At 41.0% G+C, this 288,358-nt stretch overlaps 4 protein-coding genes across 11 annotated transcripts in view; 2 read left to right on the forward strand and 2 right to left on the reverse strand.

Moving 5' to 3' along the window:
• Positions 1-11,752, reverse strand: part of nacad (NAC alpha domain containing) — a 24,912-nt gene extending 13,160 nt beyond the window's left edge. Inside the window, exons 1-2 of the mRNA XM_066645798.1 lie at positions 11,623-11,752; positions 9,740-9,825 (exon numbers count right to left, since the gene is read on the reverse strand). Coding sequence (XP_066501895.1) covers positions 9,740-9,803 — 64 coding nt within the window. The 5' untranslated portion in view covers positions 9,804-9,825; positions 11,623-11,752. The remainder of the gene's footprint in view (positions 1-9,739; positions 9,826-11,622) is intronic.
• Positions 11,753-21,264: 9,512 nt separating this feature from the next.
• Positions 21,265-42,120, reverse strand: tbrg4 (transforming growth factor beta regulator 4). 6 transcript variants are annotated; one of them, XM_066645810.1, is made up of 13 exons: positions 42,027-42,120; positions 41,178-41,421; positions 38,919-39,158; positions 38,585-38,766; positions 35,925-36,069; positions 35,366-35,540; positions 34,981-35,138; positions 33,204-33,314; positions 32,979-33,123; positions 32,270-32,512; positions 30,970-31,081; positions 29,348-29,462; positions 21,265-24,174 (listed from the first exon to the last, which is right to left on the reverse strand). In XM_066645810.1, the coding sequence occupies exons 2-13, from the start codon at positions 41,349-41,351 to the stop codon at positions 24,073-24,075; spliced, it is 1,902 nt and encodes a 633-aa protein (XP_066501907.1). In that variant the 5' UTR covers positions 41,352-41,421; positions 42,027-42,120; the 3' UTR covers positions 21,265-24,072. The 6 variants fall into 6 exon arrangements, with proteins under 6 accessions (XP_066501907.1, XP_066501915.1, XP_066501924.1 ...); XM_066645818.1 differs by having other exon boundaries at positions 41,178-41,424; positions 42,027-42,112; XM_066645827.1 differs by lacking the exon at positions 42,027-42,120 and adding an exon at positions 41,879-42,018.
• Positions 42,121-42,680: 560 nt separating this feature from the next.
• On the forward strand, positions 42,681-217,244 carry si:dkey-12j5.1 (uncharacterized). 3 transcript variants are annotated; one of them, XM_066678153.1, is made up of 11 exons: positions 42,681-42,892; positions 43,266-43,375; positions 46,607-46,753; positions 46,950-47,099; positions 50,106-50,212; positions 56,019-56,142; positions 58,725-58,838; positions 66,036-66,104; positions 174,023-174,076; positions 185,690-185,806; positions 216,183-217,239. In XM_066678153.1, the coding sequence occupies exons 1-11, from the start codon at positions 42,832-42,834 to the stop codon at positions 216,366-216,368; spliced, it is 1,239 nt and encodes a 412-aa protein (XP_066534250.1). In that variant the 5' UTR covers positions 42,681-42,831; the 3' UTR covers positions 216,369-217,239. The 3 variants fall into 3 exon arrangements, with proteins under 3 accessions (XP_066534250.1, XP_066534251.1, XP_066534252.1); XM_066678154.1 differs by lacking the exon at positions 66,036-66,104 and having other exon boundaries at positions 216,183-217,244; XM_066678155.1 differs by lacking the exons at positions 174,023-174,076; positions 185,690-185,806; positions 216,183-217,239 and adding an exon at positions 106,612-106,804.
• A 12,126-nt stretch (positions 217,245-229,370) lies between these two features.
• On the forward strand, positions 229,371-242,078 carry LOC136664670 (GTPase IMAP family member 8). The gene is made up of 4 exons (XM_066642009.1): positions 229,371-229,663; positions 230,532-231,221; positions 233,095-233,799; positions 240,742-242,078. The coding sequence occupies exons 1-4, from the start codon at positions 229,639-229,641 to the stop codon at positions 241,464-241,466; spliced, it is 2,145 nt and encodes a 714-aa protein (XP_066498106.1). The 5' UTR covers positions 229,371-229,638; the 3' UTR covers positions 241,467-242,078.
• The last annotated feature ends 46,280 nt before the right edge of the window (positions 242,079-288,358 follow it).

Below are 288,358 nucleotides of genomic sequence, written 5' to 3' on the forward strand. Positions count from 1 at the left end.
GAAATCTAATACTGCAGATAACTTATTACGACTAGTAATACGACAAGTTAATTTTGGGATCTCTTAAATTAGCATTTTTATTGATATCTAAAATAAGAATTGTTTTTTTTTTTTTTTCCTACTTTTACTGGTAAATCAACCAAAAATATCATCTAGTTGACAGCATCCCGTATTCAATGATGAAGGACTATAGGACATGTGCAGCAACTGTGCAGTGACAGATGAACTACTAGTTCCAACTTTCCATCTGCATGGTGGACCAACAAAGTAGCTCACAATTACAATTCGCATTTCACAACTGACCGACACAATAGAAATGTGTAATAGAGTGCACAGTGAGTGGACACATGTTTAAACTCGAGCAGTACTGCTGTGACCGATCCACTTGTACCAGTGCACCACACACTACCACCATCACCATGTCAGTGTCACTGCAGCACTGAGAATGATCATATCATACCCGCTCTGTGGGGGTCCTGACCATTGAAAAGCAGGGTGAAGTTACTCCTGTGTGGTCAGTGGAGCTGATAAAATGAGTGCAGATACAAGGGAGGTGTTCCCAATTCAGTGGTCCTTCAATCTATGTAGAGGGTGGGGGCATCTGTCTCTGGACCGTTTGTGTAACGTTTGACTCAATTCAGTTTCCACCTGCTGTGTGTGTTCCCGGTGTGTGTTTGTTAGACCTCTTCGTTGAATGTCCTTCGCTACCAAACCCCTGCTGTTTGCTGAGCAGTCTTGCACCTGAACTCTACATGGACCTGTACCCCATCTGTTTCTCTGCATAGTTTATTCCCATTTCACCCTTGTCTTCAAATGGTCAGGACCCCCACAGAGCAGATATATATGATATGATCATCCTCTGTTCTGAAAATCAAGTAGGCTTTATAGACAATTGGTTACATTTCGCAGGCAAGACTGGTCTTATAGTTAGGGATGATATCCACCCCACGCGGGAGGGTGCTGCCTTACTTTTTGCAGCATAGCACAGTCTTTTAGTTAGTCAGCAGGGTAGTGTAAACAACTGCTGACAATCCAGAGCTGGGACCAGGCCACAGACAGACAGGCTAAACTGACTGTCTGCAAACTGCCTTGAGACGTCTCCTATGTTCAACTGTACTGAGACTGTCTTTCCCCAGAATTAAAAAAAACGTAGAAAAACAATCAGCCTGTTTCAACAACGTAATCAATATTAAAATCATACACATGATAGCAGCAACACCTCAAATCTAAAATTTGGGTTACTCAATATAAGATCACTCAACTCAAAAGCAGTCATCGTGAATTATTTTCTGTCTCCCAAATGAATATTCAGCACTAAATGAAGCCACCCCTCTAGACTACAGTTTAGTGTTCGAGCCGATTTTTGGCATTTTTATATAATCAACATCGGACAATATATGAGTGCAAGAGGCCGATATTTACACAATGCACATAGGTACAGCTGTGGGCAGCTCCATTATTCTGGCGGTTAGAGCGCCCCTTGTGTCCATTTTGCCATCTTACAGACAGATATCACAACGCACAAGTACAGGAGTACAAGCCTCCAACCCAAATACACTCAAACTGCATCATAAAATATCGCCTAAAAAAATATCACTCATTGTTATATCTATCAGTATATCTTAAGTACTACAGGTCCAAAGTCGACAGTCAATGTACCAAATTAAAGCTTAAAGTCACTCATTTTCATTGATTTAATCATTTTATATATAATCCTACTCGATAAATAAGTATTTTTGGTCGAAATATACCTTGCCAGGAAATTGTTATCGAACGGTCAGACTCTCAGGATCACAAGGACATACGCTAAAATGTAGGACTACGGAATTAAAGCCGAAAGAATAAGATATTCCAAACTTCAGGTTTTTTCCTCATCAATGACAAAACCGCTGCTTCTCGAAGCCTGAAGAGCCCACAAGCGGCTCACACACAAAGTTAGCATCGCTTACCTTAGACAGTCCCCTTCAAAACGAGACTAAATCTGAATCTCTCCGTCAAACCGTTTGTGAGTAATCCTCATGTTTGTGTCAAGAGTACTGGCCGAAAAAAAAAATCCAGAAAAAAATAGACACTTTAAAAAAATAATTAAAATAAGATTCCCATGGAGTTACGCCATGTCACACCTACTCATGTTCTCAGCTTTCCAACCACATGTCAATCAAATCTGTAGATCAATCAGGGGCAGAGTTATGATGACGTGCACCCAAGGAGGAGGGACAAACACGCAGCAGAGCGCATACGTTTTCAGCGCCTAACAGAGCCAGACACCGCGAGAGAGACTCAAACGGCTCTGTTTGGCAGCCACAAGCTCCACAAACAATAATCAAGTCAATAAACATGTTTTGAAAGCTTAGATTTCTTTATTTCCCCCACTGAGACCATTTAAATGCAGCAGGGGGTGTGGGGGAGGTTGACTTGCTCTACAGCCAATCAGAGTGCAGCTCTCGCCTTTTAACACATCAGTCATTTAAAGGAACACTGTCCTCTATGAAGAACAAGCGTAAACATCAGAAATAAACTCAGTTCATCAGAATAAAACACACCATACCTAAGCGTTTTTCCTGTTTGGTGAGGGGTAAATGGCCACTTGGTGAGGGACAGGAGACTAGTTTCTCATAAAAAGTAAAGAAAAACAGTAAGATGTTGACATTAGGTCTAAACAAGATATATACACTGTATTATTGCAGTAAAAGTAATTAAATTAAAAAAAATCCTAGAGTACTGTTTAGTGTGTTCTCCAGAACTACAAAAAAAAAATCCGAACTTGCTGCAACCTGATGTGACTGATATAAAGCATAAAGTAATTGTAAAAGAAAGACTTTTTACCCACTCCCACAGATAGAACTAGAAAAGATTATCACCTCCGCAAACTGTACAACTTGCACGCTTGATGCAATTCCCACAAAATTACTCAAAGAAGTACTTCCAGCTATTATTGATCCTCTTTTAACTATAGTAAACTCATCGCTTATCCTGGGCCATGTACCCAAAGCTTTTAAACCTATGATCAAGAAACAAAATCTTGATGCTAGCCCATTGTCTAATTACAGGCCTATTTCTAATCTGCCATTTCTATCCAAGATCTTAGAAAAAGCTGTGGCCCAACAACTACATAAGAATCATATATATGAAAAATTCCAATGTGGATTCAGGCCACATCATAGCACTGAGACCTCAGTGCAGCTTTCGATAAGATAGACCACAATATTCTCCTAGAAAGGAGAATGGTTGGAATCACAGGGACAGCCCTATTACGGTTCAAATCTTACTTAACGGAATGTTATCAACTCATAAATGATTCATCTTCAAATTATTCTAAAGTAAGATTTGGAATTCCACAAGGCTCTATTTTAGGACCATTATTATTTACATTATACATGTTACCTCTAGGCATGGATAAGAATCCATGACATTAATTTTCACTGTTACGCAGATGACCCACAATTGTATATTTCAGCCAAGCTCGATCACAAACACAGATTAAAGACAGTAGAAGACTGTGTAAAAGCCTTGATGTTGCACAACTTCCTCCTTCTAAGCAGCAACAAAACAGAGGTCCTGCTTTTGGGTCCAAATGTGGCATGAAAAAAAAAATGTAATTTTAAATTCAGATTTAAATTTTAATTTCCTGGTTACAGGAACCTGGTTCAGTAACAAAAAAAAAAAAAAAATCTTGGTGCCATAATTGACCCAGATTTATCATTTGATCAACACATAGGCAGTATCACTAGGGCACTATTACATCTTCGCAACATCGCCAAGGTTAGAAATGCCTTATCCCTGCAGGACCCAGAAACATTGGTACATCCCTTTATTACTACAGTAGTCAAGCCTTGAAATGCACTACTGTCAGGATGCACAAGAAGAAACTTCTACTAGTTCAAAATGCTGCAGACATGGTCCTCACTAAAACTAGAAAATTTGAACATATCAGTCCAGTTCTATCATCACTTCATTGGCTGCCTGTAAAATTCCGCATCGACTACAAAATTCTGTTATTAACAAATAAAGATCTGCATGGGCTTGCTCCTGAATACCTTCAAGATACTATTTCATATTATGAGCCTCCACGTTTACTCAGATCACAGAAAACTGGATTTTTAATAGTTCCCAGAATTCAGAAGTCCTCAGCTGGGGGAAGAGCCTTTTCTTATAAAGCCCCCCAACTCTGAAATGATCTTCCAGAAAATGTTTGGGACTCAAAGTCACAATTTTCAAACCTAGGCTAAAAACACATTTGTTTAGTTTAGCTTTTAGTAGTTAATGCTCCCCCATAGATAAAGCCAGCAGATCCAGTGGGTCCATGGACACAGGGAACTATAGTAAACTGAGACGCTGGTCCTGTCTTCCTGTCGCTTCACGCGATCACTCAGGTTTGTTGACGGTGGAGCGGATGGATGCCAGTGTTTCAGGATGCTCCCACGTCTGTGTCTCCTTCTGGTTCTCTCCTTTTAGTTAAAGCCGTCATAGTCAGATCTGCCGGAGTCATTAGCCACACTCTGGTATTATTCACATTCTCTGCTTTACAAACCCCAAACAGTTTAAAACTAATTCCATCCCTTTACCTTTTTCCAAGTAAATGACCACACACTTGTCCAGCTGGACACTGACAGATGACGGTCGAGAGCTTGCTCCATGCTTCAGACACCACCAAATGCATTGGAGCTGCCCCTACACTGAAGTTTTCAAGGACTCCTAACTATTACCAGTAGATTGACCAGAGGAGGATACTGTCCACTGTCGCCCTTGGCCTCACTCACCTGGGGATTTTTACATTTTTATATTTTTTTACATTTCATGTCAAAACTTTGTCTTTACTGGAATTCCGTGAAGCTGCTTTGTGACATCAGTTGTAAAAAGTTCTATAAAAAAAATTTGATTTGATTAAGCTTTCTGGGCTTGTTATAAATGACCTGAAACTACATGTTTCAATCCTGAAACTATTTGCAATTGTGCAATAAGCATGAATGCAGTGGTGCTCAAGGTGTTAGCTCAGTATAAAATTAAATTTACACAGTTCTGCTATAATATAACTAAGCCAAGATAGGTATGGTGTACGAATTTTGCTTCTTTCGTCCAGAGGCTAGCATAGCTGATAAGTAACATAAGTATAGCACAAACTGCACATCAGAGCAATCACAGATTTGCGTTAAACTTAGATCACATGAGCAAGTCTGCTTGATATCACTTAACAAGTGAGCAGTGTCCAGAAGTGGCTAAAGAAAATTAGCTAAATAATACTTTAGCTTGGATTTCTTTCCAACTGCTTAGCTTCGCTAATCATCTCAAACCAGCCCAACAGGGGTCAGGAGAAAATCTCAAAATTGACTTCTCCTTCAGTCCTTTCATTTAAAAAGACTATTAGTATTAGTATGTAATATCAATTTTGAGAAGGACCCAAGCAATGGTCCTATATTACTTCAGATAATATCTTATATTTAACTTTTTTAAAAGTTATGTATTAAATGGTAATATATTTGTGTGTTTAGTGCGCTGTATACATAATTTCCTTCGTTCATTTTCTGTAACCACTTTATCCTGTTCAGGGTGGGTCCAGGGCCTAACCAGAAACACTGGGCGCAAAGCAGGAAACACTTAGATTTGTCTTGAGTGGGCCAAAAAAAAAAAAATTACTGGAAATTTCAAAAGTCTAATCATGCAAATGAAGTGGTTTTCAAAATTTGCTGCCATCAGATGGAGACAAAAGAGCTTAGAACAGAACCCCTAATTGGAGGCGGCAAATTTCGAATCCAAAAGGAAAAAATCCTTTCCAGATTACTGTTTACAAAAATGCCATGAAACTTTTGATGCTGGTCCGACAGAAGAGAAACCATGCAGGCAGCTGAAGTTAAATTTTGGAAAGTATCTTTATTTATTATTAAATGACTGCTACATCTATTCCTAATATGGCCAGGAATGACTCAGAAGTAATGAACTCCTTCAGCGAAGCCTTTTTATGTGCTATCCAAAGAACATTATAACTATCCAAATGCCTAAAAGCAAACACACACACACCCCACTCACCCAATGGCACTGTTTGCTGGCAAATTAACCCCTGGTTATCTGCCTGTCTACTGCTTCACACCGAGTTGCTGAACTCTGTATAAGTGATGTGATTGTACTAGACAGAATAGGAGTAGGCCAAATAAAACCAGTCAGAATCCATTGAGATTGGTTTCACTTTCATGTTCAGTGAAGAGGAAGGGGTTTCCTCTTACCCAAAATATGTAAAAACCAAGATGTGTCACTTCTTATTGAGAGCAATCTTAAATTGATTTATGACGACATTTGTGGAAAGGGGATATTGGTTTTTCAATGAACCAGTCTTTACATGAAGTAAATCAGCAGAAAGCAGATCTTATTAGCTTCAGTGGAACAAAATCCCAAAATATCTGAAAGCTTACATGATAGCTTCCAATGTGAATACGAATCAAACATCTGTAGCATTTTTATAGCGTTTCAGCACAGATAATGAATAGGAACGGTTAATTTCACTGCATCATCTAACATGGATTCCACTGAGGCCTACCTGCTCATCTCATCTGATTAGTTCAGTAAGCTAAAGATAGTGCTGACACACTGGCAAACCAAGAGGTCTTAACTGTTTTTAGGTCAACCTTACCAACCCACTTTATCTCTCTCTCTCCCTCTCTCACACACGATTTTGTCTTCATCTCAGGTTTTGATAGAATGGTTTAATATCAAAAGAGGAACATGCACTAAAATATAAAGAGTGTTGTTTGTTAATTATAGGCTTATGGACAGTTCTTCCAAAGATGGAACTTTAAACACTTTCATCCAACATCTCAAGTAACTCCACTCTAGCTCTTCTGATCATGAGAAATAGAGTGCAGACATCAGGTAATGCCTGATCTCTATACGCCTCAATCTCTCTCACAAGGCTAGCACGCTGAAGGCAATTATGTAAAATACTTTAGTGCGTAGTCAACATGCATCATTTAAAACTTAAAGTGATTCTGGGAATGCATTGCTTGTGAAACTCAAAGAGGTTTCATAGAGTACTGTTATGATTGTCATTACTGGTGGCATTTGGCAGACACTCATGTCCAAAGCAACTTTCAATTGTATCCATGTTACAAAGGAAGGCTAATGTAGTGTTAGGAGTCTTGCTAAAGATTCCTAGTGGTAAAGAATGGGGTTACTGCCCTTTGCAGAGAATTTAAGCCCGTTCTGCTGTGTGAAACGCCAAAATGTTACCTACTATACCAACTACTGTACTGTTTTACAGCAAGTCTCTTCCACTCTGACCCTGTTAGAACAAAGACAAGAATGGCCAGAAACTAATAAATCAGAACATTATGTGATTTGAATGCGATCGTGTAAACCAGGGAGGCTAATGGTGTGCTAATCACCAGCAAAACAAGCATAGTGTGTGTTGTGGACACTATATATAGCCACCAGCGTGACCATACTGTGACCAGCTAAACAAGCACAAACCAGCAAAAAAAAACAGCATGAACCAATTTGACCAACATGGGGAAGCTTGGAAGCTAACAATATTAGCAATAGAGTTCTAGATGAACGCAACATCTGTGTTTGTGGGTAACAGCTATTGTCTCTGGTTTGTTTACATTCATAAGCTCCATCACTTAAGGTGGAAGAGTATGTTTGAGGAAAAAAGAAAAAACTATTCACTGTTTGAACTCCCACAGAAACTCATTTGGAACTCGAGCTGTTTAGTTTTGTAGAACTTTCGGTCTGTGTTTACTTTAATGCACATAGCGCTCTCCCGAACTCAGTTCCACCTTAAGTAATGTTTAACAGCATGATGAAGGCAGTCAACAAGCTGGTTTTACAGTATAATTTATATTTTAAAATTCAACCAGCTTATTAACCAGCGTAAGGTGTGTTTAAGATTTATCAGATCAGCTAACTTGAGTAGCTAGTTCAACAGTGCTGGGGATACTTTTGCAGAGTCCAAATGCTTGACAGCCACGTTGTAATATGACCTCATCAAAGGTCATCTTAGACTGGTGGTTCTGAGTCATGGTCTTGGTGAACCTCTGCCTTTCCGATTTTAGAGATGCTAATTAATAACCCCTTCCTAAGTTGAAGTAATGAGATTGAGTGAAGAGAAAACATGCAGGGCAGTGGCCCACCTGATTGAAAACCATTGGCTTAGGTGTAAAACCAGCTGCCAGCAAAAGCTTGTATTTTAAAATCTGGTAAAAACAAGTTCTATTAAGGTGCAGAGAAGAACCAAAGTGAGACCTTCAAAGAAACATCTTTCATGAAGATCACATGAAAACTGTTGTAAATATTTGCGAAGATACTCATTCAAAGATCCGTGTTTAGTCCAACTTAGCACCTTTATATTTTAAAGTAACACTAGGTAGTATTTTTGCCTTAAAATTACAGCTTAAAATCATGATTATTTTGGTGGAGGCTTGGAAAACTTATGCCCCCCTCTCTCTCTATTTCAGGACAGTGCTATGAACGTGAATTACACTCTGCACCTGTAGGAGGAGCCCAACACTTTACATAGTGTTCCTTTAAGTCTTTTCATTACAGTGAAATAAAGACTCTTGTAGAACTACATGTAGCACTGAGCTGTGACAAACCCTGAGCCTATTATAATTGACTGTCCACGTGTTTTTCAATTAAAAAAAAATTATTTAGGAACATTATGTAAGATTAGGTCATTTTCCCCCCTGGGCTCCCCCTACAGTTGCAGAGTGTATTTCACTTTTACAGCACTGTAGATTTATCCTAACCCTCTTCCAGAAGTTACATAGTGTATTTTCTGCCATGCTTAACGCAGAGTAACATCAACAGGGGCTCTACTCACCCTACTACTGGTCAGTGAAGCATTACAATGATTTTGAAGCTGTAATTTTAAGGTAACAGTACTACCTAGCGTTGCTGAATTTACCCAGACCTGGGCCGGACTAAGATCATGTGGACTCCAGTTTGGCCAGAAATGGTTTGTCAGTATGGAAGTGGGTTATACGCTCAGATTAAACACATAACACACAAAGTAACAAGTGGACTGTGTCCCTCGCGTCATTTTGTATAAAGGCACTGTGTACTTTATGTACACACAAGGGTCATTTTAAACATCCTCTCTCATCTAAAGGCAAAGCACGATACTCATATCAGAGTGATTTTTGGGTGTGAATTCTGAGCAGGCACTCAAGTGGGTCAGCTAATAGGGGTGGTGGGGGTGGTGATGCTGGGTCCTGCCAGGGATGCTGTGTCATGCTCCTGTGCTTGTGGAAAGGAGGGTGTGTGTGTGTGTGTGTGTGTGTGTGTGTGTGTATTACCGCTGCTGCTGTTTTGGGATGATGCTGATGCAGGGTGCGGCCAAACCTCATTTCTCCCCCTCTCTCTCTCTCTGCCACCGCATGCTTTAAGTTGCACCATTCAGAAATGCCAAAACCTCACTTTTATTTATCCCTCTCTGTTTTCCTCTCTCTCCCTTTTTACAATGCAGCAATATTAACAAGTGTGTTTGTATTACAGTGATTATAGCAATATCAGGGTCAAGTACATGCCCTTTCCACATCCTCCATCTATAATACCACCCCCCCCCTCTCTCTCTCTCTCTCTCTCTCTGTGATGTAACATGCTACCCACATGCATTCAGTCACATCCTTCGTACAAATACCAGTGCCTTTCATACATTGACTTTCCTTAATCTCTCTCACTCTGTTTCTTTTTTACATGTTTTCATTCCATCCACCACCCTCTCCCCTTCACATTATCTTGGGCTTCTCACCTGGTCCAGGCAGTTTTGCGTCTGTCCCGCTGTCCAGCAGACCCTCCGCGGTTTCCCCTGGCATGTTTCTGCCTCTGACGCACTTGCTAAAAGGAGAGAAGGTGCAAAGGAAGTGAAGAGAGAATGAATGCGGAGTGCTGTCCTACGGAGAGAGCTGCAGAGGCTGTGTGGAATCTGAGAGAGAGCTGCAGTATTCTATCTGTGATTGCAGAAGTACTCCCTCCCTCCCTCACTCTCCTCTTTCCTTCATGCAGTCTCCTAACCTCTCCCTCCCTGTCTCTCTAGCTCTCTCTCACACACATACATACAAACACACTGTACTGCCCTTGCTCTACCAATCCACCCCCTCCTTCTCCTCCTACTTTTCTCTCTGTCTCCCTCCTCCCCCTCTTTTCTCCCTTAGGCAAGTGCATCTTGGGCAATGATGTCAGCAGATTTCTGCCTTTGTTAACTGCACACACTTTGGTGGCGGTTAAGGTTAGAGAGTTGGTAGTCTGGAATAATGATCTGCTGTATTCTTATTCTCTCTCTCTCAAAGACACACTGCAGGGAGTGTGTAGGTTGTTCTGTCACTTCCCTAGAGACATCTGACATCTGCTGCTACCGTCTGCCTACAGTTAACACAGGTTGATCAGAACTATCATCACTATGTAGTTAGTAAGAGTTAAGCTTCATTGCTTTATGAATGCCATCTAATACTGGTAGTTAGCAGATAGCATAGTTGACCGTTTTTGAAAAACAACACAATTTGTTTTGAACGCACTGAGTAGCAACCCTTGTTATTAGGACGTGATTGAGTTAGTGACTGTGTGACTGAGTGAAATTCAAGCCTTTGCCTATAAAATGTTTAAACTGTATGGCCATTACTCCTCAATACAATCCACAAAATCCTCTCAGAGTAAAGTGAACATGGAGGGCTTAAGTTTAAAATTAAATACATATCTAGGTCCTCTTAACTTAATATTATTTTTTATAGCAGGAATACACTCAAAAATACAAGCAAAATTAAAGTAGCTCAATGGAATTTAAAGAAATTGGAGCACTGAGAAAATCATACTGAAAATAAAAATAAAAGCTTGTAATAGAGCACATAAAAAGTTAGAATTGTGTTAATGTGGGGAATGATTATTAATAACATGCATTTATGTTTAGAACAAAAGGTAAAGATAAAATGTAATGTATCGTCATTTCCCTTAACTCCGACTGTCCCCTACTTCCGGCCACAGCCGTATATGGTGCAATTCCGCTCTCTCTCTTCGCCAATTGCATTGGGTAAAACAATAAAACGTAGGTTCAAGCCTTAGTAGGGCATTTAAACATCAGTCTTACAAGAAATCACACATCTAAACAATATTTAAGTATCTCTAAACAGTGTTGTAATTCTTTGTGTGCAAAACTGCATGTGGAACACAACACATTTCTATTTCGTGACAGATATTTCCCTCAGTGTAAAAGTTAGCTTAGCGGTTAGCTTCCTTTTCTCTGAGGGGAAAATCGAAGTTAGGGGGCGCTAATGATCTTAGCAGTACTGGCACCTGCTTAAACAAAAACGTTTTTATCTAAAAACACATTTTCTTTCAAAGTCAAACAAGTCTTGAACATTAATCTACACATATTTGACTCCTGAAAAATGTTGATTTGAGTGAGCAAAGTACTTCTATTTATTTACAGTTAGCTAAGATTTCCAATATTGTAATTACAAGTGGCCGGAACTAGGTGTCCCTACGCTACATGATTTTACCATTGACCCCAGGTACAGTCAAGACATGCTTGTAGTTGTAATTTTACTTCTTTGGTTCAGAGCTGAAGAACTTGGCTAATGTTCCTAAACACTGGCAGTACATATACCTCAATAGCCTTCAGATATATGTCCACATACTTACTTCAAAATATGCCAGTAAACTTTGTTGTCACACCTCCCTTATTCCAGCCACGAGCTTGAGTAGAATCAATCAGGTCTTACATAGTACTACAATTCCCAGAATCCTTAGGGAAGCTCATGGGTACTCTGCAGCCAATCGGAATTCTTTCCAGAGTTTTAGCACACCTGTTCCTTATTAAGGGTTATTATTACGAAATCCCGTTTCTACTACTGAAATAGTAATTTTATATTACAAGATATACTATGTCAGTATATTGAGATATGGGAACTCTTAATGCACAGGAATAATGCTAGTTTGTGCTAAGGCAGGGGTTCTCAACTGGTCTCAGCCCAGGACTGAGGGGGAACTGAGGAGGAACATGACAACTGGATGTATACAAGTTACTACAATAAAATTGCACTCGTGGCAGCACTTAGTTACACATAAAACACTGGGGTGTCTGTCCGTGTTTGTCCTCAATGAACGAAAATCCACATTTCAAATACTCCGGGTTATATTTGCGTTACGCCATCTTGCCTCCGAACATCATCACAAATTTAAAGAAAAGGGTAACCGGCAACGAATGTGGTTACCATGGCAACGAGAATGTTGCGCGCGTCTGACGCGTGCCTCTGTCTCTTTTTGAACAAGATAGAACACGAGTACAAAATCAGATCAACAATAATAAATAAATAAATAAAGTATATTTATCTATTGAATTTTGGATGTTAGCAAAATTGGCTTCAGCTCTAAAATTAAGAGAAAAAATTGGATTCCAAACTGTTCTTGCTTAATTAATTGCATGGAAAGTGGCAAAAAAAAAAATGTTTGTAATTTTCCAAACTATACTGAGAATCTTCTGTATGTTCTGCCTCACCTTAAGTGGAGATATTTTAAGTCAGTTTTGTTGTCAGTTTGTCAAAGTCATGTTTAATTGATTTATAATCTGTGGTTCATTTGGTGATTGATTGTTCAGTATTACGATTAGGGTTAACACCATTATCTTGCTGTAGGCTGAATCACTAGCAACTGATTGGTTTTGAGACCTTTGTTGAGCAGCTGCGTAGTGAATCACACCATTAGCGAAGACGTATGGTCCAGTCTCACTGCTCTGCCAAAAATGCCACAATTCAGAGATGATGAGATTTGCTTTGGATAATGTCTGCACTTTCGTCATTTCACTGTGGTAGTAAAATGGTGTGTGATGACCCATTCGCTAAACTGGCCATTCCCCTGTATCCAGGGATCTGTGCTCATTTTTGGTTAAGTGACAAAATGACAGTATGTTTAACAAGAACCTATTGTTTCTACCAGAGTGTGATGGAGGCAAGCATATGGGTTAGTATTTATGTATTTATTAAAACATTTATTTAACTGTTAAGTTAGTTAACCATATCAGCATTTCATGGACCAGTAGGAATGACAGAAAATGACTGAATAAAGCCTAGTTCTTTTGGCATAAAATGAATGTCAGCTCAGTTTATTTCTTCCCCTGTGGGCTATGTTTTTTAAGTATAGTAACAATACACAGAACAAACTATATTTCACTAATTTATACACACACGTTAAACTTTAATCTCACAATCTCTTTAAAATCCAGTTTTGTGATTATATTAATTTTATGAGCTTGATTGTTAGTCCAGTGTAACACCCCATGTTCGGTGTAAGCCAGAGCATATCAGTCTGGATCACAGTGTGGAACAGGCTTGACAGCTGGAGTCTTTGGGTTGTTGAGAGTGGCACTGCAGTGAGGTTCAGTACAGAGGCAAGCTCCAGGTTTCCACGGCAACCGGACCACCGAGCAGCCACTGATGCTTCAGAAAAGAAACTGGATCCCCAGAAGGTTCCGGCATTGGCAAGAATACGGGGCTTTCCTGCGCTCCTCTTTTCTCTCTTCTTTCACTTTCTTTTCCTCCAATTCACGCCTTTCGTTGGAATTTCAGGGAACAACCGGCTTTCTGTTGGCAGCATGGTTTCAGTTCCACCTCCTCCCACTCTGTCTTTCCATGCAAACTCCCAATACATTATTTCCCTTGATTCTTTCTCTCATGTCAATTTTATTTAGTTTCACTTATTCATTCATTATCACTCATTCATTCATACAGTCACCTGGTGACCATCTTTTTATTTCTATTTGATTTAATTCTGTTCAGCCTTTGGGTGATATATATTTAAATTCACTCTCTCCTTATCTCACTCTTCATATCATTCATTCGTTCATTCATTCATCCATTCATTCATTTTTAGCAGCTACTTCATGTTGATCATTGTGTGTCTGAAGCATATGCAGCATCCTTCGGTGCAAACCAACGCCAATTCCTCCATCCATCCATCCATCCATCTTCCGTAACCACTTCATCCATTGGCAGGATTACACCCTGGAGTGGGCGCCAGTCCTTCACAGGGCAACACACACTCACACATTCACACACACACACTCACACCTACGGTCACTTTTGAGTCACCAATCCACCTACCAACATGTGTTTTTGGACTGTGGGAGGAAACCGGAGCACCCGGAGGAAAACCACGCAGACACAGGGAGAACACACCAGACTCCTCACAGACAGTCACCCGGAGGAAACCCACACAGACACAGGGAGAACACAACACACTCCTGGAGTTGTGTGACTGCAACACTACCTGCTGCACTATAGTGCCGCCCCATACAGTTTCAATTCAGATCAGTTAATTTCAGTTGAATTTACTTATGTTTGCTTCAAGGGTTTGCTGTTTTCAGTCCAGTTACTTTTGGTCTTTTATCAAATTATGCAAAATATTGCTGGTCAGTTAATGTAGTGTAAGTACACTCTATAGCCAAAAGCATGTAGGATACTGCTCCTCCAACATGTTAAATTAAGCATGTTGTAATGGAGAGTGTTAGGCTTTGCTACAGCTTCTATTTATCTGTGAAAGCTTTACATTGGAACATTGCTGTAAGCATTCAATGGCAATCCAGCCATTAAAGGCATCATTAAGGATTTTAATAAAAAACAAAAAATAAAGCTCTGAGGATGTTTCTTCACCATTTGCTGCTTTCCAATCAGTGTGTGTTTGCAAAACTGGTCTAAAGTGTTTACAAAGCCTCAATTTCAGTAAATAATAAAAAAAAATGTTTTAAATAAGTGTCTCAGTCCGGTACTGGTACATTATTCTTTCTCTCTCTCTGAGAGAGTGGACCTCCACACATTGAAAAGCATGTATCGAGATGTGGATGTTGCCCTATTCCTGCTCCATAGATGATTAATATTGACTTATTTTTTGCTGTAGTTATTAAGGTGGTGTAGTTATTAAATGTGGAACAGACTCTAAATTTGGGAGATGGTTAACTACTAACCAACTCGAGTATCTTTGGTAATTCAAACAATCAATAAAAAATTACAGACAAGTTACGCTTTAGCTACATACAGTCCCCCCCCCCCCCCATTCCCCAAACTTCCTGTCATGCCCTCGTCCTGTCATGTCTGTTTTCCCCGCCATGTGCTCTCTCAGCACATGGGTCTGTCTGTTATTGTCCATGTCTCCGCCCTTGTCCCGCCTTTGTTCCGCCTCCTTGTCCGTACTCCTCGTTATCTGTTTCAGGTGTGTCTCGTCTGTATCATGTATTTAAGTTCCCTTGTGTCATTTCCTCGTATCGGTGATTTGTTTCGTTCCTATTCCTAGTCATGTTCTCGTTCTAATCCCTAGTCACATTGTTTCTCGTTCCAGTTCCTCGTATTGTTTCGTTTCTCAGATGTCACGTTTCCTGTTCTAGTCTGCCTCATCTGTTCCTCGCTTCGTGTTTGCCCTCAAGTCTGTTTGTGTTTGTTTTGTTATTCTGTTTAAATAAACGTCTGTGTTATTAGCGTGTGCGTCCGCCTCCGTCAGTCCGACTCCGCGTACCTGACACTTCCCCTTCCACCACTTTTTTGTTTTTACTTTAAACAGGAACTGTTACTGGATGCTACTCACTCACTCCAGAGAACACAGTGCTGCTGCTGCGTAGGGCTTTATACCCATCTGCACTGGGCATGGTGACCTTGGGCTCGTGTGTGGCTGCTTCAGAGTGTGTCCTGTGCACATTGATTTTAACTGGGGGTGCACACTGAAATTAAAATCTGACTGAGAATGTTATAGTAATGAATAATTCTAAGAAAAATCTGATTATTTTCTTTGCCCTGCAGCAAGACAAATTAATTAAATTAAAGGGCTGGTGCCCAATGATACCAGGTAGGATCTGGACCCACTGTGACCCTGAACACAATGAAGTGCTTACAGCAAATGAACAAATGAAATAAACACAGTCATGCACACTATACACAGCAGTACACATTTTGCTGAAATGTTTAGGATCTCTCCCTGATGATTTGTATCAGACTGCAGTAGAGGTTAATGGAAGCCTTTGCTTTGGTTGCCATAGTGTACATTGCTTAATGGCTTTAGTTATCTATACTTTCATCTTGCTTCTCCACTTGCAGCGTTCTGACGTACGGTCCTTGCTTAAGTGGGTGAGCTAAGTAGATTTCAGATAAAGCCTCAAATGAGAGGGAGAGAAGGTTTTAGAAATCAAGCTGAACAAGAAAATGGAGGTTTGTGGTGCAATGTAAAAGGGAACTAATGAAGATAATGGAGAGTTATTATTTATTTATTATGCAGATCCCCAAATGTCTGATATCAAGGTATTAGTGGAATATTTCTCTGTTTGCTGTCGTAACCACAAAGGGAAGGCTTAAGACTACACTTTCATATTAATTCATTTATTTTAATGCTTATAATTCAGTTGACATTATTTATTCATTTGCAAGTTATCCGTAATTTGTTATACCACAAGACTGCATTATTCATTATTATTCATTATCTACAACCGCTTATCCAGTTCAGGGTCGCGGTGGGTCCAGAGCCTACCTGGAATCATTGGGCGCATGGTGGGAATACACCCTGGAGGGGGCGCCAGTCCTTCACAGGGCAACACAGACACACACACACATTCACTCACATCTACGGACACTTTTGAGTCACCAATCCACCTACCAACGTGTGTTTTTGGACTGTGGGAGGAAACCGGAGCACCCGGAGGAACCCCACACGGACACGGGGAGCACAAGACTGCAGTTCTAGTTAATATTGGTTAAGTCCCACTCCAGGTGACTCACTGTGAGGTGTGTGTTCTCCCTGTGTCCACATGGGTTTCCTCCGGGTGCTCCGGTTTCCTCCCACGGTCCAAAAACACACATTGGTAGGTGGATTGGTGACTCAATGTGTCCATATGTGTGAGTGAATGTGTGTCGCCTTGTGAAGGACTGGCACCTCCTCCAGGGTGTGTTCCTGCCTTGTGCCCAGTGATCCCGGGTAATTCTGGACCTACCGCAACCATAAACTGGATAAGCAGTTGCAGACAATAAATAAATAATACCCAATTCTATGGAGAGAGATTAGTCTCAAAATACTTTACAAATGTGTAAATGTTAATCCACAAATTAAACACAAGTCACAGATGTTTCAATGTTCACAAATGAACACATCACACTCTGTGTCTCACAGTCTGCAGTTTGTACAAATACAGTTATGTTCATAAATACATGTTTTTGGTTTTCATAGATATATCACAATTTTATGCGAAAATAAATACATTTGTTTACATTTACATTGAATATATTTGTAAAGGCAAAGTCTCGAATTTAAAATGTATTTGTAAACTGTAGAATCTGCGTTTGTGGATCAAGTCACTCATGTGTTCTCCGTGACATGCATTTGTTCATTTCCTCTCGCGGGTTTTTGGATTTTGAGACTTTCCTTTCGCATTTCACCCGCTCCAAATACAAATGCAGCCTGATCCACAAATGTGGCCAGCAGGCGAACAACCTACCGCTTGTTTATCTGTGGATTAACATTTACACATTTGTAAAGTATTTTGAGACTAATCTCTCTCCATACAATTCCTTTATTGATGATTTTTGATTTGATATTAAACAGAGGAACCCCTTGGCTCTCAGCTGTATAATTTTGGCAAGATTTCTATGAATTCAGATTTGTGCCAAAAAGAATCGCACAAAAGAATTAATCTCAAACATAAAACTTTATGCACTTTAGAATACAAGATCACTCACAAAGAAGAATCTTTTAATTAATGATTTTATTTCAGAAAATAATGTACATTTATGTTTCTTGTGGAAACTTGGCTCAACAGCGAGGATACAGTATTTTTCATTGAAACAGGCCCTCCCAACTTTACGTTCTTTCAATCAGCAAGACCAGACAAAAGAGGGGGTGGAATAGCTGCTTTATTCTCAGAGCAGATTAGCCACACCAAGACGTCCTTTGAGTATTTGGCTATTGTACTGTATTTAAGTTGGATGTTATCATTTTAACATTTTATATTCCACCCAAGGCACCCTCTGCATCTCTCTCTGAATTCTCTGAACTTGTGTCCATTATTCTGACCAGATACGACCATATAATTCTCGTTGGAGATATGAATATCCACATTAATAACAGCACTGACTCAGGCTATGGAATTTCTAAATATCTTAGATAGCCTAGGATTAATACATGTTACTGAGGCCATGCATAAACTAGGCAATACACTTGACCTAGTAATCAAACACGGGATAGTAATCAGCAACGTTTCCATGGCTGAAACTATGGTTTTCAACCATATTATCTCAAAAATGTTGCTTAGATGCCTCAGCTGAACAAAAAGGTTCAGAACTTGTAAACTCTATAGATCTGTGTAATGCACACGCTTCATTACATGAAATGGTTGATCCATTTAATAAGAACCTAGTTCACGTATGCCCTTTCCAAAAGACTAGCAGGGGAAATTTCCAGCCTGGGTGTAACTTTAGAATCTAATTTAAAATTTAAACCAAATATCAGTAAGGTGACTAAAACAGCTTTCTTCCATTTGAGAAACATTGCTTAAGTGCGTCTGTTTTCAACTCAACGAGGTGCTGAGAAGCTGATTCATGCTTTTATTTCAAGTAGACTGGACTACTGTAATCCTCTGTTACTGGTCTTCACAAAAGTTCAGCTGAGAAACGTCAGCTTATTCGAACTCTGCTGCCAGACTTTTAACCTGAACCAGGAAGAGAGACAGAGCACATTATAAGGCAGATACAATCGGAGCAGTATTATGATGTAAAATTTGGACAACTAATGAGGAATCTGCTTCAAGAAGAAGAAAACGCAGAAATGTGTAGGGGAACTAAAATTAATAATCTGTACAAAAATAAATGTCATCCAAAAGTTATAAATTATTCATCAAATCAATGGGCTGGATCTTGGGACTGACAGTGTATTATTGAGTATTTCAAGTTTTCAGATTTCTATATATTATAGGAAATATTTGTAATCAAATCGACTGTACTAAAATATACCTGTGATTATACAACTTGTATGTATAAACCTGGCATCACTGAATTTCTGAGATTAAACTAACAAGCTCTCATCTGTCTGTCTACAACTTTCCTATGAAATATGATCCACTATATTCTTCAGTTACCACACGAAAGTAAAATAAAATATAGAAATAAAGGCTCTAATATGTAATACGCTACGTAAAATAACTTATATCGCGGGACACCATAAGCTTTCATTTGACACCTCTCCCAACGGTTCAAAACAAGACCCAGCAGATCACGCATGCGCACTATATCAACTCGATTGGCCTGTGAGTCCAGTGACGTATTTTTGAGCGTTTTCTCACTTTCCATTTCGTGTTCGTAATCTAGGAGTCGTACCCGTGATAAATCAATTCGTATGCGTAAGTCTTCATAATCATATATATATTTTAAGTCGTATTCGTAAAAAAAAAACACTAACAAAACAGAATGTTGAGCATACAGACGTTTATTTTCCACAGTTATCTCACTACATAGAATTTTACTGGTTGAACATAAAAAGCTGCATTTCCTAAGGCTGAAATGTTTAACTTGAAATTCTAAAATGAAATAAAAGCACTGGAATAATGTCAACTGAATTATAATTATTTATTAATATTTTTATGTTGGGCGGCACGGTGGTGCAGCAGGTATCACACAACTCCAGGGACCTGGAGGTTGTGGGTTCGATTCCCGCTCCGGGTGACTGTCTGTGAGGAGTTGGTGTGCTCTCTCTGTGTCTGCATGGGTTTTCTCCGGGTGCTCCGGTTTCCTCCCACAGTCCAAAAACACACGTTGGTAGGTGGATTGGCGACTCAAGAGTGTCCGTAGGTGTGAGTGAATGTGTCTGTGTTGCCCTGTGAAGGACTGGCGCCCCCTCCAGGGTGTATTCCCACCTTGCGCCCAATGATTCCAGGTAGGCTCTGGACCCACCGCGACCCTGAACTGGATAAGCGCTTACAGATAATGAATATTTTATATTATAATTATAAAAAATAATTAATTAATATGAAAATTGCACTCATACAAAAGGTAATTTTAAAGACATCGTAATTCAGAAAGCTTTGATTATTTTTTTTCATTCAACCCTGTTATTTTATTTCAGATACTTTTGTCACTAAAATGCATCCGGGTCAGATACTGAGGTCAAATGATTAGACATGGATCACAAAGCCACTTCAACTGACACCAAAATAATGGATGGTCTCAGTTCTTCTTCTCAAAATCCCAATCTTCTCCAATCCCTTATACCCCTCTAGCTAACATTTGACATTGGGAGTGGTGAAAAAAACAAAACAAACAAAAAAAAAATCAATAACCTCCTCACTATATCCAAAGCCTTTTTAAGATGAAGAATGCACATAGGTGGCAGCACAGTGGCACTGCAGGTCATATTGCTGGGGTCCCAATGATTCTGACCATGGCCCTAATCAGGAAGCTGTCGTCACAGATGATGAATGAATGAATGCACATAAGACAATACATATTTGGAAAAAAACAAACATATAAATTCATATAAAAGCAGCAGTGGCAGTTTAGGAAATTAATTGTTTGAGAATTTAAAAGTAATTTGGCTGCTGTGCACATCCATATGAAATCTAACAAAGATATTGCAAGTGTTGCAGTGTTTCAAAATTCAACCATCCCCCACGCCACATCTTTTTAATAGACTAATGATGTGGTTAAGATGAACTCTATAACCTCCCCGTGGCCTAGAAAGAGGATCTCAGATCTCTCTCTCTCTCCCCTTTTAGAGCAAATCTCTTCATTCTTCCAGGTTCCTTACGTAATATGCACTGACCGAGCTGGCCCGAAAACAGGTCAGTGTTGTCCTAAAGGCTGAAGAACCAAGGGGGCCCCTGAAACCCCAACAAGACCCCACTTCCCTTCAGAGTTCAGTGCTGCATCCTAATGCAGCCTCACCACCCTTAGATCTGTCTGGCTTTTGACTCAACGTGTGGCAGAGTCCTTACTGTAAAAATAAAGAGAAATGTTTCTAAAGACGGTCATTCATAGGGAAGGCTTTTGAGAAAAGGGTCAGTTTTAAAGGTGACAGAAGCAGGGACAAGTCTGTACCTGGATTAGAGATGTGTGTGAGTGAGTTACAAGTCTGTTATATGAGGTGCTTTACATAAAATAATAATTAAAAAGAAAATAAATAAATAAAAAAAATCAACATTTATTACACCAAAGCCCTTGCTGAAAGGCAAACATTCAACCGAATGAACTGCAGTGGGAAACACAGTCATTAGCATGAACTGCTTAATAAACAATTCAGTTCCTTGACTTTTTCCAGGGTGGCATCAGCTTCTCTCAAATAAGGTCTTTTTTATAGCACTCTTCCACTTATTTAAACTGTTCAAAGAAAAATCTGATCCATGTGCAAACATAGTACAATGTAAATGAAGATAAATCTGAAATATTTAGGAAAATTCCAATTTGGATTCAAGTAAAAGCTTTTCTCTGATAAGTTTATTTTTATTTTTACCATTGTATGATTTACACCAGAACATTTACATTTTCTTTGCTGAGTTCTTAAATGGAGACACATTATTCCAGTTCACTGGGTTCTTAAAAACATCAGACATATATTGGTCAAAACCTTGTTTAATTACATTCATTCATTATCTATAACTGCTTATCCAGTTCAGGGTCGCGGTGGGTCAGGAGCCTACTCAGAATCACTGGGCGCAAAGCAGGATCACACCCTGAAGGTGGCGCCAGTCCTTCACAAGGTGACACACATTCACATATTCACTCACACCTACGGACACGGGGAGAACACACCAAACTCCTCACAGTCAGTCACCCAGAGTGGGACTTTCATTCATTCATTGTCTGTAAGCGCTTATCCAGTTCAGGGTTGCGGTGGGTCCAGAGCCTAACTGGAATCATTGGGCGCAAGGCGGAAATACACACTGGAGGGGGCGCCAGTCCTTCACAGGATGACACACACACAATCACTCACGCCTACGGACACTTTAAGTCGCCAATCCACTTACCAACGTGTGTTTTTGGACTGTGGGAGGAAACCGGAGCACCCGGAGGAAACCCACACAGACACAGGGAGAACACACCACACTCCTCACAGACAGTCACCCGGCGGAAACCCACGCAGACACAGGGAGAACACACCACACTCCTCACAGACAGTCACCCGGAGGAAACCCACGCAGACACAGGGAGAACACACCACACTCCTCACAGACAGTCACCCGGAGGAAACCCACGCAGACACAGGGAGAACACACCACACTCCTCACAGACAGTCACCCGGAGGTAACCCACGCAGACACAGGGAGAACACACTACACTCCTCACAGAGTCACCCGGCGGAAACCCACGCAGACACAGGGAGAACACACCACACTCCTCACAGACAGTCACCTGGAGCGGCAATCGAACCCACAACCTCCAGGTCCCTGGAGCTGTGTGACTGCGACACCTACCTGCTGCGCCACCATGCTGCCCCGGAGTGGGACTTGAACCCACAATCTCCAGGTCCCTGGTGCTGTGATTGCAACACTACCTGCCAGTTCAGGCATGCCACCGTGCCACCCATTTCTTTATTATATTGTGATTCTATATTAATATATAAAGATTAGAAAGTACTGCACACAATGTTTCTCGTGCCCAGATATGAACTGAGACAGACAAAAAAAGGAACTTAAATAACACCCATTTTATTATGCACTTCTGTGGCACTGGCAACACACGCTGACGAATGGATCACACACGGCACCTCTCTTTTTAATGTTCCGAATTCTATCTGAGCAACCTCCCTCTAATCTTGAAGTATCACTTCAGCCTCCACCACAGTCTCCTAGGCAACAAAGAAAGCCCCCTAGTGTCGTCTAGGCAACCGCATTAGGAGTGGAAGGTGTGCGTTTATTATTAGTGACAGGAGAGTTCTCTGAGGAAGCATCTTGCTCAGTTTTTAGAAGACTTTAGAACTGAGCCCTTGGTGTCCTGGTCTTACCCAGAAAGCATGGACTGATTATCTGCTGCTCTGAGTAATTTACAGCCTGTTTCATGAGTAGGTATGAGAAACATTCTGCCATCTTTACACTGCAAGAAACAAGATATCATAGTGCATCAAATTTGTCTCATTTTGAAATTGTTGTTAGAATATTCAATGATTTTTTCCTATTCCCAAGCTATTTACTTGTTTCATTTGATAAAACACTAAATAAAATATCAGTCAATGGAATACCACATTTCTAACCTAGACAGAATCTGTTAACCCAAGCAAGAAACAAGTTTAAAAATATAATAAATAATCAAATAATACCCATAACCATCTCAAAAAGAGAAATATTTTGCAATATACAGCTGATGCTCTGAGATATGTGGCCTACAAATGTGCTGCACATGTCATAACTAATACGGAAGTCATAACATTAATGCTGATATTATTCTCACAGCTTTATGATGAGTTTGTAACAAGTTGAAAATATCTTTTAAGGTGGAATGGGAAATTCAGTGTCACATTGTATCCTGGTTTTCAATCAGACGGTGTTCTAAATTATGGTCTAGTCCAAGAATGGGTACAGCACTAAATCCATCTCAGGACATGTCTGGCCCACCTCCCAGACTCAGGAGTTTAAAGAGATGTAATGGTGATTTACAGTACACTGATGAATAAGGGGTGGCACAGCAGGTGGTGTCGCAGTCACACAGCTCCAGGGACCTGGAGGTCGTGGGTTCAAATCCCACTCTGGGTGAACAGTTTGGTGTGTACTCCCAGTGTCTGTGTGGCTTTACTTCGGGTGCTCCAGTTTCTTCCCGCGGTGGATTGGTGTGTCACACTGTGGAGGACCGGCACCCCCTCCAGGGTGTGACTCCAGGTAGGCTACGGACCCACCGCGACCCTGAACTGGATAAGTGGTTACAGACTATGAATGAATAAATGATCTTCATGAAGAGTGCTCAGTGTTGCCTGTTTCTCTGCATGCAGATGTAGATGCAGATAGAGCATTATTCTCAGAGATGCTTGACTGTTGCTGGATGTACTGAGTGTTGGGTGAATATGAAAATCCTGTCAGATATCTTTTGACATTCTTCTTGACTCTGATTGGGTCTTGGGCTGAGGATTTATCGGCAGTCCACTGGCTCACTTGGCCATGTCCTCAGCCACAGCCTTCCCCATCTTATCCTTCAGGTAGGCCACTTTCTGCCAATCGGACTTCAACTCCAGCCACTCAAAGTATGGCACCTTCAGGGAGACAGGAGAGACAGATCAGTTTGATACAAAACTACATTCATGTTTTACATTCTTTTATGGTGTTAAACAATTACAATTTTTTTTAATTCAAGGTAATCAGTGACATCCTGTGATTTATGATGAACCGCAAGTTAAAATGCTAGTACGTCTTTGTTTTATTATTTTTTTTTATTTTGGAAGGGAGATGAAATAATTGTAGCGTAAACAACAAACTGATTTGAGGAAACCACTGTTTTCATTTCAGAATAGTTTCATGATATTTGAGTTAGAATCTCAAAGGTTAAAGTGAATGTTACAGGGAGAGAGTTAATGTCACACACAATGAAGCTCTGACAAGTTTTAATCAAGAAAACTGCAGCATTCAGCTCACAGCTCATACACTAACACACCTCCACATTCAGCTTCAACCACTTCATAAGAGAGAAATGTGTTGATCAAGTAAGGCATGGGGTGGAAAAAATGCCTATTGTGCTTATAGAGCCAAATGTCTTGCAGCAGCTGTTTGTGTTTGTGTTTGAGAGAGAGAGAGAGAGACAGAGAGAGAGAGACAGACAGACAGAGAGAGAGAGAGAGAGAGAGAGACAGACAGACAGAGAGAGAGACAGAGAGAGACAGACAGACAGACAGAGAGAGACAGAGAGAGAGAGAGAGAGAGACAGAGAGAGAGACAGACAGAGACAGAGAAAGAGAAAGACAGACACACAGAGAGAAAGACAGACAGACAGAGAGAGAGATACAGAGAGAGAGAGATACAGAGAGAGAGAGACAGACAGACAGAAAGACAGAGAGAGAGAGACAGAGAGAGAGAGAGAGACAGAGAGACAGACAGAGAGACAGAGAAAGAGAAAGACAGACACAGAGAGAGAGAGAGAGAGAGAGAGAGAGAGAGACAGACAGACAGAGAGAGAGAGAGAGAGACAGACAGACAGAGAGCTAGATTTAATCCAAATTTCAGCATAAAAAGGTCAGCATACCGACCAAACTCAGTGGTGAAGCTGTGTTTACATTGCCTAATGAAACCACTAATATGTCACCAGACTCTAGCGAAACGTTAAAGTTTCCTGAATAATCACATGCATTAACGCATTACCTGTGACAGCAGTGAGGATGGGAGCAGTAAGTTATTACAACAACTGATCAGTCTAACAAGTCTATCGACATATTCCCAATTTCCATAGGTTCCTCATTTAAAACTAATTCAGACACAATTGATAACGTGGACTATGAAATATTTCTGTGAATACCATATAAAACAATTAATAAAAGCACTGCAGAAGAAGCCTGGTGCTGACGGCGGTTGTAGAATTTAGATTTTGAATCCTGGGGCTGTTGTGGTTACTCCAAGAAAAGTTGACTCCTTTTATTGCTCCACCTTTCTTGGTTTGAAGTTCTTTGCCAACTCAATCTAGTTGTTCCCCAGGAGCTTGTGGGCTAACAGGATTGGCCTATATGCAGCAGACAGAGGCTCTATCTTGTTCCGCAGCCCTGTGCTACTGCTGCTATTTTTAACCCAAAGCCAGCGTGGGACAACCTGCCATGCCAGCAACTGCAGTAGAAAACAGAACTAATCTGCTCTAGCAGTGCTAGCTGGCATCATGGTGTTTACAACAGTGTGTGGAAATCAATAATACTGGGAACTCGATTGACGGTGACACACACTGTTACAGCACATGTACTTACATAAGAGACATGTTACACTCTCTGTAGCATCTCTTCTCTGCTAAATGTCCCAAAGTTTGCAAAAAACTCTTCTAATGAGTTATTCGCCCAGTTATAAATGCATTCACTGCTGACATTGGTGTTGTGCTTGTGTGAAATCTCCATAGAAATTCATTAGCAGATGGCACTCTCTGGAGCAGCCACAGATCTAACATCACCTACTGTCATACAGAGATGTATAAAGCCCACAAGCACAAGGCTATGTAGCAGTGGAACTGCATACTTTGGAGAAACATCCAGTACATATAAAGATAAGGTGGAGCCATAACTGAATACAATCAAATCCTCACAGAAATTTTAAACAAACTCCCACTAAACCTTTCAAATCAAATTTAAAATAAACATTCAATGAGCTACAAGTTACAGCACTTGGAAAACAGACCAATGATCGTCACACATTTCTGCTTTTATTTATTTTGTGGCATTTCCCTAATTCCACCTTTATTTATTACTGAATTCCTGAGTTCATGTGTTCACTGGGCTGGCTTTTCTAACCTTAGCCTTAAACAGGATTGATTAAAAGAGGTGTGAGAGGGGGGTTGGTGACACCTAGTTGCAAGTATTGGCAAGTCATTCAATGAACATTATATGACATTGTGTAAACCTCTAAAGACTGATCTCAGAGTAAAAGAAATAAGACATGAGGCGAGTGCCACTCAGTGAGTGGTTAATAAACAGGTATATACTGTTTTAAAAAGTGTCATTTACCATTTAAAACATGACGGACGCCATTTACTGAATTGCTTAAACCAATGCTTCTCAAACATTTTAGAACAAGTACCACCTATTATCTAATCAAAGCCCTACCACCTATCAATCCTATACTTTTAATCCTAAACTAACAAGTATACATTTATGAGAAGGAAATAAGCATTTTGAAAGAAATAAAAACATGGAGAGGTCAATTTAAGATGCACTTTAAAAGACTATAGCTGAAAAAAGTGCTGCGCTTGAAGCAGGTGCTCCCATTGGCTCCCAGCACTTGTATCAGTACTGAATACTGTTTCTTTATAGCATGTGCTGTATACACAAACTACATTTACACAAATTAAGCTTATGAAAGCATTATTTAGTTTACAGATTTTTTAGTTATTAATTAAGTACTCATTTTTATGAATTCACTTGCGTACCACCACTTGCAGCTTCACATACCACTATTGGTAGGCGTACCACTTTGGGAAAAACTGGCATAAACCATTCAGTGAATGACACTTGCCAAAACTTGCCAACAGGTATCACCACACCCCTCTCATACCTCTTAAACCAATCCTGTTTGAGATTGAAACCCAATTAACAAAGACAGAGGAATACAGTAATTCATTCATTGTCTCTAACTGCGTATCCAGTTCAGGGTCACGGCGTGTCCGGAGCCTGCCCGGAGTCATTGGGTGCAAGGCAGGAACACACCCTGGAAGGGGTACCAGTTCTTCACAGGGCAACACACACACACACACACACACACACACACACACACACACACACACACACACACACACACACACACACACACACACACACACACTTCAGAGGAATACAAGGAAATGCATAAGTAAATGAAAAAATAAAAAGGCCAAAATACACAATTAAATAAATGTATAAATATGTAAATATATTAATAAAAAGAGGTGGCACGGTGGTGCAGCAGTAGGTGTCAGGGACCTGGAGGTTGTGGGTTCGATTCCCGCTCCAGGTGACCGAATGTGAGGTTTCCTCCGGGTGACTGTCTGTGAGGAGTGTGGTGTGTTCTCCCTGTGTTTGCGTGGGTTTCCTCCAGGTGACTGTCTGTGAGGAGTGTGGTGTGTTCACCCTGTGTCTGCGTGGGTTTCCTCTGGGTGACTGTCTGTGAGGAGTTGGTGTGTTCTCCCTGTGTCCATGTGGGTTTCCTCCGGGTGCTCCGGTTTCCTCCCAGTCCAAAAACACACTCAAAAGTGTCCGTAGGTGTGAGTGTGTGAGTGACTGTGTGTGTGTGGCCCTGTGAAGGACTGGCGCCCCCTCCAGGGTGTATTCCCGCCTTGCGCCCAATGATTCCAGGTAGACTCTGGACCCACCGTGACCCTGAACTGGATAAGGGTTACTGATAATGGATGGATGGATGTCACTCAAGTTCACTTCAGAGGAATACAAGGAAATGCATAAGTAAATGAAAAAATAAAAAGGCCAAAATACACAATTAAATAAATGTATAAATATGTAAATATATTAATAAAAAGAGGTGGCACGGTGGTGCAGCAGGTAGGTGTCACAGTCACACAACTCCAGGGACCTGGAGGTTGTGGGTTCGATTCCCGCTCCAGGTGACCGAATGTGAGGAGTTTGGTGTGTTCTCCCTGTGTCCGCGTGGGTTTCCTCCGGGTGACTGTCTGTGAGGAGTGTGGTGTGTTTTCCCTGTGTCCGTGTGGGTTTCCTCCGGGTGACTGTCTGTGAGGAGTGTGGTGTGTTCTCCCTGTGTCCGCGTGGGTTTCCTCCGGGTGACTGTCTGTGAGGAGTGTGGTGTGTTCTCCCTGTGTCCGCGTGGGTTTCCTTTGGGTGACTGTCTGTGAGGAGTGTGGTGTGTTCTCCCTGTGTCCGCGTGGGTTTCCTCCGGGTGACTGTCTGTGAGGAGTGTGGTGTGTTCTCCCTGTGTCCGCGTGGGTTTCCTCCGGGTGACTGTCTGTGAGGAGTGCGGTGTGTTCTCCTTTTGTCCGCGTGGGTTTCCTCCAGGTGACTGTCTGTGAGGAGTGTGGTGTGTTCAGCCTGTGTCTGCGTGGGTTTCCTCCAGGTGACTGTCTGTGAGGAGTGTGGTGTGTTCAGCCTGTGTCTGCGTGGGTTTCCTCTGGGTGACTGTCTGTGAGGAGTGTGGTGTGTTCACCCTGTGTCTGCGTGGGTTTCCTCTGGGTGACTGTCTGTGAGGAGTGTGGTGTGTTCACCCTGTGTCTGCGTGGGTTTCCTCTGGGTGCTCCGGTTTCCTCCCACAGTCCAAAAACACACTCAAAAGTGTCCGTAGGTGTGAGTGTGTGAGTGACTGTGTGTGTGTGGCCCTGTGAAGGACTGGCGCCCCCTCCAGGGTGTATTCCCGACTCTGGACCCACCGTGACCCTGAACTGGATAAGGGTTACAGATAATGGATGGATGGATGTCACTCAAGTTCATATGTGCGCAAAGGCAGACGAGAGAATACATTTGGCATTATAGTGTATGTAAAAATCTTTGAGTAGGTTTTAAACAATGAGGATATATTTGGGGACCATTGGCTTCTTTTGTTGGGTAATAAACTGGAGCTAAAAAGGATAACGTCACTGACAGTGAAGATATGTTTGGACACCAAACATGTCTTGACTTGCCTCTACAAACTGCTTTCTCACATCATGTTCAGTCACACTGCCATCACTAATAGTCAATGATGGCTTCAGAAGGACTAGGCCTCGCAAAAATGATGTATGTATGAGTGTGTCAGTTCATTCCATACCTCCACTATTAGAAAGCCAGCGAGCTGTAGGTGGCGTTTCTGCATGGCAAAGCGTCCCAGTAGATCTTTACTCTTGGACACAAAATGGGGGAACTCCCAAACTAGGAATGCCATCCTAAAATTAGGAAGAATGATGGGTAATTAATTTTCCTTTATTAGCAAATTTAAAAAAAGCTTTAGGAATGACCTGAATTAGATATAAATACAGTGGGGAAAATAAGTATTTGATACACTACTGATTTAGCAAGTCTTGCCACCTACAAAAAACAGAGAGGTCTGTAATTTTTATTGTAGGTACAATTCAGCTGTGACAGACAGAATTAAAAAACTAATTTCAGAAAATCACATGTATGATCTTTAAGTAATTCACATTTTATTGCATTAAATAACTATTTGATACAATAGAAAAACAGAACTTAATATTTGGTACAGAAACCTTTGCAATTACAGAGGTCAGATGTTTACTGTAGTTGTTGACTAAGTCTGCACACACTGCAAGAAGGATTTTGGCCCACTCACTGGGTAACATTGAGTTTTAGCTCCCTCCAAAGATCTTCTATTGGGTTCAGGTCTGGAGACTGGCTAGGCCACTCCAAGACCTTGTAATGCTTCTTACAGATCCACTCCTTAGTCGCCCTGGCTGTGTATGTCGGGTAATTGTCATGCTGGAAGATCCAGTCACGACCCATCTTCAATGCTCTTACTGAGGGAAGGAGGTTGTTGGCCAAAATCTCACGATACATGACCCCATCCATCCTCCCTTCAATACGGTGCAGTTGTCCTGTCCCCTTTGCAGAAAAGCACCCCCAAAATATGATGTTTCCACCCCCATGCTTCACAGTCTGGATAGTGTTCTTGGGGTTGTACTCATCCTTTTTCTTCCTCCAAACACGGCGAGTGGAGTTGATACCAAAAAGCTCTATTTTGGTCTCATCTGACCACATGACCTTCTCCCATGCCTCCTCTGAATCATCCAGATGGTCATGGGTGAACTTCAAATGGGCCTGGCGTGAGCAGGGGGACCTTGCGTGCAGGATTTTAATCAATGACGGCGTAGTGTGTTACTAACAGTTATCTTTTGAGACTGTGGTCCTAGCTCTATGAATGTCATTGACCAGGTCCTCTGTGTAGTTCTGGGCTTTCTCAGAATCATCTTTACCCCACAAGGTGAGATCTTGCATGGAGCCCCAGACCGAGGAAGACTGACAATCTTCAATCGTGTGTTCCTTCCATTTTCTAATAATTGCACCAATGGTCATTGCCTTCTCACCAAGCTGCTTGACTATTGTCCTGTAGCCCATCCCAGACTTATGCAGGTCTACAGTTTTGTCCCTGGTGTCCTTATACAGCTCTTTGGTCTTGGGCATGGTGGAGAGGTTCAAACAGGTGCTGATGTTGGTAGTTTGCATTCTTAGTTTTGTGCCTGTTTCAAAACTAATACCCAACAAATAATGGAACCTAATACTTATGACTTAGCATTGTGCAAACATCATGTCTTCTTTCATGGAGCTGACTTTACCAGAGACTACATTAGATAACATTCAACAGCATGTTTACTGACATAATAGTGACATGTCAGATTTGCCCAGGGCCAGAATCACTGAAAATAATTTAGCACTCACCTGCGTGCTCCCTGAGGTAACGGCTCTGATCCCCCGCCTCCAGGCAAATGTGGTGCGACAAGGTTTTCCAAGTTAACAGGATTATTTTCTGAATCCAACACCAACTCTGCATCTGTTTGGTCAATGCACAGATAATTCATTACATTTTAAGGAAGATGATCATGTGTTTCACTGAATAAAAAGTGCTGGGTTTGGGACAATGCAATTATGGTTGCTGGGTGTGAAACAATGCTGCCTTCCACACGGCAGACGAGTGACTCCCACAAAAACTTTCAAATTAGTCTTTCATATGATTAGAATTAGTGCTGGGTGATATGAGCACAAATCAATTTCACGATTTATTGTAAATTTTACGATTACGATTACGATTAATGAACGATTCATTTTTTGACCCTCATGGTTCATTGACGAAGCTTGTACTGCAAATACACTCCAGTGTTAAAGTTGGGATATTTTTTCTAATGTTCCAGGGAGCTTTTTGAGCACTGTTTATTTTTGATGTGTGACTGTGCTCAAACTTTTTCTCAATGTTTTCATTTAACTTCTTTTTGTTCAGTGTCTTCTTAATTATAGTCAAAACACAGCAAGTCCAAACCACAGACGCTGTGGTTTTCTTTGGTACAAGCTGCTCGAGTCGCTTGGTTTGCCTCAGCATTTAGGTTGCTTCCATGTGGCAGATGGGGCAGAATCATGTGACCACAGCTTGGTAGCATGGTTTTAAAGAGACAGTACATGTACTTTTGGGCGGCCCGTCAGGCAGTCCAGCAAAAATAATCTATATAATTGATATAAACAAAATTATGTCGATTAGAAGTTCTGAATGTTGATTTCAATTATTTTTCTATTAACTGACCAGCACTAATTCATTCATTCATTCATTATCTGTAACCCTTATCCAATTCAGGATCACGGTGGGTCCAGAGCCTACCTGGAATCATTGGGCGCAAGGCGGGAATACACCCTGGAGGGGGCGCCAGTCCTTCACAGGGCAACACAGACACACACACACACACCTACAGACACTTTTGAGTCACCAATCCACCTGCAACGTGTGTTTTTGGGCTGTGGGAGGAAACGGGAGCACCCGGAGGAAACCCACGCGGACACTGGGAGAACACACCAACTCCTCACAGACAGTCACCCAGAGCGGGAATCGAACCCACAACCTCCAGGCCCCTGGAGCTGTGTGACTGCAACACTACCTGCTGCACCACCATGCCACCCTCCAGCACTAATTATAATTGTAAATCCCTCTTGAAATGTCTCTGATAAAAGCCTTAAATGGATAGTCCCTACTTACCTATACCCCAGCCATACACTGTGCTGATATCAGTGCGTAGGGCAGTTGGACAGTTGTTGGTGAGACTCTGGATGGCTGAGTGCAGGCTGGTCTGCAAGGATGTCAGGGTTGGTGTTTTGGTGTGAACGGTTGGGAGGTGGATCTTTGGATGGATGCCCAGGACTCCAAGATGCTCTAACTGACCTGAAGTAGCAATGTGAAGCAACTTCAACCTGTAGTTCTCTGTGCGAATAGGACTGCCTCCTTGAGACCCAGAAACAGACAAGGTGAAACAAGATTTCTTTAGTAGGCCTTTAGTATGTCTCTAGCTGTCCAATAAATAAGACTTGAAAGACCTGTGTTCGACATCAGTGCCTAACTGGTGCAGGTGCTTGTCGCTCGTATGCAGGGTGTCTCAAAGTAAGGAAGAAACACTTGGTAACATTTGTGTTTTTTGCTCCTGTGGCTTCCCCTAGTGTAATCGCTTTTCTAAGGCACTGTACTGAAAATGGACAGGTGGAGGGAGGGGGTGGTTTCCCACCCTCCTCCACAAGTTACATAGTGCCAATTTTGCAGTTTTGACCCTGAAACAGCAGCGACAGAGGCTCTGTTCTCCCTGTTACCTGTCAGTGAAGCATCACAATGACTTTGAAGCTGTCATTTGAAAGGTAAAAAATATTACGTAGGGTTTCTTAAAGTTTAAATTTCCCATTAGTCAGGCCCTGGTCACCTGTAAGTTTGGTCTGAAAGGCCGGGTCAGTAACAGCGGCGATATATTCAGGTTTGGCCTGCTGTAGCACACAGAAGGACCACATCACATCTGTCAGAAGAAACGGCTCCAGCCCCTGCCAGGAGCCTTCCAAAGCTTCATGAACCTACACACACCAAAATCAGATTTGAAACCACATACAATTGGAAGTGGCCAGATTTCTTGTGGCTTCTAAAGACTGATTACCCTTGTGTAGAAGTCCTCCCTGTTGCTGGGCTGAAAGTTGAGCTTGGCGAAGGACAGGAGGAGGTTACACACCTGCAGTGTGCTGTACTTTTCACTGTTATTCAGGAAGTGCTAAAGAAATAGAGAGAAACATGTGGAAATCAACAAACAAAGCATTTTTGAACATTATATTTAATATAAAAGAACAGTATCTTAAACTGAAGCTGCCTTTCAGTTTCTTCCTGCTGTGCATTACGTTCCTAAACAAAAAAAATTGATTCAATAAAATAACAAGCAAATATACTCAGAAATATCAGCAGGCAGGGTTTTTGACATGTGAGGGGACTAATCCTTCACAGAAGATCTGAGACTGGGTTAAGTAAGGTGTGTAAAGTTGAAGGACAGACAGAGAGGAAGGGGATGGATCATTGAGAGCTTTGGAAGTGGGCAGAAGGATTCTGAACTCATTCATTCATTGTGTGTAAGTGCTTATCCAGTTCAGGGTCACGGTGGGTCAGGAGCCTAAGGCCAATCCTTCACAGGGTGACATACACTCACACATTCACTACAGAGAAATACAGAAACAGGGGCGGCACGGTGGCACAGCAGGTAGTGTCGCAGTCACACAACTCCAGGAACCTGGAGGTTGTAGGTTCGATTCCCGCTCTGGGTGACTGTCTGTGAGGAGTGTGGTGTGTTCTCCCTGTGTCTGCGTGGGTTTCCTCCGGATGATTGTCTGTGAGGAGTTGGTGTGTTCTCCCCGTGTCCGCGTGGGTTTCCTCCGGGTGCTCTGATTTCCTTCCACAGTCCAAAAACACACGTTGGTAGGTGGATTGGCGACTCAAAAGTGTGTGAGTGAATGTGTGTGTGTGTCTGTGTTACCCTGTGAAGGACTGGCGCCCCCTCCAGGGTGTATTCCCGCCTTGCGCCCAATGATTCCAGGTAGGCTCTGGACCCACCATGACCCTGAACTGGATAAGCGCTTACAGATAATGAATGAATGAATGAAATACAGAAACAAGGAAATGCATAAATAAACGAAAAAAATGTCAAAATACATGAATAAATGTATAAATATGTAAACACATAAAAAATGAGTAATAAAAACAGATACATAGGTAAATAGATACATATGGAAATACGTAACTAAATAAATTTAGAAGCCTTCAAATATTTAATAGAATATTGCCCTTTGTATTTATTCAGAAGCCCGAGGAGGTTTTGAGAGCTGGTGTGGTGTGATGATGGGACCGGGTGTGAGTGAGGAGGCATAGGGCAGAATGGAAATGAACACATGAATGGGAATTTCAGCAGCAGACTGGATGACAGAGAGAGAGAGAGAGACAGATATTCACAATATTGTGCAGGTGAATGTAGGTGGTTTTACACTAGCTGGCCAAGACATCTGGGTAGCTCATTAACCCTTTTTTTTATTAAACAGCACTCTGGTCAAAATTAGGGCCTTAACCTTAATTTCAACCCAAAATCTCAAGCTAACCCCATCAGCTCATAACAAGACCTCAGTGTTTCACCACAAACTATTTGAACATCTGTAGAAGCAGACATCCGTCCTTGTTGACACTGAATCCGTGTTCATATGTTCAGCAAAGCAAACTGGAATATTGGGTTGTTTTACCAAAATCATGATCATGATAATCTCATGATAGAGCCCTTAATAAACAATTCAAAAAGTAGAGGGATAGGACTGAGGAAGGAAGGGAGGAAGGGAGACTCCCAAAACGTCCCTATCTTTGTGTTGTGTTCAGGGAGTGAGGGGGTTAAGTGAGAGTGTGTGTACCTGAGCGAAACCCTCAAAGAGAGGTAGGTTGAGCCACTTCAGAAAGGCCAGGGACTTTGAGCATCGAGTGACATCCGTGGAGCTCAGCTCTGATAACCTCGGCAACAACTCCGCAGCCATCCTTTGGAACACCTGAGTCTGGTGGAAATTCAGCTTTCCTGTGGAAGACGAGGGAAAGGAACGGATGTCAGCAAATTAAGATCAATAATCATTAAGGTCTTTAATTAGTGATGACAATATCAGACTTTAGCCACAAATATGAGCAGCCCTAGTGTTATTAGAACTACTTCTTCTGGCAATCTAGGCTGATTAAGAGTCTGGAGGTCTGTTAAAGCTGCAGCAAGAAACACTACCCGAATAAGACAAGTGAATTAAACACACTGACCATAAGCAAATGCAATGTCTAGCAGCAGAGGGGTTCTGAGTTCGGAGGAAGGCTTCTGGTGCAGATGGTAGGACAGTGCTCGTAAGAGTGGCACTGCTCGTCTGCCCTGAGATGCCAATGCTAGTGCCACCCTGCGGATGTCCTCGGCACTGAACTTCTCAGCCAGCTCCAGAGCCTGGACCGGACAGAGGAAAGGTCACTTTTGCAGTAAAACTTGATGAAAGGAGAACTGCTGTCTTGATTTAACAATTGAAATGTGTGTGTGTTTGAATGTGTGTAGAACTGTGAGCAAGTAACAATTTCCATTCATTAAAGGAGACATTTTAAACCCTTTTCACAGGTAAAAAGTGATCAGAGGCTCTAGTTTTGCCATTTTTACTTAGTTCTCTTTATTCTCCGTATACATCTCCTGCTGTGCACTACACATGGGCACAGGAGGACATCTTCTGAAGTGAAAGGGGCTGTAGAATCTGGTTACATTCTCTGTTTCTCATGGTGCCTGTGATATTACCTGGGGAAGTCTAGCCTATTCCCATTCTGTGTACAGTATGCGTTTTACCTTATCTTCCAGTTTCTCCATTAAGGACGGGGAGAGTTGTGCTGCGCGGCCCATGAGGGTGCTGACCGTCCGTGGGTCATTCAGCTCTGTCCAGCGCAGCTCTAACTGCTTCAGCACAGCTGTGGTCAGAGCCTCGTCCCCTTTGCTGCAAAACAGACATCACTGATTTTCACATGGAGCAGAACAGAATATTCAGCAACAAGTCGTGTCACATAGCAGAGGGTCGTGGGGTTGTGGGTTCCATCCCCGCCTCAGGCTACTCTCTTGCTCTCCCTGTGTCAGTGTGGGTTTCTTCCAGGTGCTGCGTTTTCCTCCCACAAACTAAAACAGTCACTCACACCAGAGGACAGTTCACACAGCCGGTACCCTACCAACATGTGGTTTAGACTGGGGGAGGAAACCAGAGCATTCAGAGGAAACCTTTGTGGACAAGGGGAAAACACACACGCACAGTAAGCAGAGGTAAGAGTCAAATCCAGGGCCCCAGGACCCTGGAGCTGTGTGGTAGTGACTCTGCCTGTGCCAGCCTCATTTCTTTACCCTTCAGAGTTAATTATATATTAATTAAACTCACAGTTATTAATCCAGAGTTTTCTGAGCTAATGTTATACCAAATTGAAACATACCACAGATTATAGCTGATTTTTTTTAACCCTCTCAGTGTGTGCATATATCTACAGTCACAACATCATCACTTTAAATTCTTTTCTACAAGATATTGAACACTTTGGCTCTTACTCAATTCAATGTATCATTATCTTATTTTATAATTATCTTATTTTTCCAATGTTGTACCCAGTCTATGTACTGGATTATTTACTACGTAGATGTGTGCTTTTATAAAGATTACTAAATTACTAGGTGTACAAATACGTTTTAAAGCATTTTTTAGGACTTATTACTGTAATTACAAATTCAAACACTGTCCTGCTCTCGTTATTTTATAGTAACTGTGGTGTAGTATTCATTCATTCATTATCTGTAAGCGCTTATCCAGTTCAGGGTCGCGGTGGGTCCAGAGCCTACCTGGAATCATTGGGAGCAAGGCGGGAATACACCCTGGAGGGGGCGCCAGTCCTTCACAGGGCAACACAAACACACACACACACATTCACTCACACCTACGGACACTCTTGAGTCGCCAATCCACCTACCAATGTGTGTTTTTTGGACTGTGGGAGGAAACCGGAGCACCCGGAGGAAACCCACGCAGACACAGGGAGAACACACCACACTCCTCACAGACAGTCACCCGGAGGAAACCCACGCAGACACAGGGAGAACACACCACACTCCTCACAGACATTCACCCGGAGGAAACCCACGCAGACACAGGGAGAACACACCACACTCCTCACAGACAGTCACCCAGAGGAAACCCACGCAGACACGGGGAGAACACACCACACTCCTCACAGACAGTCACCAGGAGGAAACCCACGCAGACACAGGGAGAACACACCACACTCCTCACAGACAGTCACCCAGAGGAAACCCACACAGACACAGGGAGAACACACCACACTCCTCACAGACATTCACCCGGAGGAAACCCACGCAGACACAGGGAGAACACACCACACTCCTCACAGACAGTCACCCAGAGGAAACCCACGCAGACACGGGGAGAACACACCACACTCCTCACAGACAGTCACCAGGAGGAAACCCACGCAGACACAGGGAGAACACACCACACTCCTTACAGACAGTCACCCAGAGGAAACCCACACAGACACAGGGAGAACACACCACACTCCTCACAGACAGTCACCCGGAGCGGGAATCATACCCACAACCTCCAGGTCCCTGGAGCTGTGTGACTGCGACATTGTGTGAATGTGCAATTAATTTATTTTATTATTTAAATAAACTTAAATATAATGAAGTATTAATGAGCTCTGTTCCCGAATTCTCACACTGAAAATCCCCATCTTTTAATAGTCTAACACCAAACTCACCTACTTTTGGGTACAATATTATCCCCAAGAACAGAACAAATCCATCACATGCGTTTGCAGCGCTTTTCTTGTTGAAGCTCATAACAAATGCAGCGCCCAATAAATTCTTAACTCGCTATCTTCACACTTCTTAATTTTTAGTTAATTTGGTGAATAAAATGAGAATTGAACAAAATGAGAATAAATACACAACAGTTGCCATAAAAGGAGTGGCAGAAAATTTGAATTAGTGTCGCAGTCACACAGCTCCAGGGACCTGGAGGTTGTGGGTTCGATTCCCGCTCCGGGTGACTATCTGTGAGGAGTTGGTGTGTTCTCCACGTGTCCGCGTGGGTTTCCTCCGGGTGCTCCAGTTTCGTCCCACAGTCCAAAAACACACGTTGCAGGTGGATTGGCGACTCAAAAGTGTCAGTAGGTGTGAGTGTGTGAGTGAATGTGTGTGTGTGTGTGTGTCTGTGTTGCCTGTGAAGGACTGGCGCCCCCTCCAGGATGTATTCCCTGCGCCCAGTGATTCCAGGTAGGCTCTGGACCCACCGGGACCCTGAATTGGATAAGCGGTTACAGATAATGAATGAATGAATGTTTGTAAACCTCATACAGAAACAGATGCCAAATGAACCGATTCTCACACAGGTGTTTGTTTACGGATCTCTGAGCATTGTGAATCAGTGAAAGATCTACAGTTCATTAACTGCTTACCCCTGACTGAGAAGCCCAAACGTCCAGTCCACTAGGTAGGACAGCTGACGGTAGGTAAGGCGCCGGAGCCTCCACAGCGCCTCTGTCTGTAGAGACTGCAGCACTGTAGCACCAGGGGTCAGGCCCAGGATGGATAGAGATCTCAGTAGAGACACCAATGTACCATTCCAGATCCCTGAAACCTAGCACAGGGAGATAGAGAGCCATCAGCCATGGGGCTTATTCATCATGCTGTTTAACACTGTCTACAGGTTAATGTTAATAGAGATTAGTTTATTTAGAGTTAATTAGAGATAAACAATGATGTTTTTCACACAAGTAAAAGAATTGATACCTGAGAATTCACGGTCTCCAGCAGATCATGACACCGAGGGTCCTGCAGGACCTCAGCACCATCCACTCCTCCTCTGTCCCCCAGCAGTCGACTGATCTGGATCAGACATGTGGCCGCTTGATTAGCAGAACCGCCATGATCTTCCCACGCCTGCAGCACATCCTTAGGTGTGGCCGCCTTCTCAACAAGCGCGTCTAGTTCTGTCCGTTTAAACGTGACACTCGGCTCCTCTTCTCGTGCCTTTAAGTGGGAAATTTGATGATTTTTATTGATATTAAGATAATATTAAGAAATAAACATTGCTGAGAATTTTGTACGTCATTTGTACATGTCCTTAAAAATACTGTGTATCCTTCCAACATTTCCTCTGAAATGGAGGGTATAGGGTGTGTGTTCCACTTTAAAGGCTAAGCACCAGCTCTATGAAAGTGTAAAACAAATAAATACAGTGGAATTTGAGTTCCTAACTTGTGTTTATTGATAGTCAGAAAACATGTTATTTCTTATTAATTCAAGGAATAAGGTTTAAAAGATCGTTGCCCCCCCCCCCAACGGTGTTCGGAAACTCTAATAGGCGTCTTGCCTGTGACGTAGATGGTGGACAACAACTCTAGAAGTCGCACTTAATTTAATGCGAAATGACAAAAAGGTGTGTTGTTTTTGGCTGCAATCATTCAATGTACAGTGGGACATCTGTGCACAAATGGCCCAAAGATCCCAAAATATCCAGAAAATGGACTAAATTTGTCAACTTTAAACGGGCACTTTGGAAAGGACCGTCCGCTCACTCCGTTATCTGTAGCTCATTTCACTGGCGCTTTTCCAACAATATGGGCATGTAAGGACATCAACGAAAGGTGTTCAAGAGCCTCTGTAACATGGAGGTAAACAGGGTAAGGACACTCACTTCCCCTGTTTTAGTTGGTGTTAGTTAACGTTAGCTTGACTTGCTAAACTCGGTGGCTCAGATTATACTCGGCTACGTAGCTGCATTACGGAGGTTTATAGTGTCGGATGAATTGGAGTTCGACTTCGATCACATTTAGAAGAATAACGGTGCCTCTAAATTTGAGTTTAGCTTATTGCTAGGCTATTGTCATGAATAATGTTGGTTATTTAGCTAGATACTGTCATAACAGTCAGTCTTAACAGTGTTTTACCGCGGCGTTGTTCAGCCGTTGTCCACCAGTGACGTCACGGTTGCGTTCAAGAATTTCCGTAGAGAGCTCGGGTTTTTCCGTCAATTTAATAAAATTGTCAGTTTTAAAGCAAATTAAGCTGCTATTTTCATTTTAATTCATACTTATATCTGTCAGTAACTAAAACAATGTGAAATATTCATGGAGGTCCATTAAGTGGTGCTTAGCCTTTTAAATGGTGCAGCGGTCACGTTCTAATCATTGACAGATGCTGTATGACGGATGAGAAATTTGTTGTGACCAAGTACTGTACAGGAACTATTAAACTATGAGCATTTTCTTTTCACTTATTACCAGTGAAAAATCAGATTGTGTTGTGTACAAAATCGCAGCTTTAATCCTACAATGAAAATGTTAAATAGGTTACCACTAGGGAAGATTTTAAATAAAAACTGATTTCACCATCGTTATCAGAGCCTCCTGAATCTGTAATGCATTTGTAAGGGCTTGCTTTAAGGCAGAGGTGTCCAAACGTATCCGCAGAGGGACAGTGTGAGTGAAGGAGGTCAGTCTGTCTTGCAATTGATCTGCTTCAATGAAAACCTGCAGCACACCGGCCCTTTGTGGATAAGTTTGGACACCGCTAATTTAATGAGAGAAATCTTTACCAAGAAAACAACTCTCAATTACAGCTGCTTTCCTCAGCGGTCACACTACTTTAGGTGAAATGTAAACAAATCCTGCACCGAGCAGGTTGTGGATTTCAGGGGATTTTTCACAGCAAAACACACTTATACCCTACACAAAATGGTCAGTAATGTCCAGGTACGAGGACAGAGGCAGATGCAAGTTCAGCACTTCAAATTTATGGTCTGGTCATGGAGCAATATTGTAATAAATATAAAGAAAGTTGTAAACTTATCCAAGTAACAGTCCCTGGTTTCCTGCTGAATTTGTCTCTGTGTGGAATCCTCTCACTTTGCTCATACTTCCCCAGTTTTAGTCCTGCCCAGTGATGCTAAATTATAAAAACACTATGTTCTTCACTGTGGCTCACTGCCGTAATGGTGCGCTGTGGAAAATCCCACGTCACTCACAATGACTGATAGCTCACCCCTACCTGAGCATTGCCCTGTCCCAGGCACAGGGGTCTAACGGTGGGTAGGATCCTGGTTTGAAGCCACAATGCCTCTGCCGGATGAACTTTGGGCAGCTGGAGGCGAGAAGCACGCATAGAGGCTTGGGGGCATCGGGATAAAAGGTGAGCCCACCGTCCCAATATCCTGGTGGTCATCTGGGGAGCTTTGGGACTTGACAGCCAATCAAGTCACAACTAAGGGGTCTATATCCTCATGTCACCCACACTGCTAGGGCAAGAAAAAAAAGAGAGAAATTAGAGTAATACTACAATTAAAAGAGAGAAAAGAAGTAACAAACTAGAACTACATATCAGGGAGTGATATGAGCAGAAAGAGTGTGTTTGTGTGTGTGTGTGAGAGAGAAGACAAGGAAGTGAAAGGAAAGGAATTTCTCTGTTGCAATGAATGTCAGTAACTATATGAAGAGTTTATATTCCTGAATTTGCTTAGAACTTTTGCATGTAAATCTGCTGTTATTCCGTGAATATATAAAATACATCTGCAGTGAAACAAGGCCAAAACACAGAATGGTGATTTTATAATGGTGAATTTATAACTTTTCCATTTCCAAACCGTAAGTGTGGTTCTCTCCTGGAGGCTCTCCACAGTGGAACTGTTTAGAAACGCGGTTTGTTTCCTGAGATAAGACTCCTCTGCTATATGAGTGAGTGTGTGTGTGTACCTTCCCGTGTGTTCTGACCTTGCTGGTCATAGAGGGGAGGTAACCATCTAAGCTCCTGTCTCTTGCAGGGATCTAAACGACGGTGGTACCGGTAATTCTATTCTTCTAATTGAGCCGGAACATCAGCGACACAGAGCCACACTCTTACCTTAATTCTCACGGTTCTGTATAAACCCGCACCGGGCACATTCACATGGAACAGTCGCAGTTCAGCACCGTCACTCACTGACAGTGAAACAGAGTCACTACTACGCGACAACGTTGATGACTTTTAACACTGTTTTAAATTTCAACAAATGGTCATCGTAGAAAGGTTTATTTCAGTTACAAAATAAAGTATAAATTATATAATAAACACGCTTTTGTGTATTTTTAAGTGTCACTGTAACACGTAAATTTTTAATGTGTAGGACTTTTATTTTGAAATTAAGCCAGAGTTTTAACATTTGACATATTTCCGGTACTTAGTTTATATATAAATGTAAATATTAAATAAATGTAAAATATTTTGTATTTAATTTGTTAAAATTAATATATTATAGATACATATACATATATTTAATATTATTTGTTTTATATACATTTGCTTTTATTGCTTTATTTTATAATTGTATATATAACTATAAATAGACATGTTCAGTACTTATACTGAATTACTTATAATACACTGGTATTATAATTTATGTGTTAATATATCATAATATAAAAAGTGTAGTCATATAGATTAAAAATGTTAACACATATTCAGTGCAATATCATATTACCATAACACCAGGACGGCCTGCAGGGGGCAGCAGTAATCTGTAAATACAAGTCGCAGAAGAAGTCCCAACCCATGTGCAGTCCCAGTGTTGTGTTCACTAGAAAACGCTGTTTATTAAGAGATTTCTTCCCTGGTTTTGTTTACAGCGGATCAGTGGGTCACTTTCATCCAGAGACACATTAATACGACAATGGGAGGACAAGCCAAAGCCAAAAAGAAAAGCAAACCTAAGAAGAAAGACAACAGAGGAGGTGAGTGACTGCAAACTTCAAACTGCATTCATATGCTGAAACAAACAAAACACTGCTCGTAAAATTGCCAAAGGCTTAGAAACCCATTGTGTTCTGTTAATTAAATACTGTCAGTAAATACTGACATACAGAGTCATGGTTTTTTGACAATATGTAATCAACTGGAGATTAAGAACCCAATTGGCTTGTACTCCCTGTATCAACCTGAATAATACTCTATAGAGTGGGTCTCCCAAATGGTCCTGAGGTATTATTCATTCGTTCATACCCGTTTTCATATGAACATTTGAATATGGCCAGAGAATCAGGTCTGGGTGGTTTTGGGTTATCGAGCATATTTCAAGCATTTTCATTGGGTTTTTCCTTGCTCCAGGTTCAGGACACACACTCATGTCACCACAGGAAAGGATGAAGGCCAAAATGCATGAGAAAGCAAAGAAGAAAACAGCTGAGAAGTTCTCAGTAGAGCAGCTTTTGGAGAAGGTATTTGGGTTCATTTAAGTTTTTAATTTTTTTTTTAGTGTTTCATTTCTTTACAGCAGTCTTTGTCCCAAGGCAGTTTTCTAGAAACATGGGACTAGCTCCTTAATGAGAAAACTGAGAGGAACAAAGATTTCTGGGACTGCAGCCTTCTCTGGGACAGATGGAATAGTGCTGTCTTTTTCCAGCAAGACCAGGATGGAGTTGAAGATGGCTGCATGCTACGGCTGCTTTTTTTTCTTTCACTCAGGACTGTCTCTCCTTTTGAGGGGCCACAGAAAAATGCATCTTTCCTTTCTGAGAATGCGAGGAACCTTGCTGTGAACATCAGTGACCATCAGTCCTTAACATACAATTGAAACCCATTGAAAACCCTCAGAAAAGGCTTTACAGTGGTGAGAGGTGGCAGTGGCAGCTTGTAATGACATTTAAAATGTAATTAATTGTTTTTTAACATTAAGACTTAACTACTACACTCTATGGAAGGGCTTCAGGATGGAAGAAACCGCACGTTAATATTTAATCCATCCATAATTTAGTGTGCTTTACTCATCATCTAATCCTTGTAAATGGCCCTTTGGAGGTCACATAAGTTACCATTTAAATTAATCACAATTTCCTCAGTTTATTGTACCCAGATTTTCAGACATATTTTATTGCTGTCTAAATGAACACGTTAATACACACTAACATGCAAGAGAAATTAGCATGTTCATTTTGGTAATTTAAATGAATCATTTACCAAGTTTGGCCACAGTATACTTTCACCTATTTAGAGTCCAGTGTTTAGTTCAGAGGTTAGAGTTTATTTAATTTATGCTGCAATATGTATTGAATATAACTCTCACACTTGACCTCTCTCTCACCCTCTTTCTCTCTCATCCTCTTTCAATTCAATTCTTTCTCTCACCCTCTCTCTTTCTCTCTCACCCTTTCTCTTTCTATTCAATTCTTTCTCTCTCACCCTCTCTCTCTCTCTCTCTCTCTCTCTCTCACCATCTCTCTCTCTCTCTCTCACCCTCTTTCAATTCAATTCTTTCTCTCTCACCCTCTCTCTCTCTCGACCTCTCTCACCCTCTGTGTCGCTCTCTCTCCCTCTTTCTCTCACCCTCTCTCTCTCGACCTCTCTCACCCTCTGTGTCGCTCTCTCTCCCTCTTTCTCTCTGTTTAACTTTATTGTTGTGATTATATTTTTTAGTTGATAGACTTTACAAATATATGTTTACTTTTGTAATTTGTTCTTATATTGATAACTTTATTTTACCTTTAAATATCCATTATTAAAAGCTTCAGTCTTAAGGATGAACACTGATTAATTGCAGCAAATTGCACAAATCATTTATTTTATTTAATCAATTGACGGCACTAATATAATCTTATATAAGTACGCTGGTATTAACAAAGGTTCCTTGGTGGTTGCAAGGCTCTTGACTCAAACAGAAGACAGTGTAAATGTTCAATTACTTACTTGAAGCTTGAGGTGCCACAAAAACACAACATATGTTCATGTCCTGGTGATATGTAACCCATTGTTAAGGTACTAATAATTTTTGGGCGCCTGGTGTTTCTAATACCTCACGGTAGGTGGCAGCATTGCGCCAGTTGGTGTTTTTAGAAAGCTGTACCAATGAGGAACTAAAATGGTGTTTGGTATTTGGCAGATCTAGGTCTGCACATATTAAATCTCTTAGTGCTGAACAGCAGATTGGTTTTTATAATTATTATCCCAATTTTGTAGTTTGCAATACTGACAATGCAGAAGGCATTTTATGTAAATTGGCCCAACTCTCAGTCACAGTGGTTTTAATTTGTGCTGTGACGACATTTACATTTTAAAGCATTTGGTAGATGCTATTCAAGAGTGACGTACCGTTCAGAAATGTTACAGATGTGCACAAATGAGTGTTAGGAGTCTTGCCCAAGGATTCTTATTAGTGTAGTCTGGTGTGATTACCTGAGTAGGGGCTCGAACCCTGCTCTCCTGCTCAGAAGGCAGCAGTGTTCCTATTGGGCTACACCAGATACACACTAATACCAACTCTGTGTTTGAACTCACTGACGCTTATACTCCTTTTCTTAGTATCTACTATGATGCCTGTGTGTTCATGCATATCAGGCCCACAGCTAAATCACATAAGGGGGTGCTAATGTTGCATAGTCCATACCTTCACAAATCAGACCATAATATAACAGCAGCCTTCATACATTATTACAGTAAGAAGCAGAGAGCGCATCCTTCTTGGTGTAAAGGTACATATGTGATAGTTAACATTCATTCCTGGGTCTGGAATGGTTTTTCTAGATGATGTGTTTAAAGGAGCAGTAATTAATTTTCTCCAGTGACTTGTTGCTTTGTAAACTGTCAGCAAAAACATTACAATCACCCCCTTGTATCTACACTCACTATCCTTTCTCTCAGCTCCACTGACCACACAAGAGCACTTTGTAGTTCTTCAGGTACAGACTGTAGTCCCCCTGTTCCTGTACATATTTTGACTCTGTTCTTCAATGATCAGGACCCCCACAGAGCAGGTGTGATGTGGTGGTGTATCATTTTCAGCGCTGCAGTGACACTGATGTGGTGGTGTGTTAGTGTGTGTTATGCTGGTGTGAGTGGATCAGACACAGAAGTGCTGCTGAAGTTTCTAAACCCTGTGTCCACTCACTGTCCACTCTGAGACACTCCTCCCTCGTTGGTCCACCTTGTAGCTGTAGACAGTAGCTCATCTGTCGCTGCACTGTGTGTGTCGGTCCTTCGTCAGTGGACACAGGATGCTGCCGGCTGGATGTTTGTGGTTGGTGGACTTTTCTCAGTCCAGCAGTGACACTGAGAGGTTTACAACACACACTAACACACCACCATGCCATTATCACTGCAGCGCTGAGAATGATCCACCACCCACATCATACCTGCTCTGTGGGGGGTCCTGAGAGCTGAAGAGCAGGGGAAAAGAGGCAAAGTATGCAGGGCAATCGATGGAATACAGACTGTAATTGTACAAATACAAAGTGCACTTTTATGGAGGCTGGAGCTGACAAAATGGACAATGAGTGTAGTAACAAGGTCATTTAATATTATCGCTTATATATGTATGTTAAACTAGACATCTAAACCTGTTTTAAACATAAGGGGGCTCTTTTTATAGAACAGAGTGACTACAAAGCAGTTTAATTCACCATCTGATGTCAGTTGATTTTATAATGTAACGACTATTGTCTCTCTCTTGCTTTCAGACACAAGAGTGCATGGACAACTTTGACTTTACCATGGCTAAGATGTTTTGTCAGCGTGCCCTCGACATACAGCCTACCAACCTGACCATTCTGGACATGCTTGGAAACATATGTGCTGAGCTGGGGGACATGGAAAAAGCTAAACAAATATCCTTTCCATTTGGCTAGCCTGGTGTTATTATAAACTCTCTGAATCACGTTGGGTTTGGGTTGAGGCAAAGCCACGCCTGGCACTCTCAGTAGTTTCATTAGTGTGTGTGTAGCCTTTTGCAGGGCAATTTCCAAGCGATGTGTGTGTGTGTGTTTGTGAACGGAAAAGCTTTGCTCCTTAACAGAAGCGTATGTCTTTCTGAAGGCGATGGAGCTGAGTCCAGATGAAGGCCACAGCAAATACATGTACCTGGGTCAGGTCCATACCGGCCTTGAAGCGGTGCAGTATTTCAGCAAAGGCATCAAGGTCATGCTACGAGTCCTAGACAAGCAGAACCAAGAGGTGAACTTCTTAATGTTTTGTTAGGAGGTTTGTTAAACCAGTGTTAATTTTGACAAAAAAATATACTTGTGTTACCCATGTCCACAAAAAACTATACAATAACTAAATAACAAAAACATTTATTTAAAGATAAACCGCAATGAAATAACGTTAATAAATACAAAACTTAGTTGAGTTAGTTGACTCATTATTTTTTATTAGAAAACAGACAGTGACAAGGAGATAAAACAGGACAATGCTCTGTCTGTTTACTGTTGTCAGGGTAACGACAGCAACTAGGAAGAATAGTGAAGGACCGACTCCCAAAGAATCATTTCTTTGATTGTCTGGGAGTCACTTGTGTCAAAATTTGGCCTCTGATTCATAGAGTTGAATCTCTTGGAATCGACTCAGACCTGTTTTTCAAGCTCGTTCTGCAGCGCACATTAAATTTAAAATGTTAATGTTAAAAAGTGGACATTTTCCTTCCGTCATTTTGGATATTAACATGTTTTTTTAATGTAATGTGATTTTTTAAAGAAGGCACGTTATACCGCTTTTTAAACAAGTTAGAATAGGTCTATGGGCTGTACAAACATGTTCATGAAGTTCTTTTCACAAAATCACTCTCACAAAGAGATCTCACCAGTTTCAGTCCTTTTCAGAATGAGCCATTTAAGGGCTCTGTCACTTATATTCAAATAAGCTGTTGCTGGCCACTCCCCACCCATCCCATGTTTACGCTGAGCATTTACCACATGTGAAAATGACAGAAAACGGAGACGCAATGCAACCCTACATGTTTGATCCTGAGTCAGACCCAGAGCAAGAAGGAGAAGAGCCACCTGCACACACCCAGTCCAGACTTTGCTGGGCCACTAAGCAAAATTTTGAACTCTGAGCCAAAATGTGACCATTTTTTGACAGTTGCACCTGACTTCACTCTCCCTACTTTTTTGGCTTAAGGATAAACAACTAGAAAAGAACAAAATGCTGTGTAAACAACATTTATTAAAAACAATATTTAAATAAACTGCTTTAACATAATTATCTTTGTGATCAGCCCTCGGGCATTCAAGTCAGCATTTGTAACAGCTGCAGTTCTTAAGGTGGAATAGAAGGAAAAACTAGCAAATGTAGGAGTTTATTCTCCAGCTTGCAGATTTTGTCACCTTGAATGATGCAGTAGTTTTGTCCAGGCGCCTCTAACTGCTTCACTGTTTAAGGTGTTTAACAAAAACATCAAACATGTTGGTGTTAGTGTGATTGTGTAAATATAGCAGCAGCATTTAAGGTGGAACTGAAATTTCGAAGAACTCAACTTAGCTCTTGGAAAAAATTGCGTCTTTTTTTTTTTTTTTCAGGTGGTATGAAACTTTTAGACTGTACTGGTGTGTTTGGGAAAACAAAAACAAGTACTAGACAGTATAAAAACATCAGTTTTTCAGTTCACTTTTCAGCTTCAAAGTTTGGTTCATGGGGCACGGTGGCGCAGCAGGTAGTGTCGCAGTCATACAGCTCCAGAGACCTGGAGGTTGTGGGTTCGATTCCCGCTCCGGGTGACTTTCTGTGAGGACTTTGGTGTGTTCTCTCTGTGTCTGCGTGGGTTTCTTCCGGGTGACTGTCTGTGAGGAGTGTGGTGTGTTCTCCTTGTGTCTGCGTGGGTTTCCTCCGGGTGACTGTCTGTGAGGAGTGTGGTGTGTTCTCCCTGTGTCTGCGTGGGTTTCCTCCGGGTGACTGTCTGTGAGGAGTGTGGTGTGTTCTCCCTGTGTCTGTGTGGGTTTCCTCCGGGTGCTCCGGTTTCCTCCCACAGTCCAAAAACACACGTTGGTAGGTGGATTGGCGACTCAAAAGTGTCCGTAGGTGTGTGTGTGTGAGTGAATGTGTGTGTGTGTCTGTGTTGCCCTGTGAAGGACTGGGTGTATTCCCTTGCACCCAATGATTCCAGGTAGGCTCTGGACCCACCGCGACCCTGAACTGGATAAGCACTTACAGATAATGAATGAACGAATGAATGAAAGTTTGGTTCATGACACTGTGGCACTGCAAGGCTTTTCATGTTTTTCATGAGCAGCTGCCCAGTGCATGCTACCTCTAAATATGTATGTAGACTATTATATAATAACAATCCAACCTTGAACAGAACAATCACAGGTTTACCTCTGCTGCTACTACTGCTGTTCCCGCATCTCAGTCTCATGGAGACATTTTTCCTCTTTTCAATTCCTGAAGGATAGTCTCTCTTCATCTTCTGATTATACACAAACTCTCCCTTACTTGAGATGAGGGGGCCTTCGTTAATTCGTTATTTGCATGGGGCTGTCTGACTCTGCCTGCACAACACCTTCACAAATGCAAGGGTGGTTCTATGCAAATTTTCCTAGTGTGACGTTACAGTAAAGGAGCCATCCAAATGGCTCATGGAAGCATATGATTCCTGACACCAAAATCTTTCAAAAACTCTCAGAAAATGGATGGACGTGTTGGGTTTTATTTATTTATTTATGTTTTGTGCTTGTAGTATTTTGGTATACAGGAGCAGTAGAGACCCAAGTGGAAATACAATATATGTCCAATTTAAGCACAAAAATTATGGACTAAAATATTTTTTGCTTTGTCAGCTGAAAATGTTGCCAACGTGCAACTAAAATAATGCACATTTTTGTCTGAAGACTAAATCTAAATTAAATTAATTAGCTGCCAAAATGAACAGTGTTAAACTCTTTTGTTTTTGTTATTTTATTGTCTTCTTGAGGGTCATAGAGCTATGGAATTGTTGATTGATTTACTGACCTCTGCAGAAAATTTCTAGGAATTAAATATACAATAGAAAACTGTAATTGCGTATTTAAACACCTTTAACACCCTCAACTAGTATTCGCATTGTACCTCATGTTTGATCGTCATTCCTGAATAATTCATAACTCTTTCTGAAGTCTGCACTTTGAGGGGGTTTAGGGGAATTGATTTTACACTGTAGCCCTAAGTTAATGTAATCCTCCATGTTTTATGTTTGTGTTTTGCTAGGCCGGTGATATGGGAGCAGCTGTCATGTCCCAAGAGCCTTCTGTCAGTGCAAAAGATGTGTCTACAGCCTTCTGTTCCATTGCTGAGATCTACTTCACTGACCTTTGGTGATTTTTCTTCTTTGTTGTTTTTTATTTATTTATTTTTTTTTGCGCACCTCATCTTTTCTTAGGTTTGTTCTCTCTGTACTTGCTGACACCTGCTTGCCCAAGATATGTTCAGACGTTAAGGGCATTTACAGGGATTTGACCACTTTCTTTGCTGCAGTAACATCTCTTTTTGTCTTTTGGGGAGGCTTTAGATTACATGTAGGAGCTGTGCTATGAGGATTTGATTGCACTGAGAGGCAGGAACGCTAGAGAGGTCATGTATTGATGTTGGATGATTACAAAACTCACTCCGATTCATCCTAGAAGTTTAGAATGGAGCTCCATCTCTCTAGAGACCATAACGCTGTACATGATACACTTACAGACTGTAGTCCACATACAGGGGTTGGACAATGAAACTGAAACACCTGGTTTTAGACCACAATAATTTATAAGTATGGTGTAGGGCCTCCTTTTGCGGCCAATACAGCGTCAGTTTGTCTTGGGAATGACATATACAAGTCCTGCACAGTGGTCAGAGGGATTTTAAGCCATTCTTCTTGCAGGATAGTGGCCAGGTCTCTACGTGATGCTGGTGGAGGAAAACGTTTCCTGACTCGCTCCTCCAAAACACCCCAAAGTGGCTCAATAATATTTAGATCTGGTGACTGTGCAGGCCATGGGAGATGTTCAACTTCACTTTCATGTTCATCAAACCAATCTTTCACCAGTCTTGCTGTGTGTATTGGTGCGTTGTCGTCCTGATACACGGCACCGCCTTCAGGATACAATTTTGAACCATAGGATGCACATGGTCCTCCAGAATGGTTCGGTAGTCCTTGGCAGTGACACGCCCATCTAGCACAAGTATTGGGCCAAGGGAATGCCATGATACGGCAGCCCAAACCATCACTGATCCACCCCCATGCTTCACTCTGGGCATGCAACAGTCTGGGTGGTACGCTTCTTTGGGGCTTCTCCGCACTGTTACTCTCTCAGATGTGGGGAAAACAGTAAAGGTGGACTCATCAGAGAACAATACATGTTTCACATTGTCCACAGCCCAAGATTTGCGCTCCTTGCACCATTGAAACCGACGTTTGGCATTGGCATGAGTGACCAAAGGTTTGGCTACAGCAGCCTGGCCGTGGACATTGACCCTGTGGAGCTCCAGACGGACAGTTCCGGTGGAAACAGGAGAGTTGAGGTGCACATTTAATTCTGCCGTTATTTGGGCAGCCGTGGTTTTATGTTTTTTGGATACAATCCGGGTCAGCACCCGAACATCCCTTTCAGACAGCGTCCTCTTGCTGAACTCCAGCAGCACTGCTGTGTTTGATCCACTCGCACCAGCACAACACACACTAACGCACCGCCACCACCAACTACTTGCTCTGTGGGGCTCCTAAACCAGTGATAATTCAGTGTATATGTGTAATTGAACATCTTTTTCTAAATATTCCTAATTAGATGTGGTGTCTACAAACCTTTACACTATGGGGTGGATTCCCAGACATGGATTAAGCGTAGTCTTGAACTCCCTCGAAAGGAGGATATAGTCCAGCACTAGGCTTAATCCCTGTCTGAGAAAACACCCCATAGTGTATGACAATGCTTTAGAATTATCTTACCTTTCTACCCAGCTATGTCATTCTTCTGTTACCTGTCCTCCTCTCTCCTTTGACTCACTTATACACGCTCTTATCAGTTCTCCTTTTTCCTGCTCTTCTGCGCACATGCTCATATTTTATCTCCTCTTCTCATACACCATGTGCTGATGTGAAGGTTATTTTTTGTCACCTTGGTCCCAGCGCTTCGGAGGACAATTTTATGAGAGGCAAGATATAATCAGAGCTCGAGCAGAAGCTGGAAAAGGTGGGTTATTGTCATCTGCAGGTGATCTTATCACAGATCGGAAGTAGGACCCCTTCATATCTGAATATTCTAATTAATTCAGATTTTAAAAATCTGAATGTGGTAGAACTGGTCTAATGAAGTATTAATAAGAGAAGATTCCAGTGATTTGCCGTCCATCGGAGAGAGAAGGGAAAATGAAGTGGATGAGGAGGAAGTCGAAATGGCTGAAAGAGAGGCGTGATGTCTGGGTGAAGAGTAAGGAATGCTGATACCGTTTGTATATGTATAGGCCTTTATGGGTAAGATACATAGCACTGAACATGACAGTTATGTAGTGGATTTGAGTATATCAGCCGTATTCGTCGCTTTTGTGTGTGAAATCAAGCATCTGTACAATCTCCAAGGTCAGTCTTTTGAATAATTTAGTAATGAATTGGTGCAGTTTGTTCAGTGATTGTTTATAATGATTTTTCTGATAAACATGATCTGTTACTGCAGTAAATGAGGACGGATCCAGTATTAAAGGAACACTACGTAATATTCTTGCCTTAAAATTACAGCTTCAAAATCATTGTGATGCTTCAATGAACTGCAGCAGGGAAAATAGAGCCTCTGTCATTGCTACTCTGGGCTCAGCACTGCGGAAACTGTACTATGTAACATTTTGGAGGAGAGTCGGAAAACAAAACCCCCATTCTCCCTATTGATTTCAGTATCGAGCTGTAAATGTAAATTACACAAGGGGGACCCACATGAGCAAATATACCTTAAATCTTACCTAGTGTTCCTTTAAGAAACAATACCTATCCTGATTAAACATCATCATTATCTTCTTTTCCTCTTAATTTCAGGGTCCCAACCCTTATTAAAGCGCCCTTCTCTAAATGACAGATTTGAGTGACTGTTCCTTTAAAGGAACACTAAGTAAGATTTGGGCATTTTTGCACTTGAGGTTCCTAGTGCAATTAAGTTTTACAGCTCTCTCCTGAAATCATTGTGGAGAGAGGTAGGTGTTGGTTTCTTACTCTCCTTGAAGTTACATAGTGCAGTTTCTGCAGTGCTGAGCCCAGAGTAGCAATGACAGAGGCCCTATTCTCTCTATTATAGGTCAGTGAAAAATCGGTAGTGTTGCAGTCACACAGCTCCAGGGACCTGGAGGTTGTGGGTTCGATTCCCGCTCCGGATGACTGTCTGTGAGGAGTTGGTGTGTTCTCCCTGTGTTGTCCGCGTGGGTTTCCTCCGGGTGCTCCGGTTTCCTCCCACAGTCCAAAAACACACGTTGGTAGGTGGATTGGTGACTCCAAAGTGTCCGTAGGTGTGAGTGAATGTGTGTGTGTGTGTGTGTGTGTCTGTGTTGCCCTGTGAAGAACTGGCACCCCCTCCAGGGTGTATTCCTGCCTTGCGCCCAATGATTCCAGGTAGGCTCTGGACCCACCGCGACCCTGAACTGGATAAGCGCTTACAGATAATGAATGAATGAATGAATATTACGCAGTCTTCCTTTAAATGACAATGAGCCACACTTGATTTAAGCTTGAGCACACAGCTTGTATTTTAGCTGTGGTTGGAGAAACTCGATAAAGGTTTTTTTTTTTTTTTTTTTTTAACTCCATTTGATTTTGGAAGAGAGGGAAAAATCATCAGCTCATTTTACGCCATTCAATTTTTTTTTTTTTGACGTAGACATACCAAAAAATGACAAGTTCGTATTTCACAGTTTGTGGGTTAATAGGCACTCTCAATCCCAAATAAATGGCCATATGTCCAGTGTCTTGCTGCACATAGACAGTTCCATCACCTGCTGAACTGAAAATCTTCACAGACCTTTAAAAAAACAGCATATATAGATCCAAAAAACACCATGGAGCTCAATGAAAACATGGTGCAAAGTGCAAAGCGAGCTGTGATCCAACACATTTCTCAGTGTGGGTGTTGCTTTAGCGCAATGACAGCTACTGAGCACAAATCTTATCCTCCTTTATTAGCCTGGGGGCGATCTAATACAGACAGCGATGGCTCGACCTCAGATCCGCTTGAGGCACCGTTCTGACACTTTTGAACTTTTCACTGCCGTCTGAAAGCTTAAGGTTGCAGCAGATGGTGTAAACAGGAGTTTATAACCTAAATCTGCTTGGTAAATCTGTGGTGTGCCACGTCTCTCACACACACAGAGCCCCAGGTAACACAGAAAGGTTACTAATCATGGGTTGGGTAATTTACTCTCAGGCCAAAAAATGCCAATATCCACTTGGACTAATAAATGCCCAGATGTTTGTGTCCATTATGGCCATTTACATCAGTGTGTACCTGAGGTCCAGAGCAGAACCAATACATGAGATGTGTGTTGCAACCACGGTAATTGAGAGGATTAATCTATGCTTTAATGCTACATTTATTAGCTCAAAGCTACAAATCTGATTAGATGTGTTGTTTACAGCTGAGGTCTGTGTCTCTCTGTGGTTCAACAAATACCTGCCGAAAAACTTTCAGAAAGGTGTAGGTCTGCTTTGCTGGTGTATAGTTAGATACTATCTGTACTGTCCTCTAACATTCCTTCATTGGTCAGTTCCTAACAACTGAGCCTTTTTTTTTTCTTCCATTTCTTTACTTTTTTCTGTGTAAAATCCCTAGCAGCTCCACTGTAGGCCACACCATAAACTTCCAGTAACAGTGGTGTCACGTCTGTACTCAGAATGGTCTGCCACCCAAAATATAAAGTGTACAAATTCATTCTAAAGCTGCTTTTTTTGTAATTCAGAATTTAAACATTGTAACTGATGCATAGAATTAAAATGACAACTGTCATTTTATTCAACATAATAAACTCTTAAAGGCTAAGCACCACTTAATGGACCTCCATGAATATTTCACGTTATTTTAGTTACTGACATATATAAGTATGAATTAAAATGAAAATAGCAGCTTTATTTGCTTCAAAACTGACAATTTTATTAAATTGACGGAAAAACCCGAGCTCGCTACGGAAATTCTTGAACGCAACCGTGACGTCACTGGTGGAGAACAGCTGAACAACGCCGCGGTAAAACACCGTTATGACTGACTGTTATGACAGTATCTAGCTAAATAACCAACATTATTCATGACAATAGCCTAGCAATAAGCTAAACTCAAATTTAGAGGTACCGTTATTCTTGTAAATGTGATCGAAGTCGAACTCGAATTCTACTAAAAAGCTAACGTTAACTAACACCAACTAAAACAGGCGAAGTAAGTGTACTTACCCTGTTTACCTCCATGTTACAGAGGCTCTTGAACACCTTTCGTTGGTGTCCTTACATGCCCATATTGTTGGAAAAGCGCCAGTGAAATGAGCTACAGATAACGGAGTGAGCGGAGGGTCCTTTCCAAAGTGCCCGTTTAAAGTTGACAAATTTAGTCCATTTTCTGGATATTTTGGGATCTTTGGGCCATTTGTGCACAGATGTCCCACTGTACATTGAATGATTGCAGCCAAAATCAACAGACCTTTTCGTCATTTTTCATTAAATTAAGTGCAACTTCTAGAGTTGTTGTCCACCATCTACGTCACAGGCAAGACGCCTCGAACACCGTTGTGGGGGGAGGGGGGACCAACGGTCTTTTAAACCTTATTCCTTGAATTAGTAAAAAATTACATGTTTTCTGACTATCAATAAACACGTTAGGAACTCAAATTCCACTGTATTTATTTGTTTGACACTTTCATATAGCTGGTGTTTAGCCTTTAAAAAATGAAAAGTTTGAAAATGGCAGGCAGGGAGGATTTAAATTGCTGCTTTCTTTGTGAGTTCCACCAAGAAAATATCTAATAACATTTTTAGTAATATCGGGTCCTGTTGTAAAGAGTACTGTAGAACCTTGTATTGCTTTGACTAACTGGCTCTATTTCTACATGGGAGAACATGTCTTGATGGCGGTAAAAGAGGTTAAGTAACTGTTGTGCTAATATACAAACATTCTTTGACAGTATGGAAGAGGGAGCAGCCGACCGCTGTAAGGAGGCCATTGAGAAAGCTCTGCACTATGACCAGCACAACCCTGAAGCTCTCCAGCTAATGGCCAGCTACCTGTTCAGCATCGAGAACACTGAGGTAGGCCTCCATAACTCTACGAAAAATGTGTTCTCATAAAACCGAATACCTACTGAGCGTTTATCTTTTCAGTTCCCTCTGGCAGCAGCATTTGAGGCAAATGGAATTCTAGGCACCTGTTAACTACCCGTTGCTATCATTGAGGATCCATAAATTCTTCTCATCTGTGCGCTTTGATGGTTGTGGGGTGACATCGGCATAGTTGAGGCTCATTAATTTTAGGGGGCAATGTTAATTATGAAGTCTTAATCAGCAAAGAGCCCCATAGCAGCTCTCAGGATGGAGTTGTGTAACTCCGACAGAGAGAAAGTGGGAGAGATGGGGACCCACTGCAAGAGGGAGAGTGTTAGCTGGGTCATGTCTGGGAATATATTAGCCAATTTAATTGAGAGCACTTGTCTAAGATATTACACCACATAACCAATTCACTCTAGCCTGAGGTGAAGCTGTTGCACTGCAGTTCCTGGTTTGGCCGCATGGTGGCAAACTGGTGTTGGGTAAACAGTAATCTGGACTGCTCTGTGCACCTGGGATGGGGACAGGAGCTGTTTACATGCACACTCCAGCTCTGAATATGTACTTATTTTCTCTAAGAATGCGTTTTTGCTTATAGTTGGAGTCGCACAGTCCTAGGATAACTTAAAGCAACACTAGGTAGCATATTTATCTTAAAGCTATAGCTTCAAAATCATTGTGATACAGCACTGACCTGTAACAGAGATAATAGGGCGTCTGTTGTTGCTACTCCAGGCTGCAGAAACTACACTATGTATTTTTTGAAGCAGGGTTGGAAACCCGCCCCTTGATTTCAGGGCAGCTGTATGAATGAATTCCTCTCTGCAACTGAAGGAGGAGCCCAGGAACAAAAGTGCCATATCTTACCTAGTGTTGCTTTAAAGGAACAGTAGGTAAGATTTGGTAGTGTTTTCCTACCCTCCTCCAAAAGTTGCCTAGTGCAGTTTCTGCAGTGTGGAGCCAAAAAAGCAACGACAGAGGCTCTATTCTCTCTGTTACAGCTCAGTGGAGCATCACAATGATTTTGAAGCTGTGGTATTAAAGTAAAAATTCTACCTAATGTTCCTTTAAGGTCAGAGTTGAGAACGGCCCTTTAGAAATGTCCTTAGCACTTTTCTTATTGGGCACATTTCACCTTAGGCTTAGCTTATTTGGTTAAACAGAAAAATCCTGCTTTGTGAAACACTCCCTGATTTGTTATGCATTCTGGCATCATGCTGGCCAAGTTTGTGGACACTGTGCGCGTGCAGAATTTTCCATGATACGAAGCCTATTGATAGGGAATTCATCCCGTTTCTAAAGTAAAAGCTTGTATTTTCCTGGGAGGGTTTTGGAAAAAATATTGAAAGGTTTCTGTGAGGATCTGAAGGCATTTAGCCATGTGAACATTAGAGAGATCAGGCCCCAAAGTTGGAGGACTAGTTTGAGATCACTGAGGTCACTACGACACATCCCAGGGCTATACGCGGGAGAATGTACATCACTCCAGAGAATGCATTTCATTGCTTTCAGCACAACACTGAGGTGTCTTTTATTTTGCTCTTTGATTGAGGTCATGTGTGGCTACTCTAGAGCATCCTGTTCTATTAGAAATGCTGTTTTGTGGAGATAATAGTGTGTGGGTGCACAGTTGAATGTCTGAGTTGGCAATGTTTATACTGTAAAGACCAATTTCACCAGATATAAAGTGTGTCTATAGATGTTTGGACATTTATAGAGTAAATTTTGCAGCAATAACTGGGATAGCATTTAGCAACTATGAACTGTGCTAGGTTCTGTTCTAACGGATTTTGTGGATTTTATGTATATCTGGGGAGGCATGGTGGCGCACTAGGTAGGGACCTGGACATTGAGGGTTCAAGTCCTGCTTCAAGTGATTGTCTGTGAGGGGTTTGGTGTGTTCTCCCTGTGTCCGTGTGGGTTTCCTCCGGGTGACTGTCTGTGAGGGGTTTGGTGTGTTCTCCCTGTGTCTGCGTGGGTTTCCTCCGGGTGACTGTCTGTGAGGGGTTTGGTGTGTTCTCCCTGTGTGTGCGTGGGTTTCCCCCGGGTGCTCCGGTTCCCACCGGAGTCAAGTTTAATTGGATTTTGAGGTGAAAAAGGCTGAGAAACCCTGGTTTAAAATATTGACGATAATATAGTATTAGTCTAAATAAAACTGAACCATTGCTGGGTCTATAAATACAGCTAAGGAAATGTTTTCACACAATAGTATTGCAATGCTCATGCAAGTTGAGTAGGGTACCTTTTATAGACCAAGATTCCTTAGTGTTTGCCTTAAACATGACTTTGCAATTTTTAAAAGAATTAATATAAAACCATACTGCTTTTGTTTGGGCTAATGTTTTACCTTGTAAAGGGTAGATTGTTTTATTTTTTTTTAATTTTCTCTTTAATCTCCATCTGTTCCTGTATTTCCCTCTTTCTGTTTCACTCTTTGTACTGGAATGCAGACACGACAGACATAACAGAATAACATTCTTTCCATCTGGTTGTGTAACTTGAGTAGAAGAGAAACACAGTACAAAGTGATGCATTACTTAAGCACTGTGGCTGTTTTGTTTTTCCAGGACGGCCGTGACTACCTGATAAAGAGTGTGTCGTCATGGTTACCAAGTCTTCAGAAAGAAGAAGAGGAGTCTCCATCAAGTGCAGAGGAGCCTGACGAAGAGGAGACACCACAGGTATGTATTAGGGATGGGATTTCCAGTCAAATTTCATTCTGCAAAATAATAATCCATGAAAATCTGGGCTGAGGCGAAAACTAAGCCAACTAAGAAACAGCCCTGCCCCAGTATACACTCATTCTGATGGCTCTGGGCTGAGGCGAGAACTAAGCCAGCTAAGAAACAGCCCTGCCCCAGTATACACTCATTTTGTTGGCTCTGGGCTGAGGCGAGAACTAAGCCAACTAAGAAACAGCCCTGCCCCAGTATACACTCATTCTGATGGCTCTGGGCTGAGGCGAAAACTAATTCATCTAAGAAACAGTCCTGCCGCATTAAGCTCGCAAGTGATGCAGCTGTCTTAGTACTGACACTTTCAGGGTGGCAAGTTCAATCTCTAGTGATGCCTCATTCATCCGAGGCTGGGGATACAAGGAAACAGTACGAATGACCTTCCCTCATCTCATCACTCAGATTTTTTTCCCCATTTTATCAGTTCCACTTACCATATAGAAGCACTATGTAGTTCTACAGTTACATATTGTAGTCCATCTGTTGCTCTGCATACTTTGCCCTATCCATGGTGGAACATTCTGTGCTGTAATGACACTGAAGTGGTGGTTGTGGATCAGACACAGCAGTGAGACCAAAATGCTTTTAAATGGTCAGTGGAGCTGATAAAATGGAGAATGAGTGTAGATACAGGGTAGGTATCCTATTTAAGGGATTGTTCAGTGTATGTTAAAACATCAGGAGTTGTGTTTTGTAATTAAACATAAGGTATGTTTACATGATTTCTGTTTGAATTGGCATTTCATATTCAGCTCATACAACACCCGCACTGTAACCATAACAACACTACTGCCACTAAGCAATTTAATCAGCGCCTTTCCTGAACAGTTGGATTTAATTAATATTTGAAAACACAGCACTGGGGTGATGTAAGAGTTTGGTTACAGCGCTTCTCTGACCAACTTGCTCCTACTACCCATGAGATTAAATCTAAAATAAGAGAAAAGACTCCCCAGCCTGTGCCTCATTTAGCTGAAAATTGCTAATGGTAGAAAAGAGCGAAACTGTTCCAGTCTTTTTCAAACCTTTCTAAAAGCTGTAGCTTGACTCAGAGGTTTTTAAACAGTTTGTAGCACTCATTCTCTGTTGGATTCAGTTAGCTGTGAATTCTCCATCCACAGTGATCACTTCTGCTGTTTCGGCCTAATCGTTAGAGGCTTTAAAAGTAGTTTTTTAAATCTTTTCACATTCAAAGCATAGAAAAAATTTGGTATCTTTACTTCTGGGCTCCCCCTAGAGTTGCACAATGTAATTCACTTTTACAACACCGTTCTGAAATCAAGGGGGGTGGGGGAGAGAGAGGGTGGTACCCTACCCTCTTTTGAAGGTGACGTAGTGCAGTTTCTGCAGTGCTGAATGTCATCTAGACACCCGTGATGGCTAGGGTTGTGAGGGGAGAGAAGGCAGAGGGCATGAGGACATTTATGGTCACTTGCACTCCCAGGCATTTCTCTACATTGATCCCGTGATCTTTTAATGCTGGCTCCATGGTAGCACAACTCTAATGGCATTTTCCACTGTATGGTATCTATACTACTCAAGTAAACTCTACTTGACCTGTTTGATTTTCCAAATTTGGTCCTTCTATTGGAGCTGGAGACATTTTTAAGTACCTGCTTGCTCTTTGTTTCATGCCAGCAGAGTAGGGATTGTAAACATTGCAGAGCGCTGATTGGCCAGAGAGACTTGTCAATCTACAAAATGCAGACATCCAGTACAAATTCTCCATTTGAAAAAAAAAAAAAAAATCTCCAGGCTAGAGTTGTGATTGCGTTGTAAAATACAGGTTATAATATTGCCCTGTGGTCTTCTGAAAAGGCAGAGACATTTGTCTGAACTGGTACGAGGCTAAGCTGTCTTCAAGCCCAATCAACAACAACATGGGAATGCACAATGAGTAAACACTTATCAACACTTAAAAATAATTACTTAATTTTGTGACATCATCAGCTACATTTTGAAGTGAGTTGTGGTAATGATAAAACCAACCAGGTACCAAAATGTGAGTACAGGAGGTCCTCGGGTTGCGTCAGTCCTGAGTTATGATGTTTCGTGGTTACGAAATTTACGAATCCCATTTACTGTATAAAGCCTTGTTTCGACTTGTGGTTTTGCGTCATAAATATCGTAATGTGAACTTCGTATTTGGTGTGCGCGGTGGAAGAATACACGGTTACGCGGCTCGGGACCGAGGAGGATAGGTGTTAGGATAGGATAAGTACGTACAGTATGTACGTATGTTCCGACTTACACCAAAAATCGGTTTACGATGCGATGTAGGAATGGATCAACGTCGTAAGTTGAGGACCCCCTGTAGTTCAATTAGTGTATACATATAGATACCATGTGATGGAAAAGTGGCGACTTGTAGGGCCTCGTTGGCCTCACTCTATGTGCGAAGGCTAATCCTCATACCACATCACTCATCACAATGACAATCTGTGTGGGCTTTACACTTTTAGCCACTTAGCATTCTCCTTCAAGCTCTTTGAGCGTTCCAGTGATGATGTGATCACAGCAGCTCAAAAGTAAGCGACAACCAGGCAGACCCTAACCCACTTAGTGTTAAAGCACTGCGCGATTTTGGAGAATTTGCTCCTTGGTTGAAATGGCAGTGATTATGGGGTCGTTTTCAAGTCTGCGCTTTTTGGTTTGGTTAAATGAAACTCTGGTTTGTTTTTACCCTTGGTACACTGGAAGTATCACACTCTCCGTCTACTTGTGGCTAGAGCATCCGTGACTGAGCCTGGGTCTGACCAATCAGTGAAGAGAATATTCTCCTGTGGCTTGCTGTGACATTTTTGTGCACTTAGATTATTCTGTGTGTGGAAACCAACCAAACCAAGAAGAAAACGCTCCAAGATTCTAAACTTCTTAACTGATCTGGACCAGAGCAAATTAATGACAGGTGTGAAAATGCCCTAAAATATGGAGAATGAATTGAGTGAATCAGTTTTTTTACTGATGTATAAAACAGTGTTGATTATTTGATAATAATTTTGGCTGCTCTACCTACGTTTGAGACCTACACTCTCAGAAAAATACTGCAAAGGAACATTAAAGGTCACTAAAGGTGTAAAAGAACAACATTTGTGTTAAAGTCCAGTTCTGTTTCTTATAGTTACACCACATTCTCTTCTCCAGAAGAAGAGTTTGTAATATTTCATTGTACAACTGTGAAATAAAATAAAACATAATAAAAGTCCTGGAGATGAAACGGGGCGTATGAAAGCAGCACAACTTTAAAATCTACAGTTAATATAGAATAAGATACAATTGTTTCCTTGAGGGTACCACATCAGTGACAGCTTTGTTTTAACAATGTCTCTATGCCCCTACATTCTGGCATTTTATTAAAACGTACATGTTTGCATTGTTAAACTATTAATCGATTCCATTGCCTTTATTTGCTTTATGAGCTTGAGCGAAATTGATGCTGGGCCTTCCTTGACCTCTCCCTGTTTTGTGGCCAAACAAACATGCAGTGCTGCAGGAAGCTCCCTTGAACTTTGAAATTAGTTTTCAGACGATGAGTGGGAGTGGAGTAGGTAGAGACTAATCCTTTCATTTCGAGTCCTGTGGCACTCAGCTGCGAGACAGGCCACACACACACACAAACATACAGACAAACACACGTCCTGACCCTGTCCTCTTGCGCCTACAACCCTTCTCTTATGAAGCTTGAAAACCCAAAATTTTCCTCAAGGCTGTGGAGCATGGTAGTTCTTCAATTGATGCATTTGGCTTTCTGCACCCAAATTAGTTTTTACGACTCTGAAAACGTGGAAGTGCCATGAAATGAGTCACTGCTCACCTGAAATTGCTTGAAGAGGAAACTAATACCAGTGCTTGTTCGTTGCTTTGTTGGTAGGGGGCACTTGTTCACCGCAAAGATGAGGCTGTGGAGTATTAAGGCAGTGTTGAAAACCCAGCATCACTGTTTTCACTGCTCAACTGAAAGTTTCCCTTCAGTAGACTATTGACATTATACTGACACACTCAGTGTGACGTGTTTATATTTGTTTCTGAAGTTTCTCTAAACTATTGCATATCTGGTTTCTAACCTATATACACTCCTGTTGGTGTGGGTTCATACCACTTTAAAATGATGTACACACACACTGTTCAATGAGTGTAATTCACATAAACAAAGACTAATGTTAAATTTAAAATGTATTTTTTCGTTTATGTTACTGATTCATTCATTGTTTCAGGAAACAGTGTTTTTTTTATAAACTTGTTAGTGTATGGACTGTTGTTGAAGCACTCTTCAGCAGCAGCATGAGACTAAGGCTGTGTTCACTTTACTATGCTGAAGTGACTAAAATCAGAATGATCTTATTTACTTACTTGCTTACTTTCAGGGCTGTCTTTTTTGTGAAATTTAGTCAAATCAGATTTGAGTCATTATCACATGTAGTTCTAGATCAGATACATATCCAATTTGTGGACGTATGACATGGAATATGGTGCTTTTTCGTATGCAGCTTGAGCCTCTCCTTCATTGTTGTTTTGATGTGCTGCTGGTGCTGGTCAAGGTGAAAGCTCTAGATGCATCTGTAGAGGCAAAAAAAAAAAAAAAAAACCCACAAAATATGAGCTGGGCGTTCACATTATTGTGACCAACATGGTGCACTTCACAGATTACAAAACTAAACGGACTACACCCAAACATAGCACTAGTTTGATTTGAAGAATGATACTTATGGCCGATTACATATGGTTTTATAATTCAACGTAGTAAGGGGAGAACAGATAGATGATGAACAGGTTTACTGCCTTGTATTAGGTGGCCATTGACAGTTTATGATGTTTCAATCACAGAATTAGAGAGGAAAATGTAGGGAAGCAGAAGATTTCCTGGCAAGAACTCTGGGCGATGGAGGCAAGTCGAATTATGTTTTTACTGTGAGCAACTTATGACGTACTTCCAAGACCGCAAAGTCTTGAACAGTGGGTAGGTGAAGACCCTAGTTGTGGATGATGTGGAGTCTTGGCACTCTGAAGCATATTCTATCAGCTTGTAAAGTTAGTTCGTCACAGGGTCAGTATACATGGCGACATAATCAGGTGCTAAGGGTTTTAGCATGCTTGTTGAACAGCAAACGTCTAGAGTTTAATGCATTGAGTGGCTGTAGTGATAAAATAGTTAGCTTTGTGCGTGAGTGGGAATGTTTTCGAGAAAGTGTGGCGGCTACAAATATTGGTAGATAGGGTGAAGCACGAGACTGGAAATTGCTGGTCGATGTAGGAAAAATGCTGCAGGTCCCAGGCATTGTGCTCTACTCTGAAAGTAAACGGATATTTTATTTCATAGAGTTAACGGTTCCATTTGAGGATGCAGTAGATGAAGCATTCGAAAGGAAGAAGCTGAAGTACGCAGACTTGGTGGCTGAGGTGAGGGACCGCGGGTGGCTTGCACATGTAAGCCCGGTGGAGAGGATTTGTAGCCAAATTGACCACATGCCTGCTTATGCAGTTCTGCATCAGGGGCCGGAAACTAAGGGCAGCTGTGAAGGAGTTATCAGAAACAGCTGAAAGGTCTAGTCAGTGGTTGTGGATAAGGAGAGCACAGAGTACTTGGGGAAATGCACTGTAGAAATGCTATTGGGGTTTGTTGGTCATGTACCGTGTAAAGTTCTCATGGAACTGGTGGCACAGAGCATGCATTAACGGTGCCAGTGGGGCTATGTACAGCCTTAGTCACCAGGGAGGCCAGTGTGGATTTACGGTTGTTGATGGTAAAGGGTGAGGTACGACTGTAAAGCTGGCTTGGAGAGGGGTGGGTCTGAGATGCCAGACTTCACTGTTGAGCTTTCTGGAGGTGTCGTGGGCTTAATTCAGTGAAAGACCAACATGAGGATATGCCTGCCTGATGACCCCTGTAAAGAGCTAGTGATACAGTGGCTGATTTGGGTACTTGTGGGCTTGGCTCAGTAAGTAACCCTAGTTGTTAAGGATAGCTGGTTGCTAATCAGATCATAAACAACAACAGAGCTTGAAATGTCTGAAAAGCGGGGCTAATTGGAATCAGCTTGGTGTGAGCTGTCATTATCAAAACCCACATGTGCTGCTCGTGAGGTAGCACTCAACACACACCATCAAAAGAGACGAGAGGCCATTGCGGTACTACTTTGGGCTCAGCACTGCAGAAGCTGCGCTATGTAACTTTTGGAGGAGTAAGGAAGCCACATCCCTGTAAATGTAAGTACACTTTGCAAAATGTAGGGGAGCCCAGGAGCAAAAATACTAAGTATTAGTGTTCCTTTAAAATCCTCTGAATGACAGCGGGGCACTGCAGTTTTTATAAACTAAATGTTTTACAAGTTTCCCCCTCTCATCATTCTCCTTTTATGAAATTCTTAAGGTTGTTTTATTTATTTATTATTTATTTTTTGGTTAGCTTTTTAATGACTATTTTAAGAATCGCCCAAAAGACTCAGGCTTTCAGCTTTTGAACGATTGACAATCAGGGAGTTGGACATATCTCCACTCTCAAACATAAACACCAAAAACCTGTTGGTAGGTGGATTGGTGACTCAAGTGTCCATACTTGTGAGTGTGTGTCGCCCTGTGAAGGACTGGCGCCCCCTCCACTGTGTTGTCCTGCCTTGCACCCAGTGATTCTGGGTAGGCTCTGGACCCTCTGCCACCCTGAACTGGATAAGGGTTACAGACAATGAATGAATGAATGAATATTCTCAGTGTATGAATCCTCATCAGAAAAACAAAAATCCATTAATGAGTGGGATGCACAGACATGCACATTCCTGCTGTAACAGCCTCTACTTTTCTGAGAAACGTTCACAATTTTGGAACGTTTCTATGAGAATTTGGTGGCATTCTATCACAAGAATATAGGAGAGGGCAGCTGCAGATTTTGATTAATTAGTTGTGGATCTCTCAAGCCACTACCACCATTCAATATCCCATCACAGAATGTTGCTGGATCACCACAGAGAAGGCACTACAGCCCAATCTTTTTTCACTTGGGATTTCACTTCACCTTAAGCTCGTGTAGCTTCTGTAAGGCGTCCCACAGTGGGTGCACCTTATATTGGCTGATTTCATGCAGTTTTTAGAGTGTTTTCAGTGCAGTAAGGGCTTAAAGCTGATTGTGTATGCATATTTATTCCTCTTCAGATGACCATCCCACCGTATGAGTCCAGAATCACCACCGCAAAACTGCTGATAGAAGCCGAGGAGTTTGAGGTAATCTGCGGCTTGTTTTGATGCTGTCTGACAGCTCTTCAGTCTTTGTTTTGTGTTCATTTCCAGTCGGTTTATGGCAGGCTTTTACAGTTAACATCATAAAAACCAAGCTTTTATGAGAAAATCCAGTCTTGAAAGGGTTTGATGGTTTTGTAAAACAGATTGCAGTCAACCTATGCAGATTCGTCCTGAAACTCTTTATTTCTCTAATGAGACTTTAATGAGGACGCAATCATAGTGCGGTGCGTTGATCTGCTTGATGGGATCTATAATGGCCATTGCATCACAAGCTATAACAAAGGCTTACCCAGAAATGTACTTTCATGTAATCTTGTTATCCTTTCCCTGGTACGTCTTGCCCTATAAGATCGTGATTCATCTTACTTTACTATAAGCTTCACTCAGTGGAGTTTAATATAATGAGCTGATGTGCAGAACAGAAGGTCATTCGCAAGAAAATAGCAGTCAGAACGTAGCGAAAGAGAAAGAAATGCACGTCAAATGCCACATTACACATTCATTACCAACAGCTTAAACCATTGACTTCTTGTCTTTGAGGTCACAGAGCCACAATGGTGCCTGATTAAATATACATACAAAGCGCTCATCTAAATATCAAGTGTGCTGAACTGGGATCTTGAGTTACGGTCACAGACCTCAAAGGCATGATTGATTTATTTTTGGTTAAAGCCAACTTGAAATGGAAATGGACCTTTCTTTACATTGTTAGGTCTGGCTTTGGTCATATTAAACATTCCTCTGTGTGTCCTCTTAAACTGAAATCTAGCACACTTTGCCCACGTGTAAAAGCCTGCTAACATTTGACTGCATTGGTTTGGACCCAGGGGCAGGGACAAACGGCAAAACTCAATATCACAGCACACAATCTACATCTGTTCCAGCTACAGCAGCACATCCTGCTTCAGACAGCCTACTTTCTTCACTGCTGTCCTCTTTGTCTCACTGTTGACTCACTGGTGGTGTTTACAATATGTGACTTATTCAATTCTGTTGCGACATTTTTGCTGTTCTTGCTGTTTTCTTCTGTGGTGTGAGGCGAATCAACTGTTAATGGAGCGGCAAGAGCACACACACCCAGACTCATACTCACACAAACCGGTGACCATTTTCCTCACACAGCTAAGAAACGAAAACAAATATAGTTTTCCTGTATGAGGAATACAGCAAAGACTAGAAACTGCTCTACAGTTACAGTAAAATACCACATTTACATTTTTTTTCCAGTTTTGCTCCCGGTAGGTGTTAATTATTTTAAACAACACTATTTGAATATAATACAGAAAACAGATCAAACCTGTTCAGCAGCAGTGTTTCTGGTACACATTTAGCAGAAGCGCCAATATGTCTTGAAATTGCAATTACAAAATTCTGCAGAGGGCTTTTAATTTTAAGTAAATACATACAGAAAAGAAGAGGGAATAATCGATTAAAATATATTAAGAAAAACAGTCAAAATGTTATGTAAAGCTTGTCGCACCCAGGGCCTTTTCTAATTTAAAGATTTTAAACCATTGTTTATGATAAAGCTACATGACCTTCAGGATTGTTCAATTAACCACAATGCGCCATGCATCATTCTCACATCAGTATCACATCATATTAAAGCCAAAGGCCATAGAAAACCACATTTAATGTTGGAGCACATGATTGGAAACTTGCACAGAAAAACACAGCCGTTTTTTCTCTATTAAAAAAATAAATAAATAAAAAACAAACAAAAACAAAGACTAACTCTAACTCTCTGTTAATATCTGAGCCCTGTACAGCTCATATCTTTCAACTCCAAAACAGACAAATACAGTAGCGTAAACTTAAACCAAGTGTAGTAAGCGATGCTGAACAATTTATTCATTCATTCATTCATTCATTATCTGCAAGCGCTTATCCAGTTCAGGGTCACAGTGGGTCCAGAGCCTACCTGGAATCATTGGGTGCAAGGCGGAAATACACCCTGGAGGGGGCGCCAGTCCTTCACAGGGCAACACACACACTCACACATACACTCACACTTTTGAGTTGCCAATCCACCTACCAACGTGTGTTTTTGGACAGTGGGAGGAAATCGGAACACCCGCTGGAAACCCATGCAGACACAGGGAGAACACCAACTCCTCACAGACAGTCACCCGGAGGACACCCACGCAGACACGGGGAGAACACACCAACTCCTCACAGACAGTCACCCGGAGAAAACCCACACAGACACAAGGAGAACACCAACTCCTCACAGACAGTCACCCGGAGGAAACCCACGCAGACACAGGGAGAACACCAACTCCTCACAGACAGTCACCCGGAGGACACCCACGCAGACACAGGGAGAACACACCAACTCCTCACAGACAGTCACCCGGAGGAAACCCAGGGAGAAACCCAGGGAGAACACACCAACTCCTCACAGACAGTGGGAATCGAACCCACAACCTCCAGGTCCCTGGAGCTGTGTGACTGCGACACTACTTGCTGCACCACCGTGCTGCCCCCGAACAATTTAGCCCTCCCTGATTTTCACAAACATCTGTGGTGGGGGCTGCTGCTGCCACTAGAAAAACACTTTTGCTGAAAGAATCACTGTTGTGGTCAAAAACCTGACCTACTCTGGTATTTAAACTGTAGTAAATTCTCCTTATTTTAGTCTTGACAGCGACATTCGAACAGCCAGGGTTTCTTATATCATAAACCTAAGGTATCAATCTCAACCTCTGAGGCAACCATGAAGCTCAAGGTATGTGGCAGAGAGGCAAGTGGAGATAGAGGTGGGGACTTGTTTCATATTCATAGAACCACCTGGACAGAATAAAGATTCTAATGCTAAGGCATTAGAGCATTGTTTTCTTGGAAATTACATCTGAATATATAAATTATGAAGAACTTGGATAGGGTTTAATTAATGACTGGAGGGAGATTTTAAAGAAACTGCAACTCTCTACTAGTGAGATTCACTGCAGGAATCCTTGATATGGAGGATACCACTTTAGTGCAAATCTATATGTCCATTCTTATTCATTTCCCTTCACTTTCTGCATTAAGGTTCTTACAAGATGTTCTGCAGGATTCAGGTCAGGTGACCCATTTTGGCACATGGTCGTTTCCATTTGACAAGAGGTTTGATTGCTAGAATCCTGTTTTCATTCAGTATTTTGGGGTATGCACTAATGTTTGAGAATCATTTGCTGAAATTATACACTCCTGTATTTACACACTACCGCTCCCATGTTTCCTAGCTGACTGTATATAGACAGTGATCATCTTAGCCAGGTCTGTGCCAATAGGACAGCTGATCCAAATCTGATCCTGTCTGGTTTGTTTCTTCTGATCACAGAATAAGTTGCCAATGTTTCTCAGGTGTCTTATCATTATATTTTTTGCGAAGTTTGTTAATGCAGTTTTGTTCCAGTTTGTAAGCAACAGTGTAGTTCTGTGATCTCATCTGAGGCGGCCCAGTGGCGCAGCAGGTAGTGTCGCACTCACACAGCTCCAGGAACCAGGAGGTTGTGGGCACAAGTCCCACTCCAGGTAAGTGTGAGGAGTTTGTGTTCTCCCTGTGTCTGCGTGGGTTTCCTCCAGGTGCTCAGGTTTCCTCCCACAGTCCAAAAACACATGTTGGTATATGGATTAGCGAGTCAAAAGTGTCCATAGGTGTAAATGTGTGAGTATGTGTCACCCTGTGAAGGACTGGAACCCTCTCCAGGGTGCTTTCCCACCTTCGCCCACCGCGAACCTGTATTAATTAAGTGGTTAGACAGTGAATGAATGGGATCTCTTCTTTAGTGAAACTTATGTCTTGGGATTTCTCATTGTTATGGATTATTTAGACTTTCAACAAACGCAACAATTAAAATAATCGTTGTTGCAGGCTCAAATGTCTTGAAGTTTTAACCGCTTATCCAGTTCACGGTTGCGGTGGGTCCAAAACCTACCTGGCATCATTGGGCGCAAGGCAGGTATACACCCTGGAGGGGGTGCCAGTCCTTCACAGGGCGACACACACACACACATTCACTCACACCTACGGACAGTTGTGAGTCACCAATTTACCTACCGATGTGTGTTTTTGGACTGTGGGAGGAAACCCACGCAGACACAGGGAGAACACACCAAACTCCTCACAGACAGTCACCCGGAGCGGGACTCGAACCCACAACCTCCAGGTCCCTGGAGCTGTGTGACTGCGACACTACCTGCTGCGCCACCATGCCGCCCTCAGTTTTATCAATTCATATTAATTTATTTTCTTATTAATATGATTCAAGACAGAACAATCCCAGAGAAGTAAATGAAGTTTTGTTGCTGGTTTTGAGTGAGTTTGAGGTCATAGAACTTTTTTTTTTTATTATGTTTTATTTTATTTTACTCCCTGAGCTCATGGCATTGAAGCTTTATTGTTCAATATCATGAAATTAGCATTTTTCATATCTGAGAGAGCAAGTGAGAGGCAGAGCGAGTGAGGGTGCAGTGCCCTGCAGCAGACTTTGGGGGTCGAGGGCCTTGTTTGAGTAGACCGCAGTGGCTGATGGAGCAGAATCCTAAGAATGAGCCAGGGACAGGCTGCTGGTAATATTTTGTAGTCATAAGTGATAAATAATTTGAATATTAAATTTTTGTTTATATTGGTATCTGGTTTCTTTATTTGTGGTTTATAAGTCTTTAATTTAGTGTTTTGACCTAGAAAACATGCTTATAGTTTCCTAACTGGAGCTGGCTTTGAAAACCACAACAACGGCGGCTGTAAAGATGGGCTGCTACTGTTGTGGGTTTTTTTTTTTGTTTTGTTTTATTTATTTATTTATTTATTTTTTGGATTGAACACGGCTCCACACCCCAGCTCTCACAGATCAGTTTTGCTAGTTGCACGTTCATCTTTCACTGGGAATTTTTGTCTGCCATCGGCCCAAGGAGCATATAAATATCTTCAAAACCCCTTGGGGGAATGTGGGAATCCAGAGTGAGTTGGGACTGTAAACTTACCCAGTGCCAGGGACCAGGACCAGATTTAGCCAGTGGAAAAGCAAGAGCAGAGTCAAGCAGAGTAGAGCCGTGTAAGTACCATGCCATGGAAAAGCGCCATTAGATCACTGAAAAATGTGGTTTTCCAAAAGGCTCTCCAAGGTGGGAATTTTTGAAAATGCTATTGTCAGTGTTCTCATGTTTATGGCCAAAACTGAGTTTTTTGGAAACGCTGACATCACACAGCGTATCTTTGAGGTACTGTTGCCCCCTCATGGACTGGCGTGGTGGTGCCACTGTTTTTATATTTGTCTGGACGGAATATTTTCAAAAATGGAGTGAAGAAAAATTCAAAAATCTCAACAGGTTTGTTAGTCCAGAAATCTATAGCAGGAGAACAGGCATTTGCCACTTTCTGTGGCTCTTTGCCCAGGCTTTTTTAACCCCATTTTTACACTCAAAGACACTTACAAAAGACTGGGGTCAGCTAGATGTAATTAAACATTACTGATTTAGGCCAATTAAATATTGGTAGGTTTGGGATAGGCTTTATTAAAATATAAAGGGCGTTAAAGGGTAATTAACAAGAGTATCATTTATTTTGTTTTTTGTTGAAACATGCAGTTATGAGTACCTTATTTACGTAGAACATGCCCTCGTTGTCCTTATTTACATATCGTTTTCATGAAGAAGGGCCCAGTAAACAAGGAATGTCCTTGGACATTCAAAATAGGTCTAAAAGTTGTCTGTCCGTCGATGGACGTCCAAAATCCATCTTAATAAGTTAGTTAAGTGGTGACCAATCGATAACGTTAGTGGACGTCCAAAACACGTTTTATACAAGTAATTTATTTCGGGACCAATTAATAACATCAATGGACGTCCAAAATACGTTTAATAGCCGTCTTTTCAATGTCTGTGTTTGGACGTCTTTTCAACTTTCATTTTCAACCGTAAGAGAACGTTGATTAGATGGCAGTCATTACGTTATTTCAACGTTGAATCAATGGCTAAATGTTTACTGGGGGGTCTGTCTGTAGGTGGATTTGGAGGAGAAGCTAACTACCCAGCTCTATTACGTTAGCAGAGATGCTTTTCTGGACTAGTCACTTGTTGGGAGAGGGAGGAGCTTCCTGCCGTCCCCTAGCGTCCCATATTAACTCTTAATTAAAGCCTTGACAGACAGCTTTGAGTTGCTGTTTTAGGCATATTTTAATATTTAAAAATTATAATTAGACAGAATCTTTGGTGCCTAATTGTGGCTGCTGAATCATTGTTGGTGTATGTGAAATGTCAGGACAATATTCAAGAAAAAGCACTCAGTTCTCAGGAGAATGTTCAGATTTTGTGAAATGTCAAGACAAAAAAACATTTTTTTGTTGTTAATTTTTTGCTTTACTTTAAATATGATGTTTTTATTTGCAAAAGCTAAAAATGCCAGTTGTTTTACTTGTAGTTACTGAGGTTAAGGTCAGGTGCAGTGTTAAATATCCAAAGTAATAATTGTCTGCGGGAAATTCCTAACATGAATATTGGAACCTGTGTCTGTGTGTGTGTGTCTTAAAGAGATTTTGTCCCTAACTTCCTTGAATGAGTTTGCCTTTGCTGCACATGAATAAAGATAAGAAGAGAAGTTTGCTTTGTTTTTCTTTTAAAGCATTTTCTCTCTTTCTCTCAAAGGGAAGGTTGCTTTGAATAATTCAGGAACGGTATTTTACTCTGCACTTGACCTTTTCTTTCTCTCTCTCTCTCTCTGTGTGTGTGTGTGTGTGTGTGTGTGTGTGTGTGTGTGTGTGTGTGTGTGTGTGTGTGTAAGAGATATAAAGAGAGAGTGAGTGAGGTGAGGCTTGTATGAATGATAGGATGAAGTGTGAAGGTCCCACAGAGAAGGAAATATAGAAGGTGGTATATAAGAGAACGTGGGGGGGGGGGGGAGAGAGGTTAGAAAGCAATTGAAGTAAAAAAGAGAGAGCATCTTAATGTTGGGACTAGGCTAGAAATTGACAGCTTTTTTTCACCCTTGTCTTTTCATTCTTTATTTTTTCTCCATCCCAGTGGAGAAAAGAGGAAGAGTGTGTGCTGCAGGACTCCTGAAAGGCCTTCTATTGCCGCCCAATGCCCAGCATTTCTCAGTTTTTTTTTTTTCTCCTCCTTTGCAGTATGGGTGTAGGTATTAATATTAATGCTGGTCACCTGGCTGCCCGTCAAAGCTGCGCCAAAGGTCACAAGTTCGCCTCAGTGGCAGCAGGCGCTTAGACAGAAGCCAGGCACCCCCCACTGCGAAGCCTTTTGATTGGTGGATGGGGGAAAGGTGAGCAGAGAGTAGGCGAGTGAGTGAGTCAGCTATTTCAGTGAGTTTTCAGCAGGAGATAGTGAAAATAATTCACAGCAGTATGCAAATAAAGTACGTGCCTCAATGCTTTAAGTTTGACTGGAATGTAAGGTAAAGCTTGATGAAGGACACAATGTTCAATCGGTCAGTTTTCCACTCAGTGGTGAAAAGCCGTGGGCACTTAAAGTAAGAGGAGACAAGCATTCAGCAACCGTCCTTGGTTTTTTTTTTAAACATATTTTTTAAGGTAAAGGTGCTGTATACAGTTTCAATCCTGTGCCGAATAAGTACTAAATGGTGACATGTAAACCTTGCACAGCACTGACTGGCCAAAGCCATGTCAATCACCAAGAAATGAAGAGCGCATTCAAATCCAGCACATTCAATTCCGCTTGTAAAATCTCTTAAGTTACAGCAGCTTTCACATCTATTTTTATCGGACTCACAACTGCAGCTCGTAACTTTACCTCAAGGTGTTTTGAAGAGGTTTATATGCTCCTTGGGCCAATGGCCGCTCGAAAATTTTCAGTGATAGCGCAACGTGCAAAAAGTAAAACTGATTTGTGAGAACCGGGGCACAGAGCCTCGTTAAAAAACACGTAAACAACACTTACACAATGAATAAACAGTGCCTAACTTTACTGCCGCCATTGTTGCGACGTCACCAGCTCCATTTTGTGGGGGAGCCCTCTCAGTGGAAAAGCGACAAGCTTTAAGCAGGCCGAGTCGAGTTGTGCAGAGCTGGACCCATGCGGTGGGAAAGCACCAAGATTCAGATACACAAAGTTCAGACTCTCCGGTAGTTTGTCTGCTGGAAATAAGTCCAGTGTTTGTACGAAGCCCTGGCTCAGTAAATGGGAAACAAAGAAAGTACCTCGGTCTGGACTGGCTCAGGTCAGCCGTGGCCAGGAAATGGCATCTGGAGGGGTTTGGACAGTGGAGAGACCTCCGAATGTTGGAAAAGCATGAAAAAGTGATGATGTAGCTCTATTCCTGCTCCCAAGGGGGGCGGGGAGACTTATTTTTGCTGTTACAGTTGCATTACTTAAGGTGGAACTGACTCTAAATTCAGGAGAGCACTAGCTGCATGAAAGTAAACACAGACTGAAAGTGCTACAAAACTAAACAGCTCGAGTTAAAAATGAGTTTCTGTGGAAATTCAAATAGTGAATAAAAACTTAGACAATTTGCACTTCAGACACCAACAATATAAAGTTGCTTCTTACACACACACGCAAACACACACACTTTCACCTTAAAAGATGCAGAGCTTCTGAATGAACAAAGGAGGTTTCTCCAGAATCATCTACACGACTTTTAATTGTTTTAATAGAGAGTTTGTTCCCCTTTGCTGCAGTCACAGGCTCTGCTCTCTTTGGAAGACCACGTGTTGGAACATTTTCGTGAGGGTAATCTATTTAAAATGAATTGGGGTGTGGTTTTTGACCTAATCCCTGACATAATCCCAGCCCTACTGTGGCTTTGTACCCTGTAAAACACAGAAGAGTGTGGTTTTCAGTGAAAGGTTCGGAAGCGAGGCTGTGGAGGAGTCCAGTGTCTCTGCCATTTGTTGATGAAACCTTTGTTGACAACAACAAAATGTCTTCTAATCATCATCATCATAAGGCCCCTCATTAGCTCCCCGTTGGTCAATATCATTGCGCTGTGGTGAAAAAGCCACTAATAGCAATTTAACATCAGCTGTCAGAGCACTGCTGGCACTAAAAGAAACAAATATAGTAAATGCATTTATCCAAATAAAAGTGTTCTGTTACTGTCTCAGGCCTAATTTAATCTGCAAAAACAATCTCTCAAAGTGCAATCAACTTGATGTTCATTCGTTAAAATGTTTCCTCTTTAAGATCGCTGTAAGATTGTTACGTGTTTATTTAAGTTTTAAGTTTTTCAAGTGTAAATAGTGTCTGAAAACAGCAGCCCGTCATTTTCTCTTTAGGTAAACAGTCACTACGCTGACAGCTGGGAACCTGAGGTTCTGCACTAAACCTGTGAAAATGGCCGCCTCAATGTTGGGGCCCAGCTCTGAGGAGAATAATGTTATAGAACTTTGGAGAACAAATCGTGTTCAATGATGATGATTGTGTGTGTGTGTGTGTCAATCTGTGTCTGTGCGTGTGTCTGTGTCTCTGCGCGTCTGTCTGTGTGTGTGTATGTCTCTGTCCAGCTATGTGTGTGTGTGTGTGCACGCTGTAATGTCTTGCCTCAGCGCACTCTGTATAATGCAGGCCCCTGAGAGGTTATGTGAGCGTGTGTGTATGTGTGTGTGTGTGTGTGTAAAACTGTCAGATTGTGGCCATTCCGAATTAGTTGTGAGGACCCGAGAGAGGCTTGTGTGTGTGTGTAGGTGTCAAGAATGTGTCACAGGAGCTAACTCAATATTAGCAGGCCCTTTTCCCTGAACGCTTCAGCAGGGTCAGAGCCCAACACACACACACTGACAGCAAATGATTGATGTCTTCCTTAGAGACAAAGAGGAGAGCAGCGATGGAGAGAGTGAGGAAAAAGACAGGGAGGCTGAAAACTGCCTCTCAGCGCCATTTAAAGGAACTGTAATAAAATGTTTGTTTTGTAATGACACTGGAGGGACTAATTATCTCTACAGAGAGAGGTATTTAATTAGGAAAAAAAGAAAACCCTCACTGGGGGCCATGCTCCTACACACTGCGCTCCCAAACGCACACATACACACTCCGAACATCCCTCATCCTGCTTGCCAGTTTCCTTTCGCAAGTGTTTTATCTTCTGTGTTTTACCTACTGCTTACCGCTAATGATCTCAGAAATGCCTAGCCTCAAGTCTTCTTAATGGCCTTGCTTTATGTTACACCCCCAACTGGGATTAACTTGATAGAGGTGTGAAAATGATCTTAAAACCCATATGTGAACTAGCCTGTGTAGTTTTTCAGTCATCGTCATTGTGTCAAAACTTTTTACATCCTCCTTCTAGCCCAGGGTTGTTTATCTCTCCGGAGTGAGATCCAAGTCTTGTGTGGATTTAGCTTGCTGCCAACTGGAGGTGACTCTTAAGTGTGTGTATATATATTTATATGGATTTTAGGTAGGTGTATGACATTTACATTTATAACATTGGACAAACACTCTCATCCACAATGACCTCCAAGTTCAGTCATGTTGTGGATGTAGGCTAATTCAGTGTTAGGGATCCAGCCCAAGGACTCTTGCTGAGATAGCAATGTTGACATTGCTCTCACAGTGTAGATTAGCTGTAGTATTGGAGACCTACCCTTTACTCAAACACACAACTCAAAAGTGTGTTGTTGAAATTGTTTTATTTTTCAACACTTTTAGTCCTCATTTAGACAGTAAAATAATACAAATATGGATCCCTGACCTATTCACACCTTTCTAAACAGAGCTAGTCAGTAAAGAGGAGCTAGGCTCACATGTCAACCAGCGCCATACTCCCTACATAGTGCACATCACAGATAAAAGAAATACTAAACATACCGCACACAGACAGTAATTTGTATTTAACAGGGAAATTTGAAACGTGAGCTCACTATAAATTATTTTTTAACAAACAACGCTCTATTTGAATGCAGAAACCATTACTTTATGACCTACACTGTGCCCTATAGAGGGTGTAGAGAGACATTTAGGATTCACCCTCATCTTAGCTGTTGCGTGGAAGCCTCTCACTGATCACTCGCACTTTCAGCCAAGGAGAACTACTTTATTAAACTTTATATGTGATATACGTGATAAAACATTATCCTCCAACAATCTGTTCCACTCTCAGAGCGCAGGGACAGCAGGATCAAAATATTTACCTGTAAAAGACTGAGACAGAGGAATACAGAGCTTGTGTCTGGTCTCCTACTCACTAAAACAACACAGGAGTGAAATTTGATTACTGAAGCTTGTGTATGACCTGTGTGAGGATAACTCTCTCAGATTCAGACTGAAGAGAAATGCATTAGAGTCTGACGCTAGCAGTTTGCAATTAGATCCTAGGCTGAAAATGCTAATGTGGCTAACAGAGATGGTCTTTTGCTCCTCATTATGCAACACATTGCTATTCTTTTACTCCTGAGACGGTGGGCTTCGGTGCTTTTGAATGCTCCGAGACTCTCCAGCGCAGGGAGAGGGGGGTGTGTATGATGTAAGTGTATCCATAGTTCCCATCTCTTTACATTCAGTCTCAGTATGACGTCCACACCAAGGAAACCTCACATGACGGTAGCCCATGGATGCTCTCACTTGCTAACACTTGGCATTGGGCGCGTTGAACTCGAGCTAATGTTGAACTACTTCAGAGTGTCCCTTATATTTCAATTAGTCCTTAACAGCCTCTAAGTTACTGGGTTCAAGACACACTTTTGGGCGTTAAGGGTAAGAGTAACTTTTAAAGAAGATGCTACTAAAAACGATTGTTAGCATCATTGCTAAATACCACCATTATCTTTGTTCTAAATTTGTTACAGTGGAGCGAAGCCTAGTTTGAAAGCCAGAATAAACTGAGAGGAACATGAGGAGGGGCTGGTAGAGGTGCGGGGAGGAGGAACGCGATAAAGCTGTAAGACATTTCCACATCTTCCGTGGGAACAAATGATTCTCTCTCTTCTCCCCGTCTCTCATTCTCTCTCATCCCTCTCTTTTGTTCTGCGTGTGTTAGACTTCAGAGGGAGTGTCAGCAGTAATCCAGCTGAGAGTCTGGCAGGAATGCTAATGCAAGAAGATACGCTCAGTTACCTTGGCTCCGGCAGAGGCTGGAGAAAGCCCCTTATTTAAGAGTAGATTGTTAAACGCGTGTCTCAATCTGGACGCCTGTGACGGAGATGTCTGCCAAACGCAGGTTCAGTTCTTTGCTGCAGATTGGCTTGTTTTGTTTACATGGTTACCAAATTGAGCAGTGCTGATGGTAGCCTGAAGTGCGCTGCTACACTCATTTATTCCATTAAGGCCCGTCACTTTCTGTGGGAAGTCTATGCAGAGAGAGAAAAGAAGCTGAGCCGACTGAGCGTTCGTATTGATCCACCCCTGAATACTTGTAGAATAATGTGATATGATGTGTGCAAGACTCTTTCACTTCAGGAATAGGTATCGATTTTCTCTCTTTCAGGGCGGATAACTGAAGGCAACCCAGGCTCCATCTCCAAACCTTGGACACCCCCCCCCCCCAAACTTTCATATTCCCAGACTCTGATATTGTTAATTCTACAACCTTACGTTGCCTGTAGTTGTACTTCTGTGGTATGCAAAAACCACCTGTCAAAACTTTGAAGACCCAGTTTCCAACCCTTATTGCTGATGTAGACCCCATAGATCTAAACACATGTCAATACATTGAATCCCAACTGGTGCATTATTATGATTGAAGCTCCTGCTGCCCTTACCCCTCTTTCAAAGTCGTTTAAATCTTTTCCCCTTGTCATTTTTAATCTGAAATCATGATCAACTTTGCATGCTTAACGTTTTTCAAAACTGCCACAAAGCATAAGCTGGATGAGACTTGTTATTTTCTCCATAAATTTGGTAACTATGTAAAGTCGATTTCACACTAGAATAAATTTTTTTAATTCTCAAATTTTTGTCGGTGATGTCGCAATCCTCGTCTTTAAAGGGAAGCATGGATTTTGAATACTACAACGATGGTGGTAATGTTAAGTACTGTTTGTTATTTACTTGTCGTGTGTTTGTGGTGTTTTTTTTCGCTTTTTTCGCTCCTCTGGTGGAGTTTTTCTGATCCAAGGAGCATTTCAACCTCTTCAAATGACCAAAGCACAATTTTGAGATGTGAGATTTCATAAATTTTACAATCAAACAAAAGTGACACAACTATATACATATATATTTATTTATTTATTTTTTAAATGTTCATCTTCTCGTATTTCGTTATGTCACTAATTTAAAAATGTTCTTATTTTTATATTTTTAATATAGAACCAACATTCTCATACCCTTGTCCTTTCATGTCTGTTTCTTAGCACATGGCTCTGTTTGTTATTGTCCATGTCTCCGCCCATGTCCCGCCTTTGTTCCGCCTCCTCGTCAGTGTCATTTGTAACCCTGCCCCCTCGTTATCTGTTTCAGGTGTCCCTTGTCTGTGTGGTGTATTTAAGTTCCTTTGTGTCACTTCCTGTTTGTTGGTCATTCCACCTTTGTTTTGTACTCTCCGGTCTGTCTTGTCTATTTCTCATGCCCTCCAAGTTAGTCTTTGTATCTCTTTTGTCTCTTGTCTGTTTGTGTGTTTACTCTGTTTATGTCTATGTTCAAGTTTAGTCTGTTTAGTTCTCACTGTCCAGGTGTCTATTTAGCGCTATGTCTAAGATTAGTCTGTTTCTCTCTCTGTATGTTTAGCTCCCTCAACCTAGGTCTCTCTGTCCAGTTCCCTGTCTATTTGTCTAAGTCTCTCTGTCCAAGTCATTGTTTCCAAGTTTCTCTGTCTCAGTCTTTTTTTGTTTAAGTATTCTCTCTAGTTATCTTAGTCTGTATTGTTATTTTGTGTTGTAAATAAAAGTTACTGTGTTGTAGCAAGTGCGTCCTCCTCCGTCAGTCCGCCCTGCCTCTCAAATCCCGACACATTAGGTGGGAAATGTACCATCATGGAATTTGTGCTCCTGACGTGCAACTTTTTACTTTTTCTTTTGCCGGTTAACAATAGACAACATATTCCTGGACATATGGGACGATTGACCTGATTTCTTTTATACAAATGCTGTGGTAGATTGCATATTAACAAGCTGAAGTCCTATTTTGAGGGCTGAAGTCCTCAAACTGGCAATGGTATGCTCTGCTCTAGAGTGAACAAACTTTCCCAGCAGCTCTTTATCATATATTTATCACACATCAGTATGAGGTCTCCTCGCTGCAAAGTTCCACCCTGAACTGCTGTGAAATAGAGGTGTACCTCGCCTTTTTGCTTCTCAGTGGGTGACTGACTCTGTCTCACAACAATAATTAGAGGAAACTTTTGATAATTAAAAGAATAAAGCCATCACACAGCCCTCTCCCTGCATTATCAGAAATATGCAGTATTGACTTCTCTTTGATTTGACTTTGTAGCTGGGGGTACCTGAGGAGACACACACACACACTCACAGTTTCTAACCTGATGATCAGTCTGATTATATTCATTTCTTTAACTGAACCGAGTGTCGTTCCAGGTCACTTGTGTCCAGATCCAAACTTTTTGACCAAAAGCTCAACTTTTAAACCCCTGCTGTGGCTCTCATTCATATTGCAGCGTCGTCCGCTGAACTTGTGACAGGCTTGATCAGTGTTTATCTTAATCAGAATACACTAAATGCGACATTAGATATAAAACCCCAAATCACAGGACATTATTCATATTTAAAGTCTGAATTATTCAGGCTTTCTTTAGCGGCTGGACTCGAGTGCACTGGAGAGGAACACACGAAGTCTATAACCCTGAACAAATGCCATTTATTGTGTTTTTTTCCTTGGAGTAAACTTGTGCCTGGCTCCGTTTGTATTCAACATTACAAGGCCTCCCCAACTCGGGGAGGCTGTCCTTATGTGCCTTTAAAGAGGTGTTTGTGTGTGGATATTGCTGTCCTCATCCAGGGGTCAGTGTTGGGCCTATGTTGTGATTGTGTCTGTAGTTTATAGATTTGTGTTTATAGATGTGCGCTTTAGTGTTGGGCAGTGTCATGGTTTATCATTCTGTTCATTCATTATCTGTAAGCGCTTATCCAGTTCAGGGTCGCAGTGGGTCCAGAGCCTACCTGGAATCATTGGGTGCAAGGCGGGAATACACCCTGGAGGGGGCGCCAGTCCTTCACAGGGCAACACACACACACTCACACCTACGGACACTTTTGAGTCGCCAATCCACCTACCAACGTGTGTTTTTGGAGCACCGGAGGAAACCCAAACAGACACAGGGAGAACACACCACATTCCTCACAGACAGTCACCCGGAGCGGGAATCGAACCCACAACCTCCAGGTCCCTGGAGCTGTGTGGTCAATGTTTAAAGGCAATATTCACGATTGTAATCAAAACACACCTTTTTCATAAAAGTCAGATGTTGTCTCTCTTTCTCTGTGTTTTTTTTCTCTTTGTTACTGTTGTTCTTGCTTAAATAAAATAAATAATAAAAAAAACCTGCTAAACATGACTCTGTCCTAACTCTTTTTATCTCTGGTTCAGTTTTTTGGCGGAAAGGTGCTGTGTGTGGGTTTCTTTGCACTGTGTTACCTTTGGGAGCCATGTTTAATCGCCCTGCAGCGGCTAGCGGTATATTCACCCACGGTGTGTCATGTGGCAAAGAAGTGGTGTTTTAACGCCCCTCAGAGGGTCGTATAGTGAATGGAGCAGTGTTTAGTTGCCCCGAGTTGGTTGTGGAACAGTAGGAGCAGTGTTTAATCGTCATGGCGGTTCACGAAGCAAACAGAGCAGTGTTTATTCGTCTCACAGTAGGTTACGGAGTGAACCAAGTGAAGTTTAATAGCTCCACAGTGGGTCAAAGACTGAAAGGAAGTATTTAACCGCCCTGAGCTGGGACACCAAGCAACGAGCACGATAGCTTTAGCTTTGGGTGTCCCTTCCTTAAAGCAGTTTAAAAAAAGAAAAGTGGGTGTTTATGTTGGTGTTCTGTCAAATTACTATTGTTAATTTTTTTCTTTTGACGATTATTAGATTGAAATAGAACATTTTCACTTCATCATTTTTACATACTGTCGTCATTTTAGTGCAAGCATCTTTATCCAGTACCGAGGTATAACACACTATCATCACCCCACCCCAGTCTGTCTGTGTACTCTTATAAACATTATAGAGTAGTTTATATAAACTGCAGGACTGTGTCCTGGTCTTAAATCATTCCCTAATATCTGGTCAGTTTCAGCTGCTGTGCTGCTTCAGAATTTCAGTTCAATTCATTTATCCTTTCTTTCTTTCTTTCTCTCTTTCTTTCGCTCTCGCACTCTCTCTTTCTTTTTCTCTTTCTCTCTTATCTTTTTCTCTCTCTTTATCTCTTTCTTTTTCTCTTTCTCTCTCTTTCTTTCTTTCTCCCTCTTCCTCTTTCTTTTTCTCTCTACCCCCTTGTCTATCTGCCTTTCTTTCTTTCTCTTTCTCTTTTTCTCTCTGTCTCCCTCTCTCTCTCTACCCCCTTGTCTATCTGCCTTTCTTTCTTTCTTTCTTTCTTTCTTTCTTTCTTTCTTTCTCATTAACTAGGTATTATTTCATTTTTTTCTGTCTCTCCTGTCTCCTTATTTTTCTACTTCCTCTTTCTCTGTTTTTTGGTCTCTTTCTCTCTCTCTCTCTCTCTTTTTTGCTGTCCCCTCATTTCTCTTAATCTCTTCTTCTTGCTTTTTTTGTATCTTTTTTCCTACCCTTTCTTTCCTTTTTTTTTTCTTCTTCTCTTCTTACCCTTCTCTGCTCTTCTACTTTCTAGTTTAGCAGGAAGCTAAAGTGCAAAACCGACTGAAGGAAACAAGACCAGAGCTTGACTTGTCTGAAGTTGTTTTACACCAGTAGAAAGACTTCTCTCCTGAATTTGAAATATCACAACCCTGTACGCGTTCGCCCGTGTCGGTGAAACGAGTGGAACCAGACAGTTCTGCACTTGCTTTCAGCGTATAACATCGAAACTAGACGTGATGGCGGGAGGCAAGTTCTTTTTCGTTCTTTCATTTTTCTTGTTAGAGGACAAAGTCAATTACTGTCAAATGCCTCGGAACAGCCTCTGGCTCAGGGCAAACCTTACTTCAAAAAGATGCTGAACAGAATGGGAATATGAGCACACGGACTGCGCTTATGTAAAGACCACTTTAGATGCTGCAGTGAACAAAGCTCCCATGAACTCTTCCTTTACTGTTTTTTAGCAAAGTCCTGCTTCTTTTCAACTCTGGTGTTCTCAGGACTGAAAATGCCAGCTTGAAGTCTTGTAGCGTCATCAGTATTCAGTCAGCCTACATCTCACTTCAGTCCGAATGATTCGCTGTCTTACTGAGAGCTGCTGTGCTGTGTGTATTGTACTTGTCATTCTGATGCAGCATGAAGAACGTGTCTGAATTCAAAGTGTCAGAGGCCAACCAATCCACAGACAATGGCCAACCAAACCAAAACCATCCAAGCTGACAGCGTCCTGTGTCCACTGATGGACTAGAGGACGACCAACACAGACTGTGCAGTAACAGATGAGCTACTATCTACGAAGTGGACCAACGAGGGTGGTGTCTACTGGTGCTTTTCCACTGCATGGCACCAGCTCGGCTCGGCTTGAGCTTCTCGATACAGTTGAGTTTCCCCTGGTCGTTTTTACTCTAGCACAGCTCCCCCACAAAATGTAGCCAGTGATGTCACAAAACCCTGTCTCTAGGTTCTGAAGACTACAACAACAGTTCATCAGCCACAGATCCAAGGAACGCTTGAACCTCTTCAACAAACGGAGCTGCCATCATGAGTCGGATAAAAACAAATGTGATCGCTGCTGTAACTTGGGACATTTTACAACAGGCGAGTTTGTGCTGAAGCTCTGCATTTCCCTGGGGCCCATCTGGGCTCTGCAAGGACCCTACTTGGCTTGCTTTGCACCAGGTGCAAGCAGGGACAGGGACTAAAGTGCCCAGTTCCAAGGACCAGATTTGTGCAATGGAAAAAGTGACTACAGTTGAGTAGGGTCCATGCAGTGGAAAAGCACCAAAAGAGATTGGACAGTTAAACTCCAGCAGCACTGTTGTGTCTAATCCACTCGTACCAACACAACTACAGACCCGTGTTTCAAATCATACCTTCTCTGTGTGGGTAAGCACAGGGTAAAAGTGGGCAAACAAAGTATGCAGAGCAACAGATGGACTCCAGTCTGTAATTGAGGAACTACAGAGTAATCCTGAGAAAATGGACCGTGAGTGTAGATACAGAGGTGATCATACTATTCTGATATGACTGTGTACATTGAATATAGTTCAGTTAAATGCATTCTGTGACATAAATGAGCTTTTTAAAATGTATTTCTTTTGAGTGTTTAGCTGTTTCACTTATTGGAATGAAAAGTAGCAGTGAAAAGAAATCATGGCAAACTTGGGATAAGTGAACCGTCCGAGGGGAGCTCAGCTGCTGAGATATGAGGCTTAAGAAGGCGAGCGTGTTTTTAATGGTAATCTAATGCTGAGTGAATGTGTTGCACGCCACTCTTTATAGTAAACAGGCGATGAATAATGCAAGCTTCTGCCATAATTAGAGGCTGCTGATGAGTCATAAATTCTAATTTGAATATGCCGTCCCAAGGAGGCCTCGTTAATAAAATGAGCCGGCCCTCCGATCATTAATTATCGCTCCTCTCCGTCGTCCCTGGCGACGGTTAAAGAAGAAAGCTCATTTGGTTCGTAACATTCCATTAGGGCCAGGGGTAGGTAATGGGATCAGAGGAGGAACAATGGTGTGTGTTTGTGTGTGTGCCTGCACCCATGTGTTTGAGCACGTAATGTCCGTGGTGTAAGGGGTCAGATGTGCCTTGGGAAATGAGGTCCAGTCTGGAAAACATAAGCCTAATAACCCTGCGTGATGATTAATGTGTGTGTGTGTGAGATTGTGAACAATAATGTTCAGTAGTTCAGAGTTGAACGATGCGTGCAAGATTTATATTACAATATATTTCTTGGTCGATATGAAATCATTCTGATATCAGTATAAACACTGCAATATATTCCCACAACAGTTTCCCACAAAGTCTCCTTTAAAACCATGTAATACTTAATACATATATCCTCCACCTTCTCTGTAAATAGAGAAAATTATGTTGCAGTGTATAGTTCTCATTTTTATTTATATTTTGCTTTTAATTCTAATAACAATCACAATTCTCTGGTTACTCTATGTAAGTTATTTCACACTTCATATGTCAAACTGAGAGCGTTGCTGCGTTTGTAACATTCTGCAGCCACTGCTTTAGATTTTTATGAAACTTTAAGCAAAGGACTTTTAATTTGAAACAACCAGGTGAAGCTCGTGGTGGAGAACGCTGCTGTGGTGTTTGATCCTTGTGGTATTTTGGATTAAAACTTCAGTATTGGGAAAAGGGGTGTAATATGTGTCTTTTAATAAATATCATTCAGATATTATCCTCCTCGATCACATTTAAAACCACTGAACACCGAAGTTTAGATTTTAATATTCAATGCAGTACTGTGTAAATGAATGTTTTCTACAGTAACACAATTTTGTAGTGTGAAGCAATTTAAAACTTTTGAATGGAATTCTGCTTAATGACTCCCATGAATCTAGAATATGTCCTGTCCTAAGGTCACACACAGGGGTGTGTGTGTGTGGGGGGGGGTGTGTGGATAACCTTTTCTCACAGTCCCACTGGAGCAGAGACGGACCATTAGCTCCTTTGCTGGCCTTTTTTCTTCACCCATGCTGAGCTTTAAGGCTGTCCTGGGAAGGTAGATGTGTTCGGAATTGTTCCCGCAGCCATTTTCCATGCTGTTAGGCCAGGAGCGCATTAACACATTAGCTCAGTATGGGCTGGGTCCAGCTAAACCAAGCCTAGACCTCCGATTAAGCTGAACAATGCAGTCTGGGGGCAGGCATACAGCTCCAATCCATCATACTGTTTTATTTTGGACATGTGTTTAACCGTCGGGAGGTGGCACCTATAGGTGGGCAGCAGGATGAGATGTTACAGTTTTTGAGATCAAAACAAAGCACTTTTCTGAGTGAGTCATGGTCATCATCTGTAACTGTACATTACTGAACAACCATGAACACTGTATTATTAATTGTAGAACTGTTTATAAAATGAACTGTGGGTGTAGATACAAGGTGGATATTCCTAACCCAGATTGGTGTGTGGGTGTCCCAGCCACACCTGCTGTGAACGCAGATATTCAGCTGCGCAGACACACAACTCCATCTCCATTACAGTTTATGGCCAATGCCTAGTTTTGTCTAGAGGGCTGTTGCCCCTTAGCACTGGACTGTGTTCCCTGTGGCGATGGAGATTCATATCTTTTGGAAAGAGCTGGAATGGTGTTTGTGATCCAGGACTAATCCTCCGTCACCAGTACTGAACTTCCTGTGGCCGAATGCAATCAGATCCACATAGCAATGATCCGAACTGTTACTGCAGGAAATGGGGGGCAACTCCCTATTGGTTCCCTTCTTTTAAGAAGAATTGTGGGATATCTGTGTCAGTCTGCCACACATTAGTTACCGTGCGGATAAATTCAGGTCTGATGTTACTGTAATTAATACCTTAATTGTTTTCAGTGCGTTACTGCGTTTTTAAACAACACTCTTTTGTGTGTGAACTATATTGCGGTTATAAAGAGGACTGATGAGCTTCTGTACTGTTCCATCACCTCTGCAGCTGGGACGTAGAATCTCAGCTGTAGAGCTGCGGAGCTGCACTTTTTATTAGATGCCCCCTCCGGGGTCTGCCTGTTCTGTTTTGGTTAATGCGTTTAGGCGTGTGTTCACTATCTGAGAGAGAGAATATTAGAGAGAGTGTGTGTGTGTGTGTGTGTGTGTTTGGGTGAAGGCAGGAATCAGGCAGCCTCTGTCTGTCTCACTCTGAGTGTAATTATAAACAGCACTGGCTCTAATGAATCATTAATGTGCTGTTTACTCAGCTTAATGAGCTGATCAGCACTGGCTGTGTGTGTGTGTGTGTGTGCGTGCAAATAAATGTCCACCTTTCATATCTGAGGCAGAAGGCAGAGAGTTCCTTCCTGTTTGGAGGTGAGTGTGTCTGTGTGTGTAAACGCACAAATTAAACATTCACATTTTTTGACATATTATTTATAGCTTATTCAATAAGTGGCCCCTGTCCCACATCACAAATAATACATAAGGCTACAAGCTACTGCCCACAGCCTACAGCAGATGGAGAGCATCGGATTCAGCCACTTACTCTGTGTTCTGTATTGAACCCCAAACCAATTCCAAAATCCTTAGTACGTCACACAAGGCTTGAACATGACTTTGAAAAAGGGTTCAGTTTTAAAAATGTAGGTTAGGATCATTTCAGCAGACAATAGTAGCCTAGTCACAACGTACAGTAGAACCTCTTCTAAAGAAATTTCCAAGATACGAACCGGGCATTTGAATATTTTTTGCCTCCACCAACGAACCATGACTCTAGAAACGAACCCGAGTCGGCGGCTGGAAATGTCCACTGACCCCAATAGGGGAGTCACCCAGCGCCCAGACTTGAGTGAGCTTTTAAGATTAGCAAATTGTAGCTTTAGCAATTTAGCATTAGTGTAAACAGCAGACATCGAAGTTCGTGCTAAGTTAATCCGTATCTACGCTTCATCTCCCCACATTCACCCGCCTACTCTCCGTTATTCCACCCACCCCCACCTCCCGTCATACAGCCAGTGCCTGTGTTACTCCTCCAGCCAGTCGTCACGTCTTCAAGGTGGCGAAATGTAACCACTTAAAACTTTTTTATTTCTTTTTTATTACTGTTACCACTGTATTTCTTTTTTATTTTTAGTAATACTACATGTATTTCTTTTACTAATTTGAGAGTGTTGTAAACATATATCAGTGCAAAAAGAGTGACTTTCGGGGGTGGTGCATTAATTGCTTTTCCATTATTTTAAATGGGGAAAATTGACTCGAGAAACACACTTTTCCACTGACGAACCGGGTCACGGAATGGATCAAGTTCGTAGGTAGAGGTTCCTCTGTATTAATGTTTGGTCCCTGGTTCGTTACCTACTCCCAAAGCTGCCCGCTCCCCCCAAAATGTATCTGGTGTTGTTTCAAAACTACAACAGTGGTGACGGTAAAGTTAACTGCTGTTTACTCATCGTGTATTGGCTTGTTGTTGTTGTTGTTTGGGACTGAACACAGCTCCGTCATCAGTTCAGACAGATCAGTAGAATTTCCATCTCTCGTTGGATTCTTTCATCGGCCACTGATCCAATGAGCGTTTGAACCTCTACAAAATTCCACTGTGTAAACAAAAAACAAATGTGATCTCTGCTGTAGCTGGATGTTTTAAAGATGGAGAGTTGGTGCTGGACGTCTGCATTGCGTGGTGTAGAGTGACGACTCTCTCTGGCCAATCAGTGCAATGCAAAGTTTACACACCACGGTTTAGTCCCTGCAGGTGCTAAGTAAGCACCTGGTTCCAGGTACCAGCATCCGAAATGGCCTAATGGAAAGGACAAAACCCAGCAGAGCCGAGCAGGTTCCATGAATTGGAAAAACCCCATATTTGTTCACAATGCTTACATCCTTTATAAGAGGTGAATCCAGCTACATGAAGGAATTCTGACATTCAGCTGTGCACACTTTGTACAATCTCCATAGGAAAACATTCAAATGAAATCGAACATGGGATGACATGGCAGTTGAATGGGATATCACCATGTCCCATGTCTGGGGTCACCTAGAGGGATATAAAGCTAATAGAAACTGGCTTGTGGAACAGCGGAATTCATTCTCAATGCAATCAAATCCTCACAGAAATGGTCCAACATCTAATTAAAGGCCTTTTCAGAAAGTTTTTTTGCAGACGATTCTTCAGCAAATTAGAGTCAGTATCGACTCATTACTATTCTTAATGTCAGAATTCTGTCTACAACTTCTTGGACACACTGTATTTAAAGGAGCAATCTGTAATACAGAGAGCAAGCATTTAAATGAGGACTGTAGCATAGATTCAAAACACCAGAGAGAGTTGTTTGCCCCTCCCTCTGCTCCAAAGACTTTTCACTTTAAATGTTGCCACTAGAGGAAGCTGATATCTTCTTTATATTAAAAATTCTGCTGTATAGTTCCACCTTAAATTGGTCAGGTTACGAGTCTAACGTTGGTTTTTTTTTTCCCAGCTTCTTAATTGTATTCTCCATTCCACCTTAAATAGGCAATGATGTGAAATGTTTGTGAAAGTGTTTGTGAAATGTTCACAATTCACAACTTTGAATTCATATTCAAAGGTTTACAAGTCTAATATTGATGTTATTAGCAATCATAATCGAATTATTTTTCACCTAGGGCTCGACAATTAATCGAAAACTAGTCGAAATTGACCTTCAGAACTTCTAATCGACATAATCTGGTCTATATCGATTATATTGATCATCTTTATTCTGTTATATCCCCACTGTGTGTTTATGTACTGTCCCTTTAAAACCACGCTACCAGTCTGTAGTCATGTGATTCGGCCCCATCTGCCGCATAGAAGAAACCTAAACGCAGAGGCCGAACGAGCATCTCATACCAAAGAAAAACACAGCGTCTATAGTTTGGGCATGCTGTGTTTTGGCTATAAATAAGACAACACTGAACAAAAAGAAGCCAAATGTAAATGCTGAGAAAAAAACTGTTTAAGCATCCGAAGCACAATCACACACCAAATATAAACAGTGTTCAGAAAACAAGAGAGGAACCAGCTCCCAGCAACTTTAGAGAAAATATCCCAGCTTTAATACGGGAGCAGATTTACGGTACAAGCCTCGTCACTATGAGGGTGAAAAATACAAAATCAAAATAATTGTCCATTTAATCATAATTGTGTTAAAATGTACAAATAATCGTGATGTTGATTTGCACTGATATCGCCCAGCACTAATTTCACCTTAAATATGTGACTGTGTGAGGCTGAAGATAGCACTAGCTTTTGAAACACAACCCTTATTCCATATCTTTGTTTAAAACTCCCAAACCAGGTGTACATCATTTCACTAAAATATCTTTGCTAGTGAACAGCAAAAAGTGAAACGCCACTGCCTTTTTTCTGCTTTTATAAATGTTGCAACTACATGAGCCTGCTATTATCTTCTTTATAGAGTTTAACCTTTCAATATAAATGTATTATTACGAGGCACATCCTTGCACCTTATTCACTATTTTCATACTAAACATTTAGTTCGAACTTAAATGAGTCCGTTTATGAAGCTTATATTTGCATCAACTTAGATTGCTCCTCTAAGGCAAGGCAAGTTTATTATGGGGCACCTTTCGTACTCAATGGCAATTTAAAGTGCTTTACAGGGCAGTAGAGGAAAATTACAGTAGAAGAATTAAAAAAAAAAAGTAAGATAGTAAAAACTATTTAAAATAAGGAATAAAAGGTAAGCAATAAAAGAAAGGGCTGTTATTCATATAGTACTAAAAATAAAATAAATAGATCTACATCTACGTACAATTCAATCTAATTGCAACACTACTCAAAGGCACAGGAGAACATGAAGGTGACTGAAAGCTGCCTCCCCCCATGTGGTTCTGACCTGGGGCACCACTAGCTGACCAGTCCCGAGTGGCCTACTAGGTTCATACAGTTCTAGCAGGTCTGAAATATGTTTTGGTCTGAGGCAGTTTATTGGTTTGTAAACAATCAATAGCACTTTAAAGTCCTGTCTTTAATTGGCAGCCAGTGCAGTGACCTGAGGACAGGAGTGATGTGCTCGCTTCTCTTGGTTCTGGTAAGAGTTTAGCTGCTGCATTTTGAATAAGCTGTGAATAACAGTGGACTTGGGAAGTCCAGTAAGGAGACCATTGCAGTCCAACCTCCTAGAGATGAATGCATGAATTCGTTTTTCTAAGTCTGGTTCTGACAAATACCCTTTGAATTTTGATATGTTCTTGCGGTGATAAAAGCAGATTTAGTTTTTGCCTTTATTTGGCCAGAGTCCAGGATTACACCAAGATTTCTGACCTGGCCTTTAGACTTTAGAGCTCTGCTGTTAAGCTGAGCAGTGACCTCAAGTCTTTGCTCCTTACTGCCAAACAATTACCTCAATTACTTATTTTTGTTTAGTTGAAGGAAGCTGTCCCTCATCCAGTTATTTACTGATTCTAGGAAATTGCAGAGAGCGTCAATGAGACTATAGTCACCTGGTGACGGAGCTAAATAGGTCTGAGTGTCATCTGCATAACTGCAATAGGCTATTTTATTATTTTTAAGGATTTTTCCCTTAGTGGTAATATGTAAAGGTTAAACAGTAGAGGCCCAAGAATGGATTAGTGTGGAACACCGCAGGTCATCGATGTTCGTTTTGATTCACAGTAGTTGATGAATCAGTTTAACACTGATTAAGGTGGGTCTGTTCCCAATTAATTTGCTTATACACATTTTTCTGATGTCTTTGGGCATGAGCCGATGTTTTATATCAACATTAGACTACAATTTCCACACAGATGGATTCCTAAATATAATCGTGGTGTGAGTTGGGTCATGATGTTGGAGCCTGTGTTCAGCCCTGATGTGAGTGTTTGTGTTTTGCTGCTGAACCCTTTAGTGATGAATGTAAAAATATGAATGTGTGTGATTCATTTGTGTCTCTGGAACTCATCAGGTCACATTTAATTACCTTCTTTTGTCTGTGTTGTTCAGGTCTGGATTGAAAGAGATGAAATCATCTGTCTGTTGCCTTTCAGCCTCTGCTTTTCCTGTGATATCCAGTATCTGACTGGTTGTCATGGGGACAGTCTGAAAAGTTTTTACCTGCATAATCTGCCAGTCTTCCAAGAGTTCAGAAACAGCAAGTACAAGATGGCAAAGTTCTCCCTCTAAACCGCGTTTGTTTGAATTCCTCTGGAGTTTCTCATTCCTTTTCTTTTATTTTGAAATGGCAGAAGTCATTTAGACGTGCAGTGCAGAATGTCTTTTCTTATTTACTCTTTTTGAATATGCACAAAATTCATAATAACTCTAAATTACTGGTTACAATAATGTCCTGTTATCTTTGAAAGTATTATTACATCTCGTTTCTGTCATGAAAATTATACCTTTAGAGGAAAAGAACTGACATTTTATTATCTTTTAGTGGAAGTTGTTGGAACAAGATGTTAATTTCTGTTGGCTCCGGACCCATCACGACCCTGAACTGGAAAAGCTCTTACAGACAATGAATGATTGAATAAGAAGGCTTTGTTCTAACTTGGGGGTGATTTTGGGAACACAACTTTAGGGGTGCTAAGCACCCTGTGATCCTAGCAGCCCAACAGACTCCACACCGACACCACACCCCACATTTTTTATGTGGATTTTTCCAATACTGTTTAAAGGGGACACACACATTTTTTAGGTAATGTTTCTTCCCACCTTCTCTATCAGGTTTAATAACAGAAATCATTGCCTACATACACTGCCTTGCCAAAATTAGTTTTCCAGGTTCCAGGTACCCTCCAGTGTGTGAAACCCCTCAAGGGCCTTTTTTTTCGTCTTCTAAACCTCATACTATCACTTTCTAAACCACATACTATCATTACGATAATAGCAGTATGTTTTTAAATGCGTTAAGATTTTGCCATATCAAAATATTGTGATGTAAGCGCGAGCGTCGGACGCAGGCACGTGGTTGTGACTTGAGTACAAGCTAGAGCTGGGTGAAATATTGCAAATATATTCATCCGTCCATCCATTATCCACCGCTTATCCGGGTCCGGGTAAAGAAACCGAGACCTCCCTCTCCCCAGCCACTGCTTCCAGCTCCTCCGGGGGTATACCGAGGGGTTCCCAGGCCAGTCGAGACATGTAGTCTCTCCAGTGTGTTATTGGTCTGCCCCGGGGCCTCCTCCCCATTGGACATGCCCAAAACACCTCACCAGGAAGGCGTCCAGGAGGCATCCGGACCAGATGCCCGAACCACCTCAACTGGTTCCTCTCGACATGGAGGAGCAGCGGCTCCACTCCGAAGCTCTCTCCCGGTTGTCTGAGCTCCTAACCCTGCCTCTAAGGGAAAGTCCAGACACCCTGCGGCGAAAACTCATTTCAGCCGCTTGTACCCGCGATCTCATTCTTTCGGTCACTACCCAAAGCTCATGACCATAGGTGAGGGTTGGGACGTAGATTGAATGGTAAATCGAGAGCTTTGCTTTTCTGCTCAGCTCTCTCTTCACCACAACGGACCGGTACAGAGCCCGCATTACTGCTGACGCTGCACTGATCCGCTTGTCAATCTCCCGCTCCATCTTTCCCACATTCGTGAACAAGACCCTGAGGTATTTGAACTCCTCCACTTGAGGCAGGATCTCACTTCCAACCTGGAGAGAGCATTCTACCATTTTCCGACTGAGTACCATGGACTCAGATTTGGAGGTGCTGATTCTCATTCCTGTCGCTTCACACTCAGCTGCAAACTGGAGGTCCCGGCTCGATGAAACCAACAAGAACACATCATTCGCAAAAAGCAGACATGGAACCCTGAGACTACCAAACCATAAAAATTATGAACACAACCGGTGACAACAGGCAGCCTCCCTTATCTGGGGTGTCCACCACAGAGTGTGGGGATTGCCACCACGACAGGCACCAACAGCTCCTTTCAGCCGCCTCAACAATGGAGGTCCAGAATATGGCCCAATCAGACTCAATGTCACCGGTCTCTCCCTGGATGCAGTCAAACTCTGCCAGATATGGGAGTTGAAGATCTTTCTGACAGGTTCCTCTGCCAAACGTTCCAAGCAAATCCTCAACACATGTTTGGGCCTGCCAGGTCTGTCCGGCATCCTCCTTCGCCATCTGATCCAACTCACCACTAGGTGGTGATCAGTTGACAGTTCAGCAGTTCTCTTCACCCGAGTGTCCAGAACATATGGCAGCAGGTCCGATGATACGACTATAAAATCGAAATGCGGCCTAGGGTTTCCTGATGCCAGGTGTACTTGTGGACACCCTTATGCTCGAACATGGTGTTCGTAATGGACAATCTGTGACCGGCACAGAAATCCAATTACTGAACACCACTTGGATTCAGATCAGTGAGCCCATTCCTCCCAATCACGCCCCTCCAGGTCTCACAGTCATTGCCCACGTGAGCGTTGAAGTTCCCCAGCTGAACAATGGAGTCCCCAGAATGAGTACTCTCCAGCACCCCCTCTAGGGTCCCTAGAAAGGCCAGGTACTCTGAACTGCTGTTCGGTGCATAAGCACAAACAACCGTCAGAGCCCTTTCACCAACCCGAAGGTGCAGGGAAATTACCCTCTTGTCCACTGGGGTAAACCCCAACGTACAGGCGCTAATCCGGTGGGTTATGAGTAAGACCAGTCCTGACTTACGTCTTTCGAGGTGAGCTCAACTATATCTAGCTGGTATCTCTCAATCTCGCGCACCAGCTCAGGCTCTTTTCCCACCAGAGAGGTTATATTCCATATATATATGTTCCAAGAGCCAGTTTCAATAACCGAGGATCAGAATGCCAGAGTCCCCGCCCTCGGCTGGCACCTGATCTACAATGCACCAGACCCAGATTACTACCTCTCCCACAGGTGGTGGGCCCATGGGAGAGTGGACCCATGTTGCTCCTTTGGACTGAGCCCCGCTGGACCCCATGAGTAAAAGTCCGACCACCAGGCGCTCGCCAAGCAGTGCCTCCCCTAGGCCTGGCTCCAGGGTGGGGCCCTTGTAACCCTACTCTGGGTAAGGGAAGCTGTTTCTCTGTTGTTCTTTTCATCTGTTTCTTTATGGATCACTCTTTGTCTGGTCCATCACCTAGGACCAATTTGCCTTGGGAGACCCTACCAGGGGCTATTGCCCCCGACAACATAGCTCCTAGGCTCAGGCAGGCAGGCAAACCCCTCCACCACATTAAGGTGTTGATCCAGGGAGGATTGCAACTATATATTTGATAGTATTTTATTTTATTCTTTTTAACACAGTCTTGAAAATGACCATATTCGTTATATCGAGAATACCAATAATACGCAGGTTTCCATCTGAGCACATTTAAAACAGCACACGTCGCGTGCACCCACTTACGCATGCATGCACACACACACACACACACACACACAACCACCCTCCCACCCACCACCCTGTCCTGCCTTTGTTTGTGTATGCTGCTGGAGCGGTTCTCAGCAGATATATCGCACACACTCAGGCCTGCCTCTGATAACTGTGAGTAAGTCAACAATGGACAAAAATGAAACCAGTGGTGAAGCTTTAATTCCAAAAAAAAAAAAAAAAAAAAAACACTGTTAAGACCATGATTTGTTTGACAAATGCTGCTCTCCCTCAGCCGGAGGGAAGTGTTGCCAATGCTTTTCAGAGGAAAGTAGCTAAAGCTTGCCTGAATAGTTGCTAAAAGTGGACTAGATGATGCAATGCACTAATTTGCCTATTTATTACATCATCACGTCATATTTATTTATTTAACTCAGCAGGACTGTTTGACTACTGGCTGAAACCAGTGAATATTGAAAATTTTCCCTGTGGTCAGTAGCTGAGACCAACTGATTAAATGAGTGAAATGATTGCTTGATTAGTTAAGAAAATCAGCAGCTACTACAGCACTTATATGATAGGACACCCCATCTGTACAGGGTAAACCATACAAACAAAATATGTGGAAATTTAAAAAGAACAATTTCTCTAAACATCTGAGAAATTAAAGCACGAAGAGGAGCAGAAACACACCAAATTTATACTGGAGAGAAGCAGGAGCAAGTATGTGTGTGATGAGTTTGAGATTTAAGGTGTTTCATTCATTCATTCATTCATTATCTGTAACCGCTTATCCAATTCAGGGTCGCGGGGGTCTAGAGCCTACCTGGAATCATTGGGCGCAAGGCAGGAACACACCCTGGAGGGGGCGCCAGTCCTTCACAGGGCAACACAGACACACACACACCCACCTACGGACACTTTTGAGTCACCAATCCACCCGCAACGTGTTTTTTTTTTTTTTGTTTTGTTTTGTTTTGGACTGTGGGAGGAAACCGGAGCACCCGGAGGAAACCCACACAGACACAGAGAGAACACACCACACTCCTCACAGACAGTCACCCGGAGGAAACCCACACAGACACAGAGAGAACACACCAACTCCTCACAGACAGTCACCCGGAGCGGGAATCGAACCCACAACCTCCAGGTCCCTGGAGCTGTGTGACTGCGACACTACTTGCTGCGCCACATTGATGCCACATTTACCTTAAATAAATAAAACAGTCAATACACCACTAGGCTTCGTGAAAGAGTGTATTTATGGTTTGAGTCAAACTTGTCCATTTATTTAATGTGCAGCTAAATTTCAGGGTTTCCAGATTAAACATCTTAGTTTTAATGTTGAATGAATTGTGTTTAAATGAAGTACAGTGTACAATAGGGCTCCCTCAATCACTCTTCCTCAAGGGCCATATCCAACCAACATCGCAAAGGCAAGGGGCCCGTGTGTCAGTTTTTATTTCGGAAATTAGTAAGTCATTGTAAATAGGCCTAACTACAGTTGATTTTATTCACCATTCAATGAGAGAAGTAACAGCAGTGGGTTGAAACAAGAGACCTGAAATTGGGGCGGCGCTTATTTGATTAGTTTGCATTTTTTTGGCAGCAGTAGCATTAAGCCCTAGTGACAATAGGTTTTTACGTTTCACTTAGGCCATTTCAAAGTGCGATTACAAACTCGAGAGGACGGGAGGACGCTGTGGTCATTCAGTAATTCGTGTACTTGATGAGTCATTGTCTCAGGGGCAGGGGTTTAAAAAAAAAAAAGAAGCCATCGTGCTGAGCTTGGTGCGAAATGCTTTCTGGAATATCTGACTCTTTCAAGTCTATATTAGTCTCATCCCAGTGCATCCTCGATAATAATATCAGTATTCTAGCAGTAGCTGCGAAATATTAGGAATTTCATGTGCAAAATTTGAGGACATATACACAATCTGACAGTGGCTGTGTTAGGGCCAATGGTTTAATACTTGCGGGCCGCTGTAGGTCCGAGGGCTGCCTATGAACTAAATGTGAAAGAGGAGGAGGAGCAAACAGCAGGTAACACTGTCTGCACATGCGCAGCTCATTCTGTGTGCGCACTGCGCAATGGAACAGACAGACGTTCTTGGATGGGAAGTAGATATTGTTTGTACAAAAAGTTGCTAGATGTGTCGCTGGTCACTTTTTAATAAATCACTTGCTAAAAGGGTCTGATAAGTTGCTAAATCTTGCAACAAAATCTTTTTGTTGTAAACGCTGCCGGAGGGAGGGGCAGATACTCCACGGTTCCTAAACAGAGAATGCACTTCTCATTGGTCATCCCAATGAGCTGGTCATCATTTAGTGCTGCAACCAATAGTCACAGTCCCACCTACAGGGGTTTGTTGGGTTTGTGGCAGCATAGAAACATATGGAGGTATGATCTGAAGTCATAGAGAAAATCTCTTCAGGAGTTGCAAACCTGTAAATTTTTTCCCCCTCCCACAAACATCATTTCCTGTTTACATCCCATTTTCTACATGGACCCTTGGTCCTCCATGTTTGTTTTCTCTAGAAGGCTTTTCATAGGAGGCACTCTGCCGCAGAACCAGGAGATCTCAGCCAATAGCATTCGACACGTGCCTAACGAGTCCTCTGATTGGTTAGAAAGGATCGCTGATCTCTGAACAGTGCCCGCCCCTGGCTCTACACCTGCTGAAATCAGTTTTGCACCACACTGACTAAGATACCAAAGTGAGAGCGCATGGAAGTTGTCCTGTGAGTGAAAAAGACAGCATTTGTGACTCGTAGCCGCAGGTGTAATCATTGTAATATGTTTGTGAAAAAACTACAGATGTTGCATTGCACAAATTCACATATTGGTTTGTGAATCTGCAACATTTGCGCATGTTTTGCAAAATATTCACTGCTGCAACTGAAGCAAAACTGTGAGCGTATGAGACTTTTTATTTGTGTGTGTACAATTGGATTTGTGCACCTGCAAAAAGAATTTGTAAAGGTGTAACTGTGAAGTTATTTGTACTATTTGAAGGTATTTGTGGGAGGGGAAAAAAATCTACAGGTTTGCAAGAGATTTTTCTCTGTGACTTCAAATTTATTGATACGTGTGTTCCTGTATTTTCTACAACTACAAATTTCACTGGCACAGGGGCTCACGGGTTTTGCACCAAATATACCTCCATAGAAATAAACTAGTAGTACTTTATACATAAAATCACATTAGATAATTTCATATAAGATAACTGTTTAAGACACAATTTGTTTAATTTATTATATATTTAAAAAATAATGAAGCACGAGGGTCAAGCAGATACACTGGTATCAGATCAGGCCTCTATCAGCAGGTACTCAATATTAAAAGATCGGGACATTGCTATTTCTTAGATATAATGTTTTATAATTACAGTTAGATAATGAAGCATGTTCTGTTACAAATAAACACTAATACTTGGAAATTCATTCATTCATTCATTCATTATCTGTAAGCGCTTATCCAGTTCAGGGTCGCGGTGGGTCCAGAGCCTACCTGGAATCATTGGGCGCAAGGCGAGAATACACCCTGGAGGGGGCGCCAGTCCTTCACAGTGCAACACAGACACACACTCAAACACAAACACATTCACTCACACCTAAGGACACTTTTGAGTCACCAATCCACCTACCAACGTGTGTTTTTGGACTGTGGGAGGAAACCGGAGCACCCGGAGGAAACCCACACAGACACAGGGAGAACACACCACACTCCTTACAGACAGTCACCCGGAGCAGGAATCGAACCCACAACCTCCAGGTCCCTGGAGCTGTGTGACTGCGACATCTACCTGCTGCGCCACCGTGCCTACTTGGAAATTATATTATCGTGTCGTATATCACAATTCCTTTTAGGCATATTGAGATATGAGTTTTTTGGTCATAACTCCCAGCCCTAATTAGCATTACACTTCTCGATGGAGGAGAGGAAGGGTCGTACAGGTCAGGATGGGTTTTAAATTTGATAGGTTTAAGGTAACATTTCATTTGAACACAGCATCTGTCCTTCACACTGTGCGTAAACTTCATGAAGAATGGCCAATAGAAATGCTCCAAAATTACCCTGAAATTCTTCTGCTTCAAACTCTTCAAGGTTTTGGAGGTACATTTTTAAACGGTGATGGTAGGAACACACTGTAGTGATATATTCTTTTTTTGAACCAGCTTCTGTCATTACAATTTCAGGCTGAGCACTGCAGAAACTGCACTATGTAACTTTTGCAGGACAGTAGGAAACCACCCCTCCCTCCCTCCCTCTTTGATTTTAGTACAGTGCTGTAGCAATTAATTACACTAGGGGGAGCCTCTGGGACAGAAAACACAGATCTTACCTAGTGTTATTTTAAATCGCTTAAATGACCATTTTAATAATTTTCAGTCGGAAATGCGAAGCCTGATCCAGTCAGATTATTAATCACAGCTCAGTGCTCGTACAGGTGTGGTGCTCTGAGATGGGGGGTGGGGTGGGAAATGTGTCACTTGATTTCCGCATTGATTCTAAATAGCAACATTTTTCCCAAACCACTCACAGGGATCGCTAATGTAGGATCAACATTTTTCTGCTAATGTTTCAAAAAAAAAAAAAAATCAGTGGGTGGCAGCCCGTATGTTTTAGAAGAGCTGAAAAAGCAGTCAGGGCATTTTTTTTTTCTTGATCCTTTATGTTCCTTCTCCAAAAGAGACGGAAACATCTGAATTCAGCGCAAGTCTCCGACGCTAACAGCGATCGATGCTAGCTCCAGTGATGCCACAGTCTGCAACACGGTTAAAAACTATGAAAGTTTCCTGATTTAGCTGCTTCTCTCTGTCTTCCTATTGCTTCTGTCTGGCTTGGGACTTTGGGACATGGGATCGCTTTTGCGTCTAGCCCTCTTTCGATTTTCTGCTGCTCTGGGACCCGGGTGTGTTGATCTTTTATGTTTTCTCTTTTGGCATGGAGTCCTGTGATGTGACGCAAGCCCAGTTTAGATGCTTGTTGTTGTGCTGTGTTTTCTCCCCTGACGTTGTGGAGTTGCTCTTTTATCCTAATGATGGCCTCACATTGGTATCCAGAGATTCCAGTCCTCTGGGGATAGGCTTTCTCCTGCGAAATCTTCATTTTCTTGTAATTTCTAGAAGAAGCCAATGACAGGCCGTGTCAGTGCAAAGCCAGGAGCTGTGCTGAGGTAGCTTTCTAATGTTTGTTTGCAGTTTGATTACAGTGAAATGAGGAAATGATGCAGTGTGTCAGGACGTTCGTTTTTTTAATAATAAAATAAAATAATAGGTTTTAGTAATTGGTTGATTCACGTTTTTCAGTTCGTATCCATTATCGATACAGATTCGGAAACAAGAGCTCTGAAACTAGGCCCGACCTAAAAGAAGCATTTTCGTTATCGGCCGTATTTCACAGAGAAATTAAGGTGGCGCTACTACACCGTCTGAACAGCCATATTTCACATTTCTCATGAACTTTATAGTATAAACTATATTTGAAACTGTTCGGCACGTTTCCACTGACATAAAGTGGTTCGCAAACCAGAAAAATTAGTTCCCAGCTGGAACCAAAGAACAGTAAGTTCTTCAACGTGGCTAAATAAGACAGGAAAGTGCTTTGTTTATTGGACAGAGCCTCTGTGGTTGGTTAGTTATATCTCACAGATAAATGAGGACTGTTGAATTTGTCTTATTTTGTGGTGGGGAGATATTTTGTGGCGTCAGTGTGTTTATAAAACTCCATATAGTTGCGCACAGCCACATTAAACTTCATGTGTTTTCACTAACCAATTACAATGAACAAATAAGTAATTATGAAAATGTTCTTGGTTGAGCAAGAAAAACACTGATGCTGGTGTTTTTATTATTGTGATCCTTTTTTAATTTCTGCGTTTGTTAGTCCTGCCCTCCATATTTTCTGTAGAACACAATCACGTAATAAAGAACACATGTAAACAAAGACATAGATATGAAGCACCAAAGCTTCTCCAGACGTTCCAATGGCATGGGTTTGTAATTAGGGCATTTCCTGTTTTTGAAAATGGCAGAAACACCTTTGTGACGATGGCTAATGGCAGTCCGGCAAAACTAGGCTTGCCTCATTTCTCTTTGTTTTCATATGATCATCATTTTTTGTTGGTTTTGTGTTTACAGTGACATCATGAAGCTGAAATAAACCACACAGTACGTATTATTAGAACAGCAAAAAAAATTTAGGCTACGATTCCCAAAATATCTCCTTCCACACCAAGTTTTTCAAATGCACTTCATATATTCACATGAGAACACGCCTCCAAAACACCCCTCTGTTTTATTTTCTGTCTGTTTTACATTGTTTTGGAGATACAGGGTTTTCACTGCACAGCGATGGTCTTCTCTTTCCAATTACACACCCCTCCAATGCAAACACTTTGCCTTTCTCAGACACACACACTGCATATTTCTGCTCACCTCTGTATTTTCAGTGTGAGTTTAGTAAGACACAGTGTTCAGGTTGCAGAGGTCAGTGTATTTAAGGCAGCGTGCTGACAGAACATCAATAATATTCTTAATAAGGCCTGTGTGTGTGTTTATGCGTGTAGAGGGGGGGGGGGGTGTATTTGTCTTGCAGGCAGAGGGCACTGAGGGCATGTAGACGCAGGAGTGCATTAGAATAGAGGACAGACAGTGAAGGAGTGAAACTGCAAGCCATACCTACAACACACACACACACACACACACACACTCTCTCTCTCTCTCTCTCTCTCTCTCTCTCTCTCTCATATCCCAATCAATATCTCAATCAGCACTAAAAAATAGTTAACAGGAGAGATGGTATTGTGATATCTACCCTTTGTCCACACAAACACACACACCCACACACACACACACGGTGTCCACTTCTTAATTACAAAACAAAGGGAGAACAATGGGTTACAGCAGCAGAAGTAAATATTAGCACACGCTGTTAAAGAATCTTCTTTAAATGTATATAATGTATATAAAGAGGCAATAACTTTGAGGCAACATTTTATTTCTAAAATAACACACATTTGTACTATTTATTATAAAAAATAATAAACCAACATTAATAAATTCGATTGTAAAAAATAAGAAAATATCAGGGTATAAAAATAAGTTTAAAATTTGAATATAAATTTTAATGATATATATTTAATTTGCATAATTTGATATGTATTTGCAGTACAGCAGGTAATGTATCACACTGCTGTTGTGTTTTTGTGACGTACTGTTTACTAAAACATTACAGAAATCCTGGTCCACTTTGGAATTCTCAGCAGATGTTGGATGTTTTGTGTGACGCAGAATCAGCATTTCGTGTCACTTCAGCGTAAACGGGCTTCGCAGATGGATTGGGCTGGCATGGTTGTGACATCATAACACTGAAGCTGAGCTCAGCAGTTTCTGTGCTGTCAGTGTGTTTGCTTTTTGTATGAATAATTTATAAAATATTTAATATTAGTCTTATATCAGCCACAGTGACATCACAACCCTTATGAGTTCAAAACAGGATTTACTGCAATGATACAGCCCTGATCTAAATGTTTGTTAGGCTTTTCATTAAACGTGCATTTAATGTGGAAAACAATAATAAAACCATATTGAAGGGTTAATATTCTCGAAGTTCTGGAACATGGATGATGGAGGGAATGAAATGCACCGTGGTAGGAGCCCTTTAAAATTAATTTCTGCATGTTTCTGGAGTTTATTCTTGTTGCTTTTCCTCATGATTCGCTGCATTGCTCTCTGTGCTGATGCTGCTGTGGAGTACTGTGCAGTAACAGTGCTTGGCCTTGTCATCTGCTGTTGTAAAGTCATTAGTCTTCTTTTGTCATAGTGGCTGCACCAAAAAAAACCTCTCGGCAGATCAGCCCAATCAGCGGCAAATTATTCAGCACTGAGCCACAATAACAAACATCAGCCACGAGAGAGTGAGTCTCCTCACTCCTTACCTCTCACTCTCGCTCACTCTCCTGTGTGCTCTCCTCATAGAGATTTAATGAGGCCAGCCCCTATTCAGCTCCCGCAAATTAATTATTCCCTGTAATGAATATTCTTACTTTACTTTCTGTCTGTCTTCCTCTCCTTTAGTTTACTCTCTCACTTTCTCTGTATCTCTCTCTCCTTTTCTTTCTTTCTTTTTCCCTTATTCACTCATTCGGCTCCTCTTTCTTTCTTCATTAATTATTTCTTCAGAAACAGCAGGATCCTGCCAGAGTCTGAGCGTTTTAATGGTTTTATTACCCACTTAACCTTTGTGTTTATTTTGTTACTTAGTTATATATATATAATATGTAAAACAGGTGTGGGTCACTTTGACCTGGGCCATCTCTGACGTTCAATATCATTAAAGGATTGTTTTATTTTTATGTTTATTTTTGCAAAACTTCTATGTGGATTAGGAATACCCATCTGTGGTTCAGTGCTCAAGACCCCCACAGAGCAGGTATGATGTGTGTGATGGATCATTCTCAGCGCTGTAGTGACACAGACTTGGTGGTGCTGGTGTTAGTGTGTGTTGTGCTGATATGAGTGGATCAGACACAGCAGAGCTGCTGGAGTTTTTAAAGGCTAAGCACCAACTGTATGAAAGTGTCAAACAAATACAGAGGAATTTGAGTTCCTAACTTGTGTTTATTGATAGTCAGAAAACATGTTATTTCTTACTAATTCAAGGAATAAGGTTTAAAAGACGGTTGCGCCCCCCCCCCCCCCAAACGGTGTTGGGAAACTCTAATAGGCGTCTTGCCTGTGACGTAGATGGTGGACAACAACCCTAGAAGTTGCACTTAATTTAATGCAAAATGACGAAAAGGTGTGTTGTTTTTGGCTGCAATCATTCAATGTACAGTGGGACATCTGTGCACAAATGGCCCAAAGATCCCAAAATATCCAGAAAATTGACTAAATTTGTCAACTTTAAACGGGCACTTTGGAAAGGACCATCCGCTCACTCCGTTATCTGTAGCTCATTTCACTGGCGCTTTTCCAACAATATGGGCATGTAAGGACACCAACGAAAGGTGTTCAAGAGCCTCTGTAACATGGAGGTAAACAGGGTAAGGACACTCACTTCGCCTGTTTTAGTTGGTGTTAGTTAACGTTAGCTTGACTCGCTAAACTCGGTGGTTCAGATTATACTCGGCTACGTAGCTGCATTACGGAGGTTTATAGTGTCGGATGAATTCGAGTTCGACTTCGATCACATTTACAAGAATAACAGTACCTCTACATTTGAGTTTAGCTTATTGCTAGATACTGTCATAACAGTCAGTCATAACGGTGTTTTACCGCGGCGTTGTTCAGCTGTTCTCCACCAGTGACGTCACACGGTTGCATTCAAGAATTTCCGTAGCGAGCTCGAGTTTTTCCGTCAATTTAATAAAATTGTCAGTTTTAAAGCAAATTAAGCTGCTATTTTCATTTTAATTCATACGTATATATGTCAGTAACTACAATAATGTGAAATATTCATGGAGGTCCATTAAGTGGCGCTTAGCCTTTAAACCCTCTGTCCACTTACTATCCACTCTGTGAGACACTCCTCCCTCGTTGGTTGACCTTGTAGATGTAAAGTCAGAGACAGTAGCTCATCTGTTACTGCACAGTGTGTGTTGGTCATCCTCTAGTCCTTCATCAGTGGACACAGGACGCTGTCGGCTGGATGTTTTTGGTCGGTGGACTATTCTCAGTCCAGCTGTGACACCAAAGGGTTTATAAACTCTAGCAGCACTGCTGTGTCTGATCCATAACGTCAGTGTCATTGCAGCACTGAGAATGATCCACCACCCACCTCATACCTGCTCTGTGGGGGTCCTGAGTGTTGTAAAACAGGGTGAACAGAGGAGGAGTAGAAAGTATGCAGAGCAACAGATGCACTACAGTCTGTAATTGTAGAAGTACAAAGTGTTCCTGTGTGGTAGGTGGAGCTGAGAGAATGGATGGTGAGTAGATACAGGGTAGATCTATTATTTTCAGTATGAACAGCATTGGTGGTTGGTAATAGAACTGCAGCACTTTGTTTAGATTTAAACTCAGCTGTGAGTCGTATCGTGTTGATGGAAAAAGACACTTGAAATGTATCATAATCTAAAATGATTGTGACAGAGTTGGAAATACCAGCTGTTGTTTCCGTTCTATCAAATTGATGTCATTTACATGAAGAATGGAGCAATAAACCTGGTCCAAGTTTGGTTAAAATACATTTTTTTATATTTACTCCTATGCCGTTGCTGTTGCAAAATGCTAATGTGTTATTGCACACATTTTTCACAACTTTACATAGTTCTGGGGAATCTGTGACATTATCTGGTCAAAATACCACAAGGATCAAACACCACAGCCGTGTTCTACCCTCTGTCTAAACGAGCCTCTTCAGAACGATCAGATTCCGCACCTTTTTCTTTAAATGAGTATGAGCCACAGTTTAGTTCAGACAGAGAGCCCAGCTGTGAGGAGCAAGGAGCAGACACTCTGGGGTTTTAGTTATTTTATTTTATATTATTATTATTAATATTATTTATTTATAACAATTTTTTTGTGAATATATTTTTATGAGGATTTTTTCCACACAACACACACAAAAAAGAAAAAGAAACAAAGATGCACATGTAAGGGGGAAAGCAAAAGGGAAAAAAAAAGAGTGAAAGAATGTAACACACTACATACAATTTCAGCCAACATGTCTTTAACAAAAGCAATAGCTTCGGACCATCTCTCAACCGTAACGGACTTAGCATGATGTAGCCTCCCAGTAAACAAGGAATGTCCCTGGACGTTCAAAATAGGTCTAAAAGTAGTCTGTCCGTCAAGGACATATTTTAAACGTCAATGGACGTCCAAAATCCATCTTAATAAGTTAGTTAAGTGGTGACCAATCGATAACGTCAGTGGACGTCCAAAACGCGTTTTATACAAGTAATTTGTTTCGGGACCAATTAATAACGTCAGTGGACGTCCAAAATACGTCTAATAGTCGTCTTTTTAATGTCTGTGTTTGGACGTCTTTTCAACTTTCATTTTCAAACTTAAGAGAACGTTGATTAGACGGCAGTCATTACGTTATTTCAACGTTGAATCAACGCCTAATTGTTTACTGGGCAGGAAATGGCTCGCTCCAACAAAAGTACATCCAAATAATGCAAATACACAGAGTTTAAACACAACAGATTCACCACGTAATTTAAGAATAGTTTTATTGATGTACAGGCAGCAATAATTATTTTCTTTTTAACAAAAATTATATTATTTTTTATATTAAGAGTTGAATCATCTTCAAGCAGAAACTGTGGACTTTGTTGTAGCCTCTAAAACCATTCAATGCTTTCCAAACAACAAACCCTGGGTCACAAGAAGCCTACAATCTCTCCTGAACCAGAAGAGAATGTTAGGTCAGGGGACAAAGAAGAGCTGAAGACGGTGCAAGTAAAACTCCAAAAAGGATTAAGGAGGCCAAGGAGGAGTATAGGACTAAACTGGAGACCAAGTTTCTAGTGCTATATTCTATGCTGTTTTGTGCTGAGGCAACAAAAGTGTACTGAACAAACTGAACAAACTTATCAAGAAGGCTGGCTCTGTTGTTGCAGTCAAACTGGATACTCTGGAGATGGTGGCAGGAACTTAACAAGCTACTGGTCATTATGGACAATACTTCACACCCCTTGCACACTACAGTGGACAAACAGAGAAGCACGTTCGGTGGAAGATTACACAGGTGCGCTGTGCCAAGGAGCGGCGTGTGAGGTCGTATTTCCCACAACAATAAGGCTTTACAACGAGTCTCCTTACTGCAGGGATACTACTGATCATCTGCAGTCTGAACTACACCATACTGTTACATGTCCAGTTCACACTGTCAGTTATAATTAACTCATTGTCACTGCTTTTTATCTTACTGGCAACTTCACTTGCCTCTGAACGCCACCACTACTGCAATAATAATTATGCTGCTTTGTTCTTGACATGTACATTGTTATTTATCTTGTGTCATATACAGAACTCAAATGTATATACACCCTCCTCAATTTTAATATATTAAGGTTCATAGCACTGTTGTATGACACTTTTTTTTACCCTTGTAACTCACTACAATATCACTGCACTATTTGTTATTTCCTTCTGTATGTGTCTTATTTTGTACACTATGTACAGTACAGTGACACTACAATTTCCTTCGGGATCAATGAATTGTTATCTTATCTATGGGTTCTTTTATTGAACTGGAGATAATTTTTGAGTGTTAGATGTTGTTGCCGTATGTTTTGCTTGCAGATATTCAGCAAAAATAAGTGATTACACTTTTGTTGGAGGAAAATGTAGTGTGTTTGTGTGTGAATGATGTGTGTGTGTGTGTGTGTGAGAATGATGAGTGTGTGTGTGTAAAGACAGGGCCTTCTGTTGGCAGCGAAAGTGATGAATGACCCTTTTCTCTGTGCTTTGCAGAGCCGAAAACTCCACTTTTCACTGCATGCATTATGCCTGAGTGCTTGTGTGTGTGTGTGTGTGTGTGTGTGAGGAAAACTGTGTGTGAGCGACAGTCAGTGCGTGAGTGTTTAGGTGATTAGTTTAAGTGGGGATTTGATGTGCCCCTATGCCCCTCCCTGTATTATTATACCAATTTGTCATGTTTTATGTCTGCTGTGACCAGTCAGATTTGAAATAAAAATGGCTGCCCATTTTACAGTAACATGCTAACAATTATGACATGGCAGAGCATTTATTCTAGCTGCAGGGAATTTTCCTTCTTGTTTCTAGATTGTAGTGAAGTACATTGTATTCCATGTCCATGCACTACAGATTATGTAATGTCTACACATTGTCTTTTTAAGCACTAGAGCATGACAGAGACTGAGCTGCCACAAGTGACATCATGGCTGACCGCACATTCTGATTGGCTGAAGAGTGATCTATCTTAGATATCAACATTGTGTTATAGTAACTACAATTCCACTGAGAGCACGTGGCTTAGGAATCACTCCGTTTAAGCTGCAGATAACGCTACTATTATTTTATGAAACATATACACTGACTGATCACTGGATTAGGAACACCTACATTGTGTCTACACTCACTGTCCATTTTATCCATCCCTGTGTGTACATTATCCCCATTTCACCCTACTCTTCAATGGTCACAGAGGTATGAGTGATCAGACACTGCAGCTGTATCACTGTATACAGTATTTAAGCTGCGGCTGGAAAATAGTTTACCTGTAAGTCTACGTCAAATTCCTAAACTGTCGTTAAAGCAACGCTAGGCAGTGTATTTGCATTAAAATCACTTTAAAATCATTGTGATGATCCACTGACCAATACATTTGCATTCTATTGCTTCTGATCCACCTTAAATCGTGCTATAATTGCACTGTGGAAGTTCCAGCCCATCATCGAAGGCGTGACAGTTGTATTGGAGTTTCAGAGGTATTGTTTTTTCAGCTTTATCATATCATACCCTGAAGTTCAATTCAAACAAAGAAAAACACAAGGTTGAAAGGTTTATTTGCTTCTGGTTGACTTTAAAGTTGCTTAGAGATCAAAAAAAAAATGTCTGCACTGTGTTTGTTCCTTTGGCTGTTGTCATCAGACTGTAAGCAGAGCTTTAATCTGGAGATGAATAAATGTAAAAGTAAAGTTGGAACAGGGACTAATATAACACCCCTACCTTGGCTGACACCTATCCCCTGTTTCTGAGAGTATCAGACCACCTAAAATTACACAGCCCCTTTCTACAGGGACTTATTAGTGGATTTCTGACATGTTTTGTCTTTCTTTTTTTTTCCTGAGGAGGTAAAAATCATTATTGAAAAAATCCCCACTTTACCTCGACATATTTTTCTCTTGATTTTTCTCTCTCGCTCTCCCTCTCCCTCTCACCTCGTCTAATTATGTGTGACCTGACATTTGGCTTCCTTCTCATAATTTTTCTAATTTGGCTGTGGGTTTTTCTTTTTGCAAACCGTGCTCCTCTTCTCTCTCCTCACAGGGGTTTTGCTTCTGTGGTCCTTATATTGCCTTATTACGACATCCCACTAGGCTCCATTGTGGGCCCTCGAAAGGTTATAATTTTCTCAATCCCACTGTGTTAGAGGACTTTAAAATGTGCAAAATACTGTGGACCCACAGAAGAAAAGACGCTGAACTGTGTGAAGTAGCCGGATGTTTTTGAACACTTGCCTGTCCAGAATTATTTATTGGGTGTTTTTAAGGGGAGTTTCCCTAACATGGCTAAGGACTAGATTTTAGAACATTTTCTGTGAGGATTTGATTGTATTCAGACATGAGAATAGTAGGTTGTACTCACACTACCCAGTTCATACTGTGTACATTTTGACTCCCAGAGTCCAGTTCAGTCGACTAGTCTGAGTGCTCCGCACAGTGCCTGTTGGGCAGGTGAGCCTGGGCACAGTCCAGTTGGACTTTGTCATGGTACACATCAGATCCATTTATCATGGACATATCCTCAATCAGGGGTGGCACGGTGGTGCAGCAGGTAGTGTCGCAGTCACACAGCTCCAGGGGCCTGGAGGTTGTGGGTTCGATTCCCGCTCTGGGTGACTGTCTGTGAGGAGTTGGTGTGTTCTCTCTGTGTCTGTGTGGGTTTCCTCCGGGTGACTGTCTGTGAGGAGTGTGGTGTGTTCTCTCTGTGTCTGCGTGGGTTTCCTCCGGGTGCTCCGGTTTCCTCCCACAGTCCAAAACAAAACAAAAAAAAACCACGTTGTGGGTGGATTGGTGACTCAAAAGTGTCCGTAGGTGGGTGTGTGTGTGTCTGTGTTGCCCTGTGAAGGACTGGTGCCCCCTCCAGGGTGTATTCCTGCCTTGCGCCCAATGATTCCAGGTAGGCTCTGGACCCACCGCGACCCTGAATTGGATAAGGGTTACAGATAATGAATGAATGAATGAATATCCTCAATCATTTTTGCAGACCTCAATGTGGCCCATTGTCTTTATTTGCATATTGATCTGTTCTGGTTGTTTTTTCCTGTGATCTCTCTGTTCAGGAGCTGCTATATGGGTTTGTTTTAAATGCCTTTTAAAGCATTATTATTATTATTATTATTATTATTATTATTATATCAGTGACATAAAATGACCTGAAAATGACAATAAAATTGTTTAATGTAGTTATTTCTCAGACAACAATAAAATGGCTAGGGATTTTCATTTCACCATAATGCACATTAGAAGGTTTTTATTTTTATGTTTGAAAGGTAATAGTCGTGACTTTTACCAAACATTTTGGCAAACACTTCCAACAAACCCTGCACCTCAGCAGTAAACCCTATACAGGAGGTCCTCGGGTTACGTCAGTCCCGAGTTACGATGTTTCGTGGTTACGACACATCTCCCACTTACTGTATAAAGCCTTGTTTCGACTTAAGTGGTTTTGCGTAGTGAATGTCGTAACGTGAACTTCGTGTTTGGTGTGCGCGGCGGAAGAATACAGGGTTACGCGGCTCGGGACCGAGGAGGATAGGTGTTAGGATAGGATAAGTGCTTACAGTATGTTATTTACGTACAGTATGTATGTTCCGACTTACACCGAAAATCGGTTTACGACGCGACATAGGAACAGATCAACATCATAAGTCGAGGACCCCCTGTATATACAGTATGTCAATGAGTAGACCAGAGTTATCTCTTTTCCACTTTTCCAATGTATGCTTAATCTCTGATTTTTTGCTTTTCCACTAGGTAAATATGATATCAGGCACATGGCACAGGCCCTTTTCTTGGTCCCTGTGCCAGCACAATCTAGCCATCTGTAAAATCACCAAGTTACAATAGAGATCACATCTGTTTTAATCCAACTCTCATTTTTTTATAACGACAGCTTGTAAAATAATTAAATAAAACCAATAAATGAATAAAAAAACAAACAAAAACTAGCAAGCAAATACATGAACACCGTGGAAAAGTGAGCTAGGATTGGGCACTGAAAAGCATGTTGAGCCGTGCGACATGCTGAATGGAAAAGCGCCATATGTTTGTTTGCAGTGAGTATCAGGGCATTAACATCACATTCACATTCCATGTCTGAGCACAGTTAGTGAGGTCTGGTAATGATGTTGGAGGATTAGCTCAGAGCAAAAACACCACTCCATGGTGCTCTGTCCGCTACCTCACAGCCAATGCTGAGGATCCTTGTATCCCCTGAGCTGACACTTTGTATTGAGCATGGTGACCTCAGGCTTGTGCGGCTAAAGCTCATTTCCCTGTTTATAAGAGGTTTTAATAGAGCTTCCCACTTCCTGATGCATTTCCCTTTACATTCAGAAAGTGTGTGTTTCATGTATTTTCTTATTATCTTAACACCGCTGCACGTTTGTGATTCAAAACATTGCCAATTACATTTTTAACGATTCATCAGAGGAAGAGGAAAAGCAAGTGGAAAAAAAGGTAAATATTTCATTTGTTTAAAAGTCTTTTTAAGTTGGAGCTGTGAACATATTGCTTAAATGTTATCATGCATTCGACTTGAGAGACATTTAAAAGATTAATAGCTTGCTTGGAGCGTCTTGGTTTGTGTGTGTGTGTGAGTGTGTCTGGTGGTGATGAGGGTGTGTGTGCGCATTTGAGATTCTTTTTGTTGAGACTTTATTTTATTAGTGTGTTTGTTTGTGTGTGCTCGTGCATGGTGCACACCCATTGGCATAGAACAGGAAATATACATCACCAGAAAATCATTGAGGGTTCCTATTGACTCTTTGAAATGTTATGAGGAATTATAAGTGAATCTAGAGCGGGTAGTGCTTTTATTTATTAGCCGTTTATGACTAAGGTGTAAAGAGCCCTTCAATTATCATTCATTATTTATGAAGCTGTAATGTTGCTCAGCCTTAATGCTGTATTTTTATTCCATTATAATATACACATATCTATATGAGGAATCCAAAGCAAGGCAAAAAGCTCGTCAGTGCGTCCAGATTAAGGCCCCCTCCACACGGAAATAACTGAGGTTTTTGTGTATGTTTTGGCCTTCCGTCTACAGGAAAATGGCAATTTATATCACTGAAATCTAGTTTTTGAAAACACTCTACAAGATGGAAATATTTGAAAATGCTGTTGGGTGTGGCGTTGTGTTCACGGGTAAAACATAGCTTTTCTGAAAAGCTGCTGTCACACAGCGTGTCTGTCTCTATCTGAAATTCAAACAGCTCCTCTCTCTCTCTCTAGTGAATTACATCAGTCATAGACTACATTGTACACACACAGAAAACACTAGATTTCAGATGCACACATATAAAAAAAATATAAATGATGTGTACGGGGTGGGCCATTTATATGGATACACCTTAATAAAATGGGAATGGTTGGTGATATTAACTTCCTGTTTGTGGCACATTAGTATATGGGAGGGGGGAAACTTTTCAAGATGGGTGGTGATGATGGCGGCCATTTTGAAGTCTGACATTTTGGATCCAACTTTTGTTTTTTTCAATGGGAAGAGGGTCATGTGACACATCAAACTTATTGGGAATTTCACAAGAAAAACAATAGTTTTAATGTAACTTTATTCTTTCATGAGTTATTTACAAGTTTCTGGCCACATATAAAATGTGTTCAAAGTGCTGCCCATTGTGTTGGATTGTCAGTGCAACCCTCTTCTCCCACTCTTCACACACTGAGAGCAACACCGCAGGAGAAATGCTAGCACAGGCTTTCAGTATCCGTAGTTTCAGGTGCTAACTCATGAAAGAATAAATCTACATTAAAACCATGACCCTCTTCCCATTGAAAAAACAAAGTTTGATCCAAAATGGCCAACTTCAAAATGGTCACCACCCATCTTGAAAAGTTTGCCCCCTCCCATATACTAATGTGCCACAAACAGGAAGTTAATATCACCAACCATTCCCATTTTATTAAGGTGTAGCCATATAAATGGCCCACCCTATATTAGAAATATATAATGCACTGCATCTAGATTCAGTCATTTCAGGTAGTATGGAGTGATTTGGGATTAAACATGTGTGTTTCTTTCATGCCTCGTGGTGTTTTTATATCTCTTTTTAAGAGTTACTATGGCCCCCTACTGGAATGGCAGTATAATGCAGTCAAATTTGTATTTGTTTAGAGGGGGAAAAAAAACAGAGGAAATAAAATAACTATTTTAGATAAATATTTATAAAGATCTCTTTGGATGGGCAACTGGGATTGTAATTGCCAGAAATGTTGTCATTTAAACATCCAAATTTACTTACAATAAGAAGGGTATCAATTAGAGATGGGACAAAATATAGATATAAAATATGATACAAAATATAGAGCTCCAATATTCCAGTTAGGCTTTATAACCATCTTCCTTACATTGTTGACAGTGCTTTCCGCTATAGATCATACAAAATACACATGCGGTCGATCACCTGTGTCTGCACTTGATCGCACGCATTAGAACAAGTGTCTACTCTTGGGGAAATATAATGATAATATGGTTTCTGCTGGCCTCAGCCTCCAAAAAATAAATGAAGCAATTCTCATTCTGCCTGTTATGATGTAAACCTTTCATTGATTTGCCATCAGATGATTATTAATAATTGGGACAGGCCACATCTTCACGGCCATCTTAGAAAATCAGGCAGAGGCTATGTTTCCATTTGTTCAAAACTGAACCAGAAGCCAGTGTTTGTTCAAAGTTTCAATGTAGTGTCAAAGTCAGGAGTTCACAAGGCTGTTCAGTTATGATTTGTCATCCCTGACTGGGCTGGACACTGTCCAGAAGGACGCTAGCGGTTTGTTTTCATAGGTCCTCTTCCTTTTCTGTTCCACCTCACACACTATAAAACATGTCGGTAGATTTCATGGTGAAACTCTATCAAACCATGAGAGTAAAAGACTGTAAACTCTAAAAAGTTTGACTACGGTTTCTGTAACTTCTTCTGTAATTTCTTGTGAACATTATATTTTTGCAGTAGTGGACAAAGTACACAAACCATGTGCTTGAGTAAAAGTACAACTACTCAAGGTAAATTATTCTCGTTGTAGATTTTCACTTGAGTAAAATTACAAAAGTACTTACTTCAAAAATAAAAGTACCATGATGTATAATGGCTCTATTGCCCTATTATTATTTTGTAACAAGACTCATGCCTAACACATTGTAGGTGAAAAGACTGTAGTGTCACTCTTGGTTTCCCAGTCTTTTAATGGAATGAAATTAATTAATTAATAATAGTCTGACACTGAGCCCAATTTATGCTCCTGAGCCTGATGCGCACCTCTCCAGAAACTTGTTGCATCTACGCAGACCATAACGACTGTGATTGGTCTGCACTCGGAAGAACATATTTCAAGTTGCTCAAGTCAAGAAGTCCAGAAGTATTGACTCCTCTACACTACACTCCCTAAATAGTGTACTTTAAAGATTCGTAAAACATATATCACTACATCACCACACTATGTACAACATAGGGTTGAAGAAGATGTTTGAAACTCAGCCCTAGTGGTTGGTGGTGAAATTGAAGAGTGATGCAGATTCCAACGGACAAGTATAAAACTCTCACTATGGCATAGGGCACTTGGTGGAAAAAAAAAACACTTGGAATAAAACAAATATGTAACATTTGGGGTTTTGTTTCTGCTCCTGGGGCTCTCCCTGGTGCAATTAATTTTTACAGCACTATACTGAAATTGTTAGGGAGGTGAAAGGAAAGGGGTGGTTTCCTACCGTCCCCCAAAAGGTACATAGTGCAGTGTCTGCAGTGCTGAGATGAGAGTAGCAGCGAAAGAAGCTGTTCTCCCCGTTGCAGGTCAGTGAAGCATCACAATGATTTTGAAGCTGTAATGTTAAGGAAAAATATTACATAGTGTTCCTTTAAGCTCTCTGTTTTGTCTACATAGTCGCAGAGTATGGTTTGAGTTATTTCTGCAATTCTGAGACACCTGTTTCTTAAGCAGGTTACGGTTTAGTTTTTCTGACTTTTTGCCTGATATTATTTTTTTTGTCTTTTGGACTTGTTTATGCCTCTGTACAGATTTTTGGGTTTTGGAATATTTCTTCTGGTTTTGACCTCGCTTCATGTATTGGGTTTAATAAAGTTGAGTGATTTGTGACACCTACAGATTTGTAAACCATGTATATGAATGAATAATAGTTACTGCTGACTCATTCATTCATTATCTGTAAGCTTATCCAGTTCAGAGTCACGGTGGGTCCAGAAAACACCCTGGAGGGGGCGCCAGTCCTTCACAGGGCGACACACACACATTCACTCACACACACCTACAGACACTTTTGAGTCACCAATCCACCTACCAGTGTGTGTTTTTGGACTGTGGGAGGAATCCCATGCGGACACAGGGAGAACACACCAACTCCTCACAGTCAGTCACCTGGAGTGGGAATCGAATCCACAACCTCCAGGTCCCTGGAGCTGTGTGACTGTGACACTACCTGCTGCACCACCGTGCCGCCCTACTGCTGACTCAAATACAGCCAAATACTAAACAGTACAAATCATTTTGTTAATTTATGACGGTTCTAAGAACTGAAAGTGATTACTTACAGTCTCAAATTCACACAAGAGTTGATAAAAACAAAGTCTGTCTTTGGTATTATTGGTTTTAGGTGGAGAAAATTTGTCAATCGTTTTAGCTCAGCGACTGGGTTTGTTCGTCTCCTAGCAATAGTGTGAGAGCTGTGCAGAGCGGGAAGATTTGATCAGGCACATAATGGTTTTATTCATACATAAACCAAAAAACCGGCAGATTTTCATCATTTAATCGGGTAAAAAGAAAGTTATTTGGCTTTGGAATGTAGAGCAGTTAAAGTAAAAAAAAAAAAAAAGTCACCCAAAATGGAATTACTTCAGTAAAGTACAGAAACAAATTACATTTACTTTATTACTGTCCACCACTTTGACATTTGACATTTGTTACTGTCCACCACAGTGACATTTTGTCACTGGGACTCATTGGGGAGCACCCAGCATTCCTAGTGGCTCCCACTTTTTTGTGGGTTTTTTTCAGCGTTTATTCAGGGTTTTCTTTTGGGTTGGTCCAGTTTGTCTTGCATTGCGGAGGCATAGTTGGGACTAGTTGTGTTGTTGGTCAGGGGAGTTCACCATCAGGCTGTGTTTGAGTGCTGGAGTATGGCACCCCCTGAATCCCGTCACAAATCCAAATCCTGCTGTTAGGTCTCAGCATTTTCATGTTAATTTTATGGCAAAACCATACGTGTTTATTATTATTATTATTACTTCTTTTCTTTTCTGTGCATTTTTTGATATACAGTGCTGTGCAAAATTTTAGGCACCAGAGATGAGATTAAAAAAAAAACTATTTATCTGAGTAGTAAGTGTTTATTTGCCAATAAATAAATAAATAAATAAATAAATGTCCACCATTAGAATAAAACCAAATAACATTATTCCAGTGAGTGTGATATTCTATGTGTGAATGTACTCGTTTAACTATTTCCAAATCTCTCCTTGTGGCAGTCCGTTTTATTTGAGGTTGTCATCCAATACCATAATAAATAATGATTTAAAAAATGTGTGCTATTGAACAATTCATGCAATCAAGGAGAATCTGAACAAAACATTGTTCTTCAAACTCACTCTCACCTACTGCTTCATAGAAAAAAAATCTTATATATCCTATTTGTTTTATATTGTTATTTTTTTGTATTTACTGTGATTATATATAACCTTTTATACACACACCATGCTCACTGAGAAGGCATTAGTTTAAATATGTATAATTATCTTAGGTGCCTAAGACAACTGCACAGTACTGTATATTTTGGAGATATATAGCGATATAGACGTACAAAGTCTGATTTAAGGACCATTTTCCACCTTCGGTTTTTGGTGAAATTGGGAAGGAACTGCTCCTTTTCCTGATTTATAGACACAACACCTATTTCATATTCATTGAGAATGTTTAATTGAATGGTAAATGCTGCTATTAGTCAATCCCGTTTTTTGATCACTAGCTTTCTGCTTGCCTTTCTCCCTCTCTGCCTCTCACTCCCTCTTTTTCAGGAGAATGCGGTGGCTGTTCTCTCTGGGGTGGGGGCGATAATGGACAGGCAGGCTTTATCAGACTGGCTGAGTGACTGGCTGCCATTGTTTCTGTGTATTCACAAAAGCCTTATTGTAATGAGCCTGTATGGTAATCAGAAACAGGGTAAAAACAGTGCTGTCACTCAAAACCTCGTGTTTTTTTTTTTTGGGTTATATTGGGCCCATTGTTCTTGGTCTTTTGCATCTGCCCATTGTCTCTGACGGCTGATTGGCTTTCCAAAGTCCCTTTTTACATACAGCGATTTCCTAAAGTTTATACACTTTTTAAAAATGTATTAACTCTTCATTTGTGTTTTCATCATAGGCCTCAATGCTTTCTTTTTTTTTTTTGTAAAAGTTTTGTATGTGCTTTATATATTTATTTCAGATAGGCTTTGTCAGCTCTTAATGTGGTTGTTATCTAATATTTCCCCCCATTAACTCCACAAAAACTTTTAATGAACTCCCCAAAGTAAGTCGATATATGTATAGACAGTACACACAGCTGTTTTTTTTCCTTAATTTAAATTCTAAGCTACTAGAGGATTTTTCATCCATAGATTTTTTGTGAATTATGAAAATCCATTTATATTAATGTGAATGAAAAGGGCCCTAATAATAATAATAATAAAACAGCCAATACACACACACACACACACACACACAAAGGAGATTTGCGACTTGGTGGAAAAGTTAGAAAGAAGGAAATGATACTGGTTCTGCTGTGATTGGAAATGTAGATGGCCAGCTAGACTTACATATGACATGCTAAACACCACAGCACAGACCTTGTTCCAGCAAACTGAGGCTCAAATCACACACAGTTGGGGGATAAGGCCTCATATCTGTCAGCAAAGGATAGGATCATTTTTTTGCATGTAAGGACAAGTCTGCCCTGAATGAGCTATTGTGTTGGACGTAATAAAATAAAATGTAAACATTTTTGAAGACTGCCCACTCCGACTCAGGCCAAAATGACACTCTTTTAAATTATGGAAATAATGGAAATTATTTATTGGTTTTAGGGTTCAGTATTGCCTACGTGCCAGCTTCAAAAGCTTGTTTGAAAAACTTGATGATGGAGATTCAGGGTGACCACAGGCCAAAATATCACACAGTTACTCTAAAAAGGAAACAAATTATGACCAATTCTGACTATACCTACAGAAAAGAAAGAAAATACAGGAGGTCCTCGGTTACGTCAGTCCCGAGTTACGATGTTTCGTGGTTACGACACATCTCCCATTTACTGTATAAAGCCTTGTTTCGACTTAAGTGGTTTTGTGTCGTAAACGTCGTAACGCGAACTTTGTGTTTGGTGTGCCCGGCGGAAGAATACACGGTTACGTGGCTCAGGACCAAGGAGGATAAGTGTTAGGATAGAATAAGTGCTTACAGTATGTTATTTACGTACAGTATGTACGTATGTTCCGACTTACACCGAAAATCGGTTTACAACGCAACGTAGGAACGGATCAATGTCGTAAGTCGAGGACCCCTTGTACAAATATCTTCCCTGTTTGCTCTCACCAAAAATAGAGCCCAGAAGCATAAACAAAATGGCAGGTCTCCCCTACGAATCCTGTTTAAGTAGAACCACAACAAAATGCAAAAATAACAGACATTTGATCTGACACTGGTCAGGAAGTGGTGGGAAGTGTTGGCTCAGACGGAAAAAGAGCAGCTCCCCAACTAAAGGACAAAGGTTCTTTTAAATCTCCCACCATCAGAGCCAGCCAAAGAGAAGTGGAGCAACAGGCAGCAAATCAGCACCAGAAGAGCATTCATCTGAAATCTCAGACAAAAGGAAAACAGGAAAACAAGCAAAAAGAAAGAGAAAAAACACACGGGATGTAACAGAGCACATTTACTGAGTAGACAGACGCAGAACAGAGATTGGGCAAACCAGACATGGCCAAGTTTATAACTGTAAAATTTATATTAACTACACAATTTACATATATGAAGACTAAGCGCCGAGTGTAAACTAAACACATCTCTCCAGGAGTGTTATCAGACGCCTGATGAAGTTTGATGTGGTCAGTGTCTTTCATTTGTTGCCCACATTTTGTTGCACATTGTTACTCTTCTCTTTTACACCAGGGTTTTGAACTCACCTCCATGCTGCTGCACTGCTCTGTTTACACTTTGCTCACCGATATCATGCTATCAGATGGTGATGCACCACAAATGTAAGGGAGAGAGATTGAGATTTTTCAAGCTCTCGTGCCTGGATGGTGGAAAGACTTTATTTATGTATTCATTTACTTATTTAGATGAGTCAGAGTCCTAAGTCTGTATGCTGTATTTCTGTATTATTGCTCATACATTTGTGAAATTTCAGCATTAAAACATGGCCACAATTTGCATTGTGTTTGATTCGGTCTCAAAGCTAGTTTTAAAGAAGCTAGAGCGCAGGTGTGTTTGGATGCCTGTAAGTACATCAATAGTTTAAGAAACTGCTCCCAATTAACCCAAAGACTGGGAATGAAACTTGACTTGTGGACACACACACTTCTCTCTCTAATTAAATTCTCACTCTTATTTCCCATGTCTGCTTAAGTGGGGAGCTACAGCCCGTCCTCTTACTTTAAGTGGGTTAATTACATATTAGCATCATGTTTCATTCCCTTGTGACCTTATTACCATCTTGATTCTGTACTGTAGTACCCGCTCCTATGTCCTTTCTCTTCACACCGGACTAGACATTAAGAAAACGGCTCAGTATGGTTTAAACTGACATTAGAATTTATCACTGGAATATCTTTATCATCAGATTAGAAAAGCAATCCCAATGTTTTCTTGTTAGAAAATAGATTTGTTACTGAATTAGTGAATGTCCCTGGTTCGTAATAAGTATGATTCATCATAACCTGTCATATTTATATCATATTCAAGGCAAAATCAATAGTCATTTAACAGCATGTAATAACTTTCTGCTGAACTCTAAATAAGGTTGTTATGGTGTCATGGTTTCACAGTGAATCATGGGGTGTGATTGGGACGGTTACTCCACTCTTATGTTTTTTCAAAATAATAATTTATTACAGTCTCCCGTATGGCCTCGCCTTCCATTTTTCATTCAATCGAGTTCTTTACCACTGTGATTATCCTCTCTGTGTCCTGCTATTCACCAAAACATGGGCTGGAGCTCTCAGTCCGTTTTCTGGATCTCCTAAATCATAATTATGCACAACTACATTCCTCCACAGGTTACATAGTGCAGTTTCTGTAGTGCAAAGCCCAGAGTAGCAATGAGAGTGGTTGTATTCTTGAAAACTAATATTAAATAATATAATCATATTTCACCTGCTATTCCCTTCCCTCCTATAATCAAGAAAAAACCCTCAGTTTGTGAGGCCCTGTTTCAATCAGAAACATTTTATGAAAAAGAAAATGCTTTATGATTTCAACTAAGCGACTGTTAATCATTCCAGCTTCAGTGGGATCTAAGCACAGAACATGGCCAAGAGATTTTTGCTACGGAACGATGCACTCACTACTGACCTAGATGTTCAACTCTACACACACATCCTGTATAATCCTCATAAAAATATTGAGTAATAGTTTAGGATGTGTCCTGAAGAAGATGCACAAAGTCGTAATGTCTCCATACGCAGTGCCAAGTTTCATATAGAAGACTGCAAATCTTTTGTGTGTTCTCTGGTGAGATGGAGATGAAGCACCTTTTGGATGCATGGGGTGCATCTTTGGGATGAGCTGTAGTGGCAAATGTAATCCGCAACTAATCAACCTACATCTTCATGGCTGATTGCTTCCTTGTTGGAAAAGTGGTCAGGTTTATTGCAGTTTGAATAACATTTCCTAAGTGTTCATGTTCATCCCTGCACTGAAATGTTATGGACACACACACACGCCCCTCCACTGACTTTAAATGATGGTGAATTGCTGTGGGGAACCCAATGCAGTAGCATTCATTAGTATCGGTATCTGTCAGCGTGTTAGGACAACCTGCTAAGATTTATCCTCACACTCAAATACCCTCGCTCTGCTTTGACTGGGAGAGATGTTATCAGCTCTGTGTGTATGGGCTTGTCTCTCACACACATCCCAGAAAAATAGATACACAGCACACACATACAAACACATATATTTCCTGGGGAAGATGTGTTGTCCTCGGCCCTCCTGAAGCCTTTGATATGTGCCAAAGTGAAGAAAATGAAATGAGAGGCGGATTGTTCCTCAGTCAAAAGCGCAGGGATATAAGAGCAATTATAGGAATGTGGAGTGAACACCCCCCCAACCACACACAAACACACAGACACTCACAAGTACACACAAAGGTATACATATATGTATATATATGTGTGTGTGTGTGTGTGTATATATGTATATACATATGTATATATACGGGGGTCCTCGACTTACGACGTTGATCTGTTCCTACGTCGCGTCGTAAACCGATTTTCGGTGTAAGTCGGAACATACATACTGTACGTAAAAAACATACTGTAAGCACTTATCCTATCCTAACACCTATCCTCCTCGGTCCTGAGCCACGTAACCGTGTATTCTTCCGCCGCGCACACCAAACACGAAGTTCGCGTTACGATGTTTACGACACAAAACCACTTAAGTCAAAACAAGGCTTTATACAGTAAATGGGAGATGTGTCGTAACCACGAAACATCGTAACTCGGGACTGACGTAACTCAAGGACCTCCTGTAGTGAGAGAGAGAGAGTATAGATGTTTTCCCGTTAAAAATGGACTAGTATCTGTGCCCAGTCTTACAGACGATGATATTTGTAATTGGACGTGTTTTGGACCTGACCTAATGGGAATTGTACTGTGATTTGTTTTGGACCTGATGATATTTGTAATTGTAATTGTCCTGGACCAGCTGTTTTGTCTCTGACCTAATGGTATTTATTTTTGTCCTTTTCTAGGACCTGAGGGTATTTGTAGTCTGACTTTTGTAGTTTCTTGAGCTTAATGGTATTTTTACTTGCAATTTCTTTGGACCCACTGTACTCAGACTTTTCTTGGACATGATTGTATTTGTATTTAAAATTTGAACATGGATTTGTCCCGGCCTGACTTTCTCTGATGTACCGTACTATGGTTTTCAAGATAACTATTGAGTACAGATTCTGTCCGGCTGTGACCCTATAGTTACATAAGAAGGTTTGGGGCTGGTAGATTGCAGATTTGTTCCTGAGCAACACCTAAAGGAAAATCCACAGCTGAAGTGCCCTTGAGCAAGGCACCTTACCCCCAGAATGCTGTTTGGGGACTGACGGTGGATGCCTGTTGCTCTGGGAGTGTGTTTGTTTTCACTGCCATGGATGGGTAAAATACAGAGGTAAAACTTTGTTGTACTGTTGTTCTATGATCATAAACCATGACACTTTTTGTCACCATCAGTGTATGAATACTATAATTGTCCCAAACAAAGAATTTTTTTTCTGCTTTCTCAAACTTAAATACCCTTAGCGCTGATAATTTTGTGTATTTACTTCAAAATATTTGTGCTTGTGAATTGTGAGGCCAAATACTATCACACCCAAATCTGATTACAGATAGAGTCCAAGACTGGGACTTGTTTTTGAGCTCATAGTATTTGTAGTTGGACTTCTCTCTGGCTGTTTGTTTGGCAAGAGCTGGAGTGCAAAGAATGGACTTGTGTTCTACAGAGAAGTCACCTTGCAGGGAAAAGTCCATGATGCTTTAATGAATTAGGAGACTTTCTGATCGTTCTCATTTGCCATTTATCCACTGCATGTTACCTACACGACTCGACTCAGCTCTACTTGCTTTTTTAGTCATGGGTACATGGTTTGTTTTCCACTACCATGGCTTCCACCCAAAATGTAGCCAGTGTCGTCCCACAACAGAGACACTCAGGATCATCTGGCTTTGGAAACCACAGAACAATGGTGGAGGTGAGGTTAAGCATTGTTTTCTCATCATCGCATGTTGTTATTTTTTTCAGGACTGAATCCAGCTAAGGCCACACATCAGTTCAGACAGATCAGGAGAGTTTTTTGCTCGTTTGAACCTCTTTGAAAGACCATGGCGTAAGTTTGAGCTGCCATTTTGAATCGGATAAAAACAAATGTGATCTCTGCTGTAGCTGGAGATTTAACAGATGGAGAGTTTGTGCTGGACACCTGCATTATGTGGCGTAGAGTGGCGAGACTCTCTGGACAATCAGCGCTCTGCAAGGTTTACACATCGCAGTTTAGTCCCTACTCTCACTTGTAACCAAGTGTGAGCAGATACTAAATAAGCATCTGGTTCTAGAAAGTAGGCATCAAATTTGCCTAATGGAAAAGCGAAAAAGCAGAGTCTAGTAGAGTAGTGTAGGTACTATGCAATGGAAAAGCGAAAAAGCAGAGTCTAGTAGAGTAGTGTAGGTACTATGCAATGGAAAAGCAAAACAGCAGAGTCTAGTAGAGTAGTGTAGGTACTCTGCAATGAAAAAGCGAAAAAGCAGAGTCTAGGAGAGTAGTGTAGGTACTATGCAATGGAAAAGCAAAAAAGCAGAGTCTAGTAGAGTAGTGTAGGTACTCTGCAATGGAAAAGCGAAAAAGCAGAGTCTAGGAGAGTAGTGTAGGTACTATGCAATGTAAAAGCGAAAAAGCAGAGTCTAGTAGAGTAGTGTAGGCACTATGCAATGGAAAAGCGAAAAAGCAGAGTCTAGGAGAGTAGTGTAGGTACTATGCAATGGAAAAGCGAAAAAGCAGAGTCTAGTAGAGTAGTGTAGGTACGATGCAATGGAAAAGCAAAAAAGCAGAGTCTAGTAGAGTAGTGTAGGTACTATGCAATGGAAAAGCAAAAAAGCAGAGTCTAGTAGAGTAGTGTAGGTACGATGCAATGGAAAAGCAAAAAAGCAGAGTCTAGTAGAGTAGTGTAGGTACTCTGCAATGGAAAAGCGAAAAAGCAGAGTCTAGGAGAGTAGTGTAGGTACTATGCAATGGAAAAGCAAAAAAGCAGAGTCTAGTAGAGTAGTGTAGGTACTATGCAGTGGAAAAGTGCCACAAGCTGACGAATCCTTCTTATTTGGAGTGGATCAAGTACGACATTGAGGTACTTCAGCTGTTCTTGGTATTGATCTTTATCATCATCTTCAAAATTGGGATACAGTTTGGGCAATGGGACATAACATCAAGAAAGAACATGAGGACTGCATCCATATCGAAAAAAAGGCACTTTTTTTAATCTTTGTGGAGAGCTGACCGAAATAGATATATTTTCAGAATGTATATTGCAGCATCGTTTAACAACAAATACATATTGTCACATTGCCCTCGCTGCACAATACCACGTCCACAGCTCTGGACTGATTCCGCTTTGCAGGAAGAGAGGGGGAGAAAGTTAAGGGTAAAGTTTTGCAATTGCTGTAGATGCCTACTTTCTCCTCATTAAATGCAAAGACATTCAGACTCTGTCTCACACAGGCACACACACACACACACCACAGACACTTAACTGCATCCTGCTAGTGTCTGCATTCAGGCATCTGCTGCTCCATGTGGTGTGTGTCAGTGATAAACGAGGCTTGGTTGAGCCTGGCCCCAGGGACCAATCCCTGCAGAGCACTCACCTGTCGCCAGGTAACCGTCGCCGTGGTGAACCTGTCACAGGGCCAAGCTATCGGCAAGGCAAAAACCTGTCACCATGGTGAAAGTCTGCCGCTGTCACTGTCAAGGCAGGGAATTAATCCTTTACTAAGCTGCTGTTTTCCTCTGCCTTTCTGCTGAGACTGTGTGACGGACATAGCATTGTGTGTGTGTAAGTGTGAACCAGCTACAGATGGCTTCCCTGTTTCCCGAAATCTACAGACCACCTTTCTTTGTTTTCCAGGCAAACATGGCTGTTACATTTATGGTTGTGCAGTCGGTAGACACTCCTCATAAGCCAGATGTAGCTTAGGAGTCTTACCCAAGCACTTTCATAACTAATTACTGGCCTTTTATTATGTGCTTTGTGTTTCCTGCAGGAACCAGTTTCACAAGACACTATGCTACGCTACCCACTCTGAGTACTTGTTAATGGCTTTTCCATTGCATGGTACCTACTCTGCTTGTCTATACATGCTTTTTGGTCTCTGGTACCTGGTTAGTTTTCCATTAGCAATGCTCCCTTCTGAAATGTAGCTGTTGATAGTGGTTTGGTGGTGTAATTGTAGAGTGACGCAGACACCAAGGCAAGTATAAACTTTCACAATTATTAATTATGTTAATTGTCACAGGGCTCTTGTGCAGGCTGCAGCTTAGGCTCGGTGTTCAGTCAACACAGAAGCATTAACTTAGTCTTTTGAGCAACACCTGTGTCTGCGATGGGTGCAAAATAAGTAGCTACATTCCGCTAATCATAATGGGAGGCCTATAGTGTAGCGTATCTATAATAACACACAGATCATTTAAGGTTCAAGTCGATGTGTGTGGCCATCTTGATTTTACATTGATTTGAATGTGGCTCGGCTAATTTTAACACCACAACTGTCTTTTAAATTAGAGTTATTTTAAATATCTTATGGTAAATTTGAACAATATTACAGTAAACTTTTGATCTTTGATACCGACAACCTTGATCATGTTATGATATCTTCATATCATCCCTAGAGCCAAGCCACAGATGTTCAGTAACATGTGAAGCGTTTCATATGCGCGATTACGCTAGATCATGTTCTTACCCAACTCTGTTTGAAGAGGGGTGTGTGTTTTCATCATTTTCTCCTGATCGTCTTACTCCCTGAGGTCATCCCTGTGTGTGTGTGTGTGTGTGTGTGTGTGTGTGTGTGTGCGTTTATCATTATCTTATCTAGCTCTTCCTGAAGTTCTCCCCCAAGTGCTTGTATGTGTGTGTTTGTGTGTTCAAGTGTGTGCCTTCTCTGATCCAAACTAATCTATCCAGATTTCCACTGCAGGGTTCCAGAGCACAGGCTTTAACTGAGCATCAGATTAGGAGAGATGGAGAGAAGTGAGAGAGAGAGAGGGAGGAAAAGAAAAGAGAACAGACCCCAAGCTAAGTGGATCAATTTTTAATTTGGCCAAAGTGCGTGTGTGTGAGCAGCATGGCAAATTCTGCGCTGGAAATTCTGACTCCCTTTGGAGTGTATTGACCGCTTTTCCGTCCCAGGCTTCACCTTCCTGTAAACTCTCTCTCCTCATGTCCATCTTCCATCACAACAAATAAAAACATACTGCACTTTCCATTACCAACCGTTATACAGAAATGCAGAATATGCCTTAACCATTTATAATCAGGGAATTCAGCTTATTTAAGGTGGCTCCATTAGTGGGTAAAAAAAAAAAAGCAGAACATTGTGGTGTTGTGCAGACACAGGACATATCTCTAACGACCTCTTCTGCAGTCATCAGCCCTGGCTTTGAGTTCGGTCCAAGGCAGAGGAGTCCTAAATTGACCTTGTTCCCTGGGGAATGTTGGGAATACCCTTAAAGATGTGTTTGTTTTTGCAGCTGATGTAACAGATCTGGGCAGTTTGCATTCTCAAATGAGCTACTCTCTCAAGGTGGAACAACGAGATAGGAGTTTCTCACAGAGTGAGTGGTCACAGGATTTTAAAACTCCAGCAGCACTGCCGTGTCTGATCCACTCGTGATTCAATATGACAATTGGAGAACTGGGTACAATGGCGATAATAAAGTATGCAGAGCAACATGAGGACTGTAGTCTGTAATTATAGAACTGAAGTGCTCCTGTGTGGTCAGTGAAACTCAGAGAAAGGATGGTGAGGTTAGAAACAAGGAGATGGCCATAATGAATTAACTTATAAGGGGTTAGGACATGTAGCTGAGGTTGGAGAAGAATTCCCAGAACCGTAAAGGAAAAATTTATTCATGGCTGAAGTGTCCTTGAGCAAGGCACCTAACCCCTAAACTGCTCCCTGGGTGCCGAGGTGGTCACAGCCCCCAGCTCTGGTTGTGTGGGTGTTCACTGCCCATAGTTTGTGCGAAGAACTGCTCACTAGTGTGTGTTTGTGTGTTCACGGCCACGGATGGGTCCAACGCTGAATAGTAATATTCCCAAAGGGATCGATAAAGGTGTTTGTTCTTTTTCTAGTGACGTGCAGTAGAAAGAGGGAGTGAGTGAGTCAGTGCGCTCAGGCTGTTGTACACTTGATACTTTAGTGTTTGTGATGTGATGATTATGATGAGTGTATTTGCTCTGAGAAATGGCTCTCCTATCTGAGAGCTGATTGAAGGCTCTTGACGGAAGCCAAGTGACTGGAACTGATTTGAGTGTCCACTCGCAGATGCTTAAAGACACGCGATATGCCCCACACACACACGTGAGCGCGCACACTTATTTCCATAGCAAAAAATGTGTCATGCACAATATCCATCACAAGCTTGGATACCTTCATATATTGTTAAAGTCACTTTAGTCATTTCTTTTTCCACTTATTAACTACATCTCCCTGTATCAAGATACAAATAAACAGCGTGGGCTAAGACTGGTACTTGCTTTTTCTTGAGACATGCATCCTGAAAGCGCTATTTTTTTCCTGCTCACGCCTTGTTCCAAACTGAATAGGGGCTCAATGTGACGTGTAAACCTTGCAGAGCACTGGCTGTCCAGAGAGAGTTGTCACTACACCACGCAATGCAGACGTCCAGCACCAACTCTCCATCTCTAAAACATACAGCTACAGCTGCGATCACATTTGTTTTTATCCGACTCATGATGGCAGCTCGTAAAATTACGCCTTGGTCTTTTGAAGAGGTTCAAACACTCTTTGGATCGGTGGCTGAACAAAGAATACAGCGAGAGCTGGACGCTGCAACAAGGAAGGAACAAAATCTACTGATCTGTCTGAACTGATGACAGAGCTGGGTTCAGTCCCAAACAACAATAGCAACATGCCAATACACCATGAGTAAACAAGGCTTAATGTCACTACCGCCACTGTTAGAAACAGGGGTTTGAGACAAAACCCGATACATTTTGGGGCAGGGGGGATTTACAGTGGAAAACCAACCCGGGACCAGTTTAGTAGAGTAGAGTCGTGTAGAGTAGGGCAGGTACCATGCAGTGGAAAAGCAGCAAAGCAGGCCTCTGTGTTGTGATTGAATGAGCCAGCTCCAGTCAATGGATCTTGAAGCACTGGGCAAGTGGGTGTCCATATAGTGTCCATATCCCAATACTGGTCAACAATATTATGTTTGGTATTTAAAGGAACACTGAGTGAGATTTTTTATTTATTTATTCCCACTACAGTTGCAGAGTGTAATTAACTCTTTTACATCACTTTTACAGTGGTGGTTTCCTACCCTCCCCCAGAAGTTACATAGTGCAGTTTCTATTTCTAATCTATGCTCTATTTTGAAATTGTAGTTTCAAGGTAAAAATACAAACTTTTTGCTGCTTTTACTGTCTGTTACCATTGGCCAATTTTATTTTACATTTTGAATTGTAGTTATACTTGATTTTTAATATGGTAGTTTATGAATGTACTTGCTCTTTGGTGCAGGTGTGTTTGTTTGTGTTTGTGTCACTGTGGAATGGAGTCCTGCCGTCAACAACACGTGTTCACATGCCCTGGTTGTGTGAGACAGAAAAGGGAGAATTGGGCAAACAACAGATTAATAAACATGGGCCACATACTGCTGTTGGCCTTTGGCTGCTGTGATTGGTCCGACTGTTTAAAGGATGCTAATTGGCTCGACCCCCTGTATCCTCCAAGTATCCGCAGCATCTACCTGAGGCCATTGCCATGGTAACCTCATCCAGGAGAGAGATGATGGACGGTCTGTATCCAGCGGGGGTCCAACGTGATGACCTTTTTCATTTCCTAAAGATTTGTTTCACGCAAATGCTTCCTTTAGTCGTGTCTTTCAGATCAGCCTGCTAACAAATCACTGGTGCTTTACAACCCGCTATACTTATACACCTACACACACACACACACAGAGCGAAGACAGTTGTCATAAGCTCTCCATGTCAAACACACACACATATTTATTGCCTTGTTACATGTTTTCCACACTTCCAAAGTTCAGTCGTGGAAGCTGTTTTTTTTGCTTCTGAAATTTGAGGTCATCACTCTCCTTATATTCTTCACTCACTGGACAGTACACTGAAATAGTTTTGAAGGTTCATACAATGGAAAAGGACTCCCCCTCAAAAAAAAAATAAATAAATAAAAAAACCTTTTCAGTTTTTGTGCTCAAACATTAGGGGATTTGTACCCAACCGCCCATAAACTGTGAAACAAACCCACTCAGTGAGTGTTTAGTGGGCTCCCTAAAGTCCTCTATACACGGGGTTAATTTTACCTGTGTAAAAGGGGTATGTACTAATTACTTGAATATCTCAGTGATTTCAGTCCCATCTGAAAACACCATTTCAGTCATTTTTCCAGATTGTGTAACTCCGGTCTAGGAAAGATTCCAGAGCTTTTTACCAGTAAAAATAACCCTAGGTTGTAAAAATCTTGTGTGAATTGTGTGGGAAATATATCCTGAGGTAAAGTGGCTTTTTACAGGTTTTCTCAAGAATGGAGGCCTTGGAGAAGGGGCTTAGTCATTGAAGTAATTTAGTAAATAAAAAAAAAATTAGCAAGCAAAAATATTTATAGCTAGGTTAAGGTTGTGTGTGTGTGTGTGTGTGTGTGTGTGAGGGCAGCCTACAGACATGTTATGAATGTGTGTTTTACTTATTAACTTAACTTATTAAACAGCAAATGTTGGAGCAAAAACCTCTGCTCACACACACCTGAGTCAACTCATCTGTTAAGTGCCATGTTTAAGGGGTGTGTTTTAGCAGAGCAATCACCAAACTTTGCTGGATACCGGCCCTCCAGTCCTGGAGTTGGGCACCCCTGATTTAGATGGTATATAATAGTGCTTAAAACAATTATATATAGGATTACATGAGAATGGAGTCCATCTCTTCGCCCGTTATCTGTTATGAAGGACTATAAGATGAGGCTGTCAAGGCCTGGATATTTATGTTTGGTGAGCCGTTCAAAGATCAGAAGTGATTGTCTTAAAACGTCAGTAGCACTGCTGTCTGATCCACACTGAAAAACATGCACACAAACATTGCAGATCATCACTGTTATTTACACCAAAATGTTCAAATCCAGTGCAAATCCATCGCAAACATTACTGACATCCTGTGATTAACTGACATTACCCCACTTCCCCATGTAAAACTAATCCTGTCTGAGGCCTTCTGAAAACCATTGAGATACTGCTTTTGTTGTGGATCTATAGTGAATCCAGTAATAATCTGGCTGTGTGTTCCTTGAAGCATCTTTGAGACGGGTTATAATTCCTGAGCTTTAGACTCATGTGTGGGACTTTTGAGAGCATTTAGCGTCTGTGACCTGAACCTTCATAGTGTCCATGCCCCCCAGGACCTCATCTTGAGAAATAAAAATGCATAAAACAAGGCGAGCGTCATGAAAAATACATAACAGAGAAAAGTTGATCTGACGGGCTCTGTGTCATAGAGTTAAAGATTTATTCACTGTCCAGATCAATAATGGATGAGTGTGGAATGTGGACCTTTTGGTGTTGCTGATATGAACTTATCACAATGTGTGTGTGTCTGCATCATGTATGATGGGTTATGTAAACACATGTCTTATTGTTGTTATGCATGACATAGGTTGCATGTTGCAACCTATAATCCTTTCTGAAGACAGCAGTGACCAGATAACAGCCGTAAAAGACCTCTGAGAGTAAGACAGGGGAGCTGTGTAAACACCCGGTTTCCAGAAAAGAAGTGTTTGTTAACTGTTAAATTCATTAAGGGCGGCACAGTGGTGCAGCAGGTAAGTGTCGCAGTCACACAGCTCCAGGGACCTGGAGGTTGTGGGTTAGATTCCCGCTCCAGGTGACTGTCTGTGAGGAGTGTGGTGTGTTCTCCCCGTGTCTGTGTGGGTTTCCTCCGGGTGCTCTGGTTTCCTCCCACAGTCAATAAAAACCACATGTTGGTAGGTAGATTGGCGAATCGAAAGTGTCCGTAGGTGTGAGTGTGTGTGTTGCCCTGTGGAGGACTGGCCTTGCGCCCAATGATTCCAGGTAGGCTCTGGACCCACCGCGACCCTGAACTGGATAAGCGCTTACAGATGAATGAATGAATGAATGAATGAATTCATTAAAGAAAATTATGACAAAAATACCTAATAATGACTTATTTTTCACAAATAAAACTAGACAAGAACTAAATAAAAAAAGAATCATTTGAAGACAAGAACTATGGCAGTTTTTTTCATCTGTGCATAAAAACTAAAATATAATGTGAAAGATGGACAAATGTCCCGTTATTTCTAATATGAAAATTAGTAAATCACATTGAAATACAAACAGAATAATGCCCCCTTTGCTCCTGTCAGGGCGCTCTCTCTCTCTCTCTCTCTCTCTGCGCCACTATGTCTCATGATTATGGGGAAGTAAAAGAGTTTTCCTTTAGTACTGTGAGTAAATTTTGACTTACAGTGGTTTGAGTGGACTCTCTCTCTCTTACATAAAGCCCGCTTCCTTCTTCACAGTCCTGGGGCATATATATTTCTGTAAAATAGGCAATTTTAGAGTATAGTTCCAAAGCTGTCTTGCTGCAGCATCTCTATTCATGATAAGAGTGGCATCGACTCCCAAATAATTTTTTTTCTTGTGGGTGCCGCTCGTATCAATTCTGGGCAAATTATTCATAATGTCGCTTAGAGTCGTCTCAGTCTCGTTTTGCAAAAATCACTGTTGACTAAATGCAAAATGTATTTGAAAAAAGTGGCTATATTCCTTGAGTAATTTTGGATGCTAATAGGTTTTTTTTAGGGTAACATCTATCAAGGCATTGTTTGTTAACGTTTGTAATAGAAATACCTCTAAAACAATAAAACTTTTAAAAATATATGACTGAAAAAAGACTCAAATATTTTTTAGTTTTCTCCAACTAAAGTTTGACCACAATTAAATGACTAAATTATTAAATGCCTAAAATGAGACTAATACACATTTTAATAAAAGAAAAGAAAACAAAATTAAAATTAACACTACACTAAATGAAAAATGCAGTAAAATCAAGAATCTGATTCTTGAAAATGTATCTGGCAAAAGCACAAATACATTTTTTTTCTAAATTTATGACCCACTGACTTCATTGAAACCCCCACCCCAACTCCTTTCCCAAAAGAAAAAAAATAACATATTTAAATATTAGAATGTTTGGAACAGATACATGTTTACAACTATACACCATGCAAATTACACTGTTTAAACATTTGGGAGACTTCAGCCACTCAACGGTCCACGGTTAGCTTTGGATGATTCTCCAAATTATGATACATCTGAGTAGACCTCAGGTACAAACACTCTGTGCATGTCTGGCATTTTTGTGCTGAAATAACCATGGACTTCCCAGAAAAGGACATCACCTTGATGGCAGCGTACATGTTGCTAAAATCCCAGAATTAATCTCCAAAGAAATAGTTCCTTCACGCACAGGCAAGTCACCCAAGCCACCCCTAATTGTAATTATACACAGAACAAGATAATGTGACAGACACACTGAAACTCATCTAATCACAGCACATATTTGCATACAATCTTTCAGTCTTTGAGATTAGAACTGTAAAATTAATACAGACATGAACATGAACCTTAGCTAACCATAATCAATACCAAGTGTTGGCTAGTGTTATATAAAGCCGTCCAGCTTTGAGCTGTGGAGCTGTTAACTGCTTCTGAAAAGGGTTGGAGCACCATCCTATACTTCTGTGATGAGACAGAATGGTGTTTGTGATCCAGAACTAATCAAACCACCTTGGTGTCAGTAAGGTTTATGTTTCTGAATGTGATTAAATCCACACTGCAGTGCCTGGCATGTAGTAGTTCTTACTGCTACGTATTGCTACAAATTGTATTAATGCCATAGATTTTAGAACAAACTTTGGGTTAGTAGGTGTCCAGATATATTTGCTGATATAAGAAAGGGTGAGAGAGACCCTAGCTCAGCTTCAAAATGGGGAGCATATCAGAAGGGCATAGGGCTAGAGCCGAGATTAGTGCTGAACTCCCCCAAGTGGTTGTCTACCCTCAGGATGGAATAAGTTGTAAGCCTTTTTTATTTTACTTAATATTTTTGGAGAAAAGAATAGAAACGTGTGAGTCGGTCGTCCTAGTTAAAGCCAGCCCCGGGCTTCATTTTCTCTCAATTATGTCGCTTCTGCAGCGAAGATATCACATTAGATGTTAATCTTATTATAGCTGTACAACGGGCCTGCAGCAGTGTGTTTATCTCCTTGAGGACAGACGGCATTAGTACTCTTTTCACTGATAATGGAGCAGGTTGAGAGCAAGATTTAATGCAAGGTTTCTGCATTCTTCTTGACCTTGGGTCGTCCTCTATCCACCGCAGTGACGTTGTGATGCTAATTTATTCTGCGCGTGTGCATGTTCATGTGTGGATGCATACATTGCGAGGGTCACATCTTTGCTATTAACAGGGATGTTACGAATGTGTATTTAAACTCAATTATTCAATAAAGCGCGGTTTGCATGATGCTGGAACTGGCTTGTAACTCATTTACATACATATGTTGACTCACACACACACACACACAGAACAGAAACAAATGTTATATATATATATATATGCTGAACAATTTGGTAGTTGCAGTGCTCTCTTATTCTTCATTATTGGGTCAGCCATGGCCTAAAGGTTAGAAAAGTGGGCTTGGGACGGCTTGGTCACCAGTTATTTCTCCTCAGCTAGCGACAGGAAAACTGCCTCCTTCCTCAGGCTTCATGGCTGAAGTGCCCTTAAGCGAGGCTCTTAACACAGCCAGATCAGCAAACATCTCTGCTCCAGGGCAGCTGTTGGGGGTTAAGTGTGGAAGCACAATTTTGGTGTACAAGTGGTGCAAGGTTTCATAAACAAGAGTATTATTATTATTATTTTGTATAAAGAGCATTATTTTTATTGTTTTTATGTTTTGTAGTATTAGTACTTGAACCATTAAATGTAATCAGAATGTTATCACTGAAAGAGGCCCTGATACCAATGTTAGATCGTCTTGCAAGAAAAATGGGCATAAGCTATGGAGAGAGAGAACAGTCTCAGAATATTTGACATATGTCTAAATCATATTCCACTATTTAAAATACAAATCACGAACATGTTTCACTGTTCACAAATGAACATGTCCCAGTCTGTGTCTCATGGTCTACAGTTTGTACAGTTTTGCCACGTTAGTGGGGCGTACCTATCAGGGGTGACATGGTGGTTATGAGGGTGGTTCACCCAAGGTGACCCTTATGAATTCCTCAAATGTGGGAATCCCTACTGAATCATTTCTAGTACTGAGGAACTGCGTCGGTGCTCTCCCCTGACAGTTAGGGGCCTGCTATGGCCTTGAGGTTAGAGAAGCGAGCTTGAGGCCAGAGGGTCATGGCTTAGTTCCCAGGACTGGAAAGAAAAAAATCATTCATGGCTGAAGTGCCCTTGAGCAAGGTGCCTAAGCCCCAAACTGCTCCCGAGCGCCAAGGTGGTCACAGCCCCCTGCTCTGGCTGTGTGTGTGTGTGTGTGTTCGCTGCCCCTAGTGTGTGTGAAGAACTGCTCACTGGTGTGTGTTCACTGTAATGGATGGGCCAAATGCAGAGAAGCAGTTTCTCCAAGAGATCGATGAAGGTGTTTCTTAATTCTGTTAATTCTTAAGTTGTGTGCAGATGTGGTTTGTGTGGAAAAAAAAAAAAAAACAGTGAGAATGACCAATACGTCACAGAAAACAGGCAGGTGGCGCAGCAGGTAGTGTCGCAGTCACACAGCTCCAGGGACCTGGAGGTTGTGGGTTCGAGTCCCGCTCCGGGTGACTGTCTGTGAGGAGTGTGGTGTGTTCTCCCTGTGTCTGCGTGGGTTTCCTCCGGGTGACTGTCTGTGAGGAGTGTGGTGTGTTCTCTCTGTGTCTGCGTGGGTTTCCTCCGGGTGACTGTCTGTGAGGAGTGTGGTGTGTTCTCCCTGTGTCTGCGTGGGTTTCCTCCGGGTGCTCCGGTTTCCTCCTACAGTCCAAAAACACACGTTGGTAGGTGGATTTGCGACTCAAAAGTGTCCGTAGGTGCGAGCGTGTGAATGTATGAGTGTGTGTGTTGCCCTGTGAAGGACTGGCGCCCCCTCCAGGGTGAATTCCTGCCTTGCGCCCAATGATTCCAGGTAGGCTCTGGACCCACTGCGACCCTGAACTGGATAAACACTTACAGATAATGAATGAATGAATTACATTAATTAAATAATAAATTTTCACATAAGAATGATGATATTTCTATGAAAACCAAAAACATTTAAATTCATTAATGAAACAGTTTTTGTACAAAATGCAGGCATTTGTGAGACACAGACTGGGCGCTTTTATTGGTGAATAGTGAAACATGATATTTGTGTTTAACGGAATATGATTTACACGTGTCAATGTCACATGTTGGTATTTTGAGACTAATCTCTGCTCAAACTAAACAAACCGAAGAGGAATATCAAGCGTTAAATTTGATTCTTTAGGTGCTTTTTATAAGATGATTATATAAAAATTATGAATCTAATTGCTAGACTCATGTAATTGATAGTGACAGCTTCACTTATTACATGTCGATCTGAGCCGTGTTATAATCAGCCTCATCATTTAAAGTCTGACGTTATTGAGATGTCTCCATGTGATACGAACAGATTTCAGCCCTAAAGTCATAAGATGCCTGCAAGATTGAATGTGTGTGTGTGTGTGTGTGTGTGTGTATAGGGGTATTAATTAGCCTATGAGTCAGGATTTATCAGACTAAAATAGATATAGCAATTAAAAGTTGACCAAATAAAGTTTAACAAAAATCCCAAGACACAGAGGACCCCCCTCTCTCTATTTCTCTCTCTCTCTGACATTAATTAACCTTAGAAACAGGGATTTTTGTGAAAGATATGAGGGTAATGGCATATGTATTTTATAAATATCTACCTGTAAATATGTGAGTGAGAACGTAATATAAGAAACTCTCCCTCTGTCTGTCACACGCTGCACACTGTCAGACATAACTGGCATTTCCATAGTCCTGCTGAAATGTCATCCTGGAGATATGCAAATCTGAATCCACTAATGAGAGTGTTCTTGAGCGAAGGTGATATTTTGCTATGCGTGGTGTCAGTTTTCAGCCATGAATATTTGGCGGCAAGATATGAAAACCCCTTCAAAGTACGGAAACACACACAAATAAAATTCAGGCTCAGCTGCACACGTGACGTAAGCGAGGACGGACCTTCTGTTTTACCTGACTGAGTCCATGAAGGTCGTCCCACTGTGTGTGTTTTCCATTCGGACTCGTGCTGTTGTGCTTGTATTGTCATTTTCAAATGAAGTCTGCCTCAGAGAAGATTTCATAAGCGATTAGAGCAGTTGGAAAAGTTTGAGAGGGGTGGCAGCATCTTATGTCTTATTGACGTATTGCGTTCCATACGGTTCGTGGGGATATGCTGCTGGAAGCAGTGGATAAAAGGAGGCACACACCAGCAATATGAATGATCTGTGAGACCTACAGGAACGACGGAGAGGGAGATCCAATGGATTCTCTGACATGTGTAGAGTGACACAACAGCCACAACTGCAGACATTCATCAAGCAGTGATGCCCCCCAAGAGTCATCCTGTTGGTGCCAGCGTGAAACAGGAGCTGTGTTTGTGAGAGAGGTATGATATCTAATCCATATTGTGGCAGAAATAAAGGTAATTTGCCCTCTGAACTCAACAGAGGCAACACTGTTTATATCAGTACATTGGTAGACTCTGTAAAAAGTGTGAAGAACCCGCCCGAACCATCACCACAGAGCAGGGACTATTAGGGTGACATCTGGCTCTGTTCTGGTTATTGAACAGAGCCCAGTCACAGTCCACTGTATTAGACAGCGGTGCGGAGAATTGTTGTGGCCCTGTCATAGGTCCTGACCACAGAATTACAAGGTGAAAGAGGGCTAACACACTATGTAGAGCAACACATGATCCACAGCCTGTAACTATAGATCTGCAGTCGATAGATAGTGTTAGTCCATGACCAGGATCCAAACCTTCCAGAGAAACATGAACCTTGTGTCTGTTTTCACCCTCCACTCCAACAGAAACAGAAGAAAAGTCATTTTTATGGTTCTGGGGTCTTTAAATAATAAAATGCATGACTGCTAGAATGTGTTCTCCAGCATCTCAGTTATTTAGGTCAGCAGTGGGGTAATTATTTATTGTTTTATGTTTTTTAGTGGTTGTATGTACAGCGTAGGAGGATAACTCTGTTATTACTGCCTTAGAAATTGAGCTAGCATTCAGCCATGGATGGCTTTGGCAGTCTGACAGTTATTATTATTTGGATCCTGCGGAAACATGAGGAAAAAATACCGTGAACGTGTTGATGGTTATTTACACGTTTTTCTCACTGTAGAGTCTTTGTCTTCACTTGGTGTTAATTGTTTCTGTGGAGTCTTTGACTTCTGGCTTGGAATTGCACATTTTTGACACGGACAGATTAAACCTAATTAATTAGAGGGGATCGGCTGGTGTCTTCTCTTCTGCCATTACATCAGCCCTCTCATTAGTCAAGCAGAAATAATGAGGAAAAACTAATCAACTTATTTGGCAGCTTCTCTATTTCCTCGCGCTGCAGTTTGTTAGAGTGATGACAAAGGAATGAATGTGCATTTTCACTTGGGTCTGATATGTTTTAATTAATTGTTAAATGTTAGGTCGATGTTGGCCTTTGCTAGAACCATCACGACCGTGTTTTCAATTTGAAAGTAAACTATAGAACTCTACTATTGCTTAGTATTTTATTTTAAGTTGGTGAACATACTAAGAGAAGTCAAGTAAAGAATTAAAGGTGAGGTTTATGATTGTAATCAAAAACACATTTTATAAAATTCAAAAGATGTTTCCTCGCACTTTGCTGCTCTCCAGTCTGTCTGCGTACAAAACTGCTCTAATGTGTTTATGAAGCCCCAGTGTCTGTAATTGGGGGAAAAAAAAAGTGTCTCAGTTCAAAATGCTAGGCTTTGTATCATGTTTAGTTTTTTAGACAATGGTGAAAAACATGAACCAAGATGAGGATGTTACTCTATTCTTGCTCCATAGTCGGGTAATACTGACTTATTTTGCTGTTTTGGTCACTTAAGGTGGAAAAGTCTCCAAACTCGGGAGACGGCTAGCTGCATTACCAACAGTGCTACATCTCTAAACAACTTGAGATACAGTGAATAAAAAACGTACAGACAAGTTACACTTCAGACACGTACAAACACTCACAACGTTCCGCATTAAAAGATGTGGCACATCTGAATGTATACAACCAAAGAGTGTGTCCCCACAATCACAGACGTTTGATTCAACTCCAATGGAATGATGTAGAACTTCATGCTACAACATCTAACCCATTACAGTGAGGGTCAGAAACCAGCAGAACCAGCAAATAACCGTTATATTTGTTAAGTTTTTTAATTTATTCATTACCTTTAACCAGGCAAGACATTAAGAACAAATACTTATTTAAAATGACAGCGTACAATGAAACTGGTGCCATTTAAGTAAATGACAATAGAAAAAGTGGAGTGAGAAAAGATAATTCACCATAAAATGACAAACAGAAGAAATCAACAAAACAGTCAATTAACGGACACACAGATACAATATCATTAGAAATATCCCTAATGAATGAATGAATGAAATTGAATTAAAGGATTCCAGTTTTAATGTTTGTAAAAGACTGGGCATATCCTTGAATAGAAGAGTGATAAAAAAAAAACATCCAGTTCCAGAAAGTGCGCCTTTCTGTGCCAGATTTGAAGCTGTAATTTTAAGGTAGAAAATGCTACCCTGTGTTCCTTTAAGTATTCCTGAACCCATGTGGCTATTTTTACCTCCGTAGCATGACTGTTTCTCATGCAGTGCTATCTGAGGGCTCAAAGGTCATGTCCATTCCACAGTAGTTCCAGCCTTGCCCTACACAGAGATTTCTATGGATTTCCTCAATCTTATCTCTGAATTACGTAGAGTAGATGATGAAAGATGATTATGTGCACATCAGTTCTTGGAAAATTCTCACAAAACTTGGCACAAAGTGGTCTTTTCGACTTGTTCTTTAAATTTCACTCTTATTCTGCCCTTGTGAAGTGGGTGTCAGGAATCAAATTCTGAATGCGTTGACATTAACAAACACAACCAAGTCGGTCCGTGAAAGCTTTGGAAATCTTTTCTTTGTACGTTTGTCAGTTGAATAAAGCTTCAAGAGAAGCTGTTTGTATTGCAAATGCCCCAATTCTGGGATATGTCACATAATCAAATTCTGAGCTTTCACAACTATAACAGCGCAGTGAAAAGCAGGGAAACGTTTTAAAATGGACCATGTGCTCGAGATGCTACAGATGGGGATTGGGCCTGCAAAATGCCTGCATCTCTCTCTAATGGTTCACCAGTGTGTTTTTAGCACATGGGAAGCCATTTTACAATTACACAGTGTAGCAGTTTAATGGCAGTGTGGTATTTTGTCCGTATCATTTGGCCCTAGTGGCTTCAAACCCAGATGTTTTCAACTCCATCAGGAAACACTGTGGCTAATTTTAAATCGATTACTGGATTTTTTGGGTTCTCTGGATCAATTTTTATGTTTTTGTTTTTTGCTGTTCTGATGCCTCAAAAGATTTTAAAAATTTCACTGTAAAATGTCCATTCAAATCTGTCCTTGGGTCATTTCTTTTTATCTGTGTTGGTTTTTCAGCATCAGTGAAAAGATGGAGAAACACATGTATGTCTCAACAACCTAAAATAATAATCATCTGTCTCTTTTGGCTGCCCCTGCTTGGGGTCACCACAGCAGACATTAGTTCTAGTACAGGTTTACGCTGAATGCCCTTCCTGATGAATCCTCCCATTCATCTGGGCTTGGGACTGGCCTTAGGAGTTCACCAGAGCATGTGCCCACAGTGGCTGCCAAACTCCTTACAGAGAGTGACCTGAGGTTAGGATTGGATCCAGAACTCCTAGCCACTTGAACTTGTGAAATAGCGACACTACATTGATGCCCCCTCATCAAATAAATATCATACATATAAACAAGAGGAAAAAAAGGAGCTTGAAACAATATGGAAGGCTTCACATGAACATAAGGCTACAGGGCACATTTTTGATTGTTAACCGTTAAAATAGCAAACTTTGATCTGAGCAAAAAATCTGAATTGATTGAGGCTTAGAATATGAACATAGACTTAGACTCATGAATTCATAGAAGAACTACGTTTGATTCCATAAAGTATAACTTTTAAAGGTTTAAAGAAACTTAATTTGATGTAAAGGTTCATTCATTCATTATCTGTAAGCGCTTATCCAGTTCAGGGTCGTGAGTCCAGAGCCTACCTGGAATCATTGAGCGCAAGGCAGGAATACACCCTGGAGGGGGCGCCAGTCCTTCACAGTGCAACACACACACATTCACTCACGGACAATTTTGAGTCACCAATCTACCTACCAATGTGTGTTTTTGGACTGTGGGAGGAAACCGGAGCACCCGGAGGAAACCCACGCGGAGAACACACCACACTCCTCACAGACAGTCACCCGGAGCGGGAATCGAACCCACAATCTGGCACCTGGAGCTGTGTGACTGCGACACTACCTGCTGCACCACCGTGCCGCCCTAAAGGTTCTTTACCAATTCAAAAGGTTCTTCGCACTCACACATCCCTTTAATAAACACGGTTCTCTTTTGGAACCTTTCTATGGCATCACTTAAAGAAATCTTTGTAGCCTCTTCATTTTTAAGTGTTTATTCATTCATTATCTGTAAGCGCTTATCTAGTTCAGGGTCGCGGTGGGTCCAGAGCCTACCTGGAATCATTGGGCGCAAGGCGGGAAGACACCCTGGAGGGGGCGCCAGTCCTTCACAGGGCAACACAGACACACACACATTCACTCACACACTCACACCTACGGACACTTTTTTTTTTTTTGGTCGCCAGTCCACCTACCAACGTGTGTTTTTGGACTGTGGGAGGAAACCCACGCGGACACGGGGAGAACACACCAACTCCTCACAGACAGTCACCTGGAGCGGGAATCGAACCCACAACCTCCAGGTCCCTGGAGCTGTGTGACTGCGACACTACCATTGTCTTTTTCCCCAAATGGGGTCCCTAAGCCCATGTAGGAACAAAAATAACTTGGAAACTTCTAAACGCATGTAATACGCAATATATTCATTTATATAATCTGATCTGATTATATAATCTTAATTGAACAGATCTGGTTTGACACATTAACACAGACTTGAAAAACAAACGAACAAACAAATAAAAATTTCACAGAATCTGTGTCACATTAAGGTTACATTGAGTGACTTGAGCCTGGTAATGGGAATGTAGTTTCAGACAGAGAGGGCCAAGCTAATGTTTCTAGTTATGGGCTCATTCTTTCTGTGAACAGTTCACTCACCACACACTCGCCTCAGTGCCACTGTCCAGCTTGCTTGCTGTGCATCAAATTTATGTTCGAGCATCTTAATTTTATCCTTTTAAGAGGTGTATTCTGCGTGTTTGAATATAGCTTCTCTTCAGAACAATGAATTTCTCCACAAATGAAGCACACTTCCAAAAATAACACACAACTTCCATTTTACAGGACACTCATAAGCAATTTTCATTTTTAATGAGCCGTAGTTCAGCTCCACTTCACGAATGTGTTTATTTCGACTTAGGGGTGGGCGGAGCCTAAAACTGTATCACAATAATTCAGGTTTTTTTTTCTATTTTTTTTCTTTCAATAACAATTTTCTTGGCAAAACGACAAACTGAACAATGTTGGATTCATTTTAAGAACTTAATATAGCAAAATAAATGCCTAAATTATATTTTAGTATAAATGTAATGGTTTTGAACATTTAGAAGAAACAAACAAAACAAACAAATAATTCTGTAAACTTTATTTTGTTAACAGCAGCCAACTTACCAAGATTCGGATTTTGTATAAAATAATGTTACTATTATATCTAGCACAAAACTAAAGTGCAGAAAAGTACAAAAGAGATGCTAGACTACTGTGTACTGTGTGCTTGGGTTAGAGCTAACACTAACCGTTTAGTTCTCCTCGCTGTATTTTTCACTTTCCTCGTACTCAGCTGGGTGTTGCTTCTTGACGTTTTGAAACCGATTAGTTGTGCTGTTGTTCTTATATTTTGTAACCAAACTGCTTTCCACTGTACTGCTGTCGTGCCTAAATGACTTATTTATGAACATGCGCCATATGCACAACTGCACAATGTCGTTACATAAACAAGTCAGAATATCTCTATTATCATGATATGGACTTTTTAAAACGTTTTAAAATGTATAATGATATTATCCTGAACATCGCAATACAGCCCTGTTTCGACTTTTGGAATTTTGTAGCTACCCCCTTTGGGTCCTCAGAATATCTGGGCTTTATTTCTGGTAGTAACAACCTTTGATTCTACTCTTAATACCTTTTAAAACTTTTCTCTCTCATCAGATATTGGAGTCATGGCACTTTTGTAAGCTATATGTGTTATCTAAACACACCTCTGTCTCATTTTTGTGCCTCCTCTTTTTATTTCCCTGCCGTAGATAAGTGGAGCCATGAAGGTCAGTGTTGAGCGTTTTTCCTTCTTTCATTTCGTCTCAGAAAAACACTGGAGAGGAGCAGAGGGCTAGAGCTTCGCTTCTTTTTAAATTGAGAATCATTTCTGTTAAAAACATATTTTTTTTTGGCACAGACTTGATGTTCTTTATATCAATCAGATGTCATTTTAAAATGAGCTCCTTGATTTTGCACTCCTTTTCCATTGTAATCCGCTACAGTGATCATATAAATGCACACTCTAGTTCTACAATTATAGACTGCGGTACATGTATCTGTATACTCTGTTTGCCCCTTTTCACTCTGCTTTTTCAATGTTCTTGACTACATTCGGACAACCACAGAGAAGCTATTTATAGTTTGGGTGGAGGATCATTCACGGCACTGTAGTGGCACGGTTGTGTTGGCACAAGTGGATCTGGCACAGCAGTGCTGCTGGAGTTTTTAAACCCTGTGTCCACTCACTGTCCACTCTCTGAGATACTCCTACCTCATTGGTCACCTTGTGATGTAATGTCAGAGACAGTAGCTCATCTGTCGCTGCACAGCATGTGTTGGTCATGCTCTAGTCCTTCATCAGTGACACAGGATGCTTTTGGCCGGATGTTTTTTAACCAGCGCAACACACACCACCACCACTACAAAATACATCTGTATGGTGGATATGTGGGTAGAGCTAAGAAAACAGACAGTGAGTGTAAATACAAGGAGGTCATTTTAAAGTTATAGCTTACTGATGTAACTCCCAGGAGGTAAACATGAAAAGTTTGGACACATTTTCTGATTAGTCATTGGTGGAATAGGGCTATTCACTGTATAGAACTCTGTACCGGCCCTACTTCTGAGCAACCCAAGTTATGGCCACAGCTGTTCACTGAAAACCATTCCAGGTGACGACCTCATGAAGGTCACTGAGAGAACGGAGAGAGTGTGGAAAGCTGCCATCAAAGCAAAACGTGGCTACTTTGAATGGTTTAAAGTATAAAACATGTTCTGTTTGGTTTTAACACTTTTTTTTTTTTTATTTACTACATATTTCCATCATGTTCCTTCATAGTTTTAATGTCTTACATATTCATTTACAATGTAGAAAATAATAAAAAAAAAAAAACAACAAAGAAAAACCATTGAAATATGTGTCCAAACTTTTGACTGGTATTGTACATTGACAATATATGGAAAATGGCCCAAAACAAAGTGTCCAAATCTTTGATGGGTACTGTATATTTGTGTTTTTGTATCTGTGACAACACAAACACGGTGGGTTGCCAGATATGACATGGATGAACTTTTGGGTGAATTATAGATTTGGAAATGTTAGCAATGCTTACATCCTAGCGGATATCAACTATGTTTATACCAAAAATCCATCAGGAGGCTGCATGCTTGCTAAAGAGCTGGAATACGGCACATCAACTTTGAACTACCTCGCAGACCTGCGAAAACCTTCTAAACCCTGCTCCATTTGTGTGCTTCTATACCCTCAGGGCTGCTGTTTTTTCATGTACCGGGGTGTGTGTGTGTGTGTGTGGAAGAGAGAGAGAGTGTGAGAGTGTGTGTGAAGCAGTTCTACAGCTCACATTAAATCACAAAAATGGAGTCATATAGCGAATTGAATTTGCCTCTGGAGCTCATCACCCATCTCTATTTGAAACATGGCAGCTTTTATACTCACTCAGGTTGCCTGGAGACATGAGCGAACACACACACACACACGTTTATTATGAGTATTAACGCTAATCATAATAGTGATAAGCATTAGCATGCTGGCGCATGTTTGACCGAGGTGTTGAATATAAATGTACAGTGAGACATTACTCAGAAATTATGGAGACATCCCACCAAAATGAAAGCCCCCCATAGAGAAAGAGGAATAGCAAAAGGCCTTTTATACCTTAATACTTCATCTGCAAGTGTAATTTCAGGGCTATGACTAAACGTGTGTGTTCTCCAACAATGGCTCATTTAGAAGCAGCTACAGGAAGACGGTGTATTCTCTGGACACATTAAGCTCTCTTATTTGACCTGACATACTGAACTCTTTGCTTTGTTAAGGACTGGGGTGTCATGTGTACTCAAATTGCCTCCAGATCTTACATCCATTTGTCCATTCATTCATCAAAGCCTAGCATACTGGACTGAGACACTTTGTTTTTTTTTTTACACTCAGAGCTTTATACAAAGTGTTTTTTGATTAAAATCATGAACGTCACCTTTAAGTAAAACAGAGAGCTTCCTCAGACAGTCAGCAGATGGCCAGTCTATTGTTAGCTATAGACGTCTCTGCTCGTGAGTTTGTCCTTGTCCCTGTTCAGTTTTGCCACTGCATTGTGAGTCTAAAACTCACGTGTAGGACTCTACACTCCAGCGTTTTCACATATTGTTGAGCTGTTGAATTCAAAAGAGCTTCCTCTGTTAATCTTTAATGGGCCTGTCAGGCTCCTCAGCTGTAGCCTGCCTCTTTATGCGGTTATTTATTTGGGCCCTGGCTGTGTCATAAAGCAGATGCTAATGTGTCTGATCTCGGCAAGGGGCTTCTCTCCAGCCTCGGCTGCATGCTGCTATCTGTGCTCCATCTACGTGCGTTGTCGTAAAAAGGCCTACCGCGCCTCTGATTGAAGGTTAAAAGCGCTATAAACGGTCTTCCACTTACATTTAAAGGATACATCCGTGTGTGTTAGGTGTTTACGGCCCTGTAATCGGACATGGGTTAAACCCGGGTTCATGTACCTGCAGGAGATGCTGAATTATGGAATGTTTGGAGTGGGGTGAGCGGCTTTTTGAGGATCCTCTTCCATTTCTTCACTAAGCCAAGGCTGTCAGGCTCTAATGGTCATTAAAACCCCACTCCTGTATGGCATTATGGAAGCAGCAGAGCTCAGTAGTAGGGGCCGTATAGTGGCATATAGCAGCTCTCAGTGGGAGGCTATATATCCTGAGAGATCCTGGAGGTTTGATTGACCAGGGCTCAGTTCCAGAGCTCCACAGGAGACATTAGCACTTTGAGTGAAGCTGTAGGTCATGCTTGACTTGATATGCTAAGCATCTCTCTCTCGCTCTCTCTCTCTTTCTGACCAGCTGGCCCTGTTACGTTGCAGAATAACGTCATGATTGAGCAGCAAAAGGCTTAAAGAGCCAATCGGCGAATCCTTATGTCATTTGAGCCCCTCCCACAGAATGTTTCTGTGGCTCTGAGCACAGTTAGCTAAGTTGAGCCCAGTTTTCTCAGCTCCATTTTCCGTTCTGAAACGTGTCTGTGTGGAAAAGTCACTGGGAATATCATCCGCACTCATAGTGGAAGAGCCACTATGATGCAATAGGGAGAATAGGGCTCAACACTGCAGAAACAGTACAATGGAACATCTGCAGGTTAGGAAGCCACCCCCTTCTCCCTTCCACAGACCTCTGATTTCAAGACAGTGCTGGAAAAGGGAACTACACTCTGCATCTTTAGGGGGAATGTTACCTAGTTTTGCTTGGAGGTGTTTAATTAACAGTTAGCTGAAAATCCTTCATCAGGAACGGCTGTCTCGCGTCAGGGGTGGTGGTGCGATGACATCACTAAGTGCCTTTCAGTCAGTGCGGCCTATTCGCAGGCAGTCGCCATGCCAACAGTTTTCCAGGTCTGAGCGACGTGCTAAGGAGCAAGTCTTAATTAAGCCGCGACAGGTCTAACAGAGTTGGCGAGAAGTCAGGGCAGGAGCGAAATTACACGATGGCGGGGTGGAGTCGGAGGGGGGTGGTATGGAAAGCTCTTAGTCCTAATGAGAGGTTTAATAATGTCTGCCTTTGATAACCTGCTTCCAGCGCGGCTGTCTCATGATTCGCCTGTTTCTATAGTACTTGGTGTGTAAGTGAACGTGTACGTGTGTTTCTATATATGTGAGGTCTATTTTGGTGGTTTATTATGCCTTTATTTATTTATATACTTTTAAATACATGTACCATAATGTGAAAAGCGAAGAATACAATTATTAACTTTTGTTTACTGAGGTTAGGGTTTGGTGTAATATTTTATAATTATTCATTCATTCATTCATTTTCTGTAAGCGCCAATTCAGGGTCGCGGTGGGTCCAGAGACTACCTGGAATTATTGGGCGCAAGGCGGGAATACACCCTGGAGAGGGCGCTAGTCCTTCACAGGGCTATTTTATAATTAGTATTAGTTAATCATTTAAAAAGTGTTAATTAGCTACTGACAACTCTCTGGTCAGTGTTTATGTCTTCACAAGTATAGCAAAACCTGTGTGTGTATGTCTAGACACAGCCTGCAATACCGTAAACACTATTTACCCACAACATACACCCATTGTTCATTTTTTATTTTTATTTATTTATTGTGTATAAAACTCTCAATTCCACTGTGGGGCAGTGGAATTGCTTTCTCCAGAGCGATGTACCTCCGAAACTTTTGGGATGATCTGGAGGGGTTTTCTAGTCCTAACTGATCAAACAGCATTAGTACCTGCCCAGACAATGCCATCATATCCTCACAGCAATGTTCCAACATATGGTATAAGCCAGCATGCCTACTAATACTCTTAATTTGAGCAGGTTGTAGTGTATATTGGCTTTGTAGTGTGTATTTATAGACTTTTGGCTTCATTGGAGTCCAGGGAATTGACCCTGTGTCTTTTATTTTTATGGTCTTGTATTTACTTGGCGAATGTATGCTTTTTACCCCCTCTCTCTGAACTGGCAGTTAACCTCATACTTCAGAGGCACACAGGGAGAGCAGGAGCGATCAATTATGTTAGAATCCTACCTGTTTCACTGATCGCTCGACCGATGGAAATGAAAAAGCGGAAGATTCAGGTCTTTATAAGGTTATAGCAACAGACAGAGCGGCCCACCTGAGGGTAAACATAAGCTGTCGTATCGATTTGTATGGGATTGCGAGCTGTGGGTTGGGTGGGAGCTGTTTGTTAGTGCGAGCTGGAATAATAAACAGTGAAGGCTTGCCTTCTGCTTTTTGAGCTGTGGTGTAGTCCACCCCACAGAGATGACGCTAAAATAAACACGGACTTGCTTTGTTTTAATAACTACCTCCTCCCTACCCCTTATTCCCTGCCTGTTTACTTAGTCCAGAAGCTGATGATGGTGTGTTGGTCCAGAGACTTGAGTAGTAGCAGTAGGTGATTTTTCTTAACAACGGTTTATGTTGAATTTCATGAAACACTCAGTAAAACAAGTGCTCTGACAATATAAATCAAGAGTTTTGTCTGTCTGTCTGTCTGTCTGTCTTTCTGTCTTTCTTTCTTTCTTTCTTTCTTTCTTTCTTTCTTTCACTATTCCACACTTAGTTCCGATCCTGCAGTGTGATTTGCTGAGAGATGTTCCAGGAGTGCCAGTTTTGCACGGTAATGACATTCTAACTGAAGCTCTTCTGGTATTACTTCGTAAAAATACATGTAACCTAGCAACAACACCAGGGTCTTACTTGTGTTGGTAACTAGACTCTAAAACAAGTACAGTGGAACCTCTACTAACGAACGCCTATACTAGCGAACTTTCCAAGATACGAACCGGGCATCTGAATATTTTTTGCCTCCACCAACGAACCATGACTCTAGAAACGAACCCTAGCCTCCGCCAAGCCGGCGGCTGGAAATGGCCACTGACCCCAATAGGCGAGTCTCCCAGCGCGCCCAGACTTGAGTGAGGTGGGCTTGAACGCATTAATTGCTTTTCCATTATTTTAAATGGGGAAAATTGACTCGGGGGATGAACTTTTCCACTTACGAACCGGGTCACGGAACGAATCAAGTTCGTAGATAAAGTTTCCACTGTATAGCTGCACACTCACAGTGCACTAAATATTAGACAAGGGTGAAAACCTTTATTTTGTGACCTACACTGTGCACTACATAGGGTGGGGGAAGACATTTGTGATTCAGACCTAGTGTTTGGCAGCATTGCAGTGTAAATCAGACATACTGTGTTCCTGTGGTTAAGGGGAAAGCCTTTAGAAGGAGAGTGAAAGTAGGGGAGGAAGCTTTAGTCGTTTGAACAGAAATGTATGTCTATGTAAGTTGTGTGTTTCCTTATGTAAGCTTTAGTTCAGGGTTTATTCAGTACCACTGTTCCTTCCATTAATCAACACAAAATACAGCAGGGCAAAATAACACATTACACTGTCCATCCAAAAGAGGGCATTAATAGGTTTGCCCCTCTTTCATGAGGTAACAGCCTCTTTTTTATAAGAAGGAAACATTGCAGGCGGCACGGTGGTGCAGCAGGTAGTGTCGCAGTCACACAGCTCCAGGGTGACTGTCTGTGAGGAGTTGGTGTGTTCTCCCTGTTTCTGTGTGGGTTTCCTCCGGGTGACTGTCTGCGAGGAGTGTGGTGTGTTCTCTCTGTGTCTGCGTGGGTTTCCTCCGGGTGACTGTCTGTGAGGAGTGTGGTGTGTTCTCTCTGTGTCTATGTGGGTTTCCTCCGGGTGACTGACTGTTTCTGCGTGGGTTTCCTCCGGGTGACTGTCTGTGAGGAGTTGGTGTGTTCTCTCTGTGTCTGCGTGGGTTTCCTCCAGGTGACTGTCTGTGAGGAGTGTGGTGTGTTCTCTGTGTGTCTGCGTGGGTTTCTTCTGGGTGACTGTCTGTGAGAAGTGTGGTGTGTTCTCTCTGTGTCTGCGTGGGGTTTCCTCCGGGTGACTGTCTGTGAGGAGTGTGGTGTGTTCTCCCTGTTTCTGTGTGGGTTTCTTCCGGGTGACTGCGAGGAGTGTGGTGTGTTCTCTCTGTGTCTGCGTGAACATTAGTGAAATCATGAACTGATGTTAGATGGTTAGTAGATGTTCACAAACACCAAACAGACTCACTTACAGACAAACTTACTGGATGGAGCTTCTTCACTCTAGAGACTTCAGTTCCATTGCTCCACCCCTGCACTGGTTCTTTCCTGGTGTAACCACATTATACAGCACTGGCAAGCACTGTTTGGCCTTGAACCCTGTGCTAAATTTCCACCTCACACTAATGGGGTGGTAAGAACAGGGGATACAAAACAACACATTTTACAACCAGGCAAAACCCAGTATATCCAATTAGCAGTTAAAAGGATTCTCAGGTGCTCAATTCTCATATTTTGCTCTGTTTAACTTTGGCTTTACACTCTGACTTAAATTCAGGACCGGCGCTGTGATTGGAGAGACCCAGATGAGGAGGTAGGGCAACCCTGAAGTGTCCACACTTGACGTCAGAAGTGGAGCTAAATCAAAATGGCTCATTTTATCCCATGTTTCCTGACTTAGGCACTTGGGCAGCCCACAGAAATGGACTGGGTGGTCTTGTTTCACAGTATGTGGGTTGGACGGAGATCTCCACATTAATGCGCCAATGCAGTGATAAATTGACTTATTCATATGTCTCCTTTTAGTGTTCGAACTTATAAATGGTTAGTTTTCTTCACTTTTTCACCCTTCTGTCCCCAGTGTAAGTGATCATGTTCAGCGCAGTGCAGTATGAACAGTGGACTTTTTTTTTTTTTGCTTTGCCCTGTCTGATTTAAGGCCTACACTGTGACCTTCACTGCTCACAATCACTCGCCCCAAAAATCAATAGTCCTACAGCCGTCACTGATACACAACAAGCAGCAGCACACTGGGAACAGACTCAGCTCCTGTGTGTGTGTGTGTGAGGATGCACATGCTCATCTTCAACTTCAGTAAAAGTACTTCAGAAAGCAATTTTTAGTCAATAACGAATTCTGTATTTCATATTTGCTCTAATCCCTCTCTCTGTGTCATTCTCTGTCTCTCTCTCCCTCGTTATTGAGATGTCTCCATGTGATACGAAAAGATTTCAGACGTAAAGTCATAAGATGCCTGAAAGATTGAATGTGTGTGTTTGTGTGTAGGGGTCATACTTGTGAGCCATTATTTATAGACTATAATACATAGATATGGCAATTAAAAGTTGACCAAATCTCTCTCTCTCTCTCTCTCTCTCTCTATATATATATATATATATATATATATATATATATATATATATATATATATATATATATATATGTATCATGAGACAGAGGAAAATGTAGCTTGTGTTTATAGTCTCTTACCCACTAAAACAACACAGGAGTGAAAAAATTTGATTACTGAAGGTTGTGTATAACCTGTAATAACTCACTGAGATTCAGACAGAAGAGCAGAGAAATGTATTGAAGTCTAACGTGCTAACAGATTTCCATTAGATCCTATGGTGAAAATGATAATATGGCTAACAGAGGGACATGGATTTTTCTCCTCATTTACTCCCCTGATGCTAAGAGATGGTGGGCTTCTGTGCTTCTGAGTGATGTGAGACTCTCTCCAGTGGAGGGAAAAGAGCTGTGTATGAGAGAAATGTTTCTGCCTTTCCCATCTGTTTACATTAGTTCTGCACTAAAGCAGACAACCTGTACGCAATCTGGCAGCAGCGCCAAAAGAATCGCATGACTGCAGCCCATGGATACCCACGCTCACCTTTAGTATTTAGACAGTAGAAGCTCAGGGCCTGCTGAAATGCAGATTAACAGAGTGTAGTCACTGGAGACCGGACAGGCGTCTGGACAGCCTGAAGATCCCTCCATTGTTGCAAAGGTCACTTAGCAGCGTCGTGGACTCTCCGGTAATGATGCGGTGATGGGGGTCTTTGTGGGCAGCAGTAAACAGGATAGGGTGGTGGACTCTGATTGCTCGGGTCAGTTTGGGCTTGCGCCACACAGAGCACTGCATTAAAGTTAAGTGCACAATTCAGAATATTACCTCCGCCTTTTAGAGGCAGCTCCATGTTTTATCTCTTTTACTGGCCTTTCCTCTCTTCTCTCTTCTGTCCAGGTTATTCAGTTCAGATCTCTCTCTCTCTCAATTTTAAATTCAAATTCAAATGACTTTATTGGCAGGCATTACATTACATTATATAAATTTACACATATAGTAAATACAGGACTCTGAGTGTGTGCCATTGGTTTAGTGCAGTGTGGGAGATTCTCACAGGGTGTGACAGCTGTGAACATAGTTTGCAGATAATCTGTCACACTCTGGAATCTCTCCCAAATATGCGCAGCAGATCTTCATCGTTCATGTTTTCATCTGCTGACAGGTGTGTGTATTTGGGACATGAAGAGAGAAAGTGGCGCTCTGTTTCTGTCTCTCCTGTACTCTAACAGCTGTGTTTTGTGGATCATATTAAGGTGTGTGTGAGAGGGTGAAGAGGACGTTGGTGTGAAGGTGGTGTTTTTCTTTAGTCTGTCTGAGGTAGTGCTAGGTGGTACGACCAAAATTGATTGCGAGAAGAATTTCTGCTGTAGAGTGGTTAAGAGTAGCCTCCACTGTCATGAGAATTGTACATTTTACAATTACAAATAAAAATAAATAAATTCAGCATTAGTTTTACATGTAAAACTAAATTAGCACTAAATTAGTGAATCATACGTCATGACAGTTGCAGTGAAAATGTAGAACCCTTTGTTTAACACATTTTTCAGGCAATTTCAAAGCTATAACTGAATTTTCACAACTTGTGTAAACCATCTACACTCTGTTATTCATTCATTCTACCTGGAATCATTGGGCGCAAGGCGGGAATACACCCTGGAGGGGGCGCCAGTCCTTCACAGGGCAACACAGACTTACACACACATTCACACCTACGGACACTTTTGAGTCGCCAATCTACCTACCAATGTGTGTTTTTGGACTGTGGGAGGAAACCGGAGCACCCGGAGGAAACCCACGCAGACACAGGGAGAAAACACCACATTCCTCACAGACAGTCACCCGGAGCGGGAATCGAACCCACAACCTCCAGGTCCCTGGAGCTGTGTGACTGCGACACTACCTGCTGCATATTTAGATATAAAGGCGCAGCAATGAAAAACGTCCCCTGTGAAACTATTTACCACAGCGATATTCGGTACCAACCGGTATACTGCTCAGCACTAGCCTGAGGGGTGCAGTGTGTGTAGGGTGACCAAGTCACTACCGTTGTATGCTTAGCTGAACTTTTAGGTCCTTTAGACCTTTATTTGCTACACAAAACATGGGAATTTCTTTTTTAATTCATCTGAGAACTTACATTTACGTTTCGGCATAGCTGCTCGAGATGAGGGTGGGTACATGAGCTTTGCCTGACGTAAACAAGGACTACTGACAAGCAGACTGACCAATTAAATGTTTACAGAGAAGGTTATAGACCAATAACGGTAGCTCTACAGTCAGACCGTCCAATCCGAAGATTTTAGGCTACGTCACCACGCCCCCTTCTCACTCAAGTGAACCAATCGGAGTAGGGGAGGGCGGGACTAGTTTGTGAACGAAACGCTTCTCGAAGTTCTATGTAAGCTCTAGAAAAACAAAATCCCGGACGTTTGTGAAATTCCGCCCGGGCATTTTTTTAAGTCTAAAAAAGAGGACGTCTGGTCACCCTAAGTCTTAGTGAGTGTGTGGAGGTGTAGACGTATGGTGTGTGCTGGTATGAGTCTGGGTGGAATTATGAGAGGTAGGAGTGGAATATCAGGACTCTTTTTAACATTGGGGGAGAGAGAGGAAACTCCCTCAGCTCCCCTCTGGAGGCCAGGTTTACAGTTTTTACAAAATTCTAGGTGGAATATCTCTATTGGATTTTTGTCCCATACATTGCTTCCTTGGTAGATTACGGGGTCCCCACACTTCACTACCATCCAAAAGTATGGGTTTAATTATAGAGTTGAATATTTTATCCAGATTTGACCGTGTTTGATGGTGAGATATGCTCTTCTTGCTTTTTCTACCAATACATTCCTAGTTTTACTGAATCTGCCAGATGCACTGACTAGCAGTCCCAGATAATTATACTCCATGGCGTGTTGTAGGGTCGTCGCCTGGAATTTAGATTTTTGTGATCTGCATCTGGCTTTTTTTTGTTTGTTTTTTTTTTGGAAAATCGTGATCTTGGTTTTATCAACGTACCAATATATCTAGGGACCAATTTTGACAGTATGCTTCCAGCACAGATCGATGTTGCTTCAGGGCTTGTGCTGTAGGAGCTAATAAGACCAAATCATCCACATAAAGAAGGAGTTTTATTACTTCTTTATTTAATCCTAAGCCTAAATTTGGTGATTATTCAAGGGCTTTGGCCAGTTTGTTTATGTAAATGTTGAATAGTGTTGGAGATAAATTACAGCCTTGATGCACTCCACGTCCTTGTGTAAAGAATTCTGATCTTTTTTTATTTATTTATTTATTTTTTGTTTGTTTTTGTTTCAGTTGCACATTTATTATCATTATATTTGGATTAAATTCATTCATAAACCTTTCCCCATACGCCTGAAATATGGGGAACTGAAGTTACTTTTTGATGGGATATTGTGTTCAGTCAAATGCTTTAATAGTCTGTTGTTCAGTAAACTACAGAAGACTTTGCCTATATTATTATCTCTGCTGTGTTTTAGCATTTCGTTTTTGATGTTGTCCATTCCACAAGCTTTTCTCTATTTTAGTGCACTAACAATTTTTCTGTTAGTTCCTGTGTTGTAATCGGAGAGTCTAGTGAGCACTGAGCATCTTTTACTGCAGGTTCTAACTCTCTGAGGTTTCTTTATTATTATTAATAAGGAGTTATTATTAATGTTTTTAGATTGGATTGTTTTGTCAGCTGGTAGACAATCTTATTTAAATGATCTGTTGCCAGTTTTATGTGAGTAATGTTGGTTTGATAGAGTCCAGTGCTGTTGGGTAATTGGTGATCCTCTGTTCTGTCCATTAAAATGACTTGGGAAGATGGTAAATGTCAGTGCTAGGGTCATTTATTTTTTATTTTTAGTAGTATACAACTGTTTGTCAGTGATCAGAAAGTTGTAATTGTGGTACGGCTATGAATGCATTGACATGAACGAATGTCCTGGGAGTCTCCTATCGTCCCGCCATTTCCAATGTCCAGATCCAAGTAAATTAAGTAAATATAAATGCCACAGTATAAATGTAAAATAAAAATAAAAAATAATAATATTAATAAACGAGTCTAGTTGAGCTGTTGGTGACAGAGAAGGGTGATGAAGTCTCTTATCTGGTTGGAGTGTAGTTGGATGGGTGCAATTGAAGTACAGCAGCGTAAGTCTTGTAAATCTCTCTCTCTCTCTCATTAACTCTTTCCCTATCTGTCTTTCCATCACAGTATATTTCTCTTTTTGGCTTCTGTCCCTTCCTCTTTTTTCTGATTTCTCATTTCCTCTCTTTCCTCATCTCTTTTGATTCATCTTTACCCTTACATCTCTCTATACCTCTCTCCTTCTCTTTTTGATTTCTCTGTGTACCCTTGTTCTTTCTGTCACTTTCTGGCTTTCAGGTTATCTCATTACACACACACTCTCTCTCTCTCTCTCTCTCACACACACACACACACACACACACACACACACACACACATACAGAGAGCTGTTTTTGTTGAAGGCTGTCTCTCTCTCTCTCTGAAGCCCACTCTTTCTTTAATGGCCAGTGGTCTTCTATTGACTCATTAAAGCCTGCTGTCCTTGATGGCACCTTCTTTGCTTTACAGCCAAACACAGTAAACACAGCTGGAGGCGCTATGCTATAATCAGTGTCCGCGGGGAAGAGTGCCCTGTTTCTGGTGCTGCCACCTGTGTATTAGAGCCCCAACAGATCTCCTACTCTTTTCAAAATAAAAGCCCCATAAGGCTGTCTCACCTGCCATATGTAAAAGGTAATTATTTTTCAGGAGTTATTTATGAATACATTAGATCTAAACTGATCCACCTGCGCAACTAAAGAAAATGATACAGTGGACTTATTCTTTATTGGAATTTTTAATACCACCTTAAAAGGTGCAGCAGTTACAGTGACATGACAGTACATGCACTGTGAGGATATGTTCTCACTGTGTCTGCATGGGTCTTCTCTCACAATGCAACAAACACATGTCAGTAGGTTGACTGAGTGTGTAAAATTGCCCACAGGGGTGTGTGTTTGTGGTGTGTGTGGTGAGTGTGTAATGCCCTGTGACAGACTGGCACCTCTGAGCCCAGTGATTATGAGCAGGCTTGGAACCAATGTGACCCTGATCTGGATGAAGTGGTTACAGAATGTGAATGAGTGGATAAATGCATGTATTTAAAGAACCCTGTTTTAGCTCCCTGTAAAATGTTGACAGAATAAACATGAGTCACATAAAGTAGATTAATGGTTCTCAAACTTTTCAGATAAAGTATCATTTACCGTCAAACCAAAACCTCCAAGTAACACCCATCCTGAGTCTTATCACAGGACCATGTGCCCCCCTGGTTCTTACTCTGTTCCGGGGGCATGAGGCAAAATCTGGCTTAAATTTTGTTGCTTTTTTTTTTTTTTTTGAAAACATGAAATTTGCTTTACACAAAACATGTATTCTAAAATAAACTAAAATACTAAAAATTATAGAGAGAATCCAAATAACTAAGCATCAACTGACTGTTTTAAACACAATTATACATTTATGAGAACATGGGACATTTTGAAAGAAATAAAAACTGGAAGTCGCCGGTTTAATGTCAGTTATGTGATTAATATGCTATAGGTGATAACGGCGGGGTGCCGGGAGCTGTCTCAGTGGCTCTCGGTGCTTGTAGCAGTAGGTGAAGGAGGTGCAGCGCTATGTTAAATCTAATAACCGCCATGTTGTTTTCCTTCAGCTGAGCGTTTTCTTATATTCTTCTATTTTGTTGTCACTTGTACAGAATTCTGGCGGCACGGTGGCGCAGCAGGTTAGTGTCGCAGTCACACAGCTCCAGGGACCTGGAGGTTGTGGGTTCGATTCCCGCTCCGGGTGACTGTCTGTGAGGAGTTGGTGTGTTCTCCCTGTGTCCGCGTGGGTTTCCTCCGGGTGCTCCGGTTTCCTCCCACAGTCCAAAAACACACGTTAGTAGGTGGATTGGCGACTCAAAAGTGTCCGTAGGTGTGAGTGAGTGAGTGAATGTGTGTATTGCCCTGTGAAGGACTGGCGCCCCCTCCAGGGTGTATTCCTGCCTTGCGCCCAATGATTCCAGGTAGGCTCTGGACCCACCGCGACCCTGAATTGGATAAGCGGTTACAGATAATGAATGAATGAATGAATGTACAGAATTCTCACTTTATTTTTCTCTGTTTTTGTAATTATGAAAACTGTGAAACACCATGTAATTTACACTGGATTTTCAGTTATGAATATATTCCTTATTTGGCATACCACCGCTTCATGGACAACCAGTTTGGAGGTTCTGCTGCTGTTCCTTCACTTTTTACCGTGGAGACTGCGTGGGCGGGACCTACTTCAGCACAGCTTTCTATTGGCTGAAAGGGCTGTGGGAAATGGCATATTATATGTAAACAGTATACTAAGTCGGATACCAATTAAAGGTTATTTCCAGAACTGTACGTCCATGTCTGGAGCCTTTATTCTTAGAACAATTCTTCACAGCTTCTGCTTTAAAAAACCTTTAATCTCATCTGTTCCTAATGGCTTTTATACGGCTGATGAAAGGTTATTTGTCAGTGGGTCGGCTTCTGTAGAATGGTCAGACATACACTATATGGACACCTACTCGTCCAGCATTTTTCTGAGTCGGCTTCTGTTCCTCTCAGAAGGCTATTTGTGCAGCCTTTGTGAGGATTTGATTGCATGCAGCCACAAGGTCAGGTGCTGATGGATCAGAAATGGCCCATTACCTCATGAGGAACTGATCCGCCCATTTCTACACACACATTCTTAGGGCATTACCACCTCAAGCGTTTAAAGAAGCAGAAAGTGTGGAAAGATAAATTTAGAAGAGTTTAAAATAATAAATAAATGATCACTCCCAAATGTTATACAGTAAACATATATATCCTATGTACACTTAAATTTAACACATTATAGTCTTGTTTACGTTCTCACGTTCATGCCGTCTCCTATGTTCATTTACCGTAATAGCATGAGTATATGCGCCTAAAAGCATGCAGCTGACTGTGCTGCTATTACCCAAAGCTTATCATCTGTCACGAAACAAATCAATATAGTTTTATCGCCCAGCACGAGTCTATACCCTTCTACCTGACACATGGCACTGTGGATAGTGACCTGAGCTCATTTGCAGCTACTTCATTCTATTGAAAGTCATCATGAATTTGTGTGTGTTCATTTGAATGTCTGTGTCCATTTTAAGGGGGCACCTTAAAATAGACGAGTTCCCAAAGAAGAAATATCTGGAAACTATTGAATATAAAAGAAATGCACAGTTCCACGCTATGCCCCTCCAGACACACACACAAACACACACACACACACACACACAAACCACCACAGAAAAGGACCACCATAAAATATTGGTTACTGTAGCTAATTAATGCTAAAGGTAATCCTAACCCTAACCCTGACCTTGACTTTAACCTCTGTAACAAAAATAAATCCATTGCACTCTTACATATTTCACATTTAATTATCATTTTTTGTAAAAAAAAAAAAAATAGAAGTTGTTGGGACCATCAATATTTCCTCAGAATGTCACAAAATGTGAGATATTCTTATTTATGTGAGGACATCTTGTCCTCACAAATATATAAAACCTAGTGCTGTCAATACTTTAAAACAATGAAGTAATTAATCACCCAATTTTCTGAAATGAATCGCAGTTAATTGCATTGTTCCTTCTTAAGACTGAAGCTTTTAATAATTAATTTTTAAAAATGAAAAATACAAGAGTCAATGTAAGAATTACACAATAGAATTATATTTGTTAGTATTGTTCGTTGGTTTTAAGAATATAATCGCTGCAATAAAGATATTTACTCCCTCCCCAGTGACTTTTCCCTAAGTACCACTGCGTTAAACCTAAAGCTAACCTTAACCCAACATGTCTTCCCCTTGAAATGTAATGATTTACATTGTGGAGACCTTCTGCTAAATAGTTCCAAGGTGTTGGTTCCCACATTGTGAAATATTCTGGTTCTCTCTCACATACAGTTTTGTTCCACTTGTTCTGGTTCCTGATTGGGTCATTTTATTGAGGAGGCGGGACTTTCCCCTAAACAGTGGCCATGCTGAGCTTTAGAAGCTCTCCTATTAAACTTTTTTCCATCTGTGACCTGCCTCTTCCTCCTTTATAATGTCTCTTCTAGAACTTGTTGAGTGTCAGTCATCTTCTGTTTATACACTGCTACCTGGAGTTCTATCACGCTGTCAGATCTGGTGTGATGAGGCACATCATGACCCATAAAGCTGTTCAGATGCACTACTCAAAGCATACAGTCCTCGTGTATTACCCCTAGATCTGTAACTGTGTAAGAACCCTGCACACAAAGCCCCCCCTGCGTAGCGTGGAGCTCAGATCTGACGGCCCGTTCGCGGCTCTTCATTTCAGTAGGTGACCATCCGAGAAATGAATGGAAATGTTAAAATAGCCCCAGCTCTCTGTATTGTATATACGAAAGTGCAATTGTTAGGGTGAGTAAAGAGCTGTGTCTGAGCTCCGAGAGCTCGCCCATTAATATTAATGCATTCATACGCAGACGGGAGCCTGTTTATTGAAAAGCGATTATCCTTTTCCTCTTTCTCTCTTTCTCTCGCTCGCACTCTCACTCCCCCCTCTTGCGCCATTGTGCCTTAAATTACACATCTGTATAGTGATGTTCTTTTGCTTCCCTCTGTTTTTTTCCTCCTAAGTCCCATTACTTTGAGTCCTGTGGATTCTCAAATTAAAAGAAAAGGCAAGGTGCGGACAGCTTCAACCCACAGTAGCAGAGGAGTGTTGAATGAAATCACTGGACACATTCAAAGCTTTGAAGAGATTGAATTAATTCTGTATACACACAGCGTGGCCAAAAGTTGGTAGACACCTCAGCATTAAGGCACTGCTGCTTTAGTTCGTTCTGGATCATAAACGACACTCCAACTCACCCAAAAGTATTGGAGGAAGCTTCAACCCTCCAGATGGCAACAAAGTGCCACCATTCCGTTGAACAAATTGAACAAATGACTTAGTTTTGTCTGTACTGAGCTATTTCACACCAAATCAGTGCAGTATTCTAACCTTAAAACAAACAGGAGATCGCATTACACCTATTCTAAAGTCTTTTCACTGGCTACCTCTTAGTTTTCGTATTGATTTTAAAATGTCTTTATTATTTTATAAGGCACTAGATGGTCTTGCTCCAGACTGCCTTTCAGACCGATCCGGACAGCCCTATACGCTCACTATGCACGTTGCGTAGGGCCCCGCAAATTAACAAAGGCCCCCTCGTCTCAACCTAGGGAGACTTTGTATTATCAGAAGATGAAGAGAAACTATCGTTCTGGAAGTGAGAAGAGGAAAAAAGACTCCACGAGACTGAGCTACAGGAACAGCAGTCATGTCTGCAGGCATTGACTGGAGTTTATTTACACATACACAGGACCATGTATGAGTACAGCTGGATGATCTCAGTCTATCTCAGGATGATCTGAAGTTTGGAAACTGGAGGTTCAGAAGTTTCTTCACGTGCATGCAGAAAAGCACGGGCACAGCTTGGTCATCAGTTTGTCACCAGTGCAGTCTGTTCCCAATCCAGTCTAACACCAAATATTTTAGGAGGGCCTTATATACATTGGAGTAGTGGGGGAAGGGAATTGGAGGAAGACGAGGAGTGAGAGGAGGGGTATGTAGAATGAGGGTGATGAAGAACATGTAAGACAGAGGAAGGGGGGGGGAAGGTGAGAGAAAATAGAAATCAGGGGAGGGATAGGAGGAAGAATAGGGGTGAGAGGAGGGATAGGTGTGATAAGGGTGATGCTCAAGGAAATAAGGAACAAGAGGTGTGAGGGGAGGTGTATGATGAGACATGAAACTATGATAGTTTCTCTCACTGCGAATGTTCTTCTCGAGGTTGGATTGTTAATGAATAATAATAAAAAAAGTGCTAAGTTGAGTTCTTTGAAGTTTCATTTCCACCTTAAATGTTGCTGCGATATTCACACAATCACACTATTTGATGGCATAATTGACGCTGTAGTTGCACCTTAAACAGTGAAGAAGTTATATGCGCCTGGACAAAAGTACCGTGTAATTTAAGGTGGCACAAAGCTGCAAGCTGAAGTATAAACGACTGTTTGCTTCTTTTTCTTCTATTCCGCCTTAAGTACTTAAGTATTTAAAAAACTGTTTGTTTTTTAAGTAGATATTGTTTGTTTACACCTCATTTAGTTTTTATATGGCTGGCTGTTTATTCTGAAACCAAAAAAGGAGGGAGAGAACTAGTGGAGAGTCATTTGCAACTTTCAGGTAGGAGGGCCCTTCATCAAAATTTGGCTTAGGGCCCTAGGAAAGTCTGGACCAGCTCTGCTTTATGAGATATTAGCTCATGAACCAGCAAGAGCTCTTAGATCCTGTTTTTTTTTACTTATTTCTCTGTGCTCCTTGTGTTTATTTTGTTATGTTTTGTCTGTTTAACCTAATCTTTGTGCTCACAATATCAGAATGGCTCATTTTATCCCATGTTTTCCGACTTATTTCACAATTTGTGGGTTGATAGGCGCGCCACATCCAAAATTAATGTGCTAATGCACTCCAAAATTGATTTTTATTTCATAATATATCCCTTTAAATCTATTCTAGCATGCGGGAAATATTTTATACTCTGGCTAATAAAACTGGCTTTATTATACTTCAATATAAATTGGCATATTATGAGATTAAAAGGATGTAGTAAAATAAATACTGCTGTTATAGGTTTAAGGAACTCCTACTGGACCGAAGATTCTGAAATCACATTATACTTTAAGAATAATTCCATTATTCTGTCATCCACCTTCACTGTGACCCACTTGTATATAATTGAACTCCATATTTCATTCTTATTGAGTTATCTTGGCACAGAAATGCCTGTCAAGTGTTCATATGTCACAATGAAATGGGCTTTTTATTTACTACTTCTCTTAGAGCAATTTATCAAGCGGTCTTATGCTAATGAATAACGTACAGTTAGATCATTTTAGAAGACCTAAGCAAACACAAGCCATTTTATTTTTAGCGAAGCTTGACATTTAGTTAAAATAATTACAGCAACCCAGGTTTTCAGCATCAGCAGAAATGGTACAACACATATATTTAACAGAAAACTACACTGTATATATATATATATATATATATATATATATATATATATATATATAGTTTTACGGTATTTATTGTGCTCCAATGTGTCCTTATTAAAGCTTCTGCTTTTTTCAGGAAACTCATTTTTACCCAGGTGCCTCTCTGTTGCCCTAAGAATTTGAATTAGCTTAATTTCTTTTTGTATCTATTTCTTTTTCTTAACAATGGCTCTTGACAGCTCCACGTCCTTTCAGACCCACATCTAATGGGCCTTCTCAGAGTGAAGGAATGGACAGTAGTGCCCGTTTATTTATTTATTGATTTATTTCCCCTCGTCTCTCAAAGAGGAAAATGCTTTTTATCTGATGATGAGATTTGGTGATCTCCAGGGTCTTGCATTATTTTTAGGAGCCCCAGTTTCTCTGCATCTTTTTTTTTTTCCTTCCTCATAGTGGAAGGTTGGACAGAAACATGGTTTTAGTTCCATGGTCAAACAAGGTTATGAAAACATTCCCCGATGCCTGCCATTGTTTAATGATCATTTTGAGATAAGACTGTGGCCAAAAATGTGTTTTTCTAAAGACAACCTTAAAAGAAAATCATGTTTCCTCCTCATGGTTCGTCCTTGTTGACATGTCCAAGTTGTGTACTTAGTGCCATGGCTGGGCATTTCTGCTTTGAAATGGCAGTCTTTCCAATACAGTCTCAAAAGCATGGATTTAGACAGCCAAGTTTTGTTATGTCATAAAATTAAGGAACCAATCGGGTCAATGGGGAAAGGCTTTATAGGCAAGCTTCAGGCCTGTGGCGGAGTGGTAAATGGAAACAGAGGTGGCGACTAAATGCATATTCATAGTTCTGCGACTACTTAATATGTAACTGATGAGCAGGGATTATTTTTCAGGGTTCAATCAGTAACCAGAGGGCGACTTTCTGTCCATTGTGGTGCAGAAATGCATGCTGGGGTTATTAAAGCAATATAGTAACCTTAGATTGAATACAATATTCTCTAATAAAGATAAGTTCATTGTCCACTGCCAGGGTGCTGACCCATACAAGATCTTAGGAGCATATTACTCCAGCCTTAAATCGTCTACACTGGATCCCAGTACAGTATCGTATCCAGCACAAATTGCTTGTGGTGGATTTTAAATCCTTGCCCCTTCTTATCTAAGTAATCTACTCCAATCATACTCTCCAATTCATAATCTCCATTCCTCAAGCCTAAATTTGCTTGAGGTCCCACCTTTTTTAGCTAAGCGCCATTGGAAATAGAGCATTTTGTGTGATGGGTCCAAAGCTGTGGAATAGATTTAGTGATGAGCTGTGAGCTTGTTCATCTGTAGATGTCTTTAAAACCAGACGTAAAGCTCATCTTTTTAAACTAGCATATGGATGAGGATTTTTATTTTTTTAATTGAATGTATGCTTCTTTTACTACTTTTCATACAGTGTCCTTGGGTTTCATGAAAGGCGCTTTTAAATAAATAATTATTATTATTATTATTATTGTCTCTCTTTGCAAATAACATGACTTTAATTGGGTTGTATACATGGAGATGTCTGGTTACAATCACCACCACAACACAGTATAATTTTTCTGTGGATTACCATCAAAACCTACTCTGAATGTCTCTGTTTACAGGTGCTGGTCATAAAATATCATGAAAAAGTTTATTTATTTCAGTAATTCCATTCAAAAAGTGAAACTTGTATATTATACTCATTCATTACACACAGACTGATATATTTCAAGTGTTTATTTATTTTAATTTGATGATTATAACAGACAACTAATGAACACCCCAAATTCAGTATCTCAGAAAATTAGAATATTGTGAAAGTGTTCAATATTGAAGACACCTGGTGTCACACTGTAATCGGAGAATGAACTCAAAACACCTGCAAAGGCCTTTAAATGGTCTCTCAGTCTAGTTCTGTAGGCTACACAATCATGGGGAAGACCGCTGACTTGACAGTTGTCCAAAAGACGACCGTTGTCACCTTACACAAGCACGGCAAGACACAGAATCCACGTTGCTTGAGGTCCAGCGTAAAGTTCCCACTGTCAGTGAGGGTTTGGGGTGCCATGTCATCTGCTGGTGTTGGTCCACTGTGTTTTCTGAGGTCCAAGGTCAACGCAGCCGTCTACCAGGACGTTTTAGAGCACTTTATTTTTCCAGCTGCTGACCAACTTTATGAAGATGCAGATTTCATTTTCCAACAGGACTTGGCACCTGCACACAGTGACAGAGAGAAGCTACCAGTACCTGGTTTAAGGACCATGGTATCCCTGTTCTTAATTGACCACCAAACTCACCTGACCTTAACCCTATAGGAAATCTATGGGGCATTGTGAAGAGGAAGATGCAATACCCCAGACCCAACAATGCAGAAGAGCTGAAGGCCACTATCAGAGCAACCTGGGCTTTCAAAACACCTGAGCAGTGCCACAGACTGATCCACTCCATTCCATGCCGCATTGCTGCAGTAATTCAGGCAAAAGGAGCCCCAACTAAGTATTGAGTGCTGTACATGTTCAAACTTTTCATGTTCCGACTTTTCAGTTGGCCTGCATTTCTAAAATATTTTTGTTCGTATTGGTCTTAAGTAATATTCTAATTTTCTGAGATACTGAATTTGGGGTTGAAATAAATCTTTATTTTATTCTAATTTTATGACCAGCACCTGTATATCATAACTATTGGATTTTGCTGACTGTTTTTACAACCAGTTCCTACCTTAAACCAATTCGCAACCACAATCTAATTTTCAAGAATGAGGTTTTAGGGCAGTGTACACAGTTCTGGAGGACTACTCTTCTCAAAGCAAATCAAGCTCTGCCCCGTTTGTGTTATTCAGAAGCTTAGCATCTTTTAAGGTGGAATGATATGTTTGAATACGAAGCGGACTGTTTGTGGTTGAAGTCTACGTTTTCTGTAAGGTTTCATTCTCTGTATGAATTACCACAGAATCCGTTTGTCTCAGCCGCCAGAATAAAAAAAAAAATCAGCCCACATCACTCCAATTCTATATCAGTTACACTGGTTACCCATCTTGAAGGACTGGCGCCCCTTCCAGGGTGTATTCCCGCCTTGTGCCCAATGATTCCAGGTAGGCTCTGGACCCACCGCGACCCTGAACTGGATAAGGGTTACAGATAATGAATGAATGAATGGTTACCCATCTCCCAACACGTGCAGTTTAAGCTCCTCCTGCTTACATACAATTCACTGCATGGTCTGGCACCTCCTTATTTAGCAGAACTACTACACCCTCACTGCCCTCTGATGTGGGTCTTTTTTTTCTATCCCCAAAATAAAGACTGATCTATACTGGGGGCAGATCCTTCTGTATCATGGCCCCAAAACTATGGAACACATTACTTTAATCTCCCTGCCCCTGTTCTTCTCTCTCTTCCTTTAAACCTGAACTGAACACACACATATTTTTCTTTAAATTTTTGTCAGCTCCCTCTTGTAAATGACCAAATTATTTTTTTTGTTCCTTTTTCTTCCCCCTGTATATTGATGTATATTATGTCTATACCGGAGGTCCTCGGGTTACGTCAGTCCAGAGTTACTATGTTTTGTGGTTACGACACATCTCTCATTTACTGTATAAAGCCTTGTTTCGACTTAAGAGGTTTTGCGTTGTAAACGTCGTAACGGGAACTTCGTGTTTGTTGTGCGCGGAGTAAGAATACACGGTTACACGGCTCGGGACCGAGGAGGACGGCGTCACCCCAGTCGCATTGTACGCCATGTTAGGATAGGTGTTAGGATGGGATAAGTGCTTACAGTATGTTATTTACGTACAGTATGTACGTATGTTCCGACTTACACCGAAAATCGGTTTACAACGCAACGTAGTAACGGATCAATGTCTTAAGTCGAAGACCCCCTGTATTGATGTACAGCGACCTTGTGTGAGAAAGGGGCAAAATAAATTAAACGTATTATTATTATTATCTGTAACTTGACCTGTTATTTTTGTAGCACTTTCGCTCTGTGTTTACTTTCATGCTAAGTTAGCAGTCTCCTGATTTTGGAGTCAGTTCCACCTTTAGCTTGTTAAAGAATGCATCTTAAACAGCAAAAATAAGTCAATGTTACTCACCTGTGGAGCAGGAATAGAGCAACATCATCATCTCTTTTCATGCTTTTCACCGTTCCAAGGTCTCGCAACAGTCCAAACACCATCCAGATGCCATTTCTCAGTTGTGTCTAAGCCAACAATGCCGTGAGAGAACATGTGATTCATTTTCGATAGGGGCAATTGGTTTGTTTCCCATTTACCAAGACAGGGCTACGTACAAACACCGGACCTTTTTCAAGCCTGCAAACAGACCGGAGAGCTGGCATATAGTGAGAGAACATTCTCAGACTTTTATTAAAAAAAAAAAAAAGTGTATTTAAACGGATTAAAATCATGAACATCGCTTTTAACCTTTAAAACAGTTTCAATCCATGGACAGTCTCCACAGAGCCCTGTTAAAATAATCAGTATTCTGTTATCTCTTTTAATCATTGCTGTGATTTATACAGGCACAGAGAGATTTTATTCCCCGGGCCTGGCTTGAAAAATACCATCTCCACTCTGGAATTAAACACATAAGTGCATGTGATTCGGAAAGACTTTAAAATAGATTTAAGCTTTCAATTTGCACAGACTCGAATGGAATTACCAAAAAACACCCCTTTTACTTTTTTACCCACCCCCCACCCCCACTCCCACACCCACATTTAGTTCCTATCTTGCTTTTATCTGCTGCATCCTTAGAGCGTCAGCATCAATCCCTAAAGTAATTATCTCAGCTCCCTCTTTTTCCAAAAAGGCTAAATTTAAGTGAAGTTTTTAAGCTCCCTGTGGCAGCCATGTTGCTTGTGATTAATGGAGCCACTATAAAATTCATACCGCCGCAGTGTATCGGTTTACTTGCACACGCTCTCTTACAGAGCTTACAAAGTGCCTTACACACACACACACTTGGAGCAGGAGATACTGGTGAGGAGTGTAAGTGCAGTTGTGGTAGATTGGAACTGTCAGAGGTGTCACATTAAATGTGCTATTATTAAGTCCGGGCTGAATTTTATGGCCCTGCAGGATCGTAAATTGGTTGGTCAGTTCCTTAAATTACGTGTCCATTGAGTGATGCGCTCTATGCTTTCGCTTTCCCCTCTCTTCCTTTTTTCCTTTTCTCCCTTTATTTCTTGATTTCTTGCTTTTTTCTTTATTGCTTACTGACTCTGAGTCTCTCTCTCTCTCTCTCTCTCTCTCTCTCCCCCACCCTTAACTTATTCTGACTGAATTGTTTAGCATTATTATTATATTATACATTCTTATTAAATTTAACAAATTTACTCTTTGTCCTTTCCATCCCATAGCTATGACTCATTTAATCATGCAGGTTTTCCATTTGAGATGTTCAAAACCAGCCACTTTTTCTGGCTAATACAGCACATGCTCCATATGCTTGAAGGAGAACACCAACTTCCTAACTTTATTAAACTAATGATGGGTCAGAAAGATGGCCTACACACCCAGACAGGGCACAATGCTCAGTTGAGCCCCCTTCACACAGGCACGGTAACCCAGAAATGTTCTGGAATGTACCTGGAGGAGCTGTTTGTGTGAACACAATCAACTGCAAAATTAGTTTCACTAATTAACACAGGCTTTTTCCCGCTAGCGCTCTAGTAAAAATTCAGAGTCATTGCATGTGAGAATGGGGCCACTAATGTTTTGGAGGTGCCGCCTCATACCTAAAGCAGCTCATGGTGTTGCCAGGACTTGTCTGACACAGAAAATCTCACACGGTGCGCTGCATTTGTGAAATGACCACTCCAAGACATCTCCAGACCTCATACTCTGGAGTTTCTCCAGACTTTCTCTGGTCTTCATGTGTGAAAAGGGCTTTGGACTCTCAGAGATGGCAGATAAGGCTTCACTGAGTATTGAGCTTGTGATATATTGATGGTAACACCACTGCGTAGAAGATGCAAATTGTAAGCGATTGATAGCTGTACACCATATGTAAACGTATTTAAAATTACATGAATACATGAAGCACATTTATTACAATCAGAATCATGATTAAAGGCTAAACAACAGCGATATGAAAGTGTCAAACAAATAAATACAGTGGAATTTGAGTTCCTAACTTGTGTTTATTGATAGTCAGAAAACATGTTATTTCTTACTAATTCAAGGAATAAGGTTTAAAAGACCGTTGGTCCCCCCCCAATGGTGTTCGGAAACTCTAATAGCCGTCTTGCCTGTGACGTAGATGGTGAACAACAACTCTAGAAGTTGCACTTAATTTAACGCAAAATGACGAAAAGGTGTGTTGTTTTTGGCTGCAATCATTCAATGTACAATGGGACATCTGTGCACAAATGGCCCTAAGATCCCAAAATATCCAGAAAATGGACTAAATTTGTCAACTTTAAACGGGCACTTTGGAAAGGACCATCCGCTCACTCCGTTATCTGTAGCTCATTTCACTGGCGCTTTTCCAACAATATGGGCATGTAAGGACACCAACGAAAGGTGTTCAAGAGCCTCTGTAACATGGAGGTAAACAGGGTAAGGACACTTACTTCGCCTGTTTTAGTTGGTGTTAGTTAACGTTAGCTTGACTCGCTAAACTCAGTGTCTCAGATTATACTCGGCTACGTAGCTGCATTACGGAGGTTTCTAGTGTCGGATGAATTCGAGTTTGACTTCGATCACATTTACAAGAATAACGGTACCTCTAAATTTGAGTTTAGCTTATTGCTAGGCTATTGTCATGAATAATTTTGGTTATTTAGCTAGATACTGTCATAACAGTCAGTCATAACGGTGTTTTACCGCGGCGTTGTTCAGCTGTTCTCCACCAGTGACGTCACACAGTTGCGTTCAAGAATTTCCGTAGCGAGCTCTGGTTTTTCCGTCAATTTTAATAAAATTGTCAGTTTTAAAGCAAATTAAGCTGCTATTTTCATTTTAATTCATACTTATATATGTCAGTAACTAAAATAATGTGAAATATTCATGGAGGTCCATTTAAGTGGTGCTTAGCCTTTAACCCTCACAAAGTCCACGAAAGGCCAAGTTTACAGCATGTTTACACTTATCAGCTTTGGTATGATTAAAGGAACACTAGCTAAAATTTTTGTTATTGCTCTTCGGCTCCCCCTAAAGTTGCAGAGTGTAATTAATTTGTAAAACATGGTCCTGAAATCAAGGGGGTGGGAAAGAATGTAATAGTATAAGTTTGTTGTTTTACTTTTGTTGTTACCATGTTGACTGCTTTAATATAGTAATGTTCCGTGAGTTCTGAATCTTAATTTATATAATCATCCTATTAACTGCTGAAATGGTCTCTCAGAGCTTAAAGAACCCAAAAGAAAGAGAAAAATGGCTAGGGATGTTACCACCCTGACCTTAACAAACCTTCCTGGACCTAGCGGCCACTCGGTCTCTTCACCTCTCTCGGCCGGCCTGTCACTGTAGAATTGTCTGCAACCCTGCCTTGTCTACCCCACTTAAACTCATGCTGCCCATTTAAACCAGAGTCATGGTGTCACGAGCAGGCGCTTGGGATGACGGGGGCAGAAGAAAGGAGAGAGAGTAAGAGAGACACTGGCTATGTTTCAAGCAGCATCCATGAATAACAGCTCAGTCGGAATAGAATGTGATCACATTCTTAAGTGGAATAAACTAATTGAAGCTAATTGAAATGAAATATCAATCCCAATAAACAGGTGGACCATCAGCCAAACACAAAAGAATAGTAAGCACATGATTTACCGTATCCATAGTCACACTGACCATGTTTATCATAGAACAAGAAGTATGAGAGAGATATTTTGTGAGTGAAATATCAAAACATTGCACTATATGTCAGTCTAATGTAAACATGGTGATATTTTTTAAAGTTGGAACGATACCCACCCCCTTTTCAGAGTATCTCTAGTGCCAGACCTGCATTTATGTGAGTGCACAAAGTTGGTGTTAAACTGTGTAAATCAGACACAACGAGAAATAAAAAGAGTGAGCAACAATAGGATAAATGAGAGAACAGAGGAAATAAAAAGAGCAGAGGAATGGGAGCCGAGTGGAAATGATGAAAGGGAAAGCAGAGAAATAAGAGCACACTGTGAAAATGAGAGAGGAGGAATAATAGGACAGAATAAAAATGTTAAAAAATGAGAGCAGACGAATAGAACTGAGAACACAATGGTGAAAACAAGTATTTAGGGTTGTGGTGAGCTGTGTGGCTCATTATCATTTACACGGGACATACTTTACCAATTTTGCACAAGTGAACACAGCTCTGGGTTTTTAATAAAAGTCCACGACATGGTCAAAGTACCCAAAGGGTCGAACGACACAAGCCAACATGGAGGGAGTGCTGACTGTTGCAGTTTTAAAGCTGGAGATATTATACAGTCCTTTTCCACAGACTACACAATACGACACAATGAGGGTCACAGTAATAGCAAAGCTAACAAAAGTCCTCTCTGAACACTCTTTTTCTTCACACGTTTTTGCAGCTACTGCTACAATACTAGTGCTCTACAGATGTGGAACTGCTGAACCAAAATGGAGGACTCCCCCCACTGATGGCAGGTGACACAAAATGATATAACCAGGGCGGTAATTTCCCTGTGAAGTGGCTGAAATGGCATCAGGGATGATCACATACTTCAAGTTTTGGTGACAGACATTATTAAATACCAGATAAAGAGACCAGTAACAGAACAGCAGGGTACTGCCAGGGCTTGTTCAAACGGTAATTGTTAAACAATCTGGTCAATTTCCAGAGTCTGTCATATTTTTTATTATATTCTTGGAGAGTTCTATTATATAAAGGAAAGGAATTCAACATAACACACTAATTGATTCCCCACCATGAAATATTACAAACACTGTCAACACACTGTTTGCCTCTTTATTTCAAAATCCAAAACTGCACAGTAATAATTACAGCATTTAAAAACATCTGCATGTCACTCATATTAACAAACTAAAATATGAACGGGGACAGAATCTGTTGGCGATTCGTTATTGCAAAGTGCTTCAAAGTCCTTCAAAGTGCTTGAGAGTGCAATTGCGTGGACTTGGAGATGAACTGCACAGTGGAGCTCCTACTGTATCCAGACCACTCTATGGACTATGTGATGGCATCTCGTTCCGCTTGCCTAAGTACATTGTGTTTTACGGTAGAATGTGTGTAAATTGTATGGAAACATGCTTCTTGCTGAAAGGCACTGATACAGAATCTCCAAAAGAGCTGGACTCGTGTCGCACTAAACCTTACCTGTCGAACTCGGTGGTCGGTATTTGTTTTTTCTAACACAGGCTCCTGTTCTATGGCACCGCTCAAAGATGAACCCTTTTTAGCATCTTTATTTTTAAGAGTGCACATGTCTCAGAAGAAACAGGTGTCAGGCTTCACCCTCTCAGCTCCCTAGCATCATGTGACTGATGATGTATAGCTGATGAGTTGAATTAACAGTGACACAGTTGGGTAGAAAATAGTAAAAATAATCAAATATGATAATTGACATTGCAAAAATAGTTAAAATACTTATTAATTTCAGCTTATCTGATCAGACGAACTGCAGCAACGGAGCTTATAAAGAGACTAATAATAAAGGAAAGGTGACCTTTTAAATGTCAGGAAGATTTAAAGACTTAGACAGGCTTATCTATGTTAAAAATAGACTTAATCATAAATATGCATGTGCGTGTGCCTGAGATTTCTCTGTATTTAACGCCTGTATGTGGACGTACTCTGCCGGTGACGCTTGTATCTGTTTGGTCAGTTCAGTCAGCTGGTCAGCATTGCCATTGATGATTCTTAATCAGACATAAATGCGCAGAGTGGACGGCTGGGGCTGAGGCACAGACTGACAGGCCTATTGACGATGTCCAGATCGTTAACATTGATTTGAGGGACCTCGCGGCCCTTACTTGGCCCGATAAGATTGGTGTAGCATTGGCATGGGGTCTTTTCTTGATAACGAGTTTGTACTCTTCCACTCCAGATGAATGGATCGCTGCTGTTGATGAAAATTAAAAACACGAGGACACGGACAGGGAGGAGCTGGGGGTCGTTGGGTTTGCGAGTGAGAATCAGTAATATTGAGTGTTTGATAGACAAGGTTCTGGGGTTCTGATGGGAGGGGTGGTACTGTTGGTATTGATTGATGGTCTTGTGGGAGCTTGTTGACCATGGCGGTGTAGTTTACAGATTAGCGTTTGTAAGATATTTGCTGTCAGCAGTGTAGACTTGTGTATGTGTATGTTTGTGTGTGGGTTTGTATTATTTCAGGTTTTAGTTTTTTCTATATCTCAGTTCCTTCACTGTTTTTATTTTCTTTAAACTTTTACAGCACTTTGGCAGGCGTCTGGTCTTTTAAATGTGATTTAGAAATAAAGTGTGACTACTTATAATTGTTGAATTCAGCTTATCATTCATATGGATATGATATGGATATGGATTCATCACAGGCCATCGTAAACTCCCCCAGTAACTCTCACACACCTCTGGACAGTTTCAGATCGACAATCCACTCGCCCATGTGTGTTTGCACTGTGGGTGGAACTATTCTAACTGGAGAAAACCTACACAGATTGAGGGAGAACACATCAAACTCTTCACAGACAGTGATCTGAGGCAAATGGCACTTTTCCACTGCATGGTACTTACTCTATTCCACTCTGCTTGATTTTTGCTCCATGGAACCTGGGTGCTTTTCCACCAACACAGCTCGTCCACCCAGAAATCTTGCAGGTGATGTTCTAAAAAGCCGTCTATCAGGAACAGTGGACTTTGGAAATCACAACATTGGCGGTGGTAACATTAAAGTGCTGTTTGCTTATGGTGTTGTAGTTTTTTTTGGGACTGAACACAGCTCAGTGCCTCACTTCAGACAGATCTGTATTTTTTTGTTAGTTTCTTGTTGCAGCGTCCAGCTCTCGCTGGATTCTTTTGTCGGCCAACAAACCAATTGCATAATTTAACGATGTTCCAAAAGCACAAACAAGTAAATCACAAGACGTGTGAGGGAAAGCGTGTTGTGGTATTATTGGTTAATTAAATTCTAACTTTTTCTTACGTACAAAGTTACGTACTGAGATATCAGATGGTATTTATACGTTTGCAATCTTTGATTAAGAATTTTCTCATTAAGAGGCTTGTCTTGTAAGGGATATAATAACAGGACGCTATGAACTGTGGGACATAAACTAACATGGAAAAAAAAGTTTTGATCACGCTCCATATCCTTGCCACAGGGATTGTTACCGACAAAAATACTCTGTAATCTCCTCTTACTGTCGCAAACTGGAGCAAACTCCTAAAAGTCTCACTTATAGCCGCTAACATAATGGGTCTCCTCACCTCTCATTTATCTGACCTTGTTTTCCCTGCTACGCCAAGAACAGTATGAATTATCGTAAACGACCCAGAATCCTAGTCCCTTACATGCACCCTCCTCTCTGCAGGTTACAGATGGACTGTGTTTGCGTGTAAGTGTAAGATGACAAAAGCTTCACCCTGTTTCCTCATTGTGCTCTAAACTTTCTGAATGCATCTCCCCTTGCTGTTAAAACTTTAATTATGTGCTAAAATGATTGGTGTTGTTGAATTCTTTAATCTACAGAGAACACACTTCCAGGGTAATGCACACTCTCTGTTCATTTTTATAAAATCCTTGTAGCTGACCTTACTCCACTGCTGGTAAAAATTGGTTAAAAGCGTCTACGCTGACCGATGGGTTATTCTAGGACTATTTTAATTATTCCTATTCTTAGTGAACATTTTCAGATAGTTTTTCCTCTTACTCTTGGTCATCAAAAGTTTTCTGAAACCAGGATTCAGTGTTCTTTCCCCTTTCGTCGTTAACGTTTTAAAGCTGCATTATGTTGCGTTAATAGTTTTACGGTGTTTGTAGTTAATTTCCTGTCTGTAGTCTCACAGGTACCTGGCTCTGCATCACACTCACTTTACAAGAATGTTTTCCATGGCAATCTTTCACTATGTTTATTAATTATGTTAATTAATTTTTAGAACAGTATGATTGATGAAAATTATGTTTTAAGTAATTAATTATGGCGTTTCTCCAAAGTATACATCCTTTCTGTGTGATATAATTCTAATAATATGTGAATGACTGCGTTTCACTAATGTAATACCATCAAACAAAACAAAACATTATCAGTTACTTTCAGATGATTTTGTATTTCATCCCTGTGAAATTAAATGTATGGTCTGTTTTTCAGGCTCTATGGAAAATGACTTGCATATATATATATCTGTGTGTATAAATAAAACCTCTTCTAAGCGTAATTGTGTGTTTTCTCTTCTCAGATGGCCACAGAGGTGCTGGAGGGCCTGTTGGAAGAGGACGATGAAGTGGTACAGGTGAGTGTATTAATACCAGTACTAGTTTAAATATATGTACAGATGTTTGCAAATTATATTTGGTCAATTTTCCAAGTAAAAAGGAGGGTACATTTCAGTAAATTAACATGTGCATTTACCAGATTTTATATTTAGAATTTGAAAATAAAATCTGTAAATTTTTCCACCTAAAACGTTTAATAATAAAACAGTTGTGTGGCACAACAAATGGCAGCTGTAAAGAAGTTATCAGAAACAGCTGAAAGTTCTAGTCAGTGGTTGTGGATAAGGAGAACACAGATTACTGTAGAGATGCTACTGGGATTGTATGTGATGTAGCGTGTAAAGTTCTCATGGAACTGGTGGCACTGAGCATGCATTAACAGTGCCAATGAGGCTAGGTACAGCTTTAGTCACCAGGGAGGCTTTAGGGTTGTTGATGGTAAAGGGTGAGGTAGGACTGTAAAGCTGACTTGAAGGGGGGTGGTTCTGTAATGCCAAACTGTTGAGCCTTCTGGAGGTGTTGTGGGCCTAATTCAGTGAAACACCAACAAGAGGATGTGCCTGCCTGATGACCCCTGTAAAGACCTAGTGATGTAATGGGTGGTTTGGATACTCATGGGCCGGGCTCATTAAGTAACCATAGTTGTTAAGGATTGCTGGTAGCTGATCGGATCATAAACGGCCACAGCAACCTTAGTGTTGAGGGGTAGGGTTCAACTGGAATTTTGGGGGCTGCAGGTAGGAAGAGAGTGGGTGGCCCTATGTGAAGCTCTAATGGATTGGCATAGGATATTTTACATCTAATCTTGTGTATGATTATAATTTAGCAAAACACACAATGCATTCGCTATAGATTATTGTCTATATTCAGAGTAGAAAGAAATAGAAAATATATTTTTAAAAAGTATGTTTTAAAAATCTTTTATTCTGAACAATATTTGTTTTACTTATTAAAATATTATTAAAATTATAATTAATTATTATTTACAGTGCTTATGTTTATGAAACTACGTATTTATCATTTTTATATTGTAGTCCATAAAGTGTGAATCATAATGAAGAATCAAATGATGTTTTTAAAGCCTGACTGAAGCAGTTTGTGTTTAAAGCAGTAACCTCCCCACCCCACACACACACACTTAGAGGAGGCCATTTTAAAAACTGATTTAGTACAGAATCCCACACTTTGAAAAATGGCTGCCAAGGGTAGAAGATGTTGCTAACATGTCTTTGTTTAGAAATTATATTAGGTATTTGTGTAGGGCTGTCAAAAATTTGCATATTAAAATATGTGTATATCATATTTGATACATGGCAGTTCATGGCAGTTTGTGTGTTTTTGTGTGAATGATTGGGTTCCAGAAGGACGATGACAGATTGTGTGTTAATGTGTGCTGGCTGTTACACATTGTGGGAAGACTGTGTGATTAAATAATAGGTGTCATCTCTGGGTTGTGGCTGCATTTTGTGCTCTGTTTACACTGAGTTTGACAAGTTACTGCCAAGCTCATTGCAGCACATGGCTGGATAAATAATGAATACACAGGAACCTGCTGAAGTAGAGATTGTGTGAAAGCTCTTTACTTTAGCTCATCAGAAACGGAGATTAGCAACACTGCAGAAACACAGCCGACAGCACTGCTAACAACAAACTACCCTGAAATCATTCATACACACGATTTATATGAATAAACTAGTTGCATATATTCTCTCTCAATTTTCCAGTCTCTGATATAAAAGTTATCCCAAACATTAGCATGTTTACAGCTAACAAATCAACACTGGACACTTAAACACACTTGGAGGAGAACACTGCCCAGTTCTTCCGTGTTAACCAAGACCCACCTGTGTTGGGGGGCCATGAGAGCCACGCAACAAGACTGAGCCCAGTTATAAGGCCATGCTTAGACAGTTACGCTGGATTTTCCTTCTGAAGGCATTTTTCAAATGAGCTAAAGCTGCATTGTATGCTGTTTTTAATGAATTACACTTAAAGGGGACATATTATGAAAAAAGAAATGAACTTTTCAGCGTATGTTCACATGAATGTGTGTATCTGTGAGCCTACCAACCCAATGTTGGAATGTGTGTATCTGGAGCCTACCAACCCAATAAGTGCAAAACAAGGCAACCCCACCTAAATCTGACAATATGAGATAATATGAGGTTTTTGTCCTGCCTCCTTGTCCCTCCAATCACAGCACTGGACCTGCATTTACATGAGAGCACAAAGGCAATGTTAAATGTCATACAACATACACGACAAATGAGGAGAAATAAGAGCACTGATTAAATATTGAAAAAACAAAAACAGAAGAAAGAGAACCGAGCAAAACGACCAAAATCCAGAGCTTCTGCTTCTTGCTGCTCACTTCTGGGCTCTCAGGCTGAACTGAGCTATGGCTTATTCTCAGTTATAGGAACAGGCACAGAAACGGGCCGTTCTGAACAGGGCAGTTTAGACAGGGGGAGAATGCAGCTGTGGTTTTATCCTTGTGGTATTTTAACTATGTTTGCATGTGGAACTGGAGGGCAAAGTGTTCCCTTTAAACTTTTTTCTGTGATTTTGAACACTGCACTGATGAGGTCTTATTTTGTATTGGATTTATTTTAAAATTGCTGATATATTTAAAATACGTAAAATAATTAATTATTCATTCATTCATTATCTGTAACCCTTATCCAGTTCAGTGTCGTGGTGGGTCCAGTGCCTACCTGGAATCATTGGGCGCAAGGCGGGAATACACCCTGGAGGGGATGCCAGTCCTTCACAGGGCAACACAGACACACACACACACACCCCTACGGACACTTTTGAGTTGCCAATCCACCTACCAACGTGTGTTTTTGGACTGTGGGAGGAAACCGGAGCACCCAGAGGAAACCCATGCGGACACGGGGAGAACACACCAACTCCTCACAGACAGTCACCCGGAGCGGGAATCGAACCCACAACCTCCAGGTCCCTAGAGCTGTGTGACTGCGACACTACCTGCTGCGCCACCGTGCCGCCCAAAATAATTAGTTATTGCATTTTTAAAACCTCCTACACTATGGTCTATGCTGTATAATATCTGGAGTCAATGTTAATCTAATTTAATTATGAATCAAAATGACCAGCGTTCAAGGCATACAATGTCAGGAAAAAGAACTTTTGTTTGATTTGATGATGCTCTTTGTGTCCATCTCCTGATCTCAGTAACAGCTTCTTCTCTGCGGCAAGATCCTTTCAGACCCATAGGACTGAGACAGGAAATTGTGAAAGTTCTCTGAATGTTCTTCTCTGAAGCAATAGAGTTTGATCCTCACTGTCATACTGTTCATCTGAAGGGGGTTTGAAGGCTTACGTAGTCTCGCATGGTTGTTAGGAGTCAGATTTTTATGTTTTTTGAACCTGTTGTTTATCTTTGGGTTTGCTTTGTCTTTTCTCTTTCTCAGGCTTGCGGATAATGCCTGAAACTGAAGACAAATGCATAATTAACAAAAGATTGGCACTCGCAGAGCTGCAGCTCTGATGCTCAGAGAATTTACACCTGTCCCAGTTTTGAACGCAGATTTGATGAATCGCAGAGCCACTTGGAGTGTTAAATCACAGCTACATTAGAAGTGTCAGTTGTCTCTCTGGCGTCTCCCTGAGCGTCTGTTTTGTCGTGCTAATGAGGCAGCGTTCCTGTCAGAAGGAGTTCTAGGCTTTTTAGATTGATCAGGCTTTGTGTCTAGCTGTGCGTGTGACGCTGTAAGAAGTCGTAAAACATGCACCACTGATACGTGTGGTTCATAAATCAGTCTGCACTCCTCCCTTCACCACGTCAGTTCCTTTAATACACAGCACCATTCTGTTCTACCGTTGCCTTTCTCTTATCCATCACTTCATCCTGCCCCTCTGGCTCCCACTATCTCACTATTTTGAGGGGTTTTGACATACTGAAGTTCCTTTTTTCAAGATGGGGCTAAAAAATTACCTGCTCATCCAACATTTCTTCTACAGTGAAGAGTATTGTGTAGTGTGTTTGCCCCATTTTGCTGCAATAATAGCTTCTACTCTTCAAAGAACTAGATTTTGGACACAGTGAGCTTAGGCTTATTTACAGCTGGCCCAGGACAGCCGCTGTCATCTAATTCTTTTCATCTGAGATCAGTGCACCATAAAATAACTGAATTTAAGAAATTAAGAAAGGGGTGTCTACAAATGTTTAGACATATAATTCAATCATGTTATACGCACATGATTCACATGAATATAATTCACATGATTTTTCAACGTAATGCTGATGTTCATTTGATTATTAAAATTATAATGACTAGTTTGTTTGACTAATAAAACTATTCTTTAAACAGGTACTGATTTGAATGGTAATGGTACTTATTTAAATTGGGCTTTATCATGAAGTCTAAAATAATGCACACAATATATATTGACCCCTTGTGAAGCAATAACAGCTTTGAGGCACTACAGTAGATGTTGGAACATTTCTGTGAGAGTAACAGTGCGGTCAAGTACAGGCTTTAGGATGTGTGCGTATTTCACTTTTCTGAAGGAGGAACAACCGCAAGCTGCACAGTTTGACCTTTTTTCTAGGCTGGCATTGTAACTGTCAATCATCTGTGCTAGCTGCCCTTCTTTCAATATGTCTGCGTATTTTCTGATGATTATAATTTGTGAACTTATATATTTGAGAGTATTCAGCAAATGCAGCCATCACCGAAGGCCAGCCTTTCTTTTGTTCTGAGGGGTTAGCGCAAAAGCTGTTAGAGAAAATACACTATTGAAAATGCTATTGGGGAAAAAATGGCCCGAGTCCTAAAAAACACATACAATGTGAAGACTTTCTTAGTATCTGAGGCTGAATCTTATATAGCGCCATTTACATACTCAGGGTCATTTTAAATCTTGAGAGGGGAAAAGGAAATCTAATCAAGAGTAGAAGTATTCTGAGAAAAGGTGTCTCAGGTTTGATCTGGGCTGTGAAGGTTGAAAGGGAATTACTGGAGTGAATGGATGGTGTAGAGAGTGCAGTAAACTGAATGACCTGACACCTATAGTGGACAGACAGAACCTGGGGACAGCTAGATGACCTGAATTTGCAAGATGGAACATATGAATGGAGAAGGGCTGACAGATAAGTAGGTGCAAGGCCATGCAGGTATTTGAAGGTTAATGACAGTCTTTTATACAGGACACATTTTACCAGTAGCTGGCGAAGGATGGGGGTGATATGTGCAGTTTTCTTGGTGGGTACCAAGGCTCTGATTGTAAAATTTGGGTGGAGCTGGAGTGGGTGAAGCAACTTTGAAGGTAGACCATAAAACAGGGCATTGTGACGATAAGATGCATGTCCTGATAAATTTATGAAGGATCAGCAGGGGACGGAGCTGTGCGGTATTGAAAGGATTGAAATATACTGATTAGGTCAAGGATTTGATGTGTGGTTCAAAAGTGAATTTGGTTGAAGATGACACCAAGGTTTTGTGTAGTTTTGGAAAGTCTGGTGGGAATGTCATCCACGATGTGTGAAATTGGAGAAAGCAAAGACTGGCACTGGCTTGATCCCAACAATCATAAGTTCATTCTTCTTGGTATTTAGTTTTTAATCAGTATTTTAACTCTTGAATACAGAAAGTCAGTGTGAGTGGTGGGTGTAATGTTAGAGTATACAGGTGCTGGTCACCTAATTAGAATATCATGAAAAAGTTTATTTATTTCAGTAATTCCATTCAAAAAGTGAAAAATTGCATATTATACTCATTCATTACACACAGACTGATATATTCCACGTGTTTATTATTATTATTATTTTTTAATTTGATGATTATAACTGACAACTAATGAAAACCCCAAATTCAGTATCTCAGAACATTAGAATATTGTGAAAAGGTCCAATATTGAAGACACCTGGTGACACACTGTAATCAGCTAATTAACTCAATACACCTGCAAAGGCCTTTAAATTGTCTCTCAGTTTAGTTCTGTAGGCTACACGATCATGGCGAAGACTGCTGACTTGAGAGTTGTCCAAAAGATGATCATTGACACCTCACACAAGCAGAGCAAGACACAAAATGTCATTGTAAAGAAGCTGGCTGTTCACAGAGATCTGTGTCCAAGCACATTAATAGAGAGGCCAAGGGAAGGAAAAGATATGGTAGAAAAAAGTGTATAAGTGATAGTGATAACCGCATCCTGGAGAGGACTGTGAAACAAAACCCATTCAAAAATGTGGGGGAAATTCACAAAGACTGGACTGCAGCTGGAGTCAGTGCTTCAAGAACCACCACATAGACGTGTGCAAGACATGGGTTTCAGCTGTCGCATTCCTTGTGTCAAGCCACTTTTGAACAAGAGACAGCATCAGAAGCGTCTTGTTGGTTTAAGGACCATGGTATCCCTGTTCTTAATTGACCAGCAAACTCGCCTGACCTAAACCCTATAGGAAATCTATGGGGCATTGTGAAGAGGAAGATACAATATGCCAGACCCAACAATGCAGAAGAGCTGAAGGCCACTATCAGAGCAACCTGGGCTCTCATATAACACCTGAGCAGTGCCACAGACTGATACACTCCGTGCCATGCCGCATTGCTGCAGTAATTCAGGCAAAAGGAGCCCAAACTAAGTATTGAGTGCTGTACATTCTCATACTTTTCATGTTCCTACTTTTCAGTTGGCCAGCATTTCTAAAAATCAATTTTTTATTGGTCTTAAGTAATATTCTAATTTTCTGAGATACTGAATTTGTGGTTTTCATTAGTTGTCAGTTATGACAAATTAAAATGACACTTGGAAACATATCAGTCTGTGTGTACTGAATAAGTATAATATAAAAGTTTCACTTTTTGAATGGAATTACTGAAATAAATAAACTTTTTCATGATATTCTTATTTTATGACCAGCACCTGTATTTGAGCGTGGTTAGCATAACAATGAAATCTGAGATCATGATGATGAGCAATGTCTCTAAGGAGCAGGATGTAGATGAATAAAAACAGGGGGTCAAGAACAGAGCCTTGGGGTACACCCTGAATAACTGCAGCAGTATTTGGCTTATGCATCCCAATAAAAATGAATTTCCACCGACCTGTTAACATATATTGGAAACCAGGACAGAAATGTGCTGTAAGGCCAATACTGGAAAGTCATGAGATTAGTATAGTTTGCTTGAAATGGCTCTTTAGATAGTGTACTAACAAAACCACTATGTTTTCAATAGTCCACAACAATACTAACATGTTGTTTAATAGTCCACTGTAGTTTCACCCATAAACTAAATTTTCCTCTAACATTAGGTGCTCTGTTTGGCTGCTGGCCCCTGTTTTCTGATTATGGTTTAGTGTATTATGGTTTATGTGTATGTGGAATATAGACACATTGGATCCAGTAGTATGCATATTTTAATATTTCACATGTGTAAGTATAATTTTCCAACCCTCTTTTTTATTATGTTTGAATGGTTTTTACCCCCTCAACTCAAATGTTTTTCTCGCACGAGAAGTTCATTTCCCTCGGCCACTTTCTACACTCAAGTTTCTGTGCTCGGGTTTTGAAATGGGTGGGTTTTGACAGTTTGGGGACAGGGTCAGGGAACTAAGTATGAAGGAGGTTTCCTTTTTAAGAAAGAACTATCGTGTTGACTCAAGGCGCTTTAGACCAAAATCTCCTAAAACTCCTAAAGGAAGTACCACATAATCATTCAACAAAGTGACAGATGTTGCTGTGCCTTATTTTTCCCACATGTGGAATAATTTCAGAGTATGGTTCAGAGTCCATAGTCATCCTGCTGAGCATTAGCATTGTGAAGAGACAGCAGTGGACAAATGCAGGCACCTCGAGTCACCCAGAAAACACACAGACAGCATTTTCCTTTTGGATAACAGGTTTTCTCATTTTCAATTTTCCCACTTCAAAATGGAACTCAAATGCCCAAAAGGTAAACATCTTCCATGTTTATTTTTCTGGAGATGGCTTCCCCTAGTAGGTGGGCTATATACAATCTATGAGGTGGGCAATAAGAAACCAGGAGATGTCAACCAATAGCATTCACTGACAGAAACGGCTCTGACCCCAGCCAACGCCAAACTGTCAGAACCCACCCGTTTTAACACCCAATGCAGAAATTCTTCCCAAGCGCTGAGAGAGGCAGAGGGAAATAAGCTTGTCACATAAAGAAAAAAAAGTTTTATATTTTTCACCTGGTGTTTTTGCACCCTCTAATTTTAACATTTACGTAACACCATAATTCATTCGGCATATCAGGCCTGTCGATACGAGATTATTCGCTTGATTCCCATTAATGTCACAACCATCCCTTGCATCACTCAGCAGGATGATAGCCAGCATGAGTGTCTGTTAGCTAAAAAAAAAAAAAAGAAATGTAAGGTAGTGTTCTCCTGCAAGTGTGTTAAGGCTGACAAGATAAAACTACCCTTCATTTATCTCGCAGGAATCATACACTGACCACAACAACGACATCTTTTTTATGTGGTCTCTTTTACTTGTGTCATATTGCTGTGTACAAAGTAACACAGGAAAATGTGGTCCTTGCATTTAAAGTAACACTGAATATGTTGCGTTTGACACTTCTGCTTTGAGATCAAAAATCCACACATCAAAACTAATAACTTCAGCCAATCTTAGTTTTTAAGACAAGAGTGCGTGTAATTTTTATTTTTGACTGAACCTGTTTAATTCTACACCCTGGAGCTTGCCTCTTTCCCGCCCTCACACTCAGAGCAGAAGTACAGTTGGTATATCAACCAACCAGAACAGTACAGGGGGCATTTACTAACATGCTTGGGGGGGTGGGTAGGCATCAACCTGGGAGATTTCAGCTCTTCTGTTCTGTGAAAGTGCTGACAGAATTATGCCATCCTCCCACGATATCCCCAACCCCCCGATGCCTCACATGTGACAGATTGAGAGCAGTTAAGGAGCATCTGAACTTTTAACTCCATCCAGGAGAGAATCAAGTTGGGAAGTGGGTGTGTGTTTCTTATGTGTGAACTTTTGAGGCTGCTTGATTGAGACCTTGGCATAGTGTTTCTAGTGTAATTAATATTGGGACTAAAGCAGACACCCACGCATGGCAACAGAAGCCTATGACAACACACACACCATGCATTTTCCTTGCAGTATCTTCCTTACCTATATCTCTTTCCTTAGATATATAAGGCTGTTGTTTATCTGTTTTTGAAACAGAGTAATATTTGATATCTTTGAATAAGACACGAAAGCCAGTAATGCCTTCATGTTTTGTTCAGTCTTTTTAAATATGTAGCTGCAATAGGCAAGTTTTCTCAGCATAGTGTCACTGGGGAACCACTGGTCTGCTTGCATTCTGCAGTCTAAGACCCCTGCACCCAGAGGAGCTCTGAAACTCATACTCAAAATGGTGGAACCCTTGGCCAGAGAAACTCCAACCAACAGAATTCAGACTTGACCCTAAGGGAGACCTCAGACCTTGAGGAAACAGAATGTGCAAATATCTCAAGGATCGCCAGAGGTGGTATGTGAACGATGTTTGCTCAGTTGGTAGAGCAACGGTACACAATGCAAAGCAAAACAGGTTCACATACCACATCTGGGGAAATGATGCCTGTCTCTCAAGCATTCAGGTTCCACAGAGTACAAAGATTCACTTTGCTTAAAGGCATGGCCACCCTGCATGTTTGGGTGCTGCAGAGTGCAAGCAGTTCCATCGCTTAAGGACAAGGCCTCCCAGTTTCTCCAGGTGGGAGTTGGGGCTCCCCAATGTGCTTGGAGTTCACTCGCTTAAGGGCAAAGCCTCCTGGTTCCTCTTGGTTGGAATTTCCTCTCACTCGGAGTTCCACCATTTCATGTTTTAAAATTTCAGAGTTACATGGATTCTGAGAGGGCTAAATCTATAGTAGCTCTAGCAGACCACTGACACGCCATGTGATGCATAGTTGTAAGTCGGCCTCGGTGGTGTAGAAGTCAGAACTCAGAAATTCCTTTTATTTTCACAAAAGACAGACATTAATTATGTTAGTAGTTTTTCAGAAGCTATTTCTGATGGGGATTGATTTAAGGAGTTGATGGGGATTCGAAGCAAATTTGGCTTTGGAAACTGGAATTAGGTGTAGCCCGGTGGAGCAACAGGTAGTGTTGCAGCTCCTGGATCTCTGGGTCTTGGCTTCAACCCTGTCTCAGGTTGCCTGGCTGTGAAGCATTTGGTGTGTTCTACCTGCGTAGACACAGGTTTCCTAATGGGCTGGACGATATTGCCAAAACTAATATCACGATTTTTTTCTTAATTTTGTTCAATACAATATTATTCCAAATTAAAAATGAAATAAAAGCAACAGAACAACTGCCAAGAACAAACAAGAATCACAACTTCACCGTCAAACATAAACATATTGGCTTTTTCAATACGAATATTTCTAAACTAAATTGAAACTTAAGTGCAATGAACTGATGGCAGCACCCTGAAATGAACATTAGTCCATAACAGATTCTATAGTAATGTATATTGACATATTGAAAATGTGTTTAAATATCATATTGTTGTTGAAATTCCTCCTGCTCCGGTTTCCTCCCATGGTCCAAAAACACACATTGGTTGGTGGATTGGCGGCTCAAAAGTGTCCCCTCCAGGGTGTGTTCCCGCCTTGTGCCCAGTGATTCCTGGTAGGCTACAGACTCAGCGACCCTGAACTGGATACGCACTTACGGACAATGAATGAATTAACTAGTTCCTGCCACTGTCCAAAAACACTTTGGTTGGTGGATTGGTTGTTTGAAATTGCCCAGAGATTGGAGTGTGTGAGTGACTGGGTGAGTGTGTGAAATTCCATTAGCGAGGAAAGGAAATAGACCCAATAGGAAACACTGGCATATCAACCCAAGAAGCTGCTGGTGTTCTCAGAACAATGGCCTGTCCACCACACATGCCCTGACCTCACCATTCCTAAACATGTTGGGGGTGTCCTGATTCAGGAGAAGCAGAAAGTGTACCCTGCATATATAACTGAATTTTGGAAGTGGGCAAAGAGACTCCTGCAGTTTTCTTTGGAAAGCTGAAAGCAGGTCTTGTGGAATGTAATGAAGGCAAAGATTGAACACAAACAATACTGGAAATTTAGAAGATGTTGTGTGTGTTGTTGAGGCTTGGGTGTAATTTCATGTGAAATAAATATTTTCTGCTCGCTTAGTGATGCTGAAAATTGGATTGCTTGTAGTTTATGGGCGTTTGGAGTGGAAATTAAATAAATGAAAGGTGGTCTCTGAGGTTTGTACTGTAGTTTTTAGTTCAGTTGATAGATGTTCTTTAAGAAAACCAGGGCAAATATATACAAATTAAATATATTAACTGTAATAATTTTAAGCTTATGCTATTAACATTTTTATATTTTGTTTTACGGTTGTACCCATTTTGATGGTAGCTGAGATTTTGACCCTCATTGCTTCAGTCGTCTGTTCATATGATGTATTTCTGTGTAGTACAGGCCTTTTCTTGGTTGAAACCTACTATGTACACTTCTGTTTGTTCTTTTTGCTCAGATTTGATCAGATGAATCCAGTGTTTTTTGTGCGGTTGCTTTTAAACATTGCTGCAAAAGGCACTGATGAGGTTATAACAGCTTTTGTATGATGATGATGTCAACTTTTTCAGGTGTGGTATTTGTTGGGGTGGCATTTTTATCTACAACTGGAGAAACCGGGCACCGCAGAGGAGGATGCAGACAGCCTAAGAAAGTCTGCCAGAACCAACCTTACCAAGGCAAAAAAGGTAATACCCCATTCCCCCCCAAACACAAACAAAAACCTTATATTTCTATAGCATTTCACATACTGATAGTGGTCCAGTCATAAATTATATTATATAGAGGCCTATATGTATTATCAAAGTCCTTTTTAGAAAAGTCTGATTATACTGTGGCCTTATTGACCCCAGGCAGTTATTTCCACTCTTACAAGATCAGGTCTCTTTGAATGGAGAGAGAAGTAGAAACCTTAAAAGCCACAGTCATAAAAGCTGTCTTAAATAAAACTGCCCAAATAATATATTCTTATTATATATTACTGAATATGAATTCATATTCATGAATTTGTTTTTATTAAAATGTGGGACTTGAGCACACTCAATCATTTTTTTAAATGTGTATATATACAGTACCCATCAAAAGATCGCACACATCTTCTCATTAGTCATTGGTGGAATAGGGCTATTCACTGTTTAGAACCGTGTATCAGCCCCTACCTCTGCACAACTCATGTTATGGTCTCAAACACATTAAGAAGGTGAACAGTTCCTCAAATTTACTGTTGAAGGGGCCACAGCTGTTCACTAAAAAAAACATTCCAGGTGACAACCTCATGAAGCTGATTGAGAGAAGGTCAAGAGTGTGAAAAGCCGTAATCAAAGCAAAAGTTGGCTACTTTGAAGAGTCTAAAGTATAAAACATATTCTGTTTTCTTAACACTTTAATTTATAATTATATAATAAATAAAACACAAAGAAAATAATAAAACACAAAGAAAAACCATTGAATGAGATGTGTCCAAACTTTTCATGGGTTGTGTGTGTGTGTGTGTAAATATTAGAATATACAAAGAAAATATACAAAAAAAACTGTGTTAAATTGGAAAAAACTACCAGAAAATGTTTTTGAAAATTATAGCTGGCATCAAATAAAAATTGGGTGCATCAATTTTCAAAAACAAGGGCGGCAAGGTGGCGCCGCAGGTAGTGTCGCAGTCACACAGCTCTAGGGACCCGGAGGTTGTGGGTTCGATTCCCGCTCCGAGTGACTGTCTGTGAGGAGTTGGTGTGTTGTCCCTGTGTTCGCGTGGGTTTCCTCCCACAGTCAAAAACACACGTTGGTAGGTGAATTGGCGACTCAAAAAAAGTGTCCATAGGTGGGTGTGTGTGAGTGTGTGTTGCCCTGTGAAGGACTGGCGCCCCCTCCAGGGTGTATTCCTGCCTTGCGCCCAATGATTCCAGGTAGGCTCTGGACCCACCGCGACCCTGAACTGGATAAACGCTTACAGATAATGAATGAATTTTCCAAAAAAAACTGAACATTTAATATGTTGTCTTTGTACAGTTTTCAATTAAATGTAGGGTTCATATGTTGGGTACATTATTTTGTTCTGTTTTTGGTTTGTTTGGTTTATGTTATATGTTTTGACTCTCAACTTTTCATGAATTGGGGTTTGTATGTACAGAAATATAACCAGCAGAGTAGTGCTTAATAATAGTTGTTTCATAGAAAGTGTTTTGTACATTTTGTGTGAAAAGATGTTGTGTGTGATTGTCTGGATTTTCCTGTTGTGTATTGATGAAGCTAAAGTTAGCTACTTATTCTTCAGCTTCTAGATTTGAATTTTCCTTCCCAACTGAAATACCAGCCATTTCAGTAATGGCATAGTGCTAGTAGGAGTATGCAACTAGGGTCTATATCCCAAGACAGAAACTAATAAGAATAAGAAAATGAATAAATCAATGAGCAGCAAAATGACAAAAGCTGCAATGAAAAATATATTTATGTTTGTGGAAAATGTAGAAAGAGAGAAACACGCACATGCGCACAAAAACACCAAGGTTTTTTGGTTCAATACCAGATGATATTTGGCAGCAAAACACACACACACACACACACACTCCTCCCACCCTTCTGTATTTCATCTGAAAACCGTTCTCACAGCGTGTACTCTCCTTTCGTCGGGGTGAAATTTCTCCCTCACTGCCGGAGGTCCGAAGCTATGGAAATAGAAAATGAAAATTCTAAACGAAAAAGAGTGAGAGAGAGAGAGAGTGCATCTTGGAAAAACAATCTGACAGGAAAGATGGAGTCTAACTTCTACCTGCTTTACATTGCTCTCTCTCTCTCTCTCTCTCTCTCTCTCTCCCTCCCTCCCCCTGCCTTTTGTTTTTCTTCACTTCTTCCCTCTGTCTCCTCTGGTGGCCTATCTTTGGTCGGGGTTTATTAGAGTTTGGTTTCCCCTCTGAAGTTGCCTGTGGTCACTATGTGTGGACATCTCATTTTTTCCCCTTTCTGTTCTTTCCACTCTCTATGATTCGTCATGCCCTGCCCTTTGTTCCCTGGCTCCCTCCCACTACCTTCTGTCCTTCCTCTTTGAGAGAGGGCTAAAGAATTTTTGTCCTTGGTCATGGTCATGGTCATGGAAGATAAATAGTTAGCAACACATGCAAACGTACACAAACACTCATCCACATACTAGGTTCCTCCCTCTGTTAGCAATGATAGTTCATATTCCAATATAGGATCATCCTATATTTAATTTCTAGACAAAGGCCTTAAGTACAAGCTATTTTTTTCTAGGAGTTGATTCTTAGGGGATTAGATATAAGATAAGCCACCTGCATGAGGAAGTTGAAGGGAAACAGACTGATATTTGGACCCCTAACAACCATGTAACCCTGTTGCCATCAGATCAAAATTCATTACAGCTCTAGTCCTTGAAAAACCAAAAATGTCATGCTTCACTTTCGATTCAGATCTGTCTTTTTCGACTTGAATTTACTCAGAGCTTATTTTTTGCTTTTCCGTTTTTTTAGTACCTGCTCCCTTCAGATTCCAAGTGAGCCGAGTAATAATTACACTGTGAAGTGTAAACCCCGCAGAGCACTGATTGGACAGAGAGATTGGTCAATCACAACAAAAGACAGACATCCAGTACAAATTATGCATTTATAAAATCCCCAAGCCACTGTAGAGAACGCGTTTGTTTTTATCTGACTTACGAAGGCAGTTCATAAAATTACACCCTGGTTTGTTTCTTAAGCAGTTCAGATGCTCCTTGGATTGATGGCCAACATATACTTCACAGAGAGCTGGACAGTGCAACAAGGAACGAAAATCTATACACGATGAGTAAACAATGCTTAACATTAACCCTGCTGTTCTTGTGGTTTCCAAACCTGTGGTTCCTGTTAGAGACCTTGTTTTGTGACATCACCAGCTACATTTTGGTGGGAGGCTGTGATAATGCAAAATGAAACAGGAACCAAGTACCAGAATGTGAGTGCAACCAAGTACAGTAGGTACCATGCAGTGGAAAAGCACCAAAAGAAACGGCTGATGTTCTCAGAACAATAAATGTCAAGCCCAGATCTCACTGTCACTGAATGTGGGTGGGATTGAAAGCACAACACAATGAAAATCCTTCTATAATGTGCAGACCCTCATTTTAATAAAAAAGAGATTTATAAAGGGCATACATTGTAAACATACTTATTTGTTGTTTGTTTGTTGCAGGGAACAGTCTAAGCTTTCAATGCCCTTTTCTGCCTCTAAAAACGTCTTGTGACAGGAGAGTCTCCTTTGGAGCGCAGCACTTCATTAGTTCTGCTTGATTTAAGCATGCTATATCGATGTGTAATTATGGCTGGCCAATAGAGAGACTGGGCCTTAGCATGGCTAAGCTCTCGCGCTGATCGATCTTGGCATTCTCCTCAAGGCCTTTGCGCTAAAACTCTCTGTACAACGCTGCTAAACACACTTTACTGAGCACTGACCCTCCAGCAGAACCAGACTGAATTGCCTGTGCAGTTTAGCCACAAATAAAAGACCTCTCCTGTACCGAGTTGAAAGCAAAGCAGGGAAGGTAAATATAATGATTAATGGAAACACAAACCACTAGCGAGCTAGCAGAGGTATTTGTCCTTCAGCAAGATCTAAACTTTTCTGAACAACTGCCTGAAGGAAATAGTAGTCTCTTAATAGTTTTTCATAAACAGGCATTAGCAGTCAATTTCTGCAGAGATTCTCCTTCTCGTCATGAAACTGATATCACACTAACCCCTAGTGGCCTGGATGTGTCAGAGATTGTGTATTAAACCTATTTCAAATATGTCACAGTGTGGAGGACCTGCTCAGTGGAGTATAAACTGCTTCATTCAGGGACAATTTAAAAAAAAATTATAAATCCTCACTTTTTTAAGTATTAGATATTCATCTAATTAAGTAATAGAGATCCATCACTCTGGGCAGCTGTAATGCTCTGCAGCCCACTGCTGGGGACAGTGTTCATTTCGCTAATGAAAACTGAGGAATTATATTGGTTGACAACCTATATTTTATGAAGAAAACTAGATGAGAAGTAAATAAATTTGAAACTTATCCCTGTTAACTATATAGTGCACTATTTTTGGTTCTGCCCAAAACATAGTGGACAATATTCAGTGCACTCAAACAATCCCACAGTGCACTGCAAAAAGTAGCATACAACACATACACTAGTGTATTCCAGATACCCGCAATATACTGTTTTGTTTGGTAAAAACCCTTATGATATAGTGTCTGAAATTGTTCATGACCCGCCTGAATTCATCATCATCTTCTTTTCCGCTTTTCAATTTCAGGGTCGCGACTCCTGAATTCAGTTCACTTCAATTCAGTCGCTCATGTCAAGTGTTGGCCAATGATTCATGGAGCTGAAACCTTTGGTTTGCCATGCACTTTGAACATCAAATGTTAAATAAATGCAAGATGTATTTAAAGGAAAAGTGACCATATTCCTTCCATACTTATACTTCCATAATATAGCAAAATTTTAAGCTGTAGTTTATATAAAATAATAATAAGTAATAGCTCTAAAATATTAGAATCTATAAGAAATATGATATTTTATATTTAATGGGCTAAAACTGCACAATGTTTTTATTTTTTATTTTTTTGTTCAACTAAAACTGATCGTATGGAATCAACCTCTACAATTAATAACTAAAGGCACAGATTATTTACCCTGGAGGGTACCACCACAGTGACAGCTGTGAAGCAATGTGTGTCCATAGTGTAAAGTATATGACTTCAATAATCATGAGGTGTGTATATAGTAGGTAGACTAGAATATTCCATGTCTAACTTTATATCATATAAGAACATAACAAGGAGGGTATTATTGTGAATATGAATACGAAATTAGCATCTGCGGTTTAAACAAAGGATTTTCTGTCACTGGCACAAAGCTCTGAAGACACACAGTCTTGAGTAAAAGCACTTTATACACGCTCCTCCGTTTAATACACAGGAGCTATATTTGGTTTCCACACGCCGAACATCACAGCGACCTCATCCACCAACAGTTACACTCTGGCTTGCGCAGGATTGCTTTTTTGTCTAGTCTGTTGTAGCTAGCATTTTCCTTTTCCTACAAATAAGAAAGTAAACAGTTACATTTTCAGAGCAAAGGTAGAGAAGGGAAGAACTGCTGCAGTGAATGTGTTCTATATTCAACTGTTAACGTTTTACTATAATTGCAAACAGGCTTAAAGCAACATTGAGTGATACACTTTGTTCAGTTTGGGTCTTCAGAAATATGGAGCAGATTTATATCTAGATTAATATAGATTATGTTCAAATAAGTTAAAAAAAATGAGAAAAAATATAGATATAAAATATAAGTCATCTATTTATAGTAAAAATAGCTGTATTCGTTCTCTTTAGTTGGCCATATCCAAATCAGTCATTCAGTTTACTTTCATGCAGGCGTGTTTCCCAAAGTTACAGTCAGTTCCACATTAATTAAACACAAGTAATGTAAGTGGAACTGTATGTATATTTGAGTATGAACCTGACTGTTTCTTTTTTGTGGCTGAAGTTTAATTTTTCTAAAGGTTTTATTTACTATGTGATTTACCACAGAAACTACAACTTGAGCTGTTTAGTTTTGTAGCATTTTTGGTCTGTGTTTACTTTTTATGAGTTTAGTGCTCTCCGGAATTTGCAGGCAGTTCCACCTTAAGTAATGTAACTGTTAAAGTAAATGTAATTCAATGTAATTACGCACCTCTGGAGCAGAAATAAAGCAACATCCTCATCTCTTTTCATGCTTTGCAATGCTCAGAGGTCTCTGCCCTCTCTATACACCTACAGATGCTGTTTCGCAGTAATGTTACAGCCAGTTCAGACCAGGACATATTATATTAATTGTTTCCCCATTTACTGAGCCAAGGTTGCGTACAAACACAGAACATTGTTCTAGAGAAGTAGCAAATGTCAAGGAAGTATCATGAATGTTGACTTTAATGAGGACATACTTTGAAATCTCACTTTTTCGTCAGAAAACATGATAAAACTAACTCAGTCACTTTATCACTTAACATCAAATATAATTAAAGTTAGCAGAAGGTTTTCACAATCACAGACAGTAACACTGTCATCCAGCGGAATCTTTTTAAACCTTACATCTTGGGATGGTTTGGTGTGTTTTGTTAGTTTCTATATTGTTTGTTTACACTGCTGCATGAATTTTTAAAAGGGACTTTTAAGGACTATCAGAGACATTCTCAGCACAGCAGCACAAAATATGTAAATAAGGCCCAAAAAGTCCAGCTCCTGCCTTCTGGCTGGAGTCCAGGCTCGTGAATATTTAATTACGTTCGTTAACGTCGCATGAAATGTCTCAATTATTCATCCGGTCTTTAATCAGTGCCCCGTGTCGGCCTGGCTTTTGTTGGCGCCATCATTAATAGAGCCATAATAAGGCAAACAGTAATTATTTATTAATTAGGCTTTTGGAAGGCTGTCTCTCCACAGTGGGAACTATTCTGTGGAATCTGAATGTCCAAGCTATGGATTAAATGTTTTTTATATCTGCCCTGCTCACAGTTTTCTCTTTGTCTTGTATTGATAAACCCACAAAAAAGCACAGGAAAGCTTCCCAAGATAGTTTGCACAGTTTTATAAAGGAGATGTATTAAAAGCTGCTATCAGTATTCCCTTTTGATAATCTTGTCTTATCTTGAACATTATGCCTTGTATTTTTTTGGTAGGAGATAACATGCAAATACCCAGAAATGGAAATAAGGAATGCAATTAAATGGATATCTAATATCTCTCCCCTCATTTCTTTTTTATCAGAATGTGATTGGATAACGATAAGGTGTTTTTTGCACAATATTACACTTGAGACATTTGAGATGCTTAACTTTCATTTGATTTAATTGGATTTTATTATTTCTTTAAATTCATTGCTTTAATGAGAATTGAAAACTATCTCAAAATCTAGCCATAAAACGTTATCGGAACAGTGCGTGGATATAAATCCAATGTAATTGGATCAAATCTGTGAGTGGATATAAACTAAGAGTGATTGGGTCTGTGTGTGGATATAAACAGTGTGATCAGATCTGTTTGTTGGATTACAGTGTGATCAGATCTGTTTGTTGGATTACAGTGTGATCAGATGTTTGTTGAATTAAACAGTGTGATCAGATCTGTGTGTGGATATAAAGTGTGATCAGATCTGTTTGTTGGATTACAGTGTGATCAGACCTGTTTGTGGATATAAACACAGTGTGGTCTGATGTTTGTTTGGATATAAAGACATTGTGATTGGATCTGTGTGTGAGCATATTGCATAGCGTGATTGGATTTGTGTGTGGATATAAACACAGTGTGATCGGATCTGTTTGCTGGATTAAACAGTGTGATCAGATCTGTGTGTGGATATAAACACAGTGTGGTCTGATATTTGTGTGGTTAAAAAGACATTGTAATTGGATCTGTGTGTGAGCATATTGCATAGCGTGATTGGATTTGTGTGTGGATATAAACACAGTGTGATCGGATCTGTTTGTGGATGTAAACAGTGTGATCAGATCTGTTTGTTGGATTACAGTGTGATCAGATCTGTTTGTGGATATAAACAGTGTGATCAGATCTGTTTGTTGGATTACAGTGTGATCAGATCTGTTTGTGGATATAAACACAGTGTGGTCTGATATTTGTGTGGTTATAAAGACATTGTGATTGGATCTGTGTATGAGCATTGCATAGCGTGATTGGATTTGTGTGTGGATATAAGCACAGTGTGATCGGATCTGTTTGCTGGATTAAACAGTGTGATCAGATCTGTGTGTGGATATAAACACAGTGTGGTCTGATATTTGTGTGGTTAAAAAGACATTGTGATTGGATCTGTGTGTGAGCATATTGCATAGCGTGATTGGATTTGTGTGTGGATATAAACACAGTGTGATCGGATCTGTTTGTGGATGTAAACAGTGTGATCGGATCTGTTTGTTGAATTAAACAGTGTGATCAGATCTGTGTGTGGATATGAACAGTGTGATCAGATCTGTGTTTGTATATAAACAGTGTGGTCTGATCTTTGTGTGGGTATAAACACCACGTGATGAGGACTGAGTGTATGTTTAAACACATTATGATCTTATCTGTGTGTGTAAATATGCAGTACATTTTCCAGCTCTGTATTCATGTCATGTAGCTCCACCCTTATTTTTATGTATTGTTCCTGCCCTCTGGCACTTGCTGAGAAGATGGAGGACAAGCGTTTGTTTAGCACAAGATTTCATTTCAATATTATGTGAGAAAATGAGATCTGAACCTAGAAGATTCATTTGAAAAAGTACAGTTTTCAGTAGAGGGAGCAGAACACTCACCATCTGACCCTAAGCCAAGTCCAACCATTGGCTCAGGAGCTGCTAAATAGTTTTCACTTAGTGACTCAATATGAAAATAAATGGATGATTTAGGGTATCATTTAAATTATATGTAAATTGGGACCGACAGGGGCGTGTCCTATGTAAATAAAATGTGTTTTTATGTGGTGGTCCTGTGAGGGACCTGACCTATGACTGTACTGGACTACAATCTATAATTGTAGAACTACAATACCCAGCTATAGGTCAAAGGTGATGAAATGGACAGTGAATGTAGAAACAATGCTGTCATTTGAAACTTTTGGGTGATCAATGTATATGGTCGCAGTCCTGTTTGTGGTTGTGTGTGTTCACTCTGAGTGTGTGTGGTGACAGTGTGTGTTTTCTATATATTCTCTCTTCTCAAGCCCACCTGCTGCATGCTCTGACTATCTATCCAGGCCACCCACTAAATAACAGCAGGGACTCTGTCCATCACCTCTCTGTCATTCTTTCTTTCTTTTCCCTCCTACTGCTTCTAATAACCCCTCTCTCTCGTCCAGGACCCCCTCCCTACCTAGTCTTGCAGCTCACCTTGCTTTTCCACCTACTCTTCCTGCTTTCATGCTTTTTTCTTCCCCTTCTTTCTTCGCTCCGTCACACTTTGTGGCTCCGGGCACAGTTCAAATTCCACTTCAGCTGCAATTCGCCATTGATTTTCTTCCCCCCAACCCCCGCATCCCCCTCCCAGGTCTAACATACAGTTCTCCCATCAGTGCCTCTCAAGTTTCTCTCTCTCCAGCTGATGCCTGTCATGATTTCTATTCATATAGATGTAAATCTATTGAAAACATAATTGAAAACAAGGCTACCCATTGGTAGTTTGATCCCTTTGTTGAAGTAACAGCTTCTAGTCTAGTTTTCCAGGAAGCCTTTACCTAAGAAACATTGCAGGGTCAGTTGATGATGTTCTTGATTACAATCATCACTTTACCGTGTTTTTCAGGATTATAAGAAATTCAACTGCTAAAAATGATAATAATAAAATTCAATATAATTTGAATTTACTATGTATTTTGTACAAATACATTTTCGACAGTGCTTTAAGGACAAAAAATAAACGTGAGGATAAAGTTATATTTCCAGAATATAACACCCATGTGGATTACCGCAGCTTCTTGTTCCACTTGCGCATGTACACTGGGCCTCATTCATGAAAATCGAGCAAAACGAATTCACACGTAAATCACTTCTTCCATAAATATCCGGATTCATCAAAAAGTTCGTAGTCTCAAAATATTCGTAGATATGAACGAAATTTACACCTGCTCCTGAAAAGGCATAAAGTGTGCATAATGTCTGAAAGATGCTGAACTTTAAAAGTTAATAAAAATGAACAAATTAAATAAATAAACTATAATTAAATTAATAATCAAACAAAATTTCACAAAACAGTCCTCTTCTTAATAACGCCACTTGTACAGGGCAGCTTCCAGAAGCTAAAGGGCAATTGCTTTAACAAAACAATTATTTTGTTACTCGTGTATTAGGACAATGTGGCTCATAGCAATATAAGGGTTTTTGGCCTGTAACCTGTGTAATTGGCTGATGTTGTGTTGCTGCTGGATTTAACCGACAGCTCTGCACAGAGATGTTTAACGACTTTGGAGATGATACAGGTTCATAGGTTATTAGCTGAGTAATGTGTCTCTCTGGTCAGTTCACTATCGAGATGCAACATTTCAACATTAGGCCACCTTGTCCTAATGGTCAGAGGACTTCGTACCGGAAGGTCACTGGTTCGATCCCCAGGACAGGCGGGAACATTCATGGCTGAGGAAGGCACTGAACCCCAAGATGCTCCCTGGGCGCTTGGGATGGCTGCCCGCCGCTCTGGGTGTGTTTTCAGTGCCACAGATGGGTTAAATGTGGAAAGCGCATTTCGTTGTATGTTGTACAATGACAAGTAATTGCACCTTTCCAACATTTTAGAACCTCATACTGTTCCTGAACCTATGCAGGAGCTATCTGTGTTTGGCTCCTTAGACACTGGAATGAATTTTTAAGCCCTCAATCATCCAAGCTTCCCAGGAATTCTAAGCTAGTTTATACTTGACGCAGTGTCAAGTATAAGGATTGGCGTGAGGATTTGTACGCCAAAATGATTTAATCTCATGCGTTTACTCTGCATGCGGTCCTGCACCTCCGATGTTTAATCACATGATTCATTAAAAAAAAACACATTTAAAGGAACTCTTGAAAATCAGGAACAAATTCACAGGCATTTATCTCTCTATAAGAGACCAGAGAGAGTCAAATGGGCCAATCTCATAGAAAGAATTAAATGCCTTTAGCTTCTGTGCAAATGATAATTATTTAAAGTAATGCATCTCCCAAATAATCTCTTACTGCTCAGATAATAGCTTCTTAAATGTAATTTTCTCAAACTAAAACCTTTTGCACAGCACTATGTAACTCGTCTTAATCTGTCTAATGCCTCGCTATACTTTCCAAAAATATATATATAGAATGAAAATTAAAATACACATTTGAAACGAAATAAAACGTATTTCTGCTCAAATCATTTGTTTTCTTCTGCTTTTGTGCGTAGATTTTTAAGGCTTTTTGCTGCAGTTCCTCAGTCCGTGCGCTTCCTTATAAGGCGGTCATTTGAAATTCATGGGAGATTATGGTAATGGGATGTTAATTATAAAGAAATGTGCACGTCCTCCCAATTTAGGAACATTTGTTATTCATTAACATAGGTTCTAAAAAATCTGACGTTTTCACAGAGTTCATGAATCTGGTGGAAAGTTTTTGGGAATGTCCATTTCATTATAAAACATGTGCAGTGTAATCTCACATTATTTACTGAAGTTTAATCACAGACAAAAATCATGGCTTATCAATAGAAGGTGTTATAAAAGTTATAAAGGAGAGAAAAGCCAAAAAAGAAGGAAATCCAAAGTTTCCCTTTATTTGTTATTGAAATGTTATCAGAAAAACCCCATTGTCTCCCTAAAGAACACAGTTTCTAAGCCACAGGGAATAATGGGCATGTGTCACATACATCACAACCTACATGGCATGTGCTGCTGAAAATAACCCCTTACCTAAAATACCATCCCATGCGCCTGATTCCAATTCATCCAAATAGTATTGGATTAGGCTCAAGAGGACACGATTTTTATTGTCAGTTACTGGTGTTTACCAACTGACCCTTTCAGCTTATACAAGGCAGCAATGACATTCTAGCATCAACACAGTTTTTCTCTCCACTCAAAATAGTGCAACAGTTACATTCTGGCTCGTATAGAACTTTCCAGCATTCCAACTTTAATGGCGTTAAAGTTACCGTAGCCAACGTAGAATTCTTCATCCCACCTTAAAAGCCTCAGATGTTTTTCCTCCTCCGGGAATTTCAGTAGGTGTCAGAATATCATTGCTGCCCCCTTTAAATTGGAAGGGAAAGCTGGTAAATGCCAGTTACTGCTGCACATTTTCAGATAAAAAGGAGAGTTCTAAAACAAGGACAGAGGCATTTTGAGAAAAGGAAAATAATGAAATATTAAGGTTGTTTGCAGGCGATGTGTTTTCACTCTCCTGCTTCCAACACTGGTGCTCTGAGACACACTGAGCTCTGAGAAGGTATGGGTCTATCCAAATGAGGTGGTGTGTCTGTCTCAGCCTCTGGTCTCTACTGTCCAGACTCTGGTTACAAATTTGACCACATGGCAGACGGTTTGGGCTTTGTTTCTGTAAAACAGAAGGGAATAATGGTATGCTGTCAGTGTTTGTAGTCATTAGGTGTACTTTAAAGTAGTAGAAATGACTCAATAGAAGGGGACAGTTTTCTTATCTCTCCATTTAAGCCACAGAATAGCAGTGAAGGTTGAAGCCCAGCTGCTCAGAAACTGTTGCTGTGACTCTGTGATTGTACCCTTCTCAGTCAAATATTTTTTAAATGGCAAGTTCCATTGTTTGCTCTCTTATAACAGTCATCAGCCACTGACCTGTGATTACAGAACTGAAGCTGAAGTAGAATTTATATGAAGTGAAATTTTAATCATGCTAATTATTTTTAGACGTGGCACAGCTTTGTCTGGGATCAGTTTTTCTGGCCTCCTTTATTCATTGACACTGACTGCTTTTGAGTTCTTCTCAAGGGGTCTCTACAGCTTTATGCCATATAGATTAACTTGGATAAACAGCTGTCCTATGATTTGTCTGGGTTACAGTAAAAAGTAACCCCTATGGGTTTTTGTGTTTTACACAGTTGTGTAGGGTCTTTCTCCTCAAACTTTCTGCTTTTTCCATGGACATTGAAGAGGTCTTTTAGTCCACCGTTAGTCCCTGATCATACTAATCAGCGGTTAAAGCAGAGAAGCAGTAAAATACCCAGGACAATGTATTACTTCATGACCAAAGTTGGGGACATGTGCTAAATGGTGAATGCAGGCTTGGTGGTGTCCAGTAATTGCTGTTGTAGGGGTTTAAATGGTGCAAAAGGTTCACAGGGCTTTTCCACTGCCTGGAACCTACACTGCTTGAGTATTCTCAGCTCTACTCACCTTTTGGTACCTGGTAAAATTGACAAGTCTCTGCCCAATCACATTCTGTAAGATTTACACTTCTTGGTTTAGGCCCTGTCCACATGGATCCGTTCAAATATGCCCATCCAGATGAATACGAAAACACCTGCATTATCATGCCAGTCCAGTAGGGGGCCACAGTACCTCTTAAAGAGAGACATCAAAACAACACAAAGCCTGAGAGAAACAAGAGGTTTATTCTTAAATCACTCCATGCTCCATATATAGAGTCCTGAAATGACTGAATCTAGATGTTAACAGTGCATTATATATTTCTAATACATAACATAACATTTATATTTATTTATATGTGGGAATCTGAAATAGTTTTCTAAACCTCCATTTTCAGTGACCTAAAGTGCCATTTTCATGTGGACAGGTGTTCAAAACACAGACAAGAACTAAACGGATCCCTGTGTCCGTACTCCGTTTTCTTAGAACCACAAGTGAGCAGGTACTGAGAAAGTACATGGTTCCAGGTATCAGGTAACGAATTTGCCTGGAAATGGAATATTTTAAAAAGCAGAGTAGAATAGTATAGGTACCATGCAGAGTCCAAGAGAGCATATTTAGCTTGGTTAAATATAGATCAGATTTGGGAAGTATGCGTTCTTCTCCAGGTGTGTTGGGCTGTTCTGTGATGTTATGTATGTAGCTGTTTAAATTAAAGAACAGGCTGGTTTTACGTGTCTTGCTGTCCAATGGATATCCATTTTTGTCTGTTTTAAGTTTACTAAATCTTTTTAACTCAGCAGCTGTCCTTCACAATGTATGAAAGTTTCACGATGAATAGACCAATAGAAATGCTCCAATTTACTCTGCATTAAATTTGTATCTTCATTGACTTCCACTGGAAGTTAAAAAGGTTATTTCCTTCTCCTGTAAAGTTGAGATTTTGGAGATATTTATTTTTTATTGTTAGCCTGCAGTCTCCCAGCCTTGCGGCATCATATGGCTGGGAGAGTTCTAGCTACAACTAAAAACAGTCTAGTGTCCCACAAGGTTAGCATACATATCGTCTTCTATAGAAAGCTGAAGATAAAGGATTCTGTGTAACTTCCAATAACTCTTCTACTCTCCAAACGTTTGACAGGTTCTTCAGGTTTTGTGCATGAACAAATTCCATGAACTATTTAACAAACTGTCCACGTGTGTCTTTAAAGGCAAAAGCCTTCAAGAGTGTGTATGAAAGTACAGTTTTGGGCTCAGACTGTGAATAATTTGAGTGAAATTGGCCACTAGCCACTCTCACTTGAGCCCTGGTAGCTTTAGAACAGTTCCTGGAATTTCAGATTTCCCCAAGTGTGTGAATGTCTAGTGAAAGTCTTGTTCTCACCGTCTTGGAATTCATTTATGTGTTTGGCCTTTGAGAAATAAGATTTTTTTTAAACTTAAAAGTAAAGAATGGGGTTTGCTCTAATCGACCCAAGACACACACACATTCGTAAACATGCACAGTGCCCCAGCTGGCAGGGAGAAAAAATATATATAAGTCTGAGAATTATGGCCCCATAGACTCTCCTGTCAGCATAGAACGTCCAGCTTCCCAGCTAGTCAACTCTGCTGGTGTGGTGTTTAAACGGCCCTTTCAGTGGCCCAGTAAAGACCCACAATCACAACGATAGAGTCCCTGGCTCATGGGTATCAGCTCTATTAACATGGTGTGAAAGAGCCCAGCTGGCCGCCCATGGTGGTGATAATGTCCCCAGCCATAAGCTTCACTACAGCAAGAGAAAGGCCCTGCTTTGTGGCCCAGTTAAACCACATGCGGTGGGGACTTGTCTGTCAATTTTGCTGTTTTGTGGCCCGGTTAAACTCTGCAGCAACGGTCAACTCCACCAATGCAGGATGTTTTGTACGTTGGTTGAATCTCAGTTGATGATAGATATGAAATAGTATGAAAATTTATTATCAAAATGATAGTGGCCAAAATTATCCCAGTTATCACTACTATATTTGCCAATTTTAAAGTTATAGAGCGAATTTAAATAATTAGGCTTAAACTGAATGTTTTAAACACAATTATACATTTATGAGAACATATAGAATCATGGGAAATAAGCATTTTGAAATACACAGAAACTTGAAGAGAGATCAATTTAATATGTGCTTCAATAGACTATAGGTGAGAACAGTGCAGCACTTGAAGCAGGTGCTTACAGCGGCTCTCAGCACTTGTATCAGTAGGTGAGGGAGGCGCAGCGCTGTTAAACAGTGTTTTAGGAGTCTAATGATGCGAAGATCGGCCACGTTGTTTTCCTTTAGTTAAGTGTTCTCTTTATTAATGCCTCTATTTTCTCCAGTAGTGTCGTAATCACACAGCTCCAGGGACCTGGCGGGTGAGAGTTCAAGTCCCGTTCCAGGTGACTCTCTCTGAGGAGTTTTGTGTGTTTTCTCCCTGTGTCCATGTGGGTTTCCTCCCACAGTCCGAAAACACATATTAGTAGGTGGATTGGCGACACAGTGCGTGAGTGTATGTCGCCCTGTGAAGGACTGGTGCCCCTTCCAGGGTGTGTCAATGTGCCCAGTGATTCCAGGTAGGCTCCAGACCAACCACGACACTGAACTGGATAAACAGTTACAAACAATGTATGAATGGGCTTAGGAGAATTCCGCTGGGTTGGTCTGTTTTTCTCCTTTGCACTTTGCCGTTTTTGCAGCAAAATCCAAATTACTCACGTTTGTCTCTAGCCTTTGCTTACATTTAGTAAGAAGCTGAAACTGGGCTTCTGTGAAGGACTGGCCCCCCTCCAGGGTGTGTTCCTGCCTTGTGCCCAGTGATTCCGGGTAGGCTCTGGACTCACCATGACCCTGATCTGGACAAGTGGTTACAGACAATGAATGAATGAAATTTGGCTTTCTTTACATGGATTTTGCAAAATACCGGGAGATAGCGTTCCCTCCCTGGAAATAAGAAATGGGGGAACGTTGCACCAGCCCTTCTCTTACAGACTTACTGAACACTGTTTCTTCGTAGATCATATTCTGCATTAATATGCTGGATTAATCATTATAGCTTTACAGTATAGTAGAGCATTATAGAATAATTGTTCATAATTGCTGTCCATACTTCCGGCTAATCATGTTTGTCTCTTCTCAGTTAAACACGGCATAAACTGTACTGAGCGCTATTCTGTCAGTCAGGCTGAAGGTCTTTCTATAGCGAAAGGCTAATTTATTTGATGCTCCATTAAATCTGTCATGAACTGCAAAAAACAACACAGCAGCAATAACTGAACATGACTGTAACAAAACTGTCAGGCAAAGACACACACGCGCGAGGACGGAAATAAAGGCTTCATCCATTAACCATGTTTTATTAATTCATTTTGTTGTTCAGGTTGGTGGCCCTGATTAAATCAGTTCAGATTTTTTTTTTTTTTTTCTCAGATTAAATTTTCACTTGACTGGAATATAGAGTCTAAGCCAAGTCCGGAGTTATTTAAGAGCATGTTCAGTTTAAGTTGGGAGACAGTGAGTAAACTTGACATCCGTAAAAAATCTATGAGAAATATTGTAGATGGGGCTGAGTGTGCCACATTGTTAACTATCCCAATACACATTATTGTAGTTACTGACATATAGAAGTATGAATTAAAATGAAAATAGCAGCTTAATTTGCTTTAAAACTGACAATTTTATTAAATTGACGGAAAAACCCGAGCTCGCTACGGAAATTCTTGAACGCAACCATGACGTCACTGGTGGACAACAGCTGAACAACGCCGCGGTAAAACACCGTTATGACTGACTGTTATGACAGTATCTAGCTAAATAACCAACATTATTCATGACAATAGCCTAGCAATAAGCTAAACTCAAATGTAGAGGTACCGTTATTCTTGTAAATGTGATTGAAGTCGAACTCGAATTCATCCGACACTATAAACCTACGTAATGCAGCTACGTAGCCGAGTATAATCTGAGCCACCGAGTTTAGCGAGTCAAGCTAACGTTAACTAACACCAACTAAAACAGGCGAAGTGAGTGTCCTTACCCTGTTTACCTCCATGTTACAGAGGCTCTTGAACACCTTTCGTTGGTGTCCTTACATGCCCATATTGTTGGAAAAGCGCCAGTGAAATGAGCTACAGATAACGGAGTGAGCGGAGGGTCCTTTCCAAAGTGCCCGTTTAAAGTTGACAAATGTAGTCCATTTTCTGGATATTTTGGGATCTTTGGGCCATTTGTGCACAGATGTCCCACTGTACATTGAATGATTGCAGCCAAAAACAACACACCTTTTCGTCATTTTGCATTAAATTAAGTGCAACTTCTAGAGTTGTTGTCCACCATCTACGTCACAGGCAAGACGCCTCGAACACCGTTGGGGGGGAGGGGGGACCAACGGTCTTTTAAACCTTATTCCTTGAATTAGTAAGAAATAACATGTTTTCTGACTATCAATAAACACAAGTTAGGAACTCAAATTCCACTGTATTTATTTGTTTGACACTTTAATGTAGCTGGTGCTTAGCCTTTAAGTTATACGGCAGGACACTGAAAATATTTTTAAATTGATAATAAAAACAAATCGGCCATTATAAAATATAGTTTATAACTAATTCATAGTTATAATTTATCACAAATTGCAACTCCATTATACTCATATATAAGCTACATTACACAAATCATTACATTTCAGACTAGTTCAGAAACATACAGAAATATCAGCAAAAACACTAATGTATATGGTCCACATATTGTTATGACTATCTCACATGTTGTAGTATGACATTCTGGAAATATATGTATTCTCCTTACAACTTCAAATTATTATGATTTTTTTAACCAAAAACTAGTAGTTTAAACTTCCAGTAAGCCTGTGTTTGTCGTAGTTCCCTGAGGCTGCATTCAAGCAGCATGTAAAAATAAAAAATAACCCAAATCTTCTGTCCTGACCAAATCCCTATTTTTTCTTTAGATGTTAGCACATTCTTTTTTTTAATATGACCTCTATCTAACATTAGTCTGAGCAGATGACGACCCGAACCTGACCAGTACACGGAAAAGAACATTGCTTCAGGCACGCTCACCAGAGGGGCAAGGTCTGTACATTCTGTGAACAAAGGTACACAGAATACTCCTCACTGGCTGCCTGCAGTTACACTGAATTACACTAAATCTCAGGAATTAAAATCTGGATTTTCGGAGCACATATGAAAACAGATCAGAAAATGTCACACACACAGTTTCATATGTGGTTTATCTGACCTCACTGATGATGTGAAGTGATTGTAACTGACCTGTGAAGGTTTGTGTCTCCGTGGTAAAGAGTGTTTTATGCAGGTGTGTGCGTGTGTGTGTGTGTGAGAGAGAGAGAGAGCGAGAGAGAAGTATTAGTGTTGTTTTCCGAGGCACAGAGTCAGTTTAACTGTTAGAGAAGTCACTAAATCTGGACGCACATACACACTTATTTTCTTAAAATAGCCCTGGCTCTTCATAGAGTGCTGTTTATCTGCTCTCAAAGACAGTTTCACCGAAGTCCTTCACTCCCCTTTCTGTCCTCCTCCTAAAAAACAGCCCTTATCTCTCCATCTTGAATGTTTTTGTTCTGCTGTGGGTGCTCTTCTTGGTTGTCTGTAGAGTGATAAACGGGACTGTTTATAACCTTCTATGACCTATTTGTGTGTGTGTGTGTGTGTGTGTTTGAGAGAGAGAAAGAGAACAGACCTCTAGTTCTTTCTCTTTTGTTACACAGCACCAAGCAACCAGGGAATATCACTTAGTATTTATCATTTAGCACAGTGTCTGGGTCTGTGTGTGTGTGTGTGTGTGTGTGTGTGTGTGTGTCTGGGTGTGCATGTGTATGTATGTGTCTTGTATGGGTGTGTGTGTGTATGTATGTGTCTTGTATGGGTGTGTATGTGTTTGTCTGTTGTGTATGGGTATGTAGTGTGTGTGTGTGTGTGTGTGTGTGTCTGGGTGTGCATGTGTATGTATGTGTCTTGTATGGGTGTGTATGTGTATGGGTGTGTAGTGTGTGTGTGTGTGTGTGTCTGGGTGTGCATGTGTATGTATGTGTCTTGTATGGGTGTGTATGTGTTTGTCTGTTGTGTGTGTGTGTGTGTGTCTGGGTGTGCATGTGTATGTATGTGTCTTGTATGGGTGTGTATGTGTATGGGTGTGTAGTGTGTGTGTGTGTGTGTCTGGGTGTGCATGTGTATGTATGTGTCTTGTATGGGTGTGTATGTGTATGGGTGTGTAGTGTGTGTGTGTGTGTGTGTCTGGGTGTGCATGTGTATGTATGTGTCTTGTATGGGTGTGTATGTGTTTGTCTGTTGTGTGTGTGTGTGTGTGTCTGGGTGTGCATGTGTATGTATGTGTCTTGTATGGGTGTGTATGTGTTTGTCTGTTGTGTGTGTGTGTGTGTCTGGGTGTGCATGTGTATGTGTGTGTCTTGTATGGCTGTGTATGTGTTTGTCTGTTGTGTATGGGTGTCTAGTGTGTGTGTGTGTGGGTGTATGCAACCAGATAAATAAAATCTTGGCTGTAACTGTGTATGAAACTAGCAGGTTTGCATAATCCACCACAAATCCCCAGCCTAAAGTCTCCTTAAAACTCACCTACAGCAGTTGATGTGTCTAACAGTTAAAAACACATTTTAAGTATTCTCACACACGCCACTATATGCTACGCATGCTATAGGTTAATATCAATAATAATATATATGTAATATTGCTAAAACTAATTATATGTTTATAAGACTTAATAGTCAAAATCGGAGTTGAATGCTCTGGAGCAGCTGCCTTCATCCACCCCGCCCAATGCCACCCCCTGCAGTGTAACACTGGAACTGTGTTCTCTCAAGTAATTGAGTATCATTTTAGTTTAATTACGATTAAGAACTTGTGTTTGTGATCCAGAATTAATCATCCATCATCAGAACCCAACAGCATTATATTTTTGTGGCTCAGTGCCATCAAATCCTCACACAAATGGTCCAATATTTAATGTAAAACCCCACCCAGAAAAACAGAGGACGTCACTGCACAAAAGTGGAAGATGAGCTCCCGACTGATACCTTTTCATTTCAGGAAAAATATTGGTTGAGCGAGTGTCCTAAAACTTTTGGGACTTATGAGAAGTTACAATGGATTCTGGAAGCTCAGTCGGTGAATCAGTGTGTCTGTACTTCTCGGTGTCAGTGTGATTTAGAGACTGAGAACAAGGGCTGGGTGTGTGTAGATGTAGGAGTGTGTTCGAACATCGTGTTTGGATATAAACGACTATCTGTCAACTGGACATTAAGGTCACTAGTGGAGAGGCTTGTCCAGCGCTGTACTTGGTCAGGGGCTGAGAGAGGGAGTGAGTGGGAGGTGAACAGGAGAAGGGCGTTAGTGAGAGGAAGAGAGATAAGGGAGTGAGTGGAGAGAGTGATTTAAGGTAGAGAGGACAGGGGGATGAGTCCTTGATGATAATCAGTCTGTTTGAACCAGAGAGAGAGAGATAGCGCCTAGCATACCGGACCAAGACAGTTTATTTTTGATTATTTGCAGACACTGGGTCTTCATAAACACATTTAGACCAGTGTCAAGCAAGCAAACATATCCTGAATTTTATAAAAAGAGTTTTTTGATTACAGTCGTGAATGTGACCAAAACTAAGCTTCTAGATTAAACTTTAGAAATCCCTGTCTGTCTACTCAGAACTGCGAGGGGAGGTCAAATCACAGCATAAATGTAGCAGACCTGACTTCACATAAGCCAAATATAATCCAAACAAGAGCTGACCGTTCCCATGATGCTGAACAAATCCCACCCCTTGAGAGGTGTCATTATGACATAATCCAATTTGAAGTAGTTGTCAAATGCAGTAGCTCTTTGTTCTCTCTCGCTTTCTCTCAGATCTTCAACTCAGCCAACCCTTCCACTGTAGCCCCTCATAGCACCAGAGCCCACACCTGAAAAACAGCCATTTATAGAGTTGGAGAGAGAATCTTCCTCTGAGGGGCTGAGCACTTATTTAGAGCAATCATTCACAACATATGTTTATTCCTGATAATTATAGTATCTGCAGATGAAGGTATGAGATGAAGGTATGGGATAATGGCGCAGACGTTCACGTCGCTATTGGCTAGTGGGTTTTGGCACGCCGCCAAAATGTGTTCAAGGCTCCATCAGTACGTGTGGAGCTATATCAGGACTGAAGATCGGCTCTGAGTAATTACAGGAATGGAAACTGCAGATGGTGCATCTTCTTGATAAAGCTATACCCTCTGCGGTGTGTCAAGCAGATTTAAACACAAACCGTCCAATCTGAGGCCTGCACAAATGTGATCGAGTGCTGATCATTGCAGGATTAGCTTTGCCTTTCCATTTCCATGTAACCTTTTGTTTTCCTCATGGCTGTAAACATTGGTACACAACGACAGTGGGATTCAGGAGAGGCCCGAGCAATAAAACGACCTCAAGAATGTACACGTGCTCTAAATTAGAACTATTTTTCATTGATTCTGCAAGTTTGCTTCAGGGTGTTCTTGTGCATGTGGGTGTGTGTGAGTGTGTATGCTTTTTCAGCACGGTACATTACCTGAGAGTATTTGTATCTGCGCTATGTATCGGTCTAGTAATTTGTGAGGTGAACTCATGCAGGTGAATGTAATAATGACTTGCAGTGGGTGTCCAGGATCGATATTGACCGCAGTTGTTCTTTTAAAGCTAAATAATAAAAGTAATAATTAGAGTTTTAGCTATTGGAGCGGGGAACTAAGAAGCAGACTGGACCCAAACCCAGAGAATTAGTTTAGTTTGGCTTTTAACTATGATTGCATAGTAAGAACCTACTTGAAGTAAGATGAAAATTATGGCAAGGACATGCACAGGTGAGTGTCAGATTTTATTGGAGATGGATATTATGGTTTAGAAAAAGGTTGGGCCAACAATAGGCCACGAGGACAGCTTCAATCAGCTTGGCATTTACAGTCATTGACAGGTAAGTAAGTAAGTAAATAAATAAAAATACACCAAAAAGGAGTTGGAATGGACTGAAACTTTGTGTGAATGTAATAATGATATATGTAAGTGATTACAACATTGGAGCGAAAAGGATAAGCGGCTAGCCTGTATACAAGAGATACAATGGGGCATGGAAGCATACAGAGTCTTTATGGCATCCTGCAGCATATATGCCCACAGATCTTGCAGCTGGGCCTGTAGATCCTGCAAAGTCATAGGTTGCCAAAGCTTGTGTCCCAGCAGGTCCTATAAATGCCTGATTGGTGATATATCTGGCCACTGTGCAGGCCAAGGAAATGTTGCAATCTGTTGGAAACATTCCCAGGAAGCCCTTGCTGTTAGTGTGGACCAAAATTATCCTGTTGAAAAAGTCTCGTTGGAAATCTTGCCATGAGAGACAACGCATGTAGCAGCAGATTGTCCTGCACATCTCTGCGCTGTTAGTGCCATTTGTGTGACTACTAGAGGGTGACCGACTGTTGTATGAGATGGCACCCCAGATCATCACACCAGCAGCTAGGGCACTTTTTCGCTCCACAACAATGGAAGGATTGAAGTGTTCACCACAAGCCTTCATAGTTGATCCCGAACATTGTCTGATCCCAAACAGAATTTGTTACTAAAGACAATAGGGTTCCAATTCGTAGCAGTCCAGGTTTCTCGTTCAAGATGCCACTTGTTCCCAACACCTCCTAATAGCTTGTTCAGAACAGCCTAGGTGGTGAAAATGAGATGAAACCACCATCCTGCTTCTCTCAGTCCGATGATGTGCCTCCTCTCAAAGCTTGTCAAATGGGCAAACGGTCTTAGAGTGCATCGTAGAGGAACCTAGCTGTCAACAATCTCTCATCAAGAGGTACACTACCCAAATAATACCCCGATTTACAGTGACCCTTCCTTCTAAGGGAACAAGTAGACCCAAAAGTGGACCCAAATTATTCCTGCAAACATCTATGATTTGGGGGAAATGTTCTCTCTAGTTCAGGATCTCCGCATCGTTAAAGATTTGTTTGAGGGAAAGCATTACTGTTGTTTGTACGTAACTGTATAGTTTTAAGTAAGTTTAATTTGTTTGCAATTTTTTTGAATTACAACAAAAACTCATTTGTAACTCCAGCTGTTTACCTTTGTGGGAATTTCTGTTATGAAATTATGTTCTATTTTCTTGCAGAATTTGGAGTCAGTTCCACCTTAAATAACCTGAAACAACAAAAAGAATGTCATGTCATGTCTCAGCTATCAAAGCAGAGAGAATGTTTTTCCAGTGTGCCAACAGGCTGGAGAGCATGAAATCGGAAAATCAGAATTTTATAAAAAGTGTTTTTTGATTAAAATCATGAACATTGCCTTTAAATGTTTATGCAATGCCATCCTACAGTGTTTCCTCTGTATATAGTGCCGGAAACTGTCTGATCACATCACGTACATCACTGATTGTGTACTTTCTATCACAGTTTCCCATACCATTTACTGATGTCTTTTGCATGGAGGTCAATTTAGTAATTTTTACTATTGATACACATGGTGGTGGAACAGTTTTGTGACTGAATTTCCCAGCATCCCAGCATTTATTTTCACAGAAACTTTGATTTCAAACATTTGGAGTATGTGTACTTATGAATTATCTGTAATTGTGTCGTCTGTATGGGTTGTATAGTTTTGTTTGTGTATGTTGTGTGCACAACACTTATTGAAGTAAATCCACTTTGTCACTTTAAACCAGATCCAGAGTTGATGTCTCCAACTGCTCCTGACTCTATATCATCCTGAGCCTAGAGGCTGGACTGTCTCTCAAGCCTGCTCAAGCACTGGGTCTTTGAAAAACAACAAATATCCTTGGTCTTGGCAGCATCACGACTGCAGTCTTTAAACAGTGTATTGCACCCCAGCCGTTAAGGCTTTTTTGGGGATCAACTCTTTGACTCTTGACACTTGATTTTTAAACAAGAAAATGCCACAGTTGTATAGAGATCAAACATAGGGTCCTAAAGGCTGTTTACTTTCTTTTAACATTTCAACAGAGTCACTCGCCTAGAGGTGTCTCCGATTTCCAGAGACAAGTGAGACTAGCACTTAGTGTCAATAAACACAGCACTCACATAAAACTTCCAATAAATAGCTGTAAAATCACATTAACTTCAAGGATACATTAGAGAGGAAGACAGTTTTCTAAGTTTCATTCAGATTGAGTTTCATTATCCAGTTTATCCAGAGATATGTCTCTGAATTAGTGTTTATCTACTCTTATTTCTTGCCGTATGTCATCCAAGCCCTACTTCATTTCTTTGTTTGATCGTCTGCTGTAATTACAACAAAAACAGGAATTCACTAACAGTACCTTTTTTTTCCCCTACAAACTCTTGGTAATCTTAGTCTCCAGTGTTCATCCTCAGATTTTAAAGCAGCATCTTGTTTGAAATTTGAGAAAATCAGTGCAAGAACAGCCAGACTGTTGGCCGTTGGCACTAATACACTGCTCCTCCGTGTCATGGAGATAGCTGATGAGTCAGCTTGAAATCTGAATTTCAATGTCACCTATGACTGGAATGATGTAAGCATTATCTTCCTTTTACAAATGTAAATGTTCTGATAAGCAATACACGGGTCTATCTCTGGCATTTGTAGAGGATTTTTGCCTGGACTGTCCTACCAAAGATCATGCCAAAGACACCTTGAGTGACACCAGCAAAACCAGGCTTTCATGCAAAGGTTCAAGCTGAAATATTCAAAGATGGATGTTTGATCCACATTCCAGGCCAGGATTTTAAAATGGTTAGCCAGTATGACACTATAGCTGTAACTCAATGCACCTGACTTTAAAGGAATAGTGTCATACCGGCCAACCATTTTAACGTCCTGGCCTGGAACATGGCTACAAGTTCTGTATTTAGAAATTTCTGGGTCCAGAAAGCAAATCAAAGAACCATTCTTGGTTTTTGTAGGACTTTCTAAAGATATCAACACCTTTGAATGATTCTTTAACATCCTGAGGATCCCTTTCAATGCCTGGTCAAAATACGGCAAGAGAGGTACAAAGTAGAATTGGGCTTACTGTTAACATTCTGAAGACTTATACTTGGCCGGTGTTTATTATTTTTCTGGAAATCCCTGGATTCTCCACTTCAGTACAACCCCATCATTTTTTTGACATATACATATGTATTCCTTATTTGCAGTCTGTACCCAGGAACTTAACATACAGCCATTGCCTCAAACAACTTTACGCCTTTCCTATAAAATGATCGAAAGTGACTTAATAGGGTGGAATACTAATTGGCACAGCTGCCTAAGCCTTGGCCCTATCATCTGGAGGTTGTGATTTCCATCCACCCAGAAAGTCCAAGAGAATATAAATGTCTTCCTTTTCTCTGGGTGAGTAGAGTGGGGATCACTCTGTTATCACAGAGTGGGATGCTAGTCAACAGAAGAGTTGTGAATTAGTGTTTTCCTCTAAGCGTGTTGAACTGCTTATGTTGGTATCAATTGACGGGGGCAGACTTAGCATGTTATGGTGCTTTACCACTGCATGATATCTACACTTCTTGAGTCTTCTCTGCTTTACTTGCTTTTTGGCCCAAGGTACCTGGTAGCAAGTGCAATTTACTCATGGTGTATTCGCATGTTGTTGTTTCGTGGCACTGGACCCTGTTAAAATCAATAGAGTTTCTAGTACCTTGTTGTACTGTCCAGCTCTCGCTGGAGTCCTTCATTGATCACCAATCTAAAAAAGGTTAGAACCTCTTCCAAAAACTACAGACCAATTTTACAAACTTCCATTGTGACATATGTGATCTATACTGTAGCTGGATGTCCGCATTTTGTTGTGATTGACAATTCTCTCTAGCTAATCATCACCACTCAAGATTTACATGTCATGTTTAGTCCTTACGTAGTATCCTTAGAGCCACAAGTGAGCAGATACTAAAAGTGCCTGTTTACAGGTACCAGGTGCCAACATTCCCTAATGGAAAAGCAAAAAAGCCAAGTAGAGCTAGGCAGAGTCCAGCATGTGCAATCTAGTTCAAAAGCACCATTAATAGTAACTGGTAATGGCTAGAGGTCAGCTAAGGTCAACCTAGTGGCCCTAGATGCCTTGACCACACCCTTGTAATACCTGAGGACTGCCTCCCCTTGAAAGTCCCTTTACGGGCAACTGAAAATACATCGCTTCTTCACTGGTGGTCAGGAAAACATCTTAAAAGTCATCTGAAAATCTCCCTCAAGACAAGGACAAGACCGTGGCACTGGAATCTATGACTCCTGACCTGTCGTGGAGGAGCTCAACAGGCCAAACTGCAACCCAGAGTGTGTGTATGCAGGCTCCGTGCGGATTTGTGTGAAGGTCGAGTCTTTAGTCCAGCTTGGACTCTCTGGAGCTTTTCCTCATCGCTTCTTAAATGAGCTCCCCAGTGGCCCCATAAGGGCCGTCACCACTCTCTGTTGCTTAGCGACTGCTCCTGTGGCACTGAAGCTTATATCCAGGGGCAGCCAGCTGCCCACCGCATGTGTGTGTGTGTTTTTGTGTATTTGTTTGTGTGTGTGTGTGTTTTTGATGACCTGGTTACACCAAGTGGTAAGGAGTCTTCTGGCTTCCCTCCCAGTGGACTTGAAACTTATCCAGTGCTTAATCTCAGTAATGAGGGCTAGAGAAATGCTGCAACTGTTGGGTCACTATCGTCTACTGTGTCTTATAAATGAGCGTTCGTGAGGGCGAAATGCTCGGTTGATTATTTCTCTCCATAAATGGCTACCCTCATTCATCATTAAAGTGCACAGTTTCTTTTGACCTTAACTCTTAAGGCTTGAAAGAAGTAAAATTTTCACATGTGGAATGAGAGCTCAACCTGAATGCTGAAGTAACGCAAGAGTTATTTCAGAATGACCTTAGTCGTTTCTCATAATGAGCGTGACCCACTACCTAAATGATACCTGCCCTGAGGTGGTCCTGCAGGAGTCCTGACCATTTGAAGGACATGCTGAAATTGGGAGAGTGACAGATGAAGTACAGTCTGTAATTGTAAAACTATAAAGAACGTCTGTTTGATAAAATAAGTATAGGGTTTAAATATATGGTTGTGCTAATGCTAGTGCTTATAATCTACAGGTCTCCACAAAAAATATTACCATAAAATGACCTAAAATTGTACATCCAAGAAATCCATAATTAATAAGGAGTCAACTTGAAAATTCAGTCGGCAAATACCTCTCTTGACTAACCCTCCGAATATCGCCTATGACTTAAGGGATGTAAACATTATCGACATTTAGAAAAATGAACATTCTGATAAAGAGTAAACAAATTAGTCTGTTGTAGAGAGCTATTGCTTCTTTCTTTTGCTTGGAAAGTCCTGCCAAAATCATGCTTCGCACTCATTGAGTGACACTACCAAGACCAGCCGTACAAGCAAAGGTTCAGGAAACAAAGCAAGATCTTTTCTTGGTCTTTGTAGGATTTTCCAAAGACATCAACACTTTTAGATGGTTTATTAACATCGTGAGGACCTTTTTTTTTTCAATGCCTGGTCAAGTATTACTTACAGGGCCTACTGTTATTGTTCTAAAGACTAGTTCCTGTCCAGTTATTCGTTTTCTAGAAATACCTGGAGTACAACCCCATGGTCATTTGGACATTTATGGATTATTAGCTAATTAGCTAATGCTAATTATCAGAAATATATATAACTTTATAGCTAATGCTAATAATCCTTAAGTTTCAACAGAATTTGGAAGTAAATTGTAGACATTACAATTGTAGGTTATTACAATTAACTGAAATAACCATTTCAGTTATCGTGGTGCACATTTGATGTACATATTGGTAATTTAGAATCAATTAATGCTGAAAAATACACCCAGGAGTGCTGCAAAACTGATTTGTAAATGTTTACACGTGAGGTCGATGCTTAGGTGTATATAGTACACTCTGCATGGGTGGGGAAGCCTATAAGCAACAATAATACATCTTACTTAGTGCTCCTTTAATGAACACATAGTTTCTCCCACTTTTTTAGCTCAGTATTATCAGGGATGTTCTTTTATTATATATGGAAAGAACTCAGATTTGTCATTAATACAGTCTTTAGTAAAGAGATTTCTCATCTCTATTCTTCACTCTTTTTGTACTTTGTAATTATTTAGGGAGATGTTCTTTTAATGTGATAGAGCAACTGGAACTTCAAGGCTCAAAGAGAAATAGAGATCATCTTTTTTTTTTTTTTTTTTTTTTTAAATACAAACCAATGAGAAGGAATCCTGGGCGATAAATTCTTTTGTAGTGTCTTTGAGAATTGCTTTTTTTATCACACACTTCCAGGGTATATTTTACAGTGATAAGGGAGGAGACACTAGGAGGGGGGAAATGAATTTGCTGTCTCTCTTTGGCAAGGATTCAGTCACTTGCTGAGCGCTTTCCAGCCGATGCGGAACCCAATTCATTTGCGCAAGGGAAGTAGAGGCTAATTTGTGGAATTTGCCAACTCCCCTGCTCCACCGGCAACTCCCAGAAAGGACGAGAGCAAGAGGAGGAGGTTGTAGAGAAGCAGAAGTGCATGTCAGTGTGTGATAGAAGGAGACGGAGGAGTCAGGTTTGTAATGGTGCAGCAACATTTCTGCTGAAAAACAGACCTAAGGGTTGGAGAACACTCCAGTGCTTCTGTCAGTTTGCCTGATTTCCAATATGTGCTCACGGAATTAATGGTGCTACCACATCCCAGATTTCCATATTTTTCCTCTTTCCCCAGGTGTAGTCAGTCAGCCAAGACATGTTTCGTGTATGAAGTTTGCTTCTTTAATTTTCCACCAGAGCTTCAGTCTAATGAGTTAATAAACAATGGGAACCAGCAAACTTTTAACAGTGATTTTTTATTTTTTTTAACAATGAAATGGGTGGCAAGTTTTAGAACCTAACATAATTATATATATTTAAATTAATGCCTTCTCAGTACGTGTGGTGCTTGTATAAATTTATATATAACCACAATCAATATAATAATAATAATAATATAAAACAAATAAGATATCTAACATTTTCTATAAAGTAGTAGGTGTGAGTGAGTTTGAAGAACAACATTTTGTTCAGATTCTCTCTGATTGCATAAATTTGTTAAATCAATAGCGCACAATATTTTAAATCATTATTTATTAACTGGTAAAACTAGGAATTGGATAATAACCTCAAATAATGTGGACTACCACGAGGAAAGATTTGGAAAAAATGAAATCAACATATTCAAGTGTGTGAATATCACACTTACACTGCAAAAAATGAAATCTAAGCAAGTAAAATTGACTTAAAACTAGTCTAAATATCTAGTATTCTTCATTTGGAAATTGTCGTAAGAATATAATAAGATTATTCAACTTATTTCTAACTTATTTTTACCTGTTTTAAATCATTCTATCTACAGAAAGTGTCTTATTCCATTGGAAGATAGTTTTTCTTAATTCAAGAAATAACAGAAAATGATGCTTAAAAGAAGCAAAACTATCTGCCAAAGGAATAAGACACTTTCTGTAGATAAAATGATTTAAAATAATTGTTCTTACGACAATTTCCAAATGAATAATATTCAATATTTAGACTAGATTTAAGTAAATTTTACTTGCTTAGATTTCATTTTTTGCAGTGTACTGAAATAATGTTATTTGGTTTTAATCTAAAGTTGTGCATTATTTGTTGTTTGTTTGTTTGTTTGTTTAGCAAATAAACACTAACTGCTCAGATAAATATCTTTTTAAATCTCATTAAAAAAAATAAATTAAATCTGTATTAAACTTTTTTACTGCAATATACCTGTCACCTCCAGGGATCTGAAGTTTTGGGTCCAGACCCCATTGTAAGAACTCCCTTGTCCCAGCCCATGTTTCCAACAGTTTCCTGATTTATTTCCTATCATTTATTTATATATCACTCTGAAAATGACCCCATCGAGCTCTGATAACACTTTACTTAAGGCTCTGAGCTCTTTCTGGAGTGTCACAGACGACATCAAGGTCCAGCTTCATTGGTTAGGCTAAAATATGTTGTTATAAATGCACATTGTTGAAATATTAAGTGTTTTCTCTGGAGTACTGCTGTTTATCGCTTGCTATTGTTTGGCTTTTGCTGTCCAAGGTGTGGCTAAACCCAATACAGTGCTCACGATATCACACAGAGGTATTCACCACATATGACAAGGAACAAATTATGTCCTTTGTGTGTTCCAGCTGTACGTAAAGCTGCATTGTGAGGACCCTCCCATGTTGGAGCACACTGAGCAACTGCTGGGAGAACTCGGAGGGGAGCTGGTGGCTGATGATGACAATGAAGCCGGACCCTCTATAGACAACATCGGAGATGACTTCATTCAGAGCAGTGATGATGATGAGGAGGAGGAAGCCATGGAGCACTGAACCCTTCGGCATCCTTCTCTACATGCATCATGATTTAGTTTTTCCATTTCAGTTTCAGGGCCAAGAAGGAGTACAAAGACTCGACGTCCATTTGTTAAGTGACCACACATTTATCATGTTCTGGAAGTCATTACGTGGAAATAGACAACAAAGTTTAATCTCAGTGTGGCAACATCACCCCCACCCCCCCACCTCTGTATCTATTTCAGTGTCAGCCAGTGCCCATTTTCTTAATGTTGTCGCTGTCCAATGAAAAATGCCCCCAAAAATCTCCCAAAAAAGCACCACCTTAACTTTCAATGGAGGTAAATGTTAAACATTTTCTTTAGAGTCATTTTCAGAGCATTTCTATTGGTCCAGTCGTGAAATGTGAAGGACATCTCCTGTGTTCAAATGATATAGTAAACTAAAAATTGACAAAAATGAAGATACATTGTTATTTTCTGTTGCAACAAGTGCCTTTTTTAATCCTTTGTACTAGAACCCAAAGCACATATGTTGGCTCATGTCATCATGATGAGAAAAAGACAAGAACACAAGCCTAACAGCAGTCCAGTGTTGAAAGAATGTGAGCGTTTATACCACCCTTCACTCCAGACCTTTGGTCTTTCAATTACTTTCTAATCACATTATAAATATAACCGCTGTGGGCTGTGTGTAATAATAAGAAAATGTCATTAAGGATTAAAAATGACTTTTAAGTCAAATGCCAACCTCGTCTTATTCCTCTCCTCACAAAAAGTTAATAATAACAGCTTTGTATGCCAGTATATCATAGGCTAACATCTTATGAGATCTGATGATGAGGAGTCCTTTTTCACAAGTGTGGTGTGGTGCTCTAATGCACAGAATTAGTTCACTATTATAACTAAGCCCTTCATAACTGGAATAGTGCGGAGGGACTGCATAGGACCGTCCCAGAGCTAGGACTGAGCTGGGACCTCGATTATATAAGGACACATGTAAATGTATAGTATTAGGGCCTGACCAATACGTGGCATGTCTGATGACATCAGCCGATATTGACAGCTTGTGATATTTTTATTGGCTGATAATATTATTGATAACATACTAATGATAATGGGTTTTTTAACTTGTGTTAAAATGTAGACAAACCTTGATGGTATATACATTTTCTTTAATTACAAAAAAGTGTATTTCTCTTGTTTAAGAAGTTTAAGAAGAAAATTATATATGACTCCAATCGTATATAAATAATACATATATAATTGAAAACACAGACACAGGGAGAACACATCAACTCCTCACAGACAGTCACCCGGAGCGGGAATCGAACCCACAACCTCCAGGCCCCTGGAGCTGTGTGACTGCGACACTAACCTGCTTCACCACCGTGCCGCCCCTTAGTGGTGCAGTGGTATTATAATTAACAGATCTGTGGTTCAGTCCTCAGTGGTGCCTCAGCCATCCAAGGCCATGGCCTCTCTCTATAGGTGGACAAGATGGCCTCCCTCCCCTAATCACAAGAACAAGGTGTTCTCTTGCAAATGTCTGAAAAGAAGCATTAGTTGACCTCTTGTGTCTTTGATGGAAGCATGTGCATGCCCTCACCCTCCTAGGTTGGTGGAACTGTTTGTGATTGCGGGAGTCCATCATTTTTAGTTCTTTAAACTCTAGAGGCTGGTATTTCCAGAGAGTTATAAAGCCTAGTCTTACTTACTTTAACTTTATACTTCCCTATCCATGAAAAATCTTCATTCCTATGGAGCTAAATTACAAACAAGTATTTTGAATATTGGAATCATATTACTCTGACTTTTCTTTGATAAACGTTTGATACATGTGTACTTGAGGCGGTGTAATATCATATTTAAAAAATTTAGACAGATAAAATCAATACTTAATAATCCAGACCTCATTTACATACAGGTAAACCATAGATCAACGAATATACAACTCAGATAAATGATTGGAAACATTTAAAATCAGATTAAAATACTTTTTTTAATTATTGAATTGATTTCTTTAACATTATAAAATGAGGAAATGAGATTGTTCAGTAATTATCATTTCATCTTTGCAGATTTTCAGTTTTGCTTATAGATCACCTGATATATATCTACCTTTTCCTTTGTGTGTCCGTGCTCTACTTGACCATGGGAAGCACAAGCTGAAAAAAAGATTGAGAAATAATGGCGAAAAACATTGGTGGGGGGGACCCGACCGGCTCGGGCAAGCTGAGAATTCCTGCGGAAAGTCAATTATTGCTGCATTATCTCCTTCATTATCATTCTCAGGGCTGAGCTTTTCTCAAGGCCCAGATACCTCCGGCCCTTCTCGCACTTATTATTCTCCTGAGAATGACTGCTGTTATTGAGGCCAGACAATATGACGGGTGCTCTGCCTGTTTACAACCTTCAGAAGCTGGCTGGAAAAGATTGGCGGTGCATTTTTAAACACCTGGATGTGCTCAGGACGGATGATTAGCTGTGGGTTTGTTTGCGGATCCTTTTGTGTTGGGAGGCTCACCATTGCTGCAGATAAATGCCCATGGGGAAGACACTTTCATGTCGAGGTAAAGGGCTACGTGTGGGAGAGTGTGTGTGTGTGTGTGTGTGTGAGAGAGAGAGAGAGACAGCGAGCAAGACAAAGCAGAACATGAATGTGTTTTTGATAAACATTTATTCTGAACAACGCCAAGGTCGGCTCGCTGCACGCAGGGGGCAATGTGTGCTCATAATTCACCGGCGTATAAAAACATTCCCATAAGACTAATGACCGTGCCAGATGCAGATTGAATGAAATGACCTTTTAGTGTGATCCTTAGGCGATAAGGCCTTAATGGGGAGAGCTGAAAGGCAGCAAAATAAGCAAGACTGAGGCCAGGGGGTTCGTAATCTCAGACAAGTGGCCGAGAAGTTGAGATCCTGTTATTTACCGACACAGAATGAAGGCACGGACTAACAAACTTTATTTCTGAGATCACGTTGCTGCAGTAATGGTGTCTGGTAACATTGCTGTGAGGATCTGATTGCACAAACATGCACCTTTAATCAGCCAGCTTCATGTATGAAGTTTGCATTCCAGTGTAGTGAATAGGGTGCAGTTGCGGACACAGCGAAAGTAACTCCTGTGCTATTTAATCTGCAAAAAAAAAAATCTAATTTTTAGGTGCCAGATTGTAACTGCTGAACCGTGTGAAGTGGAAAGGACAATAAGGCAAATTCAGCCTCATTAAAATACTTTTGCAGAAGTAATGGTGGGTTTTAAAGACTGTTTAAAGTGACAACCTGTTCACGGTGTGTTCAGACTTTGCACCCAAGGATTCCCGATAGGCTCCGGACCCACCATGACCCTGACCTGGATGATGAAGTAACAAAAGACAAATGAAGACTTGTCTTTATCCTTTGAGACAAATTAGAAAAAAAATTAGATATATGAAATATACAATGATGGGCGGCATGGTGGTGCAGCAGGTAGTGTCGCAGTCACACAGCTCCAGGGACCTGGAGGTTGTGGGTTGGATTCCCGCTCCGGGTGACTGTCTGTGAGGAATTGGTGTATTCTCCCAGTGTCCGCGTGGGTTTCCTCCGGGTGCTCCGGTTTCCTCCCACAGTCCAAAAACACACGTTGGTAGGTGGATATGCGACTCAAAAGTGTGAGTGAATGTGTGTGTGTGTATGTGTGTGTTGCCCTGTGAAGGACTGGCGCCCCCTCCAGGGTGTATTCCTGCCTTGCGCCCAATGATTCCAGGTAGGCTCTGGACCCACCGCGACCCTGAACTGGATAAGGGTTACAGATAATGAATGAATGAATGAATATACAATGAAAATATTTTTATGTGTAACATAATACAGTGGAACCTCTACTAACGAACGCCTATACTAACGAACTTTCCAAGATATGAACCGGGCGTTTGAACATTTTTCGCCTCCACCAACGAATCACGACTCTAGAAATGAACCCGAGCCTCCGAGTCTCCCAGCGCGCCCAGACTTGAGTGAGCGTTTAAGATTAGCAAATTGTAGCTTTAGTAATTTAGCATTAGTGTAAATAGCAGACATCGAAGTTCGTGCTAAGTTAATCCGTATCCACACTTCGTCTCCCCACATTCACCCACCTACTCTCCGTTATTCCACCCACCTCCCGTCATACAGCCAGTGCCTGTGTTACTCCTCCAGCCCGTCGTCACGTCTTCAAGGTAGCGATGTGTAACCACTTAAAACTTTTTAATTTCTTTTTTATTACTGTTACCACTGTATTTCTTTTTTATTTTTAGTAATTAATAAAGTACTAATTTGAGAGTGTTGTAAACATATATCAGTGCAAAAATGGTGACTTTCGGGGTGGGGGCTGGAACGCATTAATTGCTTTTCCATTATTTTAAATGGGGAAAATTGACTCGAGAAACAAACTTTTCCACTTACGAACCGGGTCACGGACTGGATCAAGTTCGTAGGTAGAGGTTCCTCTGTATTTGTAATTCAAAATTCAAACACACTCCTGCTCCTTTGTCATTTTATGGCCACTGTTACATAGGATTAATTTTATTTCACTTGGGGAAAATATTGTATTGTAGTTTTGGTTTAGATGGTGATTTTGATGTAAGCGATTGTGAACCTAGCGTATTAATACATCATATTTAGTTATATATAAAAAAGATAATTGTCAGTTGTAGGCAACAGTTACTGTAAAGTGACAAAAGGGTGGAAGAATGTTTGAAAATTGAATTACAATTATACTTTACACAAAGACGCTTTAAACCTTAATTGTATGACATACGCTCCCTAATTGGACACAGTAACTGAAGCCCTCTGTTGATGCAGTCTGAACCAACCTTTGTTTAGTGGTCAGGTTCTGAGCTGCTCTTGGCTGGACATTTTTGAGTGGAGGGCCATTTTGAACCTGATGGTATCAATGGTGTGTGAAAAACCTCCAGCAACAACAAGGCTGGGCCTGATACATTTGTACAAGTGCCAATCTTCTGTGCCTGTGTTGCTGCTGAGCTGAGCCTGGTCCACCGTCTAGGAAAATCTGGTTAAAGGTGGTCCTATGATCAGAAACGGAACAGTAATGAGAGGGATAAAGTAAATTTAGCAGAAACAGATGGGATACAGTCTGTACTTGTGCACTTATATAAGTAGGCACTAAAAAAATATTCAGTGACACTGACATGGTGGTGGGTGGCATGGTGGTGCAGCATGTAGTGTCATAGTCACACAGCTCCAGGCACCTGGAGTTCAGGTCCTGCTCCGGGTGACTTTCTGTGTGAGTTTGGAGTGTTCTCCCCATATCTGCATGGGTTTCCTCCAGGTGATCCAGGTTTCTCCCACGGTCCAAAAACACACATTAGTATGTGAATTGACTACTCAAGTGTTCGTAGGTGTGTGTGTGTGTGTGTGTTGCCCTGTGAAGGACAGCTGTCCCCTCCAGGGTGTGTTCCTGCCTTGCACCCATTGATTCTGGGTAGGCTCCGGACCCACCACAACCCTGAACTGGATAAGCGCTTATAGATAATAAATAACTGAATGATATGGTGGTGGTGTGTTAGTGTGGATCAGACACAGCAGTGCTGCTGGAGTTTTTAAACTCTGTGTCCACTCGGTTAGACACCCTAACCCTACCTCGTTGGTCCAGTGTGTGTTGGCCGTCCTCTAGTCCTTCATCAATGGACACAGGATGCTGTCGGCTGGATGCTTTTGGTTGGTGGACTATTCTCATTCCAGCGGTGACACTGAGGGCTTTAATAACTAGCAGCACTGCTGTGTCTGATCCACTCGTACCACCACCATGTCAGTGTCACTGCAGAGCCTAGATCATATCTGCTCTGCGGGGAACAAAGCGGAGCATTGTTCTAGATGCAGACCCACCACCAAATTTAATTAGCGAGTTCGACAACAACAGTGAGCTGCAGTTGTAGTCGAATGGCGCAATAATAGGAATTAAAAAGAAAGAGCTGTTGATTGTGTTAAAACAAGTGTCTAATTATCCAGACTAATGAGTATCCCATCCTCCCTGCCCCCTGCTTTTTTGTTGCTTTTGTTTTGTTACAGACAGAGACACATAACGGTAATTTGTCGTTAACTGATTGATTTATTCTGTCTTTATCCATCCTCTGCCATCTTTTTTTTTGCCTTTTTTCCAAGAGGTGTTGCCAAGACAATGGGGTTTGATTTCAGAGCCCCTCTTGTAATGTAATTAAGAGGCGGGCTGGGTTCGACTGGAACATAATCAAAGACTAATGTGATTTTGAGCAGCTGATTTTAGCAACATAGCAGCTGTTGGTAAACTGAGTGTCCTCAGGAGGGCTAGCTACTGAATCAACCGACCGGAAGAGAAACACTGCCTCACTTTCTGGACTTTGTGGAAGCTACTTTAGTTTTAAGGGGCCACGTCCTATTTTTTTACACCTTGAAGTGAATGTCAATTATTGTAGGTAAATGCAGTTCTCTCTGGTTTGTTTACGTTCGGAAGCTCCATGTCCTTTTAAGTGGAACAATGTGTTTGAGTAGAAAGATGACTGTTCTTTGTTGGTTTTATTCACTGTTTGAATTACCACACAAACTCGAGTTTAGTTTTTTATCACTGTACTGTTTACTAAATACTACTACTACTACTACTAATAATAATAATATTTTACTTATATAGTGCTTTTCAAGGACCTAAAGTGCTTACAAAATAGCATACATCACAAAGAACATTACACAACAAAGAATCACAACAATACAAAAAAAAAAATAATAAATACAAGACAAAACATAATAATGAGGATTAGATAGCAACAAAACACAGGGCCAGAGGGTTAAACCGGGTCCCAAAATTAGCAGTCATTGTAAATCGTAGCACTAAGCTTATACTCTTCCAGGAAGGCTGTACACAAGATATTGGAAGAGTTCTGTGAGCATGTGATAGCAGACAGAAGTGAGAACATTAGCAAGGTCAGGTCTGGATATTGAATGATTAGTTCTGCATCACAAACTTCACTCCAACTCATTAAAATATATTGGAGAGTGTTCCATCAGTCCAGAGAATGCAGTTCCCCTGGTGGGGGTTAAAGCCCCTCCAGCCAGTGTTTGGCATTGGGCATGGTGACCTTAGCCTCATGTGCTGTTGCTGGGTATTGAGTGCAAATCCATATCACGATTATTTAAATATAAACCTGGATTATTAATGAACATATTGCACTCATATTTCACTGAAAAAACATTTATTGTAAATACATTCTCCTTCACATAACGGCACAGCCATTACAGTGACATCTTGTGGCCTGGATGTTTCCGAGATCCTGAATTTAACACGGCTGAACCCATGTGGGGGACCTGCTGTATGAAGCATACCGTGGTTCATTCAGAGACTTCAAGGCAGTTTCAGTCTTCATCTCATGGAATGGAAATAATAGATGACCACTCTCATGAATGTAGTTTGGTGGTAAAAATAACATCACTCCTTTAAAGAAAGGGAGACAGAGTTGGATCCTTGAAGTGGGTGTTTAGAAGAGTCCCACGTTCATGGTGAATATGGAAAAAGACAAAGTGGAAATATCTACTCCATCTCTTTGAAGAATTCACACTCGGCTAAAGGGGAAAATTATCTTCGACTGGAAAGATCCGTGGACGGGAATTAGGCTCCAGGTTACTGCTGTTCTGTTCTGAAATGTTGAGAGTGGGCAAGGGGAGATGGAGATGGAGAAGGACAGGAGAACAATTTCTAATCTGATTTTTCTCCAAAGTGTTCACTGTAAATAGATGGCCCATGGTTGTGCGCCATAAAAAGAACTACCGTAAAGGCTGTTGTTCTGTTATCACTGAACTGGAAGTCGTAGCACCCTCAGGGTCATAGTGCCCTCCTCCTTGGTGAGAGTAAAAACGTGTGACCGGTATCACCGGCGGCTCAGAGTGTTCCAGCAGAGCAGAACTTCTCAATTATCTGATAGCACTGCGTATAAACACACAGAGCTAGGCCTTCAGGATGGCTTAGAGATAAGAGTTGATGCTAATCTCCTCATTGTGTTCTTAACCTTCACTTTTCATGTTTTACAAGCAGTAATACTCCTCTGAGAGGAGCGGATAACACCCATAGACGCTGTAAAACTAAAATGCCACTTACAGTGTCCTGACAAGAGACGGGAGGAAGTGTGGGTATACTGTAGGTGTTCATTCATAAGCCTACATATGCCTTTTATAACAAGCAAATAAGACTTTTTTAACAACCTACACAACAATAGACACTAAGACTTTTTTAACAACCTACACAACAATAGACACTCATAACAACTTACATAAGCTTATGTACGCCTTTCATAACTGCTGATGGAACTCTACATAAGCCTGACACAACAAACATAAGCCTATTTAGCCTTTCATAACAATGTACTTAAAGGGAACTTTTACGATTTTAAGGAAAAAATTCAGAAGATGTTTCCTCACCATCTGCTGCTCTCCAGTCAGTTTGTGCACTGCAACCCAGTCCAATGTGTTTTACAAAACACAAAAAGGTGAAACATATACATGGAGAAGCAGCATTTAGCCCAGCGGTCAGCAACCCGCGGCTCAGCTTTTGAAAATAATTAATGAGTATTTAATTAAAGTGTATTTTATTTTAGTTCGATCATTTTCAAAATGTAATTCTATGAAGATTATGGCGATCTTGTAACATCTAAAATATTTTAATATTTAAAATATTTTGTCGCTCTTAATACACGTCACAACTTCCAACGTGCGACACCCGCCAGTGTGCGGTTTCTGGAACTTTCTGACCGCTGACTGCACGGCGCCAGTAAAATAATGAAATCACGCAGAGAGAGGACTGCATTTTTGTTTGCTGCCAGTGGATAATTTAAGTTCAGCGCTCCCCCCCCCCCCATTACTACAAGGACTCAAATAGACACTGAGTATTTTACTTAACCATCAACCCAATGTTAAAAATGTTTTGTTGCATGCAGAAATGTTATTTAATTTTCTCTGCAGTCGTTCATTAATTTCATAAATGTAACACATTATAGTTTGTTTATACATAGCACAAAGGCAAAAAAAAAAAAGACCCTGTTATGCGCAGTGTTATTTCATGTAAAATTTCAAAAAGATTTTGTGGCTCCCAGTGTTTTATTTACTGTGTGAAACGGGTCCAAACGGCTCTTTGAGTGATAAAGGCCCCCACTTTAGACACTTTTAAATCAAGACTGAAAACAGTCCTGTTTGAACAGGATTACAGCTCCGTTTAAAATATGGGAGAATATGGCAAATTTGGGAGACGGTTAACTGCATGAAAGTATACACAGAATGAAAGTGATACAAAACTAAATAGCTCAAGTTAAATACACTTATTACACATACAAAGAGGTGGAGCTTCTGTACGTAAACAAACTAGAGAACACTGCAGTTCCCCACAATCGGAAATCTTCCATTTAAGTCAATATAATTTTTTATAACTAGATATAAAATTACAAAAAAATGTCATAACTATGGACCTAAGCCTGCATAATATTTTTTAAGCCTACACAAGCATTTCCACTCATTTCATGCATGCTGGGATCTGCCTTTGACATTTGTGTAGATTTATATAGGTTTCATGTAGCTTTATGATCAATGACCTGCAGTCAAGGGCCACGGAAGTGATGTAGCACTGTCCAATACCTTTGGGTTGAGCTGGAGTGGTGTTTTTGATGCAGAACTAATCATCTACTTGACTTTATCCAAGACCTTGCAGCTGAATGACCTCAGATCCACACAGAACATTTCCAGGATCTAGTTTCTAGTCTAAAACCTGGAGATCTGAATTCAGGATTGTGATGTAGGGTATAGTTTTTGTGTAATGAGATGTTCATATCATATATGTATCACATTACTTGGACCAGTTAGCCTATTTTAATATGGCCCTTTCTCTGTGGGACCCACATATAATAATGTGTAATTTAATCATTATTTTCATTATTATTATGGAATTTTCTCATATGTTACAGTACTCTTGCTGAATCATGGGGTTAAAGGTCTTCTACAAGGATGCAGCAGTTATTTGATGGAGGATGCTTTCATTCAGAACCTTCTAGAGCTACATCAATATCCTTGGCTTCCATCATATTAACCATGAACCCCACAGCTTCATCATGTGGTCCAGTGCTGGGTGTGACACGCTGTTTTACCTACCTTTTTTTTAAATAATGGCAGCCTATAAATATACGCAAAATTTGAAGTTACCCCAATCAAAAATAAATAAATAAAAGAATGTACTATCTACATTCATCTGACAGCTAAAAAAGACATTTTTTGACAACAGCAGATCAATTGATTTTTTGTTTATAATTTGCCTGAGAATTAAATGTGTTTTTGTCCGCTTCCATCGTGTCCAAACACAATCCAAATCCACTGTCCACAAAACACTCAGACGGAAATAACTGACTAAATCTCTCATTAAGAATTTCAATGCTGAGAGATAAATATTCAGACTATATTCTCAAAATATTCTTACTTTATTCCTGGAAGGTTCTGGAATTTACGGACATGGTCACAGGTCATGGCCCGACAGGTCGGACTCTACAAAAATAAGTGAGGGTACTGTCACTTGAACGTGTCCCAAAACTATGCTCAAAAATGTGGTGTATTCTCACTCCTACATCAGTATCCACCCACAGCTCCATTGCAGCTTGATGTTTTACAGCGTTCCCGGCTTGATCCGGAGTGTGTGTCTGAGTCTTTGAGACCTGATAGGATCATTTCATTTCCTGACAGCCTCTCACTGTTGTGAGAGCTGAGCATCAACAGAAGACAAACTGTCACGTATCTGCTTATACATCTATTACAGCCCTATCCTCTCACCCTCTGTCATACTTTCTCTTTCTCTCTTGTCATATCAGGCGTGTGGGTCTCTTTTTTTTTTTTCATTTCGCAAAAGGACATAAACAAGTGTTCCGTGATGGTATCTCATTTAATCAGTGGACTATACACAGCTAGTTAGAATTTGTTGTAGTAAAGGGGTTATCAGGATAAACTGAAAATGGGTTTGAGTTTTAAAGCCTACCTTCAGACCCAGGTCGATATAATCCAGGTAGTTTTTCACATGCTTTTAGAGTGTGCAGCCTCTATAAGTTACATATTGCACTTTCTGCAGTGCTGAGCAGCAACAACAGAGGCTCCATTCTCTCTATTACAGGTCACAATGATTGTCATGCTCTAATTTTAGGGACAACATTAACATGCAAATGTGTTTACACAGACGTGCAATTACAATAAATAACAATAATAACAGCTTAGAGGTTGGTATTACTACCAAGTAAGATATTATTCAGTTATGGCTGCTATTCATTGGAATAATGCATCCATTTTTATTGCTCGTCCTTATTCAGGGTGCTGGGAATGTATGGATTATAAATAGTAATTGTGCAAACGCCTTTCTGATGTGTTAGATTTCTTTATGATTTTATATACTTTTTCATTAATATTCACCCATATGTTATCTTTGTAGTTTCTCATTTTGAAAGTACTTTAAATGAATGCAGTGTAGGAAAACGTGTTATATAAATATAATCTTGCCTGACCTATAATGCTTAGAGGTTTCCGAATGCACTTTGGAGGTCACTGCTATTTCCAGTGCTCCCACCACAAACACGGACCACGCTGCCAACACCGCCAGTTTTGGATGAGACCTGTTCAGATCTCTCATTTCAATGATTTTGAAAGCAAAGTGGCTGCTGCAGATAAACAAAGCGAGAAGTTTTGAATGTCAAGGACATTTTTTTTGTTGTTGACTGACTTGCTTCACCTGCATGGTGGAGGGCAGACAAGCATGTTTTTATGTTTTCAACTGGACAGCATTCATTCATTCATTATCTGTAAGCGCTTATCCGGTGGGTCCAGAGCCTACCTGGAATCATTGGGCGCAAGGTGGGAATTGGGCGCAAGGCGCCAGTCCTTCACAGGGTAACACAGACACACACACACACAGACACATTCATTCACACACTCACACCTACAGACACTTTTGAGTCGCCAATCCACCTACCAACATGTGTTTTTGGACTGTGGGAGGAAACACCCGCAGGAAACCCACGCAGACACAGGGAGAACACAACACACTCCTCACAGACAGTCAGCCGGAGGAAACCCACGCAGACACAGAGAGAACACACCACACTCTAACAGACAGTCACCCGGAGAAAACCCACGCAGACACAGGGAGAACACACCACACTCCTCACAGACAGTCACCCAGAGGAAACCCACGCAGACACAGGGAGAACACACCACACTCTAACAGACAGTCACCCGGAGAAAACCCACACAGACGCAGAGAGAACACACCACACTCCTCACAGACAGTCACCCGGAGAAAACCCACGCGGACACAGGGAGAACACACCACACTCCTCACATACAGTCACCCGGAGGAAACCCACACGGACACAGGGAGAACACACCACACTCCTCACAGACAGTCACCCGGAGTGGGAATCGAACCCACAACCTCCAGGTCCCTGGAGCTGTGTGACTGCGACACTACCTGCTGCGCCACCGTGCCGCCCCTAACTGGACAGAAATTAATAAAAAATAAAAAAAATAATAACAAAAAAACACGTGTGGATGGGACGTTTTTAAAAACTTAAATTTGGTTATGCGTGTGTGGACTAGGCCTTAGCCTTTTTTTTGGTATTTGTGATGTGATATGAGTGGATCAGACAGCCATGTCACTTCTCTATGGTGGTCCTATAGGAGCTCTGATTATTGAAGAACAGAGTGAAAGGAGGTTAACTATGTATGCAAATGGACTACATGTACAAGTGCAAATTGCACCTATGTGCTGTGTAGCTGATACCGGTCTCATAATTTCCTTAAGGCTGAAATGACACATTAACAAAGCATAAATAACAGCCTACCAGAAAATAGATGTCATAAACACTAAACAGACATCGTGTGTTTTGAATGATGACTGTAGAAATAGAAGATAGGGGTTTGTCCAGCACTGACCTTGGTAATGTTCAAAAGAGCCCAGGTCTTGCTTAAGTATCAGTGCTCCCTCATGTGCATACACCATCAACATGTTTCATGTTGAACCAATCTGACCAGTTGTGTGAGTACAGAAGCTGTGTGTTTCTTCACGTTTAGAAGAACCGTGGAGCCGTGAGTGTACAGCTTCAGTCTTAGCAGCTGTTTACACTATATTAAAAATAAGAGGTTATTATTTTAGATTATGTAGATGTGAAGGTGGACATCCACAGCACAGGATGTCAGTATAGCAACACAGCGACCAAATATACGACCAGATATTTATATAGATTTATCATTCTGGATAACTGAAGACTACCATTTCAGGATCAGCAATGGCTGTGTGTACTTCTCCTATTGGTAAGTTCAAAAACACTTTTACAGTAGGACTGTTTATTCAATTATTTTCATACCAAACTGTTATGTATTACCCTAATAATTAATAAAATACTAAGTTTTGTTGCACTTTATTGTCAGTTTTATCATTTGCTAATGTATTCATATTTTATTATCATACTGTCATACAAAAAAAAATGAATGTGACTGAAGTGTAAGTTCTCTGTAAGTTTTTATTCACTGTTTGAATTACCACAGAAACCCATTGGAGCTGCTTAGTTTTGTAGCACTTTGTTTACTTTCATGCAGTTAGCTCTCTCACAAATTTAGAGCCAGTTCCACCTTAAATAATCTGAAACAGCAAAAATAAATCAATATTACCTAGCCATGGAGCAGGAGGAGAAATATCCTCATCTCTGTTTGTGCTTTTCGAAGTTTATAAGTTTAGACACTTTTTTTACAGACACTGGGGCTTCATGAAAAACACATTACAACAGTTTCCAGTGCAAAATTGATAAACATTGTGAATGTCGTCTTTAAACGAAGTCTCTCAAAAGAATATTCCTCAAAGTGGTCAATGATGTTATGTTCCCCTTCATTAATATAATATTCATACAAGCAACTACACACACATACCTCAGCTGCCATACACATGTAACCAGTCTCTATTCTGAAGTTGTTGTTTTGTTGTTTGTTGTGAACTGTGGGTTTATTTAATTTATGCTTAATTTATATAGGATCTAAATATACTGAAGAAGATATATTATGTAAATATACTGAAGAAGCTTTCATTGTTCTTTAAAAAACTGTAATTGCATTATTATTTCCATGACTTGTTTCTGAAAAAATTTTAATACAGCTATTGACAAGATATGAACATTTCTTCTGCTAGGGCTCCAGTTCATTTCTGAATTCAGGGTTGTGCTGCTGGGGAACAGAGGAGCTGGAAAAACATCTCTAGCAAACATCATCCTGTCTAGACAGACTACATCTCCCAGGAGAACTGCTCAGTGTGTGAGAATCCGAGGAGTCGCAGCTGGAAGACTGGTCACTGTGGTGGATACACCAGGCTGGTGGAAGAACTACCTCGCTAATGAGACTCCTGAGTTCCAGAAACAGGAGCTGATACTTAGCATGGTTCACTGTCCACCAGGACCTCACGCAGTTCTGCTGGTCGTACGGGTGGACACGTTGTACAAGGAGAAAAACTGGAGATCAGCACAGGAACACATAGAACTTCTTGGGAAGGAGGTTTGGAAACACACAATAGTCGTTTTTACCTACAGTGATCGTCTACAGGATCAAACATTGGAGCAGTATATTGGAAGTGAAGGAGAAACCTTTCTGCAGTGGCTTGTGGACAAATGCGGCAAACGATATCAAACTCTCAACATTGACAGCTACAACAGTCTTCAAGTCAAAGAGCTGTTGGAGAGAGTTGAAGAGGTGGTGGCAGTAAACAGTGGTCATTTCGAAATGGACAAAAAACGTCTTCATGTGGTCAAAGAGATGAGAAAAGTGGAAGAAGTCAGAGCGAGCAAGAGGGAAATGAGGGCACAGGAAAAAAGACCAGTGCCTGGAGGTAAGATTTCATCAGCATTTTCCAGAAATTTCACCAGGAATAATAATGTTCTGGGAAGGTTGGGATATTGCTATGCCGATTTGATGGTCTTTAGCCATATAAACAACACTGAGGACAAGTATTGAATAGTTCTGGATCACAAAATCCACAGGTTCATCTCAAATATTCCAGATGGAAGTTTCTAAAGCCAGAGTACACAGGTCCAATGCTAAACAGCCCAGTGCTGGGGTGGCTTCATACCCCTCAGGCCAAATGTTGGCACTGAGCATGCTGACTTCAAGAACACTATGTTGTAAAGCATTGGTTTCAAACTGTGGTATGCTTACCACTGGTGGTGCATGAAGCAGCACAAAATGATGTGCCAGATAACCTCAGAAAATGTATATATTATTTAACTGAAAATCTAGAGTTTTTGTCAGTTTTTTTTCGTCCTGTCATGTCTGTTTTCCCTGCCATGTGCTCTCTTAGCACATGGCTCTGTTTGTTATTGTCCATGTCTCCGCCCTTGTCCCGCCTTTGTTCCACCTCCTTGTCCGTGCTCCTCGTTATCTGTTTCAGGTGTGTCTTGTCTGTATCATGTATTTAAGCCCCCTTGTCTCACTTCCTCTGGTCGGTCTTGTTGTTTTCTTCCCTAATTCTTGTTGTGTTGCTTTATGTCGCTCAGTCCGGTCTGTTTGTCTCCGTCATGTCATGTTCTCGTTTGACTTCCTAGTTGTGTTGTTTTACGTTTCTATCCCTAGGTCATGTTGTTTAGCTTTCTAGTCTGTCTGTCTCTGCTATTACTCGTTTCATTTTCCATTGTCTTGTTGCTCCCAAGTATGTCTGTCTCTGTTGATCCTCTTTTAAGTTTGTTCTCTGTTTAGTCCACTGTTTAACACTCTGTTTATGACTCTGTTTAGTTCTCTAGTCTTTATGTACCATTAACACTGTTTAGCACTCCATGTTTAGGTTTCGTCTGTTTAACTCTGTGTCCTAGTTTAGTTCCCTTAGCTCCTTTTTGTCCAAGTTTCTGTTAGCTCTCTGTTTTGTTATTCTTTTTGTAAATTAAAGTTCACTGTGTTTTAGCATGTACGGCCGCCTCCGTCAGTCCGTCCCACGATTCCTGACAGTCTTCATGTGTAAATTACATTATTAAAAAATTAATTTGTTTTGCTATGCGTATACTGTAGCTAATTTTGTCTATCATCATGCTCAGTGTTTCACATATCTCAAATTTTCTGAGATTATATCGACTATTATATCATGGCTGAAAATCACAGATGCAAGGAGCAATGAGCCCAACCCTGGTAAATCAAACAAACCTGTTGAGAGTGAGGGAAATTATATGTCACACTTCCTTGTGAGAACTGATGACAATTTAGAAGGACAGCACTGCTAGTGTTAGCAAGTGCTGAAAAAACACTATGATTCTGTATGAGCCAGTTATTTAAGTTTAAGATTCACTTATAATCAGATGGAGGAAGAACAAGTGGTACACATTTCAGTGACAGGACTCATAGGTGATACTTGAAGGTTTTGGTTTGATAATGGGTGGTACTTGGACAATGAATGAATGAATGTTGTAGAGAAGTCTAAACTGGGGTGTGGAGCTGTGGAACTGAGTTCCCTTTTTGTGATACAGAACTATCCAACCTCACTAATATCTTTGTGATGAATCCAATCAAATCTTAGTAGGAATATTCCCAATATGTCAAGCTTTCTCAGAGGCGTAGAAGCATTTACTGCAGAAATGGTAGATGACCCGTTCATGTAATGCACACAGGCCTTGTATGCTTTAAGGTTAAACATGTCTTGGTTGATCAGCTTTGCCAGGGGTAGGGATTTTCAGGGTGTTCAGAAGTTTTAAAACAAGTGTATCTTATTTGTCCACTAGGCCATAACTGCTCGTTGTCCAGTATAAGGATAGTCCTGCTGGGCTACAGGAGGTCTGGTAAGACTTCAGCCAGGAATACTATCATTGGACGAGAGTGTAATTTTGAGTGTAAGAGAACTGCCCAGTGTGTGAAGACCCAAGAAGAGGTGACAGGGAAACTGGTGACCGTGTTGGACACACCAGGCTGGTGGAGGACTTTTCCAGCACGAGACACTGCGGAAGTGGATAAACAAGAAATTGTACTCAGCATGTCTCTGTGTCCCCCAGGACCACATGCTATACTCCTGGCTGTACGCTCGGATATCACCTTCACAGAAGAAGAGAGGAAATCTGTTGAAGAACACATGGACCTGCTTGGCGAGAAAGTCTGGAACCACACTATTCTTCTGTTCACCCATGGAGACTTGCTGGGGGATGTAACTATTGAGCAGCACATCGAGAGTGAGGGGCACGACCTTAAACTCCTTGTGGCCAAATGTAGAAACCAGTATCACGTTTTCAACAACACAAATTTGGTCGATGCCACTCAGGTCACACAGCTGCTGGAGAAGATAGAGCAGATGGTAGCAGGAAACGGGGGCTTTCATTATGAAATGGACCCAAGAACTCTTAAGGAATTGAGTCGGATAAGGAGGTCTACAGAAAAGAAGGCCAAGTCACGGAGGAAGATGAAGAAACGAAAAGGGATGTTAAGCATCCAGAAAGGTATATTCTTTAGAGATTAATTCCAACAGTCAAGTTATTTCTTAATTAATTATTATACAGTTTTGTATTACACACTAATGCTATACTGAATATAGTCTTGCACTGCCAGACTCTCTGAGGAGAATCTGCTACTTTTCGTCAATAAACGTGGCTAGGAACCACCAACTAGTTCAGGAAAAGAAATAGACGAATCAGAAGTCTGCTATTTTGGTATTTTGGAGGTGTAGAAGGAGGCAGAGAGCCAATCAGAAAGCAACTGGCAGAATCCTAACATTGAGACCAATTTAAGGCACTAAAAGTATCAGACTCCCTGTGACTGAAACTAAGAATATACTGTGTTCTAATCTTAATTATATGAGTTTAACAGGCCAGTACACAATTTCTTACTAAGAGTATGTGAGGCCCTGTTGCTTTGACAATGCTTATCATACTAAGCTGCAGTTACAACATTTTCTGTCTTTAGTAACAGTTTCTGTACTAAAATATTACATTTTATTTTGAAAAAATACAACAGTTTATATTCAGTGTAAGTTTCATGTCCCTCTGTCAAACATGTAGTGCATCGTCTGAGTGTTAGTTTATCTGTATCTATGACGTTCACTATGTAGGGATTAAGACACAATTTGGTATGTAAGTTTCTCAGTTTCTGTTTTCCTTTGGATTGTGGGACGTTCATCATACTCAACACTTCTAAGGGTGCATTGTTTTTTTTTTTTAGTATGCTCAGCTTTTACACTTATAATTGTACTGCATACTCAAACACTAGTTAGAATTAGTATTAAGTGCACAATTGGAATACAGCCATTAAAACATAAACCACTCAATGATTCCAGGTCGGGGCGGGTACCTGGAATCATTGGGCTCAAGGCAGGAATACACCCTGGAGGGTGCGCCAGTACTTCACAGGGCAATACGTACACACTCATACATTCACTCACACACTTTTGAGTTGCCAATCCACCTACCAACCGGAGCACCCGGAGGAAACCCACACAGACACAGGGAGAACACACCAAACTCCTCACAGACTCAAATTTATCAATCAAATTTTATTTATATAGCACTTTTCACAACAGAAAGATGTCCTAAAGCTGCTTTACAGAGATTACAGAGGTCCAAGCCTCCTATGAGTAAGCCAAGAGCAACAGAGGCAAGGAAAAACTCACTCGGCGTACAAGGAAGAAACCTTGGAAGGACCCAAGACTCATATGGGGGGACCCAAGACTCATATGGGGGGACCCATCCTCCTCGGGTTAACATTGGAGAGCACAACAGACAACAAGACAGAAGTAAAAGTGAACTGATGACAGATAATTGGATTATAGTAATGTGAAGGTAAAATATTAGTGATATATGAGCATGAGGAAGGAGGGGGTGATTCTGTGGGAGGTAAAGGCAGGTGCAGAGTTAATTTGAAATAAAACAGCATCCATGCATGGCCAAGCATGATACGGTAGGTAAGAAAAGGCCAGGATCTTGTAGAGGATACACAGGGTCAGGGGCTGGATCAGGGCAACACCTGGAGAGCAGCAGGACATCTCGAGGCACGAGAGAGACAACCAGACATGGGGAAAAAAAATTTAAATAAAAGGGTCAGTATGTTCATGGTAAAGCAGGGGCAAAATTGTCCTGCAAAAAAACTTCCATGACTCAGGCAAGAGAACCCAGCAACAGACAGTGGGTGAGAGAGAGAGAGAGAGAGAGAGAGAGAGAGAGAGAGAGAGAGAGAGAGAGAGAGCACAGTCTGGTTAACAGTTACCAGAAAGCTAACTAAAAAGCTGATAATATGAAAACTAGCTCTAACACCAGTTGAGAAAGAGTATCCGTAAAGTGAGTGATTAGCCAAAAGCTTGTGTGAATAGGTTTTTAATCTAGATTTAAAGATTGAGAGTGTGTCTAAGCCCCGAACAGTAACCGGAGGCTATTCCAGAGTTGAGGAGATTTGTGAGGAAAGGCTCTTCCTCCTGCAGACTTTTCTTAATGTGAGGAACTAATAATAGACAGGTGTCCTGTGAACGAAGTGTACATGATTGGAGATAAGGTATGAGAAGTTCAGTAAGATACTGTGGGCCTAAACCATTTAGAGATTTATAAGCTAAGAGGAGTATTTTATAATCAATGTGAAATTTTACAGGTAGCCACTGTAGGGACGAGAGAACTGGGGTGATATGGTCAGATTTTCTAGCTCTAGTGAGCACCCTGGCTGCTGCATTTTGAACTAACTGAAGCTTGTGTAACGCTTTACACGAGCTCCCTGCCAGGAGCACATTGCAGTAGTCTAGACGTGAAGTTATAAATGCATGCACTAGTTTCTCTGCATCTTTTAAGGATAAAATATGGTGAATTTTGGCAACATTGCGTAGGTGGAAGATGGTGGTTGTGACTGTATTGGATATGTGGGTATGAAATGTGAGAGTCGAATCAAAAGCTACCCCTAAGCTTTTAATGATGGTACTGTGTATTATTATTGAATTATCAAGATTAATAGCAGCAGCATTTCTGAGTGAATATTTCTGAGTATCTGAACCTAGTAACAAGACCTCAGTTTTATCAGAATTTAACATGAGAAAAGTTTGCATCATCCAGTCTTTAATTTCAGTTAGACATTCTGTTATTTTACATAGACAAGCAACATCATTGGGTTTGGGTGATTTATACAGTTGTGTGTCATCAGTGTAACAGTGGAACTGAATCCCATGCTTACGGACTAGTCTCCCCAGTGGCAGCATGAAGAGTGTGAATAATACAGGGCCAAGCACTGACCCTTGTGGAACACCATATTTAACTAAAGTATGATTAGAGGATTTATTATTCAGATAAACAAATTGATAACGATCAGATAAATAGGATCTGAACTAAGAGAGGGCAGATCCTTTTATTCCTACCAGATTTTCCAGCCTATCAAGAAGCATCACATGATCTATGGTATCAAACGCTGCACTAAGGTCAAGCAGCACCAGAATAGAGATACAGCCCTTATCAAGTGAAAGGAGTAAGTCATTAGTTACTCTTATTAGAGCTGTTTCTGTGCTGTGATTTGGTCTAAATCCAGACTGAAAAATGTCATGAATGTCATTGTTTTGTAGATAAGAGCACAACTGCTGTGACACGACTTTTTCTAGAATCTTAGCAATAAAAGGGAGGTTTGATATCGACCTGTAGTTTACGAACTCAAGAGGGTCATGATTGGGTTTTAATAATTAATTGGTTTGATTGCCGCTAGTTTCAGAGGTTTAGGTTCATATCCAGTGTTGAGGGATGAGTTTATTATTGTGAGCAATGGTCTAATGACTTTAGTTAAGATTTGTTTAAATAATTGTGTTGGTACAGGACCCAGTAAAAACCTGAAGGTGATTTAGAGCTAATTAAACTGAGCAAGTCATTTTCATTGACAAAACTGAAGTAGTCTAAGTGCACCTCAGAGCTGGCGGGGGGTTCCTCTACAAGAGCCGATGTGACTTTGGACTGATTTTAAGTCGAATGCAATCAATTTTATCATTAAAAACCTCATAAAGTCATTACTACAGAAATCAGAGGGGACAGTGGAGTTGATTTCCTTTTTGTTGCCAGTTAGATTTGACACAGTTCTAAAGAGGAATCTAGGGTTGTGTTTGTTGTTTTCTATAAGAGAAGAGATGTACTGTGATTTGGCTTTAGATGAGGCATGTTTGTAGTCGGTGAGGCTGTGCTGCCGTGCAATTCAGAAACATTCTAGTTTTGTGTGTCTCCATTTACGTTCATGGTTACGAGCAGCCAGTTTTAAGGCACGCGTACCTTGCTGTCACTGACCCATGGAGCTAGCCTTTTCTCTGAATTGTTTGGTCTTGACTGGTGCAGCACTATCTCGGTTTGTACACAGTGCAGTCTGTAGGTTGTTTGTAATATTGTCATTAGGGTGAGTTGGAGAAGAAATTGTGGTAATGTCTGGAAGTTTATTAATAAAACACTAACAGCTGAGGTCATTATAGTGTGCTAGGTCCGATGTGTGATTTTTGGGCGTTTATGATAATGAGCTTTACGGGGAACAGACACAGTCTCACCCCTGAAGAATTTATTAGTGCTAATCATTCATTCATTGGCTGAAAGCCCTTATCCTATTCAGGGTTGTGGTGGGTTCGGAAACCCACACAGACACAGGGAGAACACACCAAACACCTCACAGACAGTCACCGGGAGGAAACCCACACGGACACAGGGAGAACACACCACACTCCTCACAGACAGTCACCCGGAGGAAACCCATGCAGACACAGGGAGAACACACCACACTCCTCACAGACAGTCACCCGGAGGAAACCCACGCAGACACAGGGAGAACACACCACACTCCTCACAGACAGTCACCCGGAGGAAACCCATGCAGACACAGGGAGAACACACCACACTCCTCACAGACAGTCACCCGGAGCGGGACTTAAACCCACAACCTCCAGGTCCCTGGAGCTATGTGACTGTGACACTACCTGCTGCGCCATTGCGCTGCCCTTAGTGTTAATCAGAGTGGGTGATATGGAAAAGCTACTCATCAACAGATGAAAGATGGTCAGGTGGAACATAAGGAACTTTAATATTATTACTTGCTCGCTATCCAGTCCACCTACCTGACTGATGTGACTGGGAAGGACCACTCAATCCCGGCGCAGAACCACCTCAATGTTCTCAGAGAGAACTACGGATCCTAGACAGCTCAGACTAAGCCCATCCCAACGATACAGGGCCGATCGCTCACGAAAACACTCCCAGTTGTTGACGTAGCCTACGCCGACAGTGCCGCACCAATCCAGGAGACAGGAGTGAAGCCCAATGAGCCTCCCTGATAGCAAGGAGACAGAGGACCACTGTTGGCCACTGAGGGCTAAGTTGGAGGTCCACTAGTGTTTTGCACAGCGTTTTCTGGGCGGACCGCTGCTGATAAACAGAATTTTAGACAAAATACCACATTTGAGCACTTTTCCATTCACAGTCCAATTTACAGTTTTTCCTTCATTAGGTTCTTTTCTTATTCTTTATAAATAAGATTAGTAAATAATTTAAAACCACCACAGTGTCTACATTTTTATCATTTAATCATTTATTATATCAGTTTTATACTCATTATTATATCTCTCATAGTTGTTGGTAATATTTGTATTAGTGTGTTTTCCAGAATAAAAGTCCCTGTGAATGTAAAATCTGTTTGAGGAGATTATAAATGAGTTGTATCCTGTACAGGACAGTAATCTGAGTGGTCCGATGGTGGACCAGCAGTGGTCTACAGTCAGTGGTGTACCAGCCTTTTTATGCCAGTGGACTGATATGTGCTTGCTGTCTGGGCTGCTAAACACCTCTAATCCTCGACGGTAGGTTGGCACGGGACCAGAGACATTGATCCTAGCGTCTGTCTTCTTCCGAGCGGTAGGGCTCCTTCAGGACCTCGCTGTGGCAGGCGGAGATGTCATTTGTCCCCACGTGGAGAAGGACGGTGCCGAAGGCACTCTGGCACTTTTAAATGTCTAACTATTGAATCTCTAATAATAACACCGCCCTGTTTAGTCTTCGGTGAGGGTGAAGGCCAGGAGCTGAGCACCTCAATCCGGTTGGCAGAAGTGAAGACTGGCTGCGGTGGAGGGGGTACGGCCTCGGCTTCTCACGCCCCCGCAGGCGCTCCAGTCCCGGTGCGGGCGTGTAGATAGGAACCCGGCACAGGAGCCGGAGCGGTGACGAGCCCTGTCTCGAAGGCGCCATAATCAAGAGAATGGAAAAGTAAACAATGAGTTATAATAGGGACGATTAACAAACTCAGTGGATTAATAGCGATAAAGACAGCACACGAAGAGAAGCAATGCGAAAAAAATGTAACAGAAATTGTAAATAAACGTCTAAAGGACTTAATAAACAGCGACAAACAGCAAACAACTCAAACGGAGCACGCGACCCGTCAGCCAGAACAATGACAATTTGTTTCTGCAGTCACTGTGCAATCCATACTAATAAGTACTGCACAGTTATGAGTGGCTCAGACGCTGGAGTGCTGCTGGAGTTTGTAAACCCCTTAGTGTCACTGCTGGCCCACCATTCAAAAAACATACCACCTACAGTGTTCTGTGTCCACTGATGAATGACCAGAGGGTGTCTGCGTGGGTTTCCTCCGGGTGACTGTCTGTGAGGAGTGTGGTGTGTTCTCCCTGTGTCTGTGTGGGTTTCCTCCGGGTGACTGTCTGTGAGGAGTGTGGTGTGTTCTCTCTGTGTCTGCGTGGGTTTCCTCCGGGTGACTGTCTGTGAGGAGTGTGGTGTGTTCTCTCTGTGTCTGCGTGGGTTTCCTCCGGGTGACTGTCTATGAGGAGTGTGGTGTGTTCTCCCTGTGTCTGCGTGGGTTTCCTCCGGGTGAATGTCTGTGAGGAGTGTGGTGTGTTCTCCCTGTATCTGCGTGGGTTTCCTCCGGGTGACTGTCTGTGAAGAGTGTGGTGTGTTCTCCCTGTGTCTGCGTGGGTTTCCTCCGGGTGCTTTGGTTTCCTCCCACAGTCCAAAAACACACGTTGGTAGGTGGATTGGTGACTCAAAAGTGTCCGTAGGTGTGAGTGGATGAGTATGTGTTTGTCGCCCTGTGAAGGACTGGTGCCCCCTCCAGGTTGTATTTTTGCCTTCCGTCTAAATATTCCAGGTAGGCTCTGGACCCACCATGACCCTGAACTGTGTAAGTGGTTACAGATAATAAACAAATGAATGAATATTATATATCCTTATTAAACAGTAATATTAATATTACTTTTATATTAATATTACTATTACTGTCATTATACAAAATGCTCATAGGCCCCTAAAGAAGGTCCTGTTCAAACCTTCTGAAGTTATGCCCTTGTCACCAATACAAAAAGTAGAAGAACTTCTACTGTTCTAATTTTTTATTATTATTATTATTTTTTTTTTTTTTTACATAATTCTTACTTAAATATCTTCTGCTAGGTGCTGGACAACCTCTCTCTGAGCTGAGCCTTGTGCTGCTGGGTTATGGCAAAGCTGGAAAAACATCAACAGGAAACACCATCCTGGGCACAGCAGAGTTTGGATGGAAAAGAACATCCCGGTGTGTGAAGAGACAGGCAGAGGTAGCAGGAAGGCTCCTGGCCGTGGTGGACACGCCAGGATGGTGGAAACACCTGCCAATAGAACACACTCCACTTCAGCACAAACAGGAGATAGCACAGAGTGCATCCCTGCCTTCTTCAGGTCCAATCACTTTCTTACTGATCCTACGTTTAGACAGTTCTTTTCAAGATGAAGAGAAACGAGCCGTGGAGGATCATCTGAAACTTTTTGGTCCCACAGTCTGGGATCAAACCCTGGTTCTGTTCACTTGTGGAGACTGGTTAGGAGACAGAAGCGTTGAGCTCCATATTGAGACCGAAGGCGAGGCCTTAAAGGGGCTCTTGGAGAAATGTGGGAACAGGTTCCATGTTTTCAACAACAAGAGCCATCGCAGTAGTACTCAAGTCACAGAACTGCTGGAGAAGACTGAAGAGCTGGTGGCAGAAAACAGGACACGTTTGATGGACACATGGGAGTTGAAGAACATGACAGAAAGGAGGAGATTGGAGGACGTTATGGGCAATGAAAGAAGAACACAGAAACAAAAGGAGGAACTCGATCCTGATGCGTTTGATCTTGATGATGATGTATTTGTGTACTGACAAAGACTTTGGATTCTGTAGTCACGTGGTCATAGAGTCATGTAGTCTGATTTTATTTCACTTTATTTATATCAAATCCATTGGTGTTTCAAAATGTATGCATATTAAAATGGCTAAAATTCCAACAGTGGTGATGGTAGCCAGACATCTGAAAAATGTAATGCCCCTAGAAACTATCTGACAGAAATTTATGAAAGAGTTATACTGCCTGATGTCCTGCTGTTTGATTAGAATTTTAAAGAGGTGGTGGATACCTCATTGCCACTACTGACCTGAGAACAGTGCACCTGTGGACAGCATCATGTGTCCACTAATGAAAGACTAGAGGACGACCAACACAGATGAGCTATAGTTTCTGACTTTACATCTACGAGGTGGACTAATAAAGTAGGTGTGTCTAACTTAAAGGTGTGTTTAAAAACTCCAGCAGCCCTGCTGTGTCTGATCCTTTCCTACCACACACACTAATGTGTAAACACCACCACCACTTGAGTGTGGCTGTGACCCTTTGATGATCCTGTGAAAATTTAGACCACTAAAGAACAAAGTAAATGCGGGAGCTAACAAGAGAGCAGAGTAACAGATGGGCTACAGTCTGTAATTACAGTACTGTAGAGTAGACCTGTATAAAAACCAAGATCCTGGATCCATGGAAGATCCCTGTTTTTCAAGGTAAATAAAATATATTTTATTACATTTTTGCTGTAAACAAATCTGAAGGAATTTGGAGGAAACCCACGCAGACACAGGGAGAACACACCACACTCCTCACAGACAGTCACCCGGAGGAAACTCACACGGACACAGGGAGAACACACCACACTCCTCACAGACCGTCACCCGGAGGAAACCCACGCAGACACAGGGAGAACACACCACACTCCTCACAGGCAGTCACCCGGAGGAAACCCACACGGACACAGAGAGAACACACCACACTCCTCACAGACAGTCACCCAGAGGAAACCCACGCAGACACAGGGAGAACACATCACACTCCTCACAGACAGTCACCCGGAGGAAACCCACGCAGACACAGAGAGAACACACCACACTCCTCACAGACAGTCACCCAGAGGAAACCCACACAAAAACAGGGAGAACACAACACACTCCTCCCAGACAGTCACCCGGAGCGGAAATCGAACCCACAACCTTCAGGTCCCTGGAGCTGTGCGGACTGTGACACTATCTGCTGCACCACCGTGCCGCCCCATCATTTCAAATTAAAGTACTGAATTATCGGGTTATATTCTCAACAACGGTATTATGAGGACATTAATCAGATATCTTAAAAAAAAGTGGAAGTAATGCAGTTAAAATCAAGCCTTGATCAAGATCACGTCTTCAAGGACTTGTGGTGAGGTTCACAGAATCACTAGAACATTGCCATTTTCTGTTAGTGCTCCAGTGGGGACGTCTGCGTGCATTTAAAGTGTATCAGAAGAAGCAAGATTCGAATTTAAATTTAAAAAAGTGAAAGAAATATAGTGCAAGGTTTAGTTTAGCAAATTTAATGCACCCCATGAGGGTCTGGCTGTATCCAATGACATATAGACATCAATTCATGAACAGTATCCTTCACACTGCCCAAGGGCTTTTGATTAAAACTTCTCGCCGTGATGTCTTCAATCTCTGGAGTGGAATTTCACTCATCACTCAGTGTGAGACGGCTATTGGTGCTCTCCATTCCCACTCAATTTTCCTTTTTTTTCTTTTTCCTTTTTTATTTCTCTTTTATTCCCAGTCTTTTTATCATCGTAACAACCATGAGCCAAAACCCTCCCTCTCCAATGTTATTAATGCTCATTTGATTTCATTCTTTTTAGTGACAGGTATTCACTCAATGCCCTTTGTAGTCAGGCATTACACTTAAACTACAGACAGAATGATTTAAAGCTCTAACTGTGTATGGGGTCTCATTACCACACAGAGATAACAAAAATGGCCTGGGTTTTTGTTTAAAAATGAGAGAATATAGAAGAAACAGAAAGGGAAATCTAGAAGGATTGAGAAATGCAGGAAGAGAAGTTCTAGAAAAATTACAAACAGAAGATTAAACTTGTAAGGGCCATATTCTCTTGATGCTATTCATAACAAAAATACACAAAGCCGTTTACATAGAAAACCCTTCTAATTGATGGACAGAATGAACATAAAACAGTTAGTGTGGTGTTTTAAAGAGGATATATTATATTTATTTTCCAGACGTGAACACATTTGTGGGGTCTTATTGAAACATCTGTGACATTCAGTCCTTATCAGTAACCCTTATCCAGTTCAGGGTTGCGGTGGGTCCAGAGCCTACCTGGAATCATTGGGCGCAAGGCAGGAATACACCCTGGAGGGGGCACCAGTCCTTCACAGGGCAACACAGACACATCAACGGACACTTTTGAGTCGTCAGTCCACCTACCAACGTGTGTTTTTGGACCCAGAGGAAACCCACACAGACACGGGGAGAACACACCAACTCCTCACAGACAGTCACCCGGAGCGGGACTCAAACCCACAACCTCCAGGCCCCTGGAGCCGTGTAACTGCGACACTAACCTGCTGCACCACCGTGCCACCCTCACCTGTGACATGCTTCGATCAAAAGTATCACAAGGATCAAACACCGCAGCAGCATTTTCCCCCTGTCTAAACAGCCCTGTTCAGAAAGACCGGTTTCGACGCCTGTTCCTTTAAATGAGAAAGAGCCACAACTCAATTCAGTGTGAAAACCCATGTGTGAGGAGAACTGGAGGCACTGGAATTTCTCCATTTTCATATTTAATCTTTATTCTTTTTTGCCAGCTCTTGTTGTGTTTGTTTTACCCTAGGCCAAAGCTGTGATTGGAGAGCCTCAGATAAGTAGGCGGGACAATACTAAAGTTTCTGTACTCTATGTAAAAAGTAACAATAATGTAAAAACATGTTTCCTGTCTTAGACATACCAAAAAACTGAGGGGGTGTACTTGTGTCACGGTTTGAGGGCTGGTAGGCTCCAGAACCCCAAATGAATGTACATATGCACTGAACCAATGCGTTTTTTCATAATGTTTTGTTTAAAGCAAGGCAAAATAATTAGAAATGATTGGCTATATTAAGTAACTAGCATAGATAGCACTAGAATGTGAAATAGCTGGAATTAAAATAAATTAGAGGGTGGCACAGTGTCGTAGCAGGTAGTGTCGCAGTCACACAGCTCCAGGGACCTGGAGGTTGGGGGTTCCAGTCCTGGTCCAGGTGACTGTCTGTGAGGACCTTGGTGTGTTCTCCCCGTGTCCGTGTGGGTTTCCTTCAGGTGCTCCGCGTTCCTCCCACTGTCAAAAACACACATGTTGGTAGATGGATTGGTGAGTGTGTGTCAACCTGTGAAGGACTGGTGCCCCCTCCAGGGGTGTGTTCCTGCTTTGCTCCCAGTGATTCTGTGTAGGCTCTGGACCCAATGCCACCCTGAACTGACTTAAAGACAATGAATGGATGAATTAAATATTTCTATCATTTTCTTTTTGAAAACTTAGTTATGTATCAGCTGGCACGTTTAGTGTTGTTTTAGAGGATGTTTGCTGGTCAGTGCTGTTTCGGTAGGACCTGACTCATCAACAGTATTTTGGATATTTGGAGGAACTCTATGTGAGAATGTAAAGGTACAGTTATGTCAAAAAGGTAGGACACCCCATAACCTTTGTCTTTTTTAACATATTTTAACATCATAACCTTTGAGCTTCATTTGAACAGTACTGAGAGATGGAGCTTATATAACTAAACAAATAAAACTGAATAAATTATTTATAAACATAAATTGTAAAATGTAATGCTGGTATTTTCCACTTTGGCTGAAATAACCTCAAGTAGATGTTTCCTGTAACCATCTACCAATCTCCGACATTGACTTGGAGGTGGGTTTTCCCATTCCTCTATGCACAATCCTTCTAGCTGTGTGACATTTGAGGGGCTTCTCTGAATGCACAGATCACTCCATAGCATCTCAGTACAATTAAGATCCGGGCTCTGATTTGGCCGTTCCAGAACTCTCCATTTCCTACTCTGAGCCATTCCTTGTGAATTTACTGGAATGATTTGGCTCACGGTCATGTTGAATGGTCCACGTTCACTTCAGCTTCAGTTTTTGGAGAGATACTCTCACATTTTCCTCAAGCACCCTCTGATACAGTGAAGATTTCATAGTAGATTCTATAATGGAGAGCTTACCAGATCCTGCTGCAGCAAAGCAGCCCCAAACCATGACAGTTCCACCTTCCTGCTTCACGTCTGGGAGGTCATCTGTCCAAAGCACATTGTTCCAAGAATCATGGTCTTTGTCTATGTGCTTTTTGACAGCAATGGTTTCCTCCTTTTGCAGTCATTTCCTGATTGTAGATGCATGTACCTTGACATCCACTGTGGCAAGAGCCAGTCGTAGGTCCCTTGATGATATTATAGGATTGTTGGGGTCTTCTTTATGCATCTTGCAGTCTGCTATTGAACTGAACTTGTTAGGATGGTCTAACCTGGCCGTGTTGACAGGTGGTTTAAATGTTCTCCACTTAGAAGTCAGCCATTCTACTGTAATTTATAATGGTTTTGAGATCTTTTTACATTCATTCCCAGACCCATATACATCTATAACCTTCTTTCTGAAGGCCTCAGAGATCTCTTTAGATCTCGCCATGGTGATACCACTCAGCAACCACAGGTAAATCAAACTAATGTCTGAGGTTTAAAAATAACAGCCTTCTCTAATGTCCTCTTTAATGATGGTCTAATCATTTGCAGCTGATGTGGTGCATCTGATTCTAAATATAGACATTTTAAACGTAGAACGTAGAATTAAATGTAGACTTTTGTTCATTAAATTTTAAAACTTGTTTTTATAAATAATATTTTCAGTTTTGTATGTTTAGATATATTAGCTCCATATCTCAGTATTGTTCAAATAAAGCTCATATGTCCATGTGTTCAAAAATGTTCAAAAAGACAAAGGTTTTCATGGGGTGTCCTAACTTTTTCACATGACTCTATGCATTATATTTATCACACATTACCCAGGGTTTATGTTGTTAGCCCCCAATACACAGTCCAGGTAATGTCTGAGCCCATGTGTGAATAGAGCCAGTAATGTTCCGGAGTATCCTGCTATTCCTCATAGATGACACTACACAATGGCTGCCCCCTGCATGAAACACATGGAACATTTCCAGCTGTGTGACTACGTGACACTGTGATGTTGAAACTCTCCAGCTGTGTGCTACATGTATGAAAAGACTTTAGAATATGTCAGGACCTAATGTGTGAATGTGTGTTGCCCTGTGAAGGACTGGTGCCCCCTCCAGGGTGTGTTCCCACAATGCGCCCAGTGACTTCGGGTAGGCTTTGGACCCACTGCGACCCTGAACTGGAGAAGTGCTTGCAGGCAATGAAAATGTGAAGCTGAATGAAAATCTGAAAATGGCTATAATTTTTCAGCTCATTGTAAGTTCTTTCCCTGTTGAATAGGGAGTGTGAGAAATAAGGGCAAACAAGACTTTATTAATGTCTTTGCTTCGCTGGAAAAAGATCTTGGAGATAAATAGAGGCTGAGAGAAGATGGAAAAGTACAAATGCATTGTATCCTTCAAATTCTAAGCCTTGAGCTTCAATTTGGAAGACACACACACACACACACACACACACACACACACTCGCACACATGCGCAGTGTTTCCAGAAATTAAACAAATGAATAATTCATATCCCATCTTCTTTTCGAAGGCAGCTTAGAGGCTGTATAACTAATAGGTTCTCTCAGAGGGAATGGAATTAAAGAAGGAATGCTTCCATGAAGAGAGGACTTTTTGAGAGGGCAGGCTATGTTCAATACTGTAATCATGTAAATCTGCCCAAAGCAGTCATGAAATCAATGCTAGCACTCTAGGAGAGCCAATTTTAACTACGATTGTGTGTATGCACGTGCACGGGTGTGCATCTTAGATTTATAACTGTTACTTTGAAAGGTCTACTACTATGATACCTTTCCTGTATAGTCACCTTCCAATTGTGGCATTAATCTCACAAAACTACATGTAATGTGTTCCTGCTGTAGCTAACAGGAATTCTAGATCTTTAGATTCTTCATGTAGGCAACACCTTAGGTCTAAGGACAGACGAGCATGCTTGGAGGAGAACCCTAAGTGCCCAGAAGGACAATCTTACCCACTCAGAGAATTTAATAGTTTGGTAGTTGCTGCCATATATAGGTTTTTGCTAAATGTACATTGTAAAAAGTAGTACAAAATATTATTCATTCGTTGTCTGTAACCAAGGTAGTGTCGCAGTCACACAGCTCCAGGGACCTGGAGGTTGTGGGTTCGATTCCTGCTCCGGGTGACTGTCCGTGAAGAGTGTGGTGTGTTCTCCCTGTGTCTGCGTGGGTTTCCTCCGGGTGACTGTCTGTGAGGAGTTGGTGTGTTCTCCCTGTGTCTGCGTGGGTTTCCTCCGGGTGACTGTCTGTGAGGAGTGTGGTGTGTTCTCCCTGTGTCTGCGTGGGTTTCCTCCGGGTGACTGTCTGTGAGGAGTTGGTGTGTTCTCCCTGTGTCTGCGTGGGTTTCCTCCGGGTGACTCACACACTCACACATTCACTCACACCTATGGACATTTTAAGTCGCGTATCCACCTACCAACAAGTGTTTTTGGACTGTGGGAGGAAACCCACACAGACACAGGGAGAACACACCAAACTCCTCACAGACAGTCACCTGGTGTGGAACTTGAACTCACAACTTCAAGGTCCCTTGAGCTGGCTGACTGCGACACTACCTGCTGTGCCACCGTGCCACCCCTACCAGATATTAATTCAATGAAAATGTAAAATTGACTGAACTGCTTAAACCTTATAAAATAAGCTGTGGCACACTGGTGCTGCAGGTAGTGTCTCTGTCACGCAGCAGGGTCTTGGGGTTGTGGGTTTGATTCCCGCTCTGGGTGACTGTCTATGAAGAGTTTGGTGTGAGTGAATGTGTTAGTGGTGACCCCTCCAGGGTGTGTTTCCTTCTCGCACCTAGTGTTTCTGGGTAGACTCTAGACCCACCGTGACCCTGAACTGGATAAGCGCTTACAGACAATGAATGCATGAATAACAAAAGCAATCAAGCAACAGAAAAGCAAAAACCCTTCTCATGGTTCTACTGGTTACTCAATTGTATTATCCTCAAACACTTTACCAGTTCTCTTCAACATTCTTGCCCTCATTTTGAACACTCTTACCCCCCAACAAACTCACTTTAACTGTATCCATGCAGAGAATTTCCATCTTTTGGTGGGGGTCATATTTCCTTTGCCTCTATTTTTTGGTTTGTGTATTGTAAATAATATCTCTAGGGCACAGAGAGTGTCAGTACGTTATCAGGTTTCTTCTGTAGCCGCTTCGCAGCACGCTTCACCTCTGTCATTCTGACATCACAAGGACACCTGTTCACGGGAAGGAAATGGTTATAGTGTGAGTGTTCAAAACTGACAACTGGATATTGAATTTATTGATAGGGTCATTAAGGCTAAGGCTGGAGAAACACCAGATTTATGAGGCATCTTTTTCCTATTGAGTGATGTTTGAGCTGACTTCCATTACCATTCTGGACTGAAATGAGCTGAATCCACCAGGTATTTTGGTAGTAGATGACCCTGATGTAGGGCAAGATGACATGAAAGACCTTTACCTTGATCCCAACTCTAAATTACAGAAGATTTTTGTGGTCTGTGCTCAATTTCTAAATAGAAGAAAATAATTCTATTTTCAAGGATCTCAACTATCGCACTCTGTGGTAAACTAATTGGATCAGAACTTGATGTCACTTTATAAATAATTTTTTCAATTATATGTACTGGATCCGGTGGCACGGTGGTGCAGCAGGTAGTGTCGCAGTCACACAGCTCCAGGGACCTGGAGGTTGTGGGTTTGATTTCCGCTCAGTCTGTCTGTGAGGAGTGTGGTGTGTTCTCCCTGTGTCTGCGTGGGTTTCCTCCGGGTGACTGTCTGTGAGGAGTGTGGTGTGTTCTCCCTGTGTCTGTGTGGGTTTCCTCCGGGTGACTCTCTGTGAGGAGTGTGGTGTGTTCTCCCTGTGTCTGCGTGGGTTTCCTCTGGGTGACTGTCTGTGAGGAGTGTGGTGTGTTCTCCCTGTGTCTGCATGGGTTTCCTCCGGGTGACTGTCTGTGAGGAGTGTGGTGTGTTCTCCCCGTGTCTGCGTGGGTTTCCTCCGGGTGACTCTCTGTGAGGAGTGTGGTGTGTTCTCCCTGTGTCTGCGTGGGTTTCCTCTGGGTGACTGTCTGTGAGGAGTGTGGTGTGTTCTCCCTGTGTCCGCGTGGGTTTCCTCCGGGTGACTGTCTGTGAGGAGTGTGGTGTGTTCTCCCCGTGTCTGCGTGGGTTTCCTCAGGGTGCTCCGGTTTCCTCCCACAGTCCAAAAACACATGTTGGTAGGTGGATTGGCGACTCAAAAGTGTCCGTAGGTGTGAGGACTGGCGCCCCCTCCAGGGTGTATTCCTGCCTTGCGCCCAATGATTCCAGGTAGGCTCTGGACCCACCGCGACCCTGAACTGGATAAGGGTTACAGATAATGAATGAATGAATGAATGAATGTACTGGATCCTCTTGACTGTACGTTCACTTAACAGTCAAATATAAATAATGCAACCTACATGAAACTAGCAAGCTAACTTAAGTGACATTACACAGAAGTCACCAGCTTAAGCAGCATTCCACAACAACATCAGCTTCACAATCTATACTCTAGAAGTCTCAGTGTACCCACCATAGGTCTTAAAGTTTGCTGGGGTGATGAAGTTGCCCACCTTAACGCAACTTTTCTGGCAACTGACGTTGGTTGGAATAAGCCTTTAAAGATGATTATGTAGGTTTCTATCAGTTTGTTTTACCTTGTTAACATGTGTTTGTGTTATTGTTTATATGCTAGGAAATGTCTTGAATGAAATGTGCAGTCAAATCCATGGCTGAGCATTCCTGCTTTGAAACTAGTGTTCCAAAGACAATCTAAAACAGCCAAGTTCAGACTGCTAGGATTTCTTACATCATAAACTTAAGGAACCAATGTGCAGTGAGGTCAAGGTGGGGTGAGGCACTGGACAGAGCCAAGTTTACACATACCATAATCCCAAAGAGATTAAATAATTAAATTCTCAATAACTCAGTTTGATTAGTCAACAGTGTTTTTCCAACTTAACATCCCATTCTTACGGCATGCGTAGCCTTTTTGAGTCACACTTTGTGTGTGTTTTGGTACAGTCTGTGTATAAGATCTTAGCCTGATTTTGATTTGGTAGAAAAACGTGAGCCTGTTAAAGTTTCAAACGGCTCTGACTCGCATCTGTGACGGAAAGGCATTTTTTTTTGCCAAAAATGTCAGATATTCACTTCAACACAAATAAAAATATATATTACATGGGCTAAACTTGATTTATAAAAATTCATATGCCTATTTATGTTTCATTTTTGTGGATATATAACAGGTGAGGTAAGCTGCAAGCGTGTATCAGAGGGGTATGTTGGAGACTAATGGCATATTCAGAGAACAGCATGTACTGAATGTTGGCCACTTTTAAGGTATTTGGGGATTCTTTTCTGGAAAATAACTTCTAAATATTTCATTTTGATGAAAAGAGGTGAGTTTTAAGGGTTTAATCAAAGACTGCAGACAGAATTTAGAGGTTAACCAAGGTTGAGATGTAGCCGCAGAATGAAAACACATGCTATGTCCAAGTGAGAGAGTGGGAGGGAGTTCAGTGGCATATTATCTACTTCAACACCATTAGAAATAAGTCTCCCTTTTGTGTAGCTCTCAACAGCCCATAGTCACAGCAACCTGCTGGGTATTGGCCAGATCAGTCTCTGGTTCATGCCCTGTCTTTGAACTGTACTTGAGACGGCAACACACACTTGTTTTGACTGATTTCACCAGCACAAACCATAACACCCTGTGAGTAGCATAAATTTGATCCCGTTCTGTAAACGCTTTTGCCTCTACTAACAATTCCTGTTATCCCTGTTGACATGAGATGCATAGTTGGCAGACAGCAGAGTTAGCGCTGTTGAGTCCTTAACCCATATGTCTTTGCGGCTGCCTGGCACCTGTCTCGTCTCCTTAATCCCCTCCCAGCTTGAACATCTGTCTGAACACTGAACTTTCTGGAATGCTCGTTAGGACGCTGTGAGAACCACACACTTGGGAAATCATTCATTCGCAGGTGAATCAAGAACACAAATCCTGTAAGAATGTTTTCCGCCGTACACCTTAAAAGCAGGCTGCTGGCGGAGAACAGGAGAGAGTGAGAAAAAGCAAGGGGGAGGAAGGACTTTGAAGGCAGAAATGTTGAAAATATTGCACACACCCAGTTTAGTCTGGAGTTCTAAAGTGTTCTTACAAGTCTTTGATACTGGAGAAGCGTAAAGCAAGAAAAGGCAACAATAAAAGCACAAAAAAAGAAAAAAGGGGAAATCTCAAGTGAAGTAGAATAACAGCAGCTTTTTGCTCAGTGTTTGAGCAGTTTGGCTGAAGCAGCAAAGCTCCGTTCATGTCCTCTGTGGCCGGCTCTTTTGTGCTGTGGGACTGTGCTAGAGCAGACAGGAGGATTTGCACCTCCAGCCCTCTCTTTTCTCAGCAACATTCGGCCAGTGGACCGTACACTGAATGTTCAGGGGAGCTGTAGCAGTAAATGTGTTATCAGGGAAGCTTTGACACTGGCTGAGAACCAGCAACACAAACCAAAAATGTATTTTCTAGTGCACAGTTATTTTTAAGACTGCATACAAATAATGACATTCTGCTAGTCTAAGTATACAACATGTATCTGTTGTGAAAATAATTAAGTAGCACGTATTTTAACAAGGCAATGAGTGTGTTTACCTGCATGTAATAACCTGAAAACTGCACAAGGCAGGTTTTGTTAGTAACCCAATCAAATCAATAGGGAAATCCTTAATTCATTCATTGTCTGTAAGCACTTATTCAGTTCTGGGTTGTGGTGGGTACGGAGCATACCCGGAATCACATCCTGGAGGGGCAATAGGGAAATCAGATGATCGGAAAGCTTTACATGAGTTTATGAGTTGGGGAATATTCAGATTTTTGCTTTGCACCGGGCAACAATCTCACAGAATATGTGACAAACACTTCCTGTTGTGGCTTTTTATAAACATGGGCCTACTTTTCCTGCAAATATTGATCTTATTTTCATAAGATCTCTAATATTGCGCTGTGCTGCTCTTCTCAAATCTTTCTACACTACTGCTGAGCTTCTTTAAACGAGCATCTGTTCTTGGACCTAACACATTTTCCTCATGTTTTAGACAGATATCCAAACTGCTAGACATAGGTTTACTGTAAGGACTGGGGGGAGCATGTGGTACTTAATGAATTTTCAGATACTGAACCAAAAGAGTACATCAGAATGTGTCAGAGATGGCATTAAACTCTGTTCAGTTATGTTTCCATGCATGCACAGGCTGAGGGTACGGGTACACATGCATTAAGAAATCAGATTCCTGAACTAAAATCCATCTCTCTAAATTTGGATTTCGTAATTTAATTTATAGACTTTTCTCTGATCTCATAAATCAGAATATGCTGTTAACGTGAATAATCCGATAACTGCAGAATTCTGATTAAGAATAGATTATTAAGTGCATGTAAACACACTTAGTGTTCATAAGGCTTTTATAAATTACAAAAGCAGGCTTTATGAGCCTTATGAAGATTGTAATGTGCTTAGTTTTGTGTTCTGTTTTTGTTCCTTGTTTGTGCTCCCCTTGTCATATGACTGTTTCCCCCTGTCTTGTGTCGGTTTCCTGCTTGTTTCCTGGTCATGTGATACCCTTCCCATGTGTTTCTAGTGTCACGTGTCTTAATTAGTGTTCAGGTGTTTCTTGTTGGTGTTGTCTTTATATAGTCCTTGTAAGTGTTTCCTGTTTTGTGGTTCATTGTATGTATGTTTGCTTTTGGTGCTTTATGTCGCTGGTCCTTAGCATTGCTCTATGTTTAGCCCCTTTGTTCTGTATAGTCCTTGTTTAATGTTTAGCCTTGTTTATTGCTTAGCTGTGTTTAGCTTTGTTTAAGGTTTAGCTTTGTTTAGTGTTTAGCTTTGTTTAATGGTTAGTGTTCAGCCCTGCTTATAGTTTAGCCCTTGTGTTTAGTGTCCCTCTGTCTAGTTTCCTTTAAGTTATTGTAATAAACCACTATTATTACAAAGATGACCAATAGTAAAATGTAACGGAAGATTCTATATAGCTTTGTCAGCTTGTTTCCACTTGATCAGATAAAGTAAAATCATGTTGCACAATTGCGAGATACACAGCTTAGCTGGAACATTTGAACAATTTTAGTTCTTTAAACCAGCAAATTAATACCTTCTTAACAAAATAACACTTAGCAAGAAATTGAAGCAAACAATGTCCTCTTAAAAGATACTCAGCTAGCCAATAGCGGAATACTAGCTTAGCAATCCAATGTTTACCTGAAAAACAGATACTTAGCTTATTCCCTTAGCAAACAAATATAAGAAAGCACATATTCATTTCAATTCCACATTAAATTATTTTATAACATAAGTATTAAGTTAGTGACAAAATCTAACTGCTAGCAGGCAATTACCAGCTGCCAGTAAAACTAGCATATCGTGTTTTTTTGACACTGTTATGCTGGTCTAGAATAAATATAGCAGAAAACTAATGTTGCCTAATGCTGTTTTTTAAAAAAAAAAAGTAACATCCAAAGACTCAAACAGTAAACATGTTTTTTCCATTTTTACATGGCAAATGTCAAGGTCCTCAAAATGGCATCTATATTCGTACTGCAGATGTGAAGGTAATGTATATTCTTCATTCAGCATGGCTGATTTATTTATCCTTGATATATTCATGCTTACACACATACAGTACAAAAGCTGTAATATGACACTCACAAATACATCTGGTCACTGCATGTTTATCTTTCTGGGCAGCCAAAGGCAAATGTTAATGAATTACCCCAGAGGGATGATTGTGTTAATCTGAATGTAGCTTAGTTCTCTAGACATGTCATTCACTACAACTGAACTAAATGCACTGTTTCTGATTAAATAAAATAACAGTCACCATGTGCATAACACACTACAAATTTAATGGATTGGGTTCAGGTCATAACCATTATTGTTATGCCATGTGTACACACACACACCCACACACAGTCATCTTTCCATTTGTCCAGTTGTTTTGCTCTAATGGCATTAGAATTCACATTCACACTAACAAGCATAAGCTGTAGATCTGGCCAGTATGTAGTTTCATACTCGGCAGGAAAAATAATAGATATTGCTCATGGATGGAATGATGACATATTCAGCTTGATGTTCAGGCCGTTTCAATTATGTCATCTATGTTATGTGCTGTTTTTCAAGGGAACAGATTTTCTGATGCAAATATCTGTCCCATTCTAAGTTAAAATTGACAGATACAATAAACGTTTCTCATCTGTTTTGATGCCAAGAAATTGTTCCCAGTAGGTGATGCGCATCTGGATCCTGCCAAAAATAAGAATACAATCATGTTGTTTCAGTACCTTTGAATAACTCTGCAGGGTATTAATAAGTCCATTCTGCTAAAAAGCCTTTACTCTAGATTTACTTCTTGGATTTGATTGTGTTTATCTGTCAGAACATTATAGTTGTCAGAGACTAATACCCTTCTACACATTTTTGGCACTGGGCATGACTGAATTCCTGTTCATAAGGAGACATTTGTCTAGGTATTCAGATGTCTAGGACCAATGATGGATTTAAAATGAAAATCAGTTTTGATGCGAATTTGGATCCTGTTCCAAGCGAAATCTAAAGATACAACAAATATCTCTAGCGTTACCTGATTTTTTTTATAACAATAAATTGTTCCCAGTATGTGATTATGTATATGTATCTCACCGATAGATATATCCATTCATTCATTAATTCATTCATTATCTGTAAGTGCTTATCCAGTTCAGGGTCGCGGTGGGTCCAGAGCCTACCTGGAATAGAAATCCTGGAAATTGGGCGCAAGGCGGGAATACACCCTGGAGGGGGCACCAGTCCTTCACAGGGCAATACACACACACACATTCACTCACACATTCACTCACACCTACGGACACTTTTGAGTCACCAATCCACCAACCAACGTGATTTTTTGGACTGTGGGAGGAAACCGGAGCACCCGGAGGAAACCCACGCAGACACAGGGAGAACACACCACACTCCTCACAGACAGTCACCCGGTGGAAACCCACGCAGACACAGGGAGAACACACCAACTCCTCACAGACAGTCACCCGGAGGAAACCCACGCAGACACAGGGAGAACACACCACACTCCTCACAGACAGTCACCCGGTGGAAACCCACGCAGACACAGGGAGAACACACCACACTCCTCACAGACAGTCACCCGGAGTTGGTATCAAACCCACAACCTGTGTGACTGCGACACTACCTGCTGGGCCAGCGTGCTGCCCTAGATATATCCAGACAAATATTAATTCTTGGTCTGGGTGGTCATATCTAATTTTGTGTTGCGTAATATAAACTAATTTAAATAATCATTTTTTTGTCTATGTTTACATTGTGTGAAAATGTTATGATGGATGATGAACCAATAAATTATTTGGGAAAATTAATATATTTACAGTGGAGTGAAAAATTGTTTGCCCACTTCATGATGTTTTTTGCATGTTTGTCACTCTTAAATATTTCAGATCATCAAACAAATCTAAATATTAGTCAAAGACAACACAAGTAAACACGAAAATGCAGTTTTTAAGTGAAGGTTGTTATTATTAATGGAGGAAAAGAAATCCAAACCTACATGGCCCTGTGTGAAAAAGTGTTTCCGCCCCCAGTTAAAACATAACTGTGGTTTATCACACCTGAGTTCACTTTCTCTAGCCACACCCGGGCCTGATTACTGCCAAACCTTTTCTCAATCAAGAAAACACTTAAATAGAAACCTGCCTGACAAAGTGACGTAAAATATCCTCAAAAGCTAGACATGCCAAGATCCAAAGAAATCCAGGATCAAATTCCAGTCTGGTCAAGAAGGCTCACCGCCGCCTCTTTTTCTGAGGATGCTAAAGAAACAACATGTCTACAGCCATTCTGGTGAACTTCTATCGCTGTGTGATTGAGAGTATCCTGTCCAGCTGTATCACAGTCTGGTTTGGGAACTGCACTGTTGCTGACCGTAAGTCACTACAGCGAGTGGTGAATACGGCCCAAAAAATCACAGGGACCTCACTTCCATCAGTTGAGGACGTACAGAAGAAACACTGTCTTCGTCGAGCCCGCAGCATTCTTAAAGACTCCTCACACCCTGCTCATAGTTTGTTTGTCCTCTTGCCTTCTGGCAGGTGCTTCAGGAGCCTCCGGACCAGGACAAGTAGATTGACAAACAGCTTCTTCCCCAGAGCTGTCTCCTTACTGAACTCTGTCCATCAATAACCCACACTCATCCGTAATCTGGTCATTGACTGCACTACATTCTCTGTATACTACTTTTACACTGTACATAATTGAATATTATATTTGGTTATACATATTCTGCACATTCAATTATTGTAAACATATCCAACCCTGGGCTTCAGGGGCCTGTGGGTTCGATTCCCACTCCGGGTGACTGTCTGTGAGGAGTTGGTGTGTTCTCCCCGTGTCCGCGTGGGTTTCCTCTGGGTGCTCCGGTTTCCTCCCACAGTCCAAAAACACACGTTGCAGGTGGATTGGCGACTTGAAAGTGTCCGCAGGTGTGAGTGTGTGAGTGAATGTGTGTGTGTGTCTGTGTTGCCCTGTCAAGGACTGGCGCCCCCTCCAGGGTGTGTTCCCGCCTTGCGCCCAATGATTCCAGGTAGGCTATGGACCCCCCGCGACCCTAAATTGGATAAGCGGTTACAGATAATGGATGGATGGATATCCAACCCTCCTTTGGTAACCCAACCTGTAAATTAGTTATCTGTATATCATGTTTATAGTATTTATATATCCATTGTATATCATGTTTATAGCATTTTTCTACTCCATCTGCACATCATGTCTTTCTCGCCAAATTATATATTTTTATTTCATAATATATAATATATTTACATATATTTGTCCATATTCATGCCTATATCTTTATATTTGTACATTCTGCACTTACTGCTTACTGCACACTGGTTAGATGCTAAACTATATTTCGTTGCCTTGTACATGTTTAATGACAATAAAGTTGAATCTAATCTAATCAAATGAGAAAGAAATTAATTGAGATCTATCGGTCTGAAAAAGGTTATAAAGCCATTCCTAAAGTTTTGAGACTCCAGTGAATGACAGTGAGAGCCATTATCCACAAACGGCAAAAATGTGGAACAGTAGTTGTGGAACCCAGGAGTGGCCAGTCGACCAAAATTACCCAACAGCGCAGTGACTTCTGAATGAATGAATTCTGCTGTCTACCATAAGTTCTTGAAGGAGAATGTCCGGCTGTCTGTTTGTGACCTCAAGCTGAAACGAACTTGGGTTCTGCAGCAGGACAATGATCCAAAACACACCAGCAAGTCCACCTCTGAATGGCTGAAGAACAACAAAGTGAAAACTTTGGAGTGGCGTAGTCAAAGTCCTGACCTTATTCCTATTGAGATGCTGTGGCATGACCTTAAAAAGGCGGTTCATGCTTGAAAACCCTCCATTGTGGCTGAATTACAGCAATTCTGCAAAGATAAGTGGTTCAAAATTCCGCTGTGAAAGACTCATTGCAATTTACCGCAAACACTTGACTGCAGTTGTTGCTGCCAAGGGTGGCCCAACCAGTTATTAGGTTTAGGGGGCAAGCACTTTTTCACACGTGTGTGTGTGTGTGTATATCTTTTTACATTGACTTCCACTGTAACTTAAAAAAGTTTTTTCCCTTCTCCTGTATTTCACAGCAACAATACACTAATAGCTCTTCTGAGAAGGCTTTATTAATGCTGATACATTGTTGTGAGGATTAGATTGCATTCAGCATGCACTGGCACCCAGTTCATCCAAAACATACACCATCACGTCAGGGAATGCAAATTCACTGCAGTTTTTGAGAAGTTTATACCTTTCTGGTTGACTCTTGGCATTAAGCATAATGAGCTTCAGACTCATGTGCAGCTGCTCCAGAGTGTTCCGATTCCGTTATTGCTTTCCTATGGAGACTTTAAAAGTTGTCATGTGTAAGTATGCTTCTAGTCTTATTACATTAAACACACATAAACGTGGGAGGAAAACCCTAATATTTTATATCATCTGAGACACTCTTAAAGAATTTGGATGAGTGGAATTGTCAGAGCTTGATCATTTACATATGTTACGTTGTTGAGCTGCGTTATCAGGCTGAAGCACATCCTGTAGATGTGCGAAAGCAGTCCCAGATGCTGGAAGGCTCAACAAGCACAGCATATGTTTGTGTGACACTAAATGTGGTTTAACAGGGTTCTTTTAGGACACGGTGTGTGAGGGAAAAAGAGAGAAACACTAATCACCCATTAGTGCACAAGTACTAAGTCTGGAAAACAAATCCACGTCAACCAAACAAGATATACACCATCTCTCATGAAAATGTGATGACACATCCTGCAATGGTGGACTGAAAGTACAGATGGTAACGTCTCTGTTTCACGTGCAGATTTAGGGCCAGTACGTATTTAACACAAATGAGAATCCTGCAGCAATTTGAAAATGACAGATAATAAAAATATCTGCCTCGCCTTTATTATTTATTTTGATTGATATAGCTATGCAGCTTGTTCCAGGTCAATGATATACGAGTCTGTGTAATGTTTTTAAATCCTGTGTCCACTCTCTGTCCACTCTGTGAGACACTCCTACTTTGTTGGTCCACCTTGTAGATGTAAAGTCAGAGACAGAAGCTCATCCTTTGCTGCATCCTTTGTGTGCTGGTCGTTCTCTAGTCCTTCAGCAGTGAACACAGGACACTGTCAGCTGGATGTATTTGGTTGGTGGACTGTTCAAAGTCCAGCAGTGACTCTGAGGTGGTTTAAAACTCAAGCATCACTGCTGTGTCTGATCCACTCGTACCAGCACAATACACATTAACACACCACCACCATGTCAGTGTCACTGCGCACTTAGAATGAACCACCACCCACAACATACCTGGGTGTACATATCATGTGCTTGTGATTACAATGGACTCTCTTTAAAGGTCCAGTATCATGGAAAACCAATTGTTAATTCGTTCGTTTGTTTGTCTGTCCGTCCATTAATTTATTAATTCATTTATCAATGCATTAACTTGTTTGTCATTCATTCATTCATTCGTCTGTCTGTCTATTCATTCATTCTTTCATTCACTCACTCAAATCACTAAATAATAACAAATAACACTAATGATGCCAGAGTTAACACTGGTAAATGTGGAAATCATTCGGATTGATGGCGTTCCAAACAATGGGAAGTATTGGACTTGCTTTGTGATTCAGCAATAGTCAACCAACAGTCCCTGATGCTTGAATTCTACCAAACCCTCACAGCAACCTTCACAGAATATTAAAGGCTGTTAAAAATAGATCAATCCGCTTGGATTAAATACAACATAACACATATAAAATTAAGTAACTCAATAATGGCAGATAAAGCCCTTTTAAACATAGTCTGGCAATTATATAAACCCTTCTGCTCCTAGCCTTCGATCTTTCCAGGCATGTATATGTTCAGTCAGACAAAGAGCTGCACAGGAGCATATGCGTTCGCTTCAGCCCCCGTTCGCCAACTCCTCAGAGACCCCAGTAACCTTCCAGTTAATCCAAATATTAGTGTTTAATTAGAATGAGGGGAAGAATGAATACTTTATGGATTAAAAGATTAGGGCACGCATGTCATCACAACATGCGGATAACTAAATTGCCAAACTGCATTAGCCAGGCGCTAAAGCTAGCTGGCAGGAGGAAATAGCATCAAAGAGTTAATTAGTGAGCTAATCACGGCAGCCCCTGCAGGGATTACGAAACCTAATCGCAAATCTCTTTCGAAATGAAATCCCAATACCTGCTAAATGAAAACGGGCGAGGAGAAATCCGCCTGGCTCAGCTACGCGTAATTATTAACTCCAAGAGAAGTTGAAAAATGGAGGCTGGGAATCTGACCCTATTGCACAAACACCCACACATATGTGTTCATTAGGACCGTTTCTAATGCCATCGAATGTTGTCCAATGTTATCTCCACTGAAGTAAACAGCGTTATTATGTGTGGCCTAATTGTGAGATTCAGTATCAGATGTTCACACTTTGCAATCTGTCTTTTTTGGGATCAGTAAAACAAGTGGTTTAATGCCACTGATAACAGGGTGTAATATGTAAATAGACCGTGGTCTTGAGGAGGTACTGGGTCTGTCAAAAATCATAGATATATTTTCCCACTGCTAGTTATATATTTACATGTTGAAACCTTTAATATTTCCCCTGTGGACACATGCTCATCCAAATTTTCCTTCTGGAGTCAAGGGCTTCAGTAGTCAGTTTGTCCTCTTTTGTTGCAGTAATAGCCTGTACTCTTCTGGGAAGGATTTACAATAAAATTTAGAAAATTACTGTGAGGATCTGATATTCAGCCACATAAACATTAGTGTAATCAGGTGCTGATGGCTGGATGATTATTTCTTGATCAAAACCACCACTCCAGCTCAGTCTCAAGAATGAAGTTGTACCGTCTTATGTTCCTTAAATCCACAAACACAAAATCCTGTGAGTGTGGCTGAGAAAGGAAACATGGGAGAACCCGTAAAGTTCTCTTCACGTTTATATGGTTACAAAGTCTGTTTAACCTTGAACAGCTTGAAAGTTATTTAACTACAATATCCTTACATTGTACCCAACCAGGCGGCATGGTGGTGCAGCAGGTAGAGTCGCAGTCACACAGCTCCAGGGACCTGGAGGTTGTGGGTTCGATTCCTGCTCCGGGAGACTGTCTGTGAGGAGTTTGGTGTGTTCTCCCTGTGTCCGCGTGGGTTTCCTCCGGGTGACTGTGAGGAGTGTGGTGTGTTCTCCCTGTGTCTGCGTGGGTTTCCTCCGGGTGATTGTCTGTGAGGAGTTTGGTGTGTTCTCTCTGTGTGTTTGTGGGTTTCCTCCGGTTGACTGTCTGTGAGGAGTGTGGGTTTCCTCCGGGTGCTCCGGTTTCTTCCCAGAGTCCAAAAACACACGTTGGTAGGTGGATTGGTGACTCAAAAGTGTCCGTAGGTGTGAATGTGTGAGTGTGTGTGTTGCCCTGTGAAGGACTGGCGCCCCCTCCAGGGTGTACTCCCACCTTGCTCTGGACTCACCGCGACCCTGAACTGGATAAGGGTTACAGATAATGAATGAATGAATGAATTAATGTACCCAACCAGCCAACACTTGGCATTGTGCAAGGTGATATTAGTCTTAGGTGCAGTTGACAATACAGCATCCAGTGTTATTGATTCATTTTTTTTATTTTTTATCTGGAGATACAATCTGGTTTTATTTTTGTGATTAGTAATAATAATGTTAGTAAGGAAATACAATACACTGTTGATTCTTGAAGCAGTACTTTTATAATGCTAGACAATCCTTTTTAATCAAGGCACTAAGTGGATAAACCTTGTTTATATTAATACACAGCTTTACAAATAACTAACTAACTAACTAACTAACTAACTATAATAAACCCTTATAACCCAAAATACTGTGACAACATCATTATGGAATTCGCCACGTATAATCAGTGAGCCATGTATAAGAGCAGCTGATTATTACCTTATTTTGTAGCATAATTCTTCTAAAAAAAACAAAAATAAGTAAACCACAGCCAATCCTGCAGATAAGCACACAGTGGTTATTCATGTTGGAAACAATAAACGCTGGAGCACAATACATCATGTTGGTTGCACACTATTCTCCACTGGCACACTCTATTTAAGGAGACCCTGAGAGTTGTACATTGCTTTGTGCAGCTCAGAATAACAACAAATACGAATGTGGAATGTTTTTTTTCAGTGTGCCTTTTTTCTGGTTTAACTTTGCCAAGTGTCCACGTGCTTCTAGTGTTTGTGAAAAGTGCACGTTTTTGAACATCACATTTCAGCAGTAATTACTAATAAGTACTGAATCCCTGTTCACAATGCACTTCAAGAGCATTCAAAATCTAAAGGTGCATCCACTACGGACTGTTGCATGATCCTACAGTCCTACAGCGTTAAGTGTCAGCGAGATAGAAATAGATCCCTCCAGCATTAGACTTGGAGCAAATAAACGGTATTCTCTGATTCTCTGATGTAATGGGTTGAAGAGACATAGAAGTGATTACAGAACTAATCTAAGGTATGTTTTGTTCACACTAGTAGCCTCCATACGGGTTATGAACGTGAGTCGTAACCATAAAACAGTTATGGTATTGGTTATAAGAAGAATTAGTAAAGCTTTTTTTTGCCCCCGACGTTTATGAAGTCGTTGAGTGCTGTATGTTTTTTGGTGGGAGGGCTGATCTCTGAAAACTTGTAACAGTCTAAAAACTCCAGTAACTCTGCTGTGTCTGATCCACACTGTGTGACGGCAGTGCGTGAATCGAGTAGCCCCTCCCATCTCTGTTATTTTCACCGAGATTTCTTGTCCAGTGCAAATCCACCATAAACATTACTGACATCTTGTGGAAAAATAACATTACCCCAGCTCCCCATGCAAAACTAATTTGTCAAATCCTCATAGCAATATTCCAACATCTAGTGGTAAGGCCTTTCAAAAAATGTAGAGGCTAAGAACAAACTACCTATTAATACCCTAAAGGGGCAGGTACTTACATTTGGACATGGAGTGGGTATTTGAAGGAAAATTAATTAACATGTTAATGGAAAATATCAGGTATGTGAGTACCTCATATCATGATACATGTCGGTGTATCTCAGAATTACTCAGTCTAATCTTGCTGTTTGGAGGAGATGGGGGGGGGGTGGTAAATCAATTAATGTGGTTGTGAAGTTGCAAATGGGTTCACTTCCATTTCTCTTGACTGCTGTTCATGGCTGTGCGCTGTAGACTGAGAGGCATTTATAGCATCATAATATGACAGTTTGATGGAAATAATAACACTGAAAATTACAGAGAGAGTGACATGCATCATCCTTGGCAATATTTGAAGTCAAAACAAGGTTGCATTTCCACTCGCAGTGTATGAACTATGTCTTATTAAACGGAACTCTGAATATTGCTTAATATTACAGAACATCCATATAGATATCTACTGGAGAAACGTATATATGAACAGAACACTGTCATATAATTAACCAACTGTACACCATTAGACTTTGTGGAGACAGTATCTGGTTGGTAGTGTTTTACTACCTGTATATATCAGTATCTGTTAGTTTTTACAGGCTAATGGTATTTTTAAAAATGGCAAATCGATAATTCCAATATACATTATGTCTACTAACTACTCACGCTTTTGCGCTGCAAGAAACCAACATTCTGGAGACATCACTTAGGCCACTTTTACCTCTCCAAAACTGGAGTCCTTCCCTGCTGGACTAATAGCATCTGAACCACCATGATACTCTCTGTCCTGAAAGCCACAAAGAAGGATGGTCTGTAGAGTGCTGTGCACTAGACCAGGTGGTTCTACAGCATCTGACACTGAGAAGTGGTTAGATCATTGGACTTTTTCCTGAAATACAAAAACAATCCACATGATCCCTCAAAGCTGCACCATAATAATGCTTTTACCTGTGGGTGCAGGTAAACTCACTGAAATCGTTCCTCCTGCTGTGTTTGCAACCTCAGCTTGATGCAGTTTGGGAATAAGCCATCAACAAACCCCTGATTCATCTTGAAACTTGAAGTATTGTACAGTATTGTACTCTCCAACTGAACAAGCACATGGCAGCATCTCAAATGGCTGGGTGGCTGGACAGTGGAAGTCCAGGGAGTTTGCCCTGAGCTCAAGTAGATTGATATGTTGATTATTCCAAAGAAATGCCAGAAGCCAATAGATGCCATGCCTTCCAGAGAGCCAGCAGTGAAAACACTATCCTTACAATAGACTTTTCTCTGATTCTCTGAGATATAATTGAAATACAAAGAACTAGTTTCAAACTGACAGTGGCAGGAATGAGATGAATCATCTCTGCAGTGGTCAGAAGGGGAAGAGGCCTGCTACCTCCCTAGTCAATGAGTTTCTGATATTCCTATACTGAGCTTGTTCAAGAAGGCTCAGTAGAGACCTTCAGGACAGCAGAGAACATGTATGGTATGATAAAAGACACTACTTAAGTTGATGCAAGGTAAGACTGTGCTATGATTTCTGAGTCCCTGGACAGAGCCCTTACTACACAAGTGAGTGAAATGACCACATCCAGGCTTGCTGTAAAAAAGATGGTGCATGTTATAGATCGAAAGAAAGGGATTTAGACTTGAAGACCCCACACTTGAAGGTAAATCTGAGAATGCATTTCTCAGTAATGACTTCTTGAGGGGTGCTCTTTTTTCCACTTTACACAGCAGTGGAACCTGACTTTGAACAGGGTGAAGAATACAATGTTTTAACTTAGATTTATGGAGGTGTATCCTAAAAATACTTTTGGGAATAGCTGGCTAAGGACCATATCTTGGACTCTAGTTTAAGAGCATACATTTCAAACTTAAAGTGGAGTAGAGTGTACTCATAATGTAGCCCTAGCTCAGGGGTGTCAAACCAAATTCAGGAATAAAATCTAATTTTACCTGTTTTTAATCTATGGCTCTAATCAATAGATCTTGACATTCAGTAGTGTGGGGCTTCTGCTTGATTAAAAGGAAAACCTGCACCCACACCGGCCCTAGCTGGCCCTAGCCTAGACCGTGGATTTGGGTTGACACCCCTGCCCTAGCTACCTGTAACATTCTGGTGAAGACAGGGTAACTTTATCTTCAGGGCCTCCTTTTTGAAATCATTGGTCACTATGGTGATTGAATGCCCTTGTAGCCTAGCAGCCACTAGTGGAAAAGGACCTTGTAGCCCTCCAGCATGTTTTCAGTATGCAAAGGGACTCTACATTTTTCTCCCAGTTTGTCCTCTAAACTTGGCAAAAATGCCTGAGGCAAGGGGCAAAAGAGTCAGTAAGACTACTGGTGGCATCTACTCTTCTTGTTACTTTGCAGGAATATTGTATCCCGTGAATATATTTTTCTCGTTGCTTGTTAAATGGCACTGGTAACTAAGCTCTAGTGTGAGATTAGGTTCTTGTGCATGTATATAATTTATGTGATTTGGCATTTATCTGACACTCTTATCCAGAGCAAGTTAGAATACATTCTTGCCAATACCAATACCACGTGACTTGAGCCATACTTTAAGTTCAAAATTCTTCAGGCTTTGATTGTGTTATGCTGCTTTGTGGCCAAAGCAGAAGGAATTGGAGGAATTCTGTGATAAACTTTTTTATATTCATACTCTTATTCTTCACAAACTAAAACATTTGAGCCCTGTGAACTGGCACCCCCTCCAGGGTGTATTCCCGCCTTGCGCCCAATGATTCCATGTAGGCTCTGGACCCACCGTGACCCTGAACTGGATAAGCAGTTACAGATGATGGATGAATGAATGAATAAAAATTTTGATTGCATATTTATAACATTAAATAATCAAAATATATGTTTTGTGAAAAATTCATCATTATGAAATTTAGGCTGCGTATGGACCTCTGGATGAGGAGAGAAAGCACACCCAAATCAGGAGCATTCTGTTGATATGTGCAGAAAAGTGGAGAAGTCCATGTGCTGCTCTTTATTTTATTTTAATTCAGAGCCAATACACTACATATTTTGGACAAATGGAAAGATTTGACCTTTTTTTTTATACCGACAGTGCAATGCTTTGCATTTTGACAAGTTTGCTATAGTTGAGCAGAGGGGTAATTTTTTTTAAAGGGAAGGGAGCCTCTGGAGGAAATATTTTAGCACCTCTGGTCTTGTGTGACCACAGTGTTATGTTCCTTTTCTCTGGCTAGAAGGTTTAAAACAGTCTGTGGATTCTGCCAATTATTTTATCTGAAGGAAAACAGAATTGCTCTTTTCTAACTCTTTTGTTTGGAAGACCTACAGTACCCTTGAAAAGTTTGGACACATCTTCTCATTAGTCATTGGTGGAATAGGGCTATTCACTGTATAGAACTGTGTACCAGCCCCTACCTCTGCACAAGTTATGGTCTCAAACACATTAAGGTTAACTCTTGACGAGGCCACATCTTTTCACTGAACACCATTCCAGGTGATGACCTCATGAACCTCATAGGCATGTCCAAACCTTTGATGGTCACTGAATGTAAGAATTACAATAATGCCAGCTTGGTTGCATTGTCTTGTCTTGCACCTATAGGTCAGTGACTTATTGGTCGACACTGCAGGAATTGTCATTGATTACAAGATGTATTTGAAAATGGCATGTTCGATATTGTAGTGAGAGGATTTAACAGTTTAAACCATGTATTCTTGATTGATGAGGCTAGGACGCTATGCTATTGAATACTCAATATCATAACCATTAACATGTTAAACTGTAGTTTCAGGTCAAGTAAACGTGATGATATCCAGCATCCATATATGGACACAAAAACACCAAAGATTCTACAGCCTTCCTCATTAAAATACAAAGAACAATGAGCAAGAATTATATACTGTAGTCCTTGTACACACCTCTTATCATTCAGCTAACTTAATGTGCACCCATTTCGAACACAGGCAGCAGATATAGCACCTGAAAATATCAACATGTAAATCCACTGAAGCTAAGCAGGTTTAGGCTTGATCAGTACTTGAATGGGTTCTAGAAAAGCCTTGTTGGCTGTAGAACTTCTGTGGGAGGGACCAACAGGGGGCACTGTCCCTGTGGTCTGTGTGGATCCCAATGCCTGAGTGCAGTGACAAGGACACTGTCCAGAACCAATGGCACCATCCTTTGAATGAGATGTAAAGCTGAGATTTCGACTCCCTGAGGGCATTCGCTCAAAAAGGATAGGTGTGTTAGTCTGATGTCCTGCGAAATTTGCCACTGGAGTCACTACTGGACTTCTAAAGAGCTTCAAATGAACTGTCTCATCATTCCCTCTAGTCTTTTCTCTACTTATTTTTAATAGTTGATGTATTATGATCTTACTGGTGTGGGTTGTCTGAGGTTGCATCATCTGAGTGGCTGCTGTTCATTGTGGTTTAGGAGACTCCCTAACGTTTCAAAGGATTTGAAGCACATTTGGGGTTTAAGAAATGTGTTATATACATGCAACATTCATCATAATTTATTCATTCACAGGCAATCAACTGTTTAAAGACAGTCTGCACAAGATCTATAGAGGGGTACTGCCAATAGAATTGGACTCTCTGGATACACAAGGTCACCATGTCCATTGACCCCCAGCACTGGATGCTGAAGCAGTGGAACTGTTTTGTTGAACCTTTGGGATCAACTAGATTGGGGCTAGTTATCCAGAACTAATTATACAACATAAGTACCTGACCTGAGTAATATTTATGTGGTGCAGTTCAATTAAATCATCACATTAATGTTCTAATATTTGGCATAAGCTCTTCCTAGAAAAGTAGATATTGTTTTTGCAGCAAATGGGGCAAAATCCTTATTGATACGCTTCATACATGCCGTGTGACTTTAGAGTGGCCGATGTAAGAAGACGAAATACCAGCTTCATTAGAATAAATAGAGGTATTTTTTTTCTTTCAGTTCTACTCAAATAGACTTCCATTGTTTCCACTCTTGAATTCACTGGGTTTTAATGGGTATTCACACCCACACAAAGTTAATTTAATATCAACCCTAAAGGATTAAAGTTTGAAGAAGTACACAGGGTAAAGTGCAGACTAATTAAATCATTGTTGCACTTGGTGTTTGGGTAGCACTACAAACTAACTAGCTCTTCACTCTGAGCTGATGATACTCTCTGGAAATTTGATGATCAATCTTGCCTTAAATGAGCGGTATGTAATATTGACACCAAGTGTTTAAAATCAGAATTATAATAAAGTTTAATGTGGAGAGAGCTGTCTTCCTCCTCCCCAGAAGTGAAGCTCGAACAAGTTGCCAGTTTGAGGAAAATTGAACGAACCAGCAAGAGACTTGGACCCTAATAGCTAAGAAGACTGTGCCATAATCAACATATTTACACATAAAACAGTTAGTTATTTACTACAACATCTACCTATGCTAGAAAAAGTAAAACATTTAACAAGCAGCCGCCATTTCTCTGTATTTATAAGCCTTTACTGTCCAAATCCACCTTAAATATTTCGATTAGACAAAGCACACACATTTCATTTATGAGGCAGAACTTTGCTTCTTATTCACAATTTCCATAATCAAACATTTCCACCTTTCATGTGTTCGTTTACGAGTATTATGAAGCTATTGCTATAGATTTTGGAACATTTTGAAGCAACTGTTATCAGTTTAAATCACTCAAACCAATTGTATGTAATGTCACTAAACATTTACCTACTTAAATGAAAGGCAAAAATGGATAGAGCCCTCACCATTTTCCCTGGATTTACAAGAATTTACTGCATTAACCACATTACAATTTTAGACAAGGGTGGTGTTATTTTCCCTTCAACCATAAATGTAATTTGAGGAAGATCCTTGCTTCTTATTCATAATTGTTTTTAATTCAAGCATTTAGTTTCACGTTAAATTGGTCAGTTTAAGATTCTTATTTGTGTTATTCTCCAGCTTGAATATTCATTTCCACCTTAAACAACTATGTGAAGCTAAAGCAGCGCTAGATTTTATGAACAAAACTCGTTTGGAAACACGTATTTCCCATTTTATCCATTTAAAACACATGACCCAGTTTACATCAGGTCACTTCTAGAGAAATGCTTTTATTTGCTATATACTACCAAGCTTGATTTCTCCGTTCCACCATAAATATGTGCTATAAAGTGGGGTGACCAGACATCCTCTTTGGACTCCCGGACATGTCCTCTTTTTTAGACTTAAAAAAATGTCCGGGAGGAATTTCACAAACGTCCGGGATTTTGTTTTTTCTGGAGCTTAAATAGAACTTCGAGAAGCGTTTCGTTCACAAACTAGTCCCGCCCTCCCCTACTCCGATTGGTTCGCTTAAGTGAGAAGGGGGAGTGGTGAAGTAGCGTAAAACCTTCTGATTGGGCGGTCTGACTGTAGAGCTACCGTTATTGGTCGATAACCTTCTCTGTAAACATTTAATTGGTCAGTCTGCACGTCAGTAGTCCTTGTTTACGTCAGGCAAAGCTCATGTACCTACCCTCATCTCGAGCAGCTATGCCGAAATGTAAATGTAAGTTCTCGGATGAATTAAAAAAAGAAATTCCCAAGTTCTTTATAGCAAATAAAGGTGTAAAGGACCTAAAAAATACTTCAAGACTTGTCCTCTTTTTCACAATCTCTGATCTGGTCACCCTATATATAGGCAATAGGCAAGTCTTTTCAAACACAATTCTTACTCCTTAATTTGTTTCAAACACACACACAACATGGAGAAATACACATGAATCTGCCTCAATTTCTTTAAAACAAACAAACAATGGTGCTTACACTTTTCATTCATGTTGTTATTCATCTGCTTCGTATACAACACACAAAACATAGTCCTGACACCTTTCAAATGTCAATATGCCTCACTTTCCTTATATAAATTACACAACCTATGGCGTTTACTCCTTTTAATCTGAACACAGACGTCTGTACTTCTATATTTTTTAAAGAAATTATTTGCTGTTACCAAGACACTATGTTTGTAGACCTGGCAACGCGGTGGATTTGGACTATTTGTGTTTGGACCGAGGGCAGGATCACAGGAGCTCCGCTCCGGACTGGGCCCTTCTCAAAGAGAATATACTGCTTCAGCAATGCTATAAAAGGCAGCAGTGTTTTAGCTTTGACTGTTTCTTCAATCTACGACCACCCTGAACAGTAAATAGTCCTAATGCCACCAAAACAAGCTCATTAGCTCTGACCTAATGTGTCCCCAATGTACCTCTAACTGAATCACATTTGAGGCATTGCAAATATATCAATATACTGTTTGTTTTGCTAATTAGAGTGATAATACATCAGAACAAAAACAGGACAGTGTATTTATAGCAATATTTGATTGATGGCGATGGACAGACACCCTGTGCTTTACGCCCAATGATCCCAGACCTGCCGTGACCTTAACTAATATAAAGCTGTTACAGAATCTGAATAAATGTCAGAATAAGATGTTTTACATATTGTGACTAGAGTTTATATTATATTTCACTAGCTAACATAATTTCTGCAGTGTACAAAGGAGAGCTAGCTGCTTTAGAAAGGAACATTTGACAAGCGTGTCGCATCAGATAGCATCTCCATATCAGACAATCCCATACAGATGGTTCTTGTTACACTTCGAGCCTGCAATATCCAGCTTAAAGGAGCTTAATGCTCTTACAACTCAACAACTGATTAAAGCAGAGATTTGGGCCCTGTAAGCCCTTAAGATACAAGCCCTGAACAAATTGGATCATGTCAGCAAGTTTTTCTACAATGCTTAGAGTGCATTGTTTGGTAAGCTGCAAAAAATTAAGTGAAATCTTTTTAAATCTAGTCAAAATTTGTAATATTTCTTATCACGAGACTCTTGTAGGAATACTGTAGGTCTGTAGATGTTTCTGCTTGTTTTAAAGGCACAATCAGTCATGTTTATGTAAATGAATGTAGCCATAGGCAGTTGCCTAATAGAAATACAAAGTGGGAGCTTCTGTTGACAGGTTAACGGAAAATATCTACCGTTTACACTGCAAGAAATGAGAACCTGGCAACAGATGTCGGTGAAAAATATATTATTTCTCTTTTTTTTTAAATTTCCAAATTGTTTTAGACTTTACTTGGAACTGACTTGTACATGAACTGAATCACAAACATACTCATTCATTTAGAGACTGCTTCACAAGGGGGCGCCACTGTACTTTGCATCAATGACACATTCTTGTGAGGAGAGGCTTTCGAACATTTTTGCAAAATTTTCTTCTCTTGTGTCTATTTCTTTTTAGTAATGGCTTCACTATTGATGGGTGGATAGAATCACCAACAGATTTTTTCAGATCGATCTGAAGCAAAGAGGGGAGCTCAATAGCATGTCAGTTATTAGCAGTGTATTAAAGAGGGCTATGTGATAATAAAAAAAATCGTTGGGACAGGTTTTGTTTCCAGTGACAGGGCCATGTGAGCTCATGTAATTCAATTACAAAATGACAGCTCATATTATTGTCTTCATAGAGCAATAGTTTCATGTATTATTTCTGCTCAGTTTAGGGAGCACTGACAGACAGTTATTGACAGACTTACATAAAGGATATAAAGCATTTAATTAGTTGGAAAATCACTCTTTTTGCCGGACTGAAGCGTTTCGGGGAGAGGATTTGCTTGCTCTTGCTGTCAAGTGGTAGATGTTTGAGGGACAAAACCGGTATTAAAGACGTCTTGTCTTTAGAAATACTACATAAACAGTGTGTCATTTGACAATGAATCATTGTTGACTCATTATACAACAGCAGTCTCTTTTAAAAAACACCTTCCAATTGTTGAAATTTCCACTATGAATGAACTAAGTATATGGCTCATAGTTTGAGACAGCTTTTGTAAGATGTGTCTGTGTCTGTGTGTGTTTGTTTATGTATATGTCGAAGCAAGTTCCCAGAAAACTTGTGTCAGTGATTTTGAACACTCAGTGGAGGGGGGCACCAGTCCTTCACAGGGCGACACACACTCACACATTCGCTCACACCTATGGACACTTTTTAGTCGCCAATCCAGCTACCAACTTGTTTTTTTTTTTTTTTTTTTGGTGAGACTTCGGTGAGGCATTCCGTTTATCCGGTAATACCACATCGATGTTTTTCACATCTACAAAGCTCCGTTTTCGAAGCTAGTGCCATTGTTAGCCTCACAGTCCCACTCTCCACTCCATCATGGAAATGACCATCAATTCTGATCCTTTAACACAATAATTCATGCCTTCAATTTAAATTTCATCAAGAGGCTTGCAGAAATGAGAACAGACATATTTATACTTTCATGTCACATAAAGATTTTTGTTGGCATTGTCAGGGCTCCTGGAACTGTGCTACTTTCAGCACTTTGGCTGTTAGTCTTTCAGGCTGAGAGCGAAGCAATCGGGAGGAGGGCATGGTGTAGTTCACTCTGACATTCAGGAGAGCAAAAGAAAGTTAAATGAGTTTTGTGGTTTTGAGTGAAGCTTAAATGAGCTCGATTGATCTCAATAAATAAAGCTATTGAATGGAACATTCGGCACTGGCCGTTTTGTAAATGTCGCCGGGTGACGGAGTGGAAAAAGGAGAGTGCTTTTTTTCCCCTCCTCCTCTTCTCTCTCCTTGTCCCGACGCCTGCTATGATGCATTGTATTTGGAGTGAGTGAGAGTTGACGGAGGGGGAGAAAAAAAATATTGACCAGAAAAGAAACTGACATTCAGAAAGTGTGTGTGTGTGGAGCCAGGCGCCGTACTGATGGTGCTTTCACTTTAGGTTGTTTCAGCTAGAAACTAATGGGAGAGAAATGGTGTATAAATCACATGGATTGGAGTGAGGGGAAAGAAATATCTGTCAGGAATATGACTGAACATGAATGCAAGAGCAGCCAAGAGTTTATACTCAGGAAGACAGACATATTTTATATGCCAAAAAAAGTATATATATATATATATAACTTTTTTTTGGCATCTCTCTGAGTGGATCACACTCAGTACAGTGCTGCTAGCGTTTTTAAACCCTATGTCCACTCACTGTCCACTCTGTTAGACACTCCTTCCTCATTGGTCCACCTGGTACATGATGTAAAGTCAGAGACAGTAGCTCATCTGTCATTGCACAGTGTGTGCAGGTCGTCCTCAAGTCCTTCATCAGTGGACACTGTTGGATATTATTGGTTTGTGGACTATTTTCAGTCCAGGCACATTACACACTAACGTAGCCCCACCATGTCAGGGTCACTGCAGCACTGAGAATAATACATGCTGGTCATGTGGGGGTGCTAACCGTTAAAGAAAAGCATCAAATGGCACTAACAGTTTATATAGAGCAACAAATGGCCTATAGCCTGTAATTGTAATAATCTTGAATTTCCCCTGGGGATCAGGGGATGAATAAAGTATCTATCTATCTATCTATCTATCTATCTATCTATCCATCTATCTATCTATCTATCCATCTATCCATCTATCCATCCATCTATCTCTCTCTCTCTCTCTCTCTCTCTCTCTCTCTCTCTATCTATCTATCTATCTATCTATCTCTCTCTCTCTATCTATCTATCTATCCATCTATCCATCTATCTATCTATCTATCTATCTATCTATCTATCTATCTATCTATCTATCTATCTATCTATCTATCTCTCTCTCTCTCTCTCTCTCTCTCTCTCTCTCTCTCTATCTATCTATCTATCTATCTATATCTCTCTTGTAGAACTACGAACTGCATTTCTATGGCCAGTGGAACTGGTAAATAAAAATGGCCAGGGAAAATTAGTTGATTTATAAAAACTTAAATTAAAGCAGCCTATTAGAGTTTTGCATATAATTCTTTGAATAAATCCATTTTCTTCTGTGCAGTAATTTTCCTAATGTAAAGGTGCTCTGTTGCAGTCGTGCTTTTGGGAGCTGTTCAACCAAATTAATAATCATTTCAGTATCAAACTTTACACAGATCTTAATTAATTAGTCTCCAAGTCCATACAAGAAGTAAAACCAGGGGCAATGCGTGATTATACAGAAGATAATTAATGTTAAGTCATGAAAAGCAAATGAATACATTAAATTCTGTGAAAATGCATTTAGTAAAAAATAAAAGTGGTAAGCTTCGCTCTTTGACCTTAGAGATTTTGTCCTAATTTGCAGACATTTATTCTTTCCTTTTCACTGCTGTAATTTAATATCTAAAGCTCTGTTATAAGGAGAGAGATTTTACAGTTTGTTAAAAGATATTACAATAATTAAAAACTTATATTCATTCATTCATTATCTGTAACCTTTATAATTCAGGGTCACGGTGGGTCTAGAGCCTACCTACCAGAGCAAGGCAGGAATACACCCTGGAGGGGGCGCTAGTCCTTCACAGGGCAACACAGACACATTCACTCACACACTCACTTTTGAGTCACCAATCTACCTACCAACGTGTGTTTTTTGGATTGTGGGAGGAAACCTGAGCACCCGGAGGAACACATCAACTCCTCACAGACAGTCACCCGAAGCGGGACTCGAACCCACAACCTCCAGGCCCCTGGAGCTGTGTGACTGCGACACTACCTGCTGCGCCACCATGCCGCCCATCACTTATATTATTGAATACTATTGATAATCAAATGCAGGGAAAAACTGCATTTCAATTTGTATTTCACCAAAAAAGGTTTGCTTTTTTGCTCTGAAGTAAGACGAGCTGGTTGACCAAGGTTTATATATTTTTATATATATATTTTTAAATACTTTTTTGAATATATTTTTAAAAGATAAGAGAGACACCTCTTTATTAACATTACTTGCTAAAGATCCACCTAGCCTAGCCTAAGTAAAGATTTTATTTCATGGAAAAATACTACAATTGCAGACTGTAAATCATGTGTTGCTCTGCATGCTTTGTTAGCTACTTCAATGGTCAGTCCCCTCCTCAAGACCACAACAAAACATGTGTTATTTGGGTAGTGTACAATTCTCAGTGCCGCAGTGACATTGACATGGTCATGCTGTGTTAGTATGTGTTGGGCTAGTACAAGTAGGCCAGACACAGCAGCACTGCTGGTTCTTTGATTTTCTTAGTCTACCAGTCTCAGTTTAGCAACCATTAACAGGTACCAGTTCCTCAGTGAATCTGTGCAGCTTTCTGCAGATTTTTTTGGACTTGCTACAGCTACAGTTACAAAATCAGCCTTGGAAAACTCTGAAAGTAAGATGCTGTCGTTGTTGTTGTCAATAGATCCATTTTACATTAGAACCAGATGCCAAAGCAAATGTTTACATGACCATTTTCCATCCATCCATCCATTATCTGTAACCGCTTATCCAATTCAGGGTTTGCGGTGGGTCCAGAGCCTACCTGGAATCATTGGGCACAAGGCGGGAATACACCCTGGAGGGGGCGCCAGTCCTTCACAGGGCAACACACACACATTCACTCAAACACTCACACCTACGGTAACTTTTGAGCGTGTTTTTGGACTGTGGGAGGAAACCGGAGCACCCGGAGGAAACCCACGCAGAATCAGGGAGAACACACCACACTCCTCACAGACAGTCACCCGGAGCAGGAATCAAACCCACAACCTCCAGGTCCCTGGAGCTGTGTGACTGCGACACTACCTGCTGCACCACTGTGCCCGCCCTACATGACCATTTTTCATGTCTGTTATGGCTGTGTGATTAGACTTTTGGTACTTTGCAGAACTGAAACTTTTAAAGTTTGCTCATGTTGTTTGTCCTTTTCCATGTTCATATACAAGCCTCAATAATTAATCCAGATTTTTTCCATAGACTGGATTTGGCTATATCATATAATATGTAGGGCGGCACGATGGCGCAGAAGGTAGTGTCGCAGTCACACAGCTCCAGGGGCCTTGAGGTTGTGGGTTTGATTCCCGCTCCAGGTGACTGTCTGTGAGGAGTGTAATGTGTTCTGTCTGTGTCTGCGTGGGTTTCCTCCGGGAGACCGTCTGTGAGGAGTTGGTGTGTTCTCCCTGTGTCTGCATGGGTTTCCTCCGGGTGACTGTCTGTGAGGAGTGTGGTGTGTTCTCCCTGTGTCTGTGTGGGTTTCCTCCGGTTGCTCGGGTTTCCTGCCACAGTCGAAAAAACACACGTTGGTAGGTGGATTGGCGACTCAAAAGTGACCGTAGGTGTGAATATGAATGTGTGTGTGTTGTCCTGTGAAGGACTGGCACCCCCTCCAGGGTGTTCTCCCACCTTGCGCCCAGTGATTCCAGGTAGGCTCTGGACCCAACGTGACCCTGAATTGGATAAGCAGTTACAGATAATGGATGGATGGATGGAATCTAATATGCAGTGCATTATTTTGGTACCTGTGCAGTGCACTCTGTAGGAAGTACAGAGCCTTTTGGGACACAGCCTTCATGTCACTGTCGGTGCTAGCTGATGTTGACAGCACTAAGTGCATGAAATATGCATAAAATCCAATTCACATTTATGCTGCATTTTCACATATTGGATATGTATCCAATCTAGGACCACATTTGAAAGTGATGCAAATATGATTTTATTTGCCCGAAAAAAGACAGGTCGGTGTCACATTATGAAAATAAATAAATAAATAAATAAAAACAAAATTATAAAATAAAGATTTGATTCACTTCAGTCTGGAATTGTGAACATGGCCTGTGTGACTTACAGCTTAGTGCTGGAGCTGCCTTCTCCGAAGTAATGGAGCATCATCAAATGATTGAGAGTGGTGTTTGTGATCCATAACTAAGCAGACTACATATTTCCCTGACCTCAATAATGCTCTCAGGGATGAATGCAACAAATCCTTATGACTATGTTCCATTATCTACTCTACAGCCCTCACAGAGGTGTAGAAGAGGTGAAAAATAAGCATCCCTGTACATTAATCCCTTCCATTTCCGGTACTGAGGGAGCAGGTGTCAACAACATTTGTGTGAGTATAGACACATTCTTATTAGGGAGACATGTTGCATTGTGGGTTAGGATTATGTGAAGCCTCCATTCTCGTTGATCTTGCTATTGGATTGTAACCTAGGAATTGTGTCCCCACCTGCTTGATGTCTGACCAGATTTGACCATGAGACAGCACCCACGTATCCCCAGAACAAGCCTCAAGATCTGTGGGTTCTGGTTCATCTCTCATTGAGCATTCTGCATGTGCCAGAGTACATTGCTTTAAAGCTCACCTCCTGGATGAGACTGGGCTTTACCTAGAACTTCTTGTTGTTCACCAGCCTGTCACTATACTTCATTAACATAGCTCTTAATACAGCTCTTAAAGGCCATGTACAATTTCTGCTCACTATTTGCTATGTTTCTGATCTGTTTGCAGGCTGGAAAAAAGGTCCAGTCTTTGTATGCAGCCCTAGCTCAGCTACTGTCGAGAAACGGCATCTGGAGGCATTTGGACGATGGAAAGACCTGGAAAGAGATGAGGCTGTTGCTCTGTTACTTCTCTTCATGTGTGGGTGATATTGACTTGACGCAATTCTAATTGTTTCTTCATGTGACCCAGACGTATCGTTAACACTCTTAAAAAAATAAAGGTGCTAGAAAGGGTTATTTGAGCGATGGCGTAGAAGAACCACTTTTGGTTCCATAAAGAAACATTTTTGCTGATACGTTCCAATGGCTAAAGAACCTAAAGGTCGAGTGATGGACTTTAAAACCTTTAAAAGATTCTTCACACTCACACATCTATTTTTTTAAGGAACCAACAGCGGTTATTTTATGGCATGGCTCTAAGAACTCTTTGTAGCACCTTTATTTTTTTCAGTCTCACATATTTACTTCAGATCTGGGTCACTTTCATATGGGGTATTGAAATCCAATCCATATACAATCTGTGGCAATTCAACCCTGATTGAACGGCCAGATCGGAATCCATATAATTTTACATGACTCAAGGCCACCGAGAATGATTCGTGTTCTCAGGTTTAAAGCATTTTTGCATTAATTTGACGTGTTTAGGACACGGAAACAGTCTGGTCAAAGCATTTTCATTTTGTAAAAAATATTGGACAATGAAATGAAAGACAAAGCTCATGGAATTTGGTATTAAGTGTTTTTATAAACAACCACAAGAATAACTTCTTTCTTTATCAGTTTTATTTTGTTCATGTTGGTATGAAGGCCGCTTAAATGTGGATCAGGGAAACATTAAATGCAAAACTATTATGTTGCTGGTGTCCTTTGCTTTGAAGACACAGTGTTTGCAAGAGACCCGGTAACATTAGTTCATATTTTAATATTCTGTTATCTATTTAATTTATACCTTTTCACAATCACTTGGAATTAATAAAAAAGGAGGGATTGTGAACACCAGTGGAACACCAGTCCTGTTCCATTCAAAAGTATTGACCTTTTGCACATGCGGGTCAATTGAAGAGCGTGATCTGTTCCGACTGATGTCAGATATAGGTCACATTATTTAGACAGTGTGAAAGCATTCATTCATTCATTCATTGTCTGTAAACACTTATCCAGTTAAGGGTCGTGGTGAGTCCGGAGCCTACCCGCAATCATTGGTCGCAAAGCGGGAACACACCCTGGAGGGGGCGCCAGTCCTTCACAGGGCGACACACACACACACACACCTAGGCACACTTTTGAGTCGGCAATCCACCTACCAACGTGTATTTGGACCGTAGAAGGAAACCCACGCGGACACGGGGAGAACACACCTCACAGAGAGTCACCTGGAGCAGGACTTGAACCCCCATCTCCAGGTCCCTGGAGCTGTTTGACTGCAACACTACCTGCTGCGCCACCATGCTGCCCAGTTGATTGCATTACGGAGACTGCTAACTGAATAGGTAAGCCATTACAGGTCGTATTGAATATGTACAGAATGTATATTACACACTTCTTCAACCCCCACCACAACCTTTGTGCAAAATGTAGTGCTGAACGTGCACTTCTGCCCATATTTAGATATCTGCCTGGACAAGCTATAGAACCACTATGTCATAAAGGCGATGAAAAGTAAGGTGTAGAATAAGATCAGTGCCACTGTTCTGTGTAGTAGCAGACAGCTAATGGCTGTAGCTGGCTCTACTGGGTCGGATCAGTGCTCGGCTCCAGACAGCAGCCCTTAACCTGATGTGGACATCTATTTTCCCCCTCATGGTCAGAGGACCTGCGGTCGCTCTGAATTCAATATCTGCCAGAGAACATTGACTCTCGTCTCCCAGCGGGCCACCAGGGTCAGCCAAATCTGTGTGAAATTAAAATATCTTGGAGCCTTTTGAATAGAGGGAAGGGGAAAATGGATGAAAATGAAAGGGGGAGATGGAGGGTGAAAGGAGGGAAGGAGATGAAAAAGCTTTGGCTCAGAAGAAAAGCAGAGCGGACATCGAGCTCCCACCGCGTTAGTGTGTCCCTGTCGAATGGCACTGGATCAGTCCACACACACACACACAGAAACTGCCAAAATCAAAAGGACTTGCCTATGTATGTGCGCACACACATTACTAATATCTGACCGTGTGTATGTGTGTGTGGTGTGTGTGTGTGGTACCTGATGACTGATAATTCTTCAGAACGATACGCACTGCCAACTGGCAGCACATGTCTTCAAGCAACAATCTGTCCCAATGTTCCCCGGATACTTTTTCAAGTCTTTTGCTGTCTCTCACCATGCAGCTTAAGTTAACTTTCAGTGGTTAAATTGTTTAGTGTGCGTTTTTTACCCCCATAAGCCTGTGTGCTGGGAAGGCCTTAGCAGTTGTATCTTGTCTTTACAAGAAGCTGTAGCAGGTCAGATAAACATGCTGTTTTAAGCCTGCCTTTGTTGGCAGTAGAAGCACTGGAGTCAGCTCTCTGTTAGACCCTGACTGACCATCTGACTCTGCTGAAAGGTGCTGGGAGTGTCTCTCTCTCTCTCTCTCTCTCTGTCTGTGTGTGTGTGTGTGTATGAGTGAGTATGTGTATGCACATTTGTCTGTGTGAGTGCCCATATGTCCTTTGTGATATAGAATTTCAGAATTATCTGAAGTCTTGGCCAGTGCCCAAAGGCTCACTATAATCATTAAAATTCAATTCAGAGTTTTACTGGGCTGTCATAATTAAAGTTGATGACTCTATTAAAAATAATAATCCCTGAAAATGTACCTTGTTCATGAACTGGCAAGGATAGTTGGCAATTTGAGTGACAGTAATGTTTAAATTAAATTTCTCCCAAAGGTCTCTAGGAAGAGAAAGATAATGTCTTAACAAGGCCGTCGGGGGACAGCCAAAAAAAAAAAAAAAAACAGGTTTAAACATATTTTTGTGGGAAGTGAATTTCTAAACCAGTCCAATGCCTTGTTAGAGATGTACACGTCGTGTCATGTTTGGAGGCCACACCAAAGTTTTAACAGCTTTTTCTGTATTTGTATTTTTGTAATGAGATCTAGACTGAGCACCTGAGGTAAAGTAGAGCCAACAGTAAAAAGCAAAAACTCACTAAAATATGAATAATAACTTAGTATCATATATAAGTTTTTATTCACAGTTTGAATTACCACAGAAAACTTATTTGAAACGGAAGTTGTTTAGGTTTTAGCACTTTCTCATTGTTATTTTCATGTAGCTAGCGATCTCCTGAAATTAGACTGGATTTCTATCTAAAAAAAATCTGAAACAGCAAATATAAGGCAATACTACCCACCTTTTGAGCAGTAATAAAGTAATATCCTCACCTCTTTTCATGATGTTTTTACGTTTGGATTCTCTTTGCTGTTTCTCTGCCGTGAGCAGAGAGCATGGAAGCCTATCGTCTGACTGAGCTGCTTTGTTTTTTTACTTGTTTACTTACACTGGGGCCTTGTAAATTCCCAGCCTGCAGGGGGTGCCGGACACACTCATGCACTCACACCTATGGACACTTTGAGTAGTCATACCACCTACCAATGTGGATATTTGGACCGTGGGAGGAAACTGGAGCACCCAGAGGAAACCCATGCAGACACGGGGGGAACATACCAAACTCCTCACAGACAGTTACCTGGAGCGCGGCCTCGAACCCACAACTCCAGGACCCTGGAGCTGTGTGACAGCGACAATACATGCAGCGCCACCATGCTGCCCATCCTAGAATAATACTAACTGTTAAACATATAGAATATAGATTTCATTGCTGAACTGAAATTATATGGTACAGTAATCCCTCGCTACTTCACGGTTCATCTTTCACGGATTCACGACTTGGTTTTTTCAAGAGGGCTTATGGCCGCTATATCGCGGATATTGAGGGAAAATCTAGGAAAACCGTGAAAGATTAATAGCCAAAATATTTCATTATTATTTACACGTATTAGACTAGGTCTGTAGGTGACAAAATATAACTACCATTTACAAGTATTTCTTACGTACAGTACATGTATTGTTCGAGTGAAATTTACTGACGCTAAATCACAGCTTAGGAATGACTCTATTAAAGAAACTGGTAGGATATCACATGTAGTTCCAGCTGGAAAACATTATAGAATGACTGTTTAATGCAAAGAGTGGGTTGTTAACAGCAACAGGGAGGGTTTTCAAAGTCCAAATACTCGTTAAATACATAAAAAAAATTCCCTCTACTAAATAATTTTCCTGTACTTCGTGGAAATTCTTTTTTGGGAGGTGGTCTTGGAACGCATCCCCCGCGAAAAACGAGGGACCACTGTATATTTATGTAACTAACATTGTCTTTAGCACTGTAATTAGCTAACTCTGCTAGTCTTCATTCATTCATTCATTATCTGTACCCGCTTATCCAGTTCAGGGTCGCGGTGGGTCCAGAGCCTACCTGGAATCATTGGGCGCAAGGCAGGAATACACCCTGGAGGGGGCGACCAGTCCTTCACAGGGTGACACACTCACACATTCCATGCCAATCGACCTACGAACATGTGTTTTTGGACCATGGGAGGAAACCAGAGCACTCGGAAGTAAATTAGTGTCACATCCATTCAGCTGCAGGGGTCCTGAGTTGGGTCCTTGCCTTGGGTCACTGTCTGTGAGGAGTGTGGTGTGTTGTCACTGTGTCTGCTAGGGTTTCCTCCCACAGTCCAAGCTCAATGATTGTAGGTGGGCGCTGCACACAACACAGCCCTGTTATGAAACAGCACAGAAAATTAATGAATGAGTAACATGAGTAATACAAATGAACTCCTAGCAATAGTTGTCACTAAACCCCACGTTCAAAGACAAAATTAACAAGATATTCGTACCATTGTATTTTTAGCATGAGGTGAAAAAGACATATAAATGTGCTTTCTTATAAGGGTTTTATTTTGTTTACTCGGTTGTAGAGACAGGTCTGAATAACAGAACAGTGAGTGCTGCTCAAGGCTTCTTTCATCCTGCTTCTCAGGATGATCAGCCACCAGGTGAACAGAGCTAATATGATTACAGAAATAATCTTTTATTTCCCTCTGCCTGGCAAGGGGAGAAGCAATCAATTGGGGCAGCGAGGAACTCTCTCTCTCTCTCTCTCTCTCTCTCTCTCTCTCTCTCTCTCTCTCTCTCTCTCTCTCTCTCTCTCTCTCTCACACACACACACATGTAGAAAGCGCAGTAAGTTATGGAGAGGATAATAAGTATGCAGGGAAAAGATGGCGCTCACGCTGAGGGCCCCGTCGCAGCGCTTCTGAAAATGATTTAATCAGTCATCTGCAGACAGCAGGAAACGCTGTGACAACGTGATTTATCTCTCCCTCCCTCCACCTATCCTCTCTCCGCCCTCCTCCACCTCTCTCTCTCACTCCCTCACTCTCTCTCATTTACGGTGTGTTTTGAAACATAAAGCGCATGGTGCCTGGCTGGCGTCAGGCGAAGCATGTGAAGCATAAAAGCCTGCGAAAAAAAATAACTGCAAAAAAAAAAACGGCAGGAAAACTCCAAGCCAGAGCCTGCACAGACTAAACATACAACAGAGCAGCAGTGAACAGAAAAACAAGGGAGTGCTTTAAAAAAGTTTCAAAAAAGAAGTGGGTGAAATATGACAAAAAGTAGGAGCCATGCTGGGTCTGATCCAAACGTACCACCGCGATACACACTAATGGTGTATTTCCGCGGCATGGTACCTGTTTTACTCAGCTCTACTCACTTGGTCCCTAGTTGGTTTTCCACTATAAAGTCTGGCCAATCAGCGCTCTAATGATTACATGCTATTCAGCTTGCTTGGAACTACAAGTGTACCTGCTTTTCAGGGATGGGGGAACATCAAAAAAGCAGAGTAGAGTAGGTCATATGCAGTGGAAATGTACCATAACCCATCACCGCCATGTCAGTGTCACTGCAGCTCACTCAAATCATACCTGGTGTATGGAGGTCCTGGGATAATAAAGTAGGTATAGAAGTCAGTAATCAAAGAACTACAACATGCCCTTTTCATTGGAGGGTTTATGTCTGAAAATACCTCCTTCAAAACAGAATGGTTGAACCTGAGTGGATTTTTTCCCCCATGCAAACGTAGGGGATAGTTGGCCATGCTAAGTCCTCTATCCTCATAAAGCATTTGGATTACATCAGAAGTGCTATCCTCAGCTTGAGCTCACCCTAATAAGTCAGCGTTCCTATCGCATTTAGCCCCACATTGTTCATGGTTTCCACTAGAGCTTCTTGTTACCAGATCACGTCTGGTCCTGCGAGACTAGGACAAGAAACATAAAAAAAACCCCAAACAAACAAAGGGAGGTGGGAAAGATTGAGCAAAAGGAAATAGAAGGGAAAAAGAGGACTGGTGAAAAGTGAATGCGCCTCCTGACATGTGATTTATGTTGCAGTGAAAGGCCTATTCCCGTGATTAGGCACTTTCAGCAGTAAATTGGTTCTGAGGTTTAATGATGCAGAACTGAAAGTTGGATATGTGGCACTTCGTCAAGTAGAGCCCAGAATGGAGAGCGAGAGAGGGGGAGATTCAGTCTAATGGCATCATTCTCGTTCGTTCTCTCTCTCTCTCGCTCTCTATTCCCTTTCCAGAGAAAAGTGCTGGGGCTTGCACTATTACGTCTGTCAGGTTGAAATGTAAATTGTATTAAGAAAACAATTCTTGATGCTACAAATGGATCCAAACCAAATGACTGTGGTGGGGAGGGGGGGTGTAAACAGTCTGACTTGACAAACGAGGAGATCCAGGGAGCATTTATGTGTGTAAGTGAGAGTATGCGGGTATGTGCACTAGCGAATTGAGAAGTTAGCGCATCAAAGCATTGTGTGATCACAAGCAAAGTAGGGGGAGTTGGTGAGGAGGATATTCCGTGATGTGGGAATTGCCTTGGCTTAAACCCTAATTGACTGTTGAACTGCACAACTGTCACAGTCAAATACCAACTGCATACCCACTAAGCTGCAGCGGTATCATCATAGAGCCAGCAAATACGACTCAGCACTGAGACTGATGTTAGTCAGCGATATCCTGTAGAGCGATTTAGTGTCAGAATCCCTGTGTTTTGGGACTTGGGGGAGTATATTGTTTTCCCAGCACACTAAGTTCATCAAGTCATGAGTGGCTTGGTGGTTACCTGTAGGGCTGATTATGTTGTATTATAAGCTTTTGTTACTTCCTCCTTCTTGAGCCATCCTTGTATGTAGAGTTTATAGGGAGCGTAGACATTTCAGTGCAATCTTATGCTCAAATGTTTGAGACAATTCTCGAAAAATATAAACAATATTATAGCTGTAATTATAAGTATATAATAAAAAAAAAATGGGCGGCACGGTGGCGCAGCAGGTAGCTTTGCAGTCACACAGCTCCAGAGACCTGGAGGTTGTGGGTTCGATTCCCTCTCCGGGTGACTGTTTGTGAGGAGTGTGGTGTGTTCTCCCTGTGTCTGCGTGGGTTTCCTCCGGGTGACTGTCTGTGAGGAGTGTGGTGTGTTCTCCCTGTGTCCGCGTGGGTTTCCTCCGGGTGCTCCGATTTCCTCCCACAGTCCAAAAACACATATTGATAGGTGGATTGGTGACTTGAAAGTGTCCGTAGGTGTGAGTGAATGTGTGAGTGTGTGTCTGTGTTGCCCTGTGAAGGACTGGCGCCCCCTCCAGGGTGTATTCCCGCCTTGCGCCCAATGATTCCAGGTAGGCTCTGAACCCACCGCGACCCTGAACTGGATAAGGGTTACAGATAATGGATGAATGAATTAATGAGACGGCCTAAGAGTTCTGTGTAAAACAATAGGAAATTCAGCCTTTAATTATATATATTTTTTTCTGAGGAAGTTGGGGAAAAACACAAACAGACAGGCTGAGTCAGACAGAAATAAAACTACAGAAGACCCCCTGTGAAAGAGACAATTACCCTAAGACCCCATGAACATTTGGACGTTGTATCTGGATTAGGTTAATGTAAGAGTCAAAGTCTGTAAGGTAAACAAACAAGGTCTACAATCTGAGCTAACAACCTATTTACGTTGTTTCACCATATTTTTTAAATCATGACATTCTAAAGAGTTATGGCCTGGTGATCAATCCCAAACACGTCTTTGGTGTGTTTTCCCTTTGTCTGCGTGGTTTTCTTCCTGTTTTCTCCCACAGTGCTTAATCACATGTTTGGAGGTCAACTGACTTTGAGAAACTGCCTGCTTGTGTGAGTGTACGAGTGAATGGGTGTGTGTGTGTGATGCCATTTGATGGGCATGGGTGTGTTCCAGCCTTGCCTGAATTAATTAGTGTGGGCTGAATGAAGGTTTTACAGAAAATTAATGAATTAATATTTGAATCCTACCTAGAGAAAATTGGAAAACCAATGAACTGAACAAAAACCACGGGCACTGACAAAGCGTCATACATTGGGTCTTAGCATAAAGAGGGATATTTACCAATTCCATTCTTGGACAAAATTCTACCATAAAAAATTATCATAAAAAATTGTTCAGTCAAAGAGAACCAACTGATCATTATCAAGCCCCCACTGCATTTTAAAGCTTAGCTATATGTTATATTTGTTCTAGTCTCCCTTTGCTTGGTGCAATCCGCCACTTAACCTGGCGTAGACTCGCCTACTACTGCAGGAAATCTGACTGGCACAGAAAACGACCAATCCCAAGTCTGCTATTTTGGCATGGGGTGTAAAAGGAGGCAGATAGCCAGTCAGAATGGAACTGGCAGAATCCTGACTGTGAGACCAATGTGGAACGTCTGTGGTTGAGTCTATACTTGTTCCAATGAAGGCATTTAAAGAGTTGGGGCATTTAGACCCAAATTGAGTGCTGGTGCTGTTTGTCCCTCTGCCTAATGTCCCATAACTGCTGAAGTCAGGAGCCCTTCAGTAAATTCTTCCCATTTAGGGCTGTCTGGGCTTTCTTAACATTGTTCTGTTGGCCCAAACCAAGGTTTACACATGCCATCAACTCCTACTGAGGCTTTGTTAGAGATTGCTCTCTCTCTCTTTCTCTCTCTCTCTCTCTCTCTCTCTCTCTCTCTCTCTCTCGCTCTCTCTCTCTCGCTCTCTCTCTCTCTCTCTCTCTCTCTCACTCACTCTTGCTCTCTCTCTCTCTCTGCCTCACCATTTAATTCCTTTCTTATCTACTTTTATATATTAATCTGTGAAGCTCTGCCTTAAGCTATCCATTCGAGTGCTCCTCACAAGAGTTGGTTTAATGGCAAAACAGACTAAATGTACTGGGGCCTTCTGGGATGTGCTAGGCATGAAGACAGAAAGAACAAAAATGGCGAGGGGAACTTAGCATTAAATTTATGGAGAAAATGAAATATTGATAAGCATGTTTTTTCCTCATCTGTCTCCATGCTCAGCTTTGGTGGTGCAGCGTTAAAATAGATGTATGAGAATAGCTAAGACGCTTCCTCCTCCTTTGAGAAGCCAGTGTGGTCCTTGGATCCGGGCGAAGCAAAGAGAACCACAAAACACTATCAACTTTCACCGTAATATGAGTAAACAGAAGATTTTATTAAACATGGTGTTTAGCCTAGGTTGCCTCATGGCATTTGAATTAGCACTCAGTTTATTAATTTTCGAGTGCTTCTTTTAACAACATGTTCAGCGCCTCTTATAGAACGTGCTCTTAGGAAGCAGACCTAGTGCTGTAGGCGTCTGAATACATGAACGAGATGTTGTATGAACTGTTCCACTTCAACAAAGAATTTGTGATGAAAAGGAAGAGGCTGGACTGCAGAGCTTGAATCAAATATGAAAATATCTTCTTTAGCTAGGACATACTCCATGTATCTCTTCAGTGGTGGAGTGGAGGACTAGATTCCAGGAAGCTTTGAAATCCAAATGAATAACACCACCATGTTCAGCTCTGTCTCTCAGCTCCAAAGGGCTTTTGTCGTTGTTGTGTAAGTAAGAGGAAATCAAAGGGAAACAAATGTATTTCAAAGCAAGTATTAAACGTGCAAACCTTGTAGCCCACCAATCAGAAACAGAGTCCTTTAAATTTTCATCATTGAGTGAAAATACTGCTCCAGATTTGCTTCAGGTCTTTTTCATTATTTTCTGTCTATCCTGGTACAGAGAGAAGGCAACTGAATGCTTGAAAACTAACCCTACCTGCACATCTTTGTTGGGCCACATGGTAGAACATGGGTGAGCTGGGTTCAAGATGTGTGACCTAAATGTTTCTAAATGAGATAAATATGGGCAACCCTTAAAAAATGAGTACATTATTTTAGACTTCATTCATTCATTCATTATCTGTAAGCGCTTATCCAGTTCAGGGTCACGGTGGGTCCAGAGCCTACCTGGAATCATTGGGCGCAAGGCGGGAATACACCCTGGAGGGGGCGCCAGTCCTTCACAGGGCAACACAGACACACACACATTCACACCTATGGACACTTTTGAGTCACCAATCCACCTACCAACGTGTGTTTTTGGACTGTGGGAGGAAACCGGAGCACCCGGAGGAAACCCACGCGGACACGGGGAGAACACACTAAACTCCTCACAGACAGTCACCCGGAGGAAACCCACGCAGACACAGAGAGAACACACCACACTCCTCACAGACAGTCACCCAGAGGAAACCCACGCAGACACAGGGAGAACACACCACACTCCTCACAGACAGTCACCCGGAGGAAACCCAAGCAGACACAGAGAGAACACACCACACTCCTCACAGACAGTCACCCGGAGGAAACCCACGCAGACACAGGGAGAACACACCACACTCCTCACAGACAGTCACCCGGAGCGGGACTCAATCCCACAACCTCCAGGTCCCTGGACC

This window comes from Hoplias malabaricus, chromosome 1, assembly GCF_029633855.1.
Source record: "Hoplias malabaricus isolate fHopMal1 chromosome 1, fHopMal1.hap1, whole genome shotgun sequence".
Classification (NCBI taxonomy): Eukaryota; Metazoa; Chordata; class Actinopteri; order Characiformes; family Erythrinidae; genus Hoplias; species Hoplias malabaricus.

Excerpts from the sequence above, each read along its gene's own strand:
- si:dkey-12j5.1 (XM_066678153.1), top strand. The coding sequence starts at position 42,832 with ATGGGAGGACAAGCCAAAGCCAAAAAGAAAAGCAAACCTAAGAAGAAA. Across the intron at positions 43,376-46,606 it reads TAGAGCAGCTTTTGGAGAAG|ACACAAGAGTGCATGGACAA; the intron begins GTATTTGGGTTC and ends TCTTGCTTTCAG. Across the intron at positions 50,213-56,018 it reads ATCTACTTCACTGACCTTTG|TATGGAAGAGGGAGCAGCCG; the intron begins GTGATTTTTCTT and ends ATTCTTTGACAG.
- LOC136664670 (XM_066642009.1), top strand. The coding sequence starts at position 229,639 with ATGGCTGTGTGTACTTCTCCTATTG. Across the intron at positions 229,664-230,531 it reads TGTGTGTACTTCTCCTATTG|GGCTCCAGTTCATTTCTGAA; the intron begins GTAAGTTCAAAA and ends TTCTTCTGCTAG. Across the intron at positions 231,222-233,094 it reads AAAAAGACCAGTGCCTGGAG|GCCATAACTGCTCGTTGTCC; the intron begins GTAAGATTTCAT and ends TTTGTCCACTAG.
- tbrg4 (XM_066645810.1), bottom strand. The coding sequence starts at position 41,351 with ATGACCACCAGGATATTGGGACGGTGGGCTCACCTTTTATCCCGATGC. Across the intron at positions 39,159-41,177 it reads TGGGACAGGGCAATGCTCAG|GCACGAGAAGAGGAGCCGAG; the intron begins GTAGGGGTGAGC and ends TCCCACTTAAAG. Across the intron at positions 29,463-30,969 it reads TTACCTCAGGGAGCACGCAG|GATGGCATTCCTAGTTTGGG; the intron begins GTGAGTGCTAAA and ends TCCTAATTTTAG.